This window comes from Vulpes vulpes, chromosome 10 (genome assembly GCF_048418805.1).
Source record: "Vulpes vulpes isolate BD-2025 chromosome 10, VulVul3, whole genome shotgun sequence".
NCBI classification, from domain to species: Eukaryota; Metazoa; Chordata; class Mammalia; order Carnivora; family Canidae; genus Vulpes; species Vulpes vulpes.
Window position 1 is genome coordinate 19,054,835 of NC_132789.1, and position 277,548 is coordinate 19,332,382.

The window sequence follows — 277,548 nt, forward strand, 5'->3', positions numbered from 1 at the left end:
ATGCACACACAAATCCAAACTGAAGTGTACAGGATTCATTAATAATTGGGGTTTTTTTTTTTGTGTGTGTGTGTGTGTTTTTTTTTTTTTTTTTTTTTTTTTTGGTGGAGGGGAGCGGATTGCTTTCTGTTTGAGTTCGGAAAGAGAAAGCAGACATCCAGTAGCATTTATTGCTCAGCTACTAAAGGCTTTGTAATTCTGTCCGCAAAATTGAGAGCTTTTACCCCTATACTACAAGTCACCAAATAGCCATTGGGCGATACCTGGGTAAGCCTCGGGTCCTTGGTTATTTCACTGAGGGCAGGCGGGGCTCCACTGACTGAGATTTACTGAACAGGCATAACCCTGTATTCAACGTTTAGATTTGCAGCCTGAGCTCCAGTCTGAGCCAAAACATCCTCTTTTTTACTTCTGAATTTAAATGCTATTATTTAAAAAAACAAAAACAAAAAACCCCAAAACCTCTATCTATTATGTTGTTTGGTTTCATTGGTTACAAGCAATAGAAACAACCCTCCTTTATTCTGAAAAGGAAATTTTTTTCTTTTGACCTTAGATGTAGGCAGTGAAGATGGTATGTCCCCAGTTCACATCACACAGTCACTATGGTCTTTGTAAAGCCTCTCCACTGATTTGTTTTGCTTTATTCACCTCCCCATTTAGGGACTCCCCAGGTCCAGTGTATTTGGTATGCATCTTTAAAAGTGGCTCTATCCAGGGACACCTGGGTGGTTCAGTGGTTGTGCGTCCGCCTTCGGCTCAGGGCGTGATCCTGGAGCCCCACATCGGGCTCCCTGTATGGGGCCTGCTTCTCTCCCTGCCTCTCTCTCTCTCTGTTTCTCATGAATAAAGTCTTTTAAAAAATGGCTATGTCAATGTGCAGCATGCAGCTTTGTTGTTGCTGTTTTTTTTTTTTAAGTTTATTTATTTACTAGAGAGACAATGTACCTACCAGGTGGAGGGAGGGGCAACGGGAGAGGGAGACTCCACAAGCAGACCTCTCGCTGAGCCTGGAGCCCGAATTGGGGCTCTATCCCAGGACCCTAAGTGAGATTATGACCCGAGCTGAAGCCTAGAGTGGTATTGTGTAGTATTTCCCTTGCCATTTTATGATAATAACATGGTGCTATTGCAGTTTTCCTCTGTATATGAATTTAATTGCTACTGATGCTGAGGACCAAAAGGCAATCTTTGGCCAGCGTGCCAGGAACTGAAATGGCCAAAGCAATAATACAACTCAACACGGGGTGAGCTTCCTTATTCTAATTTTGTTGCAAAACTGAAAATATATCTCAGGCAAATGATGGTATCCAGGCAAAACCAAGGTAGATCAGGCTTCTGTCTAGAAAAATGGCTCTGAGATGTTCTTCTGAGTGCTTTTCCTACCATCTCTTCCTTTCCTGGGGTGTCCGGAGCCTCCCTAGAGATGGTGAGCTTGGAGCTGGGTGCAGGGGGGTCCAGAGTCAAGCGGTTGATATGAATCCTGCCTCCCTTGCTTACCTCCTCTGGGTCTTGGATCACTTAATACAAGTTTTCCCTTTTTGTAAAATCGAGGTACTAGCACTCATCTCACAGGAGTGAGGTTTGTGAGGATTAAAGGAGATGAGACAATCAACATCATTGAGGCTATGTGCCCAGTGCCAACACGTGGGGAATATTTGTGGCCAATCAGCCATTGATGGGAGGGCGATGGGCTGCTTCTGTGGGGCTCCCCATCACCCAGACGTGCCTTCCTAGAACTTGTCATGCTTTTTCTTTTCAATTTACTTCTTTTGCCAAAACGTTTTAAAACTGCCTCATCAGCCTTCTTTGTTTTTGTTTTTTTGTTTTGTTTTGTTTTTATTTTTTTGCCTTCTTTGTTTTTAAAAAGATTTTATTATTTATTCATAGAGAGATACAGAGAGAGAGAGACAGAGACAGAGGCAGAGGGAGAAGCAGGCTTCCTGTGGGGAGCCCGATGCAGGACTTGAACCCACAACCCCAGGATCACAACCTGAGCCAAAGGCAGATGCTCAACCGTTGAGCCTGGTGCCCCTCATCAGCCCAATTAAGTGCTACAATTTAGCTCAAAGCTAAGGGTGGGTAGCTCAGTGGCTGAGCGTCTGCCTTCGCCTCAGGTTGTGATCTCCGAGTCCTGGTACTGAGTCGTGTCCCCCCCTCTCCCGCACTGGGCTCTCTGCAGGGAGCCTGCTTTTCTCTCTCTGCCTCTCTCTGTGTGTCTCTCATGAATAAATAAATAAAGGAAGGATATGAGTGGGCAGGTGATAGAAAAAGAAATACAAAAGCCCAATAAACCTGCAAAAAAGATGCTCCCGCCTGCTTTCAATTCACAAAATACTCCCATCTCCAGCTATGTGGTGACAATGAAAAAGATCCAAAAAGAGACTTAGGGGGAAAACTGCATTTTCATACCCACTTTGTTGCAGGGGAAGTTGGAGTGATCTTTGATGCATGTTTGCTAAGTTGGCTCTCCAAATTGTCTTTCGATGCAGCAGTTCCTCCACTGTAAAGGCTCCCTATTGGTTCTCTTGCCAAAAAAATGCCAAGTTCCTACTGGCAGGATGCCCATTACAAATGGTCTGTGACACCAAAAACTAAAAATAACCTAATGTCCATCTGTAGGAATGTCAGCTCGTCAAGGACAAGGCTATTTTTCTGGCCTGTTCATTGATGCATCCCAAGTGAAGCATCTAGAACAGGACTTGACACATAAAAAAAAAAATGAGCTCCATAAATGTTGGTGGATAATTAAAGGTAGTAAACAATGAGTGTGCAGTCACAGAAAGAAAGAAAGAAAGAAAGAGAAAGAAAGAAAGAAAGAAAAATAAATAAATAAGGTCATTTTTGCTAATATTAAAAGCTATCCAGAGAGGCACATGGGTGGCTCAGTCAGTTAAGCATCTGCCTTTGGCTCCAGGGCCCTGGGATCAAGCCCTATGCCAGGCTCCCTGCTCAGCAGGAGCTTCTCCCTCTCCCTCTGTCTCTCGCCCCCACTTGTGCTCGCTCTCTCTCTCTCTCTCTCTCTCTCTCCCTCTGAAATAAATAAATAAAATCTTAATAAATCTACATATATTTTTAAAAGAAAAAAAGCAAGCAGCAGTATGCCATGTAGTACAAGGTTCTGTCTGTATAAATGGAAAGCTGTTATAGATGTGTAAATGTAAACCTTTGGGAAGAGGAATTGAGGTTTAAAAAGATGAGAAAATCTTATTTATTTGGGGGAGACTGTTTGACATTTCAAAATTGAGTGACTCCTGATTTCTGCTCCTGCCATGATCTCAGGGTTGTGAGATTGAGCCCCACATCGGGCTCCACACTCAGTGGGGTATCTGCTCGAGATTCTCTCTCTCCCTCTCCCTCTGTTCCTCACCCTACTGGCACATGCTTACTCGCTCTCTCAAATAAAAAGACATCTTTTTAAAAATTGTACAGACATAGTGATTTATGAAAGTTTCCCCCTCCTCCATGCTCATGCATGACGTGTTGTAGGAAGTATGGCCAGATCTGACGGAACCAAGAAGTTATGAACAATTAGTATGTATCCATCTCTAGGGCTGCCAGTGCATGTCTTTGCATCTGTGTGGGCCAGCACAGCTGGCATCACTGTGTTCATAACTTTGCACTTTTTACACCTCCGTGATAAAAAGAATCTTAGATACCCCCGGCTGCATTCTGCTTCCTTATTTACGTCTATTCCCCTTTTCCAGGAAGAGCCATGCCCTGGCCCATCTGTGACCAGTTCAACTCACCTCTTCAGCAGGAGTGGGAAGGGAGCAGATTCCTCTGGAAGAGTGTAGGCAGGGAGGCAGTTCCTGTCGGCTGTACCATGCTGAGGTTCAGAGGGGGCGATGACATGGCCACAGTCACATAGCTACACAGCAGTGATCCAAAGCCTCAGTCCTTTCTGCATCCTGTCACTAAACTTCTGTTTCTACTTTCACCAAGGGAGGAAAATACCTTCTATGGGGTGAATGGTCATGGATATTGCATGAGATATTTATAAACAGTCCAGTTACCATGCACTGTGCAAAGTACATGCTCAGTAAATAGAAAGCACTATTACCCTCATCAATATTATGTTTTATTGGCAGGAGGAATACATTTGGGTTAAACCAGTGTTGATTATCTTTCCATAAACTGTGATATCTCCCAGACCAATGGCTTTAACCACAATGCCTCCTCTTTGATTTCTCTAGATTGTTTCCAATCTATATAAGGTACAGGATTGGCATAAAATTTCAATTCACTCAACTAATTTACTGGGTGCCTCTTATGTGGCAAGAATAGAACTAGTAGCTGGGGATACAACAATGAATAAGATTTACTCTTGAGAGGCTTCTAGAAAGTCAGCCTAAGATTGAGAAATGATGGAATTAATTAACAGCAAGTATAAAGTCCTATAAAAATGTGGTACAAAGATCTTGAATATTAGAGACATTTACTTATTTATAATTTTTGTTTTTGCTTTAAAGATTTTATTATATATTTATTCATGAGAGACACAGAAAGAAAGAGGCAGAGTCATAAGCAGAGGGAGAAGCAGCCTCCCTGTGGGGAGCCTGATGCGGAACTTGATCCCAGGACCCCAGGATCATGACCTGAGCCAAAGACAGACACTCAAACACTGAGCTACCCAGCTGCCCCTGATTTTGTTTTTGAATAGATAATACAGATACAACAAACAAAATTCAAAAGGCACAAACAAGTATACAAGGAGACTTAAGCCTCTGTCTCCAAAGGGAACCAGTGTTGCCAATCTCTTCTAGGGAGATGTCATGAATTTTATTAACATATATATATGTGTGTATATATATATATATATATGACATATATATATAAGATATATATATAAGATATTTTTAAGACATATACATGCACATATATATATGTGCATGTATATGTCTTAAAAATTATAGCAATCCATTCAGGGGATTCATTTTTTTTTTTCATTCAGGGGATTCATTACCTATGTACTATTCCATTGTATTTTCTGTACCATAATTTAATTGTACCTTATTAATGGGTATTTAGATTTTTGTCTAATGAAAAGGTTAGAGAGCCTATCTATAGGATAAATATCTAGAAATGAATTTACTGCCTCAATAATTTTTAAATATATTATCAAATTATACTTCATAGAGGCTCTGTAATATATAGACCATCTCATGTGTAATCAACGCCAGTACTTCTTTGCCATACTATCACCAAGAGTGTATTCTCAAGCCATGGCCTATTAGATTGCCAAAAACAAAAAATGATAGCTCAATGCACTTTAATAGCATTTTCCTTTGAAGTTAAATATTTTTTTCTTGTGTTTGAGAGACAAATCTTCATTTCTTTGATGTCAATTGTTTATCCTTCTTCTATTTTTGGTGTGTATGTGTGTGTTTAGGAGATCTTGGACTTTTCTTATTGATTTATGGAAGCTTTTTATCTTCATATATTAAGGAATCTAGTCACTTGTCTAGAATGTGAGCTGCAAACATTTTTTCCAAAATTCCTTTTGTCGTTTGACTATGCTTACAACATTTTTGCAAAAGTTTTTCTATGTAGTTGAACTGATAAATTTTTTTCTTTGTGCGTGTGTCTTCCTTAATTTTTTTTATCATACTTAGGAGAATATTTCTTATGGGGAGACTAGGTGGCTCAGTTGGTTAAGCGTCTGCCTTTAGCTCAGGTCATGATCCCAAGGTCCTGGGATTGAGCCCTGCATTGGGCTCCCTGCTCATCTTCTCACTCTCCTGCTGCTGCTCCTCCTGCTTGTGCTCTCTTTTTCTCTGACAAATAAATAAAATCTTAAAAAAAAAAAGGAAGAAGAACATGCCTTACTTAAACTGAGTACCCTGAGAGTCACATGCTCTACTGACTGAGCCAGCCAGGCCACCCCCTTGGTAGTAATTTAAGTGGGTTTTATTTATTTTATAGATGAACTTAGTGAAACTGGTATCTGTGTGATGTTGAATCTTCCTGTACAACATGGTGTGTATCTCCTTTTGTAAATCTATTATAGTCCTCAAGAGGGTGTTAAAATTATTTTTAGGGGATCCCTGGGTGGCGCAGCGGTTTGGCGCCTGCCTTTGGCCCAGGGCGCGATCCTGGAGACCCGGGATCGAGTCCCACGTCGGGCTCCCGGTGCATGGAGCCTGCTTCTCCCTCTGCCTGTGTCTCTGCCTCTCTCTCTCTCTCTCTGTATGACTATCAAAAATAAATAATTAAAAAAATTTAAAAAAAAAATTATTTTTATATAAACCTGACACATTTGTTGGTAAGATTATTTCTGTATTTCATCTCTCTTGTTCTTTGTCCATTACATCTACAAACTAATAATTATCTGGTTATGCTGAAACTATTTATTTCTGAGGATTAACTTTATATTTGGCCTGAACTTATAAATCATGTGTAATTTTTGGTTGATTTTCTTGGATTTTCCATATAAGCACTCAGACAATCTGCAAATACTTTTATTTTTTTTTTCCCAATATTTCTATTTATTTCTTTCTGGCATGTAATTGCACTGGCTAATACTTCCAGAACGATGTTAAATAGGATGATAAAGGATATCCATGTCTTGTTCCTTATTTTAATAGGTATGCTCCTGTGTTTACTACTAGGTATGCTTCTATATTTACTATCAAGTATGGTGTTAGCTTTTTTAAAAAACATTAAGTATCTATTGTTTTTGATAAACATAGTTTTCAAGAACAAAGGCTGAATTTTATCAAGTGCCTTTTCTTTTTTTAAAGATTTAATTTATTTATTCATGAGAGACACAGAGAGAGAGAGAGGCAGAGACACAGGCAGAGGGAAAAACAGGCTCCTTGCAGGGTGCTGGATGTGGGACTCAATCCAGGGTCTCCAGGGTCACGCCCTGGACCGAAGGCAGGTGCTGAACTGCTGAGCCACCCAGAAATCCCCATCAAGTGCCTTTTCAACATCAATGGATAGGTTTAATCTTTCACTCTTGATCTACTGATACAGTAAATCTATTATGTGTCTATTTTAATTTAATTTATCTATAATTACTAATTAATCTATTGCTTATTTTTAAATAGATTTTCCAATATTGAATTCTTAAGGTAATTGATTTTATTAACACTGAATTTTATTAACATTGAAATAAATCCAACTTGAGCATGTTTGACTATTCTTTTATTGTTATTTTTTAAAGAATGTCATTCTTTTTTCTTTTTAAATTTTTTTCAAAAGATTTTATTCAGGGCAGCCGGGGGGGCTCAGCTGTGTAACGCCGCCTTCAGCCTAGGGGGTGATCCTGGAGACCTGGGATGGAGTCCGGAGTTGGGCTCCCTGCATGGAGCCTGCTTCTCCCTCTGCCTGTGTCTCTGCCTCTCTCTCTCTCTCTCTCTCTCTCTCTCATAAATGAATAAAATCTGAGACACGCGCACACACACACACAGACAGAGAGACAGAGAGGGGGCGGGGCAGAGACATAGAGGGAGAAATAGGCTCCTTGTGGGGAGCCTGATGGGGGACTTAATCCCAGGACCCCGGGATCAAGGCCTGAGCCAAAGGTAGATGCTCAACCACTGAGCCACCCAGGTGCCCAATTTAAAAAAAAAAAAAAATTCTATTTTCACAAGCAAGAGGAGAGGCAGAGGGGAGGGGCAGAGCGTGGAGCTCTGAGAGCAGAGCACCACTCCAGGGATTGATCTCATGACCCTGAAATCATGACTAGCCAAAATCAAGAGTCAGATGATTAACCAACTGAGCCAACCAGTCACCCCTATTTCTTGATTATTTTACTATATTTGGTTTGCTAATCATTTATTGAGGAATTTAGTATTGATATACCTAAGTGAAGTTGGTCTAATTTCTTTTATATTTTCATTAGAAAATATTCACGGAGAAGAGTATATATATGTATAACTTAAAGAATACTAAACACCTGTATGCTTCCACCCAGTGTAGGATATGAAACACAATCCTTGGTTTTCCTGGTAGTTTTATCACCTGGCCTGTATCCTCAAGCAATACATTGCTTGATTTTGCTTATTTGGGACATTTGTTAAAATAGAATCAAACCATGTAAATGTTCTTATATGACTTCCTTTCTTTGAACAGACTTGTTTTGAGATTAAACCATGCTGATGAGCATAATGGTGATTCATTCACTTTCACAACTGTGCACAGCATAATGGTTGAATTAAACATCTTTGTTGACTCTTACTACCCAGGATTTGGCATGTATTTCTGTTTCTTAAAGTCTTCTTTAAAAAAAAAAAAAAGTCTTCTTCTGTGTCCTTCTGGAGTGTGTTAAAAACAGCATGGATTCTGGAGTCTGGCTGTTTAGGTTTGAATCTCGGTTGACATATACTAGCTATGTAGCAAGTTATTTGATCTCCCTGTGCCTCAGTTTCCCCACTTATAAAATGAGAGCTAAAGTACCTATTACCTCCTAAGTTTCTTGGAAAGTTTCAAATGAATTCATTTATGAAAAGCACTTGAGACAGTGCCTGGTGCATTGTAACTTGGTATAACTGTCAGTGGTCCGATGCCACCACTAGAAAATAGTAACGTATTCTGTTAAATTGGGGATGTTACAAATTGGGGATGCTGTGCAGGACTCTTGGGTGGCTCATCCGGTAAGCATCTGCTTTTGGCTCAGATCATGATCCCGGAGTCCCAGGATTGAGCATGCATCATCTTGGGCTCCCTGCTCAGCGGAGAGTCTGTTCTCCCTCTGCCCCTCTGCCTGGTCGTGCTCTCTCTCTCTCTCTCTCTCTCTCTCCTTCTCAAATAAATAAATAAAATCTTTATAAAAAATAAACCAACAAATGCTGCCGTGCCCTTCTTGTGCTTATCCCCCATAACACATACACACCAGGAATGAAGTTGCTTGGTCACGGGAGATACATCTTCAACCTTACCTGGTTATGCTAAATTGTTTTTCCAAAGTAGTTGTGCCAATTTACAGTCCTGTCCACAGAGTGTGGGAGTTGCTCTTGCTCCATGTCCTTTTGAGGAACTGTCAGACTGTTTTGCAAAGTAGCTGTGCCAGTTTACATCCCTGTCAACAGCAGGTGAGGGTTCCAATTTTCCCATTTCCTCACCAATGCTCATTTTTATCTGACATTTTGATTGTAGCCGTCTGGGTGGGCTTGAAGTGGTATCTCATTGTGGTTTTGATTTTCCTCATTCACCTCTTCTATTTAATTTTTTAATTGACATATAGTTGATACATAGTGTTATACTACTTCCAGATGTACAACATAGTGATTCAACAACTCTACATTGCGCTCTGCTCAAGTGTAGCTATCACCATACATTGCTATTGCAATGCCATTTTCTATATTCCCTGTGCTGTACCTTTCATCCCCATAACTGTACTTCCCATTCCCCTTCCCCCATTTTGCCCACCCCTCATCTCCTCTCTTTCATCTCTCTTAATACCCGGGTTTCTTTGTGTTTTTCTTGAGAAAATGGTGAGACTGGATCGCTTGTTCTGTAGAATTTTCCAGTCTGGATTTAGGTGATTGTTTACTTGTAACATTGCCTAAAGTGTTTCTCATTCTTTGTTATCCTTCCAATGGGAAGTTAGGTCTTGACCAGTGCTATTTAAGTTAATTGAAATTAAATTTCAATTCCTCGTCTCACTCATCATATTTCTTTTTTTAAAAAAAGATTTATTTATTTGTTTGAGAGAGATAGAGCATGAATAGGGGAAGGAGCAGAGGGAGAGGGAGAAGCAGACTCCCCGCTGAGCAGGGAGCCCAATGACACCAGGCTGGATCCGAGGACCAGATTGTGACCTGAGCCAAAAGCAGACACTTAACTGCCTAAGCCACCCAGGCCATGCGTGGGTAGTGGCTGCTATATTGGACAGTGAAGTTATAGAACATTCCTATCATGTCAGAGGATTATATTGGGATTGTTGACCTAGATCCTTGGTCAGACTCTGCTTTGTATGACATGAATCTTTTGATGTTTGCCTTATGGCCCAGGCTGTGGTCAACTTTGGTTAGTACTCTGTGTGCTTTTCAATTGGACTACTGGGTATTTACCTCAAAGACACTGATGTAGTGAAACATCGGGATACCTGCACCTCAATGTTCATAGCAGCAATGTCCACAATAGTCAAACTGTGGAAGGAGCTATGATGTCCTTCAACAGATGAATGGATAAAGAAGATGTGGCCTATATATATTACTCAGCCATCAGAAAAGACGAATACCCACCATTTGCTTTGATGTGGATGGAACTGGAGGGTATTATGCTGAGTGAAATAAGTCAATCGGAGAAGGACAATCATCATATGGTTACATGGAATATAAGAAATAGTTAAAGGGATTATAAGGGAAAGAAGGGGAACTGAGTGTGAAAAATTAGAGAGGGAGACAAATCATGAGAGACTCCTAACTCTTGGAAACAAAGGGTTGTGGAAGGGGAGGTGGGTGGGTGGATGGGGTAAGTGGGTGACGGGTACTGAGGAGGGCACTTGATGGGATGAACACTGGGTGTTATATATTGGCAAATTGAATTTAAATAAAAATTAAGTAAAAAAATTAAATATATTCTATGTGCTTTTGAAACAAATATATACTCTGCAATGGTCAGGTGCAGTGGTATACTTGTAATACTTAATTCGGTTGTTCAGATTTTCTGTGTCCTACTAATTTTTTTTGCCATTGTTTCCTGTCAGTTTCTGAGAAAAGTTATTTAAGATCTTCCTCTGTGGGACTATTTGAATAAACTACAGTATAGTGCATATATGCCTTGGAGTACTTTGCAACTCTGCAAAGGAAGGAGGAATGTCATTAGTAACAACTTTGAAGTGATCACCAGGAGGTTTTCCAGTGAAAGACAAATTGGAAAAATGGAATGTAGAATTTGCAAATATATGCCTAAGAAAGGAGGGAAACAAATCTACATGTGCTTGCTAATATTTAAGAAAAAAATTTAGCATTTTAACAATTTTTAAATGGTTACTTACAGAAGATGGAAGGGAAAAGTGCTGAAGGGACAGTAATAGGAGTTAGTCCTTTGAATATGCCTTATTTTGTTTAAATGAACTCAGAAGAATTCAATCAACAAAATCCAGAGTGTGGACAAATTGTCCAATTTCTTCAAGTTGTAAGAAAATAAAGAGGGGGGAAGCCTGTAGAATAAGAAAGTTGGGAGATATATCAACTAAAGACAATATGTGGACCTTGTTTGGATACTGATTTGAACAAGCCAACAGTAAAAAAAAAAAAAAAAAAAAGAGAGAAACTTGAACATTGGGTATAACATTAAGAAATTATTGCAACGCCTGGGTGCCTCAGTCATTTGAGTGTCCGACTCTTGATTTTGGCTTAGGTCATGATCTCAGGGTCATGGGATCAAGCCCTGCATCAGGCTCCACGCTCAGTGGGAAGTCTGCTGGATATTTTCTCTCTCCCTCTCCTGCCACATGCTTGCTTGCTCTCTAAACTAAATAAATCTTAAAAAATAAAAATAAAAAAAGTAATTCGAAGTCCTTTATGTATGGCAGTGGTGTTGGTATATATATTTTGAAAGAATTCTTATCTTTTAGAGATACCTAGTGAAATATTTATAAAGTGATGTGAGGTTTGTGACTTTCTTTGAACGGATCTGTTGTTGGGAAGAGAGATGGGGCATAACTGAAATAACAAAGGCCATAGGTTGGTATTTACTGAAGCTGAGTAATGGGTACATTGGGTTTGTTGTGCTTTTGAGACTTCTGTGTGTGAACATTTTTCTTTTTTTAAAGATTTTATTTATTTGTTTGGTTGGTTATTCATGAGAGACACAGAGAGAGAGAAAGAGAGAGAGAGAGAGAGGCAGAGACACAGGCAGAGGGGGAAGCAGGCTCCCCACAGGGAGCCCGATGCGGGACTCAATCCCGGGTTTCCAGGATCACGCCCTGGGCCAATGTCAGGTGCTAAACCGCTGAGCTACCTGGGGATCCCATGAACATTTTTCACAATAAAAGCTATGACTCTATATATTTACAGGGAAAAAAAACTAAAGAAATTATGAGGTAAAAGAATAATACTGGTGGTGCACACGTACGTCTATAAATGTGAAGGAAGTACTCTGCGAAGCCAGGGTACCTGATTCAGGAGCTGTGGAGAGGTTTGCGAAGTCTCTTCTGCCCTGGGGGTTCCCAGGCTCCCTCCCACACATCTGTGAGTAACCCAATGAGACTTTCCCCTTTAACCAAAGAGGCTTTGCTTTCCTTAATTTTACATATTGAGATTTCTTATGACTTCACTTGAAAAAAGGGTCCTGATGCATAAAATTTCAAAAGCTACAACTCTAGGGCTTATCTTCTCCCCTTAAGAAAATGTCCCTTTCTTATATTCCTGACTTTAGAGTAGTAGCCAGAACAGTTGGTAGAGTTGAATGTGCAAGAGCTGTGACTCCCAGTCAAAGGGCTGTTGTCCCAGTGGAAAAACCCTTTTCTGCATATATGTGAGTCAGGATAAACAGCCATCAAATGCAATAACAAACAGCCCCCAATTCTCAGAAGTTTGCCGTAACAGGAGTTTATTTCTTGCTTACACAAAGCCTACTGTGGGTCTTGATGATTTTTTTTTTTTTTTTTGAGAGAGAAAGAGAGTGAATGAGCAAGCATTGGGGGTGGCACAGGGAGAGAGGCAGAAAGACAATCCCAACCAGGCTTCACACTAAGCACAGAACCCACCACAGGGCTCGACCTCAACACTCTGAGATCATGACCTGAACTGAAATCAAGAGTAGAGCACTTAGCCAGCTGAGCCACCCAGGTGCCCCTGGGTCTTGAACCTTTAGAAGATCTCTCTTCCATGTGATGACTCCAACATCTAAGCTATATTGATTTTGTGGTTTGTCCATTCAACAAGAGAAATTCTTTTTTTAAAAAAAGATTTTATTTATTTATTCATGAGAGACACAGAGAGATGCAGAGATATAGGCAGAGGGAGGAGCAGGCTCCCTATGGGGAGCCTGATATGGGGCCCGATCCCAGGACCCCAGAATCATGCCCTGAGCTAAAGGCAGATGCTCAACCACTGAGCCACCCAGGTATTCCAAGAGAAATTCTAAGTCACTGTAGCCTTGAAGGAGTCCAGATAACCCAACAAAGGAGCTAGCACAAATGTCACTTCTATTCACTACCTGTTGGCCAAAAATGGTACCTAACTGCAGGAGGAAATATTGAGAAATGCACGGAATATATGGCAGGCATTTTGGTCTCTGTCATAGCATTCAGCCATCTTGACACACACTGCACCCCCTCACCCACCCACACACACACTGGGTCAAGCGCTAGATCATGTAGAAGGTGATACAGTCAGGTCACCATTGAGTATATAATGCTTCCAAAGTAATGGTCCTGATGGAAGGATCTATTCGAATCTCCCACCTACAGATAAGTGAATTATCTAAACCATCCAGGACAAAGGGTGGCTAGCTTGCTTTTGACCAGTCTCCCACTGTGCTAAATATATACAACAGGATTTCACATAAAATTCTAAATTTCTGACTGTTCTTGAATAATTGGAAGGCCTGGCAACACAGGCCATACATTCGCACCTGGTGTCACCTAGTGGAGCCAAGCAGTGGCTACACAGCCTAGATGCCTATTCATTCCCTAGTCTAAGTGAATCCCCACCACCGGCAGTTTAATTCAATCCTAGAACTCGCCCAGGACCCCGTAGGCAGCAGAGTCTGTGAGCTCTGATCTGTGAGTTTGCACAACAGCATCCTCTACAAAGTTTCATCACCCCAAAGGCGTTCATTCTTAGATGTCATAAAAATATCGCTCTTGAATTTCTTCTCTCTTATTTGGTCATTTCTGAATTTAATATTCTCTTCATGATAAAATCTTTTAGTCATCTTCTTTTTGGTCAAAGCTGAAGCACTCAAATTTCTTTATTACCCTATCCCTTCTGTCCCAATATTCATTCCTTTGTCCCTGTCTTACTAGGGCACTCTAGTTTCCTCATGCCCTTTCAATGAACTAGATAAAAAGAACCCAGATAGGAATTGAAATGTTGCAGCAAACAAAAGTCCAGTCTGAAGTGGATAGAGTATGCTTTGGCCCTTGCAAGTTCAAATCACTGTCCCAGGCCTTAATCTTTGAGGTTTTGTCAAATCTTTTTGGGCTGCAAGTCACATAAAGCCCTAGGTACTGATTGCAGGGCCCCCTCTGGTAAGCACACACCTATCTCCAGGACCAGAATAAGAAAGCATTTTAATTTCCGCACCCACCACCTGCAGAGATCAGACTGCAGAGATATTTGTGGGCACAGCTCCAGACATGATTTCAGACTCCAGCCCACTCCCAATTGAATAGGGGCTCACCAACTACTAGCCAGCCCATTTTTCGCTTTATTTTCTTGTTTCTAATAATCGTATTAGCAATACTAATGAGGATAGAAGCAAGTGCTCACAGAGCTGACATTGTGTCTGGCCCTGTTCCAAGTGCTTTCCATGGTCTGTTCAAACCAACAACCCTGTGAAGTAGGTACAATTATGTTTCCATTTTACAGACATGAAACAGACAGGGCCTTGGAGAGAGAGACTTTCCCAAGGTTGTACCACCAGGAAGCCAGAGAGGCAGGATTTAAACGGAGGCAGGCTCATGTTCCAGAGTCCTTGTGTCTGATCATGATGCTATACTGCCTCTATTATACACACATAAACACTTTAAGATGGGGATACTTGGTATCACTAAGATATTCTTTGATCGAAATGCATGGTTTTCATCCTTAGAGAGCAGTTCCAGCTCCATTTGACTAGAGTAGAGAGACACCTGGTGGCCATTCTGGTTTTTTAGACTTTTTATTATGCAAAATTTCAAACACATGCAAAGTAAACGGAATAGTATAATAAGTCCCCCTCATACCCATCACCTCGCTTCAACAGTTATTATCATTTTTCCATTCTGTTTCCATTTTTCCATCCCCTCCCCACTTATCTTTTGTGGTTCTTTTTCAAATAAAATTTACATATGTGAAAATACACAAAATCTTAATAAGGTATGTTGACAAAGAGACACCCCCGTGTACCTCACAGCACTAGCAAGACAAAGAATGTTTCCATCACTCCAAAACTGTCCTTTGTCAGACAATCCTGCTAACCAGGCAACAACTGTTCACTGCAGATTAGTTTTGCTTCTAGAATTTCATATAAATGGAATCATAGGGCATGCACTCTTTTGTGTCTGAGTTCTTTCACTCCGCATGTCTGCGAGAGTCATCCGTGTCGTGCGTACCAGTCACTTCTCTTTTAGCGCTGTACCCATTCTATTGTATAGATTCCACATCCATTCTCCAGTTGATGGAAATTTGGATTGTTTCCAGTTTGGGGCCATTATGAATCAAGTGGCTGTAAACCTTTATGTTCAAGTCTTTTTGTGACTATATGTTTACATTTCCCTTATGTAAATATTTAGGAGGGGAACTGCTGGATCAAAGGATGGAGGCACAGTTAACTTTATTAGAAACTGCCAGACCTTTCCCCAAAGTGATTCTATCATTTTGCCTTCCTACCAGCAATGTAGGAGCATTCCATCTGTTCCACGTCCTCACTCATGGTTGATGTCAGTCTTTTCCATCTGAACTATTCTAGGGCTATATTACTGTGGTTCTAACTCATATTTGCCTGATGACTAATGATGTTGAGCATTTTCCTATGTGCTTATTTACTATTTATCTATCTTCCATTGTGAAGTGTCCATTCAAGTCTTCTGCCCAATTTTTATTGGGTTTGACTTTGTATTAAGACATAGGAGTCTTTTATTCTGGATACAAATCCTTCGCAGGTTTATATTTTGTGACCACTTTCTGTCAGTCCGTGTTTGCCTATTTGTTTTCTTAATGGTGTCTTCTGGGAGAAGTTTCATATTTGATAAGGTCAGATTTCTTATTTTTTTCTTTTATAGTTATTTCTTCCTGTGTCATAAGAAAACTTTACCTTCCTCTGGTTGCAGAGGTATTCCCCTGTTTTCTCCCTGGAGCTTTACAGATTATGCATTTACATTTAGGTCTAAGAGTCATCTCAAGTTTTTATGTATCCAAATAAAATGTTATAATATGTGTAACATATGCATGTTTTTATAAATTAAATATCTTCATATATTATGAAATAGTTGTTTATATATAAAGTTTATACACAATAATGGTTTTCTCTAGTTTCATGTATCAGTTTATACAGTATATAGATATATAAAAATTCTATATGTAGTTTTACATATAGAAGTTTATATAATATATACATTTATTAAATAATGAACATATATTTTCTAAGGTATGTTATTAAAATGCATTATTTTATAACATATTTTATAATAAATATATATTATGAGGTTTTATAATGAAATATATTTATGAGGTTGAAATGAAATTTATTTCATTACGATACCTAGTTATTCCTGCACTATTAAAAAGATTTTCCTTTGCTGCACTGAATTGTTTTGGTACCCTTGTTAAAGATTTTATTTGTTTATTCATGAGAGACACAGAAAGGCAGAGACATAGGCAGAGGGAGAAGGAGGCCTCCTGCAGGGAGCCCAGTGCAGAACTCGATCCCAAGACCCCGGATCGCGACCTGAGCCCAAGGCCGATCCTCAACCACTGAGCCACCCAGGTGTCCCACATCCACTGTGTTTTTTTTTTTCTTAAGATTTTATTTATTTATTAGAGACAGAGAGAGAGAGAGAGAGGCAGAGACACGGGCTCCACGCAGGGAGCCCAACGTGGGACTTGATCCCTGGTCTCCAGGATCACGCCCTGGGCCAAAGGCGATGCTAAATCGCTGAGCCACCTGGGCTGCACCCAACATCCACTAAATCATAACAACACTTTGGGATCTAGGGATTTGTTTTCCTTTTTCAAGGCTGCTTCAGCTATTCTAGAGCCTCTGCATATCCAAAGATAGCAGGTGTCAACTGCCTGTCTCTCAGATCCAGATTTATCCTTCAGTCCTTGCTCTGTGATAACAAACTGACCTCCTTAAACATTTCTCCTTGAAGGGAGCATATTAATTTTGTCACTAGAGAGCGCTAGAGGGACAGCCAGAGGTTTGGCTCCCTTTGCTGTTTTGCTTGTTCTTCTTGGCTGCACAGCCACCAGCGTGGTGGTACATGGGTGGGGGACATGCAAAGACTGTGTGTGCCCAGAGCACAGTCCCTCAGTGCCCTTGCAGCCTGGGCCAGGTGAGCACCTTGCGCAACACAGACCTCACACTCCCAGGCCACCTCCTGCAGACGTGCCCCACTCTCTGCACACCCTCCAGCCCCAGCTTGCCAGAGACCTGCGGAGCTGTTTCCCACAGCCCTCCTGACAGCAGTGTAGCATCTGGTCTCCTGCCCAGTGCTGATCTGACTCCCTTTGCTCAGCTATGCCTGGGAGGGTCGTTCAGCTGCCTGGTGACAGTGGACCAGCTCGGCCCCCTAGTAACACAGATTCTCCACCATCCAGTGGGCCTGCAACCTCTCCTTTTCCAGGGAGGTCTGAAGCCCAGTCTTGGGGAGAGGACCTTTCAGGTTTGTCCTTCACTGAGTATTCCTCTGTAACAAGGAATTCCCATCCCAACCAAACTCATCACTCATGTCGGAATTACACACCAAATTTGGGCAACAAACATCTAGTTGAGTAAGTGATGGTTGGGAAGATAGGCTCTGGGGCCGGGCTGTCTAGATTCCTATCCTGGGGGCAGCTCTGGTGGCTCAGCGGTTTGGCGTTGCCTTCGGTCCATGGTCCATGGCGTGATCCCGGAGACCGGGGATCGGGGATGGAGTCCCACGTCGGACTCCCTGCAGGGAGCCTGCTTCTCCCTCTACCTGTGTCTCTGCCTCTCTCTCTCTCTCTCTCTTTCTCATAAATAAATAAATAAAATGTTAAAAAAAATATTCATATCCTGGCTCTCCCTTTTGGCAGGGTGTATACATGTTTTGTAGTGGCTCTGTCCTCAGTTTCCACCTCTGTTAAATGAGCACGGTGATAGCACTTACTTTGTAGGGTCAGAACGAGGGTTAAAGAAGAAATCCAAGTCAAGTATTTAGTGTATCACCTAACACGGTAACTGCTCAGTGCCTGTCAGCTGTTACTATTACCACTAATGCTTTAAAAAAAAGATTTTATTTATTTCACGAGAGACACACAGAGAGAAGCAGAAACATAGACAGGGGGAGAAGCAGGCTCCTCCCAGGGAGCCTGATGTGGGACTCCATCTCAGATCCTGGGATCAGGCCCTGAGCCAAAGGCAGATGCTCAACCACTGAGCCACCCAGGCGTCCCACTATTAATGCTTTTATTGCCATCCCCTTGTAACCCTAACCAGCCCATGAATTCTAAGGAGAGAGCATAACCTAATGTCAGGGCTACACTGCCCCCAGGGTTGGGTATCCCGCTATTTCCATATTAGATGAGCAGTAGGAACTACAGAATAAGGGAGCTGATGAGAAATGTTCTGTTGCTGCAGAAAGAAGAAGTGAGGAGGAAGCACATTCGCCTGCACATGGAAAGCGCACTGACCGCCAGGGACAGGGTCGGGGTGCAGGATTTTGTGCTGTTGGACGCCTACACCAGCGAATCTGCTTTTCTGGACAATCTTCGCAAGCGTTTCAGCGAGAACCTCATCTATGTAACGTAACCCGTTTCTCAACTGTTTTCCTAGACTGGAGGTACCCCTGCCCAACCCTGCCTGTTTTCACAGCCTTGATGATAGCAAATACTACCCCCTATAGGTTAGCCCTTAAAGGGAGATGTGAAGGGACCACTGCCAGATGTGCCCTGATCCTTGTGTTGAGGCCTTTATGGCTGCCAGTGACAGAGACCCAGTTTAAACAAGCCTAACCCCCAAGACGCAATCTATTGACCTATGTCACTTTAGGGATCAGAAATAGATTTAGGGTCTGGGGTGATGAGTCTTGAAGCCTTGAGGGTTCTTCTCCATCCGGAGGGCCCTTTCCCACTTCTCTGCTCTCTTTTGCAATGGTCGTTTTCTAGGGCAGACTCTCTACAAGTTGGCGCCAGCAGGACAAGACTGATGTCAAGATAGATGATTGCAAGTCCTCCCGGAGACACACACACACACACACCACACACACACACACACACACACACACACACACACTGGCTGGCTCTGATTGGCCCATCTTGGGTCATGTGCCTACCTCTGAACCAATCCCCATAGCTAGAATGAGGACTATTCTGACTGGCCAGGCTATTTACCTAGGCCAAGCCCTGCAGGTGAGGGGTGAGGCCAGTGTGTGCCTTACCTTTAGGATAAGCCTGAAGAAGGTACCTCAAAGGAATCTGCTGGAAGAAAGAGGTCTAGATATCAGAGAGGCAAACATAAGAGTTGTCCACCGCATCCCATGAGTCTTCAAGGGTCAAGGCTGCAGCACTTTACCAGAGCTGTTCTTAGCTTGACCTGGTTGCTTCTAGCAGTGGTCAGTCCCCACCTTGATCTGATTGGTCAGTTTCCAGGTAAATTTCTTTAGGGTAAACTGCACAGTGTCTCAGTGTGTGTGGTGGGGTTTTATTACATTTGATTAACTTTACTGGGATCTTATTAGCTTTTGTTAAGAGTAAATTTAGACAAAAGCAATCTAAAAATATTTGTCTTGCAGCTATATTGTGTTTAATGGTGACTATGAGTTGGTCTGCATGTTGGGACCAAGGTTACTAGGAAAAAGAAGCAAAGGGCTTCTCATGGTATATATTTTTAGTTGTGGAAAGGGATGTTACGCATAAGCAAAGGAGAAAGAGCATGGTTTGGAGAAGTATAAGTGGGATGATAAGATCATCATAATCATTTCCAGTTTGAACAGATAGACTTCAGAAACTATATTCTATTCAGGAAGATTTCTACTGATTGAAGGACTGCAGCATTTTAGTCAAAATAGAATGCTCTTATCTCTTCTAGTTCTCTGTGTGACTTTGTCCTGGAGATTAGAAACATTCATGAGAATTATTTTAGGCGTAATTTAGCATACCCTTGGGAACCTCCAATATCGAGATGCTGAAATGAAAACCAATTACAAACAGAATCTGAAACCTCCAGATGTATTTTTAAAGGAGCCCAAATATTTATTTTTTTATTTAAGAGGTTAAAGTTTTGTTTATTCATAACTGTATTCCAAGGAGCTTTTACATTAGTGGTTCTACTTCAACCAGAAGCACTTGGAAAACTTGACTCATCATAGAATCCAACATTGAAATCCAGGAAAATAGATACCAACAGTGGGAATGCTTGCCCAGCTGGAGACAGCTGGGATGCATACCCCTTTCACCCAGTGGCCAGAGAGACCTCTGTGAAACATAAATATAAATCAGATTGTAGTGCTCCCTTCTTAAAGCTATCCATTTGACATAACAATTTAAGCCAAGTATTTCATATCAGCAGGGAAAGTGTCTCCACTATGCATTGCAGTTGGAATACATCCCCCATTCTTCATGCCCTGTGTGATCTGAACTTGCTCCATCTCGGACATCGCGTCTTACTATTTCTGTTCTCCCCTCCCCCACTGCCCTCCAGGGCAGTCACCTTGCCACATTCGTCCCTTCAGCCCTCCCGGAGGGCAGTTGGCCCTCTTCTGCTTCCTTTTTTCATGACTGGCTCATCCTTCAAGTCTCAGCTCAGTCATCTCCTTAAAGAAGATTTCCCCAAGCCCAAGAGCTAAGGTGGACTTCCTTGGTCGTTCCCTCTCCCACTGCCCTAGGTACACCTTTCTTACCATTCTAATGGAAGCAGTCTTGATCCCTTGGTCAGCGGTCCCCTGTCCCATGCACCCACATGGAAACTCCGTGACAGAAGAGACACCGCTTTATTTATTGTTTTATATCTTGAGCATGGAATGAACACCTGGGGATCATACCATATGATGGTCTTTTGCTGTAGCCATTTGTACCCCAGGGTTCCTCACTAGTGTTTGGTCTGTTCCCCTAGACCTATATTGGGACCCTCCTTGTGTCTGTGAATCCATACCAGGAGCTTGGAATCTACACTGTGAGCCAGATGGAACTTTATCAAGGGGTCAATTTCTTTGAACTGCCACCACATGTGTAAGTAGCATGTATGGAGTTCATCCATAGTATTTTCCTATCTCTTTCCTTCTTCTTTATCTATTTTCTCTCCTTCCTTCCTATTCACCTATCCATCCATCCACCTATTCACCCACCCATCTACCCATCCATCTAAATCTTTGATGCATGCTCATTGGATTCTGGACGTCATTAAGCAGCTGCCTTCTTGTGAAACGTCTTTCAGTGCAAAAGAAAACATCAGATCATTGTTGAGTCTCAGCTTAAATATCATGAGAGGTGGAATCTTTTGTAACTGCTGAGAGATCCAAGAGTGTGACACCTGTCTCGGTGTCTTTTCTGTAAAGAGGTTTGCTGTAGTGCCATCTACTGGTGTCTGAGTATCATGGCGACTAAGGAGCATCCGTGTTGGTAGCAGGATTTCAGATCCTTAGGACAAGCAATTTCGTGTCTGATCTATATGTGATTCAGGCTTTGCTGAATTTCTCAGTTCTCCCTGGTTGACTTCTGGACTAATATTTAGGGCTCTTCCTCCATTTGTCTTGGCGGCTCATCTATTCACCTCCTAAGGCATTTATAAACCTTTCTGCACCACTACCACCAACAATTTTCAAAATAGCCAGCTTTCAAACTCAGCCATATGGGAAGATTAGTGTCCTGAGAGATTTTTATGCTTTGGTTTCTGATCTTGAAGATTAAAGCCTTTATAATAGTTTTATCTCTTGTCCTATAGATATCACAGAGCTTTTAAGAAATTTTCGGTTTTCTGTCTCTGTACTCTTAATACACTAGGTTTTGAGGGAAAGAAGAAACATGAGATCTTGGCGTATCTAGTGAGTGTTTAAAATATTTAGACGAGATGTTATTTCCACCTACAGTTAATAGAACGTCTCCTGGGGATATAATTTAGTATCTGGCCTATTCTAAGAAATGTTGGATTTTTCAAAATAAATTCGTTACATCAAAAATGTCCATTATTGCTCAAGTTCTCTATTTTAACTCAACCGTTGGAGTTTTGATTTCTAGAACACTTTGTATGTGATCAGTCAATGGATTGCAGTGGGAGTTTGATATCTGAGCTCAGTGTTCTTGTACCACTTGTCTGGATGTGGCTTCCTGGAGACAGGGTACTTTGTCCTTCCGCTCTGGTGGTGTCACAGCTGAGGGAAGTAGCATTATAGCCACTTCCCACCCCTTCCATTTCTGCCCCACTCCTTCTCCAGCTATGCCATAGCTGACAACGCTTACCGCATGATGTGTTCTGAGCTAAATAACCACTTCATCCTCATTTCTGGAGAGAGTGGTGCAGGGAAAACAGAGGCCTCCAAGAAGATTCTCCAGTATTTTGCTGTGACCTGCCCAATGACTGAGTCACTACAAATAGCCCGTGACAGACTATTGCTCTCCAACCCAGTGCTGGAGGTAAGTAATCTTTGAGAACCTGTGGGAGGGGAGTACTAGGGAGGTCACTAAGAAGAATTCTCTGCCCCGGCAAGTTGATCAGAATGGGCAGGTCACCATCTGGCCATTAAGCAGCAGGGTCTCAAGGGCAGTATTGTGATTAAGGGTGTAACTTTGAAGTTCAGCAGGCATGGATGCTAATCCCAGGGCAGCCACACGCCAGCAAGCTTCAGCAAATCACTCCAGATCCCGGATCCTGTTTCCCTATCTGTGGAATGGGTCTATTCATAGTTTCTACCACGTAGGAGATTTTTGAGGATAAAACAAGATGAATGCAATTAAAAAGCACAGGGCAGAATTAATTAGTAAGCTCTAAAGTCATGCTCTATTATTCATATTTTTTTTCTTATTTAATTGGAATCATTTTGATAATTCTCCTATTGCCATTGGCTGACTTGCTGGGTGATTTCAAACAAGTTATTTTTTTTTCCTGTATTTTTGTTGCCCTTCACGTTAAATATGTTTGTGGTTGAAAGAATCTTCCCACTAGACCTATGAGTTGAATGATTTACCTCTTTGATATGAAAAGGGGTCTGGTAATGGGAGCCATTAACTGTGTCTTCTAGAACAGCAAGGGCCTTGGGTCTTCTATACCTCTCCTTAGACCTCCCTAGACTGGATGCTAGAGAGAAGCTACTTTTCTGTTTTCTGCAACTCCATCCCTAGTATTTGGCATCACATCCTCTGTACTTGGTGGTTCCTTCTTAGAAGATAAAGTATGGCTTTCATCCCTGGCTCCCCTCTCTCCTCCATTCTCATAGTTGTGGTATTTGGGGTTGGGAAGTTGACAAGCACAAAGAGCTTAAATGACCGTACATGACAGTTTGGCTCAGCCTGTCCCTGTCTCCCTCACTTTGTATTCCAAGGCTTTTGGAAATGCCAAAACACTCCGGAATGACAACTCCAGCAGATTTGGAAAATACATGGACATACAGTTTGACTATAAGGTATCCTGAAGTTCCTATTACTGGTTCATGGGGATCCCTTAACTGGCCAATGACAGCAACCTGACCCAAGGTACCCTAAGGGAAGAAGGGCTTTATTGGCTCAAATAATTGAAAAATCCAGGGTCAGTACTATTTTGGAAAATGCAAATAAAGACCACAATGAGCTACCATTTCATACTTTCTAGGGGGCCAAAAATTAAGAAGTTTGATGATACCAGCCATTAGTGAATATGTAGCTAACTAGGGACTCTAACACATTGCCGGGGGGCGGGGTGTACATTGGTGCAACCCATTTGGAAAACAGTATATTATCCTGTGGAAGTTGAAACCACATAATCAATCTAAGGTAGAGTCATTCTGCTCGTGGAGATACTCCTATAGATTCACAAGCACACTGGAAACAACCAACACATCTGGAAGACTGAGGGTCCAGTGACAGAATGGCTAAATGGTGGGATGTCCACCCCTTGAAGTGTCACATAGCAGTGAGAGCAAATGAATGGCAGCTACACATAACACGGTCAAGTCTTAGGAATGTCCTGGGTGTCAGTGTAATGCCATTTCTTACAATGCCCCAGAACAATCCCACGTTAAACAATGTATTGTTTAGGCATACATAATTATATGGCATAGGTTGGCAAACTTTTTCAGATAGGGCCAGATAGTCAATATTTTAGACTTTGTAGACCATATGGTTTTGGTCACAGCTATTCGGCTCTGCTTCTGTGGCATGGAAGCAACCAGAGACCATACATAATGAAAGAGTATGGTTGTATGTTGCACAAAATTTAAATGGGGCTGATGCAGGTGGGAAGGATTGAGAGAGTTCTCAAGGACACAGAATCCCAGTTGACAAAGTATCACTTAGACTGGAGAACAGTCACTGGCTGAGCATTAAGTGTAGTGATGACAGACTGGCTCAGGTTTTCTGGAAGCTGGTATATGGACTTCTGGAGAAGTGTGCCTAGACTTTGAAAAAAAAAGAGTAGTTAATGTGTCTTAAAACTTCTTATTGGGACGCCTGGGTGGCTCAGTGGGTGAGCTTCAGCCTTCGGCTCAGGGCATGATCCTGGGTCCTGTGATTGAGTCCCACACTGGGATCCCCATGGGGAGCCTGCTTCTCCCTCTGCCTATATCTCTGCCTCTCTGTCTCTCATGAATATATAAATGAAATCTTTAAAGAAATTTTAAATAAAACATTGATATTCAACATAAATACTGAAAAGGACACAAGTCATGAGTATGGCTTGATGGATTTTACATCCATGTATCTGCCTGTGATAACCAGCACTCAGATCAAGACATAAACATTTCTAGTGCCTAGAAGATTCTCCTGCCCTTCTCTGATAGTACCTGCCTTCCCAAAGGTTACCAACTCTTCTGACCTCTATAATTAGATTAATTTTGCTGTTCCTTGAGCCTCAGGTAAATGGAATTATACAGTATGTTCTATTTTGTGTCTGGCTCCTTTCAGTCAACATTCTATCAGGTTCATTTGTGTCACTTCCTGTAGCAGTTAGCCATTTTTGGCTTATGTGACCTCCTTATGCTTAATCTGTTCTCCTGTTGATGGACATTTGGGTTTTCCAATTTGGAGCTATTGTAAATAGTGCTATGAATGTGCTTGCACATGTCTTTGAGTAGATGTTATTAGCACTCACTTATGTTGGCCGTACACCCAGAAGTGGTGTTGCTGGGTTCTTTCCAACAATGTTAGGACAGTTAATGACAGTTCCAGTTGCCAGCAGGGTTCTCTACACCCTTGTCAACATTTGGTATCACCAGTCCTTTTGGTTTGAGACATTCTGGTGGAGTATAGTGGTTTCCCACTGTGATTTGTTTGTATTTCCCTGATTACAAATGAAGTCTTGATAACTGGCCAATTAAAAATTTTGTGTTAAAGCCTTTTGCCCTCTTTTAAATGGGTGGTTTTTCTCATTGATTTGCAGGAATTCTATATATGTTCTGGAATGCAAATCCTTTATTGGAATATTCTTAAAAATAAGATGGTATGAGGGGCATGGGTGGCTTGGTCAGTGAAGCATCTGCCTTTGGCTCAGGTCATGATCCCAGGGTCTTGGGATGGAGCCCTGAGTTGTCAGGCTCCTTACTCAGCAGGGAGTCTGTTTCTCCCTCTCCCTCTGCCACTCCCCTGCCTGTGCTCTCTCTCTCTCTCTCTCAAATAAATAAATAAAATCTTAAAAATAAAACATTGTAATATTGGCACAAGGATATATAGTGGTGCAAGGCCAGTGGACCAGAATGGAGTCTACAAAGACATCCATGTTTGATATGGTCACCTGGCTTATGACAAAAGCACCACTGTGATTGAATAGATAGGATTGCCTATCCAATAAATGGTGCTATCAAGTGGAAATCCATGTGAATAAAAAGACCTTTGACCCTCTACCTCACTCCATAACAAAATTTTAATTGTGGTCCTAAATGTGAATGGTAAAATAATCACACTTCTAGATAGAAGTATAGAAAATATCTCTCATGACCTCAGGGTAGGCAAAAAATAGTTTTGAAAAGAGCCCAGAAAACACTAGGCTTAGAAGAATCATCATTTGAATTCGGAATTTCCGTTCCTCGGAAGACACTAATAAGAGAGTGGCTTACTTATTGTTGTCATAGTGCATTTTTTGTTCTGTTCTGAAGGGCATTCCAGTAGGCGGGCATATCATCAGTTACCTGATAGAAAAGTCTCGAGTCGTCTATCAAAACCAGGGGGAGAGGAACTTCCACATCTTCTACCAGCTGCTGGAGGGTGGCGAAGAGGAGCTCCTTGCTTATCTGGGACTGGAGCGGGACCCCCAGCTGTATAAATACCTCTCACAGGTTGGAAGGACCAGCACCTGGCTTGGGTGACCCTTTGATGGCAGGGAGCAAGGGTTAGTGGGGGCTTCTGTAGGATGGTCAAGAACTTTCTCATTACCATTTTGGTAATCCTATGGACTGGTTTCTTGACACTTATCATAACCTCTCTGTTTATGCCTGGCAGGTAGATCATCTAGGTGAGTGGATCTCAGCATTGGCTGAAATTCAAATCACTTGAAGAGGTTTTTCAACACACACACACACACACACACACACACACACACACACACACATATGTGCACACACACCCAACCCTCCAGAGATTCAGATCTAATTGGTCTGGGGTGGGGACTTAGACATCAGGGCTGTGTTAAATACTCCCCTGTGGTTCAGTATAATTAAATGAATCCCTGGTGATTCTAAAGCACAGCAGAAGTGAGAAATGTTGGTCTAGGTGTGAGGGTACCTCATTGTCCATCCATGTCAACAACCTGTGCTGCCTCCTTCTGCTTTCAATACTAGTTAGGAAAAGACTCTCCACCTTCTTGCCTCCCATTCTGAGAATTGTTGGCAAAATGAACATACTTCCTTATGTTCAGGAGTAAGGAAAGAGTTCAGGCCATTCCCATAAACAGTCCTAGGATCCAGTGCTGTAAAATGGACCTTTAGAGTGTAACTCCCCACCATTAGTCTTTCTGCAGCCAGCACTAGGGTTCTGGAAGAGCCAGACTGTATCGCACCTATCGGTATTTGATGTCACTGGCATCTTTTTGCTCCAAGATTTTTTGGACTTTTTTCCTTTTTCCTGGGTCTGGCTTCAAATGGAGGTCACCTGACAAAGTGCAAGTGAGGACATCATTTGAGAAAGAGAACAAGTTTTTATGAAGTGAATCTTATAAAATAAGGACCAACATATATAGTAAGTCATGGAGGAAAAGCGGGAATGACTGAAATTTATCTTGAAAAATAAAGCTGCTTAATAGAAGAATCTCATAACCCCCTTTACAAGCTTGTACTAATTGTTAGAATGAAGAGTAATTCAAATCTGATTTTTTTTTGAAGGACTATTTTTTTTTAACAAAGCAAAGTATATGATAGCATCACATACTTTTGTAACATGATCAGAGAGGGTCAATTTATAAAAGTATCTGAGGGGTTCATTCCTTTTCCCAAGGGCTTCAACTAACCCCTTTGATATTCAAATCATTCCCTTTTGGAATGTATCTTGTCTTTATACTTGCAGATTTTTTTCTAGCCTGATTAATTTGGCCAGATCTTGATGCCACAGAGGCTTTGTAAATGTTTCAAGCAATTTGCCAGAATTATTTTGTTCAATTTTGTGTTCTCCCATAACTTTTACAAACCTTGTGGCTTTACTTTGCAGTATATCCACAATGCTTCCAAACCTTTAGGTATCTTCCAAGGACTGACCTAAGCTGGCCCCACCCTGTTGGTGGTGGGAGCAGATGCTGCTGGTTGAATGGGGAGGGATATTTGGGAGGTTGAAGATTTAACAACGTCCAGTTGACTGGTGAATATATTCATAGTAGGGCACCTCTGGTTTCCCCTTGCAACAAGGAAATCTTTAAGATGACAAATCTTTAAATAGCCAGGAATCCAAGAACACCCTGTACTACAAAAGCAAAATTTAAAAAACCCTCATCTAGAACATCTTCCCTTTAAATTGTGACATTTGGTGATGTGTGTCTTATCTAAAGGACAACTTCTTAGGGACTCTTGTGTCTGCCTTCAGCTCGGGTCATGATCCCAGGGCCCTGGGATCGAGCCCCACATTGAGCTTCCTGCTCAGTGGGGAGTCTGCTTCTCCCTCTGCCTCTCTCTTTGGCTTGTGTTCTCTCTCTTGCTCACTCTCTCAAATAAATAAATCTTTTAAAAAAGAATAAAAAACAGACAACTTCTAAAGTAGTGGGAAGTGTCATCACATCTCCACTGTTGATCATGTCTATATAGCCTGCATTTCTCTAAATGCTAAACTTTTATTTTCTTGAGTAAGGGTCTCCTTCCACCTGGTCCTGCACTGCGGTTTCTGTTGGAGGTTGTAAAGCATCAAGATTCCTTTCTGGGGTGCCTGGGTGACTCAGGTGGTTAAGCAGCTACCTTCGGCTCAGGTCATGATCTTGGGGTCCAGGGATTGAGTCCCACATTGTGCTCCTTGCTCCATGAGGAGTCTGCTTCTCTCTCTGCCTCTCTCTCCTTGTCTCTTATGAATAAATAAATAAAATCTTTTTTAAAGAAAGATTGCTTTCTCAATTTCAGTGCTGTCCTCTCCTTGCATATTTTAGCAGATGTTTATTGAGACAGACATCTTCAATTTATCTGGCAAATATGACAAGGAAAACTATTTTTAAAAAATACACATTCAAAGAGATAAACCACTAATGTGTACCTTTGAAAGTTTTCCCAGAACAGAGATAAAATTCTAAATGTACTTGAAAAAAGTAGCAGTTTTGAATCATCCTGTGCTAGACAATCAGTTAAACCTACCTGTTTACAATTCAGAACATTGTAGAACTAGCTCTTACATGCTTACAGAGAAAACCATTTTGATTCAAAACTAGGTATGGGCATGTCTAACTGTCCTTATAAAAATGACTTAAAGCAACCCAGTTCTCTGTCCACAGGGTCATTGTGCCAAGGAGTCCTCTATCAATGACAAGAACGACTGGAAAACTGTTTCCAGTGCTTTTTCTGTCATCGATTTTACTGAAGGTGACCTCGAGGTATGATCCCTGAGGATGGAACTGCCTGTATGGTCTGGGATTGATGAAACAATCCTGATGTCTTGGTGGGTGACTGCTTAGTAGGGTCACCAGATTCAGCCAATAAAAATATAGGATGCCTAGTTACATTTTAATGGGCATCATTATTTGGGGGCACCATTTAGGACCAAAATTATTCATGGCTTAGCTGAAATTCAGATGCTAACTGTGCATTCTCCGTTTCATCTGGCAACCCTAAGATTTCCCAGTGCTGTGTGCAAGGAGGAGATCATGTTTCTTCTTCCTCTCAAATCCAATCTCAAATATTTAGATGCCCTGGAACTATAGGATTACCATTTATTTACTCTTCTATTTTTGAACGGGAGCAAATTGTAGGATTTATAAACATTGTGTTTTTACGTCCTTTTTTTTTTTTTTGATGATTTAAACTATTGTTCTTTCAAAGACGAGAATTAATTTAAAATATATTTATATATGTGTGTGGGTAGATATCTATATCTATCTATATATCATGCGATCATGATATATAGATCATGGCATTTGCTTATAAAATGGTTTATTGGTGGGAAGGGGGTGGAGAAGATATAAAAAACAAGAGTGTCGGTACTGGAGATTAGGGGAGGCATCCTCAGTACCCTGGGCTGAGGTTCTTTATCCTACCTCCCTTAATGTCTGAAGTGGGTAAGAGGCTGATTTCTGGGGAAGGAGGAAATCAAGCTAAAGCTCAGGGCTGGAATGGGGAAGGGGGCAGTTTTCCTTGGGGATCTTCTGTGATGACATTCATCAGTTAGGCAGCCACTCTTCTCTCCTTGTTATTCTTGCCTTTTCCCGCATTCCTAGAATCTCTTTGGAATTATTGCCAGTGTCTTACACCTGGGGAACATTTGTTTTGAAGAGAACGACCAAGGCTGTGCCACCATACCAGATATCCACGAGATCAAATGGATCGCCAAGGTGATGTTCCACTTTTGAAGAGCACAGGGAAGACCCGGCCCTTTTCAGAGGTGGAGGGGCAGGAGAGGGGAGGTTGAGGCAGCTGGATGCCCAGGTCCCCAAGTGGGTAACACAGTGTCCTTCTGGTTGATACTGGCTAGGATATTTAAAGAGTGTGGGAGCAGATGAGGGAGTGGGTAAAGGCCAGCTGGTCAGAACAGTGAATGTGATCTGTTTTGGCAAAAATTTAGTCTAATCATTGAATGGCGTTTCGGTTTCCATTTTCTCAGCTTCTGGGGGTCCAACCATCAATCCTTCTGGAAGCTCTCACCCATAGAAAGATTGAAGCCAAAACTGAGGAGGTAATAATGTCTCTAGGTGGAAATGTACCTGTTCTCCCTGCTACTGCTGCTGCCTGCCTCATGTAAGAGCAGGACGTGGTCCTAGAGGAGGCTGGACCCCAGCCTTCCAGCCCCTTCAGGGATCTCCTGCCTCAACCTCCCCATCCCCAACCATTACACCAAGCTTGCCATGCTTCCCTTTTGCCATGCCTTTCCTCCATGAGGTCTTTGCCCATGCTGTGCTGTTCCCTCTGTTGGAACACTGTTCCCTGTGCTTCTCTAATTAACACCTTCTCATCCTTCAGTTCCTGGGGTCACATCCTCAAAGAGCCTTCCTGATCATCCCACCCCTGTCCTAAAGCATCATACATATCTCCTTACGTTGTTCTCATCTTGCAACATGACTGTGTGTGATGTGTCAATGTCCTGTCCCCCAACTGTGAGCCTGCAGAGGCTGGAACTGTTTATCTTGGTCATGGCTATATCTCAGCAGCTCCATGCCTGGCATGTAGTAGGCACTCAAGAAATGGCTACTCCCTGAGCATGTGCAGGTGGGGGTGGCATCTTCTCCCAGCACACATCCTTCAGTGGCCATCATTAAAGTCTAATTTGAAAACTCAGGAGGGGGGTGGGCTTTTTTTTTCTCTTAACCTCTCTAATGATACATCTGTTGTTGTTCTCAGGTAATATGCCCATTGACACTGGAACTCTCTGTCTATGCTAGAGATGCAATGGCAAAGGCCATTTACGGACGAACATTTACTTGGCTGGTCAACAAAATCAATTCCTCCTTAGTGAACAAGGTTAGTCCACACATTTTTGGATGATGCACTAATGTGGTGATGCTTTATCACTGACACAGTCACTCTAAAGAATTTGTGAGCATCGACTCCTGGCTCCTAAAGAGCAGGGACAGAGTCCTTCCAAGTTTACATTTCTGGCACACAGTAGGCTCACAAAAATGCCCACTGAATGATTTTTGCAGTGTGTCCCAAAGTGTGGGATGCACAGTCTTTGCAGCACACCAGATGGCTTCTAGTGTAGACATAAACTTTTAACTTCAGTGGTAGTATATTTTAACATGTGTAAGAAAAAAATATGAAACCTTCAAACTCACCCTCAGTGGAATTACTTAAGTAATAAGAGGAGTTTATTCAAAGCTAGAAATTTAGGAAAGGATAAAACTCAAGGTGCGAGTATGTAAAGGACAGATTTGGAAGGCATCGGCTTTGGAGGCCATAGATGTAAATTGTGGCCCTTTCAAAAAAAAATGGTCATAATTTCTTTAAATAGCCATACTGTCTGATGCGCTTGGTCCTCTGTTTAAAATGATATTCAAACCACCTGTCCTCTCTCCTGGATAAATATCTTTGCTACTCTCTATAGAGAGTTTTGATGTGGTCTCAGGAGACCAAGAGGGGCTGAAGCAGGGGGTGAATCAGAAGGGGAAGGTCTCGCTTCTTGGGTGGTAGATGTGGAAGCTGCCGTGGGATCCTGGCAGGCTTCAGGCCAAACGAGCAGGCTGGGAGATTTGTTTCCACCCTATAAGACTTCTGTGAGCCAGTGTTGGAAAGAGAGAAGGTGTGAGCTTTAGAACCAAGTCCCAGCTTTGGGGCAGCTACCGGGTTATAAGAGTCATTAAGTAAAAGACCTCACTAAGCAATGTGTGTTCTTTGACTAGGATTTCACCGGGAAAACTGTGATCGGATTGCTGGATATCTATGGGTTTGAGGTCTTCGACAAGAATGGGTGAGTTTGTCATTACTTATTGGTCCTCTGTTCTTCTTTAGGATCTGAGTCTGGTTTAAGCCATCTCTAGTGTTATTGGAAGTGGTTTTCCCATCCTCAGAAATTCTCTGGATTTCCATGGCCGGCAAATTCATAGACTGGTCCAGAATTGGAATAACCATAAAAAATCATCTTTTAGCTTGACTCTTCTGATCTATTTAGTAAATGATGTGGTGAATAAGGACTTTACTTTCTCTGTATTAAAAAAGATCTTTAAAAAATAAGTAAATACAATTTTTAATTGGCCTACTCGTGTAGCTTTAGTTATTTAAATTTTTGCATCTCTAGTTTTGAGCAGTTCTGCATCAATTACTGCAACGAGAAACTCCAGCAACTGTTAATAGAGAGAACCCTAAAAGCGGAACAAGCAGAATATGAAATGGAAGGCATAGAGGTAAAACATATTAATTTCTTAATCTAGTGAAAGAGACTCACTCGAGCAATAGTATTTCACTGGAGATTTTATCCTCATTAGTACTCAGAATTATTTTTCACTCTTTCATGTTCATCTAAATCCTCCTCAGAGAATTCTTTTCTTTGTCATTCTAGTGGGAACCAATTCAGTATTTCAACAACAAGATCATCTGTGATTTGGTGGAAGAGAGACACAAAGGAATCATTTCCATTCTGGTGAGAAAATTAATGTTGGCTTAGAGTCTTCGAACGGTGTTGCCAACACGCAGAAGACTTTTCCTCCCAGGCTTCAAGAGGGTTGGTTGCTTAGCATGAGCAGAAAGCCAGAAAACATAAAGGAAGGCTTTACAAAGAATGTCAGGTGATCCTGAGTTGAGACTCCTCAGGATGCACCTGTGACTTTATCTTGAACAGTTGCACCTTCTGAGAACATCCATGGCTGCCAATCCACAGTTGTTCCAATTTAAACATCATTTTTTTAATCTAAAAGCCAATGAGAAATTATTTCTTTGCCTTTTCATTCGCGAGCATCTCCCTTCTAACAAAAATTACAAGTCCCTTTTCTCCTCTTGCCTCCTCCTCCATCTAACTGTTGTGTGAACAAGATTCTAAAGCCCAGCAAGACATTAATGGGTGGTGACTGTGGTTGCCAGGAACATGGGTACCACCTGGATTCAGATCCCAGCCCCATTCCTTACTAGCTGTGTAAACTTAGGTGGGTGTTCTAATCTCTCTGAGCTCCAATCTCCTTGTCTTTAAATGAGTGCAATGATACTGGCACTTATCTTAAGAGGAAGTGTAAGGATAGGTTGAGATTGTATATGCACAGGGCTCAGAATTATGCTATTGTGTGGTAAGCATGCAGACTCAATTCATTCAACAAATACTTAGCAGTGCTTACTTGGTGCCATGATTGTGCCCTGTGCTTTGGGACACAGCAGTGGACAAAATAGGTCAAAACCACTACACTCACGAGGCTTTAAATCTTAGCACAGACACTGTCAACAAACAGGTTAATGGGCAAAATAAGTAGGTTGTACAATGATGAAAAAAAAAAAAAAAACAACCCAGAAAGGATTAGATGTGCTGGGGAGGATGATTCAATTTTAGGTGTGATGGTCTGGGAAGGATTGTATAGACTTCTGGGGAAGCATGTTCCAGGAAGCTCAGACTGGCATAGGTTATTCTATGTGTACTCAATGCTCATATGAATGGCTGGACTAGCATTTTAAAACACTTTAGTAATAAATACTTGCTTCTATGTGGTTTTCCATTAATGGAATCAGGAAACAGAGATACTACTTCAAGAGGGTTGTCTCACCAACCTGAACTTTGTTTTTTGTTTTTTTTTTTTTCTTGCTATTTTAATAAAAGCTGTAGGGTTGATTCACTTGTTAAGATGGTCAGTTAAATGTTAACATCCTAACAATGTTAAGGACTTGAGATAGGAAATAGACATAGTTGGAGAAATGTGAAAAATTAGATGCACATGTTTTATAGCTTTCTTTCCATGAGGATTTTGCTCCTAGTAAAAGGGAATATATGTTCTAGGCCATATATGGGCCTAGATGGGTGGAAGAGTTGACTTTTCAAAGAATTTCCAGCCCTTCTGAGACACTAAGCACCTGTAATGGATCGTTGCACTCCCACCCCCACTGTTCTTTTTTTTTTTTTTTCGTTTTTTTTTTTTTCCCCACTGTTCACCTGAACTTGTGTTAGATGACACAAGTGGTGAAGGCATTTAAACTTAGAATTGATGGCATATGATGCTATGGATTGAGGCTTCTCTTTTTCTCTGGAAGGATGAAGAATGTATCCGTCCTGGTCCTGCTACAGACTTGAGTTTCCTGGAGAAATTGGAAGAGAAAGTAGGCAAACATGCACACTTCCAAACGTATGTATCTCACTTGACAAGCTGTTGCATGGGGAAGGTCATCATATATCCACTTTCTTGGGTGGGCAGTGGACCTCAAGAGTACAGCCACTCCTTCATATGTTGAAACATGATGCACCATAATGATACACCAACTCATATACATGCATACCTTTTGTTAGTAGCAATACAATTCAAATGAATCTCAGGCAAAATGTTCTAAGACTATTTCATGCATGTGACCCTATCCAAAATGTATCTATGATTGTTACATTTTGGAAAGGATCACATGCATGAAATAGTCTTCTTTTAAAGTTACGTTTAAAAATATAATATACATACAGTGATATGTGTATATCTGAAGCATACAGCCAGCAAATCTTCATATTTGTGCATACCCACATCACCACCACCAGGTCAAGATATAGTGCATTTATAGCATCCCAGAAAATCGACTAGAAATTTAACTTAGTCTTTGAGACAAGGAAGAGAATTGAATATCTCATGCACTGGAGTCCTAAAGCCCTGGTTTTGAATCCTGGATCAGCCCCTTATAAGACATGTGGCTTATTACTATACCTAGTGGGTAGCACTGTGAATGACTACATCAATCACCTAGTGCAATTTCTAGCCATGGCAAAGACTCAGTAAATGGTAGTGGCCAAAATATTAGTGCAATATTTTGTTAAATATTGCAACGATAAGTAAATGAATCAATAATGGAAAAATAAATTGTGGTACATTCACAAATGGAATAACATACAGCCATGAGAATGCACAATCTATAACTACATGCAGTCATGTAGGTAAATCACAGAACATGTTAACAAAAGAAATCAGACACAAAAGAGTATATACTATACAATTCCCTTTCCATAAAGCACAAAACCAGATAAAAACCAACCTGTTATGTTAGATGTCAGGGCATAACTGGAAAGCGCTCAGGGTGGTGGGGGGTTGGTTCTCAGGGAACTGGCAATGTTCTGTTTATTGACCTGGGTTCTGGTTATGTGGATGTGTTTCTTGTGGCAAATTCACTGAACTGTACACTTAGGATATCTGCACTGTCAGTATATATGTATATACATTTCAGGAAAAGGTTGTTAAAAATTTGGAATTACCAGATCTGAAAAATGATGTTTCATGAGTATTTTAGTCAGTCAATATCACAAAAATGTAGGACAGTAAAATTATTTCTTAGTTATCACCTGAAAAAAATAGAATTTATTTCATTGTATAAGTAAGTGTTTCCGTGGTTCACATGTTTTTTCATTCCTCCGTGCTTAGGAGAAGGATCTAATTTTACTCTTAAGTTTTTGTTTCAATTCCAGTTAACATACAGTATAATATTAGTTTCAGGTGTACAATATAGTGACCATAATGATACACTTCTGTACATCACAAGTGCACTCCTTCATCCCCAACACTTATTTCCCCGATCCCCTTACTAACCTCGCCTCTGGTCACTATCTGTGTGTTCTCTATAGTTAAGAGTCTGTTTCTTGATTTGTCTTTCTGTCTCTTTTTCCCCTTTGTTCATTTATTTCTTAAATTCTACATATGAGTAAAATCATATGGCATTGTATTTTTCTGACTTCACTTAGTATTATCCTCCTTAATTCCATCCAAATGGCAAATTGCAAATGGTTGTTGCTAATGGCAAAATTTTTCTTTTTTATTGCCAAATAATATTCCATTACATATATCTATATCTACATATAGATATATATCTATATCTATGTATACATCTACACATATATATATTCTAAAAAGAAGATGTGAGATTTATATATAGATATAGATAGATGGATATAAAATCTCACAACTTCTTTGTCCATTCATTAATTGATGGACAGTTGGGCTGCTTCCATATCTTGGCTATTGTAGATAATGCTGCTTTAAACATTAGGTTGCATATGTCCCTTTGAATTAGCGTTTTTGTATTCTTTGCGTAAATACCTAGTGGTACGATTGCAGGATCATAGGATAGCTCTATTTTAACTTTTTGAGGCCCCTCCATACTGGTTTTCCACAGTGGCTGCACCAGTTTGCATTCCCATCACCAGTGCAGGAGGATTCCCCTTTCTGCACAGGGAAGGATCTAACATGAGGGAGACCTTGGTCTGTAGCCAGATGAACTAGGGCTGCCATGTGTGTTTGGCTTCTAATGCTGGGCTTCCACCCATTGTCATGTTCTTAACCCGCTTGTCAGGACTTCTCTTTTTCTCTTTGCTTTATATATTGGTGCATTTTGTTGCCGGGAACTAGAAAGGTTCAGTGCGTGTCTATTTCTGTCTTGCTGCAGCCGGAAGCTGGCAGGGCCCAAGGGCCGGAAGAGGATTGGCTGGATGGAGTTTCGGCTTTTCCACTACGCGGGAGAGGTCACCTACTGCACCAAAGGCGAGTGTCCAGGGTGTGCAGGTCAAGCCATGAGGTGCGCCTGTGTCCAGTGGAGAAATGGCTGCACGTCCATCCCAAACGTTTGCTAGCCCTGCTTGCAAGCATGCCATTTGAAGTTATTTCATTCATGATTTTATTATGCATATCGACTTTATTTCACCCACTTAAAGCATAAAGTACATTAGTTTTACTATATGCATGTGATAGTTATGCAACCATCAACACAGTGCATTTTAAAACACTTCACCCCAAAAAGAAACCCTGTATGCATTAGCAACCATTCTATCTCCCCAGCCCCATCCCCCACAGTCCTAGGCTATAAACTGATCTATTTTCTGTTTCTGCATATTTGCCTGTTCTGAGTATTTCATGTAGATGGAATCACAAAATATATGGTCTTTTGTGTCTGGCTTCTTCCACCTAGCATCATGTTTTCAAGGTTCACCCATGTTGTTATTTGTATCACTAAATAATATGCCATTCTATGGATAGAATGCATTTTGTTTATTCATTCATCAGTTGATAGGCATTTGGGTTTGTTTACACTTTTGAGCTATTACTAATAATTCTATGTGCATTTTCTTTCAAAACATTTAAAAAATATTTTCGTTGGTTACTTCTGCTTTAGGTTCTAAATTATTTTCGCTTCTTTTTTAAAAAAATTATTTTTACTGTTTTTTTCTTTTTAAGTAGGCTCTGTGCTCAACTTGGGGCTTGAACTCACAACACTGAAATCAAGAGTCACATGCTCTACCATCTGAGATAGCCAGGCACCCCTGAATTATTTTCCCTTCTTTTTTTTTTTTAATTAATTTATTTATTTATGATAGTCACAGAGAGAGAGAGAGGCAGAGACACAGGCAGAGGGAGAAGCAGGCTCCATGCACCGGGAGCCTGACGTGGGACTCGATCCCGGGCCTCCAGGATCGCGCCCTGGGCCAAAGGCAGGCGCCAAACCGCTGCGCCACCCAGGGATCCCCTATTTTCCCTTCTAAATAAGTTTATTTCTTTAAGAATCTTTAATACATTTTGTCTCTTAAATTCCCAGTGGTATAAAAATAGAAAACATTTTAAAATAAGATTACTCTCTGTGCAGGTAATCAATTGATTTTTGTTTAAAAAATAATAAACATGTAAGGCTATGCATATTATATGTATAGAAGTTGTTGTCCATACAGAAAAGTCCAAAAAAGAAACTAAAAACCTCCTTTACTCCTAGCTTCTCCCTGAGGTAACCACAAGAACCAGTAGTTTCTTGTACCTTTTAAGGAAAATAGAAATATCTTATACAGGGACTCCTAGGTGGCTCAGTGGTTGAGTGCCTGCCTTTGGCTCAGGTGGTGATCCCGGGGTCCTGGGATTGGGCCCCACATGGGGCTCCCTGTGGGGAGCCTGCTTCTTCCTCTGCATATGTCTCTGCTTCTCTCTGTGTGTCTCTCATGAATAAATAAATAAAATCTTTTAAAAAAAAGTTAGTTTGGACTTCTTTTGGGTGTATACCCAAAAGAATTGAAAGCAGGGACTTGCACAGATATTTGTACACCCACATTCATTACAGCATTATTCACAATAGCCAAAAGGTGGAGACAACCCAAATGTCTATCAATGGATGCATGGATTGACACACTATGCTATACCATAAACAGCAGAGCATTATTCAGTCCTAGAGATCCTCTGATCTCTCATACCACGTGGATGAACCTTGAAAACCTTATGCTAAGTGAAAGAAGCCAGTCACACAAAACCTATATGATTCCAATTACAAGGTACCTAGAGTTGTCAAACCTATTGAGACAGAAAGTAGAATAGTGGTTATCAGGGGCAGAGGGAGGGGGAATGAGGAAGTAGTGTTTAATGGGGTCAGATTTTCAGTTTGAGAAAATGCATTCTGGAGATGGATGGTGGTGATAGTTGCACAAAAATGCAACCATGCTTAATGCCACTGAACACTTAAAAATAGTTAAAATGCTAAAATTTATGTTATGTATATTTTCCCACAATAAAAATGTTAGTTTTGGTAAGTCCAAATAGTTTTCTAAAAAGATTGTATCTTAGATGTTTTTTATCTTAGACATGTTTTTTTTAGCTATTTTGATTTTTTTTTTTAAGTAGGCTCCAAGCCTGACATGGAGCCCAACATGGGGCTTGAACTCACAACCCTGAGATCAAGACCTGAGCTGAGATCAAGAGTCAGACATTAAACCAACTGAGCCACCAGGCACCCCTGGTGCCAATTTTATAATGTCATTTAGTTACTAATCTAATTATTAGTATCTGATTAGGTTTTAAGTGGGTGCTTAAAAACTAAGTTAAAATCGGAAATGGCACATCCTCCTCTGTATGAAGATACTGTTGGATACCTCTAGTCCTGGTACTTTCCTCAGTGGTGGGAAAGATTTTCTCACCTGGCTTCACCTGGTCACTCCATTGTTTTTGTTGTTGTTGTTGTTGTTTTAAGATTTTATTTATTTATTCATTAGAGACACAGGAAGAGAGGCAGAGACATAGGCAGAGGGAGAAACAGGATCCCTGCAGGAAGCCCAATCCCAGGACCCCCAGGAATCCCAGGACTCCCAGGAATCCCAGATCACACCCTGAGCCAAAGGCAGATACTCAACTGCTGCTGCTCCATTGTTTCAATGTTATTCCTTTTTTTTTCTCCACATTTTATTTATTTCTTTATTTTAGAGATAGTGTGTGAGTGGGGAGAGGAGCAGAGAGAGAGGGACAAGCAGACTCTGAGCTGAGCACAGAGCACAACACAGGGCTTAATCCCATGACTTTGAGATCATGATGTTTGCCGAAACCAAGAGTTGGATGCACAATCGACTTAGTGATCCAGGAGCACCTAGATGTTATTCCTTTTATGCATAACTCATTGCTACTGGACTAGGATATGTGTATAATGTTTAGCATAAAGGGTCTACATTAGTGTGATACTGGTGAGAGTTTAGAGTAGTGTGTGTGTGTGTGTGTGTGTGTGTGTGTGTGATAAATTCAATTCTGAGAACCTCATTCCCAACCAGCATTGGGATTACTCTTCCAGGAACATCTGGCAATGTCTAGAGACAAACTGGGGAAGGTGCTGCTGGCATCGAGTGGGTAGAGGGCAGGGATGCTGGTAACCATCTTACAATTCATAAGACAGTCTCCACGATAAAGAATTCTCCAGCCCCAATGTCAATAGTGTCAAGGCCGAGAAACTCTGATCTGAGCCTATGAGATTATTTTCAGGATTTCCCTTTGCAGTCATTTGGGATAGAACTGCATTTTTAGGCAAAGCCATTGATTCAAAAATTTTTCAATGTTTTATAGGATTCTTAGAAAAAAACAATGATCTCCTCTACAGACATCTGAAAGAAGTAAGTCTGGAACTTAACTATACGTATTTCTGATGGTTATTAGGTATATCACCCATGACACTGATTTTGGGGTAGATTTGGCCTTCTAGATTTTTCTTCAATGCATTATGTTAGAACTCCAGCATGTCACGGCCAGAATATATACTCAAGATCATCTGTATGATGATATGTCCTTGATTCAAGAATATATGTTGGCCCTGCTGTGTGCCAGGAACCATGCTAACTCTGGCCAGACCTTGTTCTCATGGAGTTTGCCATGGGTCTGGAGAGTGACCAAGAATAAATGACCCTGCTAATCTCCTATGCAGTCAAAAATCCACTTATAACTTTTGACTCTCCTAAAACTTAACTACGAATAGCTTACTGTTGCCAGAAGCCTTACTGATACATAAACAGTCAATTAACACATATTATATATATTATATACTGTATTCTTACAATGGAAGTAAACTAGAGAAAAGAGAATAGTATTAATAGTGTCCTAAGGAAAATATATTTACAGTCCTGTACTGTAAAAAAAAAAAAAATCTGCATATAAGTGGATCCACACAGTTCAAGCCCATATTGTTCAAGGGTCAACTGCACATGAATAAGTCATCCATCCATAACAAGTGCTCTGAAGAAAATAAGGAAACATGGTTGAGAGGGACATTTTTTAAAAGATTTTATTTGTTTATTCATGACAGACACACAGAGGCAGAGACACAGGCAGAGGGAAAAGCAGGCTCCCTGTAGGGAGCCTGATGTGGGACTCAATCCCAGGACCCCAAGATCACACCCTGAGCCAAAGGCAGATGCTCAACTACTGAGCCACCCATGTACCCAAGAAGGACATTTTCAATTTATTTTAAGAGATCAGAGAAAACACCTCTGTGGAGGTGACTTTGGGCTGAAACCTGAGTGAGAATGCTGTTGACTGTGGAAAGATCGGGGTTACTCCAGGCTGAGGGGCCAGTATGTACAAAGGCCCTAAGGCTCAGAAGAGTTCACTGTGTGTTCAGGGAGTGGTATGATGTTAGGAAAGGGGACTGAGCCCTGCAGGGTGAGGTGTCCAGGCAGGAGCAGAGATTTTGTTGCAGTGGGAATATACCAGGGTAGTATGAATAGAAGACGAGAAAACTGAGACCCAGAGAAGTCTCGACTTGCTCAAGGTCACATCATGAGGTGGAACTGAGATTAGCCTCTGTGGCTGTTGGTACAAGTCCCAGTCTCCTTTCATATACCTCACTGATCAGAAAAACCTTGTTTTTTAAAGCCTTACTTTATATTGAAACGGTTAACTGTTTTATTAAAAACTGGATTTTGTTTAATTAGCTTGGTTTACAAAAAAGCATAAATGTAGGAAGACATTTTCAAGTAAACACACAGACTGTTCATTTCAGGAGTACCTTCTGGCCTTTCTGATCTTTTCTCTGCCACTTCTAGGACCACTTGTTCCAACCTCTGAGGTTCAGGAGAGAGAACTCTGCCTAACTTTGGATCTCTGCTCCAGGCGGGTGCTCTCTGAGGCTGAGTGTTAGCCCCACCTCTTCCCAACTGGGGGTGTCTAGCAAATATCCCCATTGGTGAGATGGATCTGGTGGGGCCTCCATCCTCAAGTCACTGTAAATGACATAGGAGTGAAAGGGCCCCAGCTGACACAGGGAACATAGTACTCCTCTCCTGGCTATGCCTCTGCCCGCCATGCCCACACCCTTCTCAAACCCATCCGCGGAGTGTGCTTCCCATGGAAAAATCTCAGAGTCCTCCACTTCACCAGCCAGGGCTGAAGGTTCTTGGACTTTCTTTTAACTTCAAGATGCATTCTTTTCTTTTTCTTTTTAAAGATTTTATGAGAGACACAGAGAGAGAGGCAGAGAGAGAAGTAGGCCCCACGGGGAGCCTGATGCTAGGCCTTGATCCCAGGACCCCAGGATCACACTGTGAGCCAAAGGCAGATGCTCAACCACTGAGCCACCCAGGTGCCCCAAGATGGGTTATTTCTAATGTGTTCACGCCTGCCTTCAAATTGCTTTTTCATGCCATTGTCAGTGCAGAATCAGAGTGGATTAAATAAAAAAATTTTTCAATTTAAGAATCATTGAATTGTGGCAAAATACACATAACATAAAATTTATCATCTCAACCATTTTGAAGAGTGCAGCTTAGTAGCATTAAGCACCATAATATCGTTGCACAGCCAATCTTCAGAATCCTTTCCATCTAGCAGAACTGAAACTCTGCCCTGTTAGAATACTAACTCCCCTGTTCTCCTCCCTCAGCCCCTGTAGCCAGCACTGTACTTCCTGTCTCTCTGAATGTGACTCCTCTAGGAACCTCATGGAAGTGGAAGTCATATAGTATCTGTCCTGTGTCTAATTTTTTCCCCTTATCATAATGTCCTCAGTTTCATTCATGTTCTCACACGTGTCACAATTTCCTTCTGTTTTAAAGGCCAAATAATAATTCTAATTCATTGTGTGGATACAAGGAAAAGAATTTTAGTGTCAAATTAATTTTTTTTTAATTAAAGCTTTTTGGAGCACCTGTGTGGCTCAGTCGGTTGAGCATCTGACTTTTGATTTCAGCTCAGGTTATGATCTCAGGGTTGTGAGATCAAGCCCCACATTGGACTCCGTGCTGGGTGTGTAAACTGCTTAAGATTCTCTCCTTCCCTCTCCTTCTGCTCTCTCCCCCTCCATAATAAATCTTTTAAAAATATAAGCAAAATTAAAGATTTTTGATAATACATATTATTTTGAAAATGTGTGCATAAGGGGAAAAATCAAACTGTATAAAATCTGGTGTCCTTAACCCCATGTCATTAACTCTCTCTCCTGAGAGCCAACTGTTCTAGCCATTTGACTGTGTATTCTTTTGGGATAGTACAACCAAGGGGTGTATGTATCTCCCTCTTTTTCCTTTCTCTTCACACAATAATCCCACACTGTACATGTGATCCTTGTCTTCCTCTTCTCACTTGACACCATCTTGGAGATGATTCTTAAAGAGCTGGTTCATTCTCTGTAGCAGCTGGACTGGGAACAAGTTATTGCTTTACCATGTCAGAGGAAAACCATTCAGATAGCCTTACCATGTAGCAAGTGCAGTAGATACAGTATTTAAACATTTCCCTCCATGTTTGTATTTTTTCCCCATTTTCTTCAAAGCACTCCTAAAGCAAATGGCTCTTGGCTGTAGTGCACACTTATGCAAGCTTTCCTGAAGACTCCTTAGTGACTTCTGAAGTAGTGAATGGGGAGCTCATTTCCTTTACTTGCAGGTGCTATGCAGGTCCAAAAACCGCATCCTAAAGGAGTGCTTCCTAGTGGCTGAGTTAGAAAACCGGAGGAGGCCGCCAACGGTGAGTGGGGGAAAAAATGCCTGTGCAGAATTAGAAGGTTGTAAAAATCAGCCAGAGAGTGCACTTATTCTCAATCACCTGTACATTTTAAACTGTCCTCCCTTGGGGCGCCTGGGTGACTAAATCGGTTAAGCATCTGCCTTTGGCTCAGGTCATGATCCCAGAGTCCCTGAGTCAGACTCCCTGCTCAGGGGGGCATCTACTTCTCCCTCTCCCTTTGCCCCTTCCCCCTCTTGTATTCTCTCTCTTTCTCTTTGAAATAAATAAATAAAATCTTAAAAAAAAAAAAAAAACTGTCCTCCACTTTCCTGAAAGCATCACTCTCTAACATGTACTACTAAATATATACTTTCCAAGTGTAGTAGTAACCACTCACTGAGTACCTACTGTGTGTCAGGCACTGTGTGGGGGGCACAAAATTTAGCAAGAAAAAAAACAAGGTCCCTGTTCTCATAGAGTTTATAATCTAGTGGGAAAGAATAGGAAAAATACCATCAAAAAAAGAAAGAATGTATAGTAGTACAGGAGTCAAAAAGGAAGCTTGGTAACAAGGAAATGGGTGTGTGTTGGAGATGACTGTCTCAATGGTGATACGGGTTCCTATGAAGCGTGCACCACATAAGTGCTAAATGAAGAAAGCATCTAGCCTCTCTGCTTAACCAGTCTGAGCTTGGACTTCTCAGGCCAGGACACCCAAAACCTTTGCTTAGGGGGCAAGGTGGTAACAGGTAGGGCAATCTCTCAGGAGCTGGGATCTAAAGAGCTGGAGTCTTGTGCCCTAGCTGATCTCTGTATTGACTGAGAGAAGCAATATCTACTTAGTTCATTCTCTCTCTTTCTTTCTCTCTGAAGGTGGGGACTCAGTTTAAAAACAGCCTGAGCAGCCTTCTGGAAATCCTCATCTCAAAGGAACCTTCGTACATCCGTTGCATCAAACCCAATGAGAGGAAAGAACCCAGTGAGTCGTGAATCGTTCTGAACACTGAGCTCAGGAAAATAAATCTGGGAGGAAAGCCAAGATGGCAGTGGGTTAAAATCCTAAAAATCCCTACAGGCTTGTGCCTTGTCCTTTACACATGAATTCTTTTCATTTTTAAATGACCAGAAGGCAAATGAATAGGGAGGGAGAGGGTTTTGTTTTTTTTTTTTTTTTTTTTTTTTTTTTTGGTGATCCTGAGTGAGCATTGCTTAGATCCTGACCAGTTTCAGGAACAACACAGCTGAGCCAGACAGATGTCACAGGTGAGGGAAGCAGTGTTGCTTCTCTCTAGCCAGGGAACAGTCTTCCAAAATGGTTTATGACTTAGGTACCTTCCAAGGACCTGCCATGGTCAGTAACACAGTTGCACAGAACACAGGCGGGAAGAACAAATGAGTGAGGCAGACTGGTTGTAAAGCAGTAGAGAGTGGAGGGGACTGTGGAACACAGCAAAGGGCACATGCTATCCAAAAGGGCAGTCCTATTCCCTTCCAACAAGTTGTTGCCATGTGGGAGTTTACCCCCAAATGGCTGGATATCATAGTTGGGGTTTTTTTTAAGATTTTATTTATTTATTCATGAGACAGAGAGAGAGAGAGAGAGAGGCAGAGACACAGGCAGAGCGAGAAGCAGGCTCCATACAGGGAGCCCGATGTGGGACTCAATCCTGGGACCCCGGGATCACACCCTGAGCCCAAGGCAGGCGCTCAACTGCTGAGCCACCCAGGCATCCCAGCTGGTTACCATAGTTTTTTAAAGAGAAGCCAGAAATCCAGATTTTCCTGTAAAATTCCCCCATTAAAACACACACACACACACACACACACACACACACACACACACAAATTATGACCTGACAAAATATGTCCGTGGCCAGATCTAGCCCATGGATTGTCAGCTTGCAGCCTGTGGTCTTAGTTGAAACAGAGCCATGGGGCCCTTTACTGTCACTCTCCCTTCTGTGTTTCCAAAGACAAGTTTGATGACTTGCTCGTAAGGCATCAGATCAAGTACCTGGGGCTGATGGAGCATCTGCGGGTGAGACGGGCCGGCTTTGCATACCGGCGGAAATACGAGCATTTCTTGCAAAGGTAAAGTTTGTTTTGTTGATCTGAAGCCAGTACAGTCAAAAACCTACTGTGTGGGGAGTCTCTGGGTGTGACGATGAATAAAAGGCCATCCCCCCAAGAACTCAGAACTACTTCTACTGTAGCCATAACTATGATTAACGCTAACATTTTGGAGAATAAAAGCTAAGTCAGTTTACCTTCTTCCCTTCCTTTCCCTAAGCCTGTGACTTCTTGGGAGTCCAGGAAGCTCAAGGCTGATGCATAGACGTGCCACTAGGGGACAGACATGGGCAGGGTGCCACTTGAGTCTGTCTGTAGTTGGGGAAGCCCCTCCCCAAGGTGACTGTAGGTGCTCGTTTACTGCCATCAATCTCAGAGCAATCCTCAAAAAAAAAAAAAAAGCAAAAAAGCAATCCTCTTGGCCTCGTGGGCTATCAGGAGAAGCAAGTGTAATGATGGGAACATGGGCATTGAAGTCACACAAAGCTGCGTGGGGATCCCTGTCCTGTCTCTTCTAGCCATGACCTCTTTCCTTATAGGTAACATAGAGATTAAATTGTCTGATCTCTGAGAGTTTATCAGGATTTAACGATAAATTCACCACCACCTACATCATTTGTGCACCAATACTTCATTGGTGGTGGGCTGTGTATGAATTTGTGCTACCAAAAAAAAAAAAAATCAACATATCCTCATACTCTCAAGGGAAGCATAATGGTTATTTTTGTAAGTCAACATGGTTGAAGATTGGTAATTTCAAATTGCAACCTGATACTAGGCTTCTTTTGAACTACAACTTTATTAAAGTGTACATGAGCTTATAATTTTTTCCTCTAATTTCTTGTATTTATTTTGCAACTTGTGTTAAGATTCTGCCTTTTGAAAATTGAGTATTTCCTAGCAGCTCTTATTTTTAACCCCTGACTTAGTGATCGCAGATCTCTCTCTACCAGGGGTCATGCTGCTTTTCCTCCCATGAATCTCATGTCTCGGTAAGTGCTATCTCCTTATATGCACTTACTAAGTAATAATCCATTTCCTCGCTGCTATTTTTATTTAAATTCTAGTTAGTTAACATACAGCGCAATATTGGTTTCCAGAGTAGAGTTCAGTGATTCATCACTTACATTCATACACTTACACCCAGTGTTCATCACAAGTGCCCTGCTTTATACCCATCACCCATCTAGCCCATCCCCCACTCACTTTCTTCCATCAACCCTTAGTTCTCTGTCATTAAGAATCTCTTATGGCTTTTTCCCTCCCTCCTTTTTTTCCTTCCCCCCTTCCCATATATTTACCTGTTTAGTTTTTTAAATTCCCCATAAAAGTGAGATTATGCAGTATTTGTCTAACTTCTTTCACTCTCCATAATACCCTCTAGTTCCAGCCATGTTGTTGCAAATGGCAAGATTTCATGCTTTTTGATGGCCGAGTAATATTCCATTGTATATATACACTCCATCTTCTTTATCCACTCGTCGGTGAGTGGACATGTGGGCTCTTTTCATAGTTTGGCTATTGTTGATAATGCTGCTATACACGTCTTTGAATGTGTATTTCTGTCTCCTTTGGGCAAACACCTACAAGCGTGATTGCTGGATCATTGGGTAGCTCTATTTTTAACTTTTTGAGGAATCTCCATACTGTTCTCCAGCCTCACTGTTATATTAATGATTTATATACCTGCTGATATCCTTTAGCTATAATCTCCTTATCAGCCCAGCCCCAGCCCTAAGCAACCACTAACCTGCTTCCTGTCTCTATAGATTTCCCTACCGGACATTTCATACGCATAGAATTATGCAGTTAGGTGGCCTTTCATGACTGATTTCTCTCACCTCACACAATATTTTCAAGGCTCATCCTTGTCATAGCATCAGTGCTTCATTTCTTTTTAGTGAGGAACCATACTCCATTGTATGGATAGACTACATTTTACTTATCAGCTGATGGGCATTTGGGTTGTTTCTCAGGTTATTATGAATAATGCTGCTAGGAACATGTGCTTTTATTTGGGGGGGGGGGTGTATACCTAAGAGTAGATTACTAGGTCATGGTAATCAGTCACTACTGAGTTAATTGGTTGAGGAACTACCAGCCTATTTCCCCCACTTTTAAAAACATATCTCCTTTGTATGCTGTTCTTGCTCATCAGAAACTTGTTCATTTTTTAACTGATTCATCTTTTTCTGAATCTGACTTTGCTGGAGATGGCCAGAATCAGCAGCCGCTGCCTGCCCCACCCCACCCCTAAACACACGTACACTTGATGTTACCATATTTCTGCAGTTTTTGCTCTTCATACACCTTTTTTATATCTTGTTGTCATCTGAGGCTCAGTTACTCTGCATAAATACTAGTGAGCACCTGCTGTGCACCAGTGCTGTCCTAAGTGCTGTGTAACAACAGGGGACAGGACAGACCACATATCCCCCACCCCTGCATGGGGCTTACTTCCCACTGGGGGAGTCTGCTAGTGATAAAGAGGATATACGAAGTCAGGTGGGGATGTATCTTTGAAGGAAAATGAATCCAGGTAAGGGAAAAAGAGGGTGGAAAGATAGAAGGCCTTACCTCTTTAGGTAAGGTGGTCTGGGAGGGCCTTTGCAAGGGAGGGAGGGAACCATGAGGCTATTTGGGGATAACAATCCAGGCAGGAGAGCCTGGAAGAAATGGGAAGGTTGGAAGACCAGTTGGGAGGGCCAGACGGCTGCAGATCAGTGGCCCTGGGGAGGGGCCGAAGATGCTCAAATATATGTGTACCCTGCCTGGCACCACTTCCCTTGATCAGGAAGCAATTGCATCCCAGAGTTGAAAAAGACTGAAGTTCCTAGTCCCTCCACTCTGCAGGTGTTTAAGACATCTCCCCACCCCCCACTTTGTCTGTCCCATGTTTAGACTGCTTTGATGGCATGTGCTAGTGATGGGCGTGGTTTGGGCAGGTGGGAGCAAGGCCTGAGGCTCAATGGCATTCCCTGGGGTAGTAATGCACCTGCGCCTTTGTGTGTGTGGCTAGACTTAGAGAGATAATCAGGGAAGAGCATGTGACACTTAATATTTGTCTTAGTTTGGGCTGCTATAACAAAGTACCATAGACTGGGTGGCTTATAAACAACAGAGAATTACTTCTCATGGTTTTGGAGGCTAGAAATCTGAGATCAAGACACCAGCATGGTCATGTTCTGGGGAGAATTTTCTTGGGGTTGCATGCAGAGTGCCATTCTCTTGTGTCCTCTCATGGTAGAAAGAGGGTGAGGGAGCTCTCGAGTTCTCTCTTATAAAGGCACTGATCCCATTCATGATGACCTCATCACCTCCCTGAAGGCCCTCACCTCCTAACACCATCACATTGTGGGTTAGGATTTCAGCCCGTGAATTCAAGATGAGGGGACGACATAGACATTCATTCCATGGCAATGCCCTTAATGGACTTTTTCATAAAGTATAGTTCCAGGAAAATAAATATGTTTTTTTAACAGTTTAATGTGATTTTAAAATAGTACAAACCATATCTCACAATATTAAGGGTAAGAAGCATAATAGGAACACCATAGCTAACAGTTTTTGAAGTCTTGGACTGTGCCCAATATCTTCCATGGATTATCTCACTTCGACCTTGTGATGCCCCCACGAGGAAGGTCTTGTTAATTGTTCACATTGCAGAGGTGAGGGGGCAAAGTGACTTGTCCAGCTCCTGAGCTGGGCCTGAACCCAGGCAGTGTGGTCCTGTCTAGCAGCTCCGGTTGTATAGCTTCTAGCCTTAGTCCATAGGCACTTTGAATTCTGCATTGGCTTATTTCATTATGTTAGAGACCACATGGTTCTTTTTATGTGACCACATACTAGAATGTATGCTGAAATCAGGATCTAAGTCATTATTGGGTCCAAGTCCCACATTACTTACCAGGCATGGTACCTTGTCCTCCTGTGCTGGCCCATGTTTATTCACTCGTTCATCAGCAGACAGACATTTGGGTGTTTTCTATCTTTTGTCTATGATGAATAATGACAGTATGACATGGTGAACGTTCATGTATGAGCCTGTGTGTGGACCCATATTTTCATGTCTCCATGTATATACTTAGAAGTGGAATGGAGTTTCTTGGGTGGATTATCTGATGATGTCATTGTTTCATGAAGACAGGTCAGACCCACCCTACTGAAAGCTTCTCTCTTTTATCTTTCTTGCCAAGTGTATGTAACGCTTGTTGAATTCAAGGAAGTTTGGTGTGATGAGTCCGCTAGGTTGTGCTGAGTGGCTGGCATGCCACAGCTGAGCAGAGCTGACCTCTCGTGGAGGGTTCGGTGGGTGAGTGTAAAGTCCAATGGCTTTCTGGAAGGGCTGTTCCTCTCCCCAGGTACAAGTCTCTGTGCCCAGACACCTGGCCATACTGGCATGGGCCTCCAGCAGAGGGCGTAGAACGGCTGATCAAGTACATTGGCTACACACCGGAAGAGTACAAGTTAGGGAGGTAAGCGGCCAAGAAATGCCTGTTAGAAAGTTTTCTGCATTGATCCATAAGCATCTAGAGCCTGGAGATGAATTTTTTAAGGAATTTATGTAGAGGTACAACAGATACTTCTATCCACTCCATTTCAATGCAGCTCTGTAAAGACAAAACTCCTGTGTGTGTCTGCTCTCAGTACTTGGCTCACACTCAGAACATTCCACAGTACTTCTGAAAGTTGCTGGGGTGTCCTACGCTTCAACTCAATGCTGACACTGTCTACCCCGAGTAGTGTCAGATCCCCAAGATAAGGACTCAGTCCTGTAAGACTGTCCACCCCCCACTTCAGATGCCAATTGCAAGTCTCTATGTCACCTGTGCTTCTGACCACCGACTGGATATCTATTGGAGGTTCCTAGGACGCCCTCTTTAGGTTTGATTTGCTAGAGTGGCTCACAGAACTCAGAAAACATTTTACTTCCTGGGTTATTGGCTTACTACAAAAGGATAGAATTCAGGAACAGTCAGATGAAAGAGATGCATAGGGTGGGTTGGGGAAAAAGGATGGAGCTTCCATGCCCTCTCCAGATGTACCCAGAACATCAAAACCATGTCCTTTTGGGGTTTTATGGAAGCTTCATTACACAGGCATGATTGATAAAATCATTGGCTGTTGGTCATCACTTCAATCCCTAGCCCCTCTCCCCTACCTGGATGTGGGCTGAGAGTTTTGAGCTTCTCATCTCAAGATTGGTTCCCCCAGCAATGAGCCATCATCTTGAGGTTATCCAGGGGGCTTTGCGAACATCATCTCCTTGGCATAAACTCAGGTGTGGTGTGGCCGGAAGGGATCTATTATAAACAGCAAGACATCCATTTCACTTTTATCACTTTGAAACCATCTCAGGAACAAAATCCAAATATCATAACAAAAGATGTCCCTTTTGCTCTAATTATAAGGGTTTGGGGAACTATGACCAAATATGTATTTCCTATTACAAATCGCAGTATCACAGGTTCCAGGTGGTTGGAAGGGCTCTATTACTGCCTGTTGAGGAGATTAAGTTGGAAGCCCTGTGTTCTAAACCTGACTTAGAGCTCCGTGGCACCTCTTTGCCTGCAAAATGAGTTCGCATGGACTTTTTATTGTTCAAATGCATGCAGGATTTCTCAGAGGAGGCTATTAGGGCTTTCATAATGTGAAAGCTCCTGTGGCATTCCAGAAGGTGGTGTTCTAGAACTCTGAGCACATTGCTATCACTCTAATTGTCCAGGATCAGAACTTTCATACCCATTGATAGTATTGAGGCAAACTCAGTGTGGTGAACCAGGAAGATTTTGGTCTGTCCTTAGAGTCATTTTGGTCAGGGTTGGTGTGTGGTGGTAAGGAACAGTACCCAAGGATGTAGATGGGCATTCCCAGGCTGCAGAGAATTTCTGCCTTCTTATCTATCCATGAACTTTGCCTGCCAACCCCCTAGCCCTCTGTGGTCACCCTGGTCCCTCTCCATCCTTATGTTTCTGTCCTGGGCCCTGCTTCAAGACTTCATTACATCTCCAAGCCAGATCCCTGAGGGGAATGGGGCTTAGCCCATCCTGAGTGAGGCAGACCATGGAGGCCACCAGTGGGATCTGTGTGGGATGGGGACCTGGGATCACGGGACATGAGGCACTGCTTCCCCCAGTGGCTGCCCTGGGAAGTTTCCCTCACAAGCTGGGTAGGGGAAGACAGGAAGCGATGATGGACATTGATGATTTATCTTTTTTGGTTGATGGGATCTTCTCTTAAACTTAGACTCCTATTCCTTGTCATCAGTTTTCAAAGCCCAAGAAGTACCTTCAGGTTGAATTGGTGTCGTAGTTTCCTGAGACTGGATAAATGAATGACCACAGACTAGCTGGCTTAAAACAACAGGAAAGTACTCTCTCACAGTTCTCAAGGCTCAAAGTCCAAAATTAAGGTGTCAGCGGGCTTTGCGAGAGAGACTTCCTTGTCTCTCCCAGCTTCTGGTGGCCCCTGACATTCCTTGGCTCGTGGTCCCATCCCTCCAGTCTCTGCCCATTTTCACATGAACTTCCCTATCCGTGTGTGTGTGTGTGTCCTCTTCTGTCCCTTATAGGCACACACTCACTGGATTTAGGTCACCCATAATTCTGTATGATCTCCTCTCAATCCCTACCTTGATGATGTCTGCAAAGACCCTATTTCCAGATAAGATCACATTCTGAGGCTCTGGGGGAGACGCTGCTATTCAAGCCAGTGCAGATGGTAACTGACCAACTAACCATTACAACCATCTCTCTTTTCACTTCTAGAACCAAAATATTTATTCGTTTCCCCAGAACTCTGTTTGCTACTGAAGATGCCTTTGAATTTAGTAAACATCAATTAGGTAATGTTTCTCTGTCCTGATCTCAGTAGAATGTGAAATGAACCAGCTTAGCTTGGGATACACCTTACACCTGCTGTTTGATATAAGCATCAGAAGCGTTGGCTCTGAAATTGGGGGTTGTGATAAGACACACATGGATTTATGCCCTAATGTGTGTTCAGAGGGCAGTCATGGATATATATGGAAAGTTAAACACAGGACGCCTGGGTGGCTCTGTGATTGATCATCTGCCTTTGGCTTGGGTCATGATCCTGGGGTCCTGGAATTGAGTTCTGCATTGGGCTCCCTGTGGGAAGCCTGCTTCTCCCTCGGCCTGTGTCTCTGCCTCTCTCTCTCTGGCTCTCTCTCTGTCTCTCATGAATAAATAGAATAACATCTTTAAAAAAAAAGGAAAGTTAAACACTGGATTGCTGTCCCAGTTCTAGTTAAGACCCAACTCTTTTTTTTTTTTTTTTTTAAGATTTTATTTATCTATTTGAGAGAGAGAGAGCTAGAGAGAGAGAACACAAGCAGTGGGGAGGGGCAGAGGTAGAGGAAGAAGTAGGCTCTCCGCTGAGCATCGGGCTCCGCTGAGCCTGATGTAGAACTCAACCCCAGGACCCCAGGATCATGACTCAAGGTGAAGGCAGATGTTCAACTGACTGAGCTACCCAGGCACCCAGGACCCAAATCTTGTGCTATGCCAGGGCCTAAATCTCAAATGAAGCTTTGAAAACTTCATTCATATCCGTATCTGATGTTGGAAGGTGTTTCAAAGCCTGCAGCCAGGGTGGAGGGGGTATGTGCATGGTGAATAAGGAAAGTTATGGGGTGGTGGGGGTGGGGGAGAGCAACAAAATTTAAAAACTACTGCAGTGGGATGGGACTTCTTCCTTGAAATCTCAACTGCTCTGTTGAGACGTGCCCTGTGGAGTAATCTGAATGCTTGCTGTGTGCTGGCTGCATATGATATCCTCTGTGCTCAGGACCTCATTGTGTTCTTAGAACAAACCTTTGTGGCCCTCTTATCTCCACTTTATATTCCGGGAACCTGAGCTCTAAGATGTTGGAACTTGCTGAAGGCGGCACAGCCAGTAAGCGACAGAGCTGGGGTTTGAACATGGGTCTCTCTAGCTTCAGGATCTGGGCTTGTAACCACTGTGCTTGCGGATCTCATGTTTTGACCCTGACAGCAGCAAGCACTGATCCCAGGACCTGGTTTCTGGGCAGGTGCTGGCTGCAGGTGAGGCAGGGGTAGGGGTGCTCAGACAGTGTTTCTAATCAGTCCCCAAGGGATGGGCTGCTGCTGGTCTGTGGGGGCATGGGGAGCCCGATGAGCTTGGCCTGTCATGGGAACTCAGTCACCAGGTGGAGAGACGTGGATAGAGAAGCTCCAGGGCGAGCATGCATGTGGTCCCACATGCCTGGGTTCACACTCCACAGTAGCTGCACTGCTCATACTCAGGTTTCCACCGCCTGAGCCTGCACACCCATTTGTGGCTTGTGCTTGGCACCTGCTTCTAGGGGTGGTGTGAGGATGAAACAGCGCCTTGCTTGGAACCTCACTAGACAGGGTGGGGGTGGGGGGGCTCTTACCACTGAGTCTGTTCTTTACCCTCAGGGAAGGAGAGGGACAGGGGAGCCAGAAGCTTCTGGAAGCCAGGCTTCATGAACCCCACCCCCCTCCCCTCCTGCCCCGCTGCACTGGTCCCTCTGCTCTGTGCTGTACACCCTGAGGCCACTTCCAACCTGCCCTCCAAGAGCACAACTACAGGGTTGCACAACCAAAAGCCTTTTCACCAAAACTTTTGTTTTATTTTAAGTTGCGAGGATCCAAGCCACATACAAAGCCTGCCTAGAAAGGAGAATGTATGTGAAAAAAAGACAAGCAGGTAAGAATTCAACAAAAACTTGCCCGTTTGCAATGAGCAAAAAATTCAACCAGTCAGCCTGTGTATTATTGGTTGCTTATTTTCATAGCTGCACAGGATTGTACTATGTCAGATGTTGGCAGACTTTTTCTTAAAGGCCAGATGGTACTTTAGATTTGTGGGTCATCTGGCCTCTGCCAATAGCTACTCAGCGTTGTAGCACAAAGGTACTATAGGCGATACATAAATAAATGGGCATGGTTCTGTTGCAATAAAACTTTATTTACAAAAACAGGTGGCCGGCCCAAGGGCCATAGTTTGCAGACCCCTGTGCTATTCATATAGCACATAATCCATATACCATATACCATATACCATAATCTAGCTGTTCTGTTGATGGACGTGTGGCTTGTTGCAGTTGTTTGTTTTGTAACAAACAGTGCTGCTATGAGGAATGAAAGAAAGCATTTTTTAAGAGGATTTTATTCATCCATTTATTTGAGATTCAGAAAGAGAGAGAATCTCAAGCAGACTCTTCACTGAGTGCAGAGCCTGACTGACGCAGGGCTTGATCCCACAACCCATGAGATCACGACCTGAGCTGAAACCAAGAGATGGATGCTTAACCAGACTGAGCCACCCAAGTGCCCCAGAAAACATTTTTAAAAATCTGAATAACTGAACAAAATATGAAAAGCATTTAACAATTGGGAAGTAAGCCAGGAATCTCTGTGTGTCCCAATTGATGCATCTCAATTCTTAAGTGTAGACAACTAAAGCACGCACTGGATGAGACAAACCAAACGCAACCCCACAATTAACGTGCCCCTCAGGAAGACCTGGGGAAGCTTGGACCCCTTCCTGTAATTTTGGGACTCTCCTAAAAGCTTCCCACAGCACTGTTGGTGTTCCTGTTGCCCTGGTTCAGTGGTCTGAGCACCCCCAGAGAGGAACTTGCAACACATCAATTTTCCATCTCTGGGGCTGGCTGACAGCTGTGGTGGGCATCCGGATGTTTGGGGAAAGGGGGGGGTGAATGATTCTGAAGAAAGCCCTTTGTATTTAAATGTGATTGTGCTCACCTTCTAATGCCTGCAGTGAACTCTTTCAGCCATCAGACTTGAAGCCCACTGGCGTGGGGCCCTGGCTCGGAAGGTGGCCAAAAGGAGAAAGTGGGCTGTGCGGACTGTGAAAAAGTGAGTTCTCTACGGAAGGTGACCGTGGACTTGGTTGACTTATTTGGCTTTGTGCAGATAGCCAGGCTTTCCTTCAGGATGTCAGGCCTTAGGGATTCAGCTCCATTGCTGTCCTCTGAGCCCCCTGATTTGCCAGTCATCATAATTCCTGATGTTGATTAGATTCCCTTAGTTCAAAAGTCACAAGGTCAACTGCCTTCCTATGCCATTTGTTGTTAGCAACTAATTCAAACTACTCAACACAACACAAAACAGAGCATGGTGTGGGTGAAATAGAACATATCTTTGGGGGCAGACTTGACCTACAGGCTACGTGAGTGTCGCCCTGCATGGCGACTGGAGCGGTTGCTACCATTTTGGCCTTTGAAATCAAACAAGTGGAGAGAGTCTCAGTAAAGAAATGGGCCAGAAAGCTAACGAAACATTTGCCCCTATAGGTTCATAAAGGGATTCATCAACCGCAACAAGCCCCTCTGCCCTGACAATGAGGAGTTTATCGTGTTCGTGCGTAAGAATTACATCTTGAATCTTCGCTACCATGTCCCAAAGAATGTCTTGGATAAGAGCTGGCTGAGGCCTCCTGGCATCTTGGAAAATGTGAGGACTGAACAGGGACACCTGTTCCAAGTGACTTGGGCGTTGATGGGGCTCAGTTTCTATATGTACTTGTACGGCCTCCCTTGGCTCAAAAGGGCGGCCTTAGCGAAGTGCTTCTTGGCAAGGTTGTTACACAAGAAATGGCACTCCTCTAAATTCGTACGCTAAAGCCAACAGAGGTCTGTTTGCACAGAGCATTTATGATTAATTTCTCTTTTTAAAAATATTTTATTTATTCATGAGAGACACAGAGAGAGAGAGACAGAGACACAGGCAGAGGGAGAAGCAGGTTCCCCATGGGGAGCCCAATGTTGGACTCGATCCCAGAACCCTGAGATCACAACCTGAGCCAAAGGCAGATGCTCAACCACTGAGCCACCCAGGTACCCCAAGATTTTTTTAAGATTTGTTTGAGATTGAGAAGGAGTAGGGAAAGGGGCAGAGAGAGAGGGAGAGAAGCAGACTCTGTGCTGAGCCAGGAGCCCAACATGGGGCTCGATCTCATGATAGTCAAGAGTTGGAGGCTCAGTCGACTGCATCACCCAAGTACCCCCTTCCCAATGGCTTTTAATGATTGTCACCTAAATATTTCTCAAAAGATGGTCCAAGGGCCCAAGGGTCTTAGAGAGCAGTGGGGGTCATGTAAGTAAGATCTTGGGTCCCAGCCTGGGTCTACTGAGCATCTCTAGGAGTCCTTTCTTTTTTCTTTTCTTTTTTTTCTTGCTAGTTCTCAGATGACTCAGACATATTCATGTTTAAGAACCAATAGGTTAGGGGTACTTGGGTGGTTGAACATCTGCCTTTGGCTCAGGTCATGATCCCAGGGTCCTGGGATCGAGTCCTGCATTGGGCTCCCTGCAGGGAGCCTACTTCTCCCTCTGCCTATGTCTCTGCCTCTCTCTGTGTCTCTGCCTCTTTCTGTGTGTCTCTCATGGATAAATAAATAAATCTTTAAAAACAAAAAAAAGAACCAGTGGTCTAGCAACAGTGAAAAGGCAGTGCAAGATTAGCAAATTCACTGCCTTCTTGGAGTTTAAAATACCAATGCTGTCATTTATATGAGACTGGATTCCACTGTACTTTCAAAGCTTCTGTCTTGTGGCCACCACCCAAGATTCGGTATGAGTGAGGTACATGGAACAGAAATGTCTTCTCCCCACAGGCATCGGACCTGCTCAGGAAAATGTGCATAAGGAACCTGGTCCGGAAGTACTGTCGCGGGATCACGGCCGAGAGGAAAGCACTGGTAGGGACAGGGAACATGGGCAGGTGGCAAGGTGGTGGAGGGGCCAGGACTCGCGGCACTTGCCCGCCGTCTCACCTGGGAGCCAAGGGTCATCCTGGGCCCCTGCCTCATACGTGTGTTGAGGATTAAACACACCCAGGCCACTTAGCACAGAACCCTCGTTCATGGGCAGCTGTTAAGGGGGGGGGGGGGTGCCCGCTCACACTGTTGCCATGGGAACACAACCCAGGTGGTCCCTATACTGCACAGAATGCAGGACCCCTTTTCTGCCAGAGGGTTTTGTTCATGCTTATCTGCAGGTCAGCAGACTTTTTCTGTAAAGCACTAAAGAGTAATATCTTGGGGTTTGCTGGCCACATGATTTCTGTTACAATCACTCAGCTTTGCCAGCGGAGCACAAAAACTGCCAGAGACAACATATAAATGGATGGCGGAGCCATGCTGCCAAAACAAACAAAATAACCACCACCACCACCTAAAAAAAAAAAAAAAAAAAAAAAAAAAAAAAACTTACAAAAAACGGGCAGCAGGGTGGATTTGGTCCTCAGGTTGTAGTTTATAGATAGATCTCTGACCCAGAAGAAAAGAAGTGCTCTCTGAAAATTCTGAAAACTCCACTTCTGGGAAGAGCATGCAAGAGACCAGCATTAAGTGTCTGCTCTGGTCTCTGCCAGCGTCATTTTTAGGGCACCTTGGCAAAAGCCTAGGACATGTTGTGATTTCTGTGCCAAATCAGGACAAGGCTTGTACAGCTTATCACGGAAAGTAAACCATCCCATGGACCTAAGGGGCCTCTGTTCCAGGGATCCTCAGGCTACCACTGTTGTACTTCCAATTCTGTTTAACCAGATGCAGCAAAAGGTGGTTACAAGTGAACTCTTCAGGGGAAAGAAAGAAGGTTATGCAGAAGTCTTAAACCAGCCCTTTGCCAACAGTCGGATTGGTGAGTACATTTTTCCACCTGTGCTCTTGCTTCTCCTGTTTTAAAGAGTCAAAAGAAGACGCCTGACTTCGTAGCATTTCCTGACCATAGGTGAGGTCTCTGTCAGAGGGACATAAACCCAGCAGATACCAGTGGCTTTTGCACCAAGATGGTATTTAGTGCTGATTCACTGTGTTCTGGTTCCCTCCCCAGACGAAGGAGACATTAATCCCAAAGTGCTTCAACTCATTAGCAATGAGAAAATCCAGGTAAGGAAATGGGTGTCCTTGGGTCAAACCGGATTCTCTTAACAGGGTCTGTTTTCTGTATGAAGAGCGTCTGGAAGTGCTGTTGACATGCAGAGGGGTGGGAGGGTGGGCTGGGCTCTCGACTGTAAGGTTCTGGGTATTAACAAAGACTGTGGGGTCCGTGTGACCACTAGGTACCTGTTGCTGTTCTTATGGTCCTTATCTGGCACCCTAGGAACTAGGTTTGGTTCTCTCTTTTTCTTTTGATTTTATTTATTTATTTGAGAGAGCACACATAGGGTAGGGGAAGGGACAGAGGGAGAGGGAAAAGCAGACTCCTTGCTAAGCAGGGAGCCCGATGTGGGGCTCAGTCTCTGGACCCTTGGGATCATGACCTGAGCTGAAGGCAGACACCCAACCTACAGAGCCACCCGGGTACCCCATGGGTTTAGTTTTCAATGAAATTGAGCAAAACACAGTCATGAACTTAATCGCTGAATATCCCCTATTCGAAGCAGTGTGGCAGGGTGCCAATGGCTTCGTAACTTAGCTGTACACAACCTGGGCAGGTTCCTTAAGCTCTTGCTGCCTCCACCCTTCTGTGAGTGGGGAGGACAGGGGTATTGAGAGGCCCAAGGGGTCAAGGGTGGGAAGCGCTGTGTGGCAGGACGTTTGAGCCTCTCTGAGAGCTTAAAGGAACTAGTCTTACCAGAGCCTGGTGTAATAAGGAGTTCTGTACTCCGCCCCCTCCTCCCACGGAGTCACTGTGTTCTCCTCACAGTATGGCATCCCAGTCATTAAATATGACAGGAAAGGGTTCAAGGCCCGGCAGCGCCAACTCCTCCTTACTCAGAAAGCAGCTTATGTGGTGGAGCTTGCCAAAATCAAGCAGAAAATGGAATACTCAACACTCAAAGGTAAGACATGGGCCATCTTCAGACCATTCACTGGGTTGACTTAGGTCCGGGGCAAACATCGGTAAGGAAGCCACCCTCCACTGGAAGACAGAAGCGTAGGGTTCCTGTAAAGCCTGGGGCTGCCCGGGCCTGGCCTGTGCCTCTTTTTTTCTGGAGTAAATGTCAGAGGCCACCCCTTCATCCAGGTATCCTGGCCGGACAACAGCTTCTCCGATGACCTGTTTTATTCTGAGCACCGCCCTCCCAGCCTCAGGGCCTACTGATTGCTGGGGTGTGCCCTTCATCCTCGGGGGCCCAGTGAGGAGGGACAAAGTGTGGGGTGGGGGTGCTCCTAGATACACCACCTCGTTTTTTCTGTATGAATGCCAAGTTGTCCGGTTCCTGGTCTCTGGATCTGTGTCTTTACTCCTCAGGTGTCTCTACTAGCAGCCTCAGCGACGGAATCTTAGTCATTCATGTTTCGCCGGAGGACCACAAACAAAAGGTAAGGGACGGCCCCCAGTGTCCCTGCCACGCTACTGAGCTGCCTGCCTTGCAGCCTCAGTATGGAAGAGTGCTTTCCTCTGGAGCCACTGCTACTAGAACTGCTGTGTCCTCTCCTCGTCAGGGGGATGCCATCCTCCAGTGTCAACACATCTTCGAAGCAGTCACGAAGCTCGTCATGCTGGTGAAGAGGGGGAACATTGTAAATGTTGTCCAGGGAAGGTAGGGGTTTTTTCCGCCATCACTTGTTCACCAAGGCAGCCAGAGTATTAGGGCCCAGTTCTCAAAGGGAGGGCCTTTCCATTCCTGGGGGAAGTCATCACCAGGTGAAAGGTGGACCTCTGGGCCAGCGCAGGAGCCAGCCACACCTGTCCTGTGGAGGCCTGTTGTCTGGGATGTTTGGCTGAGCACAGTGGGCTGCAGCTTTGTAGGCTGCTTACAACTGATGAGAGGACAGCAGCGTTAAAATTTCTTTAGGACATAGAAATACGTGGCACAAGGTGGCTAAGCAGCCAGCCTGGTGTCAGCTGGCTGGTCAGGGACGGTAGGGGGTAGTTTGAGGCCACACTGGATTCTTGTTCTCAGGCTAAAATCAGGTGCCATGCCCCCTAGAGCCTCCATGCAAGCAGGCTGCCCCCCTGCTGCTCCTAATGGGTCTCAAGCCAGTGCAGCCTGAGGAGCAAATTCATACGGGCAAGAGGGAGGGAGAGTGGGGAATGTTCTGTGGGATCTCTGAGGGGAGACCTGGCCACCCCGTGAGAGTTTCAGCAGGATGCTGTGTAGGTGGTTCTTCAGACAGCAGGCTGGCCCCTTGAAGAACTGAACGTGTTAAATTGACTTGGAAATAACCCCAGAAACACGTGGTAAGTTTCCTACTTGTGGCAAGGGTCGTCGTTTGATTACTCAAATGCACAATACAACTGTAATAAAATGGGAATTCGCTCTCTAAACTAGTAAAGCTTCGTAAGTGAATTTCTTTTGCAGACAGAAGGTGAAAATTAAGAATGTCAGTAATTGATTACTCTGTGTGTTTTCCAGTTTACAGTTTTATATCGGTCCTGGAAAAGAAGGCACAATAGTTTTCGACACAGGACCAGAAGAACAAATCTATAAAAATAAAAACGGACAGTTAACCGTGGTGAGTGGCTGTGGCAGGAAGTGAGTTTTACATGAGGATATAAAGATTTGACCAATTTCAGCTTCCTATATATAGACTGTTCATTTTCCCCTTTATTCCTGATTCTACATCAAAAGGACAGGAAGGTATTGATGCCAGAGGTATAGATTCACACACTGAATGAAAGGGCTTGAAAAAAGCAAATGGGTTTACCTCCTATTTCTGGTTAGTGAACAGGAAGGTGATGTTAAATCCTCAGTTTTAAATGTCGAAGCCAACTTTCCACTGGATGGCAGAGGCCTTATGCCTTATCCTGTCTCTGACATTGGAAACTCCTGGAGATCTTCGGAAAATGCCCGTGCCTGAGTCTCAGCCCTGGGCGCTGTGATGTAACAGGCAGGGGTGCAGCCTGGGCTTTGGAATGGGCGCGAGCTTGGGGCTAAAGAGCAGAGCTGACTGCTGTCTGGCGGAGTCCAGGCTGGGTGCCCGGTGCTCTGTCCTCCCTGCCAGTCCCACCAGTGCTAGGTCGGGCATCCCAACAGTCCTCACTTGCAAGCAGCTCACAGGGCTTAATTTGATCCCATTCTGCTGGGAAATGACAGATTAAAACAGTGGGCTGAATCTTTCAGCTGTATTTTGTAGGTGCACCCAGTATTATTCGATACAAATGAATGAGCAAACGGTTTGTCAATAAAGTATCTCGTACGTACATATTTAGATTTGCATCCCTGTAACTAGGAAACTTTTCCTGAGTGTAAGTATACCCAACCCAAAAGGCTTTTCTAACATAATTGCCTCTAAACTCCTGGGGGTCAGTTAAAATCTTTTAAGTATCATTTTCAAGTCATTTTTTTCAGCTTACACACTGTCTTAGGGGTATAACCTTTAAGAAGGAATTTGTCTTGGGAGTCACACAGCTCGTGGGCTGGACTGGCTCAGGCTGAAAATGCTAAGTGGCTGGTGGGTGGGGCTGGCTTCTAGAAGCTCGTCCACACGGCTGCTGGCTCATAAGGGGTCTCTAACCTAAGTGTGGGCACTCCCCCAAGGTGTCAGTCGGCATGAAGTCCTCCTGACCGCTCCCATGGCCGTCTCTGCTCCAGCTGAGGAAAGCCCCCAGGAAGCGAGAGGCTGTCCAGGTAGCTACATCTTCAAGGGAAGTTCCCAGCAGCTCTAGGAAAAGGAGCACACCTGAAGAAACTGAGTGGCATATGCCACTTCCTGGCTCTTGGCTGCCCTGGAGCACTATATGAGAAGGTCCTGTTCAGGCGCCCAACTTCACGTCACCTGCGGGGATGGGTCTGTGTCCCGACCAGGTCCTTCACTCAATGGGGACTTGAACAAGTCATTATAGGCTGGGCAACAGATCCTCTACCTTTGTCAAGCTGGCACCGAAGAACAATTAAGGAGTATATACAGTCTGAGAGGGAGCCCATACAATTTGATAAAGCTGCAAATTTTGAATTTTGTTTTAATTAAATGGAACTGAGACACTTTGGGTTCTAGAATGGGGAGCTGTAGTGGAAATGTTAAGGTCTTGGGTGTGTTTCCATCTCCCCAGTCCCTGCCTCCCTCCCTCATATTAAGGCGGTAGCAACTCCAGCTGATTCACTCTGCTTTCCAACTAAGATTTCCTTGCAGTGATTAAATCCAAACACTACAGAATAATGACCCCCACCTTCCCCAGCAACATCAAGGCAATGAAGCAGAACAAATGGAGGACAGAGGCCATCCTCTTTGCCATGAACCCCCATCGTACTGGTTGGATTGTGCTAGGTTTCTGAAAAGACCCAGAAAACATTTAAACAGAAGCATTATATGTAACTTTTATTTTACACGTCCACAAATGCTTGTACAACATACAGTGACTACTTCTAACGTTTATAGCATTTTTTCCCATAGCACAAAAAGAAAGGTTAGTGACACACAGGTGTGCTACAGTGATGCTGGGTGGAGCCCTCAGGAGCCCACTTTGCGGAGGAGGGCTGAGTGTTGTTGACATTTGGGTCCTGAGCACCTGCTGGGAGGTGCAGGCGATCCCACCGAAGCAAAGGGTGGGGTCCCTGCACCTCAGCCAGGCAGCTCATCTGCAACCTATCATAGGGGGGAGGGGACGACGACAGAAGAGGCTACTCCAGGATTGTCTTGGGCACAGGCCCCCAGTCACCACAAACAAGGACCTCTTTGAAAAAACAGCTTGACAAGGGACCAAAAGCTGTTCTCCAACTGTAAGCTCTTACAATGTAATAAAACTTAACTCTTTACCAAATCTTAGGCCAGTGTTTTACTTACATGGCTCTTAAGTACAAATATTGACCTTTGTTTGCCCTTCATGCTATCATAAAATTCAGTTCCTTGTAGAATACATTTGCTAACAGAGCTTGGACCAGCCAACACTGCTGTCAGCTCAAGGCTATGCAGCTAACGGTGTATCATTCACCACGGAATGTTTCAGGAATCTGTTCAGATCCCAGGAAAGCAGAGACTCAAAACTACAAGTGCAAAGTTAAGGAAAAGTGTAAAGACTGCCAGAGACATTAGCTCATATGGTGTGGAAGCCCAAACGAATCCGATTGTTCCACAAACTTACTCTTCACAGAAATATGTTAAAAAACAATTCATATGATGGCTTTTCCATTCCTACAGAAAACATCAGAACTGACATTCACTTTAACTCTCTAAAAAAGTTCAACCCAAACGCCAGGGTTGGTGTTTAAAACTGAAACGGTATATAAAATATTTACGAAACAGTATTTAAGCCCCCCCTTTCCTTAGCACTTAATAAAACTCGAATGGCCTAATACGAAAGTTTCACACACAACAGTTTAAAAGGCATCGACCCCAAAACATGATTTTTTTTTTTTTAAGTTCAGTCAAGATTGTTTTAAAGTTTTATTGTAGGCTTTGCTGCTGGATACAAAATAAAGGCATGCAACTGTCCCAAGAAGGGCAGTGTGTACAAAGCCTAAGCTGTAAAAACCATTTCAAAATATAAACTCGTTTTTTGGAATACACTGTGTCAAAGGCTGCCCATATTAATACCTTTGGTATAAAACAGTAATGTTTCCCTTGAAAAGCAGACAAATCCCATCCATTACCTTACACACGTTCACATCTCCTTGTAACTACTCTACGTAGTCTAGTTGCAACCAGCCACGTCAGTCACCACTCACTTCTGTCCCTTCACAGGCGCAGAGGAGACTGGGAGGTAGGTAACCGAGAATGTCCGTCCTACATGAGCACCATGTGGACGGCCGGGCTCCAGTGCAGGCCCCCTGCGCCCCACAAGCACACATCCCCATCCATAGTCGCACACGTCCCTTAAACATGAACACGAACACTTTATTGGACCCCAAAGGGTCTGCACATCCTCTAACTCTGCTCGCTGTGGCTACTCCATACTGTGTAAAAATCAGAGGCAAAGACAAAAAGGGGATCTCCGGGTGATGGCTGCATCTACAGCAGGGGAGCTGCCCTGAGACTGCTGGTGTGAATGGGTTTCCTGCCTGGATGCCAGGCTTGGTGGACAGAGGCCGGGCCACCTCCACTTTCTAAGCAAAAGGCAGGGCTTCTCCTGGAGATAGGAAGCCCAGCCTAACAGGGAAGAAGGCTGAGGAAGAAAGAATAGAGCCCAAGAAGTGACGGTATGCGAGCTCCACTTGTTAAACAGGCCACAAGGCCTTCTAGAAGGGAGTTGGCCAACAAGGAGAACAGATGCAGGGGCAGGGGGAGCCAGGAACAGAGCTGTGCACTCCCTGCCAGGGCCAGCTCTGCCTTAGCCACGTGAGGTCCTAATAGGCCTGTCCCTCAACAGAGCCGGGCACCCAGAGCTACACTAGAACAATCAGAGGCACGAAGCTCATCAGTCCTATCTTCCGTGCCACAAACTGTAATCATCTACCCACATGAGCTGGGGTGCAAAGTCCTGGGGCAGAAGGACTTCTGGCAAAGCCCTGGAGCCGGCCCGACCTAGGGCACAGGAACTAGCAGCCAGCATGCTGGGCTGGAGGATTAGGAAATAGAGAGCTCAGAGAATCCTCTGGTGGCCACCAACCGCAGGATCCCTCCCGGAGCTGTCAGACTGAACCCCAGGGGCATGCCGCCCCAAAGCCCAAATCATAGTCAACACCCACAAAAATAAATACTGCAAATAAAATTTCTCACATCCACTTCATACCCATTCATACTTTTCTCCGAGAACCAAAAAAGCCTAGCTCCAAAGATTCTCAGATCCCCACGGAACGGGGGAGACCTTGGACATAGCTTGGTCAAGAACGGGGTGCATTCATCTGGGGGAAAGACAGTCACCTGGTCGAGAAATATCAAAATAATCATCTGGCTTGGTACAAAAGTATCTTCAGACTCCAGAGGAAGTGGAAGGTGCCCAAGAGCCTGCAGGAATTGGAGTGAATGACAGGGGAGGAGGGAGGAGGAGGGTGGCTCGCTTGCTTGCTTGCTTGCTCACTGGTGGAGGTGGGCCCGGTCATCCGGGCGCTTGATGTGGATCCGCCGCACACGCTCGATCCGCTCTCGCTCCTCGTCTTCATCCAGGTGGTGAGAGCGACCAGCTGCCCCACCCGTGGCTTCCAGGAGTGCGTTGTCAGGTCCTCGGCCGTCCTGGGCCTCGTACAACAAAATATTGAGGGTCTCCTCATAAATTCGGGCCTCTGGGAACTCCACCTGCATTCCCACAAAACACAAGGCAGGTAAGTTAGCATCACAAACACATACCCCACTACCTCTACTGCCACCTGGTACTTCCAAGAAGGGCCGCTGGCTCATGCAGGCCCCTGGGATTCCTCTTAACACTGCCATTATTAGTTTTATAGTAATTTTTGTTTTCAAGAGGCAATACTTACACACAGTGCTTACCCAAGAAACAAAAGGGAAACAGTACATCCAAATGTACATTTATACACATGAATATTCACGCACTTTAAAACACACAAAAAGTGGCCCATCACACACTCTTCTGTACCTTTTGTTTTCCCCTAACTTAGGAAATCCTTCCATAGCACGGAATTACAACAACGTAACAATGAAATTAACCAATTAGGTAGTTTCCAACAGGTTTCTATTAATTACAGATCTGCACTCTTGGAGCTGCTCCACACCTTCAGGCAGCCTTTAATGCAGCCCCATGTTTTGAACAGGGACTAGCTGAAAAGGACATGACGCCTCTTGCTTGGCAAAGCTGCATGTCTGCTGCTTGCCCTTCGGGGTTTAGGTTCTGTGAATCAGACAGGGCTGCCCAAATGGGCCCTGGGCACTTGACTCACAGGGTGGACACACTCTGCTCTCAAGGCAGGGTTCTGAGGTTCAAAGAGAAATGGAGAGAACACGCTCTACTCTGTCTTTTCTACTGAGGCCACAAAACCAGGAGAAAGAGTGCAGTGGCTGAGGACTGAGACACAGAAATCACAGCAGACAGAGCGGGGGTCAGCGGAGAGGCCAGAGTTTGGAATAATGCCTGGCCAGCAGTGAGTTTACTGCCGAGAGGGAGGTTAATGCAGCCTGCAACCCCGCAATGGTCATCAGCACAGAGAGCTCCAGGGGGGCCACCAGAGCCTCCCAACACCTAGAGAGTGTTCCCGGTTTTCCTTTCCTTTTTCTCCATTCTCTTGCACCCCTATCTGTTCCCCCTAAAATCTTGTGGCAGCAACAGCCAGAGCCTGGGGGAGTCCTAACTCTGAAGGGGAACCTTCCTTCCTGATTAGGAGAGCTGTGGTCTCATCAGGATGGAGCAAATCTCTGCTGTTTTTCTCTTGTTTCTTTATGCCGCTTGGCTCCAGGGCCAGATCAGGTCCCAGGCAGTGTGAGGCAGAGTGGGGAACTGCAGCCCCACCTTTCCAGCCAGATGACTGAACAAGGGGAGCCCCAGGGAAGCAGGAAGCACTAAAAAATGGTGAAGGAGGGGTGCCTGGGAAAGCAGTGTCTTGAGGTTTTTGCATGAACTCCTGGGATTGAGCCCAGCTGTCCATCTGTCCCTCAACAGCACACCCAGAACTGAGCCATGGGGGAGATCATTGCCCAGGACACAGCCTAGCCCTCGGTGCAGCCCAGGCCTGAAGGCTTTGGAAACAGGGCTGTCACTGGCACTGCAAACCACAGCTGGTTGGAACCTGTGGGCCAAATGCCCACTAAAACAAACAAAATCAATGTGCTTGTTAGAATTTTAAAAAGACCTAGAGCCCTGTAATATTCAGAATACAATTCGAAAGTTCCTGGCATAATGAAGAACCAGAAAAATGTCAACTCCTAAGGGAAAACATAATCAACAGATGCCGATGCCAAGTCCAAGATGACATAACATGCTGGAATTCTCTGACAGAGGGTTGAAAGCAGATATTATAAAAATGTCCCGACAAGGAAGGTCAAACATTTTTTAAATTTAATTTAATTTTTTAAAGATTTTATTTATTTATTCACGAGAAACACAGAGAAAGAGGCAGAGGGAGAAGCAGGCTCCCTGGGGGAGCCTGATGTGGGACTTGATCCCAGTACTCTGCGATGCTCAACCACTGAGCCACCCAGGCATCCCAAGGGCAAACTTTCTTAAAGCAAATGCAGACATACGAAGTTTCAGCAAAGAGAACACAGAAGAAAGAAATAAAAATTGTACAATTAAAAAATACAGTAACCAAGATAAACACAAAAACAGAAACCAAAAAAAAAAGCCCCAATTCACCGGCAGTGTGGAGATGACGGAGGAGAGTCTGTGAACTTGAAGACAGAAGAACAAAAGAAGTGATACCATCTGAACAACAGAACAAAACAGACCAATAGAGGGTGGGTTCTGTGCTGTACTACCACTGAGTCCCCAGTAAGTCAGAATCCAAAACCAAATGGGATGACGTGTATTACAGATCTACTTAAAGCATACTTTCAGCAAGCCACAGCCTTTCCAGCTGAACCAGAGAAGACATTTAAATAATTAAAAGAGGGGCACCTGGGTGGCTCAGCAGTTGAGCATCTGCCTTTGGCTCAAGGCGTGATCCTGGGATCAAGCCCCATATCAGGCTCCCTGCATGGAGCCTGCTTCTCCCTCTGCCTACATCTCTGCCTCTCTCACTGTGTCTCTCAAGAATAAACAAGAAGAAAGAAAAGAAAGAAAAGAAAGAAAAGAAAGAAAGAAAAGAAAAAAAGAAGCAAGCAAGCAGAGCACCTGAAGGTTGTACCAGGAAAGAAATAGCAATTCAAAAAAACCCCAAAAGGAACATCCGCCCAATTACTTGAAACAAGAGAACGTGTATTGGCTCCAAAGTTCAGCTTTGGAGGTATGGGGCAGAAGGAGGCACCCCTATGGGGCAGCCATTCCCCAACATGAACCCCTTAGAAAGCCAGTCACAGACTTCCCCCAGAGAAAGGAAGAAGCCCTTGGGGACAGGATGGCAGAGCAAAGGGAGCTGTGGCTAGGGGCCCTGGCCTGCCATCCTGGGCCCTGCCTCTAGCCAATTTCAAAAACACAAGCACAGGGCTGCTCTGGAACCTGTTGGCTCATCTACAAAAGGCTGGGATCAGATCGTGTGGTCTCTGAATTCTTTGCTCCCTGTCAAACCTGAAAATATAAAATCAGTATTTTAAAGTTTAATCAATGCAATGACTATCCTGTTAATATCCAAGGACAAAAGCAGCCCGTATATATAACAAACCTTAACTGGCAAGAAAAGGAGGTTAGTTACCAGTAGAATTCACAGCCCTAAAAAAGTTCACAGGAGAAAAGAGGTGTGGGTGGCTAATGCGGTAAAGAGAAACAAGCAATTCTGGTCTCCCTGGGATCTTTTGAAAGAAAAAGGAGTCTCGGGATGCCTGGGTGGCCCAGCAGTTGACCATCTGCCTTCAGCTCAGCATGTGATCCCAGAGTCCCGGGATGGAGTCTACATGGAGCCTGCTTCTCCCTCTGCCTATGTCTCTCATGAATAAATAAAATCTTTAAAAAAAAAAAAAAAAAAAAAGAGGGAGCCTCAGTGTTTTTCCCTTCCTGGCTCTCTTAAATCAAGAAGTATCTTTTGGGATATATTCTAAATACTGATGATACGATGTTGTAAAAATTTAAAAATGCTTAGAGCTTTGGTGTCTACTTTGTGGTCTCACTCACTCATTCGTCTTTTCTCCTGAGGCCAGCTCTAGAATCAGAGAACTGTGTACCCCTGGAGCTGCAGTGATGATGGTAGCCTGACAGGGTGGTCTACAGATCTGTGCATGAACACCTGCCCAGCAGACCCACCGCAAGTCCCTGATCAGGGTTCCCTTATAAGGTTCAGAAGAAGGGACAGAGTACACTATAGGATTTTTTTGAAAAAAGAGAAAGAATACCAAGTTGCACAGCCCAAGAAGGGTAAGCAAGCAGAAGACCTGAAGGAGATGAAGTTCAATTCACAGAGGATCAGATCTCCAACAGCACACTGTGGCATGATGTAGCTTTGTAGGATGGCACAGTGACAGAGATCAAGTCCATCGGTTTGGGAGAGGATGACACAGTGGATCCAGAGTCCAGATCTGTTAGGCAGTTGTGTGCTCTGATGGAAGCCAACAAGCCTGGGAGCTACAGAACGCCCAGCAGGCCTGTGAGGCTGGAGGGCCACTCTAGATCAGGGGGTCAGAGGACAGACAAACGGCAGTAAATCGTAGGTCATGACTAGAAGGCCAAGGCCAAGCTCTTAAAGATAGCACGGCTCCTCTGATGATTGAGACGGGAGGGGGCTATGCTGGCAGGAAATGGTGGTACATGAAAGGTGAGAAACAGCACAGGCAGTGTCCCGTCACTGACAGGAGACCATGCTGGCCTGGTGACAGCGGTAAAAGGATACATCTGAATTGACTTTTTTTAAGGTTTTGTTTTTAAGTAATCCTTATACCCAAAGTAGGGCTCGAACTCACAACCCTGAGATCGAGAGTTGCTTACTCCACCGACTGAGCCGGCCAAGCACCACTCTGAATCCACGTTTATGGCAAAAAGACTGAGCTGCAGTAGGACCGTCCCTGTCTGCCAATTGTCAGAGGAAATACCATTCTGTTTCTCCAAGGCCTGCCTCTGTCCAGGGCCCCAAAAAGCTGAGTATTTTCACAATGAGCAATGATGCGTCAAGGAAAGCCTTTTTAAAACCTCTCCTTAAGTTTTTTTGTTCCGGGGAAAGGGAAACTGTACAAGTAGTATTTCAGACTAGTCACCCAGAGCCACCCCTTCAGAGCACTCACCTTGGTCTGCTTCTTCTCAGTGGCATAGACAATGGAGGTGCAGCAGACCTCGGCAATCTTGCGGCCCTGCCCATAGAAGGACCAGCAGCAGATCTCATCCCCAATGACATCCTTTATGAACAGGACCCTTCCATTAAAGCGCAGAGAAAGCTTATCAAAGAGCTCAATGTTTTTCAACATATTGTCGTCAGAATTGCTGCAAGAGAGCATTTGAGAAGGTGAGTGCAGGCTGCTACTAGGTGCAGTTGAGTGTCTCTACATCCCATTCTAAGGTCACCTCTCTGCCGGTACTCTGCTGTAGCCAGGAGGAAATGTGGACAACTTGGGGCCTGTAAGCACAGGCACGAGGTGCGGAGTGTGGAGGGAGCCCCAGGAGTGGCAGAATGCAACTGCTCGAGGAAGGCTCTTCATCTTGGGTCCACTTATGGGTCTTGAGTCACCTCACTAAGCCCTCTGCAGCTGAGACCACATGGTCCCAAGAGCTGTAAGGCATTCTAGAAACTCATGTATGTTGCTAGTGGAAACATAAAATGGTGCAGCTGCTTTGGAAAAACAGTTTGGCAGGTCCCCAAATGACTAACCCTAGAATTACCGCAGGACCCAGAAATTCCACTCTCAGGTATGCTCAAGAGAAATAAAAACCTTCATGTACACGGAAACGTGTACATGAATGTTTGTAGCAATATTCACAATAGCCCCAAGGTGGAAACCACCCTGATTGTGCACTGATGAATGGATCCACAAAATGCAGTTAATATCCATATGATGGGATATTATTCCACCATAAAAAGGATGAGGTATTGATATACTTGCCACAACAAAGATGAACCTTCGACAACGTGATGCTAAGTGAAAGAAGCCAGCCAGTCACAAAAGGCAATGTACTGTAGGATTCCATTTATATCAAGTGTCCAGTAGACAAATCCACAGAACAGAGAGAAGTGTTTGCCAGGGGGTGGGGTGAAGAGTGACTAGTGGTCTCTTTTAGATGATGAAAATGTTCACAAAGTAGGCACATGGTAACGGCTAAACTCTGTAAATATACTAAAAACCACCAAACTACTATATACTTTAAAAGGGCAGCCTTTATGATATGTGTGAATTCAATCTAGTATCTGTCATCTGCCTCCCCTGGGCATCCTCGAGGTACAGAGGGCCACCCTCCCTGGAAGATAACAGGAGGACCTGGGCCTGGCCTGTGTGAGCAGAAACTTTCCTAGCCAATGTGGGTAGTTTTTCTCACTGACACCTTCCTTACCTGGTATATGAGTATTTGTTGTTACTTCTGTTGTAGAGCAGCTTCACGGCTGGCTGAAGGCAGTTATAAAAAAGAAAGAAAAGAGTCACTTGGAGTGGAGGTACGGTGGACTATGGGCTTCCCACAGGGCTGGACCCTACCACCAAGTCAAGGAGGCAGCTAAGCACAGCTGGCAGACTGGGGGATGGTGTGGGAGGGCATAGAGGGAGACTGTAGGACTCACAATTGGAAGGAGGGGGGAAGATGTGACACAAGATGAACTGCAGGTGCCCATTCTTCATCCCTCCTCAGCCTTGCTCAGGCACATCTACAGGTTTCTATTTCAAACCTCATTCATGATTTCAATAGCTAAAAAAAACGGACACAAGGGTGCCTCCAACATACCTTATTTGAAGTTGCGATAAGTTTCTGCTCTTCCTTGGATGAGGTGATAACAGGAACTTTGCAGAAAGGCTCGTAAGTATCTTTGTTCTGCTGGAACAAAACATGCTTTCAGCCTAGGAGGCCTGCCCAACATCAGATTATTTAGCTGGCCTGCCAGGCAAAGACAGGCTCTGGCAAGGGAAGATGGGACTGCCAGCCCTGGGAAGAAAGGAGTTAGGGTGGGGGATGGCCAAGAGTCGAGTTCTCCAGTAGATGTCTGCTCTTTGGCAAGGGCACTCAGTAAATCCTAATGATGGTGAGACACATTTACACAGCCCAGGGAGTCACTTAAAAATAAACTAAACACAACAGATGAAATATAATATCAGCCATTAAAGCACCCCACTGCAAAACTGTAGAAGAACTTCAACAGTCTAAGCTTATATGGAGAAAAAGATCGGGAGAAGGTAAGTCTGCAGACAAAAGATGTTGAAAATCTGAGGATGGAAGCAGATAAGGAATACTGAGGGGAAAGCGAAAGCCAAAATGTAAGTTACCAGATGGGAAAGAACCTGAAGTTTTTCAAACAACAGTTCTGACTGCTGGTGGGCAGAGGGCAAGAGCAGGGAATAGCCAGCCCGTCAGCAGAAGCACCAGTGAGACCCTACCACCACCATTACCACCATTGTAGCTGTCGCCGCCGCCAATAGCAAAAGAAATGTCTACTCTTCTGGAGTGGTTTGTAGAGATGACCACTCAACAGGGTTGAGTTGCTCTTCCGAAAACAGGGGGGATTAAGTGAATGGTCCACAAACTAAATGGTGGGCTCCAGCTCCCAGCCCCTTCTCCTATTCAGATCTTAAAAGGCAGCCAGTCAGGCTTATACCCAGGCAAGAGAGTGGAACATTCCCCCATGGGGATCTGATCAGTTCAGGAAAAGGCTTATAGGTTCTGACACTGGGAGTCCCTGCTGAAAGAGCCTTATCACCCACCACTAAAGCCCACTGGACAAAAAAGCCCCCACACACACCTACAGGTTTTCAGAACCTTACTCTTAAATTTTAACAGACCAAAGATCATCAGATTATATGTGGAAAGTCTCTCAATTGTGAGACTGAAACCAAAATAAAGAGGAAAAGGGAAGGAGTCATGATGAGGGCAGCAGAAAGAAAACTCCAAGACAGAGGAAAACAGATATGAATCCTATGAAACAAAGTGCAGTGTTCTATATTAAAAAAAAGAACACTCAGAGAACATGAAAAGGCTCTTGGAAGTTAGAAATATGAGAACTTTAGAAATGCAAAGTTCAAAAGAAGGGCTGAAAAGATAAAGCTGAAGAAAACCTATGAGAAAGTAGAACAGGAAGATAAAAGCAACAGAAACTGAGAGGGGGTAGTCCTGGAGGTTCAACCTTAGACTAATAGAAAACACAGAAAGGGAACCCAGAGAGCTTGTCTCTAAGACAAAGGAGAACAGATTCACTGGTGTGTCTGAACACACCAATAGGAGACTGACCTTTTTGACCATTTAGGGATGAATCAGGAATATGTACTTAGAAAACCAAGCAGACAAAACAATGAGGCAATCACTAACCCTGGCAAACTGAAAGTTGCATAATAAAGACATTTTTCACTGTATACTCTGTGGCTTAACTGTTAACAATATTTAGAGATCACAAAGTAAACTCTGAATACTGACTTAACCAAAGCTGTGATAAACACTATATTGGGAAAAGAGAAGAAGGAATATGTGTACATAAAAGATTTGTAGTGACTGGGGGGTGGTGGTAGTACATGAGCTAAATTTTAATTCTCTGTACACCAGGAGATAATGTTGAAAACTGAAATGAATAGCGTAAGAAATACGAAAGTAAACAGAACTGTTGAAAGAATTAACAGAGAAGGAGCGCCTGGATGGCTCAGTTGACTAAGCGTCCAACTCCTGATTTTGGCTCAGATCATGATCTCAGGGTTGTGAGACTGAGCCCTACATCGGGCTCTGCATTTGGTGTGGAGGCTGCTAGGGATTCTCCCCATCCCTTACCTGCCCCTTCAAATAAATAATAAATAAAATCTTCAAAAAAAATTAATGGAGCAAAAAAGTATGATGTGTATACATTTCCTCAACAAACAAAAATGAATTAAAAATACTAACCTAAAGGCTGTAGACTCTCACGGTAGAGGTGGTATGTGTAAACAATAGCTCCTCAAGGAGGTAGGCAGTATGGGTACTGCTCCAGTGGAGGGCCAGACATGTGGCCTGACATAAGAGCCTCAGGTATACAGATCCAATTCCTATGACAACCTGAAGGGACTCTTCTGATTCTCTGCCATGTTAGAACTTGGCTTGAAATAAATGGCTGCTGGCTATATCCAGAAGCATTTTGGTTTTACAGGGATTTTACTATCATGACTTGATCCCAATGGTCCTTCCTGAGGTCCACCTGAGGAGTGAGGGGTTTCTGAATCTACAGAGATTATATGAGGCTCCCAATGACAACTGGTTGGGTAAGAGTAAGTCCTGAGATGTGTCCAGAAAACTGATTAGGTTTTATACCCCATACTGAAGAGTTTCGATGTACATATGATGGCCCAACATGACAGCGACTGAAAGTCAGAGTGGCCTAAGCATTACAGGGAAGCCTCTAAGGAGTCACTGACCAGAGAAGAGAGAAGTTCCAGGGTTACTTGTGAACTCTTACATCTCAATAAAGTAGGAAATGCTCCATTTTGTAGAGGAAGAAAATGAGGAGAGCAATTGGGCCTGGTACCTCCCAACTCTTACAGGGGAAAAAGGGTGATACCTACTTGTAAGGCTGCTTGGCATTCTTCCACCAGGCCCTGGACCAGGTAGTACTTGGCTTCTGCCAGCAGCTCCTCAATCTCCCGGCGGCTCTCAGGCAAGGGGACCGCCCCGTCACGAAGGTAGTTGAGTATTGTACCAAAGTGTTTCCCACACCGGTCAATAAGGATCCAGCCTGTAGTGGGAGGAGAGAGGGGGGCCTAGTCACATAGGCACTCATCTCTTGGAAGGTGCTGAGGACAAATGGGGTGTCTCTTGGCCCCCTCCACCTCCCAGGGAAGAGCAGGATCACAGAGGGGGGAGCAGCACCACCTGCCCAGCCATCAGCAAAAAGCTGACTAAGCCCTGCCTGGGAAGCACTGCAATGGTCTCCAGGCCACAACCACAGACTCGGTTGGTCTCAGGCTCTTTTGGATGCCAGAACCTCTGAGGCCTAAAAGTGTGTTTCTAAAATATCCTCAAAAATCCCTTAGATATCCCAAAAGTACACTACACTTGGATAAAATGGGTCCAAATGACCACACAACTCAATGGTAGGGGAAAAGCTTGAGGTAAAAATATCTACTCTCCCTCTTTCTACAGTGCTTTTTTTAGATTTCCAAATAACAGAGCCACTTCTAAGGAGGCAGAAGACTTCAACCTCTGGCTCCCAAGGGGGATCCCTGACACTCACCAATACCACCCCAGGGTGTTCCATCTTTAACGCCCCCAAATAAGTACTTACTGGCTAGTGACAGCCACTGGAGAGAAGACGGTAAACCAGAAAGAATTTGTCCTAGGCAGTTCAGTTTAGCATGGGGAGATGGAATTTGTTTTCATTAACTATAGGAAAACGTGTCAACCGCCGAGCCCTTTAGCTTCTTGATGACCTCTCCATTTGGGGGGACTGGGCTGCTATACCTCCACTAGGGATCTCCAAGTTTTCACAATTCCTCTTCAGAAATGCCAATATTGGGGGGGGGGGGAGTTACTTGTAGGAGGAAATAATACTAGAGCCCGAGAAGTGGAGGGACATAAAAAGAGAGGAAGGGATGAGGCAAAGACCTGGTATGTCTTGAGATGACAGGAGGCTTCAGAAAGAAACCAGGTTGTAGAGAAGTATTGTACCAAAGTGTTTCCCACACCGGTCAATAAGGATCCAGCCTGTAGTGGGAGGAGAGAGAGGCCTAGGCCCACATTCCCCCAGGCCAGTAGGGCAACTCCAGTGAGGGACTTCCCCAGGTCTCCTGTCCCCTGGGGTCAGGTGAGAGGATACCAAGGCACAGGGCATTTAGGTTTAAACAGGAATCCATAATTTTATTCCCTCTTTCCTTGTCCATTGCTCAGTTTGGGAGAAGGGGCCCACACTTACACTTTTAACACCATGGTGTTCTGCCCCAAGTCCTCCGCAGAATCCCAGACTCTGGCTCAGACACAAAATCCAAGAGCAGCAAAGACACCTCTTTCATATCCAGAGTCACAAGGCCACCCACTGCCCCCTTCCCCAATCCAGCCTTGACAAGATGTTCTCAGGGTTATAGGGCAATATATTTATTTGGTATTTACAACAATCACTAGGAGTTTTGTGAGGCCATTTCGATACTCCCATCCTACAAACTCCTCAGCCCATGGCTCCTGGACCATTGGTTAAAGGTCTGGGCTTGTCTCTCCAGAGGCTTTCGCTTGGTACTTCCACAGTGCTATGGCTTCCTGAGTATAGTGGAAAGAGTAATTCCCAGTGTGGCAAACACAATGCAAATGCGTGGCCTGAAGTCAAACTCTGGTTTCAAGGAAGGAAGAGGCCTTCACAACCATGGTAAATCACACCACCCTGACAGTGACTGCTGGACCTTATCCCACTGCTTTTTTCTACATTTGAGATAATCAAGTATGGATGGAGTATCTGTCATATAGCTCAGATGCCCAAAGGGGTCCTGAGCAAGCAACATAAATGAGTGTAGATGGGTCTGGGCCCAGAGGCTGACTAGAGAGAGCACGTGCCCTGCTCCTGGGGGATAGGAGATGGGGAGGCTCTTCTCAATTCAGCCAAGAACTGCTGGGCAGGAATGTGGGCCTAGGGCTGCATGAGATTTTGATATTCTAAAGAGAAGTCAGAAATGCAGATTTCTCCGGGAAACCTCCTGATTTTTAAACAGTGGTAAACCAAGAGGTCATCAATCCATTCTAGGCCAAGGAAAACCCATCTGCAGGCCACCCTGGGCATACAGACCAGCATTTTGTGACCTTTCTGCTACCCCGGATCAAGTACTTTTCTTCCAATGAGTGGACAAGGTGTGGAAGGACCATACTATCTTCCCAACCGTTCTTTTAGAAGGAGGCTCAGTCCCCTGCACCATCCACAGATAACAGAGCCTCAGAGAGGTTCAGGGACATTCCTAAGTTGGAAAGGCAGAACTGGACCACAAAAAGGAAGTAAGAAATTCACAGGAAAGCTCCTTCCACCAGAACTGAGAAGACGAGTAGAGCCTCAGTCTTCAGAGGAATGGCAACCTTAATTTAACTCAGCAACCCAGGGAAGAAAATGTCCACGTTCCACCTTTGATGCATGGATAACTTAGCTGCTCAGAAAGAGCAGGAGCCCCTGAAATCAATTATCCAAGTGACAGTTCAGAGTTTCCATAAACGAATAGGCAGACCGTGACATTGGGCTCCAGCTCAAGAATGCTGTCAGGAAATGCTTGCGGTGAAGGAATCATATTTTAGACAAATAAGGGCAAAGGAGCCGGCGGGCTCGCCAGGAGGTTTCAATTAGCATTCTGATTTTAAAATATTTCAGTTGCTTTCAAAGCCGGAATCGACCCCTTTGAAACAGCTCAAACGCCTAGCATGTAGGAAAGCAAATGGAAGTTAAGCAGCTCCTTGTTTGTGGAGAGCCTGTCCCACTGCCACAGAGCATGCAGGCTTTTTCAGAAGTCTACACAAGTCAGGGCAGCCTGGTGTCTGGCGGCCCATCCAGCAAGGCTGAAGAGCATAAGAGGTAGGCGCAGCCCTGGAGGCTCTGGAATGGTCTGGGAGGTGCCACACAACCCAGTGGTTAAGAGCAAGGGCCTATATTAGAAATCCAGTTCTGCTGCTTTCTTGCTGGATGACATGGGTACTGCACCAAACCTCTCTGTCCACCAGTTTCCTCTCCTAAAACTCGTACCCCTGAGGGCTGGCACAAAGGCATGATGAGAGAATGTACGGGACACACAGCATAACTCCTAAGGTTTATTGGCAGCACTCAAATGAGGTCTTTGACAATGAGCCCTTCCCGCATCTCTTCATCATCAGTGGAGAACAGAGTGGCGGCAGTGTCCAGAAGGGGCACATTCCAGCCCTCAGGAGAGTCCGAGTGGCTTTCAGGGTACCCCAGAGAAGGCTTCTCTCAGGGACAGGGGACTGGGCTACAAGGCTTGCCCTCTCCCAGCCCTTTTCCCTGCCTCCACTTCCATGGACAGGGCAGCAGGGGCTTCATGGACCTCTCCTTAGCATCCCAAGATTTTTATACTCTATTTCTGTTCGTAAGTCACCAGAGGTGCTTGTTACAAATTCAATTCTAGGAAACTGCCTCATTCTGATTCCAGAGAATCAGAATCTCTGGGGCGGGGCTTCTCAGCCTCGGCACTACTGACATTTTGAACCAGATCATTCTTTGTTACGTAGGGCCTATCCAGTGCATTGTGTGGTATTTAGCAGCATCCCTGGCCACTACCCACTAGGGGCCTGCAGCATTCCCACCCCCAAACCGTGACAACCAGAAATGTCTCTGGACATTGCCAAACATCTCCTGGAGGTCAAAATCATCCCTGGTTGAGCACCAATGAGGTAGATCAAAGACCTAAATGTAAAAAATAAACAATGTAAAAACTTTAAGGTATTAAAAAAAATACCATTAAAAAAGCTTTAACAAGTCAGACTGGGAAAAAATATTTACAACGTAAAATCACAAAGAAATGGATCCAGAATATATACTTTTATAAAGCAAGAAGATGATAAAGGAAAACAGGAAAATGTGTAAATAAGATGCAATCACGCAGCTCTATGATGAAACAAAATGACAAGAAGATACTTAACACACTAGAAATTAGGAAATGTTAAATAAAACCACAGAGTACTAGATCATAACCATCAGATTGGCAATAATTAGAAAGTTCGACAGTGCCCAGTGTTGGCACAAATTCAGACCATGTGGGGAGCATAAACAGGGACAACAGCTAATACTAACCAAGCCACGGATGTCATCCTGGAATCCTCTCCTGGGAATAAACTCCCGGACAGAGCTCCCAGTGGTAGATAAGAGCTCAATGCTACAGCAACTCAGGTGGCTGGGTCCAGAGCCTGTTCACTTACCAAAATAAAAATATGCCTTTCTGTGTGTGCCATATGTGGCAAAGGTGGGAAGCTCTGCCATAGAGAAGCTCATATATCCCGGAGAGTGTTCAAGAAAGGTAATATTCCAAACAGTGAACACTGGAAGCAATCTAAACAACCATTACCAGAATACAGATCCATAAACTACAGTATATTCCCAGAATGGAACACTTAGCAGGAATGTTTGACCTAGATGATTCCATCTCACAAGCATAATTTTGTGAAAGCAAAGAGATGACAATGTTACATCATTTATACAATGTTGGAAAACACACCAATGACACATTGTTTAGGGGCAGAAACAGTATAGCAAAAGTAATTCACTGACAGATTCAAATCAGTGGTTTTCACCACTGGACACACATTAGAGTCTCCTGCAGAGCTCCTGAAAAGTCCTAACGCCCCTTAGAGCTAGCTTTCTGGGAGGTGAGAGTGTTGGGGAGAACCCAGGCATCAATCTTGAAATTCCAGCTGAGTCACTGCACCACAGAGGTTGAAATTCACTTAGTGACCCCCAAGGTCAGGCAAGTGGTTAACTTCTGGAAGGGAGAGAGGCAAACAAAGAATGTAAAGAGAGGCGCCATCAGCCCAGGTAGCATTTTATTCCTTGTCTGAGTGGGGGGTGATGTGGAGAACAAAGGCAAAAGAAATGCAGAAAAAAATGAAATCTCTTTACAACTTTCAACTCATTGACAAGCTGACCTGAGACAGGCAGTGACCTTCCTCCAGGAACTCAACTGCTTCTCTATTAATACTTTGCTAGGGACAATAAGCAACTTGACATTAGCCTGACCTCCAGGATCATCTTTAACATATAAAAATCCCTTTGGAAAATTCCTTTATCTCTACCCCTCTCCTTCCTTCCCCCTCCCCCATTATATGTGGGCAGTCATCCTCCAAACATAAGGCCCACTGAAAGATACCTGAAGAGTCTCATGACTAAGGGTTAGGCAGATAGTAGTAAATGACCTTAACAGCAGCTAGCCCCTCAAGGTCCTGGAACTCTTGCTTCCAAATTCCTTAGAGACTTTCGCTACCCCTAACCCCTCCAAACTTGAAAGTAGATAACCAGCCACTCCTCACAACCCTGGAGCAGCTCTTTCTGCCCCTGGGTCCTGTCCCTGTGGCTTTAATAAAAGCCACCTTTTTTGCACCACAGATGCCCCAAGAATTCTTTTTTGACCATTCGCTCCCAGCCCCAACATTTCACAACAGGGGCACAAGGGAGTTTGTTTTATTCATCACATTTTAAAAGCTCCCAACGTATTCAGAATTTTACAGAAGAGTGCATTCCGATTTAAGCAGGAAGTATGGAGATCTTGGGGAAACCACCAGGTACTACAGTTTCCCACATACTACACTGACTTCCCCACTGGATTTCAAGGGAATGTGTGCTGATAATAAGATCAGTGACTCTCTTCTTTAATCTGGTTCACTCATACTCCCTCATTCCAGAAACATTAGCAAGAGACCAGAAACGGAGAGTGGGGGGTGGGAAAGCACTGTACCAAAGAGTAGGGATGAAACAGGCAACTATAGGTGAGTACTGAGGCAAAACTCTTATTAGGGAAGGTGCCTCCTCAATCCATGCGACAAGTATTCAGGCAAAAATTCCAGTATTATAGGGACTGCACCTTTCGGGGTGGGGGGGGGGGGAAGTCCACGAAAGGACTCCCTAGAAAAGTCATCCTTCAGGAGTAAGGTACAAGTGTAGAGCACTCATCCCCAAGGCCAAATGGGCCACTTCTCCCCAAGACACTGCTAAGATCTGCTTGCTTCTCCAGCACCCCCATAGTGCCCCTCCCTCCACCTTGACACTCCACCAGACAGGCCGCAGCAGGAGTGAGCAGTCCCCACAGACTGAAGTCTCCCAAGTCTCCTAACTGCCAGGCACTCCCATTAAGAACAGTGATAAACTGAGCTGTTAGAAATCCCTGAAGGATGCCCGAGAAATCCACTGCTTCTGTGGTGAGGTCTGGGGCCCAGGGTGGGTGGCAGATTCTCTTCTGTTCCATGCCCTCCTGCCTGTTTGCCTTTTGTACTGTGTGCGTCCAATCTGTGAGCAGGGAAGTTGACAGTAAGTGGGTTTGGGGCCCCAGCTCTGACCCAGGGTAATAGTTACAGCTAAGAGTATGTGGCATTTAATTTAGACTCATTTGTCACTTACTGGTAATGGGACAGGAGCCTTGGTTCTCCAAGAGCTCAGCCCCCAGGCCAGTTCTCCCATTGCTGTATCCGCTTGCCTCGTGGAGGTGCACTTGCTATTCTGGCCCGTTTGTGGCAAACATCACTGCAGAGCACAGTAAAGCCCAAGGTGCAGCTGTGACAAGCAGGACATTTACACTAATTTGTAGACCTGAGGGTGTATGTGAGGGAGCACTCAGGCCACCAGGTCAGGCTGTGTGGCATACTCACCAGGGGCCAATGGGATCGGGCTGCCTGGCACAGTATGGGCTGGAAGACCAGACACAAAGCGGGCGGTTGACCCATAAGGCTGATGCACTCAGGCAACCTGACCTGGGGGCTGAGCCCTTGGAGAACTAAGGCCTGCCCAGAGTAAAAGCCATTAAGCCCTGGGCTCAGTAGCTGCTTCCCCCCATCCCCCACCAGCTTTCAAATAGGATCTTTCACTTAGTGAAAGGTAGCAACAATACCACCCCTGGTAGGGTCAAAATGAAGGGTAAAAAACACTCATAAAATGCAGCATGGTGAGCTTTTCACGACAGGTTGGGGCTCTAGCAGAGCCCTGTGAAAACAGCCAAGGTCAGAGTGCCAAAGACAGCCTTTCTTCCCTGGCGGCACCAGGAGTCCAGGGGTCCTGGCGGCACCACTGGGAACGAGACAACCTCCAGTAGCTGTTCAGAAGCCTGAGCAGGACCCCTGGTACCATCCCTGTGTCCTTCCACTAGGGAATGTAAGAGACTGAGGACCAGCTCTTCCTCGGCATGGCATCAAGCCAGCAAGGGCTTCAAGGAGATGAGGCTCCAACTTTGCTTCCAAAGGGACTCCACCGCTTTTCCTGAGCCCCACCAGAGACTGGGTAGGGCTGAAGAAAAGCTACAACAATCCTGGATTCTCAGATAAGGTCTATTTCCTTCTGCAGCTGGGGCACTATTGTCTCCCTCTCTACAAATACTCCTCAGCGATGCTGGGTGTGGCTCTGCAACGGGGATCCTCCCACTCATAAAACACTCTGCTTTCTGGGTGAGATACACAGAAGGAAGCGCTGGGGCACAAACCTCATTTATCTGATGTTTGGCCAGAAATCCGAGTTCTCAGGAAGCCCAGGGAAGCAGAACCTCAAGCCCCACAGCCAGGTCTTGTCCAGGACGCCGAGGGAAACACCCTAACTAGTGCACAGCTCATGCTTCAGGTCTGCAATCCCACCTGCTTGTGTCAAAACTCGCCCACCTTTCCAGGAACCAACGTCACATGGAAGGCAGAGGCATTAGCACGACAGTCAACCTCAGAAACAGGTAAGGCAGGGTGCAGCCAGGCTGTGATCTGGCCAGGTCTTAAGCAATCGCAGGCCGAAGAAGTAAAGGATGGTGCCATCTTTAAACCTCACATGACCTGCCCTGTCAACCCAGCCAGGCAAGAATGTCCCCCTTGCCAAGTCCTCTCAGATTATTCCAGGTGGGTAGAAAGCAGTTACGGTAAGATCATTTAAAAAAATTCTTTGCCTTTCCCAAACGTGACTTCCCAGAAGAAAACGGAAAGAAACATGCACTAAATGTACGTGTATCGAATCCCACACCAACAGCCCCATGAGGTGGGTATCCCTGTACCAATCTCACCTCGTTAGGAGCACCGGCTACCACACAGGAAGCTGAGACTTAAGTCCAGCTCTGTGAGCTTTTGTCAGGCCACCATCCCGGGAGGACAAGGGTCCAGAGAAGACATTCATGTCTGTCTGTCTCTGTTTCTCTCTCTTATTTCACTCCAAAGTCACAGAACCATCACTGAGAACTGGCAGGGGACCAACCAGGGCAGCTAGTCCAGCCACCACTTCACAGAGCTGAGGCCCAGTGGAATGGGCAAGTGACTTCCTCAAAGTCCCAGGGCAAATTGACAATTAAGTCAAGACTATGAGGGGATCCCTGGGTGGCTCAGTGGTTTAGCGCCTGCCTTTGGCCCAGGGCACAATCCTGGAGTCCCAGGATCGAGTCCCACGTCGGGCTCCTGGCATGGAGCCTGCTTCTCCCTCTGCCTGTGTCTCTGCCTCTCTCTCTATGTCGATCATAAGTAAATAAATAAATAAATAAATGTTTAAAAAAAAATAATAAGTCAAGACTATGAGTCCCCACCCAGGTAACTTCAACTCCTCTTCACGTCTCGGCCTTTATGTCACTCTATCAGGGAAACCCTCCTTTATGATATCCCCTCATTTGGATCTGGTATCCCAGTTCCTCACTCTCAAGGCTCCCTGAGAGCACATTTTCTCAGGAAATCTGTACCTATGTGGACAACTGCTCATGTAATGTTGGCCTTCTGGAACTAGAAGGAAGTCCTCAACCACAAACACATCCTCAGAGCCTGGAGGGTAACCTTACCTTCACTGTCAGTGAGTACTTCCATGCGCCCGCTGAACATGGCTTTCAGCATGGTGTCCTGTTTGGTCAGTGTCTGCATGGTGGTGTAGTAGAGGGCCCCGCCCACATTCAGCTTTACGTACTTGGAGCTGGGACTCGTGCCCTTGAAGGAAGTGGTGCGGGTAGCAGCCGCTGGCACCGCTGAGCTCACCACACTTTCTCCTGACATCTCTTCCTGCCAGTGGAGAAGACACAGGGTCACCAGGGTCACAGCACCAGGCCTGCTTTACCTTTTAGCCTGTGGGCTGAATCTGGCCTCCAGATGTGTTTTGCCTGGCACAAGTATATACCGCATTTATTTTTATTTTTATTTATTTTTTTTTTATATACCGCATTTAAAACTTCTGGATGGCTGCCAAGGTTGACAACACAAGAAGAGTTCACACACACACAAAACCCCAAAAAACAAAAAACAAAACAAAAACAAAAACCTGGCTTTTCTGAACATCAGAGGTCAACTGGGCCACCAGGGTGCCCACAACTGGTGGGAACTGGGTATTGGCTGCCCCAACCTACCCAGATAGCCTCATATGCTGACCTCACCTGCTGACCCTGCAAGCACAAGTTTACCACTAACTCTTGTGCTGTGAGGACTTCCCTTCTGCATGTTCCACATATAAGCGAACACCTGGATGCATCCTAAAGCAGCTTAAAGCACTGCCCAGGTCTCTCTCAGTTTCCTTGTCATGTACCACTCAACAGCTGAATTCCAGATGAAATAAACTTTTATATAAATTGAGTGGGATCCCAACTACCACTCCTAATCTTTCCTGTAGGGGCAGGGGGAGGTTTCTCACGACTACATGACAGACATTAAAAACCCTTGGAAGCAATTTACTGCAAAATTAGAGACTTCCTGTACTAGTGCCACCCAAAACAGCAAGATCTGAGGACAGTCTCCTTTTTTTTTTTTTTTTTGAGGACAGTCTCCTTAATGGCACTGCCAGTTCTGTGTCCATCACAAAGCAATGGACACATTATCTGACTTAAGTTGGCTTAGGAAAGGAGATTGGTAGCTGGTACCTATGTACTCAAAGAGAATATTTCTTTTATAGGTAAAATTCTATGGCTGGAGATGTCCCAGAAGTGGGCTGATTCTTTACGACTCGGGCACAGCAGAGGTAGCAGCCCCCTGACAGCTAGGGACCTGGCCTGGCACTCTTATTGGGGCTTTATGTTTACCACTGAACACAGACGATTCATATAGCACGTCACCATCTGCCAAGGCCACTCAGTGCCTGATGGATCAAGACATAAACAGGACTACTCCATAATTATGTCTGAGTACAGACTAAAACAAGAACATTGCCCAAACATCACCATATCCTGACCAATTTGACTCACTGTCGCTTCTTTAAGTTAGAGCTTTAGCCCCATTCCATTCTCCCCACTTTCAACATAGGAATTACGAGACCCAGTCACGGAATTAACTCTTCTTCCTGAGAGCATTCAGTACAGTGCAAAACCTCACTTCCCTGAATCCTCCCCAAAATCATACAAGGCAAGCCCCAACCCTTCTGAGATCCCCCAGGGTTCTCCCTCATTGTCACAAGGAAATAAACCCAACTTTGACTATCAGCATGCTCCTGCGGGTTTTGACAGCACACAACTTTAAAAAACTATACCCTGACCCCGAGAAAGGATTTCTTTTCAAAATATTTTTTAAAAAATATTTTTAAAAATTTATCTGAGACAGCAAGAGAGCGAGGGATAGAGCAGAGGGAGAGGGAAAAGCAGGCTCCCCACTGAGCAGGGAGCACAACATGGGCTCTGGAGGAGCCTAAGGCAGACACCCAATCACCGGAGCCATACAGGCACCCCAAGGATTGTTTTTTAAATTCTCTACGCCTATCTTGTTTGGATCTCCCACAATTAATATGTATTACATTTATAACGGGTAAACACAAAAGTTATTTTTCAACGGGCGAAGGGACTAATGCTGTCCATCGTTCAGTAATAGAGGCAAGAGCCAACCCTCCTCTCGATCTCCATCCACCCAAAAGAGCCGCCTGGAAATCATCCACTAGGGGACCCATGTCAGGGCCCTGCAGGATGGCACAGGAAGAATGCGCTCCTGGAAAGCAAAGTATTTTCTCAAAACAGTGTTCTTGCTTCATCAAGTGACTATATCCCAAGAAGGTACATTTTTCAAAAGCTTAAGCTTAACTCACCTGAGCTCTCTGTGACCAAATGCCAGAAATAGAAGGGGTAATAAGAAAGCAGTGCCCCCTCCCTTCCAGCGTTCCTTTGAAATCAGTCCCCAGAAACCCTGCACTAATGATTATCACCAACCATCCCCCCGCCCCAGAAATACTCTGTCCATGGGATGATAGAGTAGCTGGAGAGAAGAAAGAGTTTCTCAAAACTTTAAATACCTAGGGAAGGGGAGGAAGGTGAAGGCTTACAGGTGTGAGGCTTGGGGGTTTTTCAGTTAGGGAAAACTGCTCCAAAATGTAAATACATTTTAAAGCACCCTTTCAGATCTAAATTTACACAAAAATACGTGTTTTGGGAAATGGTCTAGCATTTTGTAAGGCCCCTATGAAACAAAAATGGCATGAAGTATACTCCAATGTACTTTTACTTTCCAATACCTTTTTAAAGTTAACTTGCATGCAACAGAGTATATGCACAAAGTGCACAATTTGAGGAGTTTTGGCCAGTATATGCATCCGTGTAACCACCACTCTAATCAAAATAGAGAACATTTTCATGGTTCCAGAAAGCCCCTGGATGCCCTCTTCACAGAAGGTACCATCATCTCTACCACCACATACAACACTTAAAATCCAAACAATGCTGGAACACCGCCATCGTTATTTCCACCTTGTAGATTTGTGGGTTTTTTGTTGTTGTTTTTTAAAAGATTTTTTTTTATTTACTCATGAGAGACACACACACACACACACACACACACACAGAGAGAGAGAGAGAGAGAGAGAGAGAGAGAGAGGCAGAGACACAGAGAGAGAAGCAGGCTCTACGCAGGAGCCCAATGCAGGACTCGATCCCCGGTCTCCAGGATCACACCCTGGGCCGAAGGCAGGTGCCAAACCGCTAAGCTACCCAGGCGTTCCTGGCTTGTAGATTTGGATAGCACATCCCAGAGTTGTTCCCAAAGTGCACTGGCACTGGAGGTGGGTCAGTGACAGAGCAAGGACATGGGCAGGTCCTGTCTGGGCTTGAGCCCATCATTTTCCCAACATTCGTACTTGAGATATACAGAGCTGGAATACATAAATTGAGAAAGGAGTGCCCCATCCCTCCTTCTTCATCAAGTACAAAACAAGCTTTGAAAAGAGATGGGCAGCAATGTGTGGCTAAGAGTTTAGGTTTGCAAGTCAGATCTGAGTTTAAGTGCCCAGTCCTGCCATTGACTGACCAGTTGTGGGAGCCTAGGCAAATCATCTGAGTCTAGCCCTGTCTAGGGGGACAACAGCAGTGTCTCCCTCTCAGGACTGTTCTGAGGGATGCCACAGAGTACTCAGCATGGCTTCTGGCTTACAGCAGCAAAGACTTATGTTATGATTATTCAAGAATGCTCTCAAAGTCTCCAATTATCTTTTCTCTGAAGACCATTTCCAACTCTACAGACACCCATCAGAATCGCTAAGAAATAAAGCAAAAACCATCTTGATCTAGCTTGAGACTCCAGAATAGGCAAAGAAAGCTCTGAACCTTTCTGGAGCCCACCCTTCTAAAGGTCAGTCACCTCAATACTGGGAATGGTCTTTGGTTGAAAGATAGTCTGACTGTTCATGTCTCTGAGCCCGTATTGCACTGAGCTAAGGACAAAAAGCAGCAGACACTAAGCCTCCCCAGCACATCTCTCTACAGAAGACTCCTCAGCCACTGCTACCAGGATCCTGCTTTTTTTTCCACTTGTTTCAAAGTTTGGATTTCATCATTAATGAGGTTGGGGAGGTGAGGCAGGAGAGAGCAAAACTGGTTACACAAAACAAAGATAAAATTAATACTTGAAGTATTGGTTATGGATTCTATTCAATCTGAAACTTTTAATCCAGTTAGATCTCCCCTGAGTATTCTATTGCTGACTCTAAACAGTGGCTCTCCCCTTAAAACAAAACAAAAACCCTGACATCAGAGTCCTATTCATGTAAATTCTGATGTTAGCTGATCTAGGGGTATGGCCTGAGCAACAGAAATTTTTTTAACTCCCGTAGGTGATTCCAACGTGCAGCCAAAATTGCAGCCCACCACTGTAAATAGTTTTGTACACCTATTCACTTCATCATCTTGAAGAAGCTCCCCCAACCTCCTGTTCTATTGGCCCAGTGAATTCCTGACCACACATAAAAATAAACCAGAGCATCATAAACAAAAGCCAGCCCCTATTTCACAGCCTCAGAGCCACAGACAGGAAGCAACTGTATACATGCTTAAAAAATAAAAATCAGCCCAAGGAAGAAAAGTGTTGACTTGAAAAGAGGCTCAGGCAAGTACAATAGGAGAAAAAGGCACCACTCCCCTCACCCTTGGGTGTTTTCCATACAGCTCTCTGTGGAAACTGTCTCCATTGTGTGTTGGGGGAGACGTGCGTATGGAAGGTTGGATCAGAAGTCTGAGGAGCCTAGGCTAGTCTCAGTTCCACCACTTCCTGTGTGAGGTTCAAACAAGTGTTTTGAGTCTCTGTTTCCTACCTTGTGAAACGAAGGTAAAGCCATAATCTTCATAAGAACCTTCAGGGAATCAATGTTTGAATACTTGGTACCTGGCCCTTAGTGCAGTTTCCCTTCTGTCCCTCAAACTTAAGACCAGAGGTCCCAGCCCTGGCTGTATTAGTCACCTGGATGCATGTAAAAGTACCTATGCCTGGGCTTCACCCCAGGCCAATTAATCAGAATCAGAGGGGGAGGGAGCAGCTCAGTTGTATTTAAGAAGTTCATGGGGCACGTGGGTGGCCCAGTGGCTGAGCATCTGCCTTTGGCTCAGGTTGTGATCCCGGGGTCCTGGGACTGAGTCCCATGTCAGGCTCCCTACATGGAGCCTGCTTCTCCCTCTGCGTGTCTCTCATGAATAGATAAAATCTTAAAAAAAAAAAAAAAAAAAAAAAAGCAGCAGCTCTTCAGGTGATCTAAGATGCCCAGCTAAGAGCCACAGAGCTAAGGTGCTCCTTTAACCAGCTTGATCTAAGAGTCACTGCCTTTTAGCTAATTATAAAACTTCACCAAACTAAGGGCATTTCCACAACTCAGGAAAATCTGCTGTTCCACTTCAACCAAACTGCATTAAATCAGCCACATAACCGTGGCATTATTTTGCATCCAAAATTTGTTTACGGGGCCACTACTGCTATTTCCAATTGTTCTTGCTAAATTACTTTCCCTCCCTCTGTGTATCATGCAAACTATTGGCCTATTTCTCCCAGGGGATCCAGCGAGGAAGACGTCACCCATCCCACTTTTTAGGGGAGAAAAATGAAGAATCAGAACTACAAGGTTTCTCTGACTCAGGCTCCTTTCATTACATAGCCCAAATCAAGAAATCATTAATCTCCCATTAACAGGGCGTGTTAAAACAGATTGAGGGGTCCAACCCCCACACTGATTCAGTGGTCAAGTGATAAGGCTTGAAAAATCTGGTCATTTCTAGGACACGTGGGTGGCTGAGTGGTTGAGCGTCTGCCTGGTTGTGTTGATCTGTGGCTCCCCCATAAGGAGCCAGCTTCTCCCTCTGCCTGTGTCTCTCATGGATGGATGGACGGATGGATGGGTGGAAGGAAGGAAAGAAGGCAGGCAGGAGATTTGGCCGTTTCTAACAAGTTGCCAGGTGATTCTGCAGCCGCTACTGCCAGTCTGGAGGTCAGTTTAAGAACTGCTGGTTTAGGCCTCCTTCCCCGCAGGTGGTCCTTATTTTGCATAAGATGTAGCAAAATCAGATACAGGTTGGCTAAGTCGTCTTCGGCAGTGTTCCAAGAGGCACAGGAGTAAGAGAGCTAGGCTAGACTTTGGTCATTCCCAGCCAGGGCCAAAGAGCCATCTCGGGAACAGACCCTTCAAGGATCATAGGCATGCAGAAACCTTCCGACGGCCGGGTGACAGCCGGAGATCCGTTCTGAACTCCTTAGGTGTGGCCGCTTCGGGCTCGGACGGAAGTGACTGGATAGGGACCAAGGCGCGGGCTGAAGGCGCTGGCCTCCGAGGCCAAGGTCCCTGGAGCTCAGGCCCCCGCCATCCCTCCCCTCGATTTCTTCCCTGCTCTCCCCCAAACACGCCCTCGTGTTCTGAAGCACCTGGAAGCTCCTTCTCCAGTTTCCCCGGAACCGAGAGGCTGCAGCCACAACTTCCAAAGACCCCCCCAAACGCTTCGCCGCAAGGAATCCCAGGCCGTCTCTAAACCTAACCGTGCTCTTGCGCAACGCCCTCCCACCCTCACTTTCCACCCCAGAGTCCATCTTCGACAACCCCTCTTTGTTCTCTCCACATTCACCGACCCAATGGGTCCTCAAGACTCGAGAGACACCCCCAGCTCACCCACACGTATCTACTCCCCCAAGCCCAGATGCTCTATCCCGATCCCCGACAGCCAGGGGCAGCCCCCCCGTCACTCACCACAGCCCTTCCCCCACCCCCGACCCCCCCCCACCCCCGCCCCATCGGCCTCTCCCTTTTCGCGACGGCCCCTCCTCGCGACCCACCCCTCCTTGGCTCCTTCCCTCTCCGCTCTGCTGCTGCCGGGCTCTCGCGGCCGCCCAGAGCCCCCCGTTAGTGGGCACCGCCCTCCCTACCATGAAAAGTCGGAGGACGCAGGAGTCTCCAAACTCGGACTGAGAGGCAGGAAACACCCAGCTCGCGCAGGCGGGGGGCAGAGGCGGGGCCGGGGCGGGAACTTCCGCTGCGCCAGCGCGCTTCCGCCCCGCAGAGCGCGCCTTCTTAAAGGGTCCGTCGTAAACCTACACGTCGGCCGCGTTCGCTCCAGCCTCTGCGGCTGGAGTGGGTGGCATCACTTCTGGGCTGGATCAAGCGTTAGCCTGATGAGAGGTCCATTTCCCCCCATCCCCGACCTTCCAGAGAAGAGGGCAAGATGCAAGGAGGTCGTCCTTCCCGACGGCAGAAGCTCTGCGGAACTGTCGTTTCCCGGAACTGGATAATTGGTTCCCAGCGGAGCTCTGAGAGTGGACACCCCGGGGCAAGATGGCGGTCGGGCCTCGGCCGCAGCCCCGGGTCTGGCAGAGCTCGAGGGTATTGGGCTGAGGCGGCGGGAGCTGCGGCCCCGACCCCGAGCGCGGGGGGCCTGGAGCGGGTAAAGGTCTACGGCCTGCGGGTAGCGAGTGGAAACAGGGTCTTGGGGTGCCCGGGTGGAGGTGACGGCGGGGACTCAGGGAAGTGGCCCTTTGGCCGGGTCCCTGCCTCCCCAAGTCGAAGGGCAGGTGCTATAGGGGCTGGCTTTCGGGTCGGCGGGGGCGGGGGTGTCCTCTTCGTCGTCTTTCCACCCCTATTCATCTGTGGGGAGAATAGGCTTTTATAGACAGACCGGTGCTGGGTGAAGGTTTGTTATGGTGGTTGTCGATGCCGAGGAGAGATGCTGGGCTCAGGGGCCCCCAGACCGGAGTTCGGGCCCCGCTGACTCGCGGTGACCTTGGGTGAGCTCCCTCACCTCTCGGAGCCTCGGTTTCTTGCCCTGTAAAATGGAGTGATCAGCTCGTTTCGCATGGGAGTTTGTGTAATGCAAGTTTTGGTGTCTGCCACTCAGCGCTCTCAGTGGGCAGCTGGTGTTAATGGTTTCAGTAAGAAAAACTTGGTCGTACTCGGACTCTGCTCAGCCCTACGGGCAGCCTTGCGTTCTCAGCTTTTCTTCGCTGTCCTGGGAGTGGCCGAGTCCCTTGGGTCTTACTTGTTTCACTTAACTGATTTGGAGTTAGACGCGGCTTCAAATTCGGGAGACGAGTGACCTCTCCTAAGTCCTGCTCCCTCTTCATTTCATTTTGTCCGTGTGAAGGTGGGATCCATAACATGCTCCTAGATGGGCTGTAGCCTTCAGTAAATGCTGCTGTTATTAATGGTCTAAGTCCTGTTGCCTGTTCTTTATTTTATTTTTTTAAATAAATTTTTAAAAGATTCTATGTTTTCATGAGGGAGGGGGGGCAGAGACACAGGCAGAGGGAGAAGCAGGCCCCATGCAGGGAGTCCAACCGGGACTCCTGGGACTCGATCCCGGGTCTCCAGGATCAGGCCCTGGGCAGAAGGCGGCGCTAAACCACTGAGACACCCGCCGCCTTGCCTGTTCTTTAAAAATTGGGCCACTGAGGCCTTCAAGAGCTGTTGGAAAGACAAAATTGGTTAAATATCTGTACAGTGTCTGAAACATGATCTGCCCTTAACAGATTGGTGTTAGTCACTAAACCTGGCTGCCCAGCTAGTCCATAGGGGGAAAATCCTCTTGGGCTCAGACAGCAGTTGATACTTACGATGCTTCACTGTGAGTGATGCCCTCTGGACTCTCTCATAATTCTGCATGAAGCTGACCTCATCCAGGGAAGACTGATTTTGAGCAGCTACCATGGGACTGTAGATGTAGAAAAGCATCTGAGGCCTGTCTCTTAGTATTAAAATCTTGGCTATGCTACTTACTAAATGGTCTAACGTGGACTATGGGATGTAATTAAATGATGTTGCAGGGTTGCTGGTCTTACTATGTAGAAGGACGTGACACGTTGTGGATACTTAATTTATTTTCCTTTATGAATAATCCTGGTTATCACTGCCCTCTTGTGTTTCTAATTTTTCCACATATATCATTGTTTCCTTAATTGGGTTAATTCCTTAATTTGGGTTTTGTTTTGTTTTTAAAGTCTAAGTACTATATACAGCAAAGCTCAGTTACATGCTATCTGCTTTGAGATACTCCTTGTTAATGTTTTCCCACTTAATCGTAATCACGGTGTCATGATGACTAAGAATAGAAGTGTAAATGTTTCGATTTTTTTAGCACCCCTAGGAGGTAGGTACTATCATCCTCAATTTATAGATAAGCTGAAGCCCAGAGAGGATAAGCAATTTGACCAAATGAGGTAGAACCAGAACTAAAAAGAACCAAGGGTACTTTGATGCAAGGCTTTTTCTACTACATACAGCCTTTTGTTTGATTATGTCAAAGTTTGTGTAATCCTTCATTACAGTTACTTTGGATACATACTTTAAGACTTCAAAATATGTTTTGTTGGGTGAACTAGTGGATTCTAGGCAGATAGGTGAATAAGAAGGAATTAGAAAAGCTGCATAGTATAGGCTATTACATGGTGTAAACAGAAACCAACATACAGCCTCCTGAGGGGATGGTAATCTCAAGGAAGAGATCTTCTCCTGCAAGGCCCCCTGGGAGAAGTGAAAGTTTTGAGATAGTCTTACAGCTACTTTGTCGCAGTTTGCCTATGCAACCTCCTGTTTTTCCATTGAGAAGAGGTCCCTCTCCTCACCCCTCACACACCGCTCCTCCTCTTCCACCACAATGAGGGATTGTCTACCTGTTAAGGAACTATCATACCATAGTGCTCACAGCTTGGGCCCTCTCTTTTGCAGCTTGCAGGAGCTTGAAGCTGTTACCCAATCTAAACAGGGTCATAGCCCAAGTGACAGGACTGGTGAATCTTAGTGCACCCAAGGATAGGACAAAATTTAATGGGTGAGGAATGTAACGGTTGCAGCATTATTTCCTACCCAAAGAACCTGAGTGACTGTGCAGATGAGAGCCTCTACTGAAAAGTTTTTAAGAAAGTCTAAAAAATAATTCATTGATTAGACTTATTGACTGCAATCTATCAGCCACCTTGATAGGTATTTGACGTACACCATCTCCCTTGGTCCTCCTCAGCCTCTGCCAACGAAGACATGAACACAGAAAGCCTCTGAGGCATCTCTCTGCAGTACTTGGCAGAGCTGGGGACCTGCTCCAGCTCTGTGTGACTCCACAGCATGTGTGCCTTTTAGTACCATGCTGCCTCACCATGTGCTTTCTGCAGAAAATTTATAAAACAGACCAGTTCAGGGATGCAGAACTTCCCATAATCCCTCCACCTCAAAACAGCTACCCTCAACACCCTTGTTTTTTTCTCCCCGGCTTTGTGTCTCTGTGCACATGCATTTTTCTTCTTAATTGGGATCATATTGGTTCACTGCCAACTCTTTCTTCATTTCTCCAGAATAAACACTTTTCATACATTAAAAAACATCAAACATAATTTTCAGTGGTTTTTTAACATTCCATCCCCTTTGTTGTTGCTTACTGTCCTAAAGTGTGTACAGCTTTATTATTATTATTATTATTTATTATTTATTGCATGTACAGCTTTAATTCATTTTCTCTGGGATGGTTTTCAGTCTGTTCCCTTTAAACTGAAGGCCTGGGGAGATCTGGTGTAACATTTAGATCAGATGTTAACTAAAAAGGACACTAGTGTTTTATTTTTTTTTTATTAAAAATTTTTAATCTATATTCGACAGAGCACAAGCAGGAGGAGCAGCAGGCAGGCAGAGGGAGGAGGAGGAGCAGGCTCTCCATTGAGCAGAGAGCTAGACATGGGGCTTTATCCCAGGACCCTGGGATCATGACTCTGAGCCAAAGGCAGACACTTAACCAGCTGAGACACCCAGGTGCCCCACTAGTGTTGTTTTAAACCAGAGGCACTTTTTGTTACTTTTATTCACTGAGGAAGATAGAGGATGTCCTACCTATAAAACTTAACCCTGAATCTGATTTTTTTTTTCCCTTCTGCTTCTGCCAGAGAAGACCAGCACCTCTGAAGTGAGTAGCTGCCCTGAGCTGTGAGCCCTCTAGAACATCACTAATGATTACCTGGCATTTCTGTGTCACAGGCAGGTCCTCAGGTGAGCTCTATTCTGTTGGGCAGAGCAAGTGATTCAGGAGACTGCTATCGTTTCCCACCCTGTCTTCCTACCCTCCCTCCTGTGATCATGTGGGACTTTGTTCATTTGTTTTGACAATTAACAACGAGAGACCCATGTGTTGGGAAAGCCTTGTTGTTTAACAGATGTGAATCAGTGTTGAAAAGGGAGGGACCACAGACCTCAGTATGTTGACATAGGAGGAGCTCTGAATGAGCTTTTTATTCTTTTATTTTTAAAGATTTTATTTATTCATGAGAGACACAGAGAGGCAGAGACATAGGCAGAGGGAGAAGCCTGCTCCCCAGAGAGAGCCAAATGCAGTACTTGAACCCAGGACCCCGGGATCATGCCCTGAGCCAAAGATAGACACTCAACCACTGAGCCACCCAGGTGCCTTTTTATTTTTTGATGGTGTTTTCACATGGGCACTGCTTTGAGGGAGGTAACACGGTAAAGAGATTGTTTTCCAGAAACCTGGGTTTCTGAGTAATCAATTTCAGTAATTTTGTGAGCTTGGCTGATTATATATTTGGGACAGAATGACAGTTTTCAAGCATCCAAAGAAATCATCTCAGGGTGGGAGGCTCCATGGACCAGTGTTGTGTGCTCTAGGCTGATAGCCAAAGCCACCTCTTTGGGAAAAGACGGTTACTAGTGATTTAAGTAAAAAGGTATGTAATGGATAATTTAGAACCTCTGTCCAAAATATGCCAGTCAGTGAGTGGATGGCAGAGTTCTGCTCCAAACTCCTCATTGGCCTTTGGCAGGATGGGATCAGTAAGGATAGCAGAGTAAGTTATACATAAAACCAGTCAATTTAACAGATTGTCTTGCATTCTGGAATCACACACGTTTGGATTTTTAGTGTTAAAATGGCCCTTTTTCAAAAAAAAAAAATTAAGGGTTTCTTTTATGCTGAGCACAAAGTAGGTGCCAGTAAATATTTGTCAAGTGAATGGCTGAAATAATGATGACAATAAATAATTATGGTTGATTATTTTTCCCTTCAAGTCTTGACTTGGCAAAATAAATGTGATTGCTCATTGTTAGACTGTTCCAGAAAATTCAGATATCTAGGAACCTTTGACCTGGAGGATGCCTGGTTTGCATTACAGCTTTAGGGATGGAATCAGTTCATGCTTTGTTCATCTGTTTAAGGATTACAGAGCCCATATCCTATGGCAGATGCTGTGTTCTTTCTCTTAAGATGTAATTATCTAATACAGGAAAGAGCATTGCTGCTCTGGATGAGTTGCATAAAAGGAGCCAATTGGAAGTTGGGACTTGTGCCAGGAGAGCTATTAGTCCTTTTGGAAGGTACAGAAGGGCCCCGAGTAGCTCTCTGCTGCCCGAGTGCCTGCCCACCCTTGGCTCCTGAGCCCCTTCCTGTGTGTGTTTTTCCTGTAACAACCTACAGAGGCCGCTTGCCACTTTCCCTACAGGGCTCGTGCAAGTTTGCAAACATGTTCACCGTTTCTCAGACCTCGAGAGCATGGTTCATCGATAGGGCCCGTCAAGCTCGAGAGGAAAGGCTTGTGCAGAAGGAGCGGGAGCGGGCAGCTGTCGAGATTCAGGCCCACGTTCGGAGTTTCCTGTGTCGGAGTCGGCTGCAAAGAGAAATCAGGTGGGCACCAGGGACTCAGCACATGTTCCTTTACTCCCAATTAATAGCAAGGAAAGATGGTGTTTTCTTCTACAGTTCTTAAAACACCTTCCAGCGGCTGTGAGCTCCTAATTTAAAATCTCTCTCTTTTTTTTTTTCCTTGCCCTGCCCTACCCAGGAGAGAGATCGATGAGTTTTTTAAAGCAGATGATGCTGAGGCCAGTAAAAGAAGTGCACTTTGTATTTTTAAGATTGCCAGGAAACTGCTGTTCCTGTTCAGAATTAAAGAGGATAATGAGGTAAAATAATGGTGAACACTCTGCTTCCCATTGGCCAGTTCTTTTTAAAGTATCTTATAAATACTAATTCACACAGTGAATTGTAGGCTCACAGTGAGCCTACAAGATAGACTCTGTGACTGCGACATCCTGCCCTTTTTTTTTCTTGGGATGTGTTTTGTAGGCATTATGCCCTGTGCTTCTGAGAATCATCATGATTCTTTTTACATAGACTATGATAAACACTTGGACTCAGATGCAAACAGAAGCCAGGCAGATTAGGAAAATAAGTAAAAGAAGTCATTTATAGTACAAAACATAAGAGAAATCATTATGAGCAATAACTCGATGGGAGGTGGTTGTGATGGAGGATGATGAGGACATCAGAGGGAGTGATGGAGTCTGTGGCAGGCCCACTCAGGGTAGGCAGCCACTCTTGGGCTCTAGCCAGTGGTGGACTGCAACTCTGATGTTTAAAGGAGGTGCTGGAGATCCTGTGCGCATTTGTAAAAATTGGTAGCTAATTTGAAATTTATTTCAAATCCTATAAACCAAAGAAGACATGCTGGCTGCACATTTGGGATTAGAACGACCAGCCTAGAAACAATTCCAGGGAAACAGTGAGTTGGCTGAAATAGTACCATTGAGGAGTGCCTCTGTGTCCCAGAGGTTAGGCATTCGATACTGCTAAGCATCCCATTGTGCCAGACCCTCCTCTAGGCACTGGGGCCTCAGAAGGAAACAAGATGGGCAAGGTCTCTAGCCCTGTGGAGCCTGTAGCCCAGAAAGGCAGAACTACACTGTTGGTGGACACACAGTCATGTAAATGAGGATAGGCAGGTACAGTGAGGTGATCCCTGTTGGAAACTATAGCTTAGAAAAATGAGTTGGCTGCCTCGGGCTATAGCACTTTTGAGGGTGGATCCAGAGTTGGTGTAGACAGTGTGACTTGGTTTCTAGTTTCCACTTTCTTTCCTTTTTCATTTCAAGAGAAAAGTGATGATATGATAGTTTGTGAGGCAAAAGTCTGTGTTGGTGGTCCTTAGGGAATGGCCAACAGGAGAACACAATTCAGGGGACAGCTGCTGTCCTACAGGAGTGCAGGCCCAGATTGCCAGATTAATTTCATTTTTCCAAAGGAGCCCCCGTCCAAAACACACATGTAGAGCTCATCCAGCCCATGGGCCACCAGTTCAAGAGCCTTTCGTTAGCCTCTCTGATCCTCAGTTTCTGTATCTATGAGAGAGAATTAAATACGATCACATATGTGAGTCATCTGGCATCATCTGAGTCCCTGCAGGTGCCAGGTGCCCAGAGGACACTTGCTTCTTTCCCGTTTCAGCATTGGTTGTGGGAATTTATAACCACCACTCTGCCTCTTTGCAGAGATTTGAGAAGTTGTGTCGCTGTATCCTGAGCAGCATGGATGCTGAGAATGAACCCAAGGTAAGTGGGGTGGGGGCTGGGAAGTTTCCCACAAGCTCTCAGGTCAGTGTCTTGAACTCTGAAACTCCCTGCTGAACATTATGATTTTGTTCAGTATGACTCTGCATATGTACACCCCCTCTTCCGTGTGTAATGGATCAAAACATTAACAAAGTACAACTGATTTTCTTAGTTTCTTCATTATCCAAGAGTTATGGTCTGCTCCTACCTCTTAGGAAGATAAATTCCCTTAGTAGGCTATTTTATCTCTGGGTTTAGCCTTAAAATAAATCCTACTCGCTGCTTATTCACTTGTTCATCTCCATGGCCTTCTCTGGCACTGGGCCTAGTGAATTGGTCCCGTTCCAGGAGCTATAACATATGTGATGTGGTCCCTGTACCTGCCCATTACGTTTCTCTTTTTCCTGCTTATAGGTGTGGTATGTGTCCCTGGCTCTTTCCAAGGATCTCACTCTCCTGTGGATTAAACAGATCAAACATGTTCTTTGGTATTGTTGTGAGTTTCTTGAGCAGCTCAAGGTAAAAACAAGACACCCATAAATATATCCTTCTCATTGGAGGCCTTTAGAGTATATTTTGAGAGTCTTCATGATTCCTTCATAGGTTATTCCTTTGGAAATTTGCCAGAGTCTAGCAAGAAATTATTAGAGCCCCATTCTAAGAGAGCAAGTTAGATACGGTTATCAGAATGAGCCCTTCTTTCACATACGATATTTTTAACGTTGGCCTATATTTACTATAGTCTCAATGCCTGTGAATCTGTTGATTTTCTTTCCATTTCTTTGATATAATTTATTATTTATATTATTATACTAGTCAGGCCTCTTGTTAAAAGTACCGAAACCCAGCATGAGTGCAGCTAATAATACATACAAGTTAAGCAAGAAAGAGATTATCTTTCATAGAATAGTCTCTGTAACGTGGCAGCCAGGGATTACCAGAGCCAGGAACTTCTAGGATTCTACTTCTTGTCCCTTTCTCTCATCCCTTCTCCCTTTTGGAATGACCTTGTTCTCTCCTGCGAAATCATAGTAGCCAGTAGTTCTGGCCTCACATCCTTACCCTATTTTGACCAAAGAGAAAAGAGAGGCCTCCCCAACTAGTTTAGAAATCTGGGAGGACTCATAAAGGCCCAGTGGGATCCTGGTCTCAACCTTGAGCCGCTCACAGTGGCAAGAGGACACTGCCACTGGCGTTTCCTAATCCTGTGTTCACTCTTGTGTTAAGAGAAGGTGGGCAGGGGTGTGAGTCATTTTCATTTTGCATGATGTGGGGAGAGGTTTCAGGGGCAGAGGCTTGGCAATGACTTGGGTAGTAGCTGAGTGATGGAGCAAATGTCCCCAGAGACCCCAATGATATATTCCTAGTCATCTCCCTTAAGGCACTTATGAATGACTCACTTGGCCTTGACCTGGCAGCAATCATGAATTACGATTATGATATTAGCCAGTATTACATAGAGTTATCTACGTGCCATGCACTGTTCTTAGTGCTTTATATACATTAATCCATTCATTTCTAACAAGCCTATGAAGAAAGCAATGATCCTACCTCTAGTCAACAGCTGAGGAAATGGGTACAGAGGCTAAGCAATTTGCCCTAAATCACACAGCTAGGAAGTGGTAAAGCCAAGAGCCTAAGCTCAGAGTCCCTGGTATGTTCAATTGCATTTCTACTCTGCTGCTTCAGTGAACATGCATGCATACCCCCCCACACACACACACACACAGCAAGATAGCTCCAGTCAGCTTGCTTTCCAAGAATTCTCAATTCTCAAGAGCGTTTCAGATTCCATGCTTGAGCACTAGTGTGCCAAAATTGCTGTTCTTTTACTCCCAAAGTGGTCATTCCCTAAGAGAAAAAGAATAAATCCCAACAGTCCTGACTCACCTACCAGAAGCCAGGTGCATCCAAGCACATTGTAAATGGATGCTTCACTGTTGGAGACTGCAGGGCATATGTCTTACTCTTAGTCTCTTTATTGTTTCCAGCCTGAAATTTTACAGGATTCCAGACTTATCACGCTGTACCTCACGATGCTTGTCACCTTCACAGACACTTCAACGTGGAAAATTCTCCGTGGGAAAGGTCTGTGGGACTTGCTTCTAAACCTTTCCCAAGGGCAGCCCCGGTGGCACAGCGGTTTAGCACTGCTTGCAGCCTGGGGTGTGATCCTGGAGACCCGGGATCGAGTCCCACATCGGGATCCTTGCATGGAGCCTGCTGCTCCCTCTGCCTGTATCTCTGCCTCTGTGTGTGTGTGTGTCTCTCATGAATAAATAAATAAAATATTTAAAAAAAAAAAAAAAACCTTTCCCAAGTTTGCATAGGGAGCTTGGAGACCTTTACACCTTTTTAAGAAGCATATTTGCCACCATAAGCCTCAGGGAGGGACCTGAAGCCATACAAATGAAGATGCACTTACTTCCATCACATAGCATATGTAGTATCTAGGATATGTTCAGTCTTGTGTGTTCTAATCTCTCTTTGCATTTATGTTTAAAGGCACAGTCCCTCTGATCTAATTTTTTTAAACTCCCATAGCACCTCAGCCTCCAAGCGATAATATTCCCTCAAGCCTTGTCATTCTTGTCAGAATCATTGAGCAGCAAATAATTCTATTTTGCTCATAAAATTTGTATTGTGAAGCTGCCTCCTTCCCCAGATAGTGCACTGAGCATTATGTGTTTCATCTGTTCACTTTCTCCATCCACTCAGCAAATAGCCTTCTCCATGCCAGATACTGTGCAGGGGCTGGAGATACAGAGGTCACTGCCCTGAAGGGGCTTTGGGTGCTGGACAACTGCTCTGTGCCCGCCCTTCCTTAGAGAACCGGGGAGTCCAGTGAGGGAGACAGCCACTAAAGGGAAGTCCTGTTTCTGTGGCTGTGTATGAATATAGGCAAAATGTACACACAAACACATACATGTCATGACAGCAGTGTGGCAAATGTGTGCTCGGGAGGAAGCGTACAAGAGAAATGAGATCGTTGAGTGGCTAAAAGAGGACCTGCATCACTGTGTTGGGGGCTCAGGCTGTCCTGCAGAAGCGATATCTGAGCTAAGGGCCTGAGGGACAGTTGGCATTTACAGAGCCAAGAAGAGGGACAACACTTTGAGAGCAGAGGCAACTATCTGTGCAAAGGCTTCCGGCCATGGAGGAGAAGGTGATTTTAAGGCCTGGATGTTGGGGGATAGTTTAAAACTTGGTGAATTCTGGCCTTGAGTTCCAGGGAGCTTGTATTCCAATGGGGAGAGGAGGCAGCCGCAGAGAGCTGGAAGTACAAGGCCCTCACAGGGAATTAGGAAAGGTGCTGTGGGCACTCAGAGGCCAAGACATAACTTCTGGCTTGGGAAGTGATAGGACCCATCACCTAAAAGGTGACACTTGGGCTGGACCTTCTGGGAGAGAGAATTCTGGAGATCAGCCTCTCCCTGTCTTGTACCAAACCAAAGGGGAGTAGAAAGGCAAGCCAGAGAAAATCTACTTTTTTTTTTATGGACTTGAGCCTGGGGCTTGATGTGCTGTCCCATGTATAAATAGTTCACAGTAAGACCAGAGCCTTTTTTCTTCATTTAGGGGAGAGTCTTCGACCAGCTATGAACCACATTTGTGCAAACATCATGGGACATCTCAACCAACATGGATTTTATTCTGTGCTGCAGGTTTGTGACCCCATCCCCTAATGTGGGACCTCATTTTTCCTTACCTGAACTTGGATTTTTACAGCTGATTTTGGCACATCTGATGCACTCCCCACAGAAACCTTTTTGCAGGAGGAGTTTATCCTGTCCCTTTCCCTACTTGAGTCACTTGTGGTTTGCGTCAAGGGAGGACAGTGGCGCTGGGATCCCTTTATCTTTGGCTACAGGAAAAAACCTGTCACTTGACACTTAAAGTCAGGAAGGAGGCCTCAGGGCCTGGCTCCCTCGGGTTCCTTCTTGGATGGTATCTGGAATTACTTTTCTTGCTCTGTCCTCAAACACCTTCTGTCCACACAGCCCCTCATTGTGCCAGCTCACACACCCTGGGCACTGTCAAGAACTCTAATCGTTGTATAAAAGCACTTTGGAATTCTTGAGCTTAACAAGTAGCATTGATTTAGCCCTTCCTACTGCCTGGGACTGAGATGGGCCCCTTCCTGATCAGGTATCCTTTTCTCCTCACACAAACCCTGTGAGGTGGCATGATGGCCAACAGTAGTGGAATCAGCTGTTCCTTTCAGTGAGGAAGCTTGCTGGGTACCAGAATACAGGGGGAACACATACATATGAAATTTTAAGTCTGGTATCCTTTTCACTAGCTGTAAACTTTTTTAGCTATTTCTTACTTTAAATTTAAATACGATATTGAGAGACAGAGTAGCATAATGAAGGAGATAACCCTTACACTGCTCTCCTTTTTTCTGAAATCCATTCTAATATAGTTTTTTATCTGAAGCCTTCATTTTACTTCCATGCTGCTGTTTTACGTCCAAGTGAATATAAAGTCAGCACTATCTGCTGACCAGTTAAAATGTTCTTTTTCAGGGGCATCTAGGTGGCTCAGTGGTTGAGTGTCTACCATCAGCTCAGGTCATGATGCTGGGGTCCTGGGATCGAGTCCCATATCAGGGACTCCCCTGCAGGGAGCCTGATTCTCCCTCTGCCTGTGTGTCTGCTTCTCTCTGTTTGTCATTCATGAATAAATAAGATATTTTTAAAAAATAAATAAAAATAAAACATTGTTTTTCAGATATTGTTAACCCGTGGCCTGGCAAGACCCCGGCCTTGTTTGTCCAAAGGCACTTTAACTGCAACCTTTTCTCTAGCGTTGCGGTAAGTAGTAAACTCCAGATGAGGGGTTGTTGTGCTTCAAGAGGCTTCCTCTTCTCACTCTTCTTTCCTCCTGTTCCTTATGTTATGTTCTTATGTTCCTTATGTGTGGGCTTGCCCACTTAGTTGGAATTCACAGGAAGTGTTCTTCCAATCATCATACATCTCTTGACGTGGCAGCTCTTCTATCTGTGCCCCTGAATTTTTTGCATCATGATTTGAAGGGAGCTTTTCAAAGTGAATTGCTTTCATTGTACCAAGGGCCCGAGATACAAGCATCTTCCTTTTTGAGCTTTTAATCGATATAGAGAACCTGAGAGCTGGAGGAGGCCCAGTGGTGGCCATGGTAGAGATTTAGGGAGTAGTGTTGTGAACACAGGTTTAAAATGTTCAAATCTGGAGGCTCAGAGAATATTTGCTATTTGCCTTCACTTAGGCAATACAAAATACATAAGAAGCTAAATATTTCTATATGGAAATTATGCCTACAATTCTGAGAATCACCAGATACACAAAGCTGTGTCTGTTAACTGATCCAGAATATTCTTAAACTGTTGACAGGAGCACTAACTTGGGAGAGATGTTAATAAGGTAACTGGATAATCTTAATCCCCAAGATAATAATAACTTGGGACAGAGAGAGTATTGTGGTCCAGTCAGATTGGTGGAGCTCCCTGCTCTGCCCCATTTGCTAATCCATAGGGCACCTTACTTCAGGGAGCTCTTGACAAGTCCCATGGTATAGGAACCTTTGGGCTTGTTTAATCTGATTGTTGGCTTGAACGTATCTGAATGCGAAATACCCTTGCCTAATTTTCAGTGGTGGAGCATGTCTACTAATGCCCCATGGAGTCATTTTCTTTGGAATACTATTTTGGAACATGATGATCTAGAGTATTGGACAACTTTTTCTGTAAGGGGCCAGCTAGTACATATTCTCAGTGCTGTGGGCCACACACTGTCTCTTACAACTACCCTGCTATCCTAGCACAAAGCGGCCATAAACAATACATACATAAGCAAGAAAGGCTGTGTTTCAATAAAACTGTATTTAGAAAAATAGGCCGTGGGCAGAATTGGCCTGTGAGTCATATTTTGCTACTCCTGGTCTGGATGGTGCTTTCTACTAAAGACTTAGCCCCATGGGGTTGTTTAAATAGAAATACATTAAAATTAAGAATTCAGTCTCTCAGTTATGTTAGCCATGTTTCAGGTGCTTTGGGCCATGTATGCCTGAGCAGTGATGACCTTACTAGACTGCACAAATAGATATTTCTGTCATCACAGAAAACTGTATTGGACAAGGCTGGTCTAGAGCAACCCTGTCTAATAGAAATACAATGAGAACATTAAAAAAGCCCAAAGGAGGAGTGCCTGTGTGGCTCAATCAATGAAGCATCTGTCTTCAGCTTAGGTCATGATCCTGGAGTCCCAAGATCGAGCTCCACGTTGGGCTCCCTGCTCAGCAGGGAGTCTGCTGCTCCCTCTGCCCCTCACCCCACTCGTGCTTTCTCTCTCTCTCTCTCTCTCTCTCAAATAAATGAAATCTTAAAAAAAAAGTCCAAAGAAAGGGGAAATTAAGTTTAATGATCTATTTTATTTAAACCAGTATATCTAAAATATAATCATTTGTACATGAAGTCAGTATTTTTAAATCACTTCTTGTAGTTCATAATTTTTTTCTTTTCATACTGAGTCTTAAAAACCTGGGGTGTATTTTATACTTAAAGCTGCCACTTAACTAACCATATTTTAAGTGCTTGGGAGCCACACATGGCCAGTGGCTATTGCGTTGGACAGCAAGTTTCTAGAAGCAAGATCCTTAAGACAAAGGGGCAGGAATCAACCAATGATGCTATAATTAGTTTCAGAAGTAGACCAGATTATCTAGTAAACAATGATACCTTTCTTGCAGACCTTGAGAGGAGTTGTATTTAATGAATCATGAGATGTAGGTACAAACAGGTTTTCCAGCAGGAGGTTTCCGGCAACTTCTTTTCCTGATCACCTTCTGGGATGGCTCATTCCAGCATTGCCCACCCTCTCCTCTGGCAGGGGCAGCAAAGAGTTGGTACACAGATGCCTGAGCTCAGGGGCACAGCAACAGCTCTGCCTCCTCCTCTGCTGAGAATACAAATCTTTCCTTCTGTTCCAGTGTCTGTCCTCTGCCCTGGGACGGTCGTCAGAGTGTGATTCACCAAGAGGGTCACATCTGGCCATTCCAGCACATTCTTCTCCATTGAGAATATGGAAGCATCCATCATTTTAGACTTTTTCACTCTGTGTTCAAGTCCATTGGCTCACTTGTGAAGGCTGGGCTGCTCTAAAGTCTTTTTCTTAAATAGTGTACCTTTTCCCCCCCTCTGAATATCTGTATGTAATTGAAAATGGCCAGGGCCTTTTAAAACAAGGTGTCTAGTGGTTTTGTCATACTGGGATATGGTACTGAAAGTCTGTAAAATTATAGATCATATGTTTAGACATGATCACCAAATCTTATGCAAACAGCTAATGTTCATGGGCCATACAGTTGTTTTAAGATTCCTACCCTCATGAATTGACTCCTCACCACACTCTTTAATCTCAGTTTTATAGAGGAAGAAGGTAAGGCCCAGAGAGGTTAAGCCACGTAACCTTGGTCTCAATTAAACCCAGGCTGTCTGACTTCAGAGCCCATACTCTTTACTCCTCATTCTGTACACTTGCCTCATGTATTGGACACAGTTTTATATTCCAGGAACAATATATATTGAACTTGTGGCATGTGGAAACATTCTCAAATTCTCCCTGTTCCATTTATGAACCAGGCCCTTGGTTTGCCCAGGCTCAGTTTCTGTTTTTCCTATGTGCTCGTCCAGCTCCTTGGTTGCAGTGTGAATGAACTCTCTGTTGACGGGGACTGTGCGGTGAACCTCTCTTTTTCCGGCTCAGCTCAGTGAGTTTAGCTTGGTTGGTCAGCCTTCTATAGATGGGTGGTTTACATAGACACTAATATTTTGATCATTTCAGCCTTATGCAGCTTTCTTTTCCCAAAAATGGTACCCTTGAAAGTGGTAAAGTTAATAATACAGGTTCTGATAGTCTAAATACTGGTAACATACTTGGTCATTGCCACTGGAGTATATTAGCTAGAAGATATCAATCTCCTCCTGTAAGTTCGACTTTTCTTTTTCCTGCATGACCTCTGGTGTTTATTTTTTTTTAATAACTTTATTGTTGAACTATAATTCACATATCCTACCTTTCACTCATTTGAAGTAAACTCAGTTCATTGGTGGTTAGTACATTCACAGAGTCGTGTAACCATCACCACTGTCTGATTCTAGAATGTGTCAGTTACTCCAGAAATAAATCAGTAGTCATCATCACCACCCCCAGTCACCCAACCAGTGCTTCCAGCAACAACTAGTCTGCATTCTCTCCCTTGGGATTTGCCTGTTCTGGATATTTCACATGAATGGAATCCTGCAATGTATGGCTTCTGTGCTTCTTTCACTTTGCATAATGAGTTCATCCAAGTTGTAGAATGTATCAGGTCTTGGTTCTTTTTCATGGCTGAGTAATATTCTGTGGTATGACTGTGCCACATTTGGGTTGTTTCTATAAGGGCCCATAAATGGTGCTACCATTAACATTTGTAAGTTGTTAGTGTGGACGTATTTTTCATTTCTCTTGCATATCTTCCTAGGAGTGGAATTGCTGGACCACGTGGTAACTCTGTGCTTAACTTTTTGAGGAACTGCCACCCTTTTCCAAAGTAGCCTCAGCATCTTACATTTCCACCAGTAATGAATGAGGTTACAGTTTCTCCATGTTCCTGCCAACCCTTGTTATCTTATTTATCATAGTTCTCTTCATGGATGTGAGGTGATCCCTCCCTGTTGTTTTGATATGCAGTTCCCTGACAGCCAGTGAACTTAATCATCTTCTCATGTGTTTACTAACCATATGTATCTCTTTCTTTGGAGAAATGTCAATTTTGATCCTTTGCCTGTTGATTAATTGGGTTATTTGTCCTTTGTTGTTGAGTTGTAGGAGTACTTTATATGTCCCAAATAAAAGTCCTCTTATCAGGAGATAATTTGCAAATGTTTCTTTCCTTTCTGTGAGTTGTCTGCTTTCTTGATGGTGTCCTTTGAAGCACAAAGTTTTAAATTTTGTGATTTTTATGTCCTAAGAAATCTTTGTCAAACCCAAGGCTACAAAGATTTACTCCTATGTTTTTTCTAAGAGTTTTATAATTTTGGTTATAAAACTAGCATTTAGGCATATAATCCATTTTGAGTTAATTTTTATATTCGGTGTAAGGTAGGTAGGGGTCATTATTTTAATAACAATTATCTTTTTTTCTGATTATGGAAGATTGTGTGCTTATTGTAGAAAACCTGGGTGAAACAAAAAAGCATAAGGAAGAAAAAATGTCCCTCATGATTCTACAACCCAGATATACATTGTTAACATTCTTTTTAAATCTGTCCTTCTTGGTTTTTTTCACTTATATATACTTACGAGCTTATCTATATGTAAACATATCTAAGTATTATTGTCATAATGCATACTTAGAATAAATTGCTTAATTGAAGTGTGAATTGTTGGTGAGTTATCACATAGTAAACATGGCTGCATAAGTACCACTCCCCTTGAGAAATAGAACAGTGCCAGCATTCCAGAAGCTCTTTTCTTTCCTCTCAGCCACTACCTCCTCCCTCACCTCCCTTAGACATAGTTTCTTATTCTGTTTTCTTTAAAGTTTATTACAGCGTGAATATTCTCTCATGTCAGTAAAACTTCAAAATGGATTTCTCGTAGTTGCATCCTGCAGCTGTACTTTCACTGACTCAGCCACTCACCTTGGGGTGTCCCCATTTTCAGCCTTTAGTTTTCCTAGAAGTCCTGTGAAGCATAATTCCAGGGGAGTTGGGGGCGTTGGCAGAGTGGCTCTTTGGCTCCGGGGTGACGCGCAAACCTGTGTGAATAAGGTGATCTGTCTGTGTCTAGCCCTGTGATTGCCGCACAATTTTCAGACAATCTGATTCGGCCATTCCTCATCCACATCATGTCTGTGCCTGCTCTTATGACTCATCTCAGCACAGTGACCCCTGAGGTAAGTGGCTCTGTGATTCTCCCCTTAGTCTGTTTTTCCCTTTCTTCTTAGAAATTAGTAAGATATTTTCTCTGTTAATTTCCACTTCTTCTCCTGATAGTTCTTCTAAGCAAGGTAACCACCATAGGCACACTCATGTTAGCAGGCCAGAGAGCCAGGTTCTCTTCTTCGTTCATTTTCTTCCTGGCCATTGAGAGCACGTTTGGCATCCAAGTGTTCATCTGCAAGCCATCAAGTTCATGCTCTGGTGGGAAATTCTTCCTGTCAGCTCCCACCCTAACAGTCTGCAATTGTTTGCAGCGCCTCACTGTTTTAGAATCTCATGACATGCTTCGTAAATTCATCACATTTTTAAGAAATGAAGATCGATGCCGTGATGTATGTGAAAGCTTAGAAGGATGCCATACACTCTGTCTGATGGGTGAGTATCTGTGTCTGGAATTTGTGTTCTGGGTGTCAGGAAAAAGCCCAAGTGTTTTTGTTTTTGTTTTTGTTTTGTTTTGTTTTTTGCTGTTCTGGAAATCATGAGTTGTTTTTGGTAACCCTTAGAAGTACTTAAAAGACATGTAATCAGATAGAAAATAAACATGCAAAATTGAAAACCAATGGAAAATCTATCAACCTGGCAACCTAGTTGAGTGAGTGTATGTGAATGTTAAATTTCTGCCCTCAGCTTCCTGACAGCCAAGGGAAAAATGAAGATGCAAGGAATTGCCTGGATAATTCTCATCTCCAGAGAGAAGGGCAGGTGTGGTTGGATGGTGTTTTTATGAGTGGGGTCTGCATCATCTGTTTTATGGTTTTTTGTACATGAATAAAAGACAGGAGCAAATAGAAGCATTTGAAATTAGCAGTGGTATGTAATTCTCATCACTTGGAAATTTATATAGAAAAAGGTTCTGGGGGCAAAATCTTAAGAGAGGTTATGGGTTATGGTGAGAGTCCTCACCAAGGCATATTAAATAACTTGGGTGAACATTGAACAACGATGATTTCCCAGAATGTTCAGATGTCCTTCTAAAGGTTGTTCTTATATTGACTCTTGATTTTCAAATATCAGTGTATCAATAAAATGTTGTGCTCTTCTCCCTTTGGCTTTAACCAGGGGGAGAGGCCAGCGGGCAGGCGGCCCTCACCCTGCCTGGCACGTGCAGAGACCCCAGCCACTCTGTGTGGGCAGGGTGCTGTCAAGACCAGACCTCTGGGGGTGGGGGTGGGGGTGGTGGCGGCGGGGGGTGGGGGGAGCTCTTGGAAAGGAAGAAATATCACTTCTTTCTCAAGGGGAGTGTTTATACCTTGCTGTAACATTTGAACTTTCACAAGAGATGTAATAATTTTGATAATAAAATTCTTAACCATAATAATCAATCAATAAATAAATAAAATACAGTGTTGTGCTCACTAAAGATCACACACCTCTGCCTGCCTGACATTATATGTTACTTCATTATAACCCTCACATCAAGAGTGGGGATCCTTATTGCCATCTTTATAACAAAATGGCGAGGTGTGTTGAGGGACACACAGTTCCTCTGTGGCAGGGCCAGGATTTGAAGCCAGGTGTATAACATTGCAGCCCTGGGACTGCCAGGTGCCTCTCCACAAGGACTTTCTTCCTGCTTGTGGACATGGCTGTGGGAGGCCAAGGCGGCAGGGTTGTGACAGTGACACAGCAGGCCACCTGGGCCCATTGCACTCAGCTTCCTCTCTTTGTAGGCAATCTCCTACACTTGGGCTCCCTCAGCCCCAAAGTGTTAGAGGAGGAGACAGACGGGTTCGTGAGTTTACTCACCCAGATGCTGTGCTACTGTCAGAAGTACGTGTCCCAGAAGAAATCCAACCTGACACACTGGCACCCCGTCCTTGGCTGGTTCTCCCAATCTGTGGACTATGGGTAAGTCCTAGAGGCAAATGGCCATCTCTTTTGTCCCCTGCCTGTCTCTCATCACCTCCTCATTCTTCCTTCTTTCTTCCTTCCAGCTTGTGTTTCGTTTGTTACAAGAGTAATGTATTTTCGCTGAATAAAATCTGGATAAGACCAAAAGAGAATAAAAACGCATTAAGCTACTATCCAGAGACAACCTGCATGAATATCCCTTCAGTTTCTTTTTTTTTCCCCTGTAAATAGCAATTTTTTAAGTCCTTTTATTTTGAATTTCATTCCATAGTAAATTATGAACCTTATCTAGCACTATTATTTTTTTCTTTCTCAATATCGCTTTTCCTGACTCCCTAAACTGCCATATTTTGGAGATACTAAAATGAGACATGGGCAGCCCCAGTGGCTCAGCAGTTTAGCGCCGCCTTTAGCCCGGGGTATGATCCTAGAGACCCAGGATCGAGTTCCATGTCAGGCTCCCTTGCATGGAGCCTGCTTCTCCCTCTGCCTGTGTCCCTGCCTCTTTCTCTCTCTAAGTCTGTCATAAATAAATAAAATCTTTAAAAAAAATAAAATAAAATGAGACACATGATTGAAAAGAAATAAACCTTTCAAGGTTTATTTGGTAACCTCATCCTTTTCAAGAGATGGAATATTAATTTAAAATTTTTTAGTTACAAAACTCAAACATTAAAAATCCTAGGCGAGGGTATCCCTGGGTGGCTCAGTGGTTCAGCGCCTGCCTTTGGCCCAGGGCGCAATCCTGGAGACCCGGGATCGAGTCCCACGTTGGGCTCCTGGCATGGAGTCTGTCTCTCCCTCTGCCTGTGTCTCTGCCTCTCTCTCTATGTCTATCATAAATAAATAAAATCTTAAAAAAAAAAAAAATCCTAGGCAAGAAGAGAGAAATTAAGTAAGGCGGCATTGCATCACAAGTTTGAAAATGAAACCTATACTCTTGACTGAGATGTCTCAGGTCTCAGGAGCAAAGGCGGCTGTGGCTCCCAGCTCTTTTCCTATTAGATATTTGTGTCCCCGGCAGCTACCCTTGAGGCAAAGAATGTGGGCCAAGAAAAGAAATCCCCAGATTGTCTCCCTTTTCCTCATTGTACTTGAGTGTCATCAGTTGAAAAGACAAATTGCCAGCTGACAGCAGGCTCCTGTGTGACACCCTAGCCTGAAAAGGATGGAGCATGTGTGATTGGGACTCAGGAGAGATGTTGTGGGAGGCAGGAGGGGCAGGGGAACATAGCATTGTGCAGCCTGATCTGCTCTGGGGGGCTCTGGACAAGCCATTTTACCCTGCTTTCCTCTCCTGAAACACAGGGACGATTTTCCCCATCCCTCAGATAGTGTTGTTTTAGAAGATCGAATGAGGTAAAGTATGTCAAGGGCCTGCCTCTAGGCCTGCCCCATGGTTGTGGGTGGTAGCTGTTTCTACTGTGATGCTGGGAGCTTTTACAGGATATAGAGCAAGGAGGTGATGAAGGCAGATTTTAAGAGTGAGTCTGATGCTTCGAGTGCCATGTGCAGTGGGGAATGGAGCACTTGAAGGCACGGAGACTATTAGAAGGTTAGGGGTCATGGAAACTTGCAGGCTGGGCCTGCAGCCTAGTGTGAAGAAGAGGACAGTAAGCAGGTATCATTTTTTTTTTTAATTTTTTTTTTAATTTTTTTTTTTTTATTTTTTTTATTTATGATAGTCACAGAGAGAGAGAGAGGCAGAGACATAGGCAGAGGGAGAAGCAGGCTCCATGCACCGGGAGCCCGACGTGGGATTCGATCCCGGGTCTCCAGGATCGCGCCCTGGGCCAAAGGCAGGCGCCAAACCGCTGCGCCACCCAGGGATCCCGTTATCGTTTAGCTTTTGTCGCCTGAGTGGTAAATGGGGTGGGGTCAGGATGAAGAACAGAGACAGGAGAGGACTGTGCACCCAGGAGGACTGTGACATGGGAGCCTGGGGCCCTGGGGTGGGTAGGAATGCTGTAAAGAAGACAAAGAGGTCATTACTCTGTGCACCTAGGCCCTCAGTGGTATTTGTGGATCCCACTTTCTCTTTTTTGCCCTCTTATCTGCCATGTTGAGTGGCAGGCCCTTGCCACCTCTCCAAGTGGAAGGCCTAGTGGGGAGCTGAGTGGGCTCTCCATGGCCAGCGTCAGGTGGGACTGACCCACTGGGTCTCCTGCTCTCTCCTAGCCTTAACGAGTCAATGCCCTTGATCACTAAGCAGCTGCAGTTCCTGTGGGGGGTGCCTCTGATCCGGATCTTCTTCAGTGACATCCTGAGCAAGAAACTGCTGGAGAACCAGGAGCCAGCCCACGTGCAGCCAGCATCGCCCCAGAATGTGCTTCCCGTAAAGAGTGAGTGGCTGGGGCAGGCTGAGCCTGGGGCTCTGCTTGGCTCAAGTGCAGTTCCTGCTGTCCCTGTGTGCCCACTCCCCTCCATTTTTGGGACACTCGGACTTCTCCCACAAAGGTTTTAAGATTGCTTCAACCAAGTTCACATTTAGCAGATCAACAGAAAACCCTTAGGGGATAGAAAACAAGGACCAGGGAAACAAATAAGTGAATAAGACCAAGGTCAGGTGTAGAGAAAAGTGTCCACAGTTAGGGGATATTCCACAAGGAGTACGGTGGGGATCTCTGAACTTCCATTTGGCTCTGAATTTCTAGTAGTAGCTAGAATGAAAAGGGGTTTGTGGATCTTCTCTTACTCATTAACAAGAAGAAGGAAGGCCCATTTCTTAGGGGAAATAGAGCCTTTCTGAGCCCCTAACCATAAAGGTCCTTTGCATTTGGACCTGTGTGGGTCACTGACTGGGCCACCCCCATATTGCCTCTTTGGCTTAGTCATAGGTTCTGTGGGAAAGTTTCTTGGTGCCCTCTCTGAGGAAAGTTCAGGAAATGCCACTAACACAGAATTCAGTGGAGTCACCTGCCCGTGCCAGATTTCCAGGTTCAGGGTGACTTTTCTTCTGCCATCCAGTGTGGCTCATACAGTCTCCATCATGTGGCTGTCCGTGGGGAGGGGCTCAGTCTCCCTTCAGCAGGATGTAAACGTAAATGGGAAAGTTTAAAACTAAAGTCAAGTATCAGTACCCAAACCGAGTATCAGTACTCAAGGTTGATGCTGCTTGCCTCTTAAAGCACAGAGAACCATGAGTCACCCAGGCCCTCCGCCTTCACCCATCTTTCCCTAATATAGTCTGCTGGATTTTTACCTGTAGGTTCCCATGGCCCAGTAAAAGAATCCCCTGTAGCAGTCGAATATGTATGGCTTGGTCTGAGATATTTTCTGATGTTCTGAAGAGGTCCCTGGGTGCCACCTAAAAGCCTATTGTGAATGCTTTTCTAATTTATCCCAAAGAGATGACTTGAGTCAAGGCAGCTGCCCCACTGTCCAGACCTGGTTGTAAACTGGGCACTTTACTGAGATGCTCTTTATGGAGTGAAAGCTGACAGATGGCTGAACGTCTGCTCACATATTCCTTCCCTCCGTGCCAGATCTCCTGAAGCGTGCATTTCAGAAGTCTGCATCCGTTCGGAATATCCTCAGGCCTGTTGGGGGTAAGCGTGTGGACTCTGTGGAGGTCCAGAAGGTCTGCAACATCTGTGTCCTCTACCAGACCTCACTGACGACTCTGACCCAGATCCGGCTGCAGATACTCACAGGTTTGGGAGTCCTGAGGTGCCTTCTTCCATCTCCAACATTTGGCAAAGGATTTTTCTTAGAAAAAGTTGAATTTCTTCTGGCTTCATTGGCTCAGGAGATAGGTTTTGAAGGAGGGTATTTTTGAGCTGTTCTTAGAGATTGCTGCGCCTCAGTTAAATGGCTCACACTGACCTCAGTCCCAGTGCTGCCAGTTCGTTCCTGAGACCTGGCTTTTTTCTCATTATGGAGTGCAATTTGCTTTCAAAAGTTACTATTTTTTTCTGACTAGAAAATTAGAAAATAAAAAAGAAAAGCAAGGCCATATTTAATCCGATAGTCCAAGGATAACCAGCTGTACCACAGATGTATATGATGTTTAAATTGAATTAACGGGGATCCCTGGGTGGCGCAGCGGTTTGGCGCCTGCCTTTGGCCCAGGGCGCGATCCTGGAGACCCGGGATCGAATCCCATGTCGGGCTCCCGGTGCATGGAGCCTGCTTCTCCCTCTGCCTGTGTCTCTGCCTCTCTCTCTCTCTCTCTGTGACTATCATAAGTAAATAAAAATTAAAAAAAATATATATATATATATATTAAAAAAAAAAATAAAAAAAAAATAAATAAATTGAATTAACGTAGTTTTACCCTTCCCTTTGCATTCATCACTTTTTTTTCTTTGGTCTATGGCCATACCACCCTGAACATGCCTGATCTCGTATGATCTCAGAAACTTTTTTTAGGATTGTATTTATTTGATACGAGCACAAATGGGAAACAGTGGACAGAGGGAGAGGAGAAGCAGGCTTCCCACTGACCAGGTAGCCTGATGTGGGGCTGGACCCCAAGATCATGACCTCAGCTGAAGAGCAGACACTTAACCGACTGAGCCACCCAGACACCTCCATTCATCACTTTACAAGCATTTTATCACTGTCAGCAGTTCTTCCAAAATTTCATTTTTATTGGCTGCATAGTATCTCATCACGTGGATATGCCTGATGTTTTCCTTCTTAGCCAAGCAAGGAAGAAAATCGTGTCCATGTGCTCCCTTCCCCCATTCCCCCATGAACACAGTTTGGGCACTGGGGGCTTTCTACTGCCATGCAGGACTTGTTCATATGAATTAGTATTATGAGGACCGAAAGTCTATAAGTCATGAAACTATTGACTACATAAGGGGTCAAGAACTTTTCTGTTTCATTTTACATTTTTTAAAAATTTTAATTAAATTTGCCAACATATACTATGACACCGAGTGCCTGTCACATCACGTTTACATTTTTTTTAAATCCTGAATTACCATTGCTTCTCTCTTTCACACTTACTTTATTCATCTTCAGGCATTAGTAGAACATCTATGTGTGCCGGGCACTGAGGGTGAAAAGGTGACTAAGATAGCCAAGGGTCCCTTTCCCAAGAGGATTCTAAGAGTGAGGAGACAAGCAGTAGGCAAGGGAGAAAAGTATTTACTGTCCTAATGGGTACTGTGACCGCAGAAGAAATGAGACAGTATGGGCTTGGACTGGAGTGGGCTTTCCCTGCCTCAGCACTGCTAACATCTCAGGCCCTATATAGTTCCTTTTGTGGAAGCCGTCTTGTCTGTTGTAGGATGTTTAGCAGCCCCTGGCCCCTTCCCATAGATACCAGTAGTACTTCTTCCTCTCCAGCTATGCCAACCCTTCATGTCTCCAGGCACTGCCAGATGCTGCCTAGGGGGCAGCATGGTCCCTGATTGATTGAACAGCATGGGACTGGTGTGACAACAGGGTTGGAGGCAGGGGCCTTTGGATAGGTTTTAGAGGTCGTGTCTACAGGTCTAATAGGTACATTGGATTTGGAAGAGTGAAGACCAAAGGCTTCAAAGGTGAGGCCAGATTGTTGGCCCAAGCAACCTATGTGGATGGTGGTATCACTTGCTGAGCTGGGGACAACCAGCGAGGGATGGGGCTTGTGGGGAATGAAGAGTTCTATTTGGGGTGTGACAAGTGTGAGGTACCAAGCAGGCACATGAGTATACTATGGGGAAACAAGGAGAAGAGTGTTATGTAAAGCCTTAGGCCCAGGGTAGGCTCCATTAGGAAAGCTCGAAAGAGGATGAAGAGGGACCTGGATCAAGCCTGGCACCCCAGCACCCAGTGTGAGGGTTTGAGAAGCATTGTAAGTGACACGATTTTGAGGTCCTGGTCGGTGCTCAAGTTTTTTTAAGTGACCATAAATTCAGGCATCCCCTGTTGTCTCAGTGAGAGAACCCAGAAAGAAGTTTTCTTGGCTAACTTGAAAATAGTTCCTTTGAAGAATGAGATAAACTAGCCTGAAGTGTTTGTTGAATGTTCGGTCTGTTGAGCTACATGCAAAGTAGATAGTAGAAGATAATATGCTTCTTTGCTCATGCTCCTCACGTGCACTGGGTGGTCCAGAGCCCCATGCTGCCCTCTGGCATAGCTCTCCAGAGCGCCGCATCTTCATTTCTCTCCAAGTTGCTCCAGAGGCAGCCCCGGTTGAATCCGTGTCTGAGGCTGGAAATGGGTATTTTTGTCCACACCATGAGGACTATTCACATAACATGAGTGTAGTCGCTCTTCCTGATTGTCCTGTGGGAGTATATTTGTGGTCTCCACAGTTTAACTACTCACTCTGTTTCTCTTGTAAGCTATTTTTAAATTGTGAAAGTTACACATTCTTCTTTCCTTTTTTGGTTTCTGCATTCTCTAACCACATTCTGCTACCTTGAAAATGTGAGCTCAAACCTTTAGGGATAATAACTAAGTGGGCCTCTGTTTCTTTGCCTCTTCTGCAGTCCCTTCGGGCCACTCTAGTCTAAGCATTTCTAGCAGTATTGATTGAGTCTGTCATTCTGCCCCTGCTCCAGGCAAATATATCTTCCGCAAGCAGTTCTTTGTTCAAAATTAAGTAATTTAAAGTGCCCTGTAAAATGAGAGGTATTATAAGGACTCAAATATAAAGTGAAATATGAAGAATAATTTGAGGCATACACCTTGCTGTATATTCAGAGACACATGGAAATTCAGAGCCAGGTTCTCTGAATCAATAGCTGTATTAATAGACTTAAAATGTAGCAGTGATGTAGCTTATGTGTCTGAGGCCTTGTGGCCATCAGAAAGCAGACCTAAAATGTCTTCTGCTTCATTCAAGTTTAAATGTTTGTGTGACACTTCACAGGATCTCTACTACAATCATTCATTGCTTTCCCATTTTTAGCAGAGATAAAATAGTAGAAGTAGAGGAGAGGAAAGCTTTGCCAAATGTAGGTGAGCCTGAAAGGTGGTTGAAAGCAGGGATCATCGAACTACAACCTGTGAGCCAAATGCAGCCCACCATTTGGTTTTGTAAATAAAGTTTTTATTGGAATACAGTGCCATCCACTCATTTACATGTAGTCTATGGCTGCTTTTGTACTACAATAGTGTGACAGGGTCCTTCTGGGCCAGGCCCACACAGCCTGAAAATACTTAGGCTCTAGCTCTTTCCAGGAAAAGTTTGCTGATCCCTGATTTAAAATATAAACAGTGAGTCAAACAGACGTGGGTTCTCTTCTTAGCTCTGATACTTATTGGCGGGTGATTTGAGGCTAATTACTTTGATTTTTTTTCCTCTCATAAAATGGAGGTAACATTAGGTTTCACAAGATGGGAAATAACGCATGCAGAGTACTTAGATCAACATCTGAAACATAGAAAGAATTCATGAAATGTTAGCAGTTACTGTGATCATTACTCTCGTGGTCATAATGATTTTCCTAGTGATTGCACCTTCTTTTCATACACATTAAATGTCCACAAAGAAGTATAAGCATTTTGTTCCCCTCAGTGGGTAGGAGAAACCGTGGACCAGATGGAACCCCCACCTGAAGCTTGGGTTTCTCTATCCTTTTCCAGGTCTCACTTACCTTGATGATCTGCTCCCCAAACTGTGGGCGTTTATCTGTGAGCTCGGGCCCCACGGAGGGTTAAAGCTCTTCTTGGAATGCCTCAACAATGACACTGAAGAGTCCAAGCAGCTCTTGGCCATGCTGATGCTGTTCTGTGACTGCTCCCGGCACCTCATCACGTAGGTTGACCTCTGTGGGGCTCCATTCCTTTCCTAGAATATGGAGAAGCCAAGTCACAGTGTCCATAAGGAAGCCATTGCTGATGTGATTACCACCACTGTTCAGACCGGTGTGGCAGGGTCATTAGGAAAATCAGAAAACATTTACAGTACAAGGTGGGTGGCGTGTAGTCAGTGCTCGGCAATTCTTAGTTCCCATTCTTCTGGGAAGCTGGGTCAGTACCCTTGAGTGTGGGCTTTGGGGTCTCCCAGAGCTGGGTTCAAATCCCACCTCCACCATTTACTCACTGGGTTAGATAGTTACCCGGAAGATTCCAGAGCTGAGGAGTGGGAGGCAAATCCTGGGTTGGCCACTTCCTGAGGCACCCTGGACAGGGAGGCCTTGCCTCTCTGAACCTCTCTCTTCTCATCTGTAGATGGGAATCACAGTAGCACACACCTCTTGGCCCTGTGGTAAGGATTGAAGAAGGTAATGCAGAAAAAAAGGAATGGGGAATTAGCAAATGTGAGTCCCATTCAGTTCTTTTGTTTTTTAAGCTTATGTGTCTAGTTGTAGTTTTGATATTTTTTTAATTCCACATTTTTCCAAAGTTGGTAAAGAATTATAAGAGAGAGGGACAAACAGTTATGTTTGGGATAGACGACATTGGTAGGAGGGAGTAAGGAACACATAGGTGGTGACTGGGTAGGAATCATGGAGAGAGGGGTCTCAGGAGCAGTTAGAGGCAAGAGCCAGGGGTCTGTGGCCATTGGTGAAGACACAGTGAATGGCTAGGTTTGGGGTGACCTGAGAGCGAGTTGCGCCCTAAAGCGAATGGAGCAATCTTAGGAAATTTTCATATAGAGCTGTATCTTAAATGATTCATTTACTCGCACATTCTTTCAGGCATGTGTTCATTCCCACATAAATATTTCGCAGGTACCTACCAAGCACCACTAGTGGCTGTTGTAGTTGCAGAGGAAGATTCCGTGGCTCTCCTCAGTGGACACAGACTCTCAGTCAAGATTCCTTGATAGTCAGGCATGAGTTCAGGCAGGAAGTAAGGGCATCACAGTTGGATCCTTATGAATAAGAAAAATACACAGGGCAGCTTCTTATTTTTTTCTTCTCTCAGTTGTAGTTTTAACATTGTTACCATGGACAATTTCAAGTAAATGGAAAGTGGGGAGAATAGTACAAGGAGTCCCCACATGCCCGCCAGCAACTTCCATAGTGGTCAGGATGCAGCCACCGCTGCTTTACTTCCACCCCCACAAGCTCTCCCTTCCAGGTTATCCTGAAGCAGATCCTGTACATCATATTGTGTTAGCTGTAAATTTTTATCTGAAAGATGAAGCTTGTTTCTTGAGCTTGTTTTGTCTCATAAGAGGTATAGATCTCCTATTTTTCCTGCTTTTCTCAGTGGGAAATTGTGACTGATTTTCTATCTGATTTAGGATCCTTGACGACATTGAAGTATATGAAGAACAAATTTCATTCAAACTGGAAGAACTGGTTACTATCTCCTCTTTCCTGAACTCCTTTGTGTTTAAGATGATCTGGGATGGAATCATAGGTAAGGTGAAGATGCTAGCTGTCAATTGATTGATTAATTAATTAGATTTTATTTATTTATTTACTCATAAGAGACAGACACAGAGAGAGGCAGAGACATAGGCAGAGGGAGAAACCAGCTCCCTGTGGGGAGCCTGATATGAGACTTGATCCCAGAACCCCAGGATCATGCCCTGAGCCAAAGGCAGAGGCTCAACCACTGAGACACCCAGGCGTCCTGCCAGCCGTCAATTTATTGATGCTACACAGGGAGGCCACGGTCTGTAACACCAGCTAATTCTTAGCTTTATTGCTCATCATGGCTAATTGGAAGGGCACATTTATTCACATAATTGGAAGTTGTACTTCTTCGCTATATACACAGCCTCTCAAGATAGTAGTGTGGTTATGGAAGTCTTAGCCTTTCCTTCAGGATGTACACATACATGTGAAGGATTATTAATGATGATGATTTTGCCCTGAAACTCCTTTCACTTCTTTGAGTTGATTTCCATGAAAAGAAAACATGTCAGGGCACACTTCAAATCCGAGCTCACCTCCTGAAGCAGTTGTACAAAACTCCTTAAATTAAAAAGGTCTTTTGGGGATCCCTGGGTGGCGCAGCGGTTTGGCGCCTGCCTTTGGCCCAGGGCACGATCCTGGAGACCCGGGATCGAATCCCACATCGGGCTCCCGGTACATGGAGCCTGCTTCTCCCTCTGCCTGTGTCTCTGCCTCTCTCTCTCTCTCTTTGACTATCATAAATAAATAAAAATTAAAAAAAAAATTTTTTTTTAAAAAAAGGTCTTTTGGGTCACCTGCTTTTGGAGGCAGCTGGAGTGATTGTGTCTGAGACACCCAGGTCCTGCCAATGCTTAGAACATACCCAGGGAGTCTTTTAATTCTGTTGGTTCTGCGTAAAATCCAGAGTGAGGGAGACTAAGGATGTTGGTGGGGCCTGGTGACAGGCAGAGACAAGGAGCTATCCTCCTGGCTCCCTGCCAGCTCTGACCATTTCTGTGTGTGCGGCTCTCCTATTTGCCCCACAGAGAACGCCAAGGGTGAGACGTTAGAGCTGTTCCAATCTGTCCACGGGTGGCTGATGGTGCTGTATGAGCGGGACTGCCGGCGGCGCTTTGCCCCTGAAGACCACTGGCTGCGAAAGTGAGGAGTGGGGTGGGGAAAGGGGGTCTACTCCATCATGCTCTGCACTCACACTCTGAAGCCAAGAGGTGTTCATCCCTCCTTTGTCCCCTGTCCTCCTGGGAGGACAGACCGCCAGGCAGTTGGCAATTTGTGAGGATGTGTGGACACAGAGAGTGATTAGAGCTCATTAATGGTGACAGAGCCAGGTCACATTTAGCAAATGGGAAGCAAGTTCTTCTAGCTGGACTGAGCAGCAGGTTACGATAGTTCAGTGGTGGTTTTTTTTCAGCAGAATGGGCAGGACAGAAACTACAGCTAGGTTTTTCAGGGGTAGGGTGGGGAAATCCTCTTGCAACAACTAAACATAAGAGGTCTGTGATTTTTTTTTACCAGTGACATGTCAGCTCTTAGGTTGTGGCACTAGAGTGGGGTCTGACAGACACTTTCAGTAAAGGGCCAGACAGCAAATATTTTAGGCTTTGCAGACCAGACGATATCTTTTGCAAGTATCCCACCGTGCTGTGCTGTTGTAATGTGAAAGCAGCCTGAGACAGTATGTAGTGATTGTGTTCCATGGAAATTTATATACAGAAATGGCAGCAGGCTGCAGTTGGCCACCCCTGCAACTAGAGAATGGTTTTACTGTTCTAATAACCCAAACCCATGCTTTTCTTCTTCTGAAGGGATCTCAAACCTAGCGTGCTCTTCCAAGAACTGGACAAGGACAGGAAGCGGGCCCAGCTGATCCTGCAGTACATCCCTCATGTCATCCCTCACAAAAACGTGAGTTGCTCTCAGAACTGGGCTCCTGTGCATCTTCCTCTTCTACCACATGGTACTTGCCTTGCCCTCTTAGCTGTAGCAGTTGGAAAGAAAAAAATGAGCTCACTCTCTCAACAGATGCAAATGGTGATTGGATCTCACTCCATGGCAGGTATTAAGCCAAGTAGAGAGATGGAAGACAGTGTAAACGGGCAGTTCTGGCAGGTGAGGTGCATGTTACAGGGATGGATGTTGTAGGATCCCAGACCAGGGGACCTGACCCAGCTGGGAACAGGGGGAATGGAGTCAGGAAAAGCTTCCATTGGCAGAAGGGAACAGTAGTTAAAGGAAGGGAAGAGTAGTTAAAGGCCTGGGGTGATTGAGAGCGTGGTGCTCCGGGATGGCTAGATGTTCACTTCTGGCTGTGGAGAATATAAAGGGGAGCCAGGAAGCTGAGAAGATTTGTAGGAGTTGGAGCCAGAAGGGCCTTTTGTACCAGGGCCAGGAGTGTGAACTTCCTGGAGCCATTGGAGTGTTTGCAGCTTCAAGGACCCCTGGTCAGAGCTGTGCTTTAGAGAGATCCTTCTGGCCGTGGGTTAGAAGACTGGCTAGAGGCAGAGATGTTATGAGCGTAGAAAGAGGGTAATGAAATCATAAGAACAAAGATGTTCAGAAGAGAAGGAGAGATGGATTTCAGGTAGTGGGCATGTTTCTGGCTCAGACTCCTGGATGCTTGCAGGAGTCATTCCTAGGGTAGGAGCCAGAGGCAAGAGAGCTCTGGGAAGTGCTGGTAAGATCAGCTTTGAGCAGGCAACAGGTGAAGTGTCTGTGACCCCTCGAGGCCATTGAACAGCAGGGCTGGAAAGAGACTGTACGTGTGGACACCCCCCAAATCTGGCTGCACCCATTGCCATGGACAAGGAGTAAGACGACAAGGGACCTGTCCTTTAGAGGGCCGGTGCGAGGAGAGGGCTAATCAGAGCAAGGAAACCATCAACTGAGGGACGTGAGAGACTTGGGAAGGATCGGGTACTGTGGGGAGAGTGTCAGGAAGCGCAGGAAGGCACTGCCACGTCCCATTGCTTCACAGGAGGCAATGTCTGTGGTGGGCGCTCCAGGAATGTCTGCTGGGAGCCACAGCAACATCGGGCTCCTTCAGAAGAGGCTCTAATGGGTCTTTGTGTGCCTTTCTTTCCTTTCCTCCTTTTTTTTGACAAAAGATATTTTTAGAAAAGAGCACAAGTCACATTTTTGTAAATTGAACCTTATTTTTCAGAGATAAGCACCCCTCATTGCTCTCTGATATTGCTGTGACCTTGACGTTAATACTCAAGATTGCCATTCTTCACCTTCAAGTAGTGGATGTGGCTGTTTAAATTCTTACTGCACTTGACAGCAGTGCCTCTTAGAAATGAAGGGACCTCAGGAGATGACTTACTGAAACATGCCCCCGCCCTGGAGGGAGCCCCTCCAACAATATCCCTTACCTTACCTCACATAGAGGACCTGCAGCCTGGCAAAGCCAGCCATTCTATTGCTTTACTCTGCCCGATGATGGAACATTCTTCCTAACCCAAAGCTAAATTAATTCTCTGTAACTTCCACCCTTTGGTCCTTGAATAACCACTGAAAGTGGAATCTAAATCTTCTGAGATGTGCAGACAGTTCTTATCTGCCTTATGGGCCTTCTGTATTCCAAGGGTGGCATCTTTCCCTTCTGCAACAGCTCCGCGTGGAAGTAGCTTCCAGGCCTTCATCTCCAGGGCCTTGTCCAGGGTGGTGCAGTCTGACTGCAAACCAAGCACCGCACCCTGGACCCATGTGTTTGTGAAGTCAGCCCTGGACCATGGCATTCCCGTATCATGCAGCCTGGGATCTCCACTCCAGGTATCTGCAGTTCACACCTGGCATGCCTTGGTGGCTCTGGGTTGTCACAGGATATTTTAAGTTTTTCAGAGGAGCACAGTGAAATCTGCTGGACACTGTGAAGTACTAGCTCAAGCTTACAATGTCAGCATTCCGGGTAGCCCCGGTGGCGCAGCGGTTTAGCGCCGCCTGCAGCCCAGGGCCTGATCCTGGAGACCCTGGATCGAGTCCCACATCGGGCTCTCTGCATGGAGCCTGCTTCTCCCTCTGCCTCTCTCTCTGCCTGTGTCTCTGCCTCTCTCTCTCTGTGTCTCTACGAATAAATAAATAAAATCTTAAAAAAAAACAAAAAAAACAATGTCAGCATTCCTGTCGAGGATGTCCTATTTGCTAAGCTGGGTTTTAAAAATGAAACTGAATTATTTTTTATTTCAATGTACGTGCATTTTTAAAATACAGCTATTAAGCCTTTAGCATATAAATACTAAGTAGTTTAGGATACTAGTCATCTCATAAATGGTACTGTATTACTTTTGACCTAGGAGTGCTATGAAAGTCACCAGTGAGTCACCAGTGACCTAGGAGTGCTGTGAAAGTCACCAGTGAGATTAGTTGGCATGACTTGGGGGCTGTGGTATAATCCCTGGTGTGTTTTTCTTTGGGGCATTTTGCTGAAAATTGTCATCAAGGCTTTTTGTGCATAGTTAATGAACTTGCTCTTTGCTGTGTCTTGAGGACCCTTCCTCGTCTCCTGACCCCTGCTCTGATCTTGTGATGGCCCTGGCAGTTCCAAGAGGGCATCTAAGCTCAGTGTATTGGGGTTATGAGGGCTGTGTCCCCTGCTGACACATCCTGCTGGAATGCACAGGGAGCTAATAGGGTCTCTGCAATCCTGTCTGCTCCCCTGCATCTGTCACATATGGTATAAATGCCAGAACTCTCCCTGTTCTTGACTCACTCAAGTGAGTGACTCACAACACCATTCTTCCTTTACTAGGAAGAAGGCCTCAACTCTGCCTGGTTCACACACACACTTCATCCTCTGTGCTGTTTTACGTTGCTTTTACACATCTATCTGAGATACATCTCCCAACTGGGACTTGAGGACTTTCTCTCTCGTTTGGGTGTGGAAGGCCTAGTGCCCCATGGGGAGGGCAGGTGCTCTATGGTGTGGTGGTCTGTGCATGGGTCCTGGGTTTGAATGTGACCCCTCTGTCCACCAGCTGTGTGACCTTGGGTAAGTCACTTTCTTCATCTGCAAAGTAGAGACAAGGATCCTTTCCCAGATATCTGCTGTAGTTGCTGAGGTCTCTCAGCCCCGTGCAGGGTGCTTACAGTTGTCCCAAACCTTCCTCCTTGCCCCATGGAAATCAGGGCCTCATCCTGGGAATCTTGGGAGGCAGGTGTTCTCTCAGCCGCCTCTGCGCTTCTGCTTCTGTGTATGTGGTCTCCACCCCATACAGGATTTACCCCCATGGAAGGCTTTTCTGCCTCATGTTCATGCTAAAGATTTGAGGGCAGAGGAAGCAGTTGTGCCCCACAGCCCACACAAGTTAAATTGGAAGTCTGCAGGTCCCCCCACCCCACCTGCACAGACCTGTTAGGTGATGGTGCCCTTCACCACCACCCCCATCACAGCCTCCCTCATTGTTGCTTGGTCTGTTCTTCCCTTCCGTGTTCTCCTTAAACCCCCAGAGCTTCTGATACTACTCAGAGCACTTCAGTCCTTGTTTCTAGATTCGCAGACCAGCCACATCAGGCTGCTCTACTGAGAAGAAACCCTTCTGCCAAATACATTCCTCCTCCTTGGGAGGCCGTAGGCAATCGCTTTTCCCGCTACAGCATATTTACTTCATAGCCAATTAAACGATCAAATGTAAACACACTAGCCTCCCCTGTGTATACTTAACTCTTATTACCATTGTTGTTATCCTTCTGACCTTGTTTGTATGTGACAAAGCTTTTGACTTAGGAGGAGATTGCCACTTAAAAAAAAAAAAAAAAAAAAAAACCAGTGGTGTTTGGATTTATTTCTTTATCAGCTGACATTATCTGAGTGCTTTTATAGCAGTGATTCTTAAACCCAGGATGGAGTGAAGGGTTGTGCTCTCGTAAAGGAGCTCCTCAGAATCTTGACCATAGCGGGAGAGAGGTTTCTTCTCTAATAGTAATTGAGAAATGTTACTTCGGATGGGTGGTTATGATGTACTTGAGGACACAGAAGAGGTCAGGGACCTTTATTCTGTGGGATCATTTTTTAAAAATTTCTGACAGTGAAAAAAATTATCTTTGAAATGTTTGTTTTTTAATTCATAACACTGATTTTCTTTAAAGCAGGCACTGCTATATATATATATATTTTTTTTTTTTTTTTTTTTTTCAGGCACTGCTATATAAAGCAATCTCTATAACCGGTCCTGCTGCCAGCTTTTTATAGTAGCCTACTGATTAAAGAAAAACGATTTTCTCCGAGACCATCCTTTTTTTTTAAAGATTTATTTATTTATTCATGAGAGACACACAGAGAGAGGCAGAGACACAGGCAGAGGGATAAACAAGCTCCCCACAGGCCCAGTGCAGGACTCGATCCCGAATCCCAGGATCATGCCCTGGGCTGAAGGCGGACACTCAAACGCTGAGCCAGCCAGGCGTCCCTCTCCGGGACCATCCTTAACCAGACTCTGGCTACTCTTTCTGGGGGTCCCTCTGTTTCTGGAACCTTTCATCCTTGGCATGTACTCAGCTGTGCTTATAACTCCTGAGGTTGTTTTGGGGAATGTTTACTATTCTCCCAAGACACTTAGAGGCTGTAGCGTATATCAGAGTGTCCCGTTCTGCTCCCTGCTTGCCTCTCACGTGACTCACTTCATTAATCTTATATGGTGTGTCTTCAGGAATCTTTGGTTGTTGACCCAGTTTCTGGTCTCACCTTTGCTCATTTCAGAGAGTTCTCCTGTTCCGAAACATGGTCACCAAGGAGAAGGAGAAACTGGGGCTTGTGGAGACCAGCTCAGCCTCTCCCCACGTCACTCATATCACCATCCGACGGTCCCGGATGCTTGAGGTGAGAAGACCATCACAAAGAGGTGTACTCCGGGAAGTGCTGGGTTTTTAGTGGGTGATACGTTGCCTCCAGACGTCTCTTGTCATTCCTTGATCTAATGGCACTGAAATCAAGGCTTGGGGTGGGAATGGGGCCGTTCATCCTGTTGTGTGCTTCAGAGAACTGCTTGATTAAACATAACCTCAGCGCTGGGGACCCATAGTGCAATATTTCCCTATCTCTTCCCTACCAGGGAACATCAGGGCTGGAACATCAGACACTTTGTGTGCTTTGCAGTGAGGACAGAAGTGCCACATGCAGCCATTTTTATGTCTGTGGAAACTCCCTTTGCCTGGGTAGACATTTTGCTCAGACTCCCAAGTGTGAGTCTGGAGGCTGGAGTGTAGATAGTAAGTTTACCTAGCCATATTGGGAAGTGCATTTGTTACAGAACTAGAGGTTCTTCCTAACAGGAACTTACAAGAAACCATGAAGTGGCCCACCTCAGCCAAACTCAGTGTCCAGGGTGACTGCTCTGTGGCAGCTTCATGTGAACTAGAAATATGTACCTGTCCTCAGGACACTTTACCTCTGTGTGTCAGAAAATTATAATAACATTGATATTATTGGAAAAACACTACCATCTCCTGGAAGGTTGTTACAGGAAATGTACGTGCCTGTGAGGTCACTGTGTGTATGTGTCCCGTGCCCTCCCCCAGGGTTGTGCAGTGTGGAGCCTGACCAAATGTGCTGAGCCTACCAGTGGTCGAATTGGTGACTGAGCCCCCAAGTCCACATTCCCAGGCGAGGCTAGGCTTGATGTAGTTGCCCTGCTTGCTCTTTAGACCTTCTATCTGGCTCCAGCCACAGCCCCTCATTAGCACGTTCTATGGCTATGGCCCATCATGGGATTCCAGGACAACACATGGCCACATAGCCAGCCACCAGCAAATGGCACTGGCAGCAGCCCTTTCTTTCCACACACCACCCCCACCCCACCCCCACCCTACTTTTTCATTTTTCCCCTTGGGACATTTACTCTCCTTCCTGGAGAGCTGCTTTTAGTTCCTCTGAACACTGGCAATTGACATGGGGGTCTCCTGGGGAGAGGCAGCATGTGGTAACCAGATGATGTTTTTGACATTCTTAAAAGTAGAGATAAGAAACTTAAGTGCCTACAGGGACCCTGCTGGTCATGGGAATGGGTCAAGCTGGTTGAGTGCATCTGTGTAGGAGCATCTCATTTGCACGCTAAACAATAGGAATATTCTTCACTTCCACTGCTCCCTCCTACTCTTCTTGAAACACAGCCCTCAGTTTAGATAACTACTGAAGAGAAATAGTCTCACTTGTGAGTGGACAGATAACACCTGACATCCAGCCTCAGGGCTGGCAAGCAGTAGAGAGGGGTGGGCAGGTAGGGAATATGTGCCTCCATCAAAGAGACCACCTTGCACGTCCCACCTGACTACTTCTGTGAGGAGATTCAGGCTCTGTTATGCTCTGGGGTTTTTTTAAGAGAAGGCCACAATGCAGAATTTTGCATCAGATCCCCAGAGCTTTTATGTTGTGAATGAATAGAATTTTGTAAAGCATCTGGAAGGTTAGATAATGCAGCGAATCTACCCATGGGCCACCAGTCTGCAAGCTTTGCTTTGACTCAAAGAGGAAAAAGCCCAATTGTGTTTGGAAACTCCCTTCTCCTGCACCTTCCTCCTCAGACCTGGATGCTCCCCTGTTGCTTACTGTCCTCAGTCCCTCTCAAGACATGGCCAGTACCAATAGGAAGGCTGCAGTGGTGGAGACTGGTGTGTGTCCTGAGAGTGACTGAATCCCCAGCTCTTTCTAGTGTCATTGCTTATGGAAGATGCACCAGAGGGGCCTGTTTTCTCAAACACAGCTCTCAGGGGTGGCACAGGAGGGGTATCTGTCTCAGGTTTTAGGCCAAGTCCACTTTCCTTTTTATATTCCGTTGGAGTTTTCTCGTCATGATACATACTGTTCATTTTGCGTTAGGGAAGAGAGAAGGTCCCTTACCCTAGTTCTGATTATCTACTGGTTTGGTTGTTAGAGTAGAAAAGCCCAGTAGTATTTGCTTGCTTTGGACACAAGGGGGCATCAAAAAGCTGGTATTTGCCACTCATGTGCTATCCCAGTCTTTTATTCAGTCTCCTTTTCTGTGGGTTTATTGAAAGTGGCGCTTCAGTATTTCACATGCACGTGTTAGTCTGAAGTCTTGCGGGAAGGCTTCCCCTAGCATCTCAGAGTCGGGAGGAACCATAAGACCTCTCTGCCGAGCCCTGTCCCCTCACTCTGAGGTGGAGCTAAGGCCAGAGAAGTTAAGATTCATAGTCACGTTCACTCAGGTCTCAGGGGGAGAGCTGGGTGTGGGAGCCAGCTCTCATCCCCAGGTCAGGGTCCTCTGCATCTGCTCTTTGAGATGCAGGAGGGAAGAGGAATGCCATCCTCCCACTTACCTTCCACAAGAAAGGACACAGATCAAGTTCTTATATAATGATGCCTGTGCCTAGAGGGCGCAACAGGCAATTAAGTCAGAGGAGGCAACTGGCAGATTCCTTTCTACAGCTCTTCAAAGAAAAGGCCGATGTGGGGCTGATAGAAAGTGAGATTCGACTCCAGCAAACATTCCTTAAGTACCTGCCATGTGTGTGTTTGCATGCTAAGTGCCTGCACATAACACCATCTCATTTAATCTGTGTGATCCTGGCACGCCTACCAGTGTGAAGTCGGCTTAGGGAGGTATCATTTCAAAGCAGAATGGAGGAAATCCTGCAGGCAAGCAAGAGGGTGCTAAGAATTCTCCACCGGTCCCTGACTCTGTGCCAAGATAATTACTGTAAATGCAGGTAGAATGGTTTAACCATTCTGCTGCAGCTGCATGCTGACTTCCTGTGTTCCCCTTCTTCCATCTCCTCGGTGTTCTCAAACTTCCACCTGCTTAAAGAGCACTTCTCAGGCCCACACGCCCAAAATCAGGGTCCTCTGCCTTCCAGAGATCATTACTAGCTCACTAACTTGGGAGCTTAACCCCAGAATGAAGTTAGGAGCCACTGGGGGACAGTCCTTGGCATCACTGGGGTAGTGTGATCAGCAAGAAGATGGTCAAGAGTTTCTCCAAAGCAGATTTTGCCATGCTGGCCCTGTGTGCTTTGTGAGAAAGTAGCCACCTGCCTGCCCTGGAGATGGTCTGTCTCGTGTTAGTGGAATGTCTGACAGTACCACAGTTGTGACTAGGAGGCAGACCTGCAGGTGGCCTTAGTAGGATATTGCAGTTGATTTGCAGCTTGCATGACAGCATCTAAGGAGCTAGGTTGCCCCTGCCATGATGGGGCCTTTCCTGTTGGACCAAAAGATCCCTCCCTGGCAGCTGTCTTGTTTAGCCCTGCTTCTTACAGTCACTCCTCAAAAACCTGGGATGCCTGAGTGGCTCAGCAGTTGGGCATCTGCCTTCAGCTCAGGGTGTGATACTGGAGTCCCGGAATTAAGTCCCACATCGGGCTCCCTGCATGGAGCCTGCTTCTCCCTCTGCCTGTGTCTCTGCCTCTCTCTCTCTCTCTGTGTGTGACTATCATAAATAAATGAAAATAAGTAAAGCTGTTTAAAATAAAATCTTTAAAAACAAAAACCTGAGCAGCTTTCTTATCAGCATCCACATGCCAGGAACATGTTAGGTAACAGAGGCAGGTGCCTGAAGACCTCAACAGATTAGAATCGAGAGGCAGACTAAACAAGATGATTGAGTATAAGAACTCTTAAAGTCACGTCCTCCAGTTCTGCATGGGGGGAGCGACGACTGGGGGAGGTGCTAGATGGTTGTGTACCTCGAAGGTTGGCTGCCGGCTGCTAGCTGGGGACAGGGGATGTGCTAGGCTTCTCCCCACTGCCCCTGCCTTGTGCGAGCCCATCATCACTCCTGCACCCTTGTCCCTGCCATCCATTTGCTCTGCTGCCAACAAAGATCTTTCTGAGAGCCAGTCAGGTCTCTCCCTATCTGGACTCTTCTGTGGGTTCCCTACTGCCCTCAGGTGGAACCCTAAATTCCTTAGCCTGACTCACCCAGGCCTTTTGTGATCTGGGGAAAGATACCAGGAGTTGAGAGGTGAGGGGTACTTTTATTTTTCATCTCCCAGTGGTCTGATTTTTACCATGAGCTAAATAAGCTATTCTTTGCATTAAAGCAGAGAGGGTGGGGTCTTGTCCCAGTTACTTCCATCCTTTGTCTAATGACCAATAGCTTGTCACAACACATCTTATCTGGTTTCCCTGTCTCAGTGCTCTGCATCGTCTCGAGGGCAGCCTCCCCTTGCAGCAGAGCAGTGGAGTCACATCCCAAAAATGAGTTCTCCTTTTAACAGGCTCATTTAAAAGCAAGTGAAAACTTCCCATCCCTGCGCCCCACATCCTGACTTGCGTGTTTAGTAATTACGCCAGGAAGGCTTCACAGGGGAGCTGGAGCCTTGGAGAGGCAGCTGTGAGTTTTGCAGAAGGCCTCCTGCTCCTAACGGGCTGCCATTCTGCCCTCGACAGGACGGCTATGAGCAACTTCGGCAGCTGTCCCAGCATGCCATGAAGGGCGTGATCCGAGTGAAGTTCGTCAATGACCTTGGGGTGGACGAGGCAGGCATTGACCAGGATGGTGTTTTCAAGGAGTTCTTGGAGGAAATCATCAAGAGGGTATTCGACCCAGCGCTCAATCTGTTCAAGGTATTTACGGGGAGCAGGAGTAGGGCTGTCTGCAGCCAAATTCTCAGTGACAAATGAGAAGCAAAGGGCTGGGCTTGCTCATTATAAGACATTTAACCTCCCCACCTCTGTCCATTCTTCCTTGCAGACAACCAGCGGGGACGAGAGGCTCTACCCCTCGCCCACGTCCTACATTCACGAGAACTACCTGCAGCTCTTCGAATTTGTGGGCAAGATGCTGGGAAAGGCCGTGTATGAGGTAGGCATGTTCAAGCGTCACCCTGGAAGGGAAAACAAGGTGTTAGAAATCCCGGTTACTTCGTGCATGTTGTCATGGCCAGGCCCAGCCATGTAGAAGACCTATCATTAGGATGGAGCCCAAGAGAGAGACCAGTACCCAAGATTACTGGACAGAAATATTGGGGGCTTCCCATGTGGTATGTCATCTCATCCTCTTGCCAGTCCTGTGGCCTGGCTGCAGTCCCATTTACCTGTGTGTAACAGAACTGAGGCTTCAAGAGAGGTCACTTGGCCAGAGCCTCAGTGCTAGTGAAGCAGTAGACCCCACCTTCAAACCCAGGCCAGCGTGGTCCAGTTGTAGGAGGACAGCATTTTGTGGGGTGCAATAGTTGTTAGAAATGTTTTTAAATCTTTTGTTATTGGTATGAGTGCCTCAGAGCAAGCCACGGTGTCAGGGCGTTGCCTACGAGCCAGAACAGGACAGCAGGACAGAGCCCCCAGCTCCTGGTCGAGACTGGTCTTTCTCGGCTAGCTGTGTGACTATGCACTCAGGTAGCTTTTATTTCTGTAGGCCCTTGTTCTCCTCAGAGAAATTAGGGATCATAAAAGCTACATTATTACGTTGCTCTAGATAGTGAGCTAATACTGGTAAGACACCTCCTGTGGTGTGTCTTGTGGTCAGACCTCCTGACCTCAGTCTCATGTGGTCAGGGTGGCATGGACTTGTGTAGGCTCCGGGTAATGCCCACACAGCTCTTGGTCCGTGTCCACTACAAGCCGAGCTGATGGAACTCCCACCTGGTAGCACTTGGTCCCTGCTCTAAGGGTCCTGCTTCCCAGGCAAGAAGTAAAGCTGCAGCAGGAGCTTGGGACCTTCACAGCTCCAGAACTGCCTGAGCAGCACTCACCTCCCACCTATCACAAACTCTGGAGAAGGCAGGCAGAGGCAGGGGTTGGGGGGCAAATGGAGGGAGGGAAGGAGACAGGGAGAGAGGCCATGTGGGGCAAGCATACTCATTCTCTCTGAATAAACATCCTCTAACCATGGCCTCAGACCCTGGCCAGGGTGCAGTCAGGTCCCCCATCTGTATCCCTGCCCAGGCTCTCTCAGGCTGCCTCCTGCCCTGGACTGGTTGGGGGTCCTGGAATCCTTTGCTGTGCTTTTCTTTCCACATCTGCAAAGTGGAAACCATTTCTCAGTTGATTCCCACTTTAAAAAAAAAAAAAATTCCCATGAGTATCTACCTGGCCATATGCCATATTTCTCTTTTAAACATGTATCTGTGATATACCCAGAAGAGTTGGGCCAGCAGGGAAGCCTGACTTCATGGTTTCTGTGAATGTGCTCCACATTTCCTGGACCTGGTGTCTGTCTCCTCCCTCTCCAGCAGTAACAGCACAGAGAGAAATTAGGACATGCTGGGCCCAGAGTGAAGAGGAGCATGCATTAACTCATGTAACCCTTGTGATCCTCTGAGACAGGCTGTCATCGAGCCTGAACTCCTGTCCCTTCTAAATCTCTCTGACTTGCATACTTGTCCCCACCTAGAACAATCTGTCCATTCTCCCCAGTGTTACGCAGTGGTTTCTTGCTGTATTTCTGCTTCCTGTCTTTCTTCTCCAGTCCATTCTCCATGTCAAATACAAACCTGGCATTTCCCTACCTAGAGCCCTCTTAGGGCTCTCCACTGCCCTCCGGATACAGTATAGACCCTAGGAGGCTCAGGAGGCCCCTCCTGATCTGGCCCTACCTGACTCTTTGGCCTCAATCCTTGCACACTGTGCTGTGGCTAGAAAGCTCTGTGTTCCCTCCCTGGGGCATGCCCATGGACCTTGTACGAGAGAGCTTGTACTCCTTACGTCTAGCTTAGATCGGTCTTTCTCCTGGAGGCTTCCTCCTGCTCTGTCTTCATGTGAGATCCTATGCTTTGTGTTCCTCTCCATCCTGCTCATTAAATCCTTAAAACTGGATAGCCGTGCTGGTCCCCATTTGCAGAGGAGAGAGCCCATATCCTGTAGCCAGGCAGCAGTGCAGCTGGGATTTGATCTCTGAGCTGTGCAACTCCAAATCCTGTGCCCTTAACTGCTGTGCTGTGGTGTGCTGTGGAGGTACTTGATGGTGTTTAAGTGGTGGGAGGTCCTGGTCTCCACATGGAAAGTTTAGGACTCCCCTAGAGATGTGTCATTGGTGCCCTCGGATCCCCTCTGCTGCCTAAGCCACACCGACGAGGACACTGAGATGGGGTCCTGCGTGGCAGACAGCAAGCTTCTGTGTCTCCTCTCACAGGGAATTGTGGTAGACGTGCCCTTCGCATCCTTCTTCCTGAGCCAGCTGCTCGGGCACCACCACAGTATCTTCTACAGCTCTGTGGATGAGCTTCCTTCACTGGACTCCGAGTTCTATAAAAACCTCACGTCCATTAAGGTCAGTGTGGCATGGCGGAGGGCTTAGCTGCAGGTTGGCATAAACTCAGTGAAGTGAAGGCCTCAGGGTTCTTGCGTTCTAGAAGGTGATCTCCTGCTATGGCACAGGGGCTGCTCTGTAGCCACTATAGTCCCCTATGTCCCCTTCTGGGCATTCCTACTTCTTCATGGTGACGAGTGGCCTTTCCCTTTGCTTCAGGCTGGGTGGCAGCCATAGCGGTCCTGCCCATGCAGCACTGTGTAGGACAGGAAGTGTTAAAGCTTTCAAGGATATGGCCTTCCTGGGTCCCAACACTTGACTCTTCTCTGTTGCATTAGCGGTACGACGGGGACATCGCTGACCTGGGCCTGACTCTGTCATATGACGAGGACGTTATGGGTCAGGTAGGTTGGCATCTATGGCAGAGCAATTTTTTGCTGCCCTCCACTGGCTTCCTGGTACCTGCCCCACTCTTGGTGTTTTCCCCAGAAGGTCTGCAAACCGAGGCTGGCAGTCCTTTTGTGTCTGGCTCCCTTGTCCATCCCCCTACTCCTACCTCCCCAGCAAGGGGGGGCGGGGGGCGTTCCCCCTTCTGTTCCCAATTGACCTGGCCTTTGCCTGCTTGGCCCTTGGAGAGCTCCCCACAGAGACCCTGCTTTGCTTAGATCGCACTTTAGGTCATTCCTGATGGAAGCTCTAATTCCCCATTTGTAACATTGCTTTTCGTTGCCATGGTGAGGATTAGCTGTCACACACCAAGACTTGTGACTTGGAGAGGGGAAGAAGCCACCCGACAAGTGCCTCGAACAGAAACCAGTCCTTGCTCTTGTTTATCATAAAGAGCGGGGCAGGAAGAAAAGATCCTGGATACTGTGGTAGCAGAGGAGTCTCCTCCCAGAGTTTTTGTCTTGGCTTTTCCCCAAAGTGCCCTCAGCGCCCTCCAGTTATGTCCCAGCGAACACCTTCCTGAGCCTCCGTGCTTCTGTAGCCTGAAGACTGGGAGAAACCCAACCTGGAGCTTCGTAGTGCAGAACTGGCTTCTTGGAGCCAAGCCTGCATCACTTCTGAGAGGTCACTCAGTCTCCCTGAGCCCCAGTTCTCTTGTTTCACAAATGTACCTTGTGTGACTGGTACAAAAGTACCAGTGTGACTCTATGAATGCCTGCAGGCCCCACTCTCCAGAGAGCCCCTAGCACACCGGTGTGTGAGCATTCTGAGGAGGAGCCTGTGAGGGAAGAATGTAGTGTAGCTGTGCTGACCTCCACCTTCCCCCAGTACACTTCTCCAAGTAATAGGACATGGACAAGGCACTCCCTGGAGCCCTTTGCAGGAAACACCAAGTAGGGGGCTTGCCAAATGCCCTTCCAACTTTAAAATCCTCCAGTTGCCCCAAGGTGTTGCCAGCGGTGGGACTAGAGGCCATGATCACTCCTGTCTTCATCATTAGAGACCCAGGATATTCTATTAATAGTATTTCTGTTAAAATAAGCTTTAAAATTTTGCATTCTTTGATTTTTAGGTGACCCCCAGAAAGTCCTGAAGTTGAGGGAAAATGCTTGATTCTATGGTTTTCAAATCTTTAATCAGGTTTTGAGCCTTCCTCCTGATAATTTTCTCTTTTGACAATAAAAATGTAAATTGCTAAATAACCACAGATTCAGCTATAAAGATGAGCACAAAGATGAAGAAACCCATTTCAGTGGCAGTGCCAGGAGAGCACCACTGTTAATGTGTGGTTTGTTTTTCTTCAGACTTTTCTCCCTGGGCTTGTACATAATTTTTTTTTCCAGAAATCATATCATACCATTAATGTTATTATATAATCTTTTTTTCCTCACCTTCTCAGCAAATACACATTTTCATCATATTTTTGTAATAGCTGTACAACATTCTAGGGTACGATTGTACTAACATTTATTTAACCGTCATACTGTGCTCATAAATGCTAATCTGGTCCCTTCCACAGCATCTTGAAGCCTCAGTACAAATGTCTCAATGAGGATCAAATGAGAAAAAAACCCTTCCATATTGATTGTGCTAGGTCTGCTTGTTGATATTTAAGCCCTGGCTTCTTGTGAAAATGATTATTCCCAAACATGTTCCGTCTTCATTCTGTAGTTATTATGGACGTTGGCATCAGGCCCTTTCATCTTCGGGAAGCCCTATTTCCCCATTAGAATTCTCTCGAGTAATTGGTCCCCGTCTTCTCCCCCAGCTTGTTTGCCATGAACTGATTCCTGGAGGGAAGACCATTCCTGTTACGAATGAAAATAAGTGAGTATAGCAATTAGATTTTTAAGGTCAGCACTTGAAAAGACTTCATTCTGGTTCTCTGGTCTTACTTTGAGAATTTATTAAGATAGATTGAAGTAGAAAGAGGCCATAAATATCATAATGGAATTTACTGGTTACAGTTCATAGGCCAAAATTGTATTAAATTCGATTTGCAAAATAAGAATTGACAATTTATTTTTTGCAGCAGCACATCTAAGGTCAGAGGCACCCAGGCCACGGTGTTCCTAGGGATTTAATGACGGTTCGAGATGCAGACAAATGGATTCTGAGCCGCTCAAGCACGTAGTCCTGAACCCAGAGGGCACAGAGGCGGAAAGATACCTTGGAGGGGCAGATCATTCTGGAATGATAGCATGTGGCAGTTGTATAAAACACTGTTCTTGAGAAGACACAGTGATGAATTCAAATGCCACAGACAGGTCCTTAGACGTGGGGAGACTCTGAGGCCCGGCAGCCATTGTCACAGATAACAGGCTTTTAGAAATCTATCATAAATGTCAACCTCTTTGGTCCTGAGAAGCAAAACTCCTCAATGCACTGTCTCCACCTGCACTATTCTCACCTAATTAAAACAGTAGAACCTGGCATGAGGAGTAGATCTTGGCCCTTTTGTCAATCTATCAATCTTCTCCTGCCGCCAGGCTCAGCTGAGCATCTGAACTGTTAATCTGAGCATCACTCTCCCAGTGACAAGTGAGTGCTCAGTCCCACCTGGTGAGTCATTTGGATCAGATGCACGTTGCAGCCTGGTGTTCCTGAACATCCTGCCCCTCTCGGCTCAGGTGGTTGGGTCAGCCTGCATGCTTGTGGAGCTTTTATTTAGACTGTCACTGTGGTCCAAAGAATAGGCCAGATTCTCCTCTTGGATGAAAGACACCAGTGTTGACTCCTGGCTACAGGGCATTAGTTGGACAACTGAGAAAAGAGCTGGGAGCTCAGGTTGGGAGGTGCTGCCTGGGGGGTGTCAGAGGAGGGGTGTATCCTATTGCTGCCTGCCGTGTGCCTAGAACCATCCCTTCGGAGAGCTTCTATAAGGTCTTGCATGTAAAATACCTTTCAGGATGTCTGGCCCAAAGAAGGGGGTATTAATAGATGAGAACAGTGAACGTCACCAATGTCAGATATGTGACATGTCACATAGAGCCTGCCACCCCCAGATCGGCTGTGTTTTTGCTAGGCATGATGGCCTGAGGGTGATAGTAGAAGTGGCAAAGATCACAGCCGGAGGCAGCAGGTCATTGCAGCCTGTGCTGGAGTGAGACTCCTGTCCTGCCTGGAGACCTGTCTGGAAAGCTGCTTCACAAACTCTTAAACATTCTCAACAAAAAGCTTAGCATAAGAGCAAGGGGATTCAGTTGGACAGATGGACTTAAAAGGCCTTGAAATGCCAGTTCTGCCCTCTTTAGGGGTGATATATATATATTTTTAAAGATTTTATTTAGTTATTCATGAGAGACACAGAGAGAGAATGAGAGAGAAGGGCAGAGACACAGGCAGAGGGAGAAGCAGGCTCCATGCAGCCTCCATCCAGGTCTCCAGGATCACGCCCTGGGCTGAAGGCAGCACTAACCTGCTGAGCTACCCAGGCTGCCCTAGGGGTGATATTTGATCTGCGCTTTCTGGGGGCCATTAAGTGGGGAAGGTTTTGGTAAAATGCAACGGTATCAGCAACCTGCTTCAAAGCGTACATGACAGGAGTAGCAATAATGGAGAGAGAATCCTATTTAAGCATTTCAGTGTGCGAGTCTGCTGCCGAATCATTTTTTTAAATAGGCACATTTTCAAGGTCAGTAACTCAGATCTGAACATAGTGGGGTAAAATTTTTATTTGGACTCTGCTAATTTGGGATTTGGGGAATTATACCTGGGCTGGGCTCAGGTTCTTTGCTAAGAAATCAGCAATGCTAGCAAGCCTGGCTTTAACGTGTTTGAAAGGTTTGCATTGTATTATACAGTTGTAGATGAGGTTTTGGTGCTCAGGAAAGGAGGCCCAGTAGATCATCTGCTCAGAACCAGTGTTAGCACTCTTGACTTCCCCACTGAACCTAAACGTAAGCCAGCTGCATTTGGTCACAACTTCCAGCAGGCTTTTCATGGCTTGGAATCTTGGTCCATATTAGCAAGGCTTTGATTAAGGTTTCATCATGAAATCAGTTTTTCTCCACTTTAAAACTTATTGGAGGACTGAATTCTCTCTTAATCAGATGAAATTAAATAAAAGTCCAAAAAGCACCCTTTGTACTGAAGAAGAACCTTCTCTTTACCTGGAGAATATCTCACTTGGGTTCTTGGTACAGTGGAGTATTCCCTGATGTCTGACCCACCGGTTTTAGGGGAAGAGTGAATGAAGTAATGCCGTTGAATGCATGGTGCATACCACAGTGGCACCCAGCATGCCATTCAGAAAGGTTAGCTAGCATCACCATCATCATCAGCGTCATAGCTCTGGTGAAACACCCTAGTACCACTTGTGTTTTTGTGAAGTGGTCCAGAAATGACTGGACTCCTCTTTCAGCCTGCTGGTAACAGCCCAGCCTGGCCTGTTAATTCCCATTGTTTTCTCCTGTCGGCAACAGGATTAGCTACATCCATCTGATGGCACATTTTCGGATGCACACTCAAATAAAAAACCAGACAGCTGCCCTCATTAGTGGATTCCGTTCCATTATCAAGCCCGAGTGGACCCGGATGTTCTCAACCCCTGAGCTACAGCGTCTCATCTCCGGTGACAATGCTGAGATTGATCTGGAAGATTTAAAGTAAGAAGCCAGTGAGGTGGGAGGTGGGGAGGTGAAATCTTGAGTCTCCTGGAAAGCAAGCTGCTCCCTTGCTGGGCTCCTTTTGTTTCAGGAGCCCACCCCCAAGTGTATTCCTCCCTGATCACCAGGTGAATTGCTCTAGAATAAAAACTCAACCACTTGTTTCCTGAGAGACATAGAAGTAGAGACTAAGCAGGTCTCAAGGACTGCTGGGCTCTCCAGAGTTCCGGGAAATGGCAGCGTAGGAGCTCCTGTTGGCTCCTATTCGGGAATAGCAGGGTCAGTTCTTGAGCTCCCCACTCACGTAGCTTCCAGGGACGTGGGTTATGAAGGCATGACCTTCTGCCTTTAAGAGAAGTCAGAAATCACCCTTGCCTGCCAGGGTTCGCTGTGCCACTTGTCTCAATTCCGTTGCTGCCTGGTTCTGTGAGCACTCATTGGAATGTGTGACTGAGCCCCTCGTCTGCACTGTTTTCAGGAAGCACACGGTGTACTACGGTGGATTTCATGGAAGTCACAGAGTCATCATCTGGCTCTGGGATATTCTGGCCTCCGACTTCACACCTGACGAGAGAGCAATGTTTCTGAAGGTATTTTATGTTACCTATATGTGTGTTCATAGATGTTCTCCTAAACCTAGAGGCCACTTGATGTAAGCATTTACATTGGGGGGAAAAACAAAATGATCAAGAGGACCTCATATCATCAGCATATACTTTCCCAGAGGCCACCCTACCTGGTAGGTCATGCAGCAACCAGACAGGCTCAAGGTGCAGCAGGAGGCTGCTGTGTAGCGCTCTGCAGAAACTAGCCTGCATGGGCCTGAGTCAATTGAGCTCAGCACTCTGCTTTCCCCTTCACTGATGCCAGCCTTGCTCATATCCCATGTTTTCCTTCCTGACAGAAGTAAATGGTGTTCATTACCTCAAAACACAGACAAGCAGAATTTTTTTAAGGGTTTTTTTTTCTTTTTCTTTTTTTTTTTTTTTTTAAGTAATCTCTACACCTAACATGGGGCTCAAACTTATAACCCCGGGATCAGGAGTCACATGCTCCACTGACTGAGCCAGCCAGGCGCCCCCAGACAAGCAAACTTTTGCACTGCACAGTCTCCATTCCTACCTTCCAGGGACTGGCTCTGTGTACCCCTTTCCTCAGTAGTGTGAAGCATGAACACATACAATGTGCCAAGAAAACATGCATGATTGAGTAGGCTGATAGCAATGTGTATTTTTGCAGAGTGCACCCACTCTGTTAACCAGTTAACCAGTTCCTTCATACCAGTGTCTTTAAGGTTGTAAAAGTTCAAAACATTTCACCAATGCCACTGTGTTGGTGCCCATGCCTGACATTGACAAAGCATCTTACAGGACCCTGGATGACATATATACTTGTCTGTGTATGTGTTACATACCTGTGTATTTTTATAAAGATGGAATCATCACTTGGCCACCTGCTCTTCTATTTGGTATTTTCTCATGAATGTGTCACCATATTCTGGGAGTAAATTTAAGTGCCTTGAAATATTTTCCTTTGGACATTTGGGTTTCTAGAATGGTCTTCAGTGACCTTGGTTGTTAAAACAACACAAACAATATCACCACCAGTTGAAATGGCAGTAGATTTTGTTTCTCTTTGGATTTTCATTCTGAGGAGAGGTCATTCCCATCAAGGAGGCCCCCCACTCACAGATGCAGCAATTCCTGGGTCATCCCTACAGGTTTTAAAGGACTTGGGGTAGGCAGGTGGACGTAATTCCAGAAATTGATTCTTAAGAGAATCAATTCCATTTTTCCAGCAGTGCCTCTTGTATAGGCAAAACCCTCCCTGCAGCCTGTAAAACTGCACTCACCCTGCCCCTCCTAGAAAGGAGAGAGAGCCAATGTCTCCTGTGTACCATCTTTCCCACACAGCAGACATGTTTGTGTCTCTGGATAGCTGGTGGCCAGACCTGCGGTTCCTTCGGACAGGCCCCAGAGTCAGGTGGAAGACACAAGTTTTATACAGGAGTGGACCTGACTATGCATTCTTTAGATGTAACAATAGCAGATGGCAGCTTCCTATGCCCTCTGTTCTTCCTGTCCCAGGAGAGTGAAAGCACTACTCCTTCCATTGACCAGCTGTGGCTTGTGGCATGCAGTAGGTCTGAGCAGCCTCAATTGGGATAGGCACTGGCTCTGCTGGCTCTGTCATCCTTAAAATAGAGTGTATCGGGCAGCCCGGGTGGCTCAGTGGTTTAGCACTGTCTTCAGCCTGGAGCTCAGCTCCAGTTTGTGATCCTGGAGACCGGAGATTGAGTCCCACGTCAGGCTCCCTGCATGGAGCCTGCTTCTCCCTCTGCCTGTGTTTCTGCCTCTCTGTCTCTTTGTGTCTCTCATGAATAAATAAATAAAATCTTTAAAAAAAAACAAAAACAAAAACGAATCACACGCTTCTCTGGAGTAATTAGATGAGGCCAGGTCCCAGAACACTCAGCACAGTGCTCAGCCCTGCCTTCTTAATAGGAGCTGCTGCTGTGCTTTGGCTGGTGGGAGATAAAACGTACTAGATAGTAACACCAATACTTTGTATAAAAGTGGTTTTTGAAACCTGTTAAAATGCGTTTTGAAACCTATTTGGATGCCCTCAGGATTCTCACTGCCATTTAGAACACAGTTTAAATGGTAGTATTTATGTTAAGACCCAAACACTCAGCTTGCCGTGGAATTTTGAAGCACAGCCTAGTGTGAGTAGTGGGTCCATGCATCCCCTGGAAAAGGGACAGCATTTTTCAGCTGATGTTCAGTTCTAAAAAGTAAATGGTTTATCACTTGGATTTCTAAATTGGTCCAATTCCTCTATGCAGACACGAGCTATCGTGTGAGGAAATAACAGATGCTGCCGTCTGAAAGGTGCAAGGCATCCCAAGAGTCTAGCAAGGGAGCATGGCTGGCTGCCCACAGGCCCTATTCTGGGTGCTGGGTGTGTTGGTGTGCCCCTCAGCCTTGCAGGCGCTGGAGACTGGGTTGTTGTCCGCATGCTGAGGACAGATTCGTCTGTCAGAGGGGGCCCCAGGAGCCAGGCTCACAGAAACTGCTCTGTGAAGCTGGCAGGCCAGGTCAGGGGAATGCACCTGCACACCCTCTCTCCTGTGCCAAGTCTCCCTCCCCGCAGTGCTTTCGTGCATGGCATCTCTCTAAGCAGGGACCTGCATGCCAGTCCCACAGGAGATCAGTTCCCTGGACCTCTTCAGCTGCACCTTCTCCACCAGCCCCTGGGCTGACACACACCAGTGACTGGTCACATCCACTGGTGGGGTTTTCATGGGTTTTCACCTTCAAGAGCCATGCCCTTAAGAGAAATGTGAGATGTGTACCAGTTGTCACCCTCCTGTCATACCGTGACTGGAAAAAGCAAAAGAAAATGTGGCTCGCCTGTAAGGAGCCTGTTGCTGAGGGAACGAGACCCCCACTCTGTCCCCCCACCTGCTTTGCGTTGCAGTTTGTGACCAGCTGCTCCAGGCCCCCGCTCCTGGGATTTGCCTACCTCAAGCCTCCTTTCTCCATCCGCTGTGTTGAAGTGTCAGATGATCAGGTACTGCCGCTACGGGGGGACATCAGCCGCTCTCAGGACTGGTTTGCTGTGCCCCCTGGCTGAAGCCTTCACCCAGTCTGTGTCCACAGGGCAGGGTGGGGCACCTTCTAGGCGAGAAGGTTCCACAGCCCTCCAGCCAGGGGAGCAGTTGGTCCCGTAGAGGATGACCTGGGCTGCTCGGGGGCCTCAGTCCTCTCAGAAGGCCCTTTCTCTTGACTCCCTCAGGAAAGGTACCTGGGGTGGTTTTAGTAGCTAATGGGCTGGCCTGGGCTCCAGGTCTGAGAGGCGGTGTGGGAGAGTGATACGGACACTGGCTCAGGAGTGGGGCAGGTGCAAAGCTTGAGTGCCAGCCCTCTACCTGCTGCTCCTTCATGTCTGGCCAGCCACTTCATTTCCTCACCTGTAAGGGAGAACAAATGGCTCGGGTTATCATACGTTGTGGAAGGGGTGCTCGAATAGTAGCCATTGTTAAAAATGTCTCAGCCCCTCTCCCCCTCCTGCAAAAACCCAGCAGCCTCTGAGCCTAGCTGCCTTTCAGGATGCTGCAGCCTGGGCTCCGGGTCCCTGATGTGACTCTAGATAACCCTCAGCCCCCTTACTTAAGGAAGGCTGCCCCATATTATAGTCTGCTGTGGGCTACAGCACTTGCAAGAGGCAATGGGAGGCTGCATTTAGATGTGTTTTTGTACCTAAAGTATGTTTGCAGTAGTCTGGCTCTTTGAAAATTGGTTAACCAATAACTATCCAGAAGGCCCCCTTTCTGAGCACTTAGCTAACACAGCAGTCCCCCATGCAGGCCTGAGCCGCTGGGGCTGCTTCTGTGCACTCACCACTAAAGACCAGTTGTCTTCCCTTTGTGGGCTGGCCTCAGGCAGCTAGGGGCACACTCACCGGCCCAGTGTTCTGCTCAGCCCCGAGGGCTAGCCAGGTCCTCCCCTGGGTCGCCCGCTTTGGCACCCACCCAGGCTCCCAAGCCAGGTGCCTCCCAACCAAGGCCGTGGTGTGTGCTTACAGGACACTGGGGACACCCTGGGCAGTGTCCTCCGGGGCTTCTTCACCATCCGCAAGCGGGAGCCAGGTGGCCGGCTGCCCACCTCCTCCACCTGCTTCAACCTGCTCAAGCTGCCCAACTACAGCAAGAAGAGCGTTCTCCGGGAGAAGTTGAGGTACGCCATCAGCATGAACACGGGCTTCGAGCTCTCCTAGCCCTCACTCCCATCACCTTCCCTGGCTGGCTCCTGGGAGCCCAGGAACCTTCAGCTCCAGAGGGACAGCGTCGCCCTGGGAGTGGGTGACCGAAAAGCCAGGTGACCTCTTACTCTCTATAGCCATGAGACTCCCCTGTGGCCTCAACAACTTGGGACGCACGTGACGACTACATAGCATTGCATTCTCCAGGTGACACTGATGGGAAGGGTGTTGAGAATAAACCTCCAGGTTTCACCAGCGCTGGTCCTTTTCTCCTGCTTTCTGGGGCCTAAAGCCCAGGCCAGTGACCACAGAGAGCCTTCTCTTGATAGTTTGGTTTTCTGGTGAGTCTTTTCTTTCCTTAACTTTCTGAATGAGCTGTGCGTGAACAAGTCCCAGGAACTCCAAGGGTCCAGAGCAGTTTTCATGATTCGGTCCTAAATGCACAAAGCCCACTATGGGTGAGATGCTCTCCTTCCGTCTCTGAAAACTCTTTACTCAGGTAAGGGCTGGCCAAGCCTCTATGCACTCGACAAAGTCTCTGCCTCTGTCCTGTCTGCAGCGGCCTCTCTCCACACAGTCAGGCTCACCTGCTCCCCAGGGAAGCAGAGGTGCCTGCCAGGAAGCCTGTGGAGCCCAGGAAGTTTGGGGCACTGCCCCCACCTTGAAACCACGCATTCCACACTCAGCAGTGTCTCCTCCCGTCTCACCTCAGAAGCTCTGAGTCCTCAGCAGGCTGAGCTGCCAGGAGGCCTCCACTGGCTTGATCCTGCCTCGTCTGTTCACATTAGCACCCTGGCTTTGTGGGGGGGAAAAAAAACCCACTGGCCCTTAAAAGCAGGTCCGTTTTCAGTGGGTGCTGGCTCTTCCCTAAAGCCTGCTGATTCCTAAGGGGGCAGCTGCCTTCCTCCCCTGCTTGTTTGCCCTGCTCATTGTCTAGTAAGGAACAAACACTAGCCGAGTCACCCAGCCCGGCCGGGCATTGGCTTTCCTCTGTTGATGGGAAAATCCTGAGAAACTTGGGTCTTGCCACTCATTTTTCCTCAGCATGGGGCACCAGGAGCCCTTCATACTTACAGAAGCTCAAAGGGCCGAGGAGACTCTGGGTTAGGTTTTTTGGGGTTTTGGTTTTTTTAACTCATTTTCTCTTCCAACCCATTGTGCTCCTTTGCCCTCATTTTTCCCCCTTATCATGAGAACATTATCCTAGATCCAGGGAATTGAGACAGAGGCCGTGTCTGTGGTCTATGTTGACAGCCATCCCCCCCGCCCTCCCATCAAGTTCCTCCTGCATCCCCAAGATCAAAGCCAGGAGTGCCTGGTCCCTCCTCTGTTCTGTGGAGCCGGCTAGGGGTGTGTGCAGCTTTCTACCGAGCCACAAAGCACCCTCTGGCAAAAATCTTCATGTTGGTGGCAAAGTGGGTGAAACTGATCTCCATGGCTTCCCATCAGAGGGTTGCAGCTGGGTGCCATGTCCTGCCCAGGTCGCAGCCTGGCTCCAGTAGGGTCCCCAGGCTTCTGGAAAACAGAGTTTATGTTTTACTTTGATGGAAAGATGACACGGAATTTAAAGACAGACAGGAATTTGTTATTATTTAAAATTTGTCAGCAACCTCTGATTCTATGAATTTGCCACTTTAAATACTCGACTCCTTTGAAGACCTCCTCTGAGGACCTCCTCTGAGCATGTGTGTGTGCTCATGCACGCACTGAGCAGGTTTGTACATTTGGGCTGGGGCCCAGATGACTGTCAGCCTGCACAAAGACATTTGCTTCTGTCTTGACTCTGATGACCTGAGGATCCGCCAGTGTGGGGCTATGGAGAGAGTGGTTGCTAAGTTCTGACATCAACTTTATTTGTTCTTTCAACAAGGAGAGGTGTGGTTTGTAATTTCATTTAAATTTTTCTCTTCAGCTGGAAATATTGCACTAAAACACTGAATCTGTACTTTATGGTTGGTGTTCATTGACACCCTGATGGCTCTTGATGGCTCTAAAAAGTTGTGGGGTGGTTTTTGTTTTGTTTTTGTTCATAGATAACCTAGGGATTAAAACGTGATCAACGGCTTTATTAAATTTGTACTTCAGCACATGATGGCTGTGTTTTGCTTTTTATCCGGAGAAGGAGCGCTTTACGACCATATGCCTGGGTTGCTCATGAGGGGCCACCTGCTTGGAGCTCATGGGGCATGTAGGCTTCCAAGGTGGAAAGAAGATGCAAAGGATAACATAGCAGATACCTGAGTTTCGCCGGTGAAGCAGAGTTAGTAACTGTCGACAATGTTCTGTTTGCTTCCAATTCTGCTTTGAGAGGTAACACGTTTCAGATAAAGCTAAGGTCCTCTCCAGCACCACCCAGGCCCTTGTCCTTCTCACCTCCTTCCCAGCGGCAGCCATCACCCCAGATTTCGTGTTTTACAGTCATGGATCCAGCCAATAGATGTGTGTTCATTGAAAACCATCCACGACTCAAGCAGACGAAGGCAGATTTTACAGCCACTTTGGAGTCTCTTGGGCTTTGCTTCATCACTGTGGATCATAGCCCTGTGTCATTCTCTGCAGCCCACACTTATGCTCAGTAGAAAACCCATCTCAAACTGGCTTGTTTTTCCAGCTTCACCTCAGGTAGCTTTTCCCCTCTTCCTCCTGTGAGTTCTCACCCCTGCCTCCTCTTCCTCTGGCTTGGAGTCCCCGGAGGGTTGGAGAAGGAGAAGTCTGGCCTACTGAAATCCTGGGACTCGGCAAAGAAGTCTCAAAAACCTGACAGCCCTTTTATAGGAGTCAAAATGCCTGGGCATCTGGGGAATTCGTGGGTGCTGGGTCTTCCCACACGGAGCGTTTATACCACCAAAGGGGAAGAATACTGTCAACCTCCCCCGAATATTTTGGTAGTGTCCAGTGAGACACTCCCACCTATAAAATCTAAAGCCTCTTTCTGTGACATTTTGGCCTTTACAAGTTATCACAGCAAAGAGAAAGTTTTTATAACCAGGGAAAACAAGTGGGTCTTTAAAATTTTAAATGAAGACAATTTTAGTACACTGACAGAACTAGCAAGTGCCTAGGAATATTGAGGTGGATCACAGTTGGAGGAAGACTGGTCTCCACCATGTCTCTGACTGCAGCCAAGTTACCAGCCCATCTGTCCTATTGACTTAGCAAATGTCGTGCTGCTAAAAGTGTGTGGCAGGGTTATGGGCAGATGAGTTATCTCTAAGGTTAGCTAACCTGCAGTAGAGCCAGGACTCCTTAGGCCTTAGACTTGGATCCATAAGAATAGTTAAAGACCTGAAAAGTGGTTCGTTTGGTGTACTTTTTCAAGAAGCTGAGTGAGAGCTCAGGACCACAGGGACACACCCAAACCCTCGCTTTCTGGCTCAGTCCCAGGGTCGGCCTCTGCATGTGCCTCCTGAGAATCTTGGTGCCCACTTCAGGGGGTGCGGGGATTAAGTGGAACGATGTGTGACATGCACCCTACTCAGTTCCTGACACCAAGTCAGTCCTTTTCCCACATCTGCTCACCCTGCACTAGAAGAAGACGGAGCTGACTGTGGCCCGTCAATCAGGCCCTGACCTGGGGCAGCCCTGGTGGCACAGCGGTTTAGTGCCGCCTGCAGCCTGGGGTGTCATCCTGGAGACCCAGGATCGAGTCCCACATCGAGCTCCCTGCATGGAGCCTGCTTCTCCCTCTGCCTGTGTCTCTTTTCTCTCTCTCTCTCTCTCCTCTCTCTGTGTCTCATGAATAAATAAAATCTTTTAAAAAATAAAAAATAAACTTTAAAGTTAAAAAAAAAATCAGGCCCTGGCCTAACCTCCAGTAGCTTCTGCCACCCACAGTCCCAGCAGGGCGGCGAGAAATCCCATGGAGAAGTCTCTCCAAGATCTCCCTCTGGAACTTCTGCAAGATGGCGGAAAGGCCCACTCCCTCCTCCACGCTGCCAGTGGGGAATTGGCCAGGACATTTCCAGGCTCACGTGCCCTCCAGCCACCTCACACACACTCACGAGCCCTAGACGGGATCCTTGGGCCTCTCTTATCTTCAGAGTCACAGTGAAGTCGCTTGCTCGTTATGATCATGAGAGCTAACATTTGTTGCAAGCTCATGCTCTCATGGCAACTGGTTCTGGAGCCTAAGCCCTCAGGGCTTTGAGGGCACGGAACAGTGCAGACATGGAGCCTCTGGAACTGGGTTCGCGCCCCAGCACTGCTGCTCACTCGCCGTGAGGCCGGCAATAAGGCCCTTGGCATCTCTGAGCTGTCCTTCCCTCTTCTGTACATTAGGAGTAGCAGTTGCCACGATGCAGCGTGGCCTGGAGCACCCCAGCCTTTGCCGGGCCCTCTATGGATAGTGATTCATGGCTGGTGTAACTGTTGTCATATTTTATTCTGGAGACCTAGCCAATGTCCTCTCTGGAATTATTTTTGTTTTTCAGAGTCCTTGCAAGGAGGCATCCATAGGTGTTAGCAGGACATCCTGAAGGCCGCCTGCTGGGCTTCACCCTCTGCCCTGGGTTGTTGGCTCCCTCGCCTGGGTCCTCGCCATGTCCTGAGCTCCCATCACACACTTTGCCCAGTCTCTCCCTGCACCTGGGACCAGCACCCACCTTCCTTTTGTGGTTTTCCCAGCACTGGCAGTTAGGTGGTCTCTGAGCCATAGGGAGACTCAAAGACTTAGGTGGACCGGGATGGGACCTGTGTTGTCTTACAGACCCTCCGCCAAGAGAGCACGACAGAAAACCCAGTGACAGCAGGAGGAATCCCACAAGATGCGCCCTGCTTCTCTGACCCTAAGGAGGCCTGCAGAGGAAATCAAAATCCAAGCTTCCCAAACATCCACATGCCCACGAGTCACCAGGAAGATTCTGATTCAGCAGGTCCAGGGGTGCCCAGGGCCCTGCATCCCTGACAGCTTTGCACTACAACAGAGACCGCACTTAGGAAGGAGCGAAGGTTGGAGCACATTGTCTGCCAGGGCCTGGTGTTCAGGCAGGTGGGGTAAGACCCTGAGCCTGGCATCAAAAACTGGTTCGAGTCAGCTGAGTGACTCTAGGCAAGTTTCCAACTCCTGGAGCCTTCTTTCCTCATCAGTGAAAATACTCCCAGTATTCATGACCCTCCTGATTACCTCACAGACAGCTTGGGGCTGTGCGGTCACGCGGACCTGGGCACCAAGCCTAGCCCCACCTCCCACTGGCCCAGGGGGCTTCAACCCTCCCAGCCTCGCTGTCGTCTGAAAACTGGGCGTAAGTCCCACCCTAAAAAGCGTCTCTGGTAATGGGACAAGCATTACTTTGGGGTCATAAGAGGGGTCATCCATGTTTAGGGGGAGGGGCCATAAGAATGCGTTCCTTTGTTTTCACCTGGAAAGAGGGTTTGAACTTCCGAGATGGCAGGGAGGCATCTGGGACGGAAGAGGCAGCCAGGCGTGGGGTGAGGTGCTGAGCAGTCGGAGTCCCATCACATCATCCACTAAGGACAGGAATGAGGCTGTCCCACCACGGCTGGGAGTGGCGTAGCTGCTCATTGGCCACAAGCAGAGCACGGCGCTCAGCCTTCCACACCACTGAGCCTGAAGGTGATGGGGGTGGGGACTGGCACGTGACAGAGTGACACTTTGTCCTATTGATATGGTGCCTGCTCTGGGCACCTGTACCAGATACTGGGCTCCATGACCCTTTCCCCACAGAGGCTGGCCCCCAACCTTGTGTCCCCCCAGCGACTCTGCCAGGAAGGAAGCGTCACCCAGGGTGGGGTGGTTGTCACCGGCACACGCGGCCCCCAATGGGCCTGGGAGTTGGTGGATGTTGCACCAGGAGCCAGCCCAGGTAGCCAGGTTGTCAGGGTGTTCAGGCCTGCCTCTGTCCACCCACAAGTAGACCCACAGGCTGTGCCGGGTGCTGGAGGCCTAGCCGGGAAGAATGCGGACCCCGCTGCCCTACAGAGCTCACGATCCGGTTGGGGGAAGAGGCATATCTAAACCAAGGAAGAGATTCTGAGCATGTACTGTGATGGCTCCACTCCCGCGGTGCAGCACTGTCAGGGCGCCCACTTCACAGCTGGACAAACAGATTCGGAGATGACGAGACTTGTCCTAGGCCCTAGAGTCCGTAAGTGGCAGACCCAAGATTCAAACCCTGGTTTGCCGCACTCCAAAGCACTTAAGCAAAGTGTAAGCAGACAGAAGAGGAGTGGGAGAGCCTTCTACACAACGGGCTCAAGATTGAGCAAAGCCCCCGGGGCCGTTCTGTCCCTCCTGCATCTGTCCCATCTACCCTTGAGGGCACTGCTGAAAACAGAATTGCACCCCTTTGCAGATAAGGCCCTATAACATCTTTAAGGACTCGCTGAGGATCCCAGAGCTCTAGTCTCCCTGCGTCCTGGCAAAACTGGGACAGGTGAGTCTGCAGAACAGCACTGTCCCCAGCTACACAGGTAAAAAGCTGAGTTGGGTTGAGAGTATATCTGGGCGAAAGGTGACCCGCTCTGGGGCAGACTGTGGGAGTTTCAGGACCCCCACCACTTCCTTAGTTCATTGCTCCTCTCCCAACAAGCTGGGCCCCTGTCCTCACCAGTTGGGCCAGAGACCCAGGGAGGATGTGGTCAGTGCCCTTCCATTTGGGACTGGGGTGTCTTCTCTATGAAGGCCTTGCCCCTCAGCCCTCAAACCAGCCTAATAAGGACAGTGAGCTTGCCACTGCTTCCGCAGCAATGGCCAGAGTTCCTTGGTCTTCCTTCTGGGTTGGCTGTAACCATGGCCCCCGGTGAACAAGCTTGGTGGCTTGTCCCACAGATTCACAGCGTGACACTGGGGAGTTGGGAACTGCCCACCTCCAGCTGCCATCAGGAGCTTTCCTATCAGTGAGGGCTATTGAGCTGCAGGCAACAGAAGCCAGGCTCTGCCTTATGTAGACTGAGAAGGGATTTACTGGCAGGTTTTGAGGATGGAAGAACCAGAGCTGAGCCAGAGCAGGAGCCAGGGCAGTTCTGAGTCAGAGAGAGCAGACCTCAGCTGAGCCTCTTCGGGACGCGTGGCAGGAATGGCTCGGCCCCAGTCAGGAGCCCATCCTCGCTCCAATCATGCCAGGATTCTTCAGGGAAAGTGCAGGGAAAGAAAAAAGATTGAGCAAGGCGCAGATGTCATTCTTTCATGTACTCATTCAGTAAATGTTGTCAGGCACCTGCTGTGTGCCAAGTACTAACTAAGCACTAGGATACGGTCGGCTTTGGGAGAGACAGGCACTAATAGGAAACCCATCAGATCATTTCCAGTGTGTTGAAAACAAGACAGCGACCCCCGTGGAGATTGTATCCCACTGGGAAAAGTAAACCCCAAAGGGAATTGAGGCACGGCTATGAAGAGAAGAGACCGGATGAGGGGTCCCCAAACATAGCGAATATCCACAAGATGGTTCCTGCCATTTTTAGGACTTCAAAAGCCTGCTCAGGTACCCAGGGCGGTGGCAAGGACTCGGGGTCTGGAAGTAGACTACACTTCGTATCTGGTCCCAGCTACTTCCTTACCATGACCCCTATGGGGCAAGTCGCCTAATTTTTGCAAGCTTGCAAAGCAATGATAATTCTTCCCATGTCGGGTTGCTGTGAGGTCAGATGAACTCAGGCATGTCCCACGCCTGGCGTATAATGAATACTCCATTTACTTCCCAGACCAAATACTCAGTCATGCCCTGGGTATGCAGTATGGGGATGTGAGTGTGCGAGGTGGGTGGCCAAGCCAGGTCCTTGAGGTTGGGGGCTATGCCTGCTGAGCCTCCAACATATCCATCACAGCTTTATTTTTTTTTTTAAGATTTGTTTATTTATTTGAGAGAGGAAGAGAGAGCATGTAAGCAGGGGGAGGGGCAGAGGGAGAGAGAGAGAGAATCTCAAGCAGACTTCCCACTGAGCAGGGAGCCCAGAAGGGGGCTCAATCACATGACCCTGAGATCAGGACCTGAGCCAAAATCAAGAGTCGGACTAGGCCACCCAGGCAACCCCAGCTTTATTATTTTTTAAGGTAGATTGTTGACTTTAGATTTTTTTTCTTTTCAGTAATTGCTACACCCAAGTGGATTTTGAACCTATAACCCTGAGATCAAATCACGAGTCACATGCTCTACCAACTGAGCCCAGCCATTACAGCTTTAACATGATTTATTCCTTCCTCCTTCTAGATAAGATTTATTAAGGTACCTAACTGCCTGAGAACTGCCCCTGCTTCCTTGAACCACCCCCCAAAGCACCCAATACAAGCTAAAGAAATCCTCCTCTAGGGGCATCTGGTTGAGCATCTGCCTTTGGCTCAGGGCGTGATCCCGGGGTCCTGGAATCGAGTCCTGCATCAGGCTCCCCACAGGGAGCCTGCTTCTCCCTCTGCCTGTGTCTCTGCCTCTCTCTCTGTGTCTCTCATGAATAAATAAATAAAATATTTTAAAAAAGAAAAAGAAATCCTCCTCCTGAAACACCCCCACATTTCCCTGGGTGTGTATGCTCTCTCCTTGCAACAACAGTCTGACATTGTTCAACTATGGGTGCGTTCTTAGCGGTCTTTGGTGGGAGGGCATCGTAAACCATAAACTCAAAATGTTGCCCTAAATGAAGTGTTTGCTTCCACCAAATGCAGCAGTGCAGGGAGAACTGGACCTGGTACCTAGCACAGCAGGAAGGAAGCACCGCCAGAGAGGACTGAGAGAAGATGTGGCTTCTAGAATGACAGCCCCTGGCCGTAGGACAGCTGCCTGCTGGCAGGAGGAGGTGGGGAGACGATAGTGCCAGAGGCTGGGGTGGGCTGGAAATGAGAGGTGTCACACTATTTCTCTCCAGCTTTAATCTGAACTTTGCGTGCTTTAATGTGAAATGTAATTACAGATTCTGAATTATGGTGGCGAGCTCATCAGGGCTGACTCATCAATTAGTCAGATTTATAAGTATTTGGTTCTCAGAGATCTATGACCCTGATGCGTCACCTCAAAGCTCTGGGAAATCTGTCCTGCCAGTTGGCCCTCTTGGGGGACCGTGGGGTTGAGAGAGCCACTTTTAGAGCCAGCTTGGAGGGACGGTCTGACCACGCTCAGACAGCTTGGAGACTATTTACCTGCCTCTGGAGTCCCTACTCTTTGAAATCTGTGAGGGCCTTGGCCCAGGAATCCCAAAATGTCCATTACACACCCTTTGTTCCACTACTTCCATCGGAAACCATGCTAGGGGGATCCTTGGGTGGCGCAGTGGTTTGGCGCCTGCCTTTGGCCCAGGGTGTGATCCTGGAGACCCGGGATCGAGTCCCACATCGGGCTCCCGGTGCATGGAGCCTGCTTCTCCCTCTGCCTGTGTCTCTGCCTCTCTCTCTCTGTGACTATCATAAATAAATAAAAATTTTAAAAAAAATTAAAAAAAAAAAAAAAGGAAACCATGCTAGGTATCACTAATGAATTACCATCACCCTCTGCTGGATCTGGACCCAGCCTCCGGCTCCTTCCAGGCAGCCCCTTCCAATCACCCAGCATTAGTGCTTCTCTCCCTGGGATAAGCCCTCCCACTGTCCCTGCAGAACACAGTCGGGAAAGGAAGCTGGACTTCGAGACAGAAGGCCCGGGATAAGTGCTGGCTTTGCCACCTGCTGACCGTGGCACGCTGGACTCCATCACTCTACCAGATAGGGTGCCAGTCTGTCCCAGTGAAGGTGGGGTGATAATCCATGGTGAAGATCCATATAACGAAATAGATGTGAATGTCCTTTGTCTATTCCCAAACCCCATACAAGTTAAAGATGCAGCAACCAACAGAGGAGAAAGGACGCCGGCATCCCGAGCATTCTGTGAAAAGCTGGCATGCCTATTTCCCCCCACCCCCCGGACCCAATCCTCAGTGGGGCCAGGGTCAGTTTTCTTCCCTCCTCCGGAAGCCAAGCATCCACGTTCAGACTGCATAGGAGCTGCACTCCAGATAGCCATCTGGCTCAGACAACAACCAGGGGCATGTCCTGCAGGCTTCTAGACTTTGGAGGGGCCCCATGGCTCTGGCTACTGGAGGGCAGCCTCCCCTGGCTCCAAACATCCCAAGAGAGGTAGATGATTTATGACAGGCCTGGCAAGCAATTGTCAGTTTCTCTTCTCTTTTGCACTCATGTTTATTACACAAGTAAGCCTCTGTCAAATCCAACCCAAATATGTTGTCAAAAAAAAAAAAAAAAAAATCCAAATGAAAGTGAAAGTTAAAATCACCCATGATCCCATGATTTAGAGGGTTTTTTTAAAAAGATTTTTTAATCTTTTTAAAAATCTTTTTAGATTTAAATCTAAATCTTTTTTTAAAAGATTTTATTTATTTTATTTACTTATTCATGAGAGACACACAGAGAGAGGCAGAGACACAGGCAGAGGGAGAAGCAGACTGTGGGGAGCTTGATGTGGGACTTGAACCCGGGACCCCAGGATCATGCCCTGAGCCAAAGGCAGATGCTCAACCAGGTGCCCCTAGAGGTATTTTTAACACAGGGAACAGATCCTTGCATATTTTTTCCCATGGTGTATATACACCACACATTTCTTTTTCAGGAATTAGGTCATTCTATACTATACCATTTTATAACTTTTTTTTTCACTTAAAAGATGTTGAACAGTTTTCCATAGTCATAAATATACAGACACCATCAATTTCAGTAGTTTTGTGTTTCTTACAGCCCATTATTGTTAAACATTTTCCTTATTTGACACTTTACTCCCTATTGTTGGACACCTTTTCCAGTTTTTCATGGTAATGAGCAGCACTGGTGTGAAAAAATCCTGCTGGTTCCACCGATGTATCTGTTGCCTTTGGAAAAATTCTCGGACACGGACTGGCCGGGCCATGATGACCCACATTTCTAGGGCTTCGTAGGCACTGCCCTATTGCTCTCCCGAAAGGTCGTACCTGTCTCTGATCCCCCAGCGTCTCTCTCTCCCCGCTGAAGCCTGCAGGTGGAGAGAGTCACAGGCTGAGAAATCTCTCCAGCTGCCAGGCCCTGCAGCCGGACCCGAGGGTCCTCAGGATCAAGCCCTTCCTCTCCCCCTAGGCAACCCGGAGCACCCGAGACAGGCCGTGGCCAGGAGGGGGCAGGGTCCTGGTGCCACCTGGCGGAGCCATCGCAGACCCTGACCCCCTCCTTCCCACGTATGTGCCCGGATGCCTTTTCTGGAGGCGGGCTGCCCACACCTTGTGACGGGACAGCGAGCTTTTGAGCTATCATCCACCTTATTTCCCTCTACAGCTCCTACGGAGTTAACAGATGTACGCACGTCTGAGGCAGTCATGCGGCAAGAGACTTTGGGTCCAATCCTTCCCGTTCTGACAGTGTGTAATCGAGGTGAAGCCATAAATTTTATAAACAAGAATAAACGACCCTTAGCAACATATGTCTGCTCGACCCTTCCAAGGTGATCGTAAATAAAGGACCCTGCTTGCGGGGGGAGGAACGTGGGTGCTGCAGATGGCCAGTGATGAGGGCTGAAGGATCTGTGCCTTGGGAGCATCTGGTGGGGGACAGGTCACCCCGTCACCCCTAGGTCCTGAGGCAGCTGGACGCATTTCTGCCATTTATTCAATCATTTCTCTAGGCCACTTTTGCCCCTCTGCCCCCTGAACCTGCCTGCTTCTCACCCTTCCCCAGCGAGGTAGCTTGCAGCAGGGCCAGTAGGGTCCCCTTCCCTGAGGTTTAGGGTACCCTCTCTCATCTCCACCCCTACTTCCTCTCAATCACGCCCTCCCCCACAGGAACTCGGAGACTGGGGCTCTTGTCTCAGCTCTGCTGCTGTCGACAGGCAGACCCCCGGCAGCGTGAGTCACTGTGGAGAGGTAAGAACATGCTGGAGGCAGATCCAAGTTCAAATCTGAGTTTGGCCTCTTGTTTGCTGCAGGACACTGGCCAAAGGGCTCTCTCCCTGTGCCTCAGTTTCTGTGTCTGCACCTGAAACAAAGCTACTAGTATCTACCCAAGGGGCCCATTGAGGGGGAGGAGTAGTACGTGCTTAGTGCACACAGAAGTTTCTCTCCTATTGCTCAATAGAGTATTCCTCCCATCACATCGGCCCAGCAGATCCTGTGTCATTCTGAGCAAGTGTGACCCCACCTCTCTGAGCCTCACTGTCCTTACCTGAGAAACGGAGAATATGTCATGCACAGACTTCAGCGGGTTCTGAGAAGTCAGACGCGTTAACTACACCTGAGCATGTGGCCGAGTGCTGAGTAAGTGTTAGTCGTGGTGTTGAGGGTGTAGAGCCCTGATTCTAAGCCCAGCTCCACCTCCTAGAGCCATGTGACCTTGAGAAAGCCATTTCTCTGCTCCGGGCTGGCTTTTCACCTGTAATTCAGAGACAACAGAGATGTTACTAGGACCACTTTCATGGGCTGTTAGAAGAATTAAATGGGGACGCCTGAGTGACTCAGTGGTTGAGCGCCTGCCTTTGGCTCAGGGTGTGATCCTGGAGACCCGGGATGGAGTCCCACTTCGGGCTCCCTGCATGGAGCCTGCTTCTCCCTCTGCCTGTGTCTCTGCCTCTCTCTCTCTCTGTGTGTTTGTGTGTCTCAAGAATAAATAAATGAAATCTTAAAAAAAAAAAAAAGAAGAATTAAATGAACTATTGCATGTAAGGTGCTTAGCAAGATGACTGGACACAATTACTACTCAATTTGTGATCATTATTAATGTTTACTTACTAAATTCTCTCTTGGTCTTAGTTTTCCCATCTGTAAAATGGAGCACTGATCTCTGAGATCCCTTCTAGTTCTCGTTGCTCTGTCACTGAGTATTGAGGCATGGTGTCCCTGGAGCCAGGGCCCCTGGTCTCACTGGGCTCCCACCCCCTCACCATGCCCCCCCACCTGTCTCAGCCTCAGCAGTTCCAAACCTCTGCACCTCACCCAGGCCTGAGCTACTTGAAAGTTCCTTTGTAAAAGAGAAGACACAACTCAACAATATCTACCTTTTTTTTTTTTTGAGCTGCTACCGGGTGCCAAACCGAGCTTATTCCCCAAACACCTGGAAGCTGAATCATCCCCAGTCATAAAAGATGAAGACAGAGGCTGAGTGAAGTCAAATAATTGATTGAGGTGGCTCAGCCAGCAAGCGGCAGAGCCGGAACTTGAATTCAAATCGTAACAGCTATAAGAACAGCTAATTTGCTGAGAGGATGTGCTAAGCCCCCCACCCCCTTTTTTAAGGATTTATTTGAAAGAGAGAATGGAGGGAGAAGCAGAGGGAGAAGGAGAGGATCTCCAGCAGAGCCTGAGTTCAGCATGGACCCCAAAGAGGGGCTCGATCCCACAACCCTGAGATCACAATCTGAGCCAAGTTGAACACTTAACTGGCTGTGCCTCCCGGGGGGCCCCAACTCCTTTTAAATACTGCTTTATTGAGCTTGGTGGCCTCTATGGGGTAGGTAGGTATTCTTGTCACTCCCATTTCACAGATGAAGAAGCAAGTCTGAGAAAGACGGAACAACCCGCCCAGAATCATGAAGCTGAGGTTTCAGAGCTGGTCTTAGACCGAGTCTGCCCGGGCTGATGTCCAGCCGTACATTTGACTGGTGTTCGCTGCCCTCCAGTCTCGCAAGCATCGGAGGCCACTGGGCGGCCTCCCCAGCCAGTCCCGAGTGCAGCTGCTCGTACCGGACACCGGAGCTCCGCAAACCCCAGAAAAAGGCTGCAGGAGCAGGCAGCCTGAGAATCGGGTGGGCTCCTGCACAGCGGGCAGCACTGGCTATTTTAAAGCAGGGCTTCCGAGGAACTCCTCAAGTTGTATGCACACTGTGAACATGTGTGCACATGTGTCTCAGGAGAGTGTGCACGTACCTTCCATCAGAAGTGTCTGATTCAGGGGCGGTTGAGCATCTGCCTTCGGTTCAGGTCGTGATCCCAGGGTCCCCACAGGGAGCCGGCTTCTCCCTCTGCCTGTGTCATTGCCTCTCTCTCTCATGAATAAATAAAATCTTAAAAAAAAAAAAAAGTGTCTGATTGTGGCATGCAAGGGAACACAAGGACCATCCCCAAGGCCTCGGATGTCCCCAACCTGGCTGTTCCCTGCCTCAGGCCCAAGCCTGGCCTTCCACGAGGGACTCTCAGAGAGGGGGACTACACGTCCAGTGGGCTGCAGAGGTGAGTCCTCTCAAATAAGCAAGACTGGGCCAGCTCAGGTCCAGCATCACCGGAGAGGCTCGTGAGCCCAGGGGGAAGGAAGGGAGGGATGAGCCATGAATGGTTCTAGGTACTGATGTATGTAGCGTGCGTGCGGAATTTATTATACAATGAATTTTATTCAATTAAACTTGAAGTGCGTCTGGATTCTTAAAGGTTCAGTAGTGATGACTGGGACAGAGCGATCATAAAACTGGATGGGCTGTCGGAGGAAGGTGTCAGGGAGGAGGCAAGGGTGACATTGCAGCTGACGGGGGATTCAGATCCGGGACGTTTGTCACGGGGATGTGTTACAAGTTCGGGCTGAGAAAATTACTCGGTGAAAAATGCACATTAACAATAGCCAGGAGATATCAGTTAAGGGAAACTAGGTTGAGAAATGAGACAGCAGAATCTATTAACGTGTGACATTGTTCTCGGCGGCCCAGGTCGTGATTAAAACGGCTGTCAAGGGGCGGTGGAGGGGGAGTCGCGGGGCCCCCCATCCCGGACCCACACCTTGGTGCAGACTCCTTGAGACAAGAGGCTTCCCCTACCGGAGCCGGTTTTATCCCCCGCAGGGTGTGCCTGTTCCGGGGCTGCTGTGAGGTCTGGAGGGGCATGAAGTCTGTGGTGCCCCCAGATTGTGGCCCAGCACAGGGCAGGCCGTCCCCACTGCTGGCCGGCATGATGATTACATGCGGTTCTCTCTGACACACCGCCCAACCACCAGCTGCTCTCTGCAAGGGCACTAAACACGTCCCCGAGAACCCAGCCTGGGCTAGGGGTAGGCAGGCGAGGCACTTTACTGGGTGCCAGTGTCGGGGAGTGCCCAAACCCCCGGGAATCAAGGTAAATACAATTTTCATGCAGTATTTTTTTAAAAACCAAAATTATGCAAAAGACTTAAGATCAATGAGGAATCACCAATTTTTTTTTAAGTCATCTCTATGCCCAACATGGGGCTTGAACTTACAACCCCATGTTCAAAAGTCACAGGCTCCTCTGACTGAGCCAGCCACGTGCCCTGAGGCATCACAATTTTACGTAAAAGCAGCTCACTGTTTCTTTCCCAACCCCGCACTTGTGTGCAAGGGGGACTATCCCTTGTGAGCGTAGACAGATTGGGCAACACGGGCTTTGTACTTAGTTGTGTGTTTTTACTGTGGAGCTTGGTGTTAATGTTTCAGGCACGGGAGGGTATTCTGGTGAGCGCACACAGGGGTGTGCATCTTCCTTTTGCTTCTGGCTCCACGGCGGCTTTGTACGGCACTGCAGAGCAGCGAACGTTTCACACCAGTCCGTCCCTGGGTGCCCAGAGTAGGCTGCTTCTGTGTTTCCCGGGCTGGCCACACAGGAGGCCCCTCCAGAGCTGCGACGCCTGCCCTGCACCTGGCCCGTTTCTGGGGGCATGTCTGCCGGCCAAAGCGAGGAGGCTGAGGCAGGGCCTGGGAACCTGGAGTGAACTTCAGGCCCGCCCCAGCCCGTCCCAGCAAGGGCTTGTGGAGCCAGGATTTGGCAACAGGCCAGCTGCTTTGTTTCGAAGCCTCACTTGATGCTTCTTTGGTCCTTTGTAGGGTGTCTGACCGTGGCTAGGAAGGAGGGTGGAGTTGTCGTTTCAGCATATACGTCTTGCTCCTTCCAGGAAGATCTGGAGGAGGAGGGGCTGAACTGAGTGGAGCGGGCGCCTGTAAGCTCCTGAGCAAGCTGCCCCCTGGCCCAGCCTGCATGTCGGCAGGGCAGCTCGTCACCTCAGTCTCTCCTGAAGTGTGGGTGCTTTCAACGCTTTGGGCCCTGCTCACCAGCCCTGAGCACCTGCTGTGTACCTGAGCTGGCACTGACCGGGGGGCAGGGCTGGGGAGGCCCCAGAGGGACTTCACCTTTGCCCACACTCGGCTTGGGAAACCCCGGGGACCCAGCAGGATCAGTCAGGGGCACCTGTTCCTGCAGCAAAACTAACAGATACGGTGGTAAGAATGAGAGCCACAGCAGGCCCACGCCTGATTGTTTTACCGTCCACGGACCAGCTGGCAAGGTGGCAGCCAGAGTGACACGGCTCCCCGGGCCGAGCAGGGGCTCGCTGAGGGAATGACTGCTGAACTGAGTTCACCAGGCGGCTCGGCCCCAGCACTTCGCAAGAGCCTGCCCTTTTGGAGTCATTTCCTGCAATTAGCAGCATGCAGCCTTCACATTCTCCGGGCCGCCTCCTTGCCCTGCATAAATATCCCCTTCCCAAGGACACAGCTGGCACTGGCAGTGTCGTTTTCGTGGTTGGGGGTGGGGGTGGGGGAGAGTGGTGACAAGAGAAATAAAATACAGCGGAGGCACGGATCTGAGAGGCCTAAACCAGCAGACAGAAGTCCTCCTCTGAGCGATGCTGTCCCTCTCACCAGGGTCTCTGTCCCTCTTCCCTCAGCACCCGTAGGGAGGGAGGCTCCCCTCTAGGAGGGGGCTCTCTGGGCTGCACTCCCGCCACGCACCCCAGCTGTCCATCCCCTACAGAGGTGGGGCTGGTGGCTCCAAGTGGCCCAAACCTCCAAATCCTGTCTCCCTTCCCCTTTATAAATGTGACATTTAAATCCCCTTTGGCACAGCTAAATCACAATTATGTGTCCAAGGGCCTCTGGCACCGTTCCAAATCCTCATGGCACCTGAGCTGGTAGCAGCAGGGCTCTCTCAACACACGCACACGCATGCACGCACGTGTGCACAAAGCTCAAGCTTTTCCCACTTTTATTTTTTTCTACGTGGCTCTTCCTTGCAGCAGTCACTTTACCTTCTTTTTCTGCAGTACTGAACTCATTCATTCCCACCCAGGAGAGCCTAGAGGAGTGGGCAGGTGTCTCGTCCAGCGCCCCTGGCGGAGATCTGCGGGGATCAGGACAAGAAGGACAAAGTCTTCACCTCCGAGGGGGCTGCACATCTCTCCTTCTGCACTACTTCCAAGTGCCACAGGCTCAGGCCGACAGGTCATTTTTCTTGTATATTTTTTCCTGATTCCCCTCTTTCATGGCCACGTATCTGGCTAATGTGAAGAGATAGTCGCTGAGTCTGGAAGGGCAGAGAGAAGCAAACGGGAGGATTTGAAATGAGAGGTCAGTGCTAACCAGGTCCTTCCCATATTAGCCTTCAAGGAGGAAATATAAATCACCAGCTCTAGGAGCATCAGGCGGGATGGCGGGTGCTCAGCCAACTTGGCCTTGATGGATGGCCCTCCAGGCCAGCTTCTGTGACTCTAGTGCCAGGGCTGGGGTGGTTCCTGCCAGTCAGGCCCCTCCCCAGGCTGGTTTCTGCACCTTCCAGGGACCAGGATGGAGACACCCCAAATGGAGACATCCAGCCTGCCCTTAGGGAGCCTGCAGTGAGTTCAGGAAGCCACCCACCTCTCAACTGTCCCCCACTTTTCCTTGTCACCACCCTCCTCCACCCCTCTTGGCCCCAATCCTATTCTGAGGCCAGTGCCATGCCCGGTCTGGCTGGAACCTTCCCTGACCCACACCCTCCCAGGGATCGAGCCCCCCCAGCAATGCCTGGCTGTCTCTCCCAGGGATCGAGCCCCCCAGCAATGCCTGGCAGGGGTTGGAGGGAGCAGTACAAGAGATTCTGCTCTTGGTGTCTCTCGCTCCTAGGGGTGGTGGTGGTGACATACTTGTTTCTCATCTGCTCAGTGAGGCCTTTCTTGCTGAGGAAATGAACTGGCTCAACCCACACAACACTCAGAGACCATAATGTTCCCCAAAGATCACTGCTATGATGATGATTGGAAGCTTCCTCGCTCCTCTGGGGCCCACCCACCTCCCAGGAAGAACAGAGCTGGTCAGGTCACATCCCAGTGGGAGGAGCAACCACAGTGAGGGGCCAGACCCTGACTGTGAAGTCTCTGGACACCCAGGACAGCTCTCAGGGGCCCCTGGGTTCCCTGCCTGCCCTTGGGCCCTGACCTGGCCCACACTGGAACTGCATGAGCCAAGGCTGGAACAGAATCCACTGAAGCCCTCTCTGGGCCAGTCCAGCTCAGAGGGCCCTGAACTGGCTTGGCATGGCCATTTCTTCTCAGTTCACATAGCCCCGGGGCTTTGCAGGGAAGGGCTGAGAGATTCCTGCCTGAGCTCCCTGGTCCTGAAAGTGGGACCCCTAGCTATACACTGTCCCTTTGTTCTGTTTTGTGTTGTTGGTTTTTATAGTAGATCTCCCAGTGAGACCTTTACCTCCCCAGGGACAGAGATGGTACCTGCCTTGTTCTCAGCAGCATCTCTGTGGCCAGCACAGCAGCTGGAACATTGCAGGTCCTCAGGGGATATGAGGAATGAAGAAGTGTGTGGGGCCCCAGGCCTGTGGTTACTTCCCACAAGGGGCCTCATTTTTCAGAGGTGTGAGACCCTCTGAACCCCAGCTAAGTACCTGTTTAAGAACTTGGCCACATTAGCGTCGGTCTCACCCATCTGGACAAGAGGCACCACGCTGGAAGAAGAAACAACGTAGGTCTCTCGTACGTTATGGGATTGATGTCCCGGGCCGCCCCCGCCCCCAGGCTGCCTTTCACAGCAGCACCTCCAGAGCTCGCAGCAGCCTCCCCGGTGTCCTCACCAAGTCTGGGTGCAGACATCCTACACGGTGGCCTACTTTCTGTTGAGCACCAGCGTTGTGGTGGGTCCTTCCTAGGGCCCTCACACCTGCCACGTGTGTCACCTCTGCCACAGAACTCTGGCGAGGAGGTACCCTCCCCCAAACCAGAGCTCTGGGCTCGTGGCCCCTGTTTTTTCATCCCACAGGCACACCTCCATCTCCCTGCCTGGGGTACTCAGGACCCTTCCTCCACTCGACTGACCCCCACTGCTGGGCCTTTGGGTTTTTTGCTATGATGAGCATTGCTGAGGCGGATGGTTTTGTACATGTCTTCTTTTGAGGCTGGAGCTCTGTTACCCACGATCCATTTGGTGACCATAGGGGCCCAAGAGCGTTTCATGAGAAGTGAGACCTTCATGATGTGGGGCTGTGGACAGAGCTCAGGTTTGGACCAGATGGACCCGGGCTCAAATCTGGACTCTGCTCAGGACCAGCTGGGGGACCGCCCTGGCCATGATGTCACCTCTCTGCGCTCCAATATCCTGACTCCTGTGTCCCGGGTGCTGTTACCAAGTCTCTGCCAAGGTTATTGTGAGGCCTCGATGAAATGATACACAGAAGTGCCCAGCATAGCCCTGCCTACTGTGTCAGGGAGGTGCTTTACTTCCATTTCTCTGTAAAGCTGGGTGCCAGCTGGCCTAGGAGTGGTACGAATGGACACTTTGCAGGGAGCTCTTTTGAAGTTTCTCTGAAAAGCCCGTCGATAGCTTTTGGGGGCCCCTCCTCTCCCTGACTCAGTCAAGGGTGTGGGCACAGCGCTGGGCTGCTCTGTTCACAGCTACCCCCCGGGGCCCCCCAGAGCCATGTGGGCTCCTCTGGGCCCTTCTCTACTCTATGGCCTAAAACCCATCAATGGCTTCCTGTCGCTCTCAGGGGATGGCACAGACCCCTCTGCACCTACGAGGCTCTGCTAGGCCTCTGGCCTCATCGTGCCCCACATCCCCTCTCACTCTGGATCCCGACATCCAGCCTCCTCTGTGTCTATTCAGTGCGGATGTTGCCTCTGCCCCTGCTGTGCCCTTGCCCTGCACACCATCCCCCCCGCCCCCCCTCCTTCCACTCCTGGCTGACACAGTGTGCCTGGGAGAGGCCCTCCCTGTGCCCACTGCACCACCCCTGGTGTGGGGTTCTCCCCTCACCTCAGCCCGGCTGCCACTGCCCCACTTACATTAACCCCCAGGAACAAGGAGTCTCACCCGGATCCTCTTGACTTTCATACAACACGAGTATAGAATTATAAATAATCAGCTAAACCCGCCAAGGCCCCCTCCTCTCCTCCTACCCTGTTCACCTGTAACCTCTTGTTTCTCCGGAAGCTCAGATCTTGATGTGACATCATTTGTCACTCATCTGCCCCTGGATCACTGACTCCCTTCTGTTCTGCAGGACTCTGAGAACAGAGCCTGGTACAGTGACGGTGGCAGCTGAAGGTCCGTCAGTGGGCAGCTGGATGGCACAGAGCTGACCCCCCAGCCTGCCTGCTACTGCCCGGCCCCCCCACCCCGCCCTCACCCTCTCCCTCGGCCCCCTTACCGTCTCTCTGCTCGGCGGCACACAGCCCGACAGAAGTGCAGTGCACAGCTGCTCTTGCCCCCTGACTGTAGAAAGTGGGTATTGGCTGGAGTGGGGTGGGGGGAAGGAGGGAAGCATGGGGGTGCAGGTGTGTCTAGGGCAGACAGGGAGCCCCTTGGACAGCTGGACCAACAGATACATAGGGCCCTGCCCCCGCCCCCCAAATGGGCAGCATTATGCTTCAAGGGGGCCCTGCACACCCGCTGTGTGACCCCCCTGAAGCCAAAGCAAGCAGGGGTGGGGAGAGGCTGGTGAGGGTCTGGAGGGCACTTGGGAGGCTGGTGGACACCTCCTGTTGCTGGCAAAAATTAAAAAGGGGACTTATTCAATGCCTGTGTGTTTCTGTGAATACACTTGGCCTGTAGCCATGCCCTGGTTGAGACCACTTGGTACCTACCGGCAGAATAAAAGCCGTGAGTGGTGGGAGCTGGTTGGAATATTTGTCAATCCACTGCTCCAGCTCCAGGATGGGCCCTGCCTCAAATGTAGCACGTCCTGAGGAGTTGAGAAGCAGAAGGACACAGCCATGAGGTCCATCGTCCGCCAGACCAAGGAAACCACCGTATGTCTTTTGCCCAGATGCTCTGCAAACCACTCCCACTGGCTCAGGAAGTCCTTCCTTCTTGAGGTCTAAGGGCCAGGCTGCCAGGGGTCCCAGGTGACACCCAGGACAGAGCCCCACCCCCTCAGGCCGAGGCCCCTCCAGGGCCCTCTAACACACGCCATAGGTTCAGAGAGAAGATTACTTAAGTGAGCCTCCCTGGCCGAAGAGTGCGGTGTTGCCAGGGCAGAGCCGACGTCCTGCAGCGAGCACTGGATCTAGGGAAGCAAGAGAGGGTGAGAATGAAGATCCATTCCCAGCGGGCCAAGCAGAGATGACCTGACTGCATATGCAGAGGTGCCGCCTGACACCAGCAAGACGAGCAGGGGCTGACCTGATGGGGGTTATCTGAACCTTCCATTAGCCAGCATTTGAAGGCTAACAAATTTTAAAAAGTCCTTCCGAACCTTCTGCATCCGAACCTTGGATGCTGGTTCTGAGCATCCCTAGGTCCCTTGGGAACACCTGGGGTACCTAATGAGCAACAATGGGCCCACTGATGGCCCAGTGATGAGTACCTTCACTCTGTCCTCGTCTCCCTTCTGCCTGGACCCTGTGACCCCTTTTCTCCAAACTGATGGCTTTGGTTTGTCTGACCTGTAACAGCTGGGCCAAGTCACCAAATGTGACAGTGCTTTCTGAACTATAAAGGACAAGTATCTGAGAATGTGGTCAGCCCCCGTGTGACTAATGGCCCATAGGAGCCTGTGCCAGGGACACCTTCAAACACTGCCCCTGACTCTGTGCCTTGCCAAAGTCCACTTGAGCTGTATGGGGGGCTGTGGGGTGGGCGGAGGTCCGTGACACCTGCTAAGACCGCCCCTATGACAGCAGGCCAGGAGCGGGACATAGGGGATGAGATCAGACACTGCCTGCCCGCAGTGGACTGGAACTCTCCTTGGGCTGCCACTTGGGTGAGTTTCTTGAGCACCTGGTGTCTCTGGGGCTTCTGTTGAGAGGCAGAACAACAATACTTACTACCCCACTGGTTGGCCAACTGCAGCGTTTACCCCCAGGACAGGAGGGAGCTGGCACCAGTTTGGGAATCGGATTGCAGTTTTGCTGATTCCCGCCGGGGAGCCTGGGGCAAGTGGCCCTTTCAGAGTCTCTGTGTTGCCCACGCAATATGGACGTTAACCTCCAGCTCACGGGCTTCTGCGGGGAGAGCAGTGTGTGGGCTGCCCAGCACTCTTCCATAGGCCCTGCAAGCAGGCCCTGGTGGGACTCCCAGGTGAAGAAGCCACAGTCTGCACCCTCAGGGGGCCCAGGTCAGTGGGGAGACAGATGGATCAGACATGTGACACCCTCTGTGGTGCCTGCTGTCAGATACGGAAGGGCAGGAGCTGTGGAGACCAGCAGGGGTGCCTAACCCAGCTAGAGACCGGGTGGCCAGCCAAGGCCCCGGAGCAGGTGATGTTGAAGCTGTGACCCAGAGTACAGAGGCCTAAAGCACAGGTAGGTTCGTCACATCACTGCCAGCCTTTTCCCTCTGCAAACTCTGCTCAGAGATGACCACGATGTCTAGAAATAACCACAGTGGATGTGAACAATTCTCCATCATCTGCAAACCAGCCTCCAGTGCACAGGTGCCTCATTCACAGAACGTTCCAGCAACTGAAGCCTCCTGTCCTTCTGCAGCCCCCTCATGGCCCTCTGTCTGCTCCTGTGCATTCTAGGCAGTGTGCCTGCCTCCACTGTTGAAGTGCTGTCCATGGCTTGGAGCCTCCATGCTTCCTAAGGAGCAGAACACGGAGACTAACGGCCATAAATTCCCCCGGCTGAGGGCTAGCTGACACTGGCCTTCCTGGCTTTCTCCACCTCCGGGCTGCCTATGTCCGGGACCAAGGCATTCTCTGCCGTAGGGGCACCCCTATGCCTGCCAGGAAGTTAGCTGCCTCCCTGGCCTCTACCAACTAGATGTCAGTGATGCCCCACCTCCACTTAAACACCAGACATTGCCGAGCGTCCCCTGGGGGACAGAATCACCCTGGATCAAATCCACTGCTTTACATGTCCCCCTCCCGGTGTTGTCCTCAGCACTGGGAGGGAGGATGATCTGCATCCCCATTTCACAGGTGGAGAAACTGAGGCTCCCAGAGAAAGAGTGATGAGCCCCAGGTGGCAGACAGAGGAAGAGATGGTCAGACGGCAGACCCAGGCATGGCCACCTGGCCGCACAGATGAATATCCCAACGTGGGGCGACACATTGCTACTCACTTTCTGAAGCTCTTCAGCAAAGGGGTGGCCTTTTTCTGTGATGAATTCCAAAGCAAATCTATGAGGAAAAAGAAAAGAATGTGCCTCTAATATAACGTCCCTGGACCCTGCCTTACATAAGGCAGCAAGTTCTCAGGTGGTAGGTCCCCTAGCTAACATAGCTCTAACACACGCACTGTTATCTTTCTTGCTGACAGGAGGAACGTCATAAACTTTCATTTGGGTGGGGGATGTTTGTTGCTCAAATGCCTTTTTCTATACTTGTTTCTCGTCCAATGAACACTTCCCTTTTCAGGGCCTACTCTGGCCTGATCTAGGCAACCCAGTGTGAGCGCATGTAACACAGGCTCTGTTTAGCAGGAGATGGAGATGTGCACCGGGTATCACAGGACTCAATGTGAAGCTGCAAACTATGCTTAGTGCTCCGGAGGGAAGGGCCAGAGTCCTAGTCCTGGGAACCGTGGCCTTGGCTGGGGTTCAGGGAGGGCTACCTGGAGGAAGCAGTGTTGGAGGTGGGACTTTGAAGGCTGAGTAGGAGTTCCCTGGGAAGGCAGTTGGGACGAGAAACGCTAAGCATTCCAGGCACAGGAAGGACCCCAGCTTCTGCCTCTCTCCAAACTCTGCTCCCTCTCTCTGTACCATTCAGGGCCTGGCAGGTACATTCGCAGGGTTCCTTGAGGAAAGGCCGGTGAAGGGACTATGAACAGGGTATGGGAAGTTATGGAAACTGACAACAGATGGCGAAGATAAGCAAAAACAGGGGTTTGAAGAGGCAAGGGAGGGTCAACGGCGCTACCGACCCAGGAGAGCTGGATTCTCAGCGGGGCCAACGCCAGGAGCCATGCAGCTGGCTGCGTGAGAGTCACTGGGGAATGGGGGACAGAATGCTCCCACACCTGTTCCCATCACCGTCCCATCTCCTGCTGGTGCCTCCCACTGGCTGGACCCACCTGGAAGCCAGAGGCAGAGGGGACTGGGTGTGTGTGTGTGTGTCAAAGGGTCACCACGTGATGCAGGTCACCTCCTGGGCACACCAGCAAAGACAAGGGAGAATGGCCTCAAAGGCCAATGAAGAACTCCCAGTGCACCTTCTTAGCCCATCCTACAGTCAGGACTAAACAGACAAATGTGTCTGTCATCTAGTGTGGGTCTCCCCCTTCGGACGGCAGGGAACGAGCCTGTAGGCCAGACAGTCTGCCTTGAGCACAGCAGTATCCTCCTGCCTGGCACAAAGCAGGCGCTCAGGGGCAACCTCACTGAGGGCATCTACATGACGCGGGCCACGTGTGGGCCCCCACCACCTGTAGGAGCCCCTCTGGGGTCTGTCTGCCCCCCAACTGTAGCCCCCTTGGACTGTGCACTCTGCGAAGCCTGTGGGCTGAGGTGCTCTGCTTAGTGGTGCCTGGCACACGGAGATGTTCGCTCACTATCTGACAAAGAGTCCACAGCTTGGTGTCCCCGATCTCCTGCCCACAAAGATGGGGGGGGGGTAGCTTGCCGATGGGCTAATTCTAAACAGCTGATGCTAGAATGCACCTTCATTTCCCCCTGCCCACTTTACCTTGTTCTGCCCCTGACCCCCACCTTCACACACACACCCACAAGTCGGCCTTCTCTACTCTGCTGCCAGGACCTCTACACCTGTCATTCATTATCTGCCCTGAGTATCTCACCTAGTCAGATGCGGCATTGAGAAGCCGCGGCCATGCACGCGCACCTGAAGGGTGGGGGAGCCAGGGATGGAGGGGTGAGGCAGCTTTGCGTGGCTTGGGACAGATGCCAGGCAGGAGCAGGCGGTGCTGGGAGGCAAAGGTGCCCGCAGCCCAGGAGCCTTGTGACACTGACCCCATGTGCCTGTGCTGCCAGGCCAAGGCACGCTCATCAAGGGTTGGCAGCCCCCCAGGGACCAGCCAGCACTCTCAAGAGCTCCACGTAAATTACACTGATGCCAATTCAAAGCCAACCTCGAGGCCAATGCTGTCTGCCTTACCCAATAGCTGAACTTAATTCATCTGTAGTTCCCACGGCTTCAAACACTTGGTCATCTTTAGGTCTCCTTTCTCCAGTGAAAGTGCTAGAAAACCCTGTGAAAAAATGTTTAGCCACCCAAATTAAGATTTGTTGGTGGTCCTGATATGCTCTTTTTAAAAAACTTTCCACCTGACATATAACAGGAAAGTGCTCAAACCATAAACATACAAGTTGGGGGCGCTTGGTGGCTCAGTCAGTCACTTAAGTGTCTGCCTTCGGCTCAGGTCATGATGTCCAGGGACTGAGCCCTGCGTGGGGCTCCCTGCTCAGTGGGGAACCTGCTTCTCCCTCTCCCTCTCTCCCTACTCATGCTATTTCTCTCTCTGTCAAATAAATAAATAAAATCTTAAAAAAAAATAAATGTACCAGTTGATGAATTGCTACTACCTGAACACACCTCTGTGACCAGCACCCAGTTCAAGAAATTGAATATACTCAGCACCCCTGAAGCCCCCACACAACCCCCTTCAGTTGCAATCCTAAGGGTAACCACTATCCTCACTTCTCTCCCAGTATCTTTGGCATCTTTTAAATATCACACCCCATTTGATGATATTTAGTGAGATCCATTACATAATTTTTAATGATTGTGAACGATTCCGCAGAACTTTAAAATAGCGTTAACCACCTTTTTTTTTTGCATGTTTCACCTGCCCCCTACCTTTGTCTCCTGTTTTGGTGTATATCTTGGGGATCCTGGGTGTCTTTGAGGAAGACTGTGGCCTGATGAGAAACAGACATCAAGATGTGGTGAGTGGGGATGGTTTGCCCAGGGCGACACCTCCCTCAGTGGGTCACAGCTTGCTGCTTATGGCCTGAGGCGGCACTTACCCCTCCTCTGCTTGGATCTCTGTTGACATCATTCCCCTCCTTTCTTGCTAGTTAAGTCCTTTGTGGACAAGCTCTGTGTCTTGCCCATATATGTTACTGCAGAGTAGCTCATGCTTAATAAACATGGAAAGAGTTTATTGATCCCTTTCCATAACCTCTGCACTGTTCTAACTGGATTGCTGGCATTCATCTCCTGGAATCATCTCTGGAATCTTCCCACAGCCCCAGAAGGTGGGAACTACCTACGACCTTCATTTTACTGTTGAGAAACCTGGAGCTCATGGGATGACTTGCCTTCCCAGGTCACCCAGGAAGGAAGCCATAAGGTTGGGATTCATGCCCAAGACTACCTTACTTCACCCAAACTCTCTTACTTCCACCCTGACTTGTGCCCGCCCAAACTCTTAGCCTCTAGTCCGCCACGCCAGGGCTTCTTGCAGAGAAGGCAATCTGGGCCACTTCCATCCTACGAAGCTCCAAGTAGACCCAGGAATGAAGAACTGCCACAACAGGGTCGAGTTCCGGCATTTTCGAGTAGCAAGGGAAGACCTTGAACACAGGCTTCAACACTGAAACGTGGCATCACAAGCTCATTGGAAACGTTCTATCAGGGGATCTATGACATACACTGGCCCGGTTACTCATTCATGGTACTCTGCAGGTCCTGAGGCCCCGGAACGGGGGTGAAGCTTCAAGGTCTAGGATGACGGCCGGCTCCGGGTTGCGATGGCACCTCTGTGTCTTGAGGTACAGGTGCCTTGGAGGCAGGTCAAACTCTGAATTGAGACCCCACCTGAGCGTGAGGCCGGGCAAGGAGGCCTAACTGGCCCCCGTGGATATGTCCTGCCTGATGATGAGGGCCGAGGTTCCTCCTCATTTGTACAAAGAAACCTCGGTGTCTGGCCCCCACGGCGCCCACGTGGCCGCGGTGACGTCACGACCAAGAGCGGCTCTCACAGCCGTGTGACGTCACCAAGGCGACGACACCGCAATCCACGGCAGGTGTCCAGGGACCCTCCCAGCCAGGCACTCACCCGTCCCCGTCTTCCACGCCCTGGGAGCGGCGGCTCTGGAAACGGGGACACAGTAGCCCACGGGCGCCGACGACCCCGCGCAGGCCCAGGCGGCCTCCCAGGCCCCACACAGCCATGCGCGCGGCTGCTCGTCGGGGGCTGACCCAGCCAGGCTCCCGTCCAGGCACCGCGGGCGACCCCACCTACCTCTGGCCGCGCCACCTTGCAGCCGCCGTTTTCTATTGGCTTGCGGCTCTCGACCGGGGCGGGACACTCCCAGGGGCTTGCTTCCCATTGGCTTGCGGAAGGGGCGGGGAAACCCGTGACAGCTTGGTTGAGCAGTCTATTGGCCAATGGTCAAGCCAATCGCTTAACGGCTCGAGCGCTCTGATTGGCGGAGAGATAGGACGATTTCCCCGGACCGGGGCGGTGCTCGCGGACTAAATCCAGAGCCGCTCGGGCTTGGGGTCCCAGGACCACCTGAGGCCAGGTGAGGACGTGGGCTCGCGCGGCGGGCGGCGCGAGGTTGGAGGCTGAGCCCCAGCGCGACCTCGGGCCGCGCTTCTGGCTCCTCTGGCTCAGTTTCCCCGACTCTGGGAGTCCGCCCCGAGCGCCGGGCGAGCTCGAATCTGAAGTGATCCGGAGCCTTGGGCAAGCAAGTGGATGGATTTCCTGGCGCCTTGCCTCAGTTTCCCCCGCTAAGAAACGGGGGAATCACGATAGTACTCGGCTCACAGTGCGGCTCGGGCCTTACCGTACGAAGGTAGTGCACGTGAGGCCTTAAACGGATGGTAATTCTGCCCGATGTGTAAAAATCTACAACACTTGTAGACCGAGCGAGTCACTTTCTAGGACTCTGTGATGCAGAGATGCTGGCGTGGGCGCGCAGGAGGGGGCTCGACAGCTGTTGGTGCAGCCCATGGTAAAGCATCGTGAGGCATGGGAAACAGCCTAAAAGTCCAGGGAGGCGTTCCTTCCGGCCCCTGATTTCACTTAACTTTCCACCTTCAGCAGTAGCGATCGTAAAAGCTGGAACCAAGAACAGAGCCAGCAATAAATAGCTATCTTAGTGGAATGATCACCATGTGCCAGACGCTGCCAGGTGTTCTGCTTGCTTTGTTTAATGTAACCTTTCCAAACCCCATTGAGGTAAGTACAGTTCTAGTTCTCCTGTAACCTGAGGAAACCAAGTTGCCTAGCCGTTTGAGTGAGTTCGTGAAGAAGACCTCACTGGGGAGTGGAAGACCTGGGGTTTGAACCTGAGTCTTCCTGATGTGTTTAATGTGCTGCTGCACTGCACAGTCTTTGGGGCGCATGGCATGTGCTGAATGGTAGCTGCCTTTTTTGTTAGATGATAAGTTTGAACGGGCATCTCTAATATCTCTAAGATCTGGGTCCTTTCATCCCCTCTCTGGCTCTGTCTTTCAGGGTTCTCCGGAGCCATGCTGTCAGAAGTCCTGCTGGTGTCCGCCCCAGGGAAAGTCATCCTTCATGGAGAGCATGCCGTGGTCCATGGCAAGGTAAAGCCCCCCCAGAGCCTCTGAGAACTGGGCACCCTTTCTCCTGACCCTAAGCTAAAAGGAAGCCTGAAGGCATCGCCTGGGAATACATAAGAGAGAAGACCAGTTTCTCTGCAACACAGCAGGGAAGAGACGCGTCTTACACCCACCAAAGGGCTTCTCTGGTCTCACCCAGTAAGAGCACAAAGCTGAAATGTAAAGCTGTGTCAGGGATCCCTGGGTGGCTCAGCGGTTTAGCGTCTGCCTTTGGCCCAGGGCACGATCCTGGAGTCCCGGGATCGAGTCCTACATCGGGCTCCTGGCATGGGCCTGCTTCTCCCTCCGCCTGTGTCTCTGCCTCTCTCTCTCTATGTCTATCATAAATAAATAAATCTTTAAAAATAAATAAATAAAATCTTAAAAAAAAAAGATTTATGAATTAAAAAAAAAAAAGCTGTGTCAGTGGGATGAGTCAACCTGGAAGGTGGGCTTCAATGGGAGCACTGAGCTCTAGGGCACCCCAACATTCAGAAATGGAGAAGATGAGTAAGATCCAGCAAAGGAATCTGAGATATGCATTATCTCATTTAACTCTTAAGAGGGCCCCCCTGAAGTTAAACTTTGATTATCCCATTTTGCACATGTGGAAGCAGAGGCTTAGGAGAGGATTGGTAGCTTGACCAGGGTCCTCTGCACCTTGGCAGAACTGGGAATGAACCTGAGTCTGAACACGTTGCTCATCCTTTTTCCGCTCCTCTGCTCTGTCATGCTTTATGTTCTTAACTTATATTTATCCTTGCTAACATGGTGATTGTGGGGAAGCCATTCCTTGGTTTTGAGGACCTCTGAGGTTTTGCATGGGGCGGGCAAATATAAGATATTAACTATCCTAACTGATAGGTAGCATCTGTGCCACATAGGACGAGGGCATGCCAAGGTTGATCAGAGGCATCTGCCAAGGGCATAGGTGGGCATGCCCTGTATACTAGTATGTGGTCTCTCTCCTTAGCACATTGACATTAGCCCCTGTTTTTAAGATGGAGCCAAAGTCTTTGCAACCCCACCCCTACCCCATGCTCAGGCTCATTGCTTTTGCCATTTATTCTATAGATAGCCCTGGCTGTGGCCTTGAATTTGAGAACATTCCTCCGGCTTCAGCCCCACAGCAATGGGAAAGTGTGCCTCAACTTGCCGAACATTGGCGTCAAGCGGGCCTGGGATGTGGCCAGGCTTCAGCTGCAGGACACAAGCTTTCTGGGTAAGTGCAGTGAGAAGGAACCAGGTGTTCAAGAGCCTGGGCTCTGACCAAATGGGGAAGGGGAGAGCTGGGTAGTTATCCTCAGCCACCCCTGAGGGGGCTGGAGACCAGCCACTCCAGGAGTGTTTTCTCTCTTGACCCTGTAAAGTTACCTTTACTTACCTATTTTTTTAAACGAGTGTCAAATGATGCACTAGGTCTCTGTGGGCTGTGGTGGACTGATCCTCAAGGCCCATCGTTGGGTGAAAAGCCACAAGATGCAAATAGTGTGTATCTGAGAAAAGGCCCAGCTTTAGTATCAGTACAAATGTACACACAGTGGTGATTAGTTACCTCTGAGAGGGTCCTAAGGTCTGAGTGGACAAAGGGAGCCTTCCTTCTGGAAGATGGTTTTGACGAGAAGAAGATATCGATTGGTGTTGGGTATAATTCAAAATCATTAAAAATAAAAGTCACATACTTGTTAATTGTTAATCTCTTAAAAAAAAAAAACAAAAAAAAAACAGCCCGGGTGGCTCAGCAGTTTAGCACTGCCTTCAGCCCAGGGCGTGATCCTGGAGACCCAGGATCGAGTCCCACTCCAGGCTCCCTGCATGGAGCCTGCTTCTCCCTCTGCCTGTGTGTGTGCCTCTCTTTTTGTGTTTCTTATGAATAAATAAATAAAATCTTAAAAAAATAATAAAATTAAGTTAAAAATAAAAATATAAATAAATAAACAAATAAATAAATAAAAGAATGGGGGTTGTGGTGAAAGCGGACCAGATAGGTGTATTTTTTTTTTTTTTTTAAGATTATTTGTTCATGAGAGACAGAGAGAGAGAGAGGCAGAGACACAGGCAGAGGGAGAAGCAGGCTCCCCGTGGGGAGCCTGATGTGGAACTCGATGCCAGGACCCTGGGATCACACCCTGAGCCGAAGGCAGACACTCAACCACTGAGCCACCCAGGCATCCCCAGGCAGGTGTATTTTGAAAGAAGTTCCCTGGGTGATTCCAGGAATATCCTCCATGAAGAGCTCCTACTGCTTTGGAGCAGGCCTCAGAAAATGGCCATCCAGAGCAATCCGGACCTTGCTTTCCATGGTGCACAGGGCCTCCCCTCGAGGCTGGCTGCTGCTTTCGTGTGTCAGTAGCACTGGTGGGAGCAGGCAGGTGGCATGGCACATGTCCCAGACCCCTCCGCCTGCATGTGTGAGCTTGGACGGATCACTTAACTCCCTGAGCCTCCTTGAGCAGCGTCCTGTTGCCTGGGAGGGTTGCTGTGAGGACCCAGCCGGATGGGAGGTGGGCTGGGCCTGGCAGAGTGCAGGACATGAGTGAGGGCTTGGGAGTGATTTCCCCAAGGGGAAAAGGCGTATGGAACACGAGCCTTTCAGAGACATGTTTTCTACTAGATTGCCAGGCTCTTCCATCTTTTTCTTTCAGTGTTGTTTGGTTGTCTCCTAATAGTTACAACCACCATGAATGTCTCATTGGGCATCTTTATGTGTGCCAGGCACTGGACTAGTGTCTCATGTACTTTAGCATTCTCAGAATTCTCGAGCCCGCCTTGGACATAGATGGTGGTAGCCATCCCTGTTGTTGCTTTTTTTTTTTTAAAGATTATTTATTTACTTATTTGACAGAAAGCACAAGCAAGTGGAGGGACAGAGGGAAAGGGAGAAGCAGACTGTCCACTGAGCAGGGAGCCTGATGCGGAGCTCTATCCCAGGACCCTAGGATCATGACCTGAGCCAAAGGCAGATACTTAACTGACTGAGCCACCCAGGCAGCCCCCATCCCCATTTTATGGATGAGAAAATCGAGGTTCAGGGGTGAAGCGGCTCAGGTCACACAGCATTGTCAGTGATGCAGAAAGGATTCAGAACCAGATCTTTCTAAACTCTCCAGAGTCTTAGTGAGTCATTCTATTTCCTCTGTAGGGCCCTGAAATGTCTGCTAACTGGCTTGGCCACTTTTAGTGTGTCCTAATTTCAGGGAACACCTAGCGTTTCATGTGTCCCCACCCTAGTGTTTCCCAGCATGAGTACAGCAAGCCCAGCGTTCTGTCCCCTTCACAGCTGGACCCAGGACTCAGGGAGCTATTTGTAAAGATGAGCTGGTTGGGCTTGCTTGGCCTCGTCAGGCTCTTGGGAGACAGTGGCCCAGCTTCCTCTGTGCACTGGAAGAGAAACTGCTCCCGGGCTTCTCCCCGAGGTCCAAGCAAATCTCAGCACTTCCCATTCTCTGGTTGTGAGTGTCCCATCCTCACGAATAGTTTTGAGAAGAGGGACACATTTGGGGAATAATTTTATATTTTTAAAGATTTTACTTATTCATTGATGAGAGACACAGACAGAAAGGCAGAGACACAGGCAGAGGGAGAAACAGGCTCCCTGTGAGGAGCACAGTGTGGGACTTGATCCCAGGACCCCAGGATCACACCTGAGCCACAGGCAGACGCTCAACCACTGAGCCACCTAGGTGCCCAGGGAATAATTTAATGCTTCCTTTCATTTTGGTTTTGTACTGTGGGCGTCAAATGCAGACCTTTGGGTAGTTGAGCTAGCATTTGCTTTGTGTGCATCTGTGTTTCAAGACTATCATTAATTGAGCATGTATTACACACTAGGAGGTACGCTGAGGGTCTTGCATCCTTTATTTCAGTTTATCTTAGAGGAGGTATTCCTGCTTACCAATGAGGAAAACGGGGGTTCAGAGAGGGTAAGGCATGTGCTCAAGGCCAGAGCACCCATAGATGGGACAGTTGGGACCCACACCCAAGTCTGTGTGCCTGCAAAGCCGGAAGACCAACAGCAGATGCGGTCCTGGTGCTCAGGCCATGAATCCATGTCCATCAGATTCTGATTCTCACTACTGCTCGGTTTTCTGTGTTGTGTGGTCTATGAAAGCGCCTGAACCCCCCTCACCCAGCCTCATGTGTTGTTTGTGACAGAGCCAGGGAACGCCACAGGGGACGCCGCAGCGCCCACCTCAGAGCAAGTGGAGAAGCTGAAGGAGGTGGCAGGCTTCCCCAAGGATGGCGCCGACCCCGAGTGTCTGGCTGTGCTGGCTTTCCTTTACCTGTACCTCTCCATCTGCCGGAAGCAGAGGTGTGTGCGTGGCCTAGACCCAAAGCCAGATTCCTGAATCTACCACACGGCTTTTCCCATGCTGTGTCCACAGAGGCAGCCCTGTTCCATGGCCTGCGGGCTCCAGGGAAACCCTGTAATTCGCCAAGTGAAGCATGCGTCCACTCCACCCCTTAAGATAGGATCTGGGCTGTCTGCCCTCGGGGAGGCAGCTCCCAGAGGATGGCAGTGCCATTGAGGCAGTGTCACATGGTGATGGAGAGTTGGGTCAGGTTGGGTCAGACTCCACAACGGCTGCCTACCACCTTCCTTGAGGTTTTTACCCTTCATGGGCCTCAGTCTCCTCATCTGTAAAATGGGGGTGGTAATGGTACCTACCTCTTAGGCTTCTTGTGAGGGTTAGTGAGTTAATTTATCTAAAGTGCTATGTGTGGCACACTGCCTGAGAAATACGAGATATTGTTAGGTTATTCTCATCAGAAAACTATTGGAGGGTTAGAAATATTATATATAAAATGGGCCTAGCTCTATAATTAGCCCATAGGGATTTTTCACTGTGATTTTTTTTTTTTTTGGTCCCAGACCCAAAGGGAAAGCCTCAGGGGGCACCCCTTTACTCAGACAGTAGATGCGTTGAGCAGGCCCTGGGCCAGGCACAGTGCAGAGGATACATTCATAAATGTCTCAACTGTTGCTGTCCACCAGGGGATTTTCTTTCTTTTTTTTTTTTTTTAAGATTTTATTTATTTATTTATGGGAGACACAGAGAGAGACAGAGAGAGGCAGAGACACAGACAGAGGGAGAAGCAGCCTCCACGCAGGGAGCCCGACGTGGGACTCCATCCCAGGACTCCAGGATCACGCCCTGGGCCGAAGGCAGCACTAAACCACTGAGCCACCCGGGCTGCCCCACCGGAGGATTTCAACTTGAGTGGGGCATGTCGCCTTCCAGGAAGGGATGCACCTTTCAGAACCTCCTGATCTGAATGGGGCGGGTGGGTGCAGTTTGAAAAGCAGATTAGGCATTATCGTTTTACATTTTGGAAGACAGCAGCATTGCTTAATAGAAAATACAGAACACAAAGTTTGACAGTCCTTGCTTGGGAGAAATACATGCAAGATGCCGTGATTCTGAACTTTTCTAGTGATAGAAAGGAGGCCTGATAGAACGCATCACCTAGATAAAGCAGCAATAGAGAAAGGGGGTCGTCGAGGGTTGCTAGGCATGGCTCCTGTGGGTGGCCAGGGGAAGCTTCACAGTGGAAGGAGCATTTGAGAAGCGTTTTGCAGGATGGGAAGGAATTTGCCTGGGGGAAAAAGCGGTACAGAGCTTTCCCAGGCGGGGATACAGACAGAGCAGGGCCACAGAAGAGCCTCACTCTTGCAGGGAACAGGATGGGGTTTAGAGAAATATTGGTGGTTCACAAGGGAACATCATGCTTTAAATGATTCTGGTATCAAAAATTTTAAAAAAATAATCATAAGTGATTCTGGTACCTGTTTCCAAGCTGATTCACCATGACTTCCTGCTATCCCATAGGGCCACTTTTGGGGTCGACAAGTGTCCCCAAGTTCAGATACCTAGGGCAAAGGCTTGGGGTCAGACCCTGCCAATGTCCAGTCCTGGACCATGACTGCCAGTTCGACGCTGGCACCTCGCCACCCTTCAAGGGAGCTATGCTCTGTGCCCCACTGTGTTTCAGGACCCTGCCCAGCCTGGATATCACGGTGTGGTCAGAGCTGCCCACGGGGGCTGGCCTGGGCTCCAGCGCCGCCTACTCTGTGTGTCTGGCAGCTGCTCTCCTGACCGCGTGCGAGGCGATTCCAAACCCGCAGAACAATGGCGAGTCCACTAGCAGGTAATCACTGCCTTTGTCTTGGTCATAGTCCTCCCTGGGCACCACGACCCGAGTGTGTGTTCCCTCGCTGAGGACTCCCTGCCACCCTGTGAGGTGAGAGGTGTCACGTGGCCATTGTACAGATGAGGAAGCCGAGGCAGAGTGTGGGCCTGGGCTATGTAGCTAGTGATGGCAGGACGAGACTTGCCACCCAGGTGGCCTGGACCCAGAGCCTGACCCCTTTGCCCCTTTGCTAAGCCACTTCTCCCCCACTCCTCACCCCCACCTTGCCTCTTTTGGGTTCAGGTATCTCTGGTGTGGCAGAAAGAACCTGAGCCCAGACGTAGGAAGCCATGGTGCCCACTTCTCCCATTAACTCCATGTGGGACCTTGGCCATGCCGCTGTACCTCCTGGGACCCCAGTGTCCTTCTCTGTAACAGGTCCTACCAGATGGTTATGCAAAAAAGAAGAAGGAGAAAAAGTAAAGTGTGCCAAGAAATCAACACAGGGTATTTATTAGATTAAGGCATCTCCCTTCGTAGGAGCCCTCAGCCTCACTCCGGGAGGGGGTATCGCCTCTGCCATCCCCACCAGGAGTCAGTGAGGCTCACTGGGACAGTGTTGTCGGCACCCATTTCTGTGGCTTGGGGAATGCACCTGGAGCAGCCACCCCAGGATTGGAGGTTATGCAGTTTGTCCCGGGCCCCGCCCCGAGTCCAAAATCCAGCCTGGCAGCTTCTCGGTGAGGCCTGTTCCTGGGCCCTGCTAGGGCTAAGGGGAGCCCTCCCACTGGGGAGCTGTCAGTAGCCACTGCATGCTGCATCAGGAGGGGGGCGCTGCTGGCCTCGTCCACCTCCCTGTGTAGCCAGCAAAGGAGAAATCCACTCAGGCAGTGCTGGGTGCCAGGTTGGATGTGGCTGAGTGTTTCCTTCCAGAGCCCTCCACGCCCAAGACGGGCACCCACTGAAACAAGATCCAAAGGACATGTTGCACAAGCTGTAGCTCGTGACCTCATTCCTCTTTCCGAACTTGCTTTTGAATTGAGGTTTCCCTCCTCTGCCCTGAAAGTGCTGTGGTTTTCAGATAGCCCAGGCCCTTCTGGGCACCCTGTCAGGACCAATGATTTCTCTTCTGAGACACGGAGGTTAAAATACAGTTGAATTCAGACTAAGCCTGAAGGTCCCTTTGATCCTCGTGGCCACAGCGGATCTGGGGGCTCTCGGTGTGATGCGTCTGTCAGCATTCCTCAGGCTCGCTTTGGATAGTTCCTGTGCACGAGGGAAGCAGCAGGGGTGAGGGTAGAGGCGGCTTCTGTCAGGGCAAGAATCCAGAAGGTAATGAGTGACGCACCTGCAGCTAGTGCAAGGTGACAGTTTTCAGGAATTTCAGTGAGGTTTGTCTGTTAACTCGCTGTAAGCCACTGGGCCACCCCTTTGTCTCTCTGGGCTCTGTTTCCTCATCTGGAAACGAGGGACTGCACCTGATGGTCCTTTGGGGGGCCCTCCAACCTTGACATTTAGTGATCCCGAGAGACAACGGTGCTTGTTAATGTGTGCGGATCACTGATTGTAACCTACATCGGTGAAGGCCTGCATGCCTGGGGTCCCCCAAATAGACTTGTATATATGGGCCAGCAGACTAGCTGTGCCATTCAGAAGATGCAAGTGACTTGTGCACGTGTGCACATGTATGTGTGCACGTGTGTGCACATGTGTGTGTGCTTTCCCCCGCCCCCGCTGCTTCCTTATAACCAGTTCCTCGCCTCCCCTGAAGGCCCAGTCATTCCTTCCCCTGACCTTTGATGGGAGCAGGCCCCAGCCCCTGCCCTGGCCCCAGCATTTCCAAATCATACAGAATTGGAATCTGGTCTCCCGTGAAGACAGGGTTAGAAATCTGAGCCTCCGAAGGATGAACAGTATACAGAAGGGGAGGGAGACTCTCCTTGGAGAAGGCCAGGTCCTGGGCTGGGTCCAGCTGTCCCTTTGCCCTGCTGCTCATCGCTTTTCAGTTCCCAGTGAAGGTCAGTTCCTGTCCAGTTCCAGATGCTATACCGCCTCAGTCTAGAGTGCTCCCTCACATGTCTTGCCTTGCTGACCACCCCCTTTTGTCCCTCAGGCTGTCCGCAATCCAAATGGGATGCACTCCATCCACCCTGCATTGCACCCATCTCCTGGAGGTTGGTCGTTAAGTGCTGATTGCTTCTAGGCATCCACTCTCTATAAGACACCAAGCCTCAAGCTATTGGGGGCCATATCTGGTTCCTTCCCTGCTGTGAGCTTAGTCACAGGCATGTTGTAGATGCTCAGTAAATAGTGGACAATTGAGGGAGTCTCGGTGGTACCATAAAGCTCAGTGGTTGAGAGCTTGGGCTCCGGCCTACAGATGTAGTCCTAATGTAGCAGTCAATAGCACTGGGATCTGCTTTACTCACCTGAGCCTCAGTTTCCTCTTCTGTAGGAGAGGGAGAGTAACCGTACCTTCCCTGTAGGGTTTTTTGCAGATTACGGAGACAGGCCATTTGAGAAAAGCACAGTGCTTGGCACCTGGTGATGGTGTTTAGCCTCTCAGCCACCACATGAGTGGCGAGGCCATCAAATTCTCTTTTGCCCAATGAGGAAAGAGGCTCAGAGGGGGTGATGGCTGTGCCCAAGGCCTCACAGCAAATGAGCATTGGACTGGGCTTGGGGTGAATCCAGGAGCTGCGATTCCAGGTGGCCTTCTTCCAGAGCCCATACTGTTTCCCCGGCGTTTTACAAAGCACTTGGTGTGTTACTATCTCAGACATCCTCAATGAGGGAGACATGATTACCCATGTTTTACAGATCAGAAAATGGGGTCGGATGTGACGCCATTGCTCAGAAATGCCCAGAGAGTCAGGGGCAGGCTGGGTCCCTGCTTGCTGCATAGCTCTGCCCTGGGGCCTGGCATTCTTGGGGCCACAGCACCCTGTTTCCTGGGGGCAAGTGGTCCTCAGAAAGGAAATGAAAGCTGAGAGACAGGGGCAAGGGAGGGGCTCACCATGTATCCTTGTTCGATACTCATGGCTTGGGGTCTACTCACTCAAGCTGTCCTCTCCCGAAGAAGGCAGCATGGCCATGTGCTCAGGAAAGATCCAGAGGTGGTCAGTGCACACTTGACCCATCAACAGTGTCTGGGGCACCTGGAATCCACGTTCCTAACAGTCGGGCTTTGGGAAAAGTCACACCTCTGCTCACTCTTCCTCATAGAAGGCTACGTTCCAGAACAGGAGCTTATGTAGGGGTCTGTTGCAGTAGTAACACTGCCCACTGCTTGCGGACCACCTCACTGGCCCTGGATACACTTGGAACTAGCCTTCGACAGGCGTGACCATTCTACAGATGAGGACAATGGGGCTTAGTTTAGGTAACGGGCCCAGAGTCCCTCAGCTGCTAGGACTGTGTGCATCCAAAGCCTGGTCTCCTACCACTGTGCCGGGTGGGAGGGTTTCAGAGGGAAGGGAAGGTCCAGCACATTCGGTAGTGGAGAGATTCTGGTGTTTTTCTGTTTCTGAGTTCAAGGGCCCAAGCCCCTTTGACTTTTTTGATCTCCACCTGTGGATTCTTCCCCCTGCTACCGCCAGCGGCCCTGGCCCCTTACTCTCCACCGAGGTCCAGATGAACTTCTGTGTCTTCTTTAGGTGGACCATGGAGGATTTGGAATTAATTAACAAGTGGGCCTTCCAAGGGGAGAGAATGATTCATGGGAACCCCTCTGGAGTGGACAACACCATCAGCGCTTGGGGTAGGGGCTGCCTCAGGCTTGTTTTCTTTATTTTTATTATTTTAGAAATTCTTAGGATCATTGTAGATGCTCAGGCTGTTGGTTTGGGTGAATGAAATCAGCAAATTCTGAAGAACATAATATTTTCCTTTTTGGGGTGGACGAGGGGTGGGAGAAATTACAGGGCCCTGCCTCACCCCTCCTGACCCCGAATCTCTGGGGGCATTTCTGGGGGGTTGGGGTGGGGTCTGGGAAGCCACAGTTTCAGGGACCTTACAAGGATCCCTGGGATAAAGTTGCAGAGCCACTCATTGCTGGAGTGTTTGGTAGCCACACGAGCTGGGCCGCCCTCCAGTAAGGACACTGGCTTAGGGGACCTGGCCACAGTCCCGGGCTCACCCTCCCCACGTGGCCTATGGGTGAGGCTGGGCAGCCTGGGGGGAGGGCAAGCTCCCTGGCAGAGCATGGAGTTCCTTTGTACCTTCCTGGATCTTATTGTAACTGAAACTGGGATGACTGGTGGTGGTGTTCAGTCTGTTCACTGGATGGGCCAACACCTTCACCCCACCTCCAGCCTGGTCTCTCCATCAGGAGGCAAAGTTACATAGCTTTTTCTACAGCCCCAACCCACTGCCTTTTCTCTTTAGGAGGAGCACTCCGATACCAACAAGGAAAGATCTCATCCATAAAGAGGTAATTGTGGGGTGGCGCAGCACCTCCTGGCTCCTGGCTGCATCAACACGTCCATTGGGTGGGGGGCTGTACCTCTTGGGGAGGGAATGTGTGGGCCTGGTGTCCCCAGGCTTTCCATCCTCTCCCCCATGAGGCCTTCACAGGCCATGGCCAGGAGGGCACCCTGTTCTTAATTTCTGTGCTATGGCCCTTAAATTGCCAAGAGCTTAGAGGGAGAGGTCATGCGTGGCCATGCCGTTCACCTTCTAGAGCATGACTATCCCCACCAGACCCCTGGTTTCTCATTCATTTAATTCATTTGATCATGTAGTCATTTAGCAAACAAGAACTGATGTCTTCCTGTGTTCCTAACGACACTGTCTTAGGGTCTACGGCTATAAAATGAGTCTCAGCCACAGTTTCGGCAGGGTGGGACGTGGAAGTAGGGGTGGAGTAGGGGAAGGCCGACAGACACTCGCACAGAGCCCCTGTGGGGAAACACGAGAGTTGCCACAGTGAGACCCTCAGGGCAGAGCCTGGGCTCCAGAGCTTGTGAGAAGCCTCAAGCGGGGGCGACCTGTGATGACTTCTCAGCCTGTTTCACATGTTCCCTTGACCCCCTCCCTCCAGAGGAATCGCACTTACAAACGTGCATGTTAAAATAGAACATTTCTCTTTGAACTCGGAGTGCAAATGCCGGATATGGGGAATGAAGCATGTTCATGTGCTTCTGCAAGCAGGAGCAGGTGTTTTTTTAAGATTTTATTTATTCATGAAAGACACACAGAGAGAGGCAGAGACACAGGCAGAGGGAGAAGCAGGCTCCCTGTGGGGAGCCTGGTGTGGAACTCAATTCCAGGACCCCGGGATCACGACCTGAGCCAAAGGCAGATGCTCAACCGCTGAGCCACCCAGGGATCCCAGGAGTGGGTGTTTTTTGGTAGTTCCTTGAGCCCTCGATCAAGTTGAGTGGTGGTGTTTGTCCCAGGGCGCTTTGCCCCACCCTGGTGGCCTTTCCATGGTGATGAGAGTCCTCTTCACTGTGGATGGGCTTCTAGCCCGCTGCCCTCACCAACTGGGCTGCTCTGTCAGTGGCTCTATGAGCTGGCGTGACATAGTGGTGCTGTACTCTTGCTTCCACCTGCACCTCTGAGATCTTCCTGCCTCAGCTCTGTTGGCTTCCATGAGCCAAGCCTGCCTTTCTGAGCCTCTGCATTAGGGGTTTTTTTTCTTAACCTTGGTACCATTGACGTGAACTGGGTAGTTCCTTATGATGGGCAGCTGCCTTATGCAGCATGTTTAGGATATTTAGAAGCATCCCTGAGCTCTACCCACAAGATGCCAGTAGCACCTCCCCCATCTCCCAGTTGTGGCAACCAGAATTGTCTCCAGACATTGCCACATGTCTCCTAAAGGGCCAAGATCTCCCCTGGATGACAACCTCCACTCTGCACAGAGGAGGAAGCAGAGCTGTTGGGGAGAGTAGAACCAGCTTGCTCTGGCTGCTGTGCATGCAGGGCAGTGGAGCCGGGGGCCCAGGGGGCCACCTCTGCCAAGTAGACTGACGCCCCATGCAGTGACATCAGGAGTCAAGGTCAGGACTTAGATGTCAGACCTGGGCTTGCCCATGGGGCTCACAGTCCATCCAAGAAGGCAGTCACTCATCCTCAGAGCGAAGCCATCCAGGGAGTACTGAAGCTGCTGTGGATGGCAGTGAGAGGTGTCCGAAGTTCAGCGACAGATGTGGGGGTCCTTCATGGGGGCAGTGGCATCTCGTTCAGTGTTTCCTGAGAGGTAGTTGTATCCTGAGCACTGCACTAGGCCCCAGGGATAGAAGACCAGCTAAAACATGGTGTGGGCACATAGGTACGTTCTACTGGAGGGGAATTGAGAGAGATGAGTGATACAGGCTTTTCCAGATGGTGGGAGGCAGGAGGAGAGGCCCCAAGGCCAGCTGGTGGTGGTGTGGTAGACGGAGGCTCTGGGGTCTGTTGGCCTTGCTTTGAGCCCAGCTCTGCCACTCATGAGCCAGGTGCTCTTGAGTGAGCCACTTTTCCTGAGGCAGATGTCTCCTGGTTTATATTATGAGAATCCTGAGCATGAAATCAGAAACAGTATCTGTAGGGTGCTCTGCCCTTTGCTGACCATATTTAATTCCACAAATACCGCATCCTTGGTGCTGGGGCCTGAGCAGGGAAGAGTAAGTCCTGCCTTCATGAAACTCATATTTTGTGGGAGGAAACAGCCAACAATGGCTCTGTAAGAGCCTGTCAGGCAGTCAAATGGATGACCAGGGGAGCCTCCGATGAAATGACATCTGAGCAGGGACCTGGATGAAACCCTAGAGTGAGTCCTGGAGCTATTGAGGACGGTGCTGGGTCCCTGGCAGAGGAAATGCAAGTGCAAAGGCCCTGAGGCAGGGGCGTCCCTGGCATGTTGAACAGCAAATAGGAGGCCAGGATGGCCAGAGTGAACACCCGGGGAGGGCAGAAAGGACCTAAAATGGGAGAGTTAGCCAGGCCTAGCAGGCACAAGTACTTAACAGGGCATAGCCTGGGTGGTGGTCTCTAGATGCCCTAGGAGCCATGGGGGTTTGTGGGACCGGTGGGGCTGGCAGCAAGCCTGCTCGCAGAGGACTTATCTAAGGAAGATGAAGACCCAATATTCCAACTCCTCCTGCCCGGATGAATGGGAACACAGAGCTGACCGACCTTCAGTGCTGGCTGCAGGGCGCCACGGCGAGCAGATGGCGGATTCTCTGAGAAGCCGGGAGGCCAGACTCCACATTAATCCCACCGATGGCTTCAAGAGGAACCCTTTCCCCCCCGCCCCCCCCCCCCCAACGACGTATGGTGCTTCTCCATTAAAAAAAAATGCATTGTTTGCGAAGTGGATCAAGATGCGGCCTCCCAGAACGCTGCCCTTTTGAAGAACGGCTTGTCTTTAAGGGGAAAAGAAAAGCCAAATAGAATGTTCATCTTTTGTAAAGTTAAAAAAAAAAGAAAGAAAGCCAGCCTCCAAGGCTGAGAATCGATATTAATTTCATGGGCTTATGGGCGGTGAGATCAAGCAGGTTTCTGGCAGCCTTTCTCAGCCCTATTGGATTTTACAGTCTTGGGTTGTGAAAAGAAAAACGGATAAAGGTATCAGGGGGTCTGCTGTCTCCAGCTGTCTCGGTCCAGAGCTCGTCCAGATGCTCCAGCCTCCATCCCCGGCCCACAGCGCTCTGACAGGCAGCTTGGGGATGACCAGAAACGGTGCCCCGAGCCTCCAAAGGCCGCTAGCCATGGGACAATTGGGATTGTGACCTTAGGAGGTATCCGAAAGCTCAGTGGGCTGGTGAGGGCAGCGGGGTCGTGCCGCAGAGCCAGCTTACCTGGGGCAGCTGAGCAGGGACGACCGACTCTGACCACATCTGGCTGTGCCAGGGCAGCTGGTCTGGGCAGGGCATGATGGGCTCCTCGTGCTGGGATCCCGACGCCTGCACGAGCCCGCCCTCCCCGGTACCCGCTAACACGGTATCCTCCCTCCCTGCGCGCACCCCCTCTGCCAGATTCTGCCCCACATCCCGCTCGCTTTTCTTCCTAAATCCCTGGAACCTTCCACTCCAGCACGCCAAGGTGGTCCATGTGACGGAGCCTCCACCCCTTATACTCTTGGCTGTTGTGCCTTTGAACTCCAACCCCGTGAACCTGGCGTCTTCTGGCAGCTCCAGGCTAAGCCAGGCCCCCCTCACGTGTCCCCAGCGCATAGTAGGTGCTCAACTGCAATCAGGTGGGTGGGTGGCGAGCCAGAAAACAGTGTCCATCTGCCTGAGGGCTGGAGCGAAGATGCAGCTACGATTGGCAGCAGGAGCCCCCTGCTCCCCTCGCTATCCCTCTGGCCCCCGATGTCCTTTCCCTGGGCCTCCGCTCTCTCCTTGGTGTCAGGGTGGGGTGACACTTGGGATCGGGCCTCCGCCTTGAGCGCACCGTGGCCCCGCTTTGCCCTGTAGGCTGCCGGCTCTGAAGATCCTGCTGACCAACACCAAAGTCCCTCGCAGCACCAAGGCTCTCGTGGCCAGCGTCAGGAGCAGGCTACTTAAGGTACATCCTGTGCCACCACTGGCGGGGTTCTCACCGGGCCAGGCCAGCCAGGTCTGGGAGCTCAAGCTCTCCCTCTGCCCTAGGGCTTCATGGGGTGGCGAGATGGGTGATGGGGACCGGGGGAGGGGAGGTGGTTTTGGCAGGCAGGGAGGTGCTGTGTGCCCCCCACCCCTTGGCTTGGCGATGAGAATCCCCCACTTACGTCAGGGGGCCAGGCGAGGCAGATACCCAGAGGGTAAGGGAGGCGGTTTCCTCAGAGTGGGGGCCTGGGGGGACACCTCTCTCCTCCTGGTGCCTGGCAGCTGTCCAGTGTCTGCCCAACCCCAGGCCTCACTGGCCCTTGCTTCCTCTCCCTCCAGTTCCCTGAGATCGTGGCCCCCCTGCTGACCTCTATAAACGCTATTTCCCTGGAATGCGAGCGGACACTGGAGGAGATGGCTTCGGCCCCGGCCCCGGAGCACTACCTCGTGCTGGAAGTAAGAGCCCTTCTGCAGGATGCAGGGTCTCACCCACACCACTGTCTGGGACGGGGGCTCATCTGACCTTGGGATCCCCCGAGCTGAAGCACAGAGGCCGGGCCTAGGCCTGGGCTCCTGTACACACAAAGGCCAGCAGCCTGCCTCCATAGGCCTTTTCATAGATGTTTCAAAGCCATTGAGCCAGGACATGCAAAGCACCAAGGGCAGGGCCTCGCGCGTGCTAGGGGCCAGGTTTGGGTTCATGCCTGTAAGGAGCACCGGGCTAGTGCTGACACCATCTTCTGTTGGCCCAGGGGCAATTTCTTGCATGGCCACCTCTTTTCCTGCTGTCCTTGCTGACTGCATTTGTCCCTTTTTTTTTTTTTTTTTTTTAAGATTTTATGTATTTATCTTAGGAGTGGGGAAGGTGCAGAGGAAGGGGGGACATGTACACTCTGCACTGAGCACAGAGCCTGACATGAGGTTTGATCCCATGACCCTGGGATCACAACCTGAGCCAAAATCACGAGTCGGGACATTTCACCAACGGAGCCATCCAGGCACTGCAGCTCAGATATACTCTAACATAATTCTTTCCTGATTGTTCCCTGAGCCACCACTCTTTGCATAATTCTCGTATAGAGGCTGAGACCTTGGGTTTAGATCAGGTCACGATCTGATCCCAGGCTCACTCCTGCTGGTCTCACTGGAGCATCTTAACACAGCAAGGCCTGGGAGGTGACGTGCAGCCATCATTCCTGATGAACCACCAGCACAGTAAGCCAGAGGGCGCAGGCTTATCCCCACAGTCCTGGTGGCTGGCAAACACAGGTCGACGTTAAAGAGCAGCTCCTAGGCTAAGCCTTCTTACAAGTGATTTCTCTCTTAATCTCTATAATTACCTCCCTGGGAAGTAGGTATGCTGTCCCCATTTTACAGATAGAAAAACTGAGGCCTAAGGAGCAACTTTCTCCAAGGTTCACCAACTAGTAGGTTGACATGCCAGGCATCAAACTGAATGACTTGCTTGTCTCTTAGACCAACAGATCTTTAATGAGCACCCACCCACCCGGGCCAGGGCAGCGACCCTCTCTCATTTCTGTGCTTTACCTCCCCATTTCCATAGCTGTCTGCCTCCAGTCCCCCAGCATTTGCATGGCTGGCTTCAATTCCTTTCATGTACAAAAGAGGGAACACAGTCCTCCTGAGTAGGAAATTAATAATGATAGAGTACTGCCTAAAATATACCCTGTTGAGCCCCTAGAGAATGCCACAGAACAGCACGTTGATTATACATTGTGTATATTTTTGGCTGTGGCAGCCGCTGAAATGTGCAGCTCGGCTCCTGGACAGCTTTGTGCTCAAACCAGCGAGCTGTTCTCCTGTGTCACAACCTGTCATCTGATCCTTGACAGATTTTGGATCAGAATGTGACAGGTGTCTGAAACCTGCCTCGGCAACGTGACACCTGGCGCTCAGGCATAGAGAGCAGCCCCCAGAAGTTTTCCCTCCCATCCAGCCCTTGGGGCTGGGGAAAGGCACCCAGGGCTGCCACCAGGCCATCACGCCTGTCTGCTCATTTGTCAAAAGTGCTGGGGTGTGTGAGGCGGGCTGCAGGGGAGGGCTGACCCGAGCCTGCCCGACAGCCTGGGGCAGGAGAACCAGGTGGGCCTCAGCAGACAGCTCGGTGATTGGCAACCCTTGCGGCACGCAGGCACTCCTTGTTCCCTAGAGCAGAGCTGTGTGCTGTCAAGCCACACACCTTGAGAAGTAGGTGGCAGCCGGAATGCCAAGGGCGCTCCTGGAGGCAGGGTAGACATGGGCTTTGCATCGGGCAGACCCAGCTGCCAGTGCTGGCTCAGGACCTTACCAGCTCAGCGACCTTAGGCAAGTCACTTTCCTCCTTGAGCCTTAGCGTCCCCTAAAATGGGGATGATGGTGATGTGACCATAAGAGTACTGATAGCAGCAGACTTTCCAGAGGCCCTAATCTCAGGCCAGGCATCATGCGAAAACTCACCTCGTTTTATCTCCACAGTGATGAGACAGAGTGTCTTACTATGCCAGTTTTATAGGTGGGGAAACTGAGGCACAGCATGGAAGACCTCGCCCCAGGACCAAGAAGTCACAGAGCTGGGACTCAAACCCAGGCCCCCCTGACTCCAGATCCCACATTCTTAACTTGCCTGGCAGGGACTATAGCTGGATGCTCTTCTTAGAGCCCCAGCATCTAGCACAGTGTTTGGCAAACACTGGTATAATAAATGTAGTCGGGGGCACCTGGGCTGTGTTAGCTGTCAGTTTTGGTATTTCATCAACCTGCATCTTGTTTGAGCCTCAGAAGAACAGGAATTTTATGCAGGATCAAAGAAACCTGAAAAACAGCTCTTTCCCCTACTTTGTGACCCTGTTAGAACCAAAAACCAGTTCTTATTCTGAAAATGGGCACCTGAGGCAGCTGTAGGATGGCATATTACTTCAGATTCCTGCAGATGGTAGAAATCCATTAACATCAGGCGTTAGCAGAAAAGGAATTTATGGGCTCAAAACTATGAAGACTGGCAAGAACAACTTCAGGCATAGCCGGATCCAGGGGCCAAACAACTCAGTCCGAAGTCTCCATCTTGCATATGATCTCTGACCATGTGCAGGGCAGATCAGTCTGGCAGCTTACCTCTGAAGTCAACCAATTTTAGCAGCTCCCGGGCAGAGGCAGAGAAAACCCTGGGAGGACTATGGTCACAGGCCCGTCCCTAACCAATCACCATGGTCAGAGGCTTCTTTGGCCAGGCCTGGAACATGTATTTACCACCAGCTCCATCCCAGTCCCACAGGAGTCCTGCAGGAAGGAGAGGTTCTTTCATCAGTGGAGAGGGACACAGTGCTGGCTTGCGTAAGCCATTCGCTGTCCCGAACCAGCGGCTGTCACATGGATGGGGTGGGCGCAAGACCTTGGTTTCAGGCATGTCCAGTGGGAACAGATTGAACCTTCTCCTCCAGGAGCTCATCGATATCAACCAGCACCATCTGAATGCCCTCGGCGTGGGCCATGCCTCGCTGGACCAGCTGTGCCAGGTGACCATGGCCCATGGACTGCACAGCAAGCTCACTGGTGCGGGCGGCGGTGGCTGTGGCATTACGCTCCTCAGGCCAGGTACTTGGGGGGCGGGGCACAGTCGCCACCCGGGGCTCATGCAGAGGTCCTACCTGGGCAGTTGCCTTGGGAGGAAGAAGAAGCTGGAGGACAGTCTCCCTTCTGCTGTGTGTCCTTGGTCAAGTTAATTAACCTCTCTGGGCCTCTGTTGCTGCAGTGGTAAAATGAGGATGCCGACCTCTCTTTAGGGGATTGCTGTCTGGATTCCAGGAGAAAAATACATTTAGAAAGCCTGGCACAGGGCTGGGCTGTGGTAGGGGCTCATATTGTGGTGGCTGTCCCTACCACCTCCTTACTGGCCAAGTCTCCCACGAGCTTGAGAAATAACCAGGACTTTGTCATCTTTCGTGTCAGCCTCACCCCTCTCCCCTGCTGTCACCTCTTGATGTGGCCAGGACAGGGACTGACCTTGCTACAAAACAAAGGGCTTTCTCTCCCCTTCTTTACCTTTGCCTCCTTCGTCTTCCCATCCCTCCTTTCGCTGTGGCTTTGCAGTGAGCCCACTGTGGCCTCAGCCCCTTCCACAGCTCTCTGTGCACTCCCAGGTGTCAAGAGGTCGGCACAGCCAGCGGCCGACCTTGACCGTGGGCTCCTAGTTCATGGCCACTGACGGTGATGAGAGAGAAGGCTCCTGGGGCGTGTCCGCTGTGCCAGACGGCTTGCCTGCATTCTCCCGTGTGAGCCTCACAGGGACCTGTGAGGGGTACAGATTCTTAGCCTCATTCCCAGATGAGGAGACTGAGGCTCAGAGAAGGGAAGTCACTTGTCTGAGGCCCCAGGACTGATCCATGACAAGGCCAGGTCCATGTGACTCGTGATTTTAACGGTTGCTCTGTACCCAACACCCCAGTGCCCCCTACCACCAAGAGGGTGCAGAGCTCGACATTCCCACAGGAAGACCTGGTTGGTTGGTCCCAGGCCTCTTCCTGGCTGAACAGTCTCTAAGGGCACAGACGATTGTGGGGTGACCTGCCGCTTTCCACTTTCCCTCCGCCCAGATCTGGAGCAGCCGGAGGTAGAGGCCATGAAGCAGGCTCTGACCAGCTGCGGGTTTGACTGCTGGGAGACCAGCATCGGGGCCCCCGGCGTCTCCATCCACTCGGCTGCCTCCCTGGACGCCCAGGTGCAGCGAGCCCTGGATGGCCTCTGAGATGAGCCCGCCTGCTGCACAAGAAGCCCCACCTGGAGTATTCCGGGTGCCAGAGTCCACCTCTGCTGGCCAGCGGGCCGCAGCCCTGCGTGACAGCCTTCCCAGCGGCCGCACCCCTCCAGGCCCAGCAGTGCAACGTGGAACCTACAGTGGGCTGGGGTGCCCTGGAAGACCCCGTCTGTGATCTGCCTTCTCGAGCCACTGGGCAGTGGGACCATGTGGGGTCCTGTGAGATGTGAGGAGCTTCCTATCCTCCCCGAAGCTCCCACACACCCATCTGCTTTGGGCCTCTGTCGCCTTCTCACACCCTCTGCCCACTGGGCTGGCGGCTCCGATGCAGTTGTCTGGCTTCTGGAGCAGTGTGCCTTCTCCCTCCCACGCCTCTGCTCTTTACCTGTCTTGAGGGCCTGGCCCCTCCCACCTCCTCCAGGAAGCTTTCCCTGACCCCTGGCAGGGAGGTGACCCTAGTCCCACCTTCCTCCTGTTCATCCTGTCTGTTTGAACCATTCAGCACTTTGTGTGGTCTGCTCTCCGGCGAGACTGTGGGCTCCCTAGGGGTGGTCTGGGTGGTGGTCTTTGCCTTCCGCCCTCCCGTTTGAGAGCTGGCCAAAGGCATGGTGGATGTACCCGGTTTCTTCCAGTCTGTACCCATGGGATTTGCAGAAAACACAGCAGAGAGGAAATAAAAAGCTCTTGAGTAAACCAGTGCTTTACTCAGTGTCTAGAAAGAAGGATGACCATCTGGTACCGTCTCCTTCACGTCCGTGCCTGCCTCCTCTGTCCTTGTCCCTTCTCTGGTCACTGTCTCCATGGAGCTCTTAAGGAGTTGAAGGAAAGAAAGGCTTTGGGTGGGGTGGCCCCGATGGCTTAGCGGTTTAGTGCCGCCTTCAGCCCAGGGCATGATCCTGGAGGTCTGTGATCAAGTCCCACGTCAGACTCCCTGCATGGAGTCTGTTTCTCCCTCTGCCTGTGTCTCTGCCTCTCTCTCTGTTTCTAATAAATAAAATATTTTAAAAAAAGAAGAAGAAGAAGGGCTTTGGGTCACTCTGTTGTGTGTCTTGGGGCCATCAGCCATCTGGCACAATTCTGTCTGCTTTTCCAGGAAGGGGAGTTTTAAGTTTCCTGGCCCCTGGAGTCGTGAGCACTCATAAATTCACAGACTTGGGGATCCCTGGGTGGCTCAGCAGTTTAGCTCCTGCCTTCTGCTCAGGGCATGATCCTGGATGCCGGGGATCAAATCCCGCATCAGGCTCCCTGCATGAAGCCTGGTCTCCCTCTGCCTGTGTCTCTGCCTCTCTCTCTCTCTGTGCCTCTCATGAATAAATAAATAAAATCTTTAAAAAAATTAAATAAATTCACAGACTTGAAAACAAAAACCTGGAGGTTCTGGAATCTTTTTTTTTTTTCCTGAAATTGCCTGGGTGGGGAAAAAATATTCAAGTGCTTGTCGCCCAGTGCCTGGCACCTACCTGGCCCTATTTGAACTTGATATTACTACTCAAAGCTCCTTCTGAAACCGGAGAATCCATCAAAAAGCCCTCCGGTGGGGAGCTCCAGCCACCCTGGGCCTTCGTGAGGCACACAAGGAGGTGGGGGCTGGGCAGGGAGTTCAGGACGTGCTGAAAATGGCCCTGCGCTGCTGCCCTTGGCCACTAGGGGGCAGCGGGTGCCTTTCCCAGGGAGGGTGAATGGGAGCGGGCCGCGGAGCCGGATCTGAGCTCTAAGCCCCACCACCCCCACCACCCTCCCCGCCATGCCAGGCCTCCTGGGCTGCGCCTGGGCTCCCTGCCAGGGACATGAGGGCAATACGGAGGTTGCCTGTCCTGGCATCACTGATGGGGGTTGCCTGGTTCCCTTTGAAACACAAATAATGCATAAAACAATAATGTTAATACTGAACACTTAACCATGTGCAGGATGCTGTTCTAAGCACTGTAGATCCATCATCTCTTTTCATCTACCTCAGGCTTGGAGCATAATTGCTAGTCTCAGCCCCATTTTACAGATCGGGGAAACGGAAGCTCAGAGAGGTTGAGTAATTCAGCCAAGGTCACAGCTAATCCACATCAGAGGTAGGATTCCCGCCCAGGTAGCTTGACTACAGCACCTGTCCTCAACTCCTGCGTGCTTCCTTCCGCCTGGACACAGGTTGGTGCGATTCTTGCTGCTTTCCACACTTGGGCTCCTTATTTCTTCTGGATTCTGTTGTACTTGGTCAGAGTGGGCCCACGGTCTGGGTATTTTCATCAGAGATGCCTGTACCAGGTGTCCAGAGAGGCTGAGGCCCCCAGAATCTACTTCCTCCTTGAGACCCTCCCTCTTCCTCACTCCCTGGGGACCCTGTGTCTCTCCAGGAGCAGAGGCCAACCCATTACTCATGCCTGAGCAAAGCAGCACCTGCATGCCTTGGCCAGTACCGCCTCACCCCAGCCATCACCCCCAGCCTCAGTGGTGCCTACTCCTGGCCACTGATCTCTTCCATTGCATTTGTAGATAGTTTGCATTTGCAGGGAGCACCCCCTTTCTTGCCTGGGGTTCTCCCAGCTGCACATCAAAACTACCCTGGAATGCCTGCCTCACCCCCAGTGTTCTGATATAACTAATCTCACCAAGATTCAGCCCTGGGTAGTTTTCAGAAGCTCCCAGGTGATTCTTCTAATGCAGAGTCAAGGCTGAGGACACTGAGTTAGATGACCCTAGAGGTCAACTAAGCTCGGCCTGGGCTTCCATTCACCTCTACCATCCACTGGCTACCTGACCTCAGGCAAGCCCATCCACTTCGGGGAGGCACAGACTCCTCTTCTGGAAGGTGGAAAAACTAGTAATACCCCCTGAGAGAGGTTTTGTGAAGAGTGTGTGAGAAAGTGCACGCGAAGCCTATGGCACCGTGCCTGGCACACAGGAGGTGCTCGCAGATGCTCATCACTGTAACTGTCCTGTGCTGAGAGACTGAGTGTCTCTCAGAGCTCAGGAATTTCAGAGCGGTGCAGAGTTGGCTAGAAGCACCCAGCCCTGGTTGTCCAAACCCCCTAGGTTGAGACCCCGGGGATCACTGCTGGAGAGAAACAGCCAATGCCCACTGCCTTTCCAACCTCCCTCCTGGCTCCCTCCCCGAAGAGGTGGTCACATAACCAGTGCCCACTTTGCCAACTGGAGAAGAACAATCTCTCAAGTCAGCATTTGGAGCCGCTCCCAGCCTCTGCAGCCTATGGTAGATTTAACACCCACCCTCACAGCCTCAAGCTCACAGTTCCTCCAGGCTGGCAGAGGTCTCACGTCGGGAGACAGGCAGCAAATATTGTGACTCACGGCAGACAGTAGCTGCTGTGATTTGTACCCGTGCTCTCTCTGTCGGGAACGGTTTGCTCCCCCCACGGACTGGCAGCTGGCAGCCTGTGGAGTTAGGGGAGCTGGCTGCAGGTCAGCACGCAAGGTCTGGCCCGCCCTGCCATCCCGGTATGCTTGGGCCAGTGCCTTTGCCCCACCGTGTGCCAGGCAGTAAGGCTGAGGGGTTAAGCAACATGCCTAGAATGTTTGCCCCTTAATTCCCAGGCCACAGTTACATCTCTGCCTAGTTGTCCCCCCCAAAACCCAGAATCCTGTCCAGGACCACACATCTGGCTGTTACAGCCCTAAGTTCTCTTTTAGTCCACACAGCAGCCCTACACGTGTTTGCACACCTTATTTCTCCATGACACAGTTTACCCAAGAGACCTGGCCAGTTAGCTTGCAGAATGTCCCATCAGCTACATTCATCGTTCAGAGTCCAGCCCCTCCTGGTGGCTTTGTCAGCCCCCAAGTTGCTCACAGCCAACCCTCCTGAGCACCTGTGCACACCCTGCATGCTGCCTACTGCTCTGTATGCCTCACCCTGTGAATCCGCTCAGTTCAATGAGATGGGTGTCCTCCTTCTCCCCATCCTGTTGATGAGTAAACCGAGGCCAGGGAAGGGAAGTGACTTGCCCCTAGGTCACAAGGCAAGCAAGTGACAGAGTGGAATTTGAACCCAGGTGTGTGTGACTTCAGAGCCTTGTTCTTGGCCACTCTTCTGCACTGTTCTCCAGGAGATGACCAGGGACCGCCCAAAGCCCCCTCTCCAATCCCTGCCTAATCGTCATGGCTGAGATGTTGCTTCCACCCCAGAGGCACCAGCTCAGCTCACCTCTTCCGCCCCCTTGGCCATCCTTGCCGCCCACACCCTGGACCCCCTGTAGTCCTGCCAACACAGCGACAGGCCAAGTGCCCAAGCTGCTGAAGCACACAGTGGGTTCTCCTCTGTCAGCACCACCCGGAGCTGCCACCCCATTTAAACCCAGGTGGTGGGTTGAACAAGCGCCACACCCCGTGACTTGTCAAAACAGAGGCAGACGAGGGCCCCAGGTACACTGGCTCAAGCTAGTAAATCAGATCAGTGGGGATCCCTGGGTGGCTCAGTGGTTTAGTGCCTGCCTTCGGCCCAGGGCATGATCCTGGAGACCTGGAATCGAGTCCCACTTCGGGCTCCCTGCATATAGTCTGCTTTTCCCTCTGCCTGTGTCTCTGCCTCTCTCTGTGTCTCTCATGAATAAATAAATAAAATCTTTAAAAAAAAAAATCAGATCAGAGTCAATCAGTTTTACTTTTTTCCATGTAAAGTTTGTAATGTGACAAACCAGGCTGCAGGAAAACGGGCCAGCGTGGGGCTCGGCGGGGCGGGGGTCTGCTCCTTCCTATAAACTGAGGTGGGGCAGGAATTGGGGAGCCACAGCCCGAAGGAGAGAGAAAGGCCCTTCCTGTCTTCGTGGGCCATCCCCACCCCCTCCCAGCAGTGGGGAGAGTCAGGGGAGGCCCGAATGCCCCCGTGCTCACCACCCTCATGGGCTAACAGAGCGGGGAGCACCGTAATTACACAGGGGAAGAGACGGGAATTGGACTTTTCTTTTTCTTTTTTTTTTTTACAGGCTCTCCTGCCAAACCCCTCCCTGGCTCAGGAGATTAACTGAGTCTGTTCTCATACAATGTTTTAAATCTGATAACGAAAACATCCATTTCGAGGCATTTGCATAATGTACTGGCTGAGGCCGTGGTATCACCTGAATGCTGATGGGGGCACCTGGCTTGAACCTGGCCTCTCGGGCCCCCTGGGCATCCTCCCTGCCCTCCACCCCCACAGGTCGGAGCTCCTGGACGCTCTCAATCACCAAATACTAAATGTGTACCTACTGTATGCCAGGAACTGGGCAGAGCTTTGGGGAAGCCAGGCTGCTGGTGGGGCTCCTAGGGGACCCCTGGGTGCGCCGGCCTGTGGCTCTGGGTGCCTTCACACCCGCACCCTCCACCTGTACCCACAGCATGCCTGTGAGGAAAGTGGGGGTTTTACAGGAACCTGAGGCTGGGGTTGGGAGAGGGCTCCTGCTCCAAGCCAGGAAGTCAGCAGGGTCAGAAGCTATGCCTGATGGGTCTCTGGGTTCCAAATACAGTGCTCTTCCTCTGACCCCCCGGCTGTGAGGAGAAAACCGAAAGGCGGCTTGCTGTGGGATCTTATGCCGGTATCTCGCCCTCTCTGGGCCTCGGTTACCCCGTCCATTGAGATAATAGTGCCCTCCTGCGTCAGGAGCTTTGACCTCATGTCCCTGTTTCCTCTTGCCAGGGATCACTATTTTGTGGCTCTGGGGTCAGGCAGGTCTGGCCTTGTTCTGCAGCCGATCACCTGGAGCTGAGGGACTGGGGCTGGCCACATCCCCTCTCTGAGCCTCGGCTTCCTTGTCCGCAGAGCGGAAATGCCGGCAGCATTGCACATCACAGAGCCTGGAGCTGGTGCGTGGTGTGGGCTTCCAGCAAGTGGGAGATGCTCTTATCATCTGAGATGGGGAAAACTGAGCCTCAGAGTTGTGACATGACCGCCCGGAGGTGGCCAAGCGGGAACTGGAGCCCAGTAGCATCTGGCTGCGAAGCCCAGGCTCCCCGCACTGTCCTTGTTGGGCAAGGCTAGGTTTTCTGGACTCGTCCTGCTTCCGGAGGGAGAAGGTTGGCGGGACTCCGGGTGAGGAGGTGGGTTTGGTGGAGCTGCCCCACAGCTGTGGTCGCCAAGACCAGTGAGCATCGTGGGTCTGGGAGTTGGGGATGTGACTCTGAGGGAAGAGGCTCCCCTCAGACTGAGCACCTGCCTTCTGTTACCAAGATAGCAGCCCGGTTCTGCTCTGCATGCCCCTTGACTTTCATGGGAGGGGGGGGCTCCTCGCCACAGCCAGGCTGGGGGAGGGGAGCACATGTAATGGCCCTCTCAGGCCCACACTGGCACCGTTGTGCATGTGAGTGGCCTTGTGGGTGGGCATCGACTGGAAGGGCTCTCACCCCCAGGTTCCCAGGTCCTACCACCTGCCCCAGAGAGGTAGATCCACCATTTGAGACAGGATGTCCTTCCAACAAGAGCATTCCCTGATAGAGCTGAAGGACCTATAAACCCTGTAGATGGGGAAACGGAGACACAGAAGAACCGTGACCCACCCATGGTCACGCAGTGTGTTTGTGGCAGAGCTGGGATCTGAACCCAGGCCGCATGACCATTTCAGGGCTCTGGGTTGAGATGGGGCATTCCAGTGGCCAGGGCTGCGATGTGTCCCTGCTTGCCCTGGGAGACACTGGCACCCCTGCTAGTGGAGCCTGCTCCCGGGAGGGCTGGCAGTGCATGCACAGATACGGGAGTCCTACCAGGCTTTGATGGGGAGCGAGGAGTGAGGCATGGTGGGCCAGGGTCAGGACCGCCTCTCCCCCATCTGCCTCATGTGGTTGAGGAACACACTGTCCACAAGTTGGGAGATTTTTTTTTTTCCTAAGATTTTATTTATTTACTCATGAGAGACACAGAGAGAGGCAGAGACATGGGCAGAAGGACAAGCAGGCTCCCTGCAGGGAGCCCAATGTGGGACTCGATCCCAGGACCCCGGGATCACAACCCGAGCCGAGGGCAGATGTTCATCCACTGAGCCACCCAGGCATCCCTAAGTTGGGAGATGTCTGAAATGCTGTGTGATGACAAATGGCTTCCCCTGTCTGGGCCTTGGTTTCCCATCATCCCTGAAGATATTTCCAGCCCCAAGAAAAGTGCCCTGAAGGTTTCTACCCAGCCCCCGCCCCACCATTCTGAGGGACAACCCCCCACCCCCACCCGACTCGGAGGTCTCACCCCTGCAAACCTCCAGGGGCTGGGCAGGTGACACAGTCGGTGGGATCAGGCTGGGGGAAGGATGTCACGCCCCCACCCCAAGCTCCAGCCATGTGTTGTCTAGGGGTGGTGGACCCACGGTCGTCCAACCTTCCTATCCAGTTTTCAAAGAGAATTCAGAATCTAGATTTGGGGATGAAATAACCCTGTTTTTAAAATACTGCCAACCAATTAAAAGAAAAGCTCAAATGGCCAAATCAGGCTCTTGTGCAGATGGAAAACCACCCGGGGTTGAGACCTCTTTCAGAGCCCATCTCCCCCTGGCTTCGGCGACTGAGCGGGGAGTGAGGGCACCACCTGTGGGAGGGCACCCTGCCTCCGCTGGAATCTGATTACCCCTCGGCGCCCCGTGAAATGGCAGGCGGGCGGGGGGCGGGGGCGGGCGGGGGCGCCAGAGGTGGGGTGGAGAGCTCTTCCCCGGGAGGCACAGATGGTATTTTTTTTTTTTTTTATCAGAGTCAGCATTGGCTTCTTTCTGCTCTGATGAATAGATTCTAAAGAGGCAGTGACATTATTCGAGATAACAGAGGGAACAGAGAAAGGGTCAGAAATGCAGAGAAGATGGCAGAGCCAGCAGATAAAGGGGAGGCCGGAGGGGGCGGAGTGCCCTGGCTGGGGACCCCCCCCCCCCGACCCCCTCCCTGCAGTGGGGGCTGGAGTCCCGCGGACAGAGCCGGGGAGGCCCGGCCAGCTGCGCTCCCGCTCGGCCGCATCCCGCCTCCTGGCCCCGCTGCCCATTCCGCCTTTTCAATTCGATTCAATTAGGCCTCCCCGCTCGGAAGCTTGTCTCCTCTGATATCCAGTTTAACTGACAGGGGATTAGAGCTGTTTGTATTACACACTCACTCTCGGGCCGCTAAACCTCCGGCAGGGCCCAGGGACCTGGGTTATTTATGGAGCCCGCCGGACCATCCCTCTTAGACCTGCTTCCTTTCAAGGGGAGGTGGCTGGGGGCCCTGCTGTCTGCTGCACAGCCCGCCCCCCCCCCCCCCGAGCGTTGCCCTTCCCCCCCCCCCCCAAAACACACACCCTAGGCCTGGGCCGTGGAGAGAAAGAGCCCAGAGAGAACTGGGTCTGAATCCACTCTGTCACTTGCTGGCTGCGTGGCATTGGGCAAACACCCTTCTCTGGGCTGCGGTGTCTTCACCAGACAACCAGCTCATCTGCTGATTTGTGGGGATTAAACCGGGTAGCAGGGGTAGGGCCCTTAGCACGGGGCGTGCCTGTTCACTCTGCATTCACTCAACAAACGGGATTGAGTGACAACCCTGTGCCGTGCGCCGGTCTGAGTCACCAGGGAAGCCGTACTGGGCCAAGCGGACCCCGTGCCTACCCTCAGGAAGCTTAGATTCCAGTGTAGGAGATGGGAAATAAGGAGATTCACGGGGCTACATGAGTTCACAGGGGGAGTGCCGGGCAGATGACAGCAGAGGTGACCACGATGACACGATGATGATGGCAGAATTAAATGCCACCCCAGGGCCTTTGCCCCTGCTGTTTACTCTGTGTGGAATGCCCCTGTCCCCTCCCATCTCTGCCTTTGATTTATTTCCTAACTGTGCAGTTATTTGTTGGTACCTCACCTGGCACCCCGGTAAACAGCCAGCTCCCTGGCAGCAGATATCACGGCTTCTAGCTCACTGCCGTCTCACTGAGTCTAGCACAGTGCCTGGCACATGAGAGCTTGAGGTCTTATGAGTGAACGAATGAAGGAGGAGAAGGAAAGTAGACGGGAATGGGCCCTCTTGCCTGCAGGATGGGTGGATACCTTCCTCGGCTCAGGGGACCTGGCTGGCCTGGCTTCCAAAGGGGTTTGCTGGATTTGGGAGTGGGTGGGGGTTGGGATCTTGGTGGGAGAGGGCTAGGGCACTTCCTTTCTTATCTTTTCTTCCCTCAGAGGGCCAAAAGGGCCTCCACAGACCCTCCCTCTCCCACTGGGGCACTGGTGAGACAAAAAGCATTTCTAAAGTCCTTTGAAGTGCTGGGCTGGATGGGCCCCAGGCTAGGAGATGTCCTCATTGTTGGGGAAGGGCGTGATGCTGCCAGCACTGTCTACACCCCCTTCCTCACTCTGTTTACCAGATTCTGGGGGCCCCTGGCCCTAGAGCAGCACAGGTCTGACCTTTTATCAAATGTGGGGCAATAGGGGCACCTGGGTGACTTGGTGGTTGAGCATCTGCCTTTGACTCTGGGCGAGATCCCGGAGTCCCGGGATTGAGTCCTGCGTCTGCTTCTCCCTCTGCCGTGTGTCTGCCTCTCTCTCTCTCTCTCTCTCTCTCTCTCCCTCTCTCTGTGTCTCTCATGAATAAATAAATTTTTAAAAATGCATGGCAATACAATAACAGCCACCGCTTCCTGCACATGGTCTCCATGTCAGGCTTGACATGCACGACTGCTTTTCATTCTCAACACAGTTCTCTGGGGTGGGCATTGTCCCCATTCTCCAGAGCAGAACGCTGAGGTTCCGAGTTGTGTTGGGGTACGTCCCGCAACCCAGCTGGGAAGGATGGGAGCTGGGGTGGAGTCCAAGACCGAGGCCGGACACCTGCTCGTCCATCTAGCATCTGCAGTGTACCAGGCACCTTCGTGTACGTTGACTCCTGATGTACTGAAGAGTGGGTATTTTATCCCCCATTCTGCAAAAGGGAGAACTAAGGCTCAGAGAGGTGAAAAGACTGGTCCTTGGCCACACAGCCTGTTCCAGGCAGAACCAGGTGGAAACAGGTCCACCTGATCCCAAATCCAGTTTGTAGTCTCTGCCCTGCACTTTCCTCCTCAGATCAGGTGCTCAGATTGTTTCAGATTTGTATAGGCCCTGAGTGAGCAATGAGGGTTTCAAATCAATGGAGCAGCAGTTGCTGAGTCATTCAAGAGCCCCTGAAGTATGGCACAGTCCATGCTGGTAAGGAAGATGCCATCCAGTTGGGAAGGCAACATATCCATATGTAAAGAGTTACAAGAATTAAATGAAAAATAGAAACTTTGGACACTCTCATAATGGTGCATGTATGATTCACAATTCTGAAGAATTGGTCAGGAAAGCTCATCCTGAAAGGCAAATGGATTTTGGAAATGGAAGTCCACATGATATCTAAGAATGACAATGAATCAACCATCATTATAAGGACAATAACCATTAATAATCACAATTAGGCCCCAAGTTATAGGTCTTACTGTTCCCATTTCACAGATAAAGATGCTGAGGCTTGGGCAGCCCCGGTGGCGCAGCGGTTTGGTGCCGCCTGCAGCCTGGGGTGTGATCCTGGAGACCAGGGATCAAGTTCCACATCAGGCTCCCTGCATGGAGCCTGCTTCTCCCTCTGTCTGTGTCTCTGCCTCTCTCTCTCTGTGTCTATGAATAAATAAATAAAATCATATTTTATTTGTGCCCAGCCAGCCTGCCCAGATCCTCTGACCCCAAAGCCACTTTCTTTCCCTCAACCCTGGGCAATCTCACAGGATGTCACAGGCAGGAGGCCACCTGGCCCAGGTCTAAATGGCTGGGCCAGTGTTGCTTCCCAGAGTGAGCTTCTTGGTCGAGGAAGCCCGTAGACATCCTACCCAACCTCAAACTATGTGCTGGGCACTGGGGTCCCAGGAGTGAATGAGACCCATCCCTGCCTTCCAGGGCACACAGGGCAGAACCAGATAAGCAAACTGGCAATGATAGTAAAGAGGAGCAGGTTCTGAGTTATCATGGGAGCCCAGGAAGGGGGGGTACACATCCCACCTGGTGTGTGGGAAGGGGATCAGGGAAAGCTTCCTAGAGGAGGAGATGCCTGGGCAGAATTTTGGCTGAGCTGGAAGGTGAGGGAGGGCGTTCCTGGCAGCAAAGACACTGAGTTGAGCCGTGCTGGAGCATGCAGAGAAGCCACAGGTGGTTTGGTATTCAGATGGCGCCAGGGCCAACATGAGGCAAGGTTTACCTTGAAGACCCTGGGGAGCCAGGGTGGAAATTAGGTTTAGGAAGGCAGGTCACAGCTGTACTTTAGAAAGTCCTCTGGCTGTGGCATGATGGATGGAGAAGGGCAGTGGGGAGTGAGAGACAGCAGCAATGTCTAGAAGGGGCAGGTGGCATTAGGGACAAGTGGAGAGGAGGTGATTAATAGGAAGATAACCAAGGTGGGGCCTTGGTTTGGGGGTCCAATTTCTCTCCTCTGTTCAGGGAGGAGGTACACTCCTTTTCTGATGGTTTCCTGCCAGGGGTAGACCTCAGCTGATGCCCTAGTTGTAGGGGTGCCTTTTATCATAGTGCCCTGGGGTTGTCACAACAAAGTGCCGCAGACTGGGAGGCTGGAAACAACACAAATGTATTCTTGCATGGTTCTGGAGGCCAGAAGTCTGAGAGCAAGGTGTCCGTAGGGCCAGGCTCCCTCCAAGACTCTGGGTGGAATCCTTCCTTGCCTCTTCCAGCTCTGGTGGTGGCCTCATTCCTTGGCATCCCTCGGCTCACAGCTACATCCCTCTGCTCTCTGCCTCTGTAGCCCCATGGTGGCTCTCCATGTGGCTTCTTCTGTGTCTTTGTCTCATGTGGCCTTTCCCCTTCTTTTTTATTTTATTTTATTTTATTTTATTTTATTTTATTTTATTTTATTTTATTTTATTTTATTTATTCATGACAGACACAGAGAGAGAAAGGCAGAGACACAGGCAGAGGGAGAAGTAGGCTCCATGCAGGGAGCCTGACATGGGACTCGATCCCGGGTCTCCAGGGCTGAAGGTGGCACTAAACCGCTGGGCCACTGGGGCTGCCTGCCTTTCTCCTTCTTATCAGGACACCAGTCACTTGGGATTAGGGCCCACCCTATTGGCCTTAACTCGATGACATCTACTAAGATCCTATTTCCATGTAAGGTCACATCCACAGGTACTAGGGTTTAGGGCTTCACCGTGTCTTTTGGGGGGAAACACAACAGAATTCATAATACTCTTAAGGGCAGGAATTCTGCTTCTCTTCGTCTCTGGCCAGCCCCAGCACAGAGCCTGGTGCATGTCAGCGCTCCAAGGGGGGTCATGGGATAAACAATGAGCTGATGGAGTCAGGGCGTCCAGCCGCTCCTCCATGCTGACCCCCGCTCCTCTGACAACTGCAGCAGCCCCGGCCCAGCCGGCGTCTGGGTGAGACAGGTCTCTGGGGCCGCCTTTCCCGTGGGTTGTTCTCTGAAAGAAGTGGTGTTGATGTCAGCAGATGCCTGTCACTTTCCTTCCCCAGCAAAATCTCAACTGTCAGAGTAAGTGAAATAGTCATTGCCTATCCCTGCGTTTGAGATTTTATTGACAGTTTCATTGTCACCCAAAAAAACCTCCTTTTCTCCGTTGGCATTTTCATCAGGTGATTCTGGGGGCAGGAGGAGGACGTGGGGCTGACTCCTGAAAACAGGTTTTGGCAGGTGGTGGGCTCTGGTTTCCCTGGCCTGGGATCAGAAGGGGCAGAAGACCCCATGGTGGGCACCACCTTGCCTTGGCTCCAGCCAAAGACTGCTTGTACCCCCTCTGGGGGGCAGGAAGGAGATGAGAGCCTGGGGACCCCCAGAAGTAGCCACGGTGGCCAGATGGGACAGCCCAGACCTCATGGTGGGTTTTTTTGTTTTGTTTTGTTTTGTTTTGTCTTTTTATTTGAGAAAGAGGAGAGAGAGAGAGCAAGTGTGAGCAGAGGAGGAGGGGCAGAGGTAGAAGCAGATTCCCCTTGGAGCAGGGAGCCCGATGTGGGGCTCCATCCCAGGACCCTGAGATCAGACCTGAGCTGAAGGCAGATGCTCAACTGACTGAGCCACCCAGGCACCCCCATCTTTAGGCCCCTCTCCTACCCTGGTGGGTAATAGGGAGGCATCCGCGTGCTGGGGTGAGAGCGTGCAGGATCAGACCACCTGGGTGCCGTTCTCAGCTCAACGATACGTACTTTAGGGCCAGTACTTCACCCTACAGATCCTCAGTGGCCCTGTCTGTTAAATGGGAGTAGTAACAGGTAGCTTCCATTGGCTGAGGCTTCATCTGCACCAAGTACCCAATATCCGGTGCGGGTCCTCACCAGAACACAGAGAGCTGGGTGCCATCAGGATCCTCACTTTAATGATGTAGAGAGGCGAGACACCCTGCCCAATGGCCATCCCAGCTGGGAAGTGGCAAGAGCGGTTTGAACCCAGGCTTTGAGATGCCCAGCTCAGCTGTGATCCCACCTCGTAGGATTTGTGGGAGAATACAGACAGCAAAGTGACACGCCGCTAGCACACCCGAAAAAGCTGTGTGCCATTCCTACCATTGTTGTTGGCGTTAGCATGGGTGGCATTGGCCCCTTGGCAAGCCACTCTGTCCCTGGGACTCCAGACGTCACTGGGTGGTGCTGGCCCAGGAGGGGGCATGGAGAGAGCTCAGGAGTTGCACTGGGGCTGAGGACCCATCCAGGAGTTGTACTCCAATGCATGCCAGGACCCCCTCTGCGTACCCCTTCCTCGGCCCCCAGCAGAGCTGCAGGTGGGACAGTCGGCTACCGAGGGAGCAGCTGGCTACGGCGTCAGACCTGAGCCTGGCAAAGCTGCTCCACCATATCTGAGCCACACAGATGGGCAGCGAGGCTCAGAGAGCCGCCCCTGCTTGGGGCCGCCAGACCAGGCAGGTGAATCCAGTAGTTAAAACAACGGATACTGGAGCCAACTGGAGCTGAGTTGTGGCGTGTTCGCTGCTGTCCAGCCACGAGTCACCGAGCCCCAGCTTCATGCCCTGTGTGCTGAGATAACAGAAGCGCCCCTCGGAGGGGCAAGGCCTGGATGATGCACAGCACCCCTTAGTGCAAGGTCTGGCACACGGCAGAAGGGAGACCCAGTCTTAGCTCATGGAGACTCCTTCTGGATCTCAGGCTCCGAGCCGGTCCCGGTGCACAGGAGGGCACTGAGCCACCCTGCAGAGCTGGGCTTGCTTCTGGACCTCCAGACTCCTGTCCACCGCCCCCCCAGCGCCCCCCCGCTTCTCAGCGGAGCCCCTCCCGGCCCTGGCCTGCCCTCCTTCCCGGGTCCCGGGCTCCCGCTGCTTCCAGAGCCCGAGCCGCGGGGCCCGCAGCCAGGAGTGCCAAAATCCCTCTCCCCGGCACACTGAAGGTTTTGAAAGTTAAAGTATTACTGTCGGCTTTGTTGTTGCCTAACTACGACAGACAAATTGAGAACCAGTTGTCAAAATGTCAGTGCACAACAAATCAACATGCAGAACGAGTCACAGCGCTCTGTGGTGTATAATTAAACAAAAAATCCCTTTTAGAAATTTCAGCGAGCGTTGGTTCCACTTTATATTTGTCTGTGTGATTAATAAAGGCAGCTAATTTTCAGACTTTAAAAACAGCTAGAAAATAGCTCCTAATTACATATTAGGCTCCTAGCGGCCCCCGCTGAGCTCCGCCGGCATTGGTGGGCCGGAGAATTTAGCAAAGCCTTAATTGCATTCTGAGCATCATCTAATTTTAGTTAAATGTAATGTAATCAGCAGCAGATGTCTGAAATAAAATATGAATTATGAATATGATGAAATTTCATTCTTGAATAAAAAAGTAATTTGCTATTTAGTTCATTAAAGTCTTAGAGGTTTATTAGGAACAGGTATATACAGCCCAGCGAGGTGAGGTAGTCAATGATATTTGGGAGAAAGAGAGAAACCCCAAAGGGATAGGGAACTTTATCCAGGGGTCCGCTTTAGACCAAGGACCATGGGGCAAGGGGGAGGGCCCTGTGTCTACCCCTGCCCACTGATGACTCCCTGGGGCCCTTCGAGGTGGGCTCAGGGTTTGGGGGCGTGGAGGCTTGGAATAGGAAACCGTGGGCACCTCTGAGGCCTGTGCCACCCTTGGCATCCCACCCCATCTCCTTCCCACCCGGGGCTGGTATCCCCTGGCATTGGAGATGATGTGGAGGGCTTGTTCGTGGTGACACGTCTCCATGCCCGGCACTCTTCCGGGCTTAGTGACACCGAATAAGGCAGAGATTGGCATCCCAGGTACTGAGCAGGATCTCAGTCTTGGCCTCTCACTGTCTGAGCAACTTTAGGGCCTCAGTCTCCCTTTCTATAAAATGGAGATGATGACAGCACCTGTCAGACACTCTGAACACTGCTTGGAATGTGGCAAAGCCTGTGGTCAGCATTGGCTGTTGCTGGTCGGGGTTGCTATTGGTTGTAGAAGTCATAGTAGATGAGTATTAAAAGGCCTTCTTTTGTTTTGTCTTTAGAAGCAGCCGGGGATGCAGAAATGATACATTCTTTATTGCTTTTCAGCGGAGGCTCAGAGACGTCAAAGAACTCGTCAAATGTTGTACAGCCAGTCATTGTGGAGCTGGGATTCGAACCTAGGACCATTTCTGCTCCCAGGGTTTTCCCCTGCATCCCAGAGCAGTGCTGGGAGAGCTGGCCTAGGGGTCATGGGCTGAAGATTCTGGAAGGGGGCTAGGTGGGAGGCAGGAGTGAACAGGGCTCACTGCCCCAGATTCGAGTCAGGGAAAGGCGAGTGAGAGGTGGGAGGCAGGGCAGAGGGTTCAGGCCAGGGTCCTGGGCTCTGCCAGAAGCCACTCTGGGCAGGTTGGGGGGACAGCGGCTGCCTCTCTACTCCCGCTTCACACGAACCAATAATTTTCTGCAATTATCTGGAAAAGATTAATTAGCAAAGTGTACCATATTGACGCGAGGCTGTCCTGGCGATCGATAAGCTCGGGAGAGTCTCCCAGGCGCCTGGAGAGAGGACCTGGGCTTGAAAGTGGGGAGGGAAGCCTGGCTTTGACAGGTCTGAGCCTTGTTTTCCAGCCCTGGGGAAGGCTGCTCAGCTTCCTGGGTCAGGGCCTGGCTCTGTGTTGACATCCTATTGGTTTTGAGCAAGTAAGTTGCCTCTCTGAGCCTCAGTTTCTCCATGTGTAAAATGGGTGCTGGGTTGCTCTGAGCCAAGGATCTCCTTTTTTTTTTTTTTTTTTAAGATTCTATTTATTTATTCATGAGAGACACACACACAGAGAAGCAGAGACACAGGCAGAGGGAGAAGCAGATTCCATGCAGGGAGCCTGATGTGGGACTCGATCCTGGGACCCCAGGATCACACCCTAGGCCAAAGGCAGATGCTCAACCGCTGAGCCACCCAGGTGCCCCAAGGATCTTCCTTCTGTTCCCATAGATTCTGGGAAGGGGGGTGCCAGTGGAACAGCCTCTTCTCTTGGGCTCCACTTCTCTTTGTTGACATGGCAGCCCACTGGGGGCCAAGGAAGCAGAAAGGATCCACCACGGCTGCCTTTCGAAGGGGACAGAGAACATCTGGTCTTTCTGAAGAACCATGAGGGTACAGCTCCATGGAGCTGTCTGCCGGTTCCAGTTTCTGGTTGGGGTGAAACTGAGCATGTGCTGCATTGGGGTTAGAAGAGCAGGATCGGAGTCAGGGGGACTCCTTTCAGATCCTGACTGCCCCCCTCCCCATTCAGGGCCCCTCACAGACTCCTGGCCTCTCTGGGCCTCAGAAGTTTCCTCGGAGATCCAGTGGTTGAGAGTTTCCAGTGAGCCAGTGGATGCCCAGCCCAGCCCAGTGCCCGGCCCAGAGCAGGTGTGGGGTGAACACAAGCTCCTGGGACACAGGACCAAATTTTCACGCCTCCCGCATCTGTGAGCATCCAGGCAGGACGTGACGAGTCACTCGGAGGACACAGGTGAAGAGACTGCAGTAAAGTGAGGTCTGTGTAGTAAAGGTGCAGACTCTCAGGGCTTGGGAACAGCAGGGACCCCTAGATCTGAAGGGACAGAAATGGAGCTATGGGAACTCAGTAGCTGAGGTGCCTCTGCAAGTAGGAGGCAGGAGCTCCAAGGGACACAGCCTCCGCCAACGAGTGCCACACTACTAAGCAGGGCAGAGGTGGCCCCAGCATCCTTTCCCGCTTCTCCCGGCCTCCCATTGGTGATCCCTCCTGGAAGCTGGAGTAGGGGGGAAGCCCGTGGAGGTCCCTCCCAGGGCGTGGAGAAGAAAGTGGCAGACAGGTGGAAGGCGGACAGGTGGGAAAGGAAAAACCTGCCACAGCCCTCATCCCAGGAACTTGGAAGAGTTTTGGAGGCTTCCATTTGGGAGTGGGGACAAGGGAGTCCTAAGCGGGCATGGTCTTCACCCCATGGTGCTGATACTGAGTCCCACATGCCCTTTCCCCAGGACTCCTCCCTCCTCTCCATAAGGCCTCACCCTGCCCATAAGAATCTCACTTCACATCTAGTGCTCCCAAAACAGTGCTCCTAGGGAGTTGGAGAGGATGGCCAGGGTTCACCAGTTCCCAACTGACTCATGTCCTGGCCTTAGCAGCTTCGCCTCTCTGAGGCTGAAGAGGCCCCGTTGGCAGAGTCCAAGCACAAAGCACAGTGCTCGACACGTAGTGGGTGCTCCGTAGCCCATCTGCTTCCCCCCGCCCCCGCCCGCCCTCCTTCCAATAAGCCTCTGTGGCATCACGGGTTCATGTAACAGCGCCCGGGCTCCTGCCACGTGCCAGCCTCCGCCAGGCCCCTACCCAGGCTGCAGAGAACCTGAGAATCATTTGTCCTGCAATGAAAACTGACAGAGCATCTCCTACGCGCTCGGCTCTGGGGACGCAGTGGTGACAAGACAGCGCTGGACTCTGCTCCTGTGAGGTCCGCGAGGTCTCGGGGAGGCAGACCCCCACGCTGGAGTTTCTGGAGTCCGGGTGCTGTGTCGGGGGCGGCCCAGAGGGCTGAGGGGTGGGGGCGCTGGCATGGTCCGCAGTACACACCTAGGAAAGAGCCCCCACCCCGTGAGCTGGGGAGCTGTCCCTGGATGGCGGGCACAGTGAGCAAAGCCCCAGGGGGTGGCCGGGCATGGAGGCCCCCCACCTCCACCGAAGGCTGCATGGCTCACTCAGGTGCCTGCCCCCCCCCCCCGCCCCCTCTGCCTCACCTCCTTCCGCCCCAAGGCCGCCTGCCCGCCGCCCGGCCACTCCCTGGTCCAGGTCAGCCGCCTGTCCCTGCTCTATTCATCAAGGGCATGACAGCTAAAATTCATTTGAAGATGAAGAAAGTGCCCGCTAATCCGTTCTGCAAGACATTGATAGACTAGCATCTCAGGGAGAATCGCACAGCAGTAATGAAATTAGGCTAAAACTGCTGGCGGATTGCAGATAATTGCCCTTGTCTGTCACTCGGAATAACATCTCCCAAATCCAGCACAGGGATTGTTCAACTTGCAGGAATTCCTTTTCTTTCTTTCTTTCCTTCTCTCTCTTTCTCTGTCTTTTTAAGAGGCAGGAGAGGCGAAGCCAGTCCGGGGCTTTGTCTCACCGCCGCCCAGGGCAGGTGGAGCGGGTGTCCTGGGACGACTGCCTCCCCGCCCCTGGAGGCCCCGAAGCCCCGGCCTTGGCCTCAGCGGAAGGACAAGGGGCCAAGCTGCAGTCCCAGGGGCGCCTCTCACCTCCCCCTGGGGGTCCGGCCCTGAGCCTTGATCGCTGCTTGATGCCCTCCCACCCCTCCCAGCATGTTCCAGCTGGCAAAACCCTGGGTGGAGAGGGGGAAGCAGGGAAATCTTGCAGAACCGGGGCTACGGTTTTGACGGCTTTGGATTTTTTGGGGTGGACCCAGGTCCTGTGTTAAAGTTGCATTTGCCTTATGCTGAGACCACCTCTGTCCTTCAGATAAGAGAGTGGTGGGGTTGTGGGGGACAGGGACAGGTAAAGTCTTCGGAAGCCACCGCCTGGTTCTGCCATGGGGATCTAGCTTCCTGGAGAGAAACGTTCTGAGAAGGGACAGTTTATGGAGTCCAGGGCTGTCGGCATGACCGGTATACAGCTGGCACTCAATCCTGCTGTCGTAGAGCATAGGAAGTTAGGGTAATGGGCCTTTTCGCATGCTAGTGTTAGAGACCATTTGATGCCAACAGCATTGGATGATGTTACAGAACACCTAAATGTTAATGTCATGCTATGTTCGAATGTCAGTGGCCCAGAAATCTTGAATGTTTCTCTCCTTCAGTTGAAGTATTGGGGCGCCTGGGTGGCTCAGCGGTCAAGCATCTGCCTTTGGCTCAGGGTGTGATCCCAGGATCTAGGATCAAGTCCCACATCGGGCTTCCTGCAAGGAGCCTGCTTCTCCCTCTGCCTATGTCTCTGCCTCTCTCTCTCTCTCTCTCTCTCTCTGTCTCTCATGAATAAATAAATAAATCTTTAAACAACAACAAAAACAAAGTTGAAGTATTGACATCATGGACTGTTAGCCCATGAATATCATTGACCTATAAAATTTAGGAGCTCTAAGGAGTCTTAGGAGCTCCTCATCTGATAGATGAGCAAAATGAGGTCCAGAGAGGTTAAGTGGTTTGCCAAAGGTCACACAGCAAGAAGCATCCTAAATGTAATTTTCGTTAAGGTCACAGTTTTGTCTAGGCTGGTCATCAGAGAACATATAACCCCTTCCTCTTCTCTAGGCCGTACCCGTCCTGGTCCCCCCAGGGTGTTGGTCGCTGGTGCTCAGCTCTTCGGGGTATGCCTGTGTTCGGGGGTTCATAGCAGGATCTCCCAGAATCCTCTGGCTTGCTAACCCCTGTTTGCCAGAGTCACTAATGGGCTGCGGCAGAGCCCTGCCTTCCAGCTCATTCTTTTGGATCGACCTGGGTCTGTCAAGGACTGACTATGTCTGAGGCAAAATTCAGGGAACAAAGTGAGGCTGGGGGGTAGATATTGAGTGGACATTCAGGGATGTTCAGAGGAAGGACACATGATCCTCACCGAGGGCTTATATTCAGGAAGGCGTTAGGAAGACCTTGACTTAGAGGAGGATTTTGAAAGAGCAATGGGTTTTCTGTTTTCTTTTTTTTTTTTTCTAAGATTTTATTTATTTGAGAGAGAGAGAGAGCACAAGCAGGGTGATCAGCAGAGGGAGAAGAAGACTCCCCACAGGGCAGGGAGCCTGACATGGGGCTCGGTCCCAGGTCGCTGGGATCATGACCTGAGTCGAAGGCAGCTGCCCAACGGATTGAGCCACCCAGGCACCTCACCAATGGGTTTTCACTAGCAGCCTCTGAATTGGGACTGAGGGAGGAGGAGCTGGGCATGGGGTTGGGGGCACCTGCCTCAGAATGGGGAGGTGGCCCCAGAGGGTGGGCAGGAAGGGTGGTACCCAACGAGGTAGGGCATTTCATTAAGGTCTTTTCAGCCACATCTTCCAGCACCATTGGCAGCCCTGCGGCTGACCACCCCGGATCAGTGCTCCTCAAAGTGTGCTCCACAGACCTCTAGGAGTCCCCAAGACCCTCTCAGAGTGAGAGGATCTTGATCATGAGATCAAGACTATGTTTGTAATAATACTAAGACATTATTAGCCATTTTCACTGTGTTAGCATTTGCACTGATGCCATAAAAATAATGGGTGGATAAACTGCTGGCCTCAAAGCATGAATCATGGCCTTGGCACCAAATATAAAACTATAATAGAGATCGTTGCGTTCTTTATCCCCAGTCTTTCAGCTAAAAACTGAAAAACCCGTTTCACTTAAGCATGCTCCTGAGGAAAAGTAAAAGTCATTAATTTTTTTTTTTTTACAACATCTCAACCTTTGAGTATACATCTTTTAAATATCCAATGTGACAGAAAAGGAAGCACTCCCATCGGGGCCCTCCGCCATACTATTAGTTGCTCCAGAAAAGCACCGTGAGATGAGTCTCGTACTGCCCCGGCCACTTTTGTCACGGAACACCAATGTCACGTGAAATAATGACCGACTGACAAAGCGAGGGTCTTTCCGGTTTGGCTCTTTGGCAGATATTTTCTCAAAAATGAACAAAGTTGCCTGTCAACTGATTTGTTGCCAAGGATAAAATTTGACTTTCAAGCAAAAACTAGACTTTTTGGAGAACTTGTATCTGCCGCTGCGAGTTTGACAGTTTCCTACTTAAAGTCTTTCCTGGAGAGAATGAGACTTTTTTTTTTTTTATTGTATAATGAAATATGTCAACATTTGGAAAAGCTGCGTAAGTCAGGAAACCACGATTTTCCCAGTGGCCAACACGTGATATTATGAGATGAGCAAAAGAGCCGTTCAAAGCTCAAAAGAGACCAAGGGGTTTTAATTTTACAGAGGGTGAGGGTTCACGGAGGCGCTTTCAGGTACTGTGTCCCACCTAACCCTCAGCAGACTACCTCATGTGGAGTTGTGTTTTCATACCAAGGAATATCCTTCATTATCTGAGATCGATTTTGAACCTACATATCCATGTGAGGCCTCATGTTCTGCATATACGTCAACCAGAACACCATGTTGCAACAGATTGAATGCAGAAGCAGATGTGAGAATCCAGCTGTTTTCTGTTAAAGCCAGACTTTAAAGACATTTGCAAATACATGAAGGGAAAAAAAAAAAAAAAAACTACACACAACGAATGGATCCCCATTTTACAGACGCAGAAACTGAGTTCGGAAGGCCTTGAACTGAATCCCTTCCCCTGGCTGGGCCTGGATCCCCCATTCTGGTCTGCAGCTGCGGAGAATCTGTTGGGCGTGGGTCTTCCTAGGGCTCCTGGCCCGGCATCGCCCCCGCTTCTCATCCTGCAGCCCAGGGTGGGCGGGAACCAGGCCTGGGCAGCTGGCAGCTGGCCCCACGTCCCTGGGGCCCAGGAGGAGGTGACCAGGGCCGTTTGCGGTAATGGATTGCGGGCGGGTGGCGGCGGGGTGAAGGAGTGCGCCGGCCACGGCCCGTAATGCCTCACGAGCCGGCGCTGGCACGGGTAATTTACTGCTGCCGACAATAACATATTTCACTTCCCGTCGCCCCGATGAAGATTAGTTGTGTTTGAAAGTGGCTGAGTACACAGTCAATTCCGCTTAAACGTTTACAGTCAACTGAGCACAGATAATGCCCCCTCCGAACATGTGTCTGGGCCTCCTGCGGCTTGGGGAGGGGCTCCGGGTGGGGGCTGGGGGTCCCCCCACCCCAGGCAGGGGCTGCAGCTGTGCAGAGGGAGGGATTCAGGGGCTGGGGGCTGGGCGGAGATCTATGGCTTCCTTCTGTCCCACTTTTCAGATTGTCTTTCAAAATCATTCATTCAACACACACTTCCCCGGGACTGGCCAAGGACGTCTGTGCAGGCTTTGGGGACAGAGAGAAGTCAAAGCCATGATTACATTTGATCCCAACAATATCCCTGGGAGGCAGGTTGTATCTCCGGTTTACCGACAGATTGGAAACTCAGAGAGGTTCATTTTAGATTTCTGGATGCTGCACACCCAGTACCGAATGGAGTCAGGATTTGAACCCGGTCCTGCCAGAATTTCTGAGTCTCGAGGCACCTGGGTGGCTCAGTCGGTTAAGTGTCTGCCTTTGGCTAAGGTCATGATCCCAGGGTCCTGGGATGGAGCCCCGTGTAGGGCTCCCTGCTCAGCGGGAAGTCTGCTTTTCCTTTTCCCTCTGCCCTTCCCCGACCCCAGCTTGTGCGCATACTCTCTCTCCCCCAAATAAATAAATAAAATATATTTTTTTTAAAAAAAAAGAATTTGAGTCTCATATTGTTGTTCCTGGGGAGCCCAATCCTGTGAGCTTGAGCCTCGGGCCAGGTGGCGTCATCTACTCAATGCGGCTATGGCACAGGGCTCCTGGACACATCTTCTGTGTTTGGGTTGTTTGGGTTGGCCAGCAGGCTCCAGGGCTCTGGCTCAGAATCCCTAGTCATGGGGGTGGGGGTGGGGGATCCCATGGCAGGACTGGGATGCCATGAGCCTAATGGGATTTGAGGTTGGATAGAGTTCCACGCCCAGATGTCACTTGTTGGGTGCAGGAGGTTGCGCCCAAAAAGCAAGCTGCTTGCTGTCTTTGAGAGATGGAGTGCTTGAGAGCTGCCATGTCCAGTCCTGGGCCCAGCTCCCCACCAGGCCTGCCTGTGACACTAGCTGGGGTCTGGATAAGTGTGCAAGTGGGGCCCCAGCACAGGCTCCCCCCGCCTTCTCTTCCCAATGTGGGCTGCATCCAGAGCTGGAAGGGCCGCACTCACACACATATAGATACCAGCAGGCTGTGTCCACGCTGACCGCCTAAAATGGCCATACCCAGGCCACCCTTTGGGCCTGAGGGTGCCTACATTGGTGGTAGGTTTGTCTTGGGAGTGTGGACCTCAGATGAGCAGTGAGAAGAGGCCCTCGGGGGGGTCCTAGCCTCCTGAGTGTGGTCAGCAGGGGCATAAGTTCCTGGTGGGCACATCCCCTTGGCCCATAGATGCCTCACCCTGGGGGAGGAGGGGTGGTCGGCCCCTCTAAGAGCGTGATCTCATCCAAGGTGGTGCTGCCATCAGCCAGCCTTGCTCGTGGTGTGGGAGGGTTGGACTGGGGCCCTCTGTCTGTGCCCCTCCTCCGTCTGAGGCCAGCCCCTGAAATCCTGAGGGGCTCCCATCCCGCAGAGACGACGGAAGCACTGCACGTCTGTGGCCTGCCGCAGAGAACCAGAGAACCATGGCTCGCACACCTCCTCTGAGGCTAGGCCTTCCACAGCCCTCATCACACGGGAAGTACAGACCTTTATTGAGCACCTGCTGTATGCCAGCCCTCTGCCAGACCCTGTGCACACTTTATTTTTTCCCTCAAGCTTCAGGGTAACTTGGTGGGTAGTGTTCTCTCTCCCTTTTCCAGAGGAGGAGATAGAGACCCAGACTGGGATGGGGGCACACAAAGGGAGGGACAGAGCCAGGATTAAACCCTGCATTCCTCCACATTCCTCTGGGGAAGTCCTGGCCTCCCGGCTCTGGACACGCGGTGTGACTATGTGCGTGTGGTGGTGGCTGCCCATGTTCTCGTGTGACGAATGGGGTATGACCCGCGCTGTGTATGCTACTGTGTCTGCGCATCACGCCAGTGGAGGTCACGGGCGCTGCGTCGACAGGGATGACATGGTTGCAGTTACACCGTTTATCCGTGCCTCTAGGACATGCCTGTGTGACACCCTCTATCTGTGTCTGGTGACATGGGGGTGAGCTTGTTGTGTCCAGGCAGGGCTGTCCCCGGGAGGGGCTGTGACTATGCATTCTCAGACTTGAGAATGCGTGCTGGGCAGTGGGTGCTAGCAGAGCTGGGGGACTGCTGGACCCGCGTCTGCGGCCCCGCCACCCTGCCCAGCTGCCCAGTCGTGCCCAGACCTGAGCCCCGGCGTGAGGCAAGATGCCACGAATGCCACGGTCCTTGCCCACGCAGAACAGAGCTGGGCTGACTCCAGGTCACTTTGTCATGCCTCCACACAGGGGGACATGTCTCCCCAACACCTCCTCATCCTCAGGGGCAGCAGGGTCCTGCATCCTGGGCTGGACCCCAGCCCAGCTATTTCTTTTCTTTTCTTTAAAGATTTTATTTCTTTATTCGTGAGAGACACAGAGAGACAGAGACATAGGCAGAGGGAGAAGCAGGCTCCCTGCTGGGAGACTGATGCAGGACTCGATCCCAGGACCCCAGAATCGTCACCCGAGCCAGAGGCGGAGGCTCAACCCCTAAGCCACCCAGGCACCCTGCGCCTAGCTATTTCTAGTGCCTCTGTGGGGCTCCCAGGACCCTCCATCCATCCATCGCCTGTTCCAGGCCTCAGGGGACTCAACCAGATGAGGCCAGGGAGACACCTGTCAGGCCATCTTTGGCTACAGAACCCCTTCCTGACCCCCGCCCCACAGCATGGCTCAGGCCTCCTGTACTGGGGGAGAAGGAGCTCGGGACAGGACTTGTGAGCCGGACTGATGATGCTGGATGACCTCTCGCTGTGTGACATTAGATATATCACTTAACTTCTCTGTGCTGAGACATGAGATAGCCTAAGAGAGGGCTTGACAGTTTGGAAGTGGGGCAGAAACAGCAGAATGCCCTGCGTGGCACAGAGCTCTGCAGGGTCTGAGGGCTGCCGCTGCCACCACTGATGACAACGGTGGGGATGGCAGCTTCTGCCTCAGCCCTGGCCAGCAGTCGCAGGCTGCGTCTCACAGGAGCAGGCCCTCTTTGTTCACAGTAAGGTCCTCTCGGTTCTCCCTTTGCTGACATGGAAATAGGCTCAGAGAGGGCAAATGGCTTGCCCAAGGCCACACAGCAAGAGCTTAACAGAGTTGGACCAAATCTGAGCTCAGACCAGCCCCTCCATCCCCTACCATTGTCTCCCATATGGATGAGGCGTGGCAGGAATGACTCTCCCTCTTACAGATGAGGGAAACTGAGTCTCAGAGAGGGGATGTTACATTCTGGGGTCTCTGGACTCCCAGGCTCTGTTCTCCCCCACCCCTCCCCAGTCTCTCTCTATCTCCCGGGTGCACATTGCCGTGGTTGGGGTGGGGGGGCATTGGGCAGGCAAAGAGAGACATTGTGTCAGAGACAAAGGGCCGCTGTGGCTACACAATGGTGACAATCAAAGCCAAATGATGGACGCTGGGCTTCAGGGGCAGCTTGGAACCCACCTGCAGCTTCCTCCAGACAATGGGGAGCCTGTGCTCCCGGGAGGGGTACAATGGGCACCCTGTGTTTGGGGCCCTGCACCACTCTGGTGATGAGAGACGGCCCTAGCAGCCAGTGCCCCACCCAGGAGCAAGGGGAGAGAGGCAGAGCGGCACCCACACGGTGGTGCTGGGAGAGAGGAGCCGGGCAGCCCACCCACCTGCTGGGACTTGGCAGGCCTCTCTTTCCTGGACCAAACACCCCACTGTAAGTGGCTGGTCATCATGCTTAAAAGGAGATAACCAGCTCTCCATTCCCTTGCCTTCGGACAAGCAACATAAACATCTCAGAGCCTTGGTTTCTCCATTTCACCTGTAAAATGAAGATGATGGACTTTATTTGGCAGAGGCGCTGTGAGAATCAGATGAGGGAGACATATTGGGTGATACATAGTGGGAGCTTGAGAGGTGCCTGTTACTTTTCATTGTGGATACATGGTGGGTGGAAGGAGGGAGGGGGAGTGGGTAGGTACACGGGTAAATAACTGGGTGGGTAGATAGATGGGTGGGTGGATGGATGGATGGATGGACAGACAGAAGGATGGATGGAAGGAAGGATGGATGGATGGATGGACAGATGGAAGGATGGACAGATGGATGGAAGGAAGGAAGGAACAATAGATAAATCGAAAGATGGATGGGTGGATGAGTGGATAGTTGAGTAGATGAGTGTGAAAGGGTGGGGGGGTGGATGTCAGGGTGAATGGATGGATGGAGGAGAGAATAGATGATTGCACGGATGGGTGAGATGGGTGGGAGAATAGTTGAGTGGAAGGATGGATGGCAGTGGCAGGGAGGTGAATGAATGTGAGGTTCAGGTCTGAGTACCAGAGGAAGGAGGAATGGTACCTGAGGTAGTCAGGGAAGTCTTCCAGGAGGAGGCAAACTACACATAAGCAGAAGGGAGGGTGCTGCATGCCCCTCAAGGACAGGCAATGTTCATCTCTCAGCTCCGAATCCCAGCTCCTGGCCTTTATTGAATTAATGCATGATCCTTTATTGAATTAATGCGTGCTATGCTACTGGCAATCCAAGGTAGGGCCTTTCTCCCTGGAACCCAGATCTGTGCTGATCCAGGCCCTGGGATGTTCCATCCCTCACCCAGCCCTCCCTGTCATCCTCAGAGGAGGCATCAAAGATAGGGGACTTGGAGTCAGGTGGCCCTGGGGCTGAGTTCCCGCCCCACCATGTCCTGGCTGTGTGACTTTAGGCCTGTTCCTTCTCCTCTCTGAGACTCAGTTTCCTCCACTCTCCAACAAGGCCTCTGCATTCTGACCTGCAGCTGTGGGGAGCTGTGGGGAGGGAGAGGGGCGATGGGGAGGGAAGCGCCCAGCAGCGCTGAGCCGCACAGGGAGAGTCCTAGCGCCTTGGGGGTGGGGGAGAAGCGGCTGGTGTGAGGGGCTGAGGGGCTGGGGCGGGGGCTGCCCAGAGGCTCCTGAATCCTGACACTCCCCTAACCCTGCTGCCCGGGTCCCTGAAACTGGAAGGAGCCTTTGGGACATTTTATAATTTAAAGAGAATGAGCAGGGAAACTCTCGAACCACTGCTGCCTCTTAATGGAATTACTGAAAAGGGCTTTTTAATTAAAAACAAGAAGTTGGGGATAGGTTGGTATCCATAATTCAGGGCCCTGGTGCTGTGGCCGCCCAAGGTTCCATCTTCCTCTGGGTCTCTCTCTCAGCGTGATCTATGTTGTTAAAATCCTGCATGAAAGATGGGCCTGGCTTTTCAGGTGGAGCCATAAATATTTACCTTGCCTAAAGTGGGTCCCCCCCCACCCCCGTGGAGGGAGGCTTAGGGGCTTTTAAATGCAGCTTAAGACATCCCAGAGATGTCTTATTAAAATTTAGTTTCACTCTTCTGTCTGCTGTGATTAACACTCACAGGGCACAGGAGCAGCGGCTGGGAGGGGCCCCTGGAGGCGGTGGAGGCGGTGGCGGGGGGCCCTGGCTAGGTGGGCCGGACACCCTCACTTGGAGGGTCGCAGGTGCCCTGGCCCAAGTAGGGCCCAGAGGGCAGGGAGCTGGCTGTAGCCCTGGGAAGGGGATCTGTGGATCCTGGGGAGTCGGGCTTCTCATCTCAGCCAGGGGTCCTCCTGAGTCCCTCCCTCCATCCCTCCCTTTCTGAACATGCCACACTCTCTGGGAGCCTCTAGGCTTTCACACCTGCTGTTCCCTCTACCTGGAATACTTTTCCACTCCTGAGTTCTCTTCGCTCCTTTGGGTCTCTGTCTACAAGTTGGTTCCTCGGGAGACTGTCCTGGGCCGGGGCTGAGTTGGGCGGGGGGTCTCTCTTCTCTGTTCTTGCCCCAAGTATGGCAATGTCACACTGGGCTGTCACTTCTGCCTCCTGGTCAGCAGCCCCCCCCCCCACTGCCCATCTGTCAGTCTGTCCCCAGGCTTCTTGGAGGGAGGGCACGTCCTCGCTCCCCACTGAGTCCCCAGCCTCAGTACAGGGCCTGGAACATCGAATGGGTTTTGGATAGTGGACCAGGTTCAGGACTGATCTCCGGGGTAGATCCCCTGGCTGACTTCCTGGGCTGTGCTAGGTGGGCTCTCCCCTGAGCACAGTGCAGCCGGTGAATCTCAGAGACCGACCAGGGATCTACTCACTAATGCATACTGGTTTTTGGTTTTTGCAGCAGCTTTAGTGAGATATAATTCACACACATTTGGTTTTTTTAAAAATTTTATTTATTTATGATAGTCACACACAGAGAGAGAGAGAGGCAGAGACATAGGCAGAGGGAGAAGCAGGCTCCGTTCACCGGGAACCCGACGTGGGACTCGATCCCGAGTCTCCAGGATCGTGCCCTGGGCCAAAGGCAGGCGCCAAACCGCTGCACCACCCAGGGATCCCCAATTCACACACATTTGAAATGTATCTGAGTTTTGTAACCAGCACCACAATTTTAGAACATTTCACTATTTCTCCTAAAAGGAAAACTTCTGGGATGCCTGGGTGGCTCAGCAGTTGAGCATCTGCCTTCGGCTCAGGTCGTGATCCTGGGGTCTGGGATCAAGTCCCACATCGGGCTCCCTGAGGGGAGCCTGCTCCTCCCTCTGCCTGTCTCTGCCTCTCTCTGTGTGTCTCTCATGAATAAATGGATAAAATCTTTTTTATATATATAAAATCTTTTAAAGTAAATAAATAAAAGGAAAACTCTCATAGCATCCAGACAGACACACACACACACACACACACACCCAGAGCTCCTGGCAACCACTAATCTTTCTGTTTCGTGGACTTGCCTATTCCAGGCATATGAACGTAAATCATACACTAAGTAGTCTTTCGTGTCTGGTTTCTTTCACTCGGCATAATGTTTTCAGACTTCATCCATGTTGTAGCACGTACTCATGCTACATTCCTTTTTGGGGCTGCATAATATTCCACCGTACAGATGTGTTATCTGTTCCTCGGGTGGGATGTTTAGGTTGACTCTTCTGGGGCTGTTATGAATAATGCAGCTATGAATATTCATGTACACGTTTTGGCAGGGACATATGCTTTCACTTCTCAGGGTAGATACAGAGGAGGGGACTTACTGGGTTTGCTGATGGCTTTTTGGCAGCTCTCCTGGGTGGTGGGAGAGAGGAGCCTGGGCTGAGAGTGGTGAGGACGGCTGGCGGGGTGGCGGTGGAGAGCTGAGCATGTGAGTATGTCAGTAGAGCATGTCAGTAGAGCATGTGACTCTTGATCATAGATTCTGGGCTATCTGCCATGGCCTCCGGGCAAGTCACTCCATCTCAGAGGCTTGGCCTCCCCATCTGCCAAACAGGACGATCGTGGCATCTCCCAGGGCTGGTGGAGGCCACGTGAAATGGCAAGGCTGGAGTGGGAAGCCTCCCTGGGAGGCATTCTCCTTTGCTGGGTGTGGGAAGGGTCCTGGAAATGCTGTGTCAGCTGTAAATGCTGGTGCTTCTGCCGGCAGGGGCTGGAGTGGGACAGGCTCTGACTATATTGCCCTGGGTGGGGGAGGTGTCATTATGGTACCCATTTTGCAGATGGGGAACTGAGGCCTTGGGAAGTGAAATCACTTGCTGAAGTCACAGAGCCAGGCTGCAGTCTGCTAGATTAAGTCCCTTCCCTCAACCTGTTCTCAACCTGGTCCTGCCTCCTCCTGGTTGCATGTGAAAGGCAAGCAGAAGCCGAGTCCCATTTGTGGGTATTATGAGTGCCCTGAGGGCTGGCGTTCTGCCTGTCTTGTCCCCTGATGGGGCCCCATGTCCAGGCACAAAGCAGGCAGTCAGTAATTTTGTCAAAAGGATGCATGACCTAGTGACTTAGTTTCCTCCTCTGCGAAATGGGAATGACATCTGGCCACCCCTGGCTTGTGAGGCACAGGGCACATGGCCTGAGCTTTGCAGATGGAGTTCTTGCTCTTCCTAAACCTCCACAGGGATGGTGTGGGGCATGCGTGGGACACCAGCCCCCACCTGAGGCTGGGACTCCTGGGAGAAGACAGAAGAATGGTCACCATCAAGGGCGGGTCCTGCCCTAGCAGAGCTTGTGAAGGCACCTGGCACATCTCCTGCTGCCCTGTCTCCTGTCCCAGCATGGGTGCTGTCAGTCAGCTCCTGCATACCTACCTGGGGTCTTGGCCTCACAGGTCCGCCTGTCCTGGGGGTGCTGAATGAGTGTCTCTTCTGCACAGAGGTGTCCTTGCCAATTTTCCAGCCGATGGGGCCAGTTAGTGGTGTCAGCAGGTCCTCTCACCTGTGATTCCATTATGACAGTCAGATTTGTTTTTTTAAGTAATCTATGTGCTTGAAGAGATCAAGAGTCACATGCTCTACTGACCGAGCCAGCCAGGTGCCCCGACAGCTAGATTTTACAAGTCTGGATTATCAGGTGCCCAGAACCACCCCTCACTCACCCAGAAAGGGTAGCAGAGGGAGGGGTGTCCACAGGGTGGGCAAGGTCGGAGGCCTGCCTTAGAGGGGACCATGGCTTCTCTCTGCCCATCCCTGCCAGGGAATCAGCCCCCTGGCCTCTGCGGGCTGTGAGCTGGTGGGGACAGGAGGGGGCACCAGGTCTCCTGCGTCCAGACTTCCTGTCCCTGCAGCAGCTCACATAATCTTCATAAAGGCAGCATAGTCGACTGTGGAGCTGAAATCCCCTGGGGCTGAAGACTCCAAGCCCATGCTTTGTCAACCTCAATGACAGGTCGTTGCTGTTATTGTGTTATTATTATTGTCAACATCCTCCACAGATGCACTTTGCAAAATGCTGCCTGGCAGAGAGAGAGTCCTAGACTGGGAGTGAGGTCCTGGCCCTTATGTGCCAAGAGTAGCCCGAATAACCTTGACAAATCCCAGCACCACCACCACCACCATCACCACCACCCTGAGCCTTGAGTCACCATCTGTACAGTGGCTGTGTACTGCAGTGGCCAAGGCTCAGGCTGGGAGCCCTTCACAGGCCAGTGACCTGGCGCAGTTGGCTTCGACACGAGAGCCTCCATTACCTCTGTAAAATGAGAGCATAGTCGTCCCCACCGCCTGGGTCGTGGTGAAGATCTGGCAGGGTTCCAGGTGCAATGCCTAGCTTAGGGGAGGACTAGTAGGTCTCAGCAAATGATGATAGTGGTGGTAATGAGGGGTGGTCATTATGGTGGTGATGGTGGTGGTGGCAGTGGTGATAGTGGTCATGATGATGGTGGTGGGGGTCATGATGGTGATGATGATGGTGGTGGTGGAGGTGGCAAGTGACAGGTGGAGGACTGTTTGGGGGGAAGTGATGGGTGGAGGGATGTTTGGGGGGTTGCTCTACTGGACTGAAGCCGGGGTAGCAGAAATGAAAGTGCAGCCTAACCTCTGGCCAGGCCACGGATGGCAAGGCGGGTTGGTGGGGTGGGGGCGGGGGCATCGCTGGCACTCCTGGTCCTCAGGACCCCTGGCCTGCGGCGACCACACAGGTAGACGTGTGAGAGGGGCGGTCTGTACGTGTCACACCGGGGGCTGCCACCATTTGTGTCATCTTCCAATCTGCCACGGGAATCAAAGGCTCTGACGGGCCTGTTAGCGCCCATTCTCCAGGGATCACTCCGGCGATTTCTGCAGAGCTCCGTGACAATGGGCCGTAATTAAGGTGTCAGCATATCATTTAGCCCTTTCAATGCGAAGCCCAGAGACAGGCTGGGCAATCTGCAGCCTCTTTCAAGAGAGATGTGCTCCGGAAGCAGGAGGGTGGGAGGCAGAGAGGTACGTGTGTGCCAGATGGGGGGCACGTCCCCCAGGAGCCTTCGCTGGCCCTAGGGGATGGCCGTCCAGGAGGCAGGTGGGTGTCAGGGTGGCCTCAGGAGTTGGGGCCCGAGAGGTGAGTGGGAGACAGGACGGCCTGGGCAGAGAAGCGGGGCACAGTGTTCCCGGGACAGGCTGGCTCGGCTGCATCAAATGTGCCTGCAGACTCCTGAGCCCCCAGAAAGCCCTGGTGAGGGTTTGTTCAGTGGCTCATGAGGCCTCACTCCCTATGGTGATGATGAACTCCTTGAAGACTGGGCCCAGGCCTGTCACCTCTGTCTCTGCAGCTCTCTGGCATAGAGTCTGGGAGAGAGCGAAGCTCAGTAAATGCTCGAAGGGAAGAAGGAATGAAATAAGGAAGAGAAGAGGGACAGATAGACAGGTAAGGGATAACCGGAAAGGCAGATATTTGATAGCACATGGGGTGGGGTCTGAAGAGGATAGAAGCCTGATAGAAAGGTGAAAAGAAGTGTGTGTGTGTGTGTGTGTGTGTGTGTGTGTGTGTGTGTTGGGTCGAAGTGTGCCCTCCAAAAAAATATGTGAAGCCCTAACCCCCAGTATCTGTGAATAGATCTTTGCCAACGTCATCAAGTTAAGGTGAGGATGTTAGGGTGACCCTCATCCAATGTGTCTTAAGAAGAGGAGAAAAGACACAGAGACCCATGGGAAAAACACCATGTGGTGACAGAGGCAGAGTCAGGAGGGATGCTGTGGATTGATGGCCGCCCCCAGAAGCTAGCAAGAGGCAAGGAAGGATTCCACCCAGCATCTCAGAGGGAGCATGGTTCTGCTGACATCTTGATTTTTGTACTTCTGATCCCCAGAACTGCAAGAGAGTACCTTCCATTGTTTTAGGCACCCAGTGCGGAGTACTCTGTCACGGCAGCCCTAGCAAGTGAATACAGCACGTGTGCACAAGTGTGTGTGAGAAAGAAAGACAAGAGAGAAGAGAGGTGGACATGCAAAAACACAGTATAGAGCCCCAGGAAATCGGAAGCTTTGGCATAGCCTGGCCTAGCATACTTCCTGTGCTGAGAAATCTCTTAGCAGCAGCAGCGCTGTCCCCATCAACACTACCACCATCACTATCATAACCGTCATGACCACTATCACCACTGCCACCACCACCACTGCCATCATCATCACCATCATGACCACCACCACCATCATCATGACCACTATCACCACTGCCACCACCACCACTGCCATCATCATCACCATCATGACCACCACCACCATCATCATGACCACTATCACCACTGCCACCACCACCACCGCCATCATCATCACCATCATGACCACCACCACCATCATCATGACCACTGCGACCACCGCCACCACCACCATAATGACCACCCCTCATTACCACCTCTATCCTCACCATCACAACCACCACCTTCACCACCATCACTACCACCACGTGTGAAAGGAAAAAGAAAAGAGGGAGTAGGACAGAGCCCTGAGGAACACCTGCATTCAGAAGAGGAGGCCACACCTACAGAAAGCGGAGCAGACAGGAGGGAAGCAAGGGAGAGGCCACCCTGGACTCACCCTGGATTCGAAGGAAAGGGAGAGTTGCAAGGAAGGGGTTAGAACAGCATCTGATGCCCCAGAGAGCCCTCTGAGGTGTTGCCTGGTGCATGTCTAGGACTGAGGGGAGCACTTGCAGGGGATGGGAGCCAGAGCAGATGGTTGGGGAGTGGGTGGAAGGTAGAAGCAGAGGGAAGACCCCGGGTTGTGAGTTGGAAAGATGCCCTGTGGGGAGAGCGGATGGAGGGGACGAGCCTGAGTCAGGGAGACTCGGGGGTGCCCATGCAGTGCTCCAGGTGGGGGTTGGTGACCGCCCCACACAGGGCAGAGGCTTGGGAGCCCCCGAGGAGGAAGCCTTGGCCGGGCTGGCCGGTGACACAACTCCCCCTCATTCCCGCTGGGTTAGCTCGCTAGCGCTGTCGCAACAGAGCCTCACACACCACATACCTTCTGACGACAGAAGGGTGTTCTCTTGTGGATCTGGAGGCCAGAGTCTGAAATCAAGCTAACAGCAGAGTGGGATGCGTCTGGAGGCACTGAGGTCAAAACCGTTCCCTACCTTCCTCCTAGCTTCTGGCAGTTGCAGGTCGTCCTCCATGTCACTTGGCTTGTAGATGTGTCACCCCAGGCTCTGCCTCCGCCATCACTTGGCTTTCTCTACTCTGTGTCCAAAGCTCCCTCAGCTTACAAGGACACCAGTCATTGGGGTTAGGGCCCACCCTCATCCAGCATGACCTCAAATTAACTTCTTGACATCTGCAAAGATCCTTTCTCCAAAAATGGTCCCAGTCACATGTACTGGGGGCTCAGACCTCAACATATCTTTTGTGGAGGATCCAATTCTTCCCACTACAGCCACTGGCACACCGTCTGTCACCCCATTACTGGAGGCACTTGCTAAGGACCTCCTTGACCCCGAGTGGCCCAGGCACGTGGCTTCTGATCTCACGGAGCTCACAGCCCATGACCTAACCCATGCAGAAGCTTCGGGGAGCAGGGCTGGGCTCCGTAGGGCAGGTGACAGCCCTTCCCTGGGGGTGGGAGCACTCGTTGGAATGCTGCCCTCTGAGCAGGACCAGGAAAGAGGAGGCAGGCAGGGGAGGGGGCTGCAGCCTCGGCCCCCAGCCCTTCCCTCCTTCCCTGGCATTTGGATAAACCCACAGAGGAGCCCGTGACATCTGGAGCCTGTGTAAACGGAGCATAAATTAGCTCTAACAACCACATCTGCAGCCGCCACACTGCAGTCTGTTTCCTGCCGAACCCTGGGTGGGCCTGGGGCGGGCGGGTGGGCAGGAGCTGGTCCCATCCACACCTGAAAGCCCCACTGCTAGCTTCACTCTGTTGAGAAGCTTCTGCTAGGGATGCCTGGGTGGCTCAGTGGTGGAGCACCTGCCTTTGGCTCAGGTCATGATCCCTGGACCCAGGATCGAGTCCTGCATCGGGCTCCCTGCAAGGAGCCTGCTTTTCCCTCTTCCCTCTGCCTGTGTCTCTGCCTCTCTCTCTCAGTTTGTGTCTCTCATGAATAAATAAATAAATATTTTTTTTTAAAAAAATAGAAGCTTCTGTAAAGTGCATTTGTGCTTGTGACGCATGGGACACAGGATTCTCTTCCTGTGTTGTGGAGTCAAGGTAGGGACAGATGTAGGCTTAGAAGAGACAGACCCTGTAAGGTAGAAGAGTAGGCAGGGGACACCTCCTGGAGATGAAGGACAGCACCAGCTGACCACGTGGCTAAGAGGACCACATGGGGAGGGGCACAGGCAAGAGCCGGAGCCACAGTCACCATCACACCCTTCTCCACACTTCTTCTGTCCCCCCACGGCAAGTTGGGAGCCCTGGAGCCAGCAGGGGAGTGAGGAGCAAGGAGCCACCATGGAGCGGGCCAGACTCTTACATAAATCAACCCCTGTCACTTTACCTAATCTTGACCACGTCCTTGTGAAGGGCGTTTGTGTCATCCCCATTTCACAGATGAAAAAACTGAGACCTCCTGTTAAGAGGTATATGAGCCAGGACCCGAACCAAGAGCTTCGACTCTTCCTCTGCCTCGTTGTCTCACCTCGCACCTGACCAAGAAAGGGCGTCACCTGTGTATGTGCTTGTGCGTGTGTGAGCATGTGTATGGATAAGTGTATAAGGGCACACGCACGTGTGTGTGTCATTGTGTGAGTGTTTGTGTGACTATGTGTGGGCTCGGCCTCTCTCCCTGACCCCAGGTCAGAGTTAGGAACCAGGACCTCCTCTTCCCCTCCTGACCCAAGCAGCAGGGCCACCATGGATGGGTGGCACCCCATATTAAGCACCTACTGTATATAGGACCAGCACCTCACCCTCGCAGCCACACACCCACTCAATTTCACAGGCCCTGCACCAGGCTCTGGGGACTCTGGACGAGTGGAACACAACCCCTGACACCGAGGTGCTCACCCTCCGATGGGGGAGGCGGCCGTGGAGCAGCTGAACTCAGCGGCAGACTGCAGGCAGGCATCCTGAGATTAAGGGGGTAGGTTTCTGGGAGGTGACGTTTGGGAATTTGCTCCCTGGGCACGGGGATCATGTCTGTCTGGTTCATGCTGAACCCCAGCCCCCAACACAGGGCCAAGCATACCACCGTTGTGCCATACACGTTTGTTGAATGACGACTTTTTTTTTTTCTTTTTAAGATTTTATTTATTTATTCACAAGAGATACAGAGAGAGAGAGGCAGAGACACAGGCAGAGGGAGAAGCAGGCTCCATGCAGGGAGTCCGATGCGGGACTCGATCCCGGGTCTCCAGGATCACACCCTGGGCCGAAGGCGGCGCCAAACCGCTGAGCCACCCGGGCTGCCCGAATGACGATTTTCTAATCAAAGTAGACACACCATACCACACTAGCTTCAGGTGTACACTAGAATGATTCGATGTTTGTATGTGTTAGGAAAGGCTCACCACAAGTGTAGTCACCATCTGTCACTACGCAAAGTTATTACGATATTATTGACTATATTCCCCACGCGGTACTTTTCATCTCTGTGACTTATCTTGCAACTGAGGTTTGTACCTCTTCAGCCCCACCACCTATTTATTTTGCCCATTCCCTCCTCCACCCTCCCCTCGGACAACCACCAGTTAGTTCCCTGTATTTCTGAGTCCTGTTTCTGATTTGCTTTCTTTGTTTGGTCTGGTTTTTAGATTCCACATATGAGTGAGATCTTGCAGCATTTGTCTTTCTCTGTCTGACTTATTTCACTTGGCATAATACCCTCCAGGTCCATCCATGTTGTTGCAAATGGCAAGGTTTCCTTTCTTTTTAAGGCTGAATAATATTCCATTGATACAGGGGCACCTGGGTGGCTCAGTCAGTTGCGTGTCTGCCGTTGGCTCAGGTCATAATCCCAGGGTCTTGAGATCAAGCCCCACATCAGACTCCTTGCTTCTCCCTCTCCCTCTGCCCCTCCCCCTGCTTGTGTGCAGTCTCTCTCTCTCTCTCTCTCTCTCTCTCTCACATAAACAAAATCTAAAAAAAAAAAAAATTCCATTGATATATACCAAATCTTCTTTATCTGTTCATCTATGGGCAGACACCTAGGTTGCTTACATATCTTCCATTGTAAATAACTCAGTGATGATCAGAGGAATGCATATATCTTTTTGAGTTAGTACCTTCATTTCCTTTGGATGAATACCCAGAGGTGGAATGGCTGGATTGTATGATACTTCTGTTTTTAATTTTTCAGGAGCCTCCATACTGTTTTCCATAGTGACTGCACCAGTTTATATTCCCACCAATAGTACAGAAGAGTTCCTTTGCTCCACATCCTCACCAATACTTGTTATTTCTTGTCTTTTTCACACTAGCCATGTTGAATGACTATTGATTGAAATGTGGGCAAGTTCTCAACATGCAGAGTTGGGTATGAGGATGATCATCCCAGCTGAGGACCCAGGGACACAGAGGTAGAGGAAGCCCTGAATATTTGGAGGAAGAGCTTTACGGGGAGGTTCGGCCAGGAGAAAAAGCATATCCCTGAGTATCAGACAGGCCTGGAGAATCCTGGGCTAGCACTTAGGTGCTCGCTGGGTAAATCTAGGTGGATCCCCTAACCTCTCTCATCCTCGGTGTTTCCTACTCTAAAGTAGAGGCTCGAGTGACCTGTAGGAATTTTTGTTTGTTTTGAGAAACCTTTCCTTTATATTATGGAAACTTTTTATTTATTGGAGAGAGCACACACAGAATGAGGAGCAGAGGGAGAGGGAGAAAATTTCAAGCAGATTCCATGCTGAGAGCAGAGCCTGATGTGGGGCTCGATCTCACAACCCTGAGATCATGACCTGAGCCAAAATTAAGAGTCAGACACTAACCAACTGAGCTACCCAGGCGCCCTGGAAACTTGTTGTGGGTTTTTTCAGATTTTATTTTCTTTCAGAAATCTCTACACCCAACGTGGGGCTTGAACTCACAAACCCGACATCAAGAGTCACATGCTGTTCCATCTGAGTCAGCCCCATGGAAACCTTTAAACACATGAAAAAGTGTAAATAGAATGATGAACTCCCAGGAACCCATCAGTTAACTTACCAACACTTACCAACATTTTGCTATTCTGGTTTGAAGATCCCTAAAATGGTGATCATATGATCGTGTACATGAGTGAAGATGACAGGAATAGTTCTGACCAAGTTAGGACCCACAGGTATGAACAGCTCCACTGTAAGTGCCACCTGCTGGCTCGGGGGGAGGAGGCAGGTGCCACCACCACTGCTACGAGAAGCACCCTGATGTCAGAGACTGTCACATGTGAAGAAATGCCTGTCCTGGAATTGGTGAAATGTAGCAACGGTGAGGCCAGGCTGCATTTTACTTGGGAGACATGTGGTTGGTACCTAAAAGGGAGTCAGGATTTTCCATTCTCAGGGCTGTGGAAGTTTTTCTGTGTATATTTTTCCTTTTCAGCCTCTCCCCAAAACCAAAACATAACCAGAGCAGAACCCCTTCCCGGGTTATTAGGATCAAAGTGACAATGGGGTGTAGGGAGACAGCTGCTTCAGGTGCAGCAAGGGAAGGCTCTGGGAGGACGTGACCATGGGTTAAAATCTAACTGATGCTTCCAGAACATTCCAGGAAGAGGGATGGGCCAAAGCTGACCCGGGATCTGGATAAAGGTCAGTGGGGTGTTGCCTGCATGGCAATGGGGATGTGGGGAGAAGCAAGAAATGGGGCTGAGGCAGCAGGGGAAACCACTCTGGAGATGACATGAGAGGCTTCAGTGTCATCCTGAGAGCAACAGAAGTCCTTGGAAGGTTCTAAGCAGAAGAATGGTGTGGGGGGAACATGGCGCCCCAAAGATGTCCATGTTGCAATACCCCAAACTTGTGACGGTGTTATGTTACATAGCAAATGGGACTTCACAGGTGGGATTAAGTCCAGGGCCTTGGGCAGCCCTGGTGGCGCAGCGGTTTAGCGCTGCCTGCAGCCTGGGGTGTGATCCTGGAGACCCGGGATCGAGTGCCATGTCGGGATCCTTGCATGGAGCCTGCTTTTCCCTCTGCCTGTGTCTCTGCCTCTCTCTCTTTGTCTCTCATGAATAAATAAATAAAATCTTTAAAAGAAAAAAAAAGTCCAGGGCCTTGAAATGGGGAGATTATCCTGGATTATCCGGTTGGACCCAATGTCATCACAAGGGTCCCTAAAAGAGACAGTGTCAGAGAAAGGTGTTAACAACAGATGCAGTGGTCGGAGTGACTGGGGGCCACAAGCCAAGGAAAGCAGGTGGCTTCTAGAAACTGGAACAGGCACAGAAGTAGATGGTTCCCTAGAGCAACCAACCAAGAAGAACACAATTCTGCACCTTGATTATTACCCCATAAAACCCGCTTTGGGCTTCCAGCCTCCTGAACTATAAGATAACAAACCTGTGTTGTTCCAAGTCACTAAGTTTGTGGTCATTCATTACAGCAGCAACAGGAAACTCATACACATGGCACCTTCACATTTCACTTATTTGCATTTATTTATTTATTTATTTATTTATTTATTTATTTATTTATTTTTGAGAGAGAGAGAGAGAGAGAGAACATGCATGTGGGGAGGGACAGGGCAGAGGGAGACAGAGAATCCTAAGCGGACTCCCTGCCCAATGCAGAGTCAACGTGGGGCTTGATCTCATGACCCTGGGATCATGACCTGAACTGAAACCAAGAGTTGGCTGCTCCACTGACTGAGCTACCCACGTGCCTCTCAGATTTTCATTTTTAAAAGTGCCAGGATTCCCCCTTTCTAGAGATACAGAGATGACATGTCACCTGCCATGTACAGAAGACCCTGGGCTGGGCTCTTGCTCTCTCCATCCCTCTCTCTGCCTTGATGGGTCCCTGGCATCTCATCCTGTTTCATGTTTTAACCACCATCTTTGTGCTTGGTGCCAAGCACCAAGTGCCAGGACCATGTGTCCAGCTGCTCTCTCTGCCTCTCCTGTGGCATTGCAGACTTATTGCATTCCCAACTGAGCTTTGGATGCCTCGAAGCCCTGCTCTGCTCCCTCCATGGTTTTCTGCCAGTCAGTGGCAGTTCCATCCTTCCCAGAAGCAGCCATCCTCTGAGACCCAAACCTCAGCGTCAGCCTTGACTCCCCTCTTTATCTCACACTGCATAGCCAATCCACCTGTAAACTCTGCCCCTTTGCACCTGGTCACTGGCCTTCCTGCTCCCACCTGCCCCCCTTACTCTACTGTCAGCACAATTGCCAGATGGAGCCTTGCCAGAGATGGGGGAGCATGCCACTCTTCTGCTCAAAACCCACCTTGGCTCCCATCTCCCTCAATAAAGCTGGAGTCCATCCAGTGGCCCTCAGAGCCTCCGGCCCTGGACACATCCACCCTCTGGCCTTGCTCACTGTCCCTTAGATTCTGGCTTCCCCCTTCCTAATCTGTGACTTTAAGCATTTTTTAAAATTGAGATATAATTGGGGCACCTGGGTGGCTCAGGGGTTGAGCAGGCTGCCTTTGGCTCAGGTTGTGATCCTGGGGTCCTGGGATCGAGTCCCACATCAGGCTCCGCGCAGGGAGTCTGCTTCTCCTCTGCCTATGTCTCTGCCTCTCTCTGTGTCTCCCATGAATAAGTAAATAAAATCTTTAAAAATAAATAAATAAATTCTCTTCATCCTATACCACTTTTTGGACCATGTTAGGGTCCTGGCCCAGCTATATTAGATTCATGGGGGAACCGGTTTGAAAAGGGAGAATGCCAGGCCTCATCCTGGAGATTCCGTTTCAGTGTATCCAAGCCAGGACCCAGGACCCTGCCTTTTTAGCCAGCTCCCAGGGCAATTCTGACACCCTGAGTGAATCAGAGACCCACTGTCTATACCCTGCTGCCTGCAAGGATGTGAGACACGCAGCTCACGATCCAAAAGTTTAAAAGCAAAAGTGACCAGGTCTCTGCCTCCCTGCAAGCTGCTGGTTCCCGCCTCCAGGTCCCCCGGAGCCCTGCTTGATGGGGACTCCGGCTTCTCTGCCTCTGCCCGCCTCCCTCCACGGGGGCTGCTGCCAGCGCCTACGGCTCTGCTGGTAAAGTCTTTATCGGGAATGTCGCCTAATGCATTCATATCAAACAATAGCGCCTCATACATCATCCCTGCCAGAGGCCACCTCCGCTAGGACAAGCACAGTCCATTACCCTGACGGGCGCAGGCCGTGCACAAAACAGATAACAGTCCCGACTGTGCGGGGGTGGGGGGAGGACACGGGGCGAGGAGTTGTCACTGGCCCAGTGAGCACCAAGGGGGCCCTGAGCAGCTGCCACCCCGGGGAAGTTGGGACACGGGGCGTCTGAGGTCCTAACCTTGCACGACAGTAGATAGAGTGTTGGTTGAGAACCTCGCTCTGCATCGTCAGGAACGTGATAGCTTCTCTGAGCCTCATTTTCTCCATCTGTAAAAGGGGGCTAAGAGTAGAATTTGCACCATGTGGAGCTGACCGGTGGGTCCGAAGGCTGGTTAGAGTACTAGGCACCATGCCTGGGGAGGAGGAGACAGTGCTATGAACGGTGGCTCCGACTGTTGCTTTATGGCCCGGACCCCGTTTGCTCTGCCTGCCACTTTCCAAGGACTGTCCTCAACAGCTCTCACTATCTCCAAGCTCCTGGGGCCCGGGGGTGGGGGGGTTGGGGGGGATAAGTCATCCACTCTGACTGCTATCCCCAGACCTCGAGACAAGGGTGTGACTGCAAGTCTGTTTTGGAGATGAAGCTTACCCAGGATTTCTTCCTGGGGAGGAGAGGCAGGGGAGCAGGCCGCCAGGAAAGGGTGCATGATGCCCCCCTGGGGACTCTGGAGCTCAGCATGGGCTCCCAAGGCTGTGAGTGTGTTCAAGGAGCTCAGACTCAGAGCGGGCGTATAGTTTACAGATATTTGTAAATCGACCCGCATCACCACTGGGGTGACCCTGAGAGCACAAATTCCCCAGCACTTCCAGCTTGGCTTACAGGTGACAACGTAGGCTTCAGAGAAAGCCTTTGGGTGGAGAATTGTAGGTGCTGCTAGCTAGAGGCTGGACCAATGGGCACCCCATTGACAAGGGTGAGAGGACATGAGTGGGCCACCAATAGGGGCTGAACTGTGTCCCACCCCACCTGCCCTCTGCCCAAATTCATATGTTCAAGCCCTAAGCCCCAGGACCTCAATATGTGACTCTATTTGGAGATACACCCTTCCCATAGGTAACTAAGGCAAAATGAGGTCATGTGCGCTGGACCTGTTCCAACATGACTGGTGTCCTTATAAGAAGTGACTAGGACACAGACACACACTGGGGAATCCACGTGAAGACACGGGGAGGAGAAGCAGGCCATCTCTACAGGCAAAGGAGAAAGGTTCCAAAAAACCAAACCTGCTGACACCTGGGGCTTCTAGCCTCCAGGATTGCAAGAGAATACATTTGTGTTGTGTAAGCCCCTCAGCATGTGGTTCTTTTGTTACAGCAGCTGAGCTGACTGCTATAGGCCCCGCAGAGTAGGTCACACCAGCCACCCCCTCATCAAATGGCTGGCTGCTTGCCCTCTTTTCTGACCAAGAGTCCAGGGTCAGTCCAAAGGACAACAGGTAGGGATGCCTGGGTGGCTCAGTGGTTGGGCATTTGCCTTTGGCTCAAGGTGTGATCCCTGGATCTTGGGATCAAGTTCTGCATCGGGCTCCTTGCAGGGAGCCTGCTTCTCCCTCTGCCTGTGTCTCTGCCCCTCTCTCTCTCTCTGTGTCTCTCATGAATAAATAAATAAAACCTTAAAACAAAACAAAACAAAAGGACAATGAGTGATGCGTGTCCCTTGCTCTTGATCCAGACCCTGAGCCCTCTCTTGATTCCCCAGGCATCTTTAGTTCCATCCCACCTCTGGATCATTGCCTTTGCTGTTCCCCCCGCCTGTAATGCTGAGCCCCCAGATCTTCCCAGGGCTGGTTTCCCATCCTCATGTCTCAGCCCCCTCGCCTGCTCTTGCAGCCACCCTCCCTGACCACTTAACCACTCTCTGTCCCGTCCCCCTATTTTATTTTCTTCCCTGCACTGCACTGGTGCCTCTCTATCTGCTTGTGTGCTGTCTTCTCCCTCCACAGAAGGCATGAACCTCGTCTGTCTTGTTCTCTGCTATAGCTTTGGTGCCCACAATTGTGCCACATTCATATGGTGGGAACGGGGGGGTTCTGCAAGTTTCCAGTGAGGCAGCAGGAGTCCAGAAATGGAACCTAGCCACCCGGTTCCCCATGTGAAAGTTGTCTCCTCAACACATGGTGCTGTGGGCCAAATTGTGCCCCCCATGCATCATCCCCAAATTCCTATGCTGAAGCCCCACTTCCCAATGGGATGGTATTTGGAGGTGGCTTCCTTGGGAGGAAGGAAGGTTTAAGCTGAGGTCATCAGGGTAAGGCACTTGTGGTGGGATTAGTGCTCTTTTTGTTTGTTTGTTTGTTTGTTTGTTTGTTTGTTTTTAAAGATTTCATTTATTTATTCATAAGAGACAGAGAGACAGAGGCAGAGACACAGGCAGAGGGTGAAGAAGGCTCCTTGTGTGGAGCCCGATGCAGACCTTGATCCCCGGATCCCAGGATCACACCCTGAGCCAAAGGCAGATGCTCAGCTACTGAGCCACCCAGGTGCCCCGGAATTAGTGCTCTTCTAAGAACACACCAGAACTTGTGTGTTCTCTCTCTCTCTCTATCTCTCCACCGTGTGAGGACACAGCAAGAAGGCAGCCGTCTCTCACCAGAAGCCGGCCATGCTGGCACTTTGATCTGGACTTCTAGCCTCCAGAATCATGAGAAAATGAATATCTGTTGTCTAACCCACCCCCCAGTCTATGGCATTTGGTTATGGCAGCCTGCACTGATGAAGACTCATGGTCAGCTCGCTCCTGGGAGCCCCCAGACTGTTTGCATTCCCTCCTTCCCTGCCGCACTGTACAGGCACACAGTAGGTGCTCAATACACCATTTACAAAAAAGAACATCTAGGAGGGCATTTGTCTTTACCTACCCGCTTGCCCAGTATACTGGTGCCCAGAGCAGGAGAGTGGGTGGAGGGACCTCTCCACCTGCTAGTTCTCACTGGGTCTTTCCTCTAGCTCTGGAAGGCAGCCTGGGTTGGCAGCCAAAGCAGGGACCCTGGAGCCCCATCTCCGGGACTCAAATCCCGGTCCTGCATCTACTGGCTGTGTATCTTTGGGCAGCTTTGTGAAACTCTCTGGGCCTCCATCTACCTCATCTGTGAAATGGGGTAATGGGAACCATTTCAGGTGGTAGTTTTGGGGACCAAATGTAAAAGCTCATGGTATGAGTGTGAATAGCTTTGGATCTGTACCCCAAGTCTTCCTGTTGGCGGGCTCTGGGCATTTGGATAGCACCGCATGTGACTTTGCACTGTAGGCAATTGAATACTTTAGCCCCACATTTCAATATCATGGCAGCGGTTTTGCTGCATATAAAACATTTGCCCAGAACTCTGGAAGTGCTTGCTATTATTATCACTAATCCCACTTGAAAGATGACAAACCTGCTGGCAGCTGGCAGAAGTCCAAGGGCAGGAGAGAGCATTTGGGTGCCCCCTGAAATATGAGGACCGGTGGCTTCAGATACCTCAGCCCTCCCCAGGGGCTGCTGGCAGGGCCCAAGGGGCAGCGGCTTCATTACATGCCCTGATCTCCCCACGTCAGCTGAGTTGACCGAAGGGATAGACGATCATAAACCAGAGTTTCATTAGCTGCCCTACTGGGGGCTGGGTCTCCTCCTGGGGCCAGAAGCTGAGAGTCTGACCAATAGCCACTACTCACACAGCCCCCTGAGCCCCAGAATAATCCAGGAGGGCATACCTAGAGCAGGCAGGAACAGAGGCTGGCTTTGGGGTTGCACCGCCGCCCAAAGAGTAGGGGAGTGGGCCAGGCTCTTAACAGCGTGTGATTAAAGACCCCAGTAATTGCATCTGACTGGAGACTCATCCCCAGGGCTGAACAGGAGGGGGACCCCAAAGCCCAGATGTGGCCCAGGGTCGTAGGCTGACAGGGGTGGGGGAACACTCCCTCGGAGCCCCTGAGCAGTGAGTCCTGTGGTTCTAGAAGATGGTGCCATACATCACACGACACGCCTTTCCGTGGGACCGGCCTGGCTGACAGCAGCCATTTATCTGACTGTCATTGGCAGTAAACTGGTGCAGGGGAGGGCGGTGAGGAAGGAGAGGTACAAGGGGGGAGTGAGGGGCTCCTTGGGAATTTCCTAGAGGCCAGTCCATGGCCCCAGCCTGCCTAGGGGAGAGAGGATAGTTAGTTATAAGGCAGGGGTGTGGGGTGAGGGGTGTGACCCCCTCCTGTGGTACTGAACCCTGTCTGGCTCACTTCTCACTGGTGATACTGGGGGTGAGGGGGTGAGAGGCCAGCGAACTTAGCATTTCCTTGGATCCAGGGGCAGCTCCAGGGGTGAGACACTCTGGCAGGAGAGGGAAGTGAAAGTCATATACCCTTGTGGTTATGGGCATGGAATTCAGAGCCATAATCCTGGTGAGTTCATGCATTTAAAGCATATTTATTTGTCAAAAGCAGGTCCCCCAGGGCAGAGTCCCTGTAGACGTCAAATAGTCACACAGCATAAGGTAAAAATTTCAACACTGGCTGTGTGACCTTGAGCAAGTTACTTAACCTCTGTGCCTCCATGGCCTCATCTGTAAAATGAGGACAATGATCACAGCCACTTCAGAGGGTGAGATAATGTGATCCAACTGCTTAGAACAGTGCCTGGCTCATGGAAAGTGCTCAGTAAGTCTTAGCTTTTCTGTCATTTTTTTTAAAAGATTTTATTTATTTATTCATGAGAGACACAGAGAGAGGCAGAGACACAGGCAGAGGGAGAAGCAGGCTCCAGGCAGAGAGCCCGACGTGGGACTCACTCCCAGGACTCTGGGATCACGACCTGAGCTGAAGGCAGACACTCAACACTGAGCCACCCAGGCGTCCCTACTGTCATTCTTAATACTACAGAATATACAGGAAACCCTAAGAGATAATAAGGTGGAGCCAGACTTTGTTCAGAGAGACAGGAAGACCTGAAGGATGATAAATGCTTCGTGCAGGGTGGCGGGGGAGGGGGGGAAGGGCAGCATGAGCAAAGGCCCTGAAGTACAAGAGGGCAGGACACATCAAACAGCTAGAAGGAAGGCAGACGTGCGGGGGCTGTGGAGGGTGGTGGAAGAGCCTCAGTTTCCCGATCTGTTAAACCTCTTGCAGAGCCATGAGGATGAAATGAGATGGTATTTCAAGGTTGCCAGCACAGAGCCCAAACGCTGGCTCAGTGTGGTTGGCTAGATTCCTGGTTCCCACCCCAGGGAGCCCAAATTCCAATCACCATACCTCCCATTAAAGCTAGAAAGGAGGTGGATCCCTGGTGGCTCAGAAGTTTAGTGCCAGGGCTTAGTCCTGGAGTCCTGGAGTCCCAGGATCAAGTACCACATTGGGCTCCCTGCATGGAGCCTGCTTCTCCCTCTGCCTATGTCTCTGCCTCTCTCTCTCTGTGTCTCTCATGAATAAATAAATAAATAAATAAATAAATAAATAAATAAATAAATATCTTTAAAAAAAAAAAAGCTAGAAAGGATGTGCCAGGCCATTCATTTGACCCGAGGGCACCAAGGATTAGGGACCTGGGGTGCAAAGGGAGCTGCTGGGGCTGCCTGTACTCGCCTCGCTGGTTGGGGGAGAGTGGGGCACCATGGAAGCAGGAGGGATTTGGGGGGCCGAGGACTGGGGTCAAATCCTGCCCCCAGTGCTTACCTGTTGTGAGATCTGGTGTGTTGGGTATAACCTGGAGGCACTCTGTTTCTTCATCTATAAAATGAGAATAATAACACCCCCCTCCGGAAGGTATTCATGGTTATAAGAGGGGGTGAGCACTCGGGGTGCCCACGGGGGCCAGGCAGGTGATGTGAGGGAGACAAAAGAGCTGGGTGGGAACTGGCAGCGGGTGGGGGGAGGGTGGGACCAGGAAAAGCCAAACTATACCTAAACACCCAGCAATCTTGTGGGGAAAGGGTTCAGCAGTGCCCGATGGTCTGACTACCCTACAGAAACCTAAATCCTGATTTTATGTAGGATTTCCCTATTTGTAAGTGCCAGGAAAAAAAAAATGAATTCGAGCTTTTTAAAAGCACAGCGTGAGCTAGAGAAACCACATCTGTGGCCTGAATTTGATGGGTGGACCATTAGTTTGCAGCCTCTGGTGGAAAGTAATGCACTTAGTAGGTGTTCCATTAATGCGGACCTTTCACCTGCAGGGGAGCTCCCCGCCTCCAGTCCCGAGCGCCTGGCCTGTCAATCTAGGACGCTACTGCCTGCTGGGAGCCCAGACCTTCCAAGGCCAGGCTGGGGCCTGGAACCCTAGGCCCAGAGCCCTGGAATTGGCAAAGGGATGAACCCCACCCAGATCTCAGCCTCTCCCTGCTTCACCCCACCTCTGTCCCCATCCTGGGAGCTCCTGTCTTGTTAGGAAGGTGCTGCCTGCCAGGAGACCCAGGATCATGGAGCGCGCAGGTGGCTGGTGTGGGAGGCGCACATCACAGCCCTGTCACCACCACAGCTGCTCCCTCCTCTTGGTGGCGTCAGGAAAGCCTGGGAACCAGGTGACACAATTCCCCAGGGTCTGCACCTGCCTCAGGGGGTGGCGACCATAGCTTAGATGCCGATGGATGCGCTGGTAAAACAGGCACAGACAGTGACACGAGGTTAGAGCTGCGTGGAGCCTTGGAGGGTAGCCCAACAGTGTTCAGGGGAGAAACTGAGGCCCGGAGCCATAGTCACACAGCAAGGTGGTGGGGGTCCGCATCCACTGACTCGTGATCAAATGCTCTCTCTTGACACCTTCCTGCCAGACCAAGACCAGAGCAGGGACATTGAAGCCCGGACAGGACCACACTCCCTGGCCTTCGTCTCCCCCGGGGTCATGGGAGGAGGTGGTGCTGGGGGCTGCACACTCTGTTCCTGTCCTAGTTCTGCCACGTACCGTGTGTCCTTGGGCAAGTCTTATAGCCTCTCTGGGCCTCGGTTTCATCATCTGTGAAGTGGCAATAAACCCCTCGCCAAGGTTAAATGAGAACATGTGTAAAGTCCACACTTCACGATGGATGCTTAAAAGCCTTTCTTAAAAAGTGCTTATAGCTGGCCCCATTTCCAAAAGGCTCAGAAGTGGTTTGCAAACATACACCGCCATGCGCAAACAGGACAGGCCTAGATGAGCGGACCAGGGTGGCCACGGGACGGGGTAAGTTCCCGTATGGTTGTGAGTGGTGGGCCTCAGTTTCCTGGCAGCCCAAGCAAAGAGAGAAATGGGACCACTATGTGACTCAGTGTCCATAAGCTCAGAAGCTACCGGGTGCTTAGGGGAAAACCTGGCTTTGGTGAGTAATGAGAAGCGAAACATTTCTCATGTGATTCTTCAGAAAAGGGCCCTGGCGGGGGGAAGCAGCATTCACTCTCTCTTCTTTCCACTCCCTCCAGCCCTTCGCTGCCTATTCCTTGGGGTCACCCCGAACCCGACCACCATAGCTGATAGCGTAATGGTTAAGAGGCCACGTCCTGAAGACAAAGCCAGTCTCTACGATTGTCCAGCCTTGGGCGAGAGACCTCCCCTCTCTGAGCCTCAGTGTCTTGTTATACAAACTGCCTCACTAGCTTGTCCTGAAGACAGAGGGATCTTCTGTACAGAACTAGTGGTGGGGGCGCCTGGGTGGCTCAGTCCATTAAGCATCTGCCTTCAGCCCAGGTCAGGATCTCAGGGTCCTGGGATCAAGCCCCATGTATGTGGTTGTATGGTCAGGCTTTCTGCTGGGCAGGGAGCCTGCTTCTCCAGCTCTCTCTGCCTGGGGCTCCTACTGCTCCTGCTCTCTCTCTCACTTTCTCTCTTTCTCTGTCAAATAAATAAAATATATATTTTAAAAAAGACCTAGTGTGCCTGGCACACAGTAAGTGCTCAATAAGTGGTGAAGTGGTGGCAGCTCTTCTTACAGCAGGAGCTCAATAAATGCTCCGTGGATGAAGATGCCAGGGCAGCAAAAGCATTTTGTCTCCCAAACCATTCCTCAAGTGCTTCTCGGCAGCAGGCTTTCTCCCCAAACCAAACTGAAACTGTGTGTGTGTGTGTTTTAATCAATGCCATGGTTTGTGGGAGCCAAAAAGCCCAGGTTAATGGAAGCCGCTGAATCCCCCGTGAATTTCAAGCCCTCCTTGAAAGGCCTTTGCTTTTTCCTGCTCAGCCACTGGGAAGCCGCTGCCTCCACTCCGGGAGGAGAAATTGAATAATTGATGCAATTTGAATAACACTAGGATTTGTAATGATATTGAAATGTAAAGATAAAAAAGGGGCGTGAACGGGTGCTGATAGCGGAAGCGAGACGTTGTTAATAGGCACTTAGGGGCTCGTGTGGGGGAAGCTCCACTGGAGGCGCGCGCGCTGGAAAGGCATTTAAGAGAGGGGGTGCTGGGAGGGGGTGGCTGGGAAATCTCCACCCGATGAGGGGGAAAAACCATATTCATAAATAAGATGCGGAAATTTCTCCCGACTCAGCAGCACTAACAGTTAGAGAGTGGATAATTATTTAAATGCCAAATCATTCCGTTCATTAGAATCCCAAATCATATCTGAAGAACCTGATTGCCCAGGGCAGGCCTGGGAGGGGGCGGGGGAGGGGGAAGGTGGTGCTCCTGGTCCAGGAGAGGGGAAGGTGGGGCAGAAAGGGGGGCAGGAGGGCTTGCTGGGGGGAATCAGACCCGGGGGCAAGTGCAGGATCTGATAACTCCCTGGCTGTGGGCCTTGGGCATGTGACTGGCCTTCCCTCTCTGAGCCTCACTTTGCCCAGCTGAAAAATGGGGGTAATGCCAATATGTACTTCACAGGCAGTGAGCATTAGCTGCTGTGGGAGCCTGGGAGGCAGGGTTGGGGAGGGAAGTGGGCCAGAGCCGGCAGAGATGGGAGAAGAGCCTCGAATGAGCCCCAGACACGGGCACAGACACAGGAGCTGACTTGAGGGTCAGAGACAGCCCCAGAGAGGGTAAGGGACTTGGCCAAAGTGGCACAGCAGGGACCCCACATACTCACGCGTCCTATAATCCCCACAGGCCCCCTAACTCCTGGCCTGATGGATCCACCCTCCAGGGTGCCAGGAGGTCTCTGAGGGGGGAGCCGGTTCAGCCCCTGGGAGCGTTATCCTGGATGTGGGCCAGAGTCACCAGGGCATGTCGGTAACAATTCAATTATGCCGAGTGATTCTGGGCTGGCTGGCGCCCCCTCCCATGGCGGGTGACCATGCCGCCCTCAGACACAAGCGAATGGGAATCCTGGAGCAGGGAGGGCCACGTGGAGCATGGACTGGGCTCAGCTGGGACAGGAAAACCTGAACCAGGCATGCAACAGGGGCCTTTAGCTCCCAATATCACAGTGGGAACAGCAGTACGAAGACAACCACACACCTGTCAGCACCATAGTGTCTGTGCTAAGGACGGGCCCTATGCTAAGCATTTTATATCATGGAACAGTCATAAGGACCCTGTGAGTAGGGACGATGGGGAAACTGAGGCCTGGCCAAGCGAGGTGCCTCGTTCACACAGCTGAGGTTTGAACCTGTCTGCCTGAAACCCCAGCCTCGCAGAGTAACTCTGGGCTGCACTCAAGTCCTAGTGCACAGCCAGTACCTTGTTCTGTCCTCACCACGGCCTTGGGAGGCCCCTTAGATGCCTGGTTTCTAGGTGAGACCCTGCCCAGCCCCACAGAGAGTTGGAGAGGGAGCTGGGATTCAAACACAGGTTGCTCTAATTTCAATCTCTCACAGCCTGGAGCACCTGGGTGGCTCAGTCAGTTAAGCGTCTGCCTTTGGCTTAGGTTATGATCTCGGGGTCCTGGGATCAAGCCCCTCATCTGGCTCCCCGCTTAGTGGGGAGTCTGCTTGTACCTCTCCCTCTGAGCCCTACGTACCTCCTCCTCCCCGCTCATTCTCTCTCTCTCTCTCTCAAATAAATAAGATCTTGGTGGGGGAAAGAATCTCTTGCAGCCTTCTGGAGCCTTTTGTCTTCCCCTGTCCAGAGCCTCAGAGCCATGTTCCAGCCCACCTTGCTGGCCACCCTCCTTCCCATCCCACCCCACCGTACCCCGGCCTCCTGGTTAATGTAGAGAGCTATCCAGCTGTCACTTCCTCCATCGCATCAAACAGGACTTCATACAACTACTTGTTGCCCAGTCCAAGAAGCCTGGACTTCTTGAACCGCTTCTTGAACCACAAGAACAACTTCTTGTTCAAAGTCCGCTTCTTGAACCACAAGAACAACTTCTTGTTCAAAGTCCCCCTGGTACTCACATTCAACTGAGGTTAGGGACCAGGCCTGCCAAGGTGCCCCAAGTAAGTGTCCCAAGTAGTAATTGGAACAGCCTTATTAATATTTCAGTGGCCCAGTTCTGGCAAGTGATTCCTCCAGCTGCAAGCCGGGTCCTCTCTCTTCCCAGGGGGCAAGCTGGAGACAGCTGGGAAGCCCTGAGGCCAGGAGCAGTCAGAGGATCTGGGTTGGAGACTGCCTGCCTCACTGTGTGGCTTTGATCAAGTTCCTTTCCCTCTCTGGGCCCTGTCTGTCAAACGGAGGCATCCATCCTAACTGCCTAAGTGTTACTGGGATTAGCTGGGGCCCGGCCTATAGCAGGTGCTCAGTAAGCATTTGACAGTATTTAAGAGACCAGTGTTTTCCAAGGTGAGATACTTAATCTACCCACTCCTAAATCACATGGGGCTCTTGTTACAAACACAGACTCCAGAGCCCTACTCCAGGGGGTACTGGGGCCCTGGAGTCTGCATTTGTGACAGGCACCCCAGTGACTCCCTGTCTGGCACTGCCTGGCACCCCTGATTCCCAGTGGGTAGGAGGAGTCGAGGTTCCGGGGCAGGCAGCTGGGCCTGGATTTCCTTGCATGGAAATTGGGTTCCTTGTGTGGAAATGGGAACAGAGACATTCACCTCTTGAGGCTTCTGGGAAGAACGAATGAGATACAGAGCCTGGCACATAATAGGTCTTCAATACAAGACGTTCATCCTCCCAGCACCCGTAACCCTTTGGTAGAGGACTGGGCATCAGCTCCCTGGAGAGATGAGGGGGTGTCCTGCCCCTCGGGAGCCTCGTCAGCAGGGCCTGTTCCAAATCGATCTCCCTACACACACACACACACACACACACCCCACCCCGTTTTCGAACACGGTGTCAGCATCTCTTGGGGCGGGCGAAGAAAATGCCAACATCAGCACACCACGTGCCCTAGCCAGACACCGCTGCTCTTTATTAATTAACCGCCAGATGTTAGTTTTGCATCTTTTATCAGAGGGAGGTTTATCACTGGGACCCTATATGTCAGGCCATTAGGGAGAGGCAAGAAAACATCCCTGGGGGGGGGGGCCTGGAGTTGGCAGGGCACCAGGCGTCCAGCCCCCTCCCCTCTGGGGCACGCAGCCCCAGCCCAGAGCACCCCTCTGCCTCTCTGGTCACATCCACAGTCCTTGAAAGGGTGTCCGCGAAGCAGCTGCTCCGGTGATGCGCCAGATCAGGACCACCGTGGTGAGCAAAGCAGATACAAGCCCCGCTCTCCAAAGCTCACAGACTGCCAGAGATGCAGCCAGAATCCAGTAAACCCAAATAAATAGCATTAGGACAAATTGTGATCAGTGTCATGAAGAAAACTGACAAGATTCTGAGAGAGGACGAATAGCTGGCAGGGGACCTAATTTAGATGGAGCGGCTTCCCTGGGGAGGTGACATTTCAGAAGCATCGTGGAAAAGGAGCCAGGGGCAGAAGGTTCCAGGCAAAGGGCACAGCAAGGACAAAGGCCCTGGGGCAGGAACCACTTGGCATGTTTAAGGACCTGAATAAAGATCTGAGAAGCTGAAGCCTGGTGAAGGAGGCAGTCACCAGGCTGCTGAGGTCTGGGCCTGGGCTCTTCATGGGGCACGTGGGGGGCAGTGTGGATTTCTTTGTCTTGAGAGCACTGAGAAGCCATAGCAGGCTTTTGAGCAGGAGAGAATGTGATGGTGGGATTTTCACATTAGAAAGAGCCCTGTCGGGGTGCCTGGGTGGCTCGGTCAGTTAAGTGTCTGCCTTCGGCTCAGGTCATAACCCCAGGGTCCTGGGATCGAGGCCCAACTCGGGTTCCTAGCTCAGGGGGCGCCTGCTTCTCCCTTTCCCTCTGCCCCTGACCCTACTTGTGCTCTCTTTCACTCTTTCTCTCTCAAATAAAAATCTTAAAAGAAAAGAAAGACCCCTCTGTGCTCCGGAGGGTGAGGAACGGGTTGGAGAGGACAGAGAAAAGACAGTGAAGCCCACAAGATGGCCATCTGCAAGACATGATGAGACCTGAATAATAGCAGAACAAGGACAGCATTTGCCAGGCTCTTCCAGGGGCCAGGCAGTGCTCACATGCAGGAAGCAGTTAGGAAGCAGAAATGGGAAGTGAGGGCAGCCCCAGTGGCCCAGAGGTTTAGCACTGCCTTCAGCCCGGGGTGTGATCCTGGAGACCCAGGATCGAGTCCCATGTCGGGTGCTCTGCATGGAGCCTGCTTCTCCCTCTGCCTGTGTCTCTGCCTCTCTCTCTGTGTGTCTGCCATGAATAAATAAATAAAATCTTTTAAAAAAGAAATGGGAAGTGAGTTAGAGAGAAAGATCTAGAGTGACCTCAAGTGCCTCACTCCAGACACGCCTGCACCTTCTCATGCTCCCAACACCCTACAAGACCGGAAGTATGATCATCATCATTTAACAGTTGAAGAAATGGAGACCAGAGAGTGCAGCAGCGTGCTCAAGGTCACATATCGAGGAGCAGCAGACCTTGCATGTGAACCAGGTCAGCCTTTCCTGCAGGTCCAAGGTCTTTCCTGCAAACAGCTGTCCAAGCTCAGACATTAGGTCCTCACTCTGGTGCTTCCTGGATACAAACGCCACTGGGCGGACCTGACCAGGTAGGGGGACACTGGGTCGCAGGGCCAGCCCTTGACTTGTCCAGAGCACGGCAAATCCAGACCTAGGTCTGTGTAATCTTCTGACAAATAGATACAGCACCATTATCCCAGCTTATTTTCCGCCCCATCCGCACGCCATCTGATAAACAGGTGATTACTTCTCCTCCCAGTTCAGTTTCTGATTTGCATACAATAAATATCATTCCCAGGAAGTGTGTATGTGTGTGTGCTCGTGTGTGTGTTGGGGGGTGGAAAACAGGGCTCATGTCTTATTTATGAGAAATAAACAGGAGCGCAGGCTCGCATAATCAACACATATTTAATCTGGCCCCTACTCGCCCTTTTGACTCTAATCAGGCCAGGGATGTGAGTAGTTGTGGTGTATGTGGGTGGGGGGTGGGGGGCGTTCATGGGCTGCAGAGGGATGCCCTGGCCAAGATCCTCATTCCATCCTGATCGGGGCTGGATGGTCGGCGCCGAGGCTGCCCCGGGCTGTACCAGCCCACTCTGTCTGTGTGCTTCTCAGGGAGTAGTTTGGGAATCCAGGCTCCAGGCAAGGAAGGCATCGTTTGCTCCCCACCAACAACTTCGCAGAAGGAAAAAAATGTTTAATATTGCCGAAACATGTTCTAACTATCAAGAGTACCAGCAATATAAACTGTGCAGGGCGAGCCACAGTTCCGTTTGCAATGACATCTAACATCACGTATTGTTCATTAACATAGAAAAGCAAAACTGAAAAGAAAAAAAAGCCAAGCATTGCATGGGGAACCAAGGTCATGTGCTCACAGATGCCACAGCCAAGGCTTAAACTTGGGACCTTGACTCCAAAGCCCAAGTTATACTTGCCATGACATTGTCTTCCAGATACGGTGGCTAAGAAATTGGGGGAAATCAGCAGTGTGATCACACACTGCCATCTGACTCCTGCTCCAGTGATAGAGAAAGTGAGACCAGAAAAGTAAAGGGACTTTACTGATCATACACAAACCACGTGAGTGTGTGTGTGCTCACATGTGTGTGTGAACAACTTTTTGTGTACGTTGATCAAGGCAGGGCACAGTAGGGCAGCTTATATCTGCTCACTGATGACTGGTCCTAATTTGGGGTCTTTGAATGACTAGAAATGTGTCTGGGGTCTCGGTTCTGGCTGTCCAATGAGTTCCTTTGTTCTCCAAGTTGCATATGCTGGGGCTGAGATGTCTGTCCAAGATGGTCTTTCACTTCCATACCTGCTGCCTGGGCCTGATGGCTGGGCCACAGGAGCTAGCAGGGCATCTCCCTTTTCTCTGGGCAGCCTGTCCACCTAACTAGCTTGGGCTTCTTCGCAGCATGACGGTCTCTGAGAAGTCAGACTTCTTCTGTAGAGGTGCCTGGCTGGCACCAAGGTGAGCATTCTGAAATGTCGGCTTGTGTTTTTTATACTGATACGCTTGTTTGTTTTTACAAATACATTGTTTTTATATAAACATATGTGGAGTACAAATTCAAACAATATGGAAAAGTACAAAGATGGAGGAAGAAAATCACTCACATTTCCACTACCCAAAAATTAACATATGGTGAACCTTAATCAAGGGATCTTCCTACTACAGAAAAGATACAGAAGGATGGATGGATGGATGGATGGATGGATGGACAGATAGGTGAGTGGTGGGTGGATGAATGGATGGATGGATAGACAGATGGATGAGTGGATAGATGGATGGGTGGATGGATGAATGATGGATGGACAGAGGGATGGGTGGATGGGTAGATAAACAGATGGATAGATGGGTGAGTGATGAATGCATGGGCGAGAGATGGGTGGATAGATGGATGGATGGATGGATGGTTGGTTGGTTGGTTGGATAAATGAGTGGATGGATGAACGGACGGAGAGATAGATGAGTGATGGGTAGGAGATGAGTAGATGGAGAAAACAAAAGATAGAAGAAAATAATTCAGGATCCCTGGGTGGCTCAGCGGTTTAGCGCCTGCCTTTGTCCCAAGGTGTGATCCTGGAGACCCAGGATCAAGTCCCACATCAGGCTCCAGGCATGGAGCCTGCTTATCCCTCTGCCTGTGTCTCTGCCTCTCTCTCTCTGTGTGTCTATAATGAATAAATAAAATCTTTAAAAATATACTTAAAAAAAGAAGAAAATAATTCTGACTGTTGAGGGTTCTAAGAGAGAGAAAATTAGGGTTCTGGATGCTGGAAAAATGGCATTGGCAAGGCCTGTGTCTCCAGACCCTTACTCCATCCACACAGCAGCCATGACTGAATCTGACTAACTGCAACGTGTAGTTGCTGATGGTGTGGTGGGATATTCTGGAAATGGACCACTTCACTCAAGTGAATTATCTAAGAGGAGATGGTCAGGAACAGGGACCCAGCACCTCACAGGGCTAGGACAGGCTAGCTCAGCCCTACCTCCACACTAGTCATCTTTCTGAGTCTTCTGGAACTTAAACTGTCATCCTTTCCCTTCCCTTTAGTGGCCTCCTCTGCCTACAAGGTGAGTCTGAACTACTACTACTATTACTACCACCATTACTACTACTATTGCCACTATTGCTACTAGTACTATCACCACTGCTACTAGTACTACCACAGTTGCTACTAGTACTGCCACTATTGCTACTTTTGTTATCACTAATACTACTATTGCTGCCACCATTACTACTGTCACTAGCACTGTTACCACTACAGCTGCTATTGCTATTACCGCCATTACTAACGCTACCACTATCACCACCACTGCTAGCAATACTATTTCTGCTATTACTAGTACCACCACCACTGTTTACTATTACTATTACTACCATCACTATTACTCCCACTATTACTACTTTTTCTTCCATTATTGCTACTATTACTATTACCACTGCCACTATTCCTTCCACAATTCCTGTTTCTGCCACCATTATTATTACCAGTGCTACCACTATCACTATCATTCTTCCTTTTTTTCCTTCTACAGAATTTTTATTGTTATTTAAAAATTCTTATTATAAAGGTAACACAGATTCACTATGGAAAAATTAAGAAATTTGAGGCAGTTTCAAGGGGAAATTAAAACTCGCCCCCAAATACCGCCATCAGAGATGTCAGCCCTCACCTGGGTCTGCAGGACCCTCGGTGGCGGGCCACTGGTCACCTTCCCATCCCATCTGCTCTCTGTGCATGTGTGCTTCAGTCAGATCAAACCTCTAATGCTCCCAGGCCCACCTGACCTCCCTCCTCTCGCCTCTGGGCCTTTGTATATGCTATTCCTTCTACTCAACAAGAATTTCCTCCTATACTCCGTCTGATTCACCCTCATGCTCTCTGAGCTCTGAGCTCAGACACAGGCCCTGTAGGGAGCCTCCGCTGAGCACCCTACACCTTAGGCAGGGACAGGGGCCTCCTCTGGCCCCCACAGTCCTGAGTGTTCCCTACAGAAGCACATGTCACCCTGTCCCTGTGGTGGGTTCCTGTTTACCTGCCTGGCTTCATCATGCAGAAAGCAGGAAATATGTTGAGTCTCTGGGCTCAACACCTCTGTGTGCCCAGCGCAGGACTGCCACATAGCAGGAGCCTCTGTGTGTGTTTGGTGAGTGAATGAGTAAAGGGTTTTCTAGAAGACGTGGCATTTGAGCCATGGTCTCATGGTAATATTGGGGAAGAAAGTAGTAAGACTGTGGGGCAAATGATGCATTTTCTTCATTGACTGTTGACCTGAGCTGTCACTCGGGTCCAGGAGCCCCACGCCTGCAAACGTCCCAGCCTCCCTCTAGTGTGTTTGAGGAGGCCAGGCAGTTCCTGCCCTGTCCACACCACTAAATAGACCAGCTCAGATGCAACAGGCAGGGTTCCTCTGTGTACTATTGATTTTTCATAACCGCCTACCAACAGACAAGGTGAACAGTTCACTTTTATGGATCCTTGTTAACAGTGTGTCCAGAGATATTTCACTTTAAGTGCCCCCTTTTTGCTGAAAAAGAAAAATAACAGAAAATGTAAATTATCTCATCATAGAGACATTGAGAGCTCTGAGCCGAACCTTCAGAGGAGACAGAGCGGAGACTGGCTAGAACACGAGGAGGGCCCCCCCCCACCCCGCAGGATCCTCCAAGCAGAGGTTGGTGGGGATGCCAAACTTGGCACAGGGAGTATGGCCATGTAGCTGAGGGCTAGGTAGCAGGTGGTTACAGCCTAGAAGCAGACTCTGTGCAACCAAACAGGCAAAGAGAAAATATAGGGATATTCATGTCGATCTTAAACAAACTAGCAACCAAAGCATAAAACTGGAAACAACCTAAGTGTCCATTGATAGAGGACTGGTTAAATGTAAATTATAGTGCAGTCATTTACATGGAGTACTATGCAGCTAGGGAAAAGAATGAGCTAGTTCTCTGTGATCCAGTAGAGGAGGAAGTATACGAGCTATTCCTGAGCGAAAAAAAAAAAAACAAAAACAAATTTCCAGTGTGCTACTATTTACCTAAAGGAAAGCATACATGGGTTTAATGTGCATGAGAAATATATGGAAAGAGCTAAGCAAGCATCTATTCACAGTGATTCTCTCTAAAAAGTGAGACCAAAGGATGTGGGATGGAGACAGCTTTTGGGTCTCATTTCATATATTTATGTGCTAGTTTAATTTACTTTGTACTGTGTGCAGTATGACTCTTACAATTTTGAAAGTTTAAAATCCTTTAAAATGTTCCATGTAAGGAGGTAGGGTTTTTTTTTTTTTAAGATTTTATTTATTTATTCATGAGAGACACAGAAACAGAGAAGTAGAGACACAGGCAGAGGGAGAAGCAGGCTCCCTGTAGGGAGCCCTATGTGGGACTCGGTCCCAGGACCCCGGGATCATGACCCAAGCCAAAGGCAGATGCTCAACCACTGAGCCACTCAGGTGTCCCTAAGGGGGTAGTTTTAATGTTTTCCTTTATATCTCTCCCTATTGTTTGAATTGGTTTTTTATTTTCCTGCAACAACCAACCATTACATCTCTACATACAAAACTATTCATTTTTAAACCAAGAACATATTGGCTTTGATGTCAGGCAGACTTAGCTTTTGTTCTCAACCTTCCCTTTACCAGCTAAGTGATATTAGGCAAGTCACTCAGCCTCTCTGAGTGTCACCTTCCTGCAGCAGTATTGGGTATGAATAGTATGTACAGAGGAAGTACGCAGCGAACGGTAACGTTATCATGCTATTGTTATTATCCTAGGGAGTAATGGCAAACCTCGCATGCCATCCCAGTTGGTGAATTAATGCCCATTCTTGTTACAAACCCTATGAAACTATTTAAAATGTTATAGGCCAGTGGTCCTTCAAACAGTCTTTAGGTATGTAATTCATTGGCAAATAAAATCTTAAATGGAAGCGCAGTCTGTATAAAACAGGAACTACAACATTTTAGTGGCATTCCAGATGTGACATTTATACCCAGTGGATGTTTGTAGCATCCTATCTCCTTCCTTTGGTGACAATACTCCAATCTTCCTTTGGGGGGGGATTTTGTCCCCCCTCTTGGGGACAAAACCTCCACACGAGAGGTGGGCATGGATGCCCAAGGCATCTATCTCTCTGCCACAGGGAAGGATTCAGGTATCAGACTGTGACTAGTGTGGGCCAGTCAGGCTTGTGACTTCCATGCAGACTGGGGAGGGAAAGAAGGTCTTTTTGCTTCTGGCATTGAGCCTGGGATGGGGGTAAGGTAAGTCTAGAGCCACCAGAGCTCACTGTCAGTCTCAGAACAAAGCCAATACTGTGAAAGGCTGAGATATGGCAAAAAGTTGAGCCCCTGAATCATACTGTGCCTGAAGCCAGCCACACCTCTAGTGGCTCTTGTTACCGGGCCCGTTAAGCTCCAGCTAGTGGGACTTTCTGTCACAACCAAAAGTGGGCTAAATGACATATATTTATTCATAAAGCCAGTTAGGAAGAACAACGAAGCTGCTTTGACAGACATAAACATTTGAAATCCGGAGTTAGGTATGACAACCGCTGTCTTGTCTCAGCCCCCCATCCAATTTATTTCTGCATCTGGTTTGGGTTGTCCAGTATCAAGAGAATCCTGATTCACAAGCAAATATGGCTGGGGGACGCCTGGGTGGCTCAGTGGTCGAGCATCTGCCCTCAGCTCAGGTTGTGATTCCAGGGTCCCAGGATCAAGTCCAGCATCGGGCTCCGCTCATGGAGCCTGCTTCTCCCTCTGCCTGTGTCTCTGCCTCCCTCTCCGTGTCTCTCATGAATGAATAAAACAAAATCTTAAAAAAAAAGTAAATATGACTGGAGTTTTGTATAAGGCTTAGGTGCCCCGACTCTGAAGCAAGAGACTCTGGTTCAGATCCCTGCCCTGATCACCCTGCAGCTGTGGGATCTCGGGCAAGTCGCTTGACCTCTCTGAGTCTCGGTTTCCTAGCACCTACCTCCCCAGAGGGCTGGAAGCAGTAGATGTGCAAGCATTTAAATAGTGCCTGGCACCTGGCTCGGATGAGCTCCTGTTACAATTGTGTCACCTTCCCACTCACAGGAGCACCTGTGTGTTGCGTTGGGCTGACAGCTTCACCAGAATAAAAACTTCACCTGCTATGTCGGTTTCATTGATAAACATCCTGACATGGCAGGGCAAGCTTTTACAAAACTTATTGGCAACTGCTTATCCGTGATTTAGGATTTTTGACCTCGGAGCCCTGCTGCAGGAGCAAGACGATCCCTAGAGAAGCTTTGGAGAAGTGAGTTTGAGCTCAACATATGCAATATGTTTCAATGCCTGGAGTTGTCTAGAGACAGACCAGGCTGCCCTCTAGGCAGTGAGCTTCATGTGTCAGGAAAAAGGGTTTGCAGTGAGGCTGGACTCCCGTATAGTGAACATCCCAAGAGTGATGCCAGTGCCAAAGTTTAGGTTTCATTCACTTGTGCATTCATTCATCAAATATTTACCATGACCCTGGCTCTAGGATGACTGTCCTCCACTAACTCTCAGATTAGGTCCTTTCATAAATGATTTCTTGCTAAAGGTAGAAGGGATTCCCTCAGGCAGCCTTCTGGGGGCTGTTTTCATTTATTAAAAAAAAGATCAAAAAAATAAAATAAAAGATCAAGCATCAATGCGAATGCCAAGGAATGGGTTCGTAATGGTGGACTCTGAAGCCTTGGCAGCTCACCTGGATGTAGAGATGGGAGGTGGCCCCACTCACCTTGCCTCGCATCTTACCTGGACAAGGTGGGTGGAGGAAGGGAGAAGGACACACCCCACACCTCCCAGGTGGGGTTTCAGACCATAATGACATTAACATATGTGATATTTCATTTCATCTCAGCTGTGCTGGGCAGTTGTGGGGTTCCCCAGGCTGGCAGCTTGGCCTCAGACAGTCCTCCCTTTCACTCCCATCCCCACCTGCCAGAAGTCCTCGATCTCCTCCAGTCTTAAGGGAGCAAACAGGCTGGCTGGAGAGCGGACAGTGGTGGAGACAGGGTGAAGCACGGTCTCCAAGTGGTGGGAAGAGATGGTGGAGGAAAGACCGGGTGGTGGAGCCCAGAAGGCCCGGGAGAGTCCTAGCTCCCTGGTATTTAAGTGCCAACCATGCAGCACACCCAGCCGAGACCTCGTAGCACCTCTGTGAGCTGACACTCTTACCTGACCATTTTCAGAGGGGACTGAAAACGAAGAGGTCGTGTCCAAGGAGCTGGCCTGCCTGGCTTCAGAGCTCCTGCCCCACCCACTGTACTACCTCGCTTCTACTGCTCGCTTAATCCTCTCAAACCTCCATGGGTTTTTTTTTTTTTTTTAAGATTTTATTTATATATTCATGAAAGACACAGAGAGAGGCAGAGACATAGGCAGAGGGAGAAGCAGGCTCCCTGCAGGGAGCCCAATGCGGGGACTCCATCCTGGAACTCCAGAACCATGCCCTGAGCCAAAGGCAGATGCTCAACTGCTGAGCCCCTCAGGTGTCCCATATCCATGGGTTTTATGTCCGTTTCACAGGTGCAGAAATAGAGGCCCAAAGGGTCAAACCAATTGCCTGAAGTCTCAGGTGAGCTGAGCCAACCTTCTGCCCAGTTCCATCAGACCTCCGATCCTGGGGTTCCCTTCTCCTTGTGGTCTCTGTGAGCAAGAGCCTGAAGGAGACAGAGTGGGGTATACCAGCCCATTTCTGGCTCAGGGGACAGTGTGTCCAGCGGGGTGGAGCTCCAGGACAGTGGTGAGAAACCATGAGCCCTCCTCTTCCTCTGCAGCCTAGAGACTCTCTCACCCCCGACAGAGGCTGCTAGTGTAGCTAATAAATCTTTATGTTTCTCTCTCTAAATGTAAATGACAGGTGAGTGGGATGTTATGGGTTTGGGAAAAAAGAAAAAGCAACAGAAAAGTAATTTGCATTAGATATGTGTGCAGCTCTTGACACAATCTCGGGAGACAAGGATTCCCCAGCTCTAGGTTAAATTCAGGGCCCCCACCTCGCAGGGTGATGAGGGAGCATTCTGTAGAGGAATGATGGGCCTCACTTCCCACCACTTGGAAGGCCCCCCTTCCCCTCTCCGTCTGTCCCTCTCCCTCCCTCACCTCTCCTCCCTTCCCCAGCTCCCTGCTTTTCTCTCTCCCCAACCCCCAAGAACCCCGCTGGTGCGCTCCACTGAGAGGCAATTTATAAAGCAGATGTTTATTGCAAGGTTTCACGCGAGCTTGGTGCCTCGCCAAACGTTATAGTAATTGGAGGCTGTGTTTAATTACTGATCAATGTAAAGTTGGGACGAGACAGGCCTGGAAACTGCTTTCGGTCTAGACTCTCCTCTCAGCTTCACAGAAGGCAGGAGCTCCCAGCCTTCCGTGGCAAAGCCTGGGCAGTGGCAAGGAAGGGGGATGTGGGTACAAGTAGCCCGCTGGTTTCTAGGAAACGGCTCTGCAGAGAGGTTACCAGATTCTGCTGCAGTCCTTCTCTCGCCATCCTGTCATTTTTTGGTTCCTAGTCTTGTGTCAGGCACTGTCCCGGCCACTGAGGTCACAGGGATTAATGAATTTCTCCCAGTACCCAGGCTGAGAGCTTTGCATACACTATCATTCAATCCAACACAAGGCAGGTGTGGTAGCCAAGCTCCAAGTTAGCCCAAGTGATCCCTGCCTCTGGGTATCCACCTGCTGTGCGGTCCTCTCCCACATGGAGGGACTAGGACCTGTGTGACCAACACTGCAGACATGAAACTGGTGACTTATGAGGGTCAAGTCATTAAAGACATTACAACCTCTGCTTTGCTCTCTTACCTCTCTTGCTCTAGGGACAGCCAGTTGCCATGTCATCAGGACACTCAAGCAGCCCCACAGGAAGATCCACACAGGGAGGGATTAAGGAGCCACTTTGGGGAGTAGGATCTCCAGTCCAATCAAGGCTTCAGATGAGACTGCAACCTTGGCCGACATCATGGCTGCAACTTCTTGGGAGACCCTGAACCAGAACCATGTTAGGGCACTCCCAGGTTCCCAACCCACAGAAACTATGAGATTCTAAACAGTTATTATGGTAAGCCACTATATTTTGGAATAATGGATGACTAATACAACAGCCATGGTAAAGAAGGAAACATAAGGAAGACTAATAAATAGGGAACATGAACAAATGTGGCAAGAAAAAAGTCTGCCATAAAACATGTAATTGTATAATCACTAAATATAGATAGAGATTTTTTGATGTATTGATATATATTTTATATGTGATATTATAATCACAATAAATGCGAATGAGTTAAATTCACCAATGAAAAGAAAAATCTTATTTTATTCTTTCCTCAAAATAATCTTATGCGATACGCACCCTTATACCCACTTTACAGGTAAAGGAGCTGAGGCTCAAAGTAGGGAAGAAACTTGCCCAAGATCTCCCAGCTCAAGAGCAACAGGATGGGATTGAAACCGGATCCTTCTAACTGCAAAGCTCTAAACTGTATTTTCTTGTTTTATACTATTACCTCTTGTATTGTTAGCTTCTTTGGATAGAAGAGGATATTGAGACTCAGAAAGGGTGAGTGACTTGCCCAAGGTCACACAACAAGTTATTTCAGAACAAGGAGCCACCTTGGGGAGTAGGACATCTACTCATTGAGGCAGGCATCTGACTCATTGTCTAATGTCTGCCCCATGAACTTTGGAGCTCGGTCATCAAAGCCCAAGAATCCCAGGGGTTTTCTATTTTCATACCTGCTTAGGACAACTAGAGATGTTTTGACTGTGACCAGAGAGACCCTCTGGGGTCAGGTGGATGAGCCTCCTCAGTGGGGAGACCACCAGCACAAAGGAACGTGCTGGGACACAGGGTGGGGTGGCTCGATGCAGCGAGCTGAACTCCAGTAATTACATCAAGGCCAGCAGCGTAATTTGTATCTGGGTGATGAATGTCTGTGTTTTCGGGCCTGATTGCCCTATTTACATTTGGAATTTGCTGATCTATTATTAATGTCTCCTGGAGGCCAGTACAACGGGCGTGAGCAGCTAGGTGGATTCCCTCCCCCGCTGATGCAGGGAGCACTAGCTTTAGGCTCTAACTACCCAAAGCCTCCCCAACCTCAAGCCCCCTTTGTGTGACCCCAGTTTTCATGGGGCTATTGGACTAATGGGCAGAAAGGCTGACCTGGGATGAAGTTCCCCAGCCTCTTAGAGATCCATGTACATACCCTCAGATGTACACATGTGCAGGCTTGGCACACGCCTACATGCACACACTCACACATGAATATACATCTACATTCTTCTATACCCACAGGTACTTTCATATGAACATGCACATGGAAGTGCAAACACATTCATGTGTGCATGCATCTTCATGCATGTACGTGTGCACATGTGTACAGCATACATACTGTGACAGACTGTTCGTGGCTCTCCCACCCCACTCCATATGTTGAAGCTCTAACCCCAAATATGATGGTATTTGGAGATGGTGCCTTGGGGAGGCATTAAGGGCCAACTGTGGTCATGACAGTGTGGCCATCATGAAGAGATTATGCCCTTATTAGAAGAGACACCAGAGATAGAGCTCTGTCTCTCTCCATGCATGCAAACCATGAAAAGACCACGGGAGTCCACAGCAAGAAGGCAGTTGTCTATAAGCCAGGAAGACAGGTCTCACCAGAAACTGACAGCTAGGGGCGCCTGGGTGGCTCCGTCAGTTAAGGATCTGCTTCTGGCTCAGGTCATGATCCCGGGGTCCTGGGATGGAGCCCTGCGTTGGGCTCCCTGCTCAGCAGGGAGCCTGCATCTCTCTCTCCTTCCCTCCCTCTCTCAAATAAATAAAATCTTTAAAAAAAAGAGAGAGAGAGAGAGAGAGAAACTGAATCAGCTAGCACCTCAAACTTGAACTTCTTGGACTCTAAACCATGAGAAAAGAAATTTCTGTTGTTTAAGCCACCCAGTCTATGGTATTTTATTGTGGCAGCCCCAGCCAAGACACGCCCCTACACCATCACGTGTCCTATCATGCTAGGAGCGGCACAGTTTGAGAGTGGTATGGCTGGATCCATGAACCATGGACCTGAATGGCTTGGGTTTGAATCCCAGCTCTGCCATTTACTGGCTGTGTGACCTCGAGCAAGTTACTTCACCTCTCTGTGCTTCTGTTTCCCCATATGTAAAGGGGAACGATAAGGTTCCCATCTCCCAGGGTTGTCATGAGGATTAAATACATTAATAGAACTCACCAGCCTGGTGCACGATGCACACTGGCTATGTGTTTGTTATGCCATTTATTATTATTGTTGTTTATGAACCTGTCACATAAGAGGCTGAGTCATTTTGTTGACAGATGATTAAACACACCCTTCTACAACCATACACTCGTAACACACATGAACAAAGGGATACTTCCAGGGTTCTGTGGTTTCTCCCTGAAGCCCCTCCCGATGGCTCACTCCTCCATGTCCACCTCAAGGCTGCAGGCAGGGTTGAGAAAAGACCTCTGGATGTGGCTTCTCTGACCAAGCATCAGACCCTGCTTTGCCACTTGCTGGCAGCATGACCTTGGCCCAGAAATCCTAAACCTCAGTTCCGTGATCTACACAGTGGAGGGAATGATAGAAACCAGCTCGTAGAAACCGCGCCTTGGATGGATGGCTGACGATGGAGTTTACAGGCAGTGTAGGAACCTGCACACGTTTTCCCAGCCCAGGCTGGGCCCTGCTGAGGGGTGGGGGGGACTGCCCTGGCATGCAAATAAGTATGCAAATGAAACACATTCCCTTAGACCATGGGAAGCCAGGCACGCCCCAAGCTGAAAGGCTCCATTTCCAGCCAGCTCTTTGTTGAATGGCACAGGGTCAGAGGAAAGAGCACTGGACAGGGAGTCAGGACAGGTGCTCCAGAAATGGCATGCACAGGCACGACGTGTGCGTGCAAGGGGCATGCCTATCTCCTTATATCGGCACATCCATGCAAACACGCACGGACACGGGAAGATGCACCTGGTGGTGCTGTGTGGCCTTCCCTGAGTCTCATGACTCTTTGTTCTTCCCTTGGCCTCTGTGTTCCTCCTTTATAAATGAAGTCAGTCACACCTGGCCCACATCTGGTTGTGGTGAGCAATGAATGAGACAAATGGAGGGCAAGCTATGACCGGGGTGCCTGGTATACAGTAAGCACTTCATATATGGTGATCATGTTTTGAGCGTCCTCGTCTGTGAAGCGTGAGGCTGGAGGAGGTGCTCTCAGCTGCCAGTCCGCCCGAAGGTCCTGTGTTTCCATGAGTGGCACCCATTCGCCACTCAGAGCCTGTCAGCCCAGCCTAGGCTGGGGGGCCTTGTGTAGGTTCCAGAAGTTGGCCCCCAAAAGATGATTCTGGCATTCCTTGATTATGCTGGAACGTCTGGCCCATGGCAACTAGGAGTACCATGCTGGCAGGCCCTGTGATGAATAAGAAAACCGAAGGAGGGGTGGGAGTCCCCAAGGCCCACTCGGAGTGGGAGGTGGGACCAATGCCGGAATATGGCTCTTGATTGCTCAGGGCTGGGCTCATGCACCAGCGGTTTCTGTAGCTTCCTCTGCTCAGAGAGAAGCAGGGCCTGGTGGCCAAATCTGGGTGTCCTTCTACTTTAAGATGTGGCCCATTCCAGGGTCACCAGGCCCCAAGCAGGACCTCCAAAAGACAAATCCGTAAATCAAATTGGATGTGAAAACCCCAGAGCAGCAATAACCACTAGCCAATATTGAGTATTTACTACACGCAGAACACTTGCAGGTGTTTTACCTCCTCCAGGAGACAGACAGAGACGGAGAAGCACGCATGCTCAGATCACATAGCTCAAAAGTAGCAGACCTGGACTTGAACCAGGGTCTTTCTAACTCCAGAGGCTCTGCCCTTAGCTCACACTCCGGCACCTCCCAGAAGTAGCCAAGCAGAGAAAAATGGGTTTGTAAATTGCAACAGGCCAGAGGCCACGATTGCTCCTGCGGGTGACAGGAGAGGACATGAGGCCCCGCAGCTATGACAGCAAGAGTGTCCCACAGCACCTTTCAGGAAGGCCCCCCTACCCCCACACCAGTTTCCCTGCCATCCCCGGGAAGGTCAGCAGCAAGCGCATGAAATAAGGACATAAATTTGTCATGAAGGCCTGGAAATGAACGAGGCTTATCATTTATGGATGGAATAATTAAGCCACTGTGCTCAGCGGTTCACTGAGGCCAGAGCCCAGGGACCAGTTTGGGGACTTTACTGTCACCATCCCCACCCCTCGGCATCTCAATCTGGCGTGTGCAGACTCCACTAGAGGCCAGGGCTGCTGCCTCACAATACATCACGGTGATAGCCCCACCCTCATGATGTCATAACATCCCTGGCTAATCCCAGGGAGACTTCTCCCAAAGTTTCATCTATGGGGTACCCAGCCCCTTAGATGGAGGCGGTGGGCCTGGCTTCTCCTTGGGGTGTAAAGTAGCTTCTTCGTATGGTAGAAAGTGTAAGAACTTTAGACTGACTTGGATTCATATCCTGACTCACTCCAGCTGTATGCATCTGGGCTAGTCATCCCACCTCCCTGGGCCTTTGGTTTCTCCTCTCAAAAATGGGAAAAATTGAGGCGCCTGGCTGGCTCAGTCAGTACAGCATGTGACCCTTGATCTCAGCTGAGGTTGTAGGTTCAAGCCCCACACTGGGTACAGAGATTACTTAAAAATAAAAAATCTTTTGGGTGCCTGAGTGGCTCAGATGGTTAAGTGTCTGCCTTCAGCTCAGGTCATGATCCCGGGGACCTGGGATTGAGCCCTGTGTCAGGCTCCCTACTCTGTGGGGAGCCTACTTCTCCCTCTCCCTCTGCCTGCTGCTCCCTCTGTTTGCGCTCTTTCTCTCTGTGTGTCAAATAAATAAACAAATAAAATCTTAAAAAAAAATAAAACATGTTTTTAAAAAATGGGCAAGATAATTATTTTATGGGTTATGTGGAGAATCAAATTAATTAATAGTTACAAATTACCAAGTGAGGGTCTGGCACATACTGAAGGTGTCACAAATCTAGCATTTTTTTCCTTACTCCCAACAGAAGAGGCAGCCAGGCAGGAATCAGGAAGCTCAGAGACACAAAGAGACTTGACCAAGGATGCACAGCAGGTGAGCAAAAAGTGGGCACCTACTATCTTCACCTAGAGTTCCTGTCATCTGTCACATGTGGGAGGGCTCAGCCCATTCCCCAACAAAAGATTGAGGTCCCTGGCCCTTCTCTGCCCTCAGCTACCCCAGGTCAGCAGAAAAAAAGAGGTGTTTATAAAGGTGACCATAAGCACTAACAGTTACAGAATTCTTGCAGGGGCTAGGCATTGTCCTACAGGCTCTGCAGTTATTTTTATTTATTTATTTATTTATTCATTCATTCATGACAGAGAGAGAGAGAGAGGCAGAGACACAGGCAGAGGGAGAGGCAGGCTCCATGCAGGGAGCCTGACGTGGGACTCGATCCTGGGTCTCCAGGATCCGGCCCTGAGCTGAAGGCAGCGCTAAACTGCTGAGCCACCAGGGCTGCCCCAGGCTCTGCAGTTATGATCTCACTTCATTCTCCAGACAGCCCTTGGAAGTAGGAACCATTGTTCTCTCCATTTCATAGGTGAGGAAGTGGGGGCTCATGCTCAGACTCTTGACTTTGAGCCACTCAGCCAAGAAGTAGGATTTGCATGTGGTTTCCTGGGTCCCAGCAATGCCAGGCTTGGGAGGAGGGTGGCAAATTAAAGACTATTTGGAGTCTGAAAGACATGTCATGTGACTAGACCAGCACGTTCCAGAATTCCAGCTTTGTTATTCCATGTTCTTGAATGGGTTCGAGACCTCACGTTACAGATGGGAAGACTGAGGCCCAGCCACCAGAGGCAGAACCCTGGGGCTTGCTCACCAGTTCTCCTGGGCCTGTCGCATGGGTCGTGGACACCAAGGCTGGCACCATTAAAGAGGTCTCTGGCACCTGCCTTGGGGAGGAGTCCAGACCGCCCTCTCCTCCCTACCCCACCCACCCTCTGTCACCATGGCAACCATGCAGGTGAGCCTCATCACTGCTAATCCTCTAATTACCAGCCACCTCTTCAATCGGCTGTAATTACTTTGGGGACACAGTTAACCTCTCATTAGGAACGCACGGCCGCTTTCTCCAAAAGCACAGCGGTGACATGCCTAGTAATTTACCGCCCCGGCTCGCGGGGCCGCTTTGTGTTTAACTCGGGCGCCATCGCATCCCTGTCATTACTCCAGCCCGGTTGTCATGACGATTAATCATTCAATCCCTCATCAGCAACTTTTGCCAAATGTCACCCCGCTCTTGATCAAAATCCATCCTGCAGCCCGACACTGGGGGACTAATGACTTGGAAATAGGCTTCTCCATTCCCGAGAGCTTTTCCCCAAGACTCCTCAGCTTCCTCCAGAAAGGAAGAGGAGGGTCTGAGCTCAGCATGGCTGTGGTGGTGGCGGTGGGGTGATGAGAGCAGAAGAACTGGCATGTGTTGGGCCCTTATCCTGTGCGAGGCACCTGAAGGGCATTGATTATAACTCGGACCTGTCTGACTCCAAAGCTGAGGTCTTTTTACCAAACCTCAAGGATAATGCACATCACCTACCACCAAGATCCTGGAATGTCAGAGTTTGGGGCAGCATTATAGAAATTAGCTGTCCCATTAAATTCAAGGCAGAAAGCCTTAAGAGACAACTCTGGGCACTTTATGATAAGGAGCCCAATCTAGAGTGAGCAACTAACTGTCATGAACAACTATGTCTCAAACAACAGGCAGCAGCATCCAGCAGATAGGGACCTCACAACCCAGATGGAGAGACAGGCTGAAATATATCTGTAGTGGGTCCATGAATTGATCTAGAACTGAGCTTCTTGGCCTGCGGTCATTGGCACTTTATAATGAGCTTCAGTGGCCAGTGAGCTCCCTTAAAATGCAGGATACAATGGGATTGGATGTGATTATGTGCATTTTTCTAGGGAGATGCACAACACGTGTTAAGAATTACATTTGTCTTTCGCCACGTCCTTATTTTATGGAAGGGAATACTGAGGCCCAGAGAGGAACCAAGACTTGGCCAAAGTTCCATAGCAATTCTGGGTGGAAACCACTGGTCCAAGCCAGGGTGAACTCTTTCTCAGGTGCCCAGGAGAGCCAAGTAGGTCTGTGCAAGGGGAGGAATCCCTCTTCCTTCAGAGAGGCTTCCAACCCCCTGGCCCCCAGCCTCCTGAAAAAGCCCAACCCCCCATCCTGCTAAAGGAATCTTTCCGAGGCCCCTCCCAGGGAATGTTCCTGCTGGCTGGGCCGCCAGCATGTGTGAGACATAATTACAGCACGTTGTAAATGGCATTAACAGACTGTCACAGCAGCCACATGGTATTAGCAAACGGCTCTGTCTTCATCATGCAGTCCCCGCAGCCTCCAGGCTGGAGCACCTCCCAAGGGGTCTTCCAGGTCCAAGTTGCAGAAGTCTCCTGGCAGGGGACTGGGGGTGGGGGCAGTGATTCAGCTCACAGAGGCCTGGAGATTCCCCCAAGACTTTCTGAGGTCTCAGCAAGGAGCTGAGTAGAAAGTTAGGAAATCTGATTTATAAACCTGGTTCAGCCTCGAAGAACTAGCCTTTATCAGGTGGCTACTTATGAGCCAGGCACTGTGGAATGTAATCTCATTTACACCTTATAACCACCACCTAAAAGATGGTGTTCTTCATTCTGCTCTATAGATCAGTTTAACTGAGGATCAGAGGGGAAAGGTGACTGGCCCGAGTCCCTTCAGCTAACAAGCAGCAGCTGTAGGATTCAAATCAGGCTCTGATGCCTCTGGCACTTCTGCTTCTCTGTACATCATGGTGTCTCCTTGCAAAAGCCTCTGATCAGTTTTCTGCCAACTGATACTATAGCCTTAAAGGTTATTCCCTAAAGCTACCAGGCCACGGGAAACTTTACCTACCAGGCCCTAAGTTCTCACCTGGGTTTCACCAGAGCAACATAGTATCAACATGGTAGCAATCAGAATTACAACAAATACTGTGTTTCCATACAGTTTCTTCTATGTTCTTTGGAGCAAATCCGCGAGGGAAAGATTGCTTCTTATTTGAGAGAGTTGAGAACTAAGGCCCAGAGGGGGGAAGTGACTTGCATGCATGGGTTGTGGCGGAGCTAGAATGAACTCCCCTAGTCTCCTGATTCCCCCCCATCCTGGTTCTTTTCCAAGCCACTGAGAAAGTATTCATAGACCTGCGGCCAGGGGACTGAGCAGGGGGTATTTACTCTTCGGGTCCCACCTGCCCTGCGGGCTCCGGTGATTTATGCATTTTCCTGGAGGCCTCCAGGCTGCAGGCAGCAGGATGGGCTGCCTCCCGACTGGTAAGCAAATCCCCTGCTGAGCAGGTCATATTTTATCCGGGCCGCCACCTGCCAGCTCATTTGCTTACAGATACAGGTGCTTCATCAGGGAGGAATTAGCGATTACTTAGCCCAGAGACCCTGGCAGACGGAAGGGCAAGCCTTGGCCATAGCTAGGGTGGGAAGTCAGGAGCCTATCTGTGAGGTCTCTATCTCCTCCCAGGCCCCTTAGCCTTGCTCTGGAACCAAAGGGCAGGAGTTAGGATGGAGGAAAAGACCTCTCTGCTTTGAGGGGAACTGATCTTCCACTCCCAACCCTATTTCTATTTTACCAGTTCTCCAAGGGTTGGGTGCCAATATTCCCACTCCCTGCAGCCTTCCCAGGTCCTCCACTCACCTGCCAAAAATAACAAGCTAGTATATTTAACAGTCCCACAATGTTTCTTGGTGCCTGGCACTCTATATGCATTGCCTCATTTAATCCAAATCAACTGATAGTCGGCATTTTAAATTCCCCATTTTACAGATGAGGAAACCAGTTCAGAAAGATTAAGCAGGTTGCTCAAGGTCACACAGTAGGTGAGCTGTAGAACTCAGGCTTCTCTGATTGCCGATCTCTTCTCCCAACCATGAATATTGTCTTCCCCAGGCCATTCCCCAAACACTGTGCTTCGCTTGTTCAATTTTATTTACTTGTTCCTCTATTTACTTATTTTTAAAATAATTTTTTAAAGGATTTTATTTATTTATTTTAGAGAGAGAGCGAGAAAGCGGGAAGAGGGCCAGAGGGGGAGGGAGAGGGACAAGCAGACTCCACATGCAGCCCTAAGCCTGATGCGGGGCTCGATCCCACGACCCTGAGATCACAACCTGAGCCGAAACCAAGAGTCCGCCGCCCAACCCACTGAGCCACCAGGCACCTCGAAAATAATTTTTAATCTCAGAACAATCTTAGACTTACAGAAAAATTACACAGATAATACAAAGATTTCACATATGCCCTACACCCAGTTTCTCTTATTATTAATATCTTACGTCTGTCACAATTAATGAGCTGATATTGATACATTATTATTAACTAAAGACCATTCTTTATTCTGATTTCTTTAGTTTCTACTTAGTGTCCTGTTTCTGTTTCAGGATCCCACCCAGGGTACCACAGTGCATTCAGTTGTCACTTCTTAGAGTCCTCTTGGCTGCAACAGTTTCTTGGATCTTTCCTTGTTTTTGATGACTTGGACAATGCTGAGGATTGCTGTTCAGGTATTTTGTAGAATGTACCGCAGCTAGGATTTGTCTGATGTTTTTCTCATAATTAGACTGAGGTTATGTGTTTTGGGAAGACCACAGAGGTAAAGTGCCACTCTCATCACATCAAGGGTACATAGCAATAGCACAGCAATTCGAGATATTGCTATTGATCTTAATCATGATCATGTGGCTGGAGTAGCATTTGTCTGGCTTCTTCACTCCTTTTGTGCGTACTGTATGTACTGTTTTTTGACTTAAGGACCGGGGAGTTACACTCCCACTCCTCGAGAGCAGAGTATCTACATAAAGTATTTGGAATTCTTCTACACAGGGGATTTGTATATTCTCCCTTTTGTTCATTGATTCAGTCATTTATTTATATCGGTATGGACTTGTGGATATTTATTTTATATTTTGGGTTATAATCCAATACTACTCTGTAGTTTTTAAGTGACACTTGGTTCTTTCTTCCTTGGTTTATCAGCATTTTCCAAAATCTATTCTGAGACAATCTCATTCCACCGGATTTTTAACAGGCAATCCTCTTAAAATAGGTTCTAGAGACAAGTCATTTGGGGTAATAGTGGTTGAAAAGGGTTGAAAAGAGTTCTTGACTGTAGGACTTGTCAGATCTTTTAATGTGCTAATAATGTGAGTAGTGAATCACCCAGAGGGGGATCTAATAGGCAACATTTCCCACATTTCTTTTCCTGACACCCTAGGGTAGGGCGGGGAAGACACATATGAGAAAATAATCTATGTATCTCATCTTCCCCTGGAGACCCAGAAGTTCTTAAAAGCAAAGATGATGCTTTCTTTTATCTTTATCTCTGGAAATTCACGTTGAGGAGGTGCTAAGGGAACATAGTCTGATAATGGAAGGATGAATGATGAATAGATGGATATATGGATGGATGGACATATGGATGGATGGATGGATGGATGGATGGATGGATGGATGATACGGATACACAGAAAGATGAACAAAGGATTTGTAGTTGGTAGATGGATGGATGAGCAGGTTGGTAGGTGGAAGGGTGGGTGGATGGATGGATAGATGGATGGAGATGGATGGGTGCCTAGGTGAGATGGATAAATGGATAGATGGACAGACAGAAAGAACAGAAAAACCAGGCCTTTGACTCCCTTCTTTCTCCTTGCAAAGGCATAACCAAGGTATTTGCCTGTCAGGAAAAAGCCTTCACCTTGACTAGAACAGCTCTGAAATCAGACAACGAAGATGCAAGTCGTGGTCCTGTCACCAGCTGTGTGAGCTTGCACAAGTCTCTTCGACTCTTTGAGACAGGTTCTTCATCTGTCATAAGGGACTAGTTACTATAACTCAGGGTTCACTGACAACCTTAGATGCGCTAATACATGTAAAGTCAGCTCATTAGATAAAAATTTCCTTTCTTCCATCTCCTCTTCTTGCCCTGGGGAAGAATCCAGTGCCCTGATGGCCCCTCTGGAGAGAGGTGGAGAAGAACCTACTGCTTATAGGGTGGGAGTTCTTTGGGATCCATGAATAGGTCTTACTGTGTTCATGAGCCCCCGGAATACTAAGCAAAACTGTGTGTGCGCAGATGCATTTTTCTGAGTGGAGAGTCTATAGCTTCTATCAAATGTCCAATGGGGGGCACCCCGCTGGCTCAGCGGTTTGGCACCGCCTGCAGCCCAGGGTGTGATCCTGGAGACCCTGGATCAAGTTCCACATCGGGCTCCCTGCATGAAGCCTGCTTCTCCCTCTGCCTGTGTCTCTGCCTCTCTCTCTCTCCTCTCTATGTATTCTTATGAATAAATAAATAAAATCTTTAAAAAAAAATGTCCAAAGGGGTCCATGACCCCCCAAAACCCAAGGACTTTGAAGGTCCGGTCTAGACTCTTGTCACATGCTATCCTGCCCCAGACTCCAGGCTCAGTCCTTGGTCCATCTACCAGCCTCATTAGTCATCAGACCCCAGGCCTGTTCTTCCCCTGCCACAGGGAGAGAGACAGGCAGACTGGTTCTCAGGAGGGTGCATGCCAGGATCTGGGCTGATACCAGGGAATTCAGGCCCAAATATGTATGGAACACTCCTGAGGGGCCTCACATGTCATCCCCTTCGATCATCCCCAACCCTTGGGATGGAAGAGCTGTTACCATCCCCGTTTTAAAGATGAGGACATGGAGGTCTGGCGAGAGGAGTGGGAGGGCACACACAGTAGAGGCAGTACTGGGATTCGGACCCAGTGCTAGTTGATTCTGTAGCTCATGCTCTTTCCATGGTGTTGCAGGGGACTGAGGCTGTCCCCGGCGGCCCAAAGGTGGGAACAGGGCTGCAGGACACACTTGTTCAGTTGTACTATACCCAGAGGCACTTGGTTGAGGCAGTGGGATTGGAGATGAAATGTATCTCAAATTCAGCTGAGGCTTGTACCACGAGCCTTCAAGAGCCTAGAGAAAATGCAGCCTTTTGGTAATTATTGTACCCGGAAGGGTGATTTTTCCTAATCCGTCTGCCCAGACAGGGTGCTTTCTCCTAACGCCAACAAAGTCCCTGCATGGGCTCCCTGAACTCCTGATGGAAACACATTTTAAAAGGCAAGTACATTCTCCTAGGGAAGTTGGGGCCAATGGCGGGGGGGGGGGGGGGGGGGGGATGGGACTTTGTCCATTCTGCTCAACTGCTGGAGAACATCCCCTCCTACCCCAATGACCCCCTATCATCCACCCCCTCTACCCTCTAAAGTCCAGGCATGGAAGGCAGGGCTCCATCTGTGGCCATTTCTTGAACCACCTGGACCTAAAAACCAGTACCATCTTTCTAGGGAAGGGTGGGCAGGCCCTCCTGACCCCCTAGAATATCCCTCTTGCCCAGCATCTCCCAGGAGCTGTGGCTGCTCCTCCCCAGACAGCCCAATGGACATGTAAGGAATGATCACCCAGGTCCTCCAGCATTCAGCATCCATGGCCACCTTTTCCTTCTCCTCCCCATCCTCCCCTTTCCTGCCACCACCTCCAACCTGATTAATTCCCCCAAGTCCGCCACAGGGACTCATCAGGCTCGTGGCACACTCATTGGCACTCAGAGATCTGACAAATGGCTCTGTTTGTGGGTTTCCCAGGCTGGGCTGGGTTCACGTCATGCACCCAAACCCCTCCAGGTTTGCCCCTGAAATGTGAGCTGGAGCCTCAGGCAGGAGGGGAAGCAGAGGACCAGGACAGAGGGAGGGCCCCACTATAACCCTCATATTAACCCAGCTTGCCACTTCCTAGCTGTGTGACTTAGACTAGGTTGTCTCCCTCTCTGAATCTCGCATTTAGGCTCCTGCACTATCTGAACTGGACCTCGTCTGTCCAACCTCCGCTCCTCAGGCATGCTGGCCCTTCCACTCCATCCAGCCTGCCGGATCACAGCTTAGTCCCACTTCTTCAGGGGGAAAAAGTATCTACATGATAGGTGTGTGTGTGTGTGTGTGTGTGTATGAATATAACTTCTACTGATACATATGATATTGATATTGACATGTGGCACACAATTTTAAAGTAATAGCAAAATATACAATTGTCTTTATTTTTTAAAAGATTTTATTTATTTATTCATGAGAGACACACAGAGAGAGGGAGGCAGAGATACAGGAAGAGGGAGGAGAAACAGGCTCCATGCAGGGAGCCCGATGTGGGACCCGATCCCAGGACCCCAGGATCACGACCTGAGTCAAAGGCAGACGCTCAACCACTGAGCCACCCAGGCGCCCCTTTATTTATTTATTTTTTTAAGATGTATTTATTTATTCAGAGAGAGAGAGAGGCAGAGACACAGGCAGAGGGAGAAGCAGGCTCCATGCAGGGAGCCTGACGTGGGACTCGATCCGGGGTCTCCAGGATCACACCCCAGACTGCAGGTGGAGCTAAACCACTGAGCAACTGGGGCTGCCCTACAATTGTCTTTATTGTAAATTCCAAGAATCGATTGATTCTCATAAAACGTTAATTTTTGCCAAACTCTGGTGTCAATTGCCAGCCTACGGTGGGAAGTGATAAACAAGTGTAGCTCAGACTTGAATCTGGGTTGATATTTTTCATTTGAGTGTTAATGGGCAGGTTGATAGTGGAATGGTGAAAGTGGATGTCAAAACTTCACTCGTGTCGGTGATGTAAGTAACTCCTTTGCTAAACTGCATAATGATTTTTGAATACTGGAAGAATATTTCCTATGTTTCTTGTGCTATTCCCAGGTAATGGCTATAAACACAACACACTTTGGGGTTTCATCTGTGTGAACATCTTCTCCATTGCTAACTGTAGACCATCAGTGCAGAGTAAGTTAAGGCCAGATTCGTAACACTTGCCAATTACCAATTATCAGTCGTCAGATGCTCTGATTTCAAACCTACCAACATGTTGGTGAATGTGGGCTTGGAGAGAGATGCATAGATTCCACTGTGTAGGGGCACCTGGGTGGCTCAGTGGTTGAGTGTCTGCCCTTGGCTCAGGGCATGATCCTGGGGTCCTGGGATCGAGTCCCACATCGGACTCCCTGTGAGGAGCCTGCTTCTCTCTCTGCCTATGTTTCTGCCTCTCTCTATGTGTCTCTCATGAATAAATAAATAAAATCATTAAAAAAAAGATTTCGCTGTGTAATATTTCCACCATAGAGATGCAATAGGTAAAAATAACTTCAAGCGCATAGATAGTAACAAAATGTAATAAAATACTAAGAGGGATCCATGGCTGGCTCAGTGGTTTAGCTCCTGCCTTTGGCCTAGGGCATGATCCTGGCATTCCAGGATCAAGTCCCACACAGAGAGATTGCTCCCATGGGATCGCTCCCTGCATGGAGTCTGCTTTTCCCTCCACCTGTGTCTCTGCCTCTCTCTCTTTCTCTCTCATGAATAAATAAATAAATAAATAAATAAATAAATAAATAAATAAATCTTTTTTTTTTTAAAAAAAGAAGACATTAAGAAATGATGAGTTTTGAGTATTTACTACTGTTTGTAAAATGATTGATTTAGCTGGAAGTGTATGTAATTTAAATGTCAATAATCACTGTGTGTTGTGTAAAAAGAGTGTGGCTGGCCTTTGTCCCTGGTGCCTGGAAGAAGACTAAATCTTTAGGCTTTCTGAAGTGATAGGAGCGTCTGTATTCAGGAGCCATTTGGATCATCTCTGAGTTTATGCTAAGTGATGGGGTGACTCAGGATGGGGCGGGTCAACAGAAAGACAGACCATGTGATCAGGAGATTGAGGCTTTCAGGGCCCCCTCCCCAATTAGTGGGGAGGCCTGGAGATTGAGTTCAATCATGTGGCCAGGGATTCAACCAAACATGCCTAGGTAATGGAAAGCCAATAAAAATGCCGGACCTCAAAGCTCTGTACTGCTTGCTGGTTGGTGAACGCACTGATGGGCTGGGAAGGTGATGAGCCCACATTCCACGGGGAGAGGGCACGGAAGCTCTGAGTTTGGGAACCCTCACCCTTCATTTGACTGGTCCTGATTTGATCCTTTATAATAAAACTGTAATCTCAAGTGTAGTGCTTTCTTGAGTTCTACAATCTGTTCCAGCAATCAAACACAAAGGCGGTTCTGGGGACTCCCCTGAATTTCCCCCATTTGGTTAGGAGTGTAGGGACCCCCAAACTTGCAGTCTTGTTGGGATACATGGCCCTTCACCTGTGGAGTCTGAGGCTAATTCCAGGTAGCGAAGCATCAGAACTGGACTGAATTACGGTGGGCCAGTTGAGAAATCCTGTGTTTCACAACCAGATCACAGTTCCTAACAATGTCACAATTGGTTTTCATTGGACTGATACGAGCACCACTGTCTGCTTCCACTTCTGAGCCTTCACTTACGCTGTTACTTTTCTGCCGGAAGGTGCTCCCTACACCATGTTTACTTTTTTATGCACTTGCCTATTGACCAAGTCTCTCTTGAGTGCATGCTCTTTGCCAAGCTATACTAGGTGCTTGAGATGGTGAAGAAAATAGACATCACCTCAATGGGTACAATTAGTGCCTGGCTCACATCCCCTGGGGCCCTTTGGCCATCTCTGTGTGCCTCTCTACCAGCTTCCCGTACCTTTCTCCCATTTGCCTACTACATTTGTGACTCCTTTAAAGAACTATCTTCTTGCTGTTGGAGCCACTTTGCTGGCCTGTGTAGAGAGCCAGGGGGTGGACACCCCCTCATCTCCATGCTGAGGTAGTTCTTTTATTTTTTTTAAGATTTTATTTATTTATTCATGAGAGACACACAGAGAGAGGCAGAGATATAGGAGATATAGGAGAAGCAGGCTCCATGCGGGGAAGCCGATGTGGGACTCGATCCCAGGACCCCAGATCATGACCTGAACTAAAGGCAAATGGTCAACCACTGAGACACCCAGGTGTGCTGGGGCAGTTCTTAATCAATGGCTGGCAGCGGGCAAAAGTCCATTTCTCTTGCATCAGGTCAAGATAACTGTGTGGTGTCACTCATGCTCCCAAGCTCTTGAATGAGATCAGGGGAAGCCACCTTCCATGGGGCTTTGCCTAAAATTGCACCCTACTTGGCTTTCTCCTGTTCCCTGTCCTGCTTCCCCCACTCCCTTATTCATTTCCCATGGGATCACTTCCTTAAACAATCGCTTGCATGCTGAGGTCCAACCCAAGACCTGCTGCGAGGCTCATAGCCTAGTGGGGAGAGAGGCATTGTTCACAGGGTCTTAGAAAAACAAATTTCTTTTTTTTTAAGATTGATTTATTTATTTTAGAGAGATAGAGGGTAGGCAGGGTAGAGGCAGAGGGAGAGGGAGAGAGAATCTCAAGCAGATCCCCTCAATGCTGAGCAGAGGTAGGGCTCCATCTCACGATCCTGAGATCGTGACTTGAGCTGAAATCAAGAGTCAAGACACATAACCAACTGAGCCACCCAGGCACCCCCAAAACAAATTTCTTTATAAATGATTATCAGTGCTTTAAAGGGAAGCAGAGTCAGGAACAGAGTCTCTGAGAGCTGTAACAGAGACATGGCCTGTCAAAGCACGCAGGAAGGCTCCCTAGACAAAGTGATGCTTCCTTCCTGTAGGATGAAGTCCGAAGGATAAGGGTGAGTTTAGCAGGTGAAGGGGACAGGAGGCAGGGAGGAAGCTTTGCAGGCAGATGGCATAGCAGGTGCAAAGACCCTCTGGTGGGAGAGATAGGCATGGCCAGAGCAGAGTGAGATGAAGCTGGAGGAGCCGATAGGGGCATGAGTGGGGATTTGGGTTCATTTTCTAAGGGGAGTGGAAACACACCTAAATGTCAAGTCGAGGGCTGACTTGAGATTTAAATTTTGAATTTTTTCAAGTTTTGAAATGTAAAGATTCTTTGACCTCCAGGAGTTTGCCTTGTGAATAAGGCCACCTTCTTGTACAAGGATGCTCACTGCAGTGCTGTATATGATAAAAAATGGAATGCAGAGGCATCTGGGTGGATCAGTCAGTTAAGAGTCTGCCTTTGGCTCAGATCATGATCCCACAGTCCTGAGTTGGAGCCCCACATTGGGGCTCAGCAGGGAACTTCTTCTCCCTCTCCCTCTGTCTGCTGCTACCCCTGCATGCTCTCTCTTTGTCAAATAAATAAATAAAAATCTTTCTTTTTAAAAGGGGGACAGGTTTAATAAATTTGGTTCAACCATTCAGTGGACCCACAAACAGCCTTTTAAAAGCAAAGGGAGTGCAGCCCGGTGGCTCAGCGGTTTAGCGCCACCTTCAGCCCAGGGCCTGATCCTGGAGACCCGGGATGGAGTCCCACGTCGGGCTCCCTGCATGAAGCCTGCTTCTCCCTCTGCCTGTGTCTCTGCCTCTCTCTCTCTCTCTCTCTGTGTGTGTGTGTGTGTGTGTGTGTGTCTATGAATAAATAAATAAAATCTTTAAAAAAAAAAACACCTCTCCCTAGGCTGGGCTTTGGATGAGTAAAATGTGCAAAATAGGCTGTTGTCTATTCACATTCACCTAAAAGCAAAGTGTACCCAAAAAGTGTTTCCAGAAAGACACACACACACACACACACACATACATACAATTATTGAGAGTGACTACAGCGGTGCTTTACACATAGTAGATAGTCAAACAAGATTAATTGAGTGACTTAATAAATGAATGCATTGTCGTTTCTGGGGAGAAGAGTTGAAGATAGGAGAGAGTTTTACTTGTTTACTTTTTGATCCTATATTCTTCTGTGACTAGTAGTGTTCTATTTGCTTGTGGTTTTTTCTACTTTAATCATTTAGCTTTGGCAAAGTGTGATTTACACGCAACCAAATTCACTGATGGTAAGCAAGAAACTAGATGGATACATGAATGTATACGAAGGCATACAGCTTGTATACAAATGAATACAGTCATGTAAACAATCCCATAATCAAGGTATAGAACATTTCCATCACCTTCCCTGTTGCCCCTCCGTCGTCTATTCCCATCCCTACACTTTGCCCCTGCCCCCTTTTTGCACCCCACCCCCACCCCCAGCCATCCTCCATCTGCTTTTTGTCTTTTTCTGGAATTTCATACACATGAAATCACATAGTACATAGTCTTTTGAGTCTGGCTCTGAAGCTTGAGGGGGAGTTTAGCCCCGTGAAAGGGAATGAGGTGGGTCGATGGGTCAGGGAAGCAGCTTTGCAGGCAGCTAGCTTAGCAGGTGCAAACATACTGTGGTTTGGTTTGATTTTGTTTTTTGAGATTTAGGCATATTACTGCCTATCTCAGGAGTTCATCCCTTTGCATCTCTGAGTAGCGTTTCAGGTATCAGAGGATCACAATTTGACTATTCAATCACCACTTCATTCTCCTCACTTATCTGTTCACACATCTGCTCACATGGCCTCACCTCCAGCACCCTGCACACACCAGCTGCAATGTTGTTGCCTTTCCCCCATGTAGGGAGGGACTACATTCCTCTTCCATGATCTTTAACAGCAATTAGGTAAAGGTGATGGCAGTTGAGGCCAGTTGGATGGTCATGGCAGCTGCCTCCTCCACCAGCTGAGGCCAGGCCTTGAGTTTGGGAGACAGCTGGGCAGAGAGCCAGAGGGCCTTGGCTGAGGATTCTCTTGGTTGAGACTCCACCATCGCCTATTCTGGGTCTGGAGAAAGAAGCCAGGACTGGATCCTTCCAGGGCTGCCAAGCATTCCCCATGCTCCTGGGAATGACCTAGTTTAATCCCTATATCACCTTGCATGGTATGAGACTCCCCAGTTTGGAAATAGGGAAAGGGCAGCTTAGAGAGCTAGAGATCACACAGCTCAGAGCAAGGACAGGCTGGAATTTCACCTCCTCACCTGCTCGCTACCGAGGTGCTTGGAGGCCCCTCGAGATTGGGGCAGGGGGTGGGGAGTGGAAATAAGTCCTAGACACACTCAGGCCATTGGGAATGTTGGAATGGACCTGGGCTGGGTCATCCTGTTCCTCCCTCCAGGATCCTCTGTGACCCAAGTAGGGGGCAGGGAGCACTGCTTCTCTAGACTGGCTACTTGGTTCCCTCTCTCTACCAGCCCCCTACCACAAAGTAGCCCAAACCACTCCAGCTGTCACCTCACTGAGAGAAGGGGAGAAACTAATGAGGGGTCCCTCTCTACCAGGCAGGAGAGAAGGTTAGACCCCAGGGCTAGGAGGAAGGGGATAAGTCACCTGCCTCACCTAGAGCTGTTCTTTCTACCCTACCTGCCTATTTACATTCCCTCCCCCTCTCCCTCCTAATAAGCCAGTAATAATAATAATCCATTTTAAAAAACCCCACAGTCCTGACTTCTGGGCTCAGGGATGTGAGATAGAAGCCTCTGGCTGTCCATAAACGTGAAAGACAGATGTTGCCAACATCTGGAGATCAGGAAGGCTCAGTCCTGACTGGAACTGGGAACAGTGCCCAGCTGGGTGGAGTGCTCCAGGATAGGGGGGGAAGGGGACCCCTACCTGTCAGTTATCTGGACAGGGGCTACTTCCACCCTAAAGGAGGGCCTCCAGGCCCTGGCCAGGGCTCCCAGGCTTAGAGGCCCCTTGGGAGTGGAAGCTGGGCGGGTGCTGCCTGCAGGGAGGGGACTTCAAAGGCTCCCTAATCCCTGGTGACAGTTTCAGACACAGGGGTTTGCTTTTTTATGCTGCGGATCAAAGCCCAGAGCTTTATAAATAACCCTCATAAAAGCCAAGGAGCTTGTAAAGTTAAACAATAAGTCACAAACAGGGTGAGCATTCAGGGGCAGGATGGAGGCTGGGGGAGTCGGGCCTCTACCCCTGCTCTGCCACCGGATGGCCACCCACTTCTACCCCTTGGGAGGTCTGGGGCAGGGGGTGAGGGGGTGTTGGGTTGGACTTGGAGTTTCCTCTCCAGCCTCTGCCAGCCCCTTAGTCTGTCGGCATCCTAGAGCTGGTCATTCATTCCTTAAATCATTCCTTCCTTCCTTCAGTCACTCACTCAGTCAATCAACAATCACTTTCTGAACATTGCCATACAAGGCCCCTGGCCAAGGAGCATAAGCTTGGACATTACCGGGATCCAAATCCCAGGGCTACCCCTTCCAATCTGGGTGCCTTCCAAAAAAACCACCTCACCTTCCTGAGCCTCAGTTTCCTTATGTGTAAAATGAAGCTACATTTTGAACCTGTCCTAAGGCAGATGTGTGGGCATGCCCCATGAGCAGGGCTCAAAACCTTTCCTGGGTGATTATTACTGTTAATCAGACACAATAATCATAATCAGTGGTCTCTACAGGGGGCTGCTTTGCTTTGGCTCCCACTCTCCTCAGATAACTTCCCCTTCTGCCCTCATGCCTAGTTGGGAGGGGTGTTTTGATCTATGTTTTCTGTGAAGTCAGAGGGGCCACAGAGCCATCACTCAAAGCGAAGCTGTTTCCAGAGGTGGGGTGGGGAGGATGGGAGTTCAAGTCCTGGAGCTCTGTTCTCCCTCTATGGGTCTCAATTTCCTTATCTGTAAAATGGGGGGCAGTGGGAAGGATCCCACGAGGGCAGGAACAGCCGGTGCCTGGTAAGTAGTAGGTGCTCAGTAAATGACCATGGATACTTTCAGCTCTTCTCTCAGTGGGAGTTTCCATAGGGAGAACTGAGCATCTGTGAAAAGGGGGAGGGAGGAACAGGATCGACAGGATGAGGGTCCCCCAAACCAGCACACAGGAAGCTGATGCCTGGGCCCTCCCTTGGGTGAGGAGGCACCCAAGATGTGGGACAGACTATGCCTGCACGTATCCTCTTGCCCCGTACTTCGGATCTTCCTGCAGTACACACGGCAGCTTCAGGGTGACAAGTCCATTTCCCAGATGAGGAAATTTCAGCCCAGGGCAGTGAAGGCATTTGCCTGTGGTCCCCCAACTCAGTTGAACCGAGACTGGAATTCAAACACAGGCCCTGCACGATTCCAGCCTTTTCTGCCACTCGCATAGGTGCCAAAAGGAAACATCCCACAGCTGGCTTCTCCCCAGAGCATCTACCTGGCCTGGCCATTCTGGAGAAACGAGTGAGCCCCCAGAGCCGAGAGAGAACCTGGCTTTACATCAGTGCACCTCCTGCGATGGGGATTTGGGTTGAGCTGTTGCCACTCCAGCTGCCAGCTTCTGGGTTCTCTGCAGAGGTTGACCCAGGGCTGGGGGGGCAGGTGTTTTACTCTGTTCGGGCTGCTATTAACAAAATGCCAGAGCTTTGAGGGCTTATAAACCACAGAGAATTGTTTCTCATAGTTTTGGAGGCTTGATGTCTGTTGTCGGGACCAGCATGGTCAGGCAAGGACCCTTTTTTGGGATACAGACTTCTCACTGCGTCCTCACATGGCTGAAGGGGCAAGGGGGCTCTTGGGGCCTCTTTTATAAGGGCACAGAACTCATTCCCAAGGGATCTGCCCTCAGGACCTTGTCACCTCCCAAAGGCCCCCCCTCCCACTACCATGACCTGGGGCATTAGGTTTTCAACACATGAATTTTAGGGAGACACACATTCAGACCATAGAAGCATGCCAGTGAATTCTATTAATCGGTTCCATCATCCACTCATTTAGTGAGTGAGTCAGCCATTGAACAAATGTTTATTACCACCTACCATGTGCCAGGCCGCATGCCGGACACCACAGCTGCAGTGTAAAACCAGATCGTCTGGGTCCCTGCCCCCGTAGAACTGACTGCGAGAAAGCAGGTGACACAGTCCGGTGTGATCAAGGAGAGGCAAGGAAGAGCAGAAGTGAAACTCAATCCATATGTGGAGGAGGGGCAGTGAGACCGCTTCCTGGTGGAGGTGACAGTTGAGCTGGGACCCGAACCATGAGAAGTTAGCCTGGAATGGGGGCTGGGAAGGGCATTTCAGGCAGAGGGAACAGCCTGGGGAAAGTGAGAAGGGATAAGGTATAGACACAGAAGGGACCTCCTCCCCAAAACTCCTTTGTTCCATTTCAAGATCAGAGTCCTCTGAGCAGCAGAGTGCTTCTCACATCCACCATGCCCCCATGCCCATCCCCACGTAGGCTAATACTCCCATTATGGCATCTGAGGCAAGGGAGGCTCAGAGAGGTTGGGTAACTCGCCCAAGACCACACAGCAAAGACACTTTGGATCCGTAGCAGCTTGGTGGATGTGGGCATCAGGGGGCTGTTTATCAGGGTTTACAGCCTGTGCCCCCAGCAAGTCACCTGTCTTTGTGGAGGCTCAATTTCTTCATCTGCAAAATGAAGTCCCCCCAACACCTGTTACAGTCACATCTCTCACTGACCTCATTAGGGCAGTTGGCCTGGAAGCAGCCGTCCCTGGTGGAAGCTCAGCTCAAACCCTGTCCCAACTAGGCCAGCCACAATGGGCTCCCCCCGTGGGCATCTGGCCTAATTGGCATCAGACCCCTGGGAGCTGTGCCAGCTTCGCTGCGATCATTTTACAACCCAGGAAACACTCGCCTGGAGCACCTTTGAGCCAACCCCGGACGCACCTCCTCAGTGGCTGGAGTACGAGCTTCACCTCCCCCCCCTCCCCCCGACTGGGCTTCTCTCCCTGCCAGGCCCATCCTGGGTGCCTCCTGTAGATGCCTTTGCTTGGTTTCCAAAGCACCCGGTGAGGTCAGTACCTCTGCCCCTGTCTTGCAAAAGAGTCCCAAGGCAAAGCAGGGGAGGGGACCACCCACAGAGCCCTCACCATGCTGGATGCAGCCCTTGAGGGGCTCCCTGATGTTCCAGACCCCAGTTTCCCAGCTGGAAAATGAGGATGATGAGGGCCATCTCGTGGGGAAGGCACTGGCCACTGGCCTCGGTTTTCTCATCTGTAAAATGGTGTGGGTCTCACCTGCCAGGTTAGTATAATAATTAACCATCAAATAATAACAAGAGTGCACAATTATTGAGCACCTACTGTGTACTTTTTAGCGGCTCTATGTGTATTAACTCTTAACCTTCAAAGCAACCACAGGAAGTAGCTCCTTGCTGTTATCCCCATTTTATGGTTGAGCGGAGGCAGCAAGAGGTCAAGAAACTCACCCAAACACAGATAAAGGCCTTAGCACAGGAGGCCAAATCAATAAAAGCTGGCTTTTATTTCTGTTCCACTCCCTTTAGCGACCAAAGAATCCCTGCCCACACTCCCCACCCTTCCTGTATCTTCCGCCTCCTTGTAGACAGCATCAAAGGGTGGTATTCATGGGATCACCTGGGGGGCAGAGTTGTAAATGCTTTTACCTTGACTAGAGTTAGACAGCAGAAGGAACTTCTGAGCCATGGGGGCTGCGAGGAGAAGAGTGTGTTCCCCACAGTCAAGGCCAAGAGATGCCGAGATAGAAATGTGAACCAAGCCAGCAAGAGGGACAGGTGGCCCTTTCGAGTTCCTTCCCACCCTGGGACTCCAGAAGCAGGACAGCGGTGGGGCCTGCATGGTGCTGCCTCTCTTGGCTGTTTCTGTCTGAGGCTGGGGATGCCAGGCTATTGTCTGGCACTGGGGGAGGGAGAGTTCCTCAGTGACAGGATCCTGGGACTGGTGAGAATACCCCTTCCCCACGCGG

General features: G+C 48.8%; 5 protein-coding genes and 1 long non-coding RNA gene across 13 annotated transcripts; 4 read left to right on the top strand and 2 right to left on the bottom strand.

The window, feature by feature from the left end:
- Positions 1 to 18,462: 18,462 nt before the first annotated feature.
- Positions 18,463 to 62,550, top strand: MYO1H (myosin IH). Its single transcript, XM_072723039.1, is given in 31 exon segments — positions 18,463 to 18,588; positions 20,899 to 21,014; positions 22,217 to 22,415; positions 23,321 to 23,401; positions 26,063 to 26,242; positions 28,864 to 28,962; positions 29,803 to 29,916; positions 30,186 to 30,257; positions 30,920 to 31,075; positions 31,918 to 31,985; positions 32,313 to 32,418; positions 32,574 to 32,654; positions 34,241 to 34,332; positions 36,617 to 36,711; positions 40,027 to 40,073; positions 43,336 to 43,416; positions 44,269 to 44,374; positions 45,369 to 45,486; positions 49,827 to 49,940; positions 52,233 to 52,309; positions 54,112 to 54,180; positions 55,271 to 55,355; positions 55,793 to 55,952; positions 57,115 to 57,198; positions 58,048 to 58,141; positions 58,334 to 58,389; positions 59,150 to 59,285; positions 59,699 to 59,769; positions 59,893 to 59,990; positions 60,807 to 60,906; positions 61,932 to 62,550. Coding segments are annotated over 31 exon segments (3,108 nt in total). The 3' UTR covers positions 61,959 to 62,550.
- A 132-nt stretch (positions 62,551 to 62,682) lies between these two features.
- On the bottom strand, positions 62,683 to 90,540 carry KCTD10 (potassium channel tetramerization domain containing 10). Of its 4 annotated transcripts, none has more exons than XM_025986632.2 (7): positions 90,197 to 90,540; positions 83,410 to 83,623; positions 74,509 to 74,678; positions 71,723 to 71,809; positions 71,339 to 71,391; positions 70,081 to 70,276; positions 62,683 to 65,562 (listed from the first exon to the last, which is right to left on the bottom strand). In XM_025986632.2, the coding sequence occupies exons 1-7, from the start codon at positions 90,197 to 90,199 to the stop codon at positions 65,344 to 65,346; spliced, it is 942 nt and encodes a 313-aa protein (XP_025842417.1). In that variant the 5' UTR covers positions 90,200 to 90,540; the 3' UTR covers positions 62,683 to 65,343. The 4 variants fall into 4 exon arrangements, with proteins under 4 accessions (XP_025842417.1, XP_025842416.1, XP_072579142.1 ...); XM_025986631.2 differs by having other exon boundaries at positions 71,723 to 71,812; positions 90,197 to 90,343; XM_072723041.1 differs by having other exon boundaries at positions 90,107 to 90,343.
- UBE3B (ubiquitin protein ligase E3B) lies at positions 90,344 to 144,760 on the top strand. Its single transcript, XM_025986661.2, has 28 exons — positions 90,344 to 90,711; positions 94,190 to 94,292; positions 95,756 to 95,937; positions 96,095 to 96,215; positions 97,581 to 97,640; positions 98,055 to 98,159; positions 99,632 to 99,728; positions 101,220 to 101,305; positions 102,375 to 102,457; positions 107,453 to 107,558; positions 107,859 to 107,979; positions 109,275 to 109,452; positions 111,634 to 111,797; positions 112,941 to 113,108; positions 116,983 to 117,154; positions 118,592 to 118,710; positions 119,738 to 119,852; positions 120,518 to 120,617; positions 125,407 to 125,526; positions 130,054 to 130,230; positions 130,358 to 130,468; positions 132,737 to 132,874; positions 133,192 to 133,257; positions 135,069 to 135,127; positions 137,725 to 137,907; positions 138,386 to 138,497; positions 141,388 to 141,480; positions 142,495 to 144,760. Exons 3-28 carry the CDS (start codon positions 95,777 to 95,779, stop codon positions 142,684 to 142,686), a joined length of 3,207 nt encoding a protein of 1,068 aa, XP_025842446.1. The 5' UTR covers positions 90,344 to 90,711; positions 94,190 to 94,292; positions 95,756 to 95,776; the 3' UTR covers positions 142,687 to 144,760.
- Positions 144,761 to 157,716: 12,956 nt separating this feature from the next.
- On the bottom strand, positions 157,717 to 169,927 carry MMAB (metabolism of cobalamin associated B). Of its 3 annotated transcripts, none has more exons than XM_025986638.2 (9): positions 169,724 to 169,927; positions 168,520 to 168,581; positions 167,818 to 167,911; positions 165,828 to 165,885; positions 163,755 to 163,827; positions 163,406 to 163,503; positions 162,970 to 163,034; positions 161,212 to 161,271; positions 157,717 to 159,861 (listed from the first exon to the last, which is right to left on the bottom strand). In XM_025986638.2, the coding sequence occupies exons 1-9, from the start codon at positions 169,837 to 169,839 to the stop codon at positions 159,768 to 159,770; spliced, it is 720 nt and encodes a 239-aa protein (XP_025842423.2). In that variant the 5' UTR covers positions 169,840 to 169,927; the 3' UTR covers positions 157,717 to 159,767. The 3 variants fall into 3 exon arrangements, with proteins under 3 accessions (XP_025842423.2, XP_072579143.1, XP_025842424.1); XM_072723042.1 differs by having other exon boundaries at positions 168,690 to 169,925; XM_025986639.2 differs by having other exon boundaries at positions 162,970 to 163,054; positions 169,724 to 169,887.
- Positions 169,928 to 170,061: 134 nt separating this feature from the next.
- MVK (mevalonate kinase) lies at positions 170,062 to 192,002 on the top strand. Of its 3 annotated transcripts, none has more exons than XM_072723043.1 (11): positions 170,062 to 170,851; positions 171,131 to 171,222; positions 172,312 to 172,459; positions 175,393 to 175,549; positions 177,232 to 177,387; positions 181,026 to 181,129; positions 181,756 to 181,801; positions 185,775 to 185,865; positions 186,225 to 186,341; positions 189,323 to 189,476; positions 190,475 to 192,002. In XM_072723043.1, exons 2-11 carry the CDS (start codon positions 171,145 to 171,147, stop codon positions 190,624 to 190,626), a joined length of 1,203 nt encoding a protein of 400 aa, XP_072579144.1. In that variant the 5' UTR covers positions 170,062 to 170,851; positions 171,131 to 171,144; the 3' UTR covers positions 190,627 to 192,002. The 3 variants fall into 3 exon arrangements, with proteins under 3 accessions (XP_072579144.1, XP_025842419.1, XP_072579145.1); XM_025986634.2 differs by having other exon boundaries at positions 170,075 to 170,192; XM_072723044.1 differs by lacking the exons at positions 175,393 to 175,549; positions 177,232 to 177,387 and having other exon boundaries at positions 170,087 to 170,192.
- Positions 192,003 to 202,912: 10,910 nt separating this feature from the next.
- LOC140594157 (uncharacterized) lies at positions 202,913 to 211,815 on the top strand. The gene is made up of 2 exons (XR_011994668.1): positions 202,913 to 203,061; positions 206,084 to 211,815. It is a non-coding gene; the product is annotated as an uncharacterized lncRNA (long non-coding RNA).
- Positions 211,816 to 277,548: the final 65,733 nt, after the last annotated feature.

Coding starts and splice junctions, on each gene's coding strand:
- KCTD10 (XM_072723040.1), bottom strand. CDS start 90,199: ATGGTAGGGAGGGCGGTGCCCACTAACGGGGGGCTCTGGGCGGCCGCG. Junction 71,813..74,508: donor AATGCCAAGCAGCCTTACAA/GTAGGTATCACC, acceptor GTTTTGTTCCAG/CAGAACAAAGATACTTACGA. Junction 71,392..71,722: donor TTATCGCAACTTCAAATAAG/GTATGTTGGAGG, acceptor AACTGCCTTCAG/CCAGCCGTGAAGCTGCTCTA.
- UBE3B (XM_025986661.2), top strand. CDS start 95,777: ATGTTCACCGTTTCTCAGACCTCGAGAGCATGGTTCATCGATAGGGCC. Junction 107,980..109,274: donor CCATACACTCTGTCTGATGG/GTGAGTATCTGT, acceptor CTCTCTTTGTAG/GCAATCTCCTACACTTGGGC. Junction 113,109..116,982: donor CCGGCTGCAGATACTCACAG/GTTTGGGAGTCC, acceptor ATCCTTTTCCAG/GTCTCACTTACCTTGATGAT.
- MMAB (XM_025986638.2), bottom strand. CDS start 169,839: ATGGCTGTGTGGGGCCTGGGAGGCCGCCTGGGCCTGCGCGGGGTCGTC. Junction 165,886..167,817: donor GAATTAAGTTCAGCTATTGG/GTAAGGCAGACA, acceptor TTTTCCTCATAG/ATTTGCTTTGGAATTCATCA. Junction 163,828..165,827: donor TTGCTGAAGAGCTTCAGAAA/GTGAGTAGCAAT, acceptor TTGCTTCCCTAG/ATCCAGTGCTCGCTGCAGGA.
- MVK (XM_072723043.1), top strand. CDS start 171,145: ATGCTGTCAGAAGTCCTGCTGGTGTCCGCCCCAGGGAAAGTCATCCTT. Junction 172,460..175,392: donor GCAGGACACAAGCTTTCTGG/GTAAGTGCAGTG, acceptor TGTTTGTGACAG/AGCCAGGGAACGCCACAGGG. Junction 175,550..177,231: donor TCCATCTGCCGGAAGCAGAG/GTGTGTGCGTGG, acceptor ACTGTGTTTCAG/GACCCTGCCCAGCCTGGATA.